The 249508-nt window shown below is 42.5% G+C and overlaps 3 protein-coding genes across 5 annotated transcripts; all 3 read right to left on the bottom strand.

The window, feature by feature from the left end:
- Positions 1-20313: 20313 nt before the first annotated feature.
- On the bottom strand, positions 20314-147906 carry rapgef6 (Rap guanine nucleotide exchange factor (GEF) 6; the record flags this gene model as incomplete). The annotated part of the gene is made up of 18 exons (XM_079214163.1): positions 147780-147906; positions 110589-110659; positions 109536-109592; positions 107661-107744; positions 97728-97797; positions 89061-89204; positions 51212-51343; positions 43500-43680; positions 42432-42568; positions 38039-38197; positions 36872-37024; positions 35021-35185; positions 33455-33562; positions 33113-33316; positions 30817-30925; positions 30487-30730; positions 25715-25872; positions 20314-20558 (listed from the first exon to the last, which is right to left on the bottom strand). The coding sequence occupies exons 1-18, from the start codon at positions 147852-147854 to the stop codon at positions 20314-20316; spliced, it is 2496 nt and encodes an 831-aa protein (XP_079070289.1). The 5' UTR covers positions 147855-147906.
- Positions 147907-151225: 3319 nt separating this feature from the next.
- fnip1 (folliculin interacting protein 1) lies at positions 151226-190649 on the bottom strand (the record flags this gene model as incomplete). Its single annotated transcript, XM_079238021.1, is given in 20 exon segments — positions 151226-153132; positions 153762-153877; positions 153959-154159; positions 154253-154418; positions 154497-156189; positions 157093-157262; positions 158258-158404; positions 163535-163620; positions 164038-164251; positions 165524-165659; positions 166756-166827; positions 170418-170501; positions 171389-171480; positions 171832-171906; positions 172149-172249; positions 172699-172836; positions 175443-175566; positions 180234-180303; positions 180306-180334; positions 190558-190649. Coding segments are annotated over 20 exon segments (3885 nt in total). The 3' UTR covers positions 151226-153053.
- An 11742-nt stretch (positions 190650-202391) lies between these two features.
- acsl6 (acyl-CoA synthetase long chain family member 6) lies at positions 202392-225181 on the bottom strand (the record flags this gene model as incomplete). Of its 3 annotated transcripts, none has more annotated exons than XM_079234620.1 (20): positions 224972-225181; positions 224139-224253; positions 221188-221252; positions 218074-218175; positions 215004-215103; positions 214297-214475; positions 211981-212013; positions 211237-211288; positions 208701-208774; positions 208446-208523; positions 207111-207245; positions 206151-206285; positions 205808-205903; positions 205345-205417; positions 204174-204262; positions 203821-203937; positions 203588-203731; positions 202952-203053; positions 202805-202876; positions 202392-202532 (listed from the first exon to the last, which is right to left on the bottom strand). In XM_079234620.1, the coding sequence occupies exons 1-20, from the start codon at positions 225173-225175 to the stop codon at positions 202392-202394; spliced, it is 2106 nt and encodes a 701-aa protein (XP_079090746.1). In that variant the 5' UTR covers positions 225176-225181. The 3 variants fall into 3 exon arrangements, with proteins under 3 accessions (XP_079090746.1, XP_079090747.1, XP_079090748.1); XM_079234621.1 differs by having other exon boundaries at positions 224975-225181; XM_079234622.1 differs by having other exon boundaries at positions 224978-225181.
- Between the last annotated feature and the right edge of the window lie 24327 nt (positions 225182-249508).

Here is a 249508-nt window from a genome sequence, read left to right as displayed (position 1 = left end):
TTATTTTTTAACAGTCTCCTCTTTAAGAGATGGAACGGCCGGCTCATGGAGGACAATAAACAATTAAAAAAACAGAAGTGTGCCGCTTACTCGGACAGATTAAAAAGCCGGCGTGCAAAACCGATAAGAGGAGAGGAGGGAAGGAGGAGAGGAGAGGAGGAGGAGGAGAAGAGGACAGGAGGGGAGAAGAAGGAGAGGAGGAAAGAGGAGAGGAGAGGAGAAAAGAGGAGAAGAGGAGAGAAGAGGAGAAGAGCAGAGGAGGAGAAGAGGAGGGCAGTGAAGGTAGGACGCTAGTAATAAAAAACCTGCCGTGTTTTACAACTTCTTGTTCTCTGGGTTTTAATGAGGGAAGCACATAATTAGGATCTAGCTGGAGAAACATGAGCATGTGTGCGTGCGTGTGTGTGTGTGTGTGTGCATATGTGGGGCCCCTTTTATTTTGCTCAAGAGTCACGGCTTAATTCTTTCATTTTGATTTCCTTCCATCGTTTCTTGTGTTCTCCGGTTGAACCTTTGAATCCTGAAGTCTCGTTAAAGCAGTATTTTTCAACCTGTTTTGAGCCGTGGCACATTTTCTACAATAAAAAAAATCCCGCAGCACCAACAACCCAAAAAGTTACAAAATGTCACATTGTACCATAATACAGCATATATAGTAGGTAATTATTGCGCTACCTACTGGCATGGAAGAGTATTCAGTGTTTCAAGTCAACCAGATTGCTCCATCAGACAAAAATAAATAAATATTATCACTTAAATAAAGTTATGCAAAATATAACTAATATTGAGTTACTACTAAATAGCTTACATAATATGTGCAGATGTGTGAGCATCAGGTTGTATCAGTATTAGTGGCTGCAGTGAGCTGCTTTCCTCTACACATCTTTTTAAAACGGAGTTGTAGATTTGATGCTCAATGTTGAGACGCAACAGCAGAAAAAACGACTAAACGGAGATCTCATAAAGATCGGCTTTTGGCGAAATGACAAGAATCGGCGAGTCGCGCATGCGCAAGCGTGACCTATTAACGGCGGACGGTGAACATTTAAAATCAGCATTTCCTCTTGCGCCCCACCTGTAATAATAAATACCACGCCAGTTTGATAAATACTGACTTAAAGGAAGCATGGTGTTCATTTATTTTAATGACAACCACAAAGTGTGCAGGCTTTGCCACTGCAGTATGTTTTTCGGGCTTTTGGAGAAATATCTCCAGAGCCTCTCGATATGCGAAGTCAGAAACGTCATTTATGGAGCTCGGCAGGCTGCAGGCTGTTTGCCTTGCCCTGCAAATACATTAACTGTTAGGCTTTAAAAGTGATCGCTGATACCTTAAAATACTGATAGCTTAAGGCAGCAAATCCCATTGTGAAAAGCACGCAACATATTTTTCGCCGCGCTCTGTCCGCTGTGTCTCACCTGTGTGCAGCACATCGGGGCGGAACTCCGCCGTGCGCGACACAGAGCAGAGAAGAGTTGTAAACGCGACCCAGATATGACATGCTGTCGTGTAGATACGATCAATAACATACGGCCATTTGTTTAATAGCAGAACAAGCTGTAGACCTGTTCTATATTACTCTGCCAGCCACTATATTGCAGGCTCAGACGCTCAACAATGGAAAATCATTTGCGGCAACTAAATAATATTTTTTTGGACCAATTTAGTGAAATTGGACATTTTCCCACGGCACACCTGACGATCTCTCACGGCACACTGGTGTGCTGCGGCACAGTGGTTGACAATCACTACGTTAAAGGAATCGGGGTGATGTCACTATCGTGCTGAGCTGGTTGGGGATTTTATTAAAGTTTGAACACCCGTAGTGTGCGTGTCTAATATTTACAGCCTCCCCCAACATAGTTTTTCACTTGCAGGTCCTCTTTGCATGTTAAAGCCCCGTTCACGCTGGACTCGTAGTACCTGGTGACCTCTAGAAACGCCCAATTACTGCCACGGTCATCTGGGATTTTAAATCTTTTACGAATCTACTGCTCTGTGATTTAATTTAAACAATTTTTTGCCAGGTGCGTTGACAATTATAAATGAAGGTTTTGACACCATTTTAAGTGCAAATACCTATTTGAGAGCACGAGGTCATAAACATAATATAATAATACATGAAATATTATGCATACATATTATACATATTGCGCAGAGCCTTGACATCACACCAGGGGGATTATGAAAAGTAAAACACACCCGTCATTCATGCAAACTGGGCTTCAGAAGATGTGTGACATCTGAAGAAGTAGAAAAGGATTCACTACTTTAGTGCAGATGAGTTTAAAGGCACATCGTGCAGCATTTATGGAGATCTACTGGCACAAATGGAATGAAATGTGTATTTTCATGAGTGTACAATCACTTGGAGCTAGGAATCGTCATGTTTTCGTCATCTTAGAAGGAGCCCTTCATATCAACAATTTTTTTAGTGCCACCTGAAGGCCACTGCAGACAGGAGGGGGAGAAGTCAGCAGCTTTCAGCAGCTTTCAGCCGGTTGTAAATCTAGAAGCTCGCTACTAGATGTCACTATATCCCACACGCTGCTCCTTTAACTGGAACGCCGCCCTGATACTTGAGTCCATAAAAGCATTGATTGATTGTATTCTCTGCATATTGGCATTTCAAAATAAATAAATAAACAAAGTACACACCAAGCTGATTCCGTTACGAGCACTTAGGAAACTTTAATTGAATTTTTGAATTACCTCGTGCTGGGCTGGTTGTTGTCAGAGTTTAAGTGTGCATGCGTTGCTGCCACGCTCTCAGCGACCAGGGCAGTAGTTGCCGTCGTGGCGGCGGCGGCACAGATCCTGCCACTGTTGCAGCGCTCGTCGGAGCCAGGAGCCGGCACAGAGTCCACCGAACAGATGCTGGAGCGGGACGAGATCTCGCTGTGACTCGAGTCCGACAGGTTGTCCGCCTTGCCGGCCGGGAGGAGGGTGTAACCTGGACAGAGGCGAGGAGGAGGGTGTGAAACACTGCAGGTTATAACATTATATATTTAAAAAAATTATAAAATGAGGAGAAATGTTGGTGTAGAAAGCAACTTCCAGGAGCATGAAAAAAGATCATTTCACTGAACCCAAAAGGTAATCTCTCTGTCTTTTATTTTGAAGGGCATGCTGGACAATCACATGAGGAGACGGTGTGACGTTGCTGTGCCTTTTTTTTCTTCTTTTTTTAAAGCAAATACTTTAAAATATGTCACCGTAAATCCACCGACTCAGAACGCTCACACCGACATCACGACCGACCGACCGACAGTCAGTCAGTCAGTCAGTCAGTCAGTCAGTCAGTCAGTCAGTCAGTCAGTCAGTCAGTCAGTCAGTCAGTCAGTCAGTCAGTCAGTCAGTCAGTCAGTCAGTCAGTCAGTCAGTCCGACCGACCGACCGACCGACCGACCGACCGACCGACCGACCGACCGACCGACCGACCGACCGACCGACCGACCGACCGACCGACCGACCGACCGACCGATAATGTCCAGAGCCAAAACAACTGGGACTGCCAATAAAATACTGCATCCAACAAAAGAAATTGTAAGATAAATGAATATACAACATTTCTGAAATCAGTCTTCGAATATTACTATGAACAAAATGTAACTTTGGGGTGAAAAAGTTCCTGCTTTGGACAATAATGTTTTTTTGCTACGACTGAAAGTGCAACACAAGATTGACAAAAGAAGAACAAACTGAAATAGTTAAATAAAATGTATTTTTTTCTGCTGGGAAAACAACCCTCTATCTCCCTCACGTGAGCCTTTTTATTTGTCAAGTCACACTTTGTTTCTGCGCTTCCAAAAAATTTAACGGGCGCTCTTTTCTCTCTGAAGTACGACGAGCTTTGTTTCTGTTTTTCTGTCCACGCTGTCAGACGTATCTCCTTGAGCTCCTGTCCCTGCAGAGCCAGAGGAAGGGGTTGGGGCTGACCGGCCTCCTGGCTCTCTGCTCTGCCTGAGGCGAGGAAGAGGAGGAAGAGGACACACTCTCTCCTGCTCCCTCTTCCTCCCCCTCACCGCTCAGACTCCCTCTGACTCCCTCCCGCCTCTCCCTGGACTGGCTCCTTTCCTTCAACACCCTAAACGGTGACATCATCCTCGTCCTGAAGGCAGACTCTGGGTGTCTGGGTCTTCCTCCTCCTCTCTGAGCTCCCTGGCTGTTCTGCCTCCCAGGTCTCCCTCTCCTTCGCTCTGACGGAAACAAGCCTTTCTCAACTGCCTCCTCCTGCATCACCTCCTCTTCCTCTTTCTCCTTTGCCCCTTTACTACTTTCCTCTTCCTCCTCCTCCTCTTCCTTCTCCTCCTCCACCTCTTCCTCTGTCTGACTCTTCCTCTCCCTGCTGGACTGCCTGGTCATCAGCAGGATCTTCTTGTGGAGGAGAGCCCCACCTATGCCGTAGCTCCGCAGGCTGGCGGCGCCGACCTTCGCGCTGGCGTCGCTGGTCAGAGACGACGAAGAACCTGACAAGTTCATCTGGCCACAGTTCTGGGACTTGGCCACGCCTCCAACTGGGAGAAAGAAAAGAGGGAAGGGCCACGAGGGGAGAGGTGAATTGTGGGCGTTTTTTTTATTCAACTTGAAACAAGCTCAGGTACTAAAACATGAGGAATCCAAAAAGTGTGAAATAAATCAATAATTGAATTCTAAACTTTACAATCAAGAGACATAGTTACATATGTCTTACTTAATCCCACCCAGCCCTTGAAGTAAGGAATAGTAATGCCACATTATTTGTTTGTGGAATCGTTCTCTGTTTGTTGTGTGTCGGCGTTTCGGAGCCTCAACAAAGCCAGGTCTCATATTTCACATGTCTGCACACAGCGGGTAAAATAAGTATTGAACACGTCACCATTTTTCTCAGTAAATATATTCATAAAAGTGCTATTGACATGAAATGTTCACCAGATGTCGGTAATCCATACATAAAGTACAAAGACAATCAAACAAATAAATTCAGAACTTAAATTATGCCTAATAAAATGGAATGACACAGGGAAAAAGTATTGAACACTCTGACTGAAATGTATTTAATACTTGGTACAAAAGTCTTTGTTGGTTCAAGACGCCTCCTGTATGAGAAACTAGTCCCATGCATTGCTCAGGTGTGATTTTGTTGCCCATTCTTCCACACTAACGGTCTTCAAATGTTTGGTTTTCTTTGTATGTATGGATTACTTGGGTTGTTACCGACAAATGGTGACGTGTTCAATACTTATTTTACCCGCTGTGTGCTATGACAATATTTATCCTCGATTTATTCATAGGCCCACATTTGGCCTGTTTCTGGGTCTATCGCTGTAGATTATACGATGTGATTTTTGCACATTATGTAGTTGCTTCCTCGAAGTCGGATTTTTGTCCCCATCACGAGACAATAATAACATAATAATAATAGAGTAAAGTACAATATCAGTTTGAGGAAAAGTCTGACTGCTTGCTCTCAGGAGTCCAACCCGATGCCCTCGACGGGAGGAAACAACCTGCTAAGAGGAAAAAAAGAGATCTGAGATCCGTTTCTAATGGAGATTATCTCTCTCTCTCTCTTTTTAAATATTATCGACCAATTCTCCACGAACAGTATTCGGGGACAGCCCTTCAGAAGAACTCTCTGGGTAAGATTAGCGTCCGTGTTTCACTGCGCTGGTTGATCTACTACAGGATGAAGCCCTCTGCCACTGACCTTTGCGCGGGGAGCCCTGAGGCGACGCTGTGGGGCTGGAGTGGAGGGAGGAGATCATGGACCCGCTGTCGTCAGAAGGCCTCTTGGAGATCCACTCCTCCGACGAGGCGGCGGGAGGCTTCTTCACCACCTGGGGTGAGATGGAGTCTGGGGAGGAGGGAAGATAAAGGTCACAGAAAGGTCAGTCAACCGGGGGGAGAAATGTTATCTTTCACTCATGAATAATCATAGAGATGAGTCTGATGATGGTGATGATGGTGTGCACTGACTCGGAGGGCCGATGTCCTTGGCTGTGCTCTTCTTTCGTAGAGGGTTCAGAGGGACCTGGACCTGAAGGACTTGGGACACCCGGTTCTGTGTCTTCCCCGAGGGCAGAGCCGAGCGCAGAGACACCGGAGACATGTCCGACTTGGTGGCCCGCCTCTCGTTCAGGTTCTTAGACACTGAGACCACAGGAGGAGGAAGAAAAAGGGTCAAAGAACTAGTTTTTACTATTAATATTACTATAAAATAATAAGGGCCAGTGAGTTTTCATCATAACATTTATTATCTGTTCATTACATTAGATGTATCGGATGTATACGGGGACTTTCGTTCTGGGCTCTAAATTTGTTCATTCAAGTCACATATTTATATTTAATATAACTAATACATTTTAAGACCTCTACAGAAACTATGAAATAAATCTGCTTTGCAGCAGTCGAACGAGAGACGTTTTCGATGACGTTTGCTGGAGTGTCTCTCAACTGATCAATGCATTCCTCTTATATTCTAGTACACTTGAAAGTACACTAGATGGCAGTGTAAGCCAATAATAAGTGTGTACTTTCAGATCAGGTGAAATTGCAGCTTTTCCAGCATTACATTTCCTCCAGTTAAACCCTGAGTTGCAACCAAAATATGAAGATATGACCCGAGCAGCAGGTCAGGCGAAGGTCAAAGGTCGAGGCCGCGATCACTCACAGGTGCTGTACGCCGGCTCGCATTGCAGCGACATGATCTGGTGCTTCTCCTCGTCGATCTCCACCGCCATGTTGGACAGGTACTGCTTCACCTTGCGGGCCATCTGGGCGTCTTCGTACAGTTTCTTGGCGTTGAGCAGCGAGCTGCGGCGCACTCGCTTCTTGTGGGCGCCGCCCTGCACGTCCAGCATGTTGGAGTTGGTGCTGCCCTGACTCAGAGACCTGAGGAGGTAGGGAGGGAGGACGATGAGGCGACAAGGGAAAGATTGAGGAAGATGAAGAGACGAGAGGGAGATGAATAAAATAAAAACAGGCACTTTCTCATCAAACACCTCCTCGACTGTACGGTCGGTCTTTGAGTCGTGAGCCTTTTAAAAACGGGAACATGCAACCGGGAGAGGGAGGCAGCTCCTCGCTGGCTAACATGCGATCACAGTGCAGAGCAGCATTCTCTCTGGATGGGGAGGGGTTAGGAAACCAAAAGATGCACAAGAGTCGAAATGCAGAATATTATGCCGGGGATGCAAATATGAACAGAGTCAAATAGCATCTGTCGATAGGTCTCGTGGTTAGTTTTTGAGAGAGGAGGACGGACCTGGAATAAAAAGTCCATAGTAAAAAACTACAGCGTGACATTCACAGTGAGACCAAAATGTATAAGCCAGGTCTTTGTGTGAAGCCGTTTGTCCCGCCTCTCCTCCACTGGGATTGGAAAGCTGGGTAGTGACGTGCACAGCATTTTACCCAAATTTAACCTTCAGCCACGGTTCGTTTAATAATTCTTCTGGAACTAATAGATCTTCCAATTTTCATCATTTCAATGACGGCTTAAAAGTCTGTTTAGTTCATTAGTTCTTTAAAACCAATATAAAAAATACATGGAGAATTGAACATCTGTAATTCCATAGCAAACGGGCAATAATCGATTCGTTTCATTGTCTCACGTTTATGAAGATGATGGGCAGGTCTTTGTTGATCCGTTTGTCGTTGACTCTCTGTCTTTAAACAAACACGTAAATGGACGAATAACTAATTCGCAAGAAGCTTTCAATTTGAAAACAATCCTCTTTACTTCCTGCCTACAGTATCAACACCTTGTGAATGTGTTTTATCTCAAGCTACTAAATGACTCAAACATACAGCCGGATGAACAGTGAATGAGTCGATGGTGCACCTCGGTATGGGTTCAGGTGAACTGGGACTGCAAATGGAAGTGTTAATGACACACAAGCACAGGCAGACACGCGTGGACACTCGGGTAAAGTAAAAAGGGGGAGGGGCATGCAGAGTTTATAGGTGGGGGGGATCTCTCCTGGTCCGGGCCGAAACAGGAAGAAACGGGTTCTAGGTCAAACTTACCCTAAACTCTTCCACCTCTTCTTCCTGAAAGCAAGAGGTGTGAAGATTGAAGCGTGACTTAAAGACAAATTCAGGGGGGTGGGGGAGGGACAAGACTATGTAGAGGTCATGCCACCACAAACAAACAGGAAATGATTGGCGATGGAAGGACACCAGACGTATGACATCTCCCCATATCAACCTGGAGAGAGGTGCGCATTGTGGCCTTGTGCATCATGAAAAAAGAAAAAAAAATGAAGAAAAAAAACAACGCCACGCCTCGAACTTTGCTTCCAGTCGAGCACCCTAACGCCCTGTGTCCTTGTTTCCTTTTGTTCTTGTACCCTTGAGTCCTTGTGCCGCCACATTCGAGCAAAATCGAGGACCAAGAAGAGACACGGACCAGACCAGGAAAGTCTGTGGTCCACTGTGGGTGAGGGATGGGCGGGCAGGTGGGCTGGTGGGGTGTGTGTGGTGGTTTAGTGCCCCCCCCCCCCTATTTTATCCGCCCAAAAATTCAGTCTTTTCTAAAACGCTCTCCTGATTCATGCCTCTCCTGTCTCTCTGATTTGTCAGTTTCAAAGAGACATATGTTGGAGGGAGTTGAGGTTTTGGCATCACTTACTAAACCTCCACAGATCTACTGTTCATTGGATCCTCTGATGACACAATTCTTTCCCCCCAATACAAAAAAAGACAATTCCCAACTTAATAACATATCTGCATGAGACACTTGCGTAATAATCTTTCTTAAAGGAACAGTACACCCAGGAAACCTAAAAACTGATTATTTCCTCTCATCTGAGGTTTTGGTGTCAGTTGCCAAGTGTTTCCTTCTCTCCAATATAACGGGACAAATAAGTATGTTTGGAAAAACTCAACATCAGTGTCTCTTTACCAGAAGTCATGACCTGGTTGCTGACATGAAACCGCCCACAACAAAGTCTGTGGCTTATCTTCAGTAGCCGCTTCATGATTTCTGGAAAAGAGACGTTGCTGCTGAGTTATTCAGTATTTTAGGCCGGCAAATATCTCCAAAACTCTTCCAAGTCAAACCAAAACAATTTAGATTGATAAAAAAAAAAGCTCTCCAGATGAGGAAACATATGTGCTTTTGATTCTGGGGTGAACTGTGCCTTTAAAGTCTCCTGTGTGTGTGTAGGGGGGTTAAGCAACAGCCACCGACCTCTGTCTGAACATGAGGGCCGGGTCCATGTTGGCCGAGGTCAGCCGCACCACGTGTCGGATCTCCTTGGCGATCATCCTCAGCTTCTCAAAGTTCACGAGGCCGTCGACGCTGGAGTCGTTGCCTGAGAGGAAGAAAAAAAACAAACGTCAGATGTCAACACTGCAGGAGGGATAAATGATTCACATCGTCATAATTTTTGAAAGTTTTAGTTTTAAAAAATCTCTTTGTTTTGGGTCTTCTCCTCATCTGGAAGATGGATCAAAGCGGCCTTTCATTCTCAGTAACGCTGGGCCATTTGACGATATATTTTATGCAACTTGCACAATTAGGGGAGAACTTTCTTTTCGGTTCCTAACATGGCCACCACACAGCCATATTGTACACCTTTAACCCAAGGACACAAAAGTCGGGTGATTTTTACCCGTGCGATTGTGGTTACGTTATTTTCATTGTGTTGCTTTTGTCTGAGTTGTATAGCTTCATGGTGCTCACTGACGTTATTGAAGGTATGCGTGTCTTATTGAAGGTGGCCGTGTCTCTCTGCTACACTCCCTAATTCTTCAACAGGCACGTGTTGGGGTGATTTTCACCCAACGTTAGTGATAGAGGGTGAAAACATTTCGGGTGGACATTACCATTGAAGGGAGACTTTTCCTTCACAGGTCCCAGGAACGGGTCCCAGGAACGGGTGGACCAAAGAACAAGTGCATAGCTCCATTATTTATATTTTTAATCACGTTTCATTGACGATTCCCAAATCTTTCACTCAATTTTATGCCTTTTTATAGCGTCCCCCATGATACCTGTTTTTCGTTTTATGAGAAGTTCTATAGGGTAAAATAAAAGAAGAGTACTTCAACTTGCCTTGTATTGTTGTATTTTAATATATTTGATGTGAAGTATATTTTATCAGGTACATTATATCGGGTAAAATACACCCGACGTTAGTGATAGTGTTACTGTTTGTAAAGTTAGTGTTCTAGGGTTAAGGAGAAGTCAGCTTGGGTAGTTTTGATCTGACTCAGTGTGATGTGCAAAAAAAAAAAAAAAGATGGGGAAGCCTTTAGCAGAAGTAAACCTTCTGAGTGAGACTGAAATTGATCAGAGGAAGTAGGCGACCTTAAACGGAGCACAGTCATGTCACGTCCCAGAAACGGCCTCAGTCTGAAATGAAAGGAAATGCAGCGACGTGCACAGAAAATAAAGACAGGCCGCCGTCTGACCTTCGTGCAGGAAGGTGAGGTCCTTCTTGACCACGGGGAACAGTGGGATGATGGGCGGCTGCATGCTCTGGCTGCTCAGGACGTTGCGGTACTTGGCCATGTTCCTGGACGGGTCGAAGACGTCCTGCAGGTCCACGAACAGCTTCTCGTACTTGCTGGGCAGCTTCTCCCATGAGCCGCGCAGCCGAGCCACCGGCGCCAAGTTCAGGCCACTAGGCGAGGATAAAGAGGAGTTTAGTTTTAGTGTGTGTGTTCAATGCATAGTCAAATATTACGTTTCTAGCGGATCCTGGAGGCGTGGCCTCATTTCGACTGATATTTATGACTGGCAGCATTTATCTCCGCTCTCCTCTTTCGTTATCTTTCCCGTCCCCTCCCTCCTCACTCCTCCACTTGATGTCCTCCATGTTTTTCTCACTTTCTTTCTCCGTTGGTCGGTATGTTTTAATTTTTTTGCACGTTTAACAGCTGTTGTTTGACAGAGGACAACAACAAAAAAAGATAATATCAACCTTTCTGTGAATATTATTAATGTAAATTTTCTCTGTATTTTGCACACACGCACGCACACACACACACACACACACACACACACACACACACACACACACACACACACACACACACACACACACACACACACACACACACACACACACACACACACACGCAGCAGCAGCAGCAGCAGCCGTGCACCCTGTCAGTGGGCAGGTTCAGCATCAGAGGGCCATATGTGCGAAGGCGACCTGCTGAAAGGAGGAGTGTCGAGGGTTACGGAGGTCGGACACTTCTGTTCTCAAGCGACCGTCACGCTGACTCAGACTCTAGTCTGTTATTAAACTCCGGAAAACACAAGATATAAAGTGGTGCTTTCATGCAATTCTTTGTGGAAGAAACTCAATTAAAAAAAAATATAAAAAATATTTATGCATTACACAAACTGTAATCCCCCCCAACTCATCCAAACACACAGCCTCACGTCTCCAGTGCTGTATCTTCAGCATTCAGGCAGCTGTAAATTGAGAAATCAACAAACAATAGGTGCAACTTCTGCCAAGGGTCGCCAGTTCTATTTCATCTTACTGACCGCCAGTCAGTTCGAGTATTGTATACCAAAACAGTCACGTGTGACCTCGGTCATCACCAGGTCGGCTATCTTCACACCGTGAAGCATCACCGGGTGAGATCGACTAATATTGTTTCTGCAACAGCAGATTCCACGGCGGGCAGCGCTCTCTCTCTGCCAACTAAGTGGAGCGCTAACGGAAGCGCGCCGCTCGGCGTGGCTACGTCGCTACTGTCGCGGCCGGCTTTCTGTGAGCAGCGTCCCGTTCAGGCTGACTGAGGGGACGCTAACGAGAGCGACGGCAGGTATCGATGATGGTATTAACAGCGATGACTGTACTGACAGCGCGTACGTCCACGTCGGTAAACATCGCGGCTGTGATGGTAGCAGAGGTAGCAGAGGATTCCCACGCAATGCCACAGGACCGGTTCCCCACTAGCCAATAATCACAGCTACTGGACGAGTGACGAGTGTGCTGCGCTCCCCTCTCCTAGACAGACTGTATCCCTACAGGGCCGGTTTCCACAATAGTACAGTGCTCTCGCTGAAGCTTACTAGTAGGACACACCAATAATCACAGCTACCGTACTAGTGAAGAGTGTCCTCGCTCCCCTCTCAACAGATAGACCAGACCTGGGCATCTTACGGCCCGCTGGCCACATCTCTCCCAGTCTGGCCTGCGTGAGGTCAATTAAAAATGAAAAATAAATAAATAAGGTGCACGCCATGAATGCAATACAAACGGCACTGCTTTTACTTTAAAGGCGATTTATTTATGTGTGCGCGCACGCTTACGCAGCCTCACAACGGGCAGTGTTGCCGACTTGGAGACTGAAGTGAAAGCCGGGTCCCTCTACCCTGAGGCTGTACATAGCTGCTGTTGGAGGAAATTGTTTATGTAATCAAAGAGCTATACAGTAATTATAGGAAGATCCATTATCTAGAGCTATATCCACTTGGGGGTAGAAGAAGGGTTAAATATCAGAGAAGAGAGATCTGTAATGACACTCAGGCCCACTTACGTAAGCATACTGCTGGTCTCCGTTTAAAGAACAGAGTTTTGGCAGGAGGTAAACCTATCTGGTCACGGTCACTGGCTCTGTCTAGCTCCCTTTTAGGGGACCTAACATGGAAGAAATGCAGGCCTCTGATGACGTCAGGCACTAGCATCTGAGAGTTGCAGAATAGTCAATAACAGGATGAGAGGTTAAGGGGTTGCAATAACAACAGTTTCTGGGAATACGCGGGGCTAGGCAAGGGGGGCCACATAGCACATTGCCGAAAACGTTAGTTAGTAATGATAGTAAGTGATCAGGCATTGGTTAGGTTGATAGGAGAAGGGCCGTTGGTTCTGGCACGAGAAGGAAGGAGGGTTTGGTGACGTACGATTGAGTGAGTATGACTACGTGATTTTGAAAGCACAAGTCAGTTGGGGCATTCCAGTACGAGGGGGAACCTATACTCTTTTTGTCTGTTGCCAGTCAGAACCAACCGTTTGTTCATAAACTTGCTGTTTGTGAATAAATAGACGTGGAACACTTCATCAGCCTGTCTCTGTCCATCTTTGATTCTTGGGGATTTCCTGAGTGAGCCATCTGACTGAGATTTGGGAGTACTCAGTAAAAGTCGAGAGCGTTATCCATTGGCGGGACGCCCACCGGCCGGGTGGGGCCGTTCATCAGCAAAATAGGCGTTTAATTCACTTCTACACTGCTATTTCAGGGCAGCATACTAAGGTCGACAATGACACGGTATTGAGCCACAGGCTGGTGTCCCTCTCCTTTAAAAGGGGGCGCAGCGACTGTGCCTTCGAGCACCCCGAAGGCTCCTCGGGACTTGCCAATGGTACTGGACGCCATATGTTCGCCTCTGGAAACCGAAGCAGAGCTGAGATGGCTGTCGGCAAAGACTGTTCTTTTTTCTCCTTTTTCTCCTTTTTTCTCCTTTTTCTCCTCCGTGCCCATTGGGGGGAGGGAAGGTCAGAGCTTCCGTGCCCGGTGCGGATCCTCGGAACCTAGGACAAAGCCATCGCATGCATACGCCGGTCGGGGCAGTTTGTTGTCTTAGGACGGACCTAAGAAGGGCTGTGCCCTTTCTAAACAGCGCCTGTCCCACTGGATAGTGGAGACCAGGGCCTGTGCACACAGAGCGAACGGCCGTGCTCTGCCATCCTGGGTAGGGTGCCAGACAGACTGTCTTTGCTGCTGATGTCAGCTAGATGTCTGAATTACAGACGGACTCAGCTCCCTTTTTCGCTACTAAGACTGAGACAAATATGGAAGTCAGATAAGGGGGTGTCTCACAGAAATGGGATAAATATCCATTGTTCTTAGAGAACGGGGCCCACTCTCATTCTGGGGGTGTGCTGGCTGTGTGCAGACTGTATGCAGAGCAGACCATCAGGGGAGCTGAGTCCAAGGCCTTGTAGGTATGCATTTCATGTATGTGTGTAATTGCTAAATAAATAACCTTAACTGTAATATAACCTGTTCTGTCAATTCTTGAACACTCGAGGAATATCCTGGCGTTGAGGATTCCTTTTCAGTACCCGTGGAGGATATAGGTGCTGCAGCCTCAAGGGCATCACCCAGCACATTTAACAGATACTACGGAGTGAACGTGGCCACCCCTCACCCACTGGGTGTGGTTCTTGGCCCAAATTCCTCTGCTTGAGCCATAGGAGGTAGTTCCTGTGGGATTCCTTGTGACTTTGTTGGTATAAGTCATCCAGTGTGAAACACTGCCTCTGGCGGTCAGTAAGGATGAAATAGAACGAAAGTTACGAAGGTAACTACGGTTCTATGAATCCTGGATGGTTGCCAGAATTCTGGGTCACTCGGAATCTCGTGATTTCGGGAGAAGATTCCGTAGAACTTATCTCAGGATGACGCCGGAAGTTATACCCGGCTGGGGGGGGTCATCCGAGGTCACACGTGACTTTTTTGGGATACAATACTCGAACTGCGCAAGCGCGAGACGGAATATCTAGGATTCATAGAACAGTAGTTACCTTTGTAACTTTCATTTTAAACACTGTGGTGTTGATGCAGAGTGTGTGTGGTTTTGGGGAGAATCAGGGCTGGTTTTAGTGATCTGGTGGGAGGAGGAGGATGGCTGAAGCTCATATGCCACAAAAGCTGTCGGGGGAAACGCTCACCTGATGATGGCGAACATGGAGTTGAAGTTCTTGCACTCCCTGCAGTGCAGGGCGATCTTGATGAAGTGCTTTATGATCTTCATCCTCTTCAGGGCGTTGGGCTCCTTCAGGATCTCCGTTGCGACCCAGAAGGTCTCCTGATTTATCACCTCCTCGAACTGCTTCAGGTTTCCACTTCCCACTGAGGAGTCAAGTTTGAACAAGTCGTCCACATACCTGGGAACCATGATGAGGAAGTAAACATATAAAAAAAAAAAAATATATATATATATATATATATATATATATATAGTAAAAAATATGCGATCTGGACATTCATGCTTTCTAGCTGCCAATCGCTGATACAGTGTCTGTGATGTCTGTGATGAAATTGACAGAGAGCTAGCAACACAGCTAAAGTACGGAGGAAAATGTTGGGTTGTGTTGGGGCGAAGGTAAATTATAACACTATCTACAGTCAAATGTAATCTCGTAAAATGGAGCTTTCGCGTGAGAAACAATTGCTCTGAGCAGCTTATAATACATCGTTAAAACTACTAATATTACAACATAGTATTGCCTATATCACTAGTAAAAGGATAACGTTGAAATTATCTTTGTGACAGTGGTGAAAGAAACTAGTCCGCAGCCTTGTAGACCAGCTGCTATAACAAAACAACGATCTGCATCTGCCGATATGGATCAGCGGCAAAAAGTTATATTCGATCTCTCTTTTTTCTTTGGCGCGGATTCGATCTGAGATCCATGACTCAAACCCGCGATACGATTTATATATTTAATAGCGTACAAGTCCGGGAAACATCGACATCACCACCAGCAGTTTTCTGTTTTAAAAACGTCAGACGTACTCGGTGGACTCGATGTTCCTGAAGAGCTCAAAGTCCCTCATGGAGAGCTGGGCTGCGACCTCCATGGTGCTGAGCTGCAGCAGAGAGATCTGGCTCTCTCGGAGCAGGTCTTGTGCGTCCTCGTCTGAACACAACGTCTCCGTCTCCATGTTGTTCTTCAGGTAGTACCTGGAGGGGGAGAGAGGGCGGGGCAAAGAGGGTGTTGGTACTATCAAGTGAGACATTAGCTTGGAAGTCCTGCTCAACTGTATAGATATCTGTCTGACATTATCTATAAAAATGTGCGATATACATCATGCTGTATTGACTTGAAACTAGAGATAGAGAAATAAATTCATGTTTAAAATGTTTACTGAGGGAATAAATCAAGAGAAAAGTAGAGTCATTAATATAGACTTCTATACAATCTGTCCCCCTGCTGGCCAGTAGAGAGAATGCAGGTTTAAGACACTTCTGCATTGTCTTCACTCTTCAGAACTGATGGTTGCCTCCTGACTGATCCTGATGGATGAAACCTGCCAAAACGATGTCCGTGACGTCCTCAAGATAAGATGAAGTGAAGTATTCGACAGCATCAGTAGTTCTTTTTCTAACTTCTTTCGGTGTTTCACTATGGAAATCGCCTCGACGTGACCAACTAAGGAAGCTCCAATGACACCACGTCTGTATGTGACAGACAGGTCGAACTGTTCTGGGGCCCGGCACCTCATATTATTACAGTTGACCGCTCTTCGCAAATCATTCTCGTTTTCTTTGCGTGAAGAAACTATTATAGCTCCCTAAGCTTATCTTGGCTAGTTTTGATTTTCTGCTTAACTGTTCACAGACAACCTGTTAAGGACACGTCGCCGAACGCAGTTCCTGGCTCTTGTCTGGATTTGCTGGGCAAGAACTTTGTAAGAAGTATATTTAGACACTACATAGTATTTAGGCAGTGCGAGCTGTTCTCCCGACTACCCGTTATTTGGTTACCAGTGTCGCCGGCGACTGTGTAACTTTATTATCTCTGGCTAATGCGTTACGGCGAGCCTACCAGGTCTCTGTTAGCATTAGCTTGCTAGTCGGTAGTACCCGGAGTTCTGCTAACGTCTCACGACGAGCGAACTCTTACTGTACACTATTAGCGGGCTAAACACCCATTTGCTGGAGCAATTTACCGCCAGGCTAACGCTAAGTGCTGCCACCAGCCCAACCACCATCAAAGCAACTTCTGCCAGCAGTGTCTATCTGCATGAAATAAATGGTCAGGTTCTGGTCCGGTCCGTTTAAGAGTAAGCGTCCCACCAAAGGCTACTCAAAACTGGAAGTTGAGGGGATGGGAGAGCTGGGTCTGGCTGGACCACCAGGAATGGGGCCGTCAGTGGCTTATCACCTCCACCCAGACCTCCGCTCTCTCTCAGTGTCCTCAAACATCTCTCTGCATAATAAAACGGAGCGCCTCACCACCTCCGTTTGGCAGAGAATGCATCGCTATGCAGCACAGTCAGTGTGCTCGCTCAACGCTATGACTCTGCTGTCCGCGTACCAGGGGGAATTCCTGGAGGTGATGGGCAAGCAGCTAGACTAAGGTTCACCAAACCCAGCCCTATGGGATGAGATTTGTGTGGTTAATAATCTCATCCTACACTCGTCTTGTGGTGCAGTGCAAGGCTGCGGCCGTCTAATGGGCCTCAATGTCTCAGGTGAGAGGGCCCTGTGGCTAAATCTCTCAGGCCTCAGTGATGCGCAGCAGGCAGAGGTAATGGATGTGGCATATGAACCAGCCAAAAGGTCTGTTCGGTCCTGCTCTGGAAAAAACGAGGGAGACCATCACCATCAGGAAACAAGAAGGCGAAGCCTTTGACCTCTGTTTACCCCAGAAGCACATCCCTCGTACCCCAGCGGCCGCAGCTGCAAGGGGGAGACAGGGAGGTGCCAGACCGCATAGACATACAGCGAGTCAGCAGACTAACCAGCAGCCTTGGGCGGAAAACCCCAAGCCATGGGGCAAACACTCCTTTGCAGGCCACAGCAGCAAGGAACCGCCCGTCCCACCCCGGGGAAAGGAAGAAGAAGTGCACGACCTAACAGGCATTGCTTCTCTCTCCCTCCACCTTCAAAGAAAAGAAGGAAGACAGAGGTGGAGGTGGGACTGAACCCCCAAGTTCATGTTTCAAAGTCCCTGGTGTTTTCCAGTTCTCCAGAGGAACTTTTGCAGTTTCTCCCCCCTCACGTTCAAGGGGAGGAGTATCGGGGACAGCAGGTAATGCAGTGTCACCAAGCACTTTTACCCAGTTCATTAAACAAATAAATAAAGTTAGTATTTTCGCAGCCAGGCCAAGGGTCAAGGGTGAAATACTCGATAAAAAAATAAAAATAAAACGCAGAGGGAGCTCACACTTGGGTTCAATATAAACTGGACAAAGAGTCGAGTTGAACCGGCTCAATGTACGGATTACTTGGGGCCACTCCTCCCAAAGGCAAGCCATTGTCCCGCCAGAGGCTGTCCCACTGGATTGTAGAGGCCATATCTCTAGCCTATAGTTGTAGGGGTTTACAGCCCCTCCCAGGGTTTGATAACAGAGTGAGGTGTTTCACCAACACATCCCTCTTTGCATTGACGCAGAAAGAAATCGGTCTAGAATGATTTGCGAGGGGCGGTCGACTGTGATAATATGAGTGGGTGGGGCCCCAGCACAGTTCGACCTGTCTGTCACTGACAGACGTGGTGTCAATGGAGCTTCCTTAGTTGGTCACGCCAAGGCAATCCCATAGTGAAAAGCCTCACTCTGTTATCAAAGAACCAGGGTTACGTTAAGTAACCCAAAGGTGCTGGGTGTTCATACCTCGGCCTTTAAAACAATTTTCCTACCAAGATCACAATGCAGCAATTTGTTTCGCTGCAGCTAAGCCATCCATCAAAAAGCACAGGGAAGGTGTTACCACAAGTATCCTCTGTTTGTGTGGGTGTGCTTCTTGTTTCCTGCTTACAGTTTGTGTGAATCCATGCATGTAAACGCAGCATTTGCATGTTTTTATTATGTGCACAGAGCAAGGCTGCGTTTAGGAAGGCGACTGTCTGCGCTTATCTCCTCCTGTGTGCATTTCAGTGTGTGAATAATTCCAGGACGTGCCGAGCCCCCCCCCCCCCACCTGACGGAGGATGAAATATTCATGCTAACCTAGTTGGGAGAGGACTGATGAGGGACCACATGAGACGAGGAGAGGCGGAGAGAACCGTGAAGACAGAGAGGCCGGTTTGAAGCCGACTTTTTACCGCTGCGGTTCAATTACCCTTGAGGTCCCACTCACTTTCGTCTTAAGAGGGAATGGTGATGTGCCAGACACCAAAATGAATTAAAATGGGGAAATAAGTGTGTCCTCCCTGAACATGCAAGTTGAAATAGAAAAACAAAATTTAATTTCCCCTACAGCACATTCATCGTAAACGGTTGTTTTTCTGTATTAAAAAGGCAGGCTTTGGTCATCTTGAGAAGCGAGCAGGAGCACGCTCCATTTAATGACACGATCCAGTGTTTCCAACTCTTTTTCGATAAAAGTAGCGAGCAACTCAACTTTCCAAACACTTTTAAGGGGAGAACGCCGCTTGTTATCTCGCTCCTCAGACTGAGGACATAGTTCTAAATGCAGCTGTCGCTCAAGCGTCTCACTCAGGAACTGATCTACACCTCGGAATATATATATATATATATATATATATATATATATATATATATATATATATATATATATATATATATATATATATATATACATATATGCATGTACAAACGGTCTGGAGCCGCTGTGTTCGCAGTGATTTGGGAAAGATGTGTCGTATTCTACGTGTGCAGAAGTAAAAGCTCACACTGGCACAAAGCACTGATCACTGTGTGGCCTTGCGTAATGTGAACCAACCCCAGAATTCATTTGAAATATGGAAAAAGGAAAAAGAAAATCTCATGTCTCAGGAGTCTGGGAGCTGAGTCTGGGCACAGTGGGCGTCGTCTTTGGTTTCAGCCGCTCTGGAGCTTTAACATGACATCGGTCAACATCAATTCTCAGAATTGTCTGTTTTGCTCTCCAGCTGCTTTTTGTCCAACATTTCCACAGTGGATCTGCCTCGAAGGCGTTTCCTTCACCGGGACACAGTGAAGGAAACGCCTTCAATCTGGTCGGTTGCCCTGCGTACTTTAAAGTGGCGATTGTGAAGATTTTCATTCAAACAAATGGTTTTTGAAGTAACAGAATGGCAATTGAGCCCACGGCCCCCTGATGAAAGTATTACATTAATTATATATTTGCAGTATAAGTAACTGAATGTCATGAACAGAAAAAAAAGTATTGCATTTATTTATTTTTCATTTGATACACACACAAAAAAGGAAACTGATTTGGTAAGTAGTCACTCTGGACAGCTTGTAAATAAGTGAATGTGTGATGATGGAAACATCGCATGAGCCATCGTTCATTAACTTATTTTTGTGGGCATATTGTTATAGTCCACATCATAATCCTCGTCTTCCTCACTGGCGACGAGCTCTTCTTGCACAAGAGGCGCTTTTTTGTATTCTAAAAAGTTTTTCTTTTTTTTTTAATCCAATTTAACTTTATCCCATTTGTTAATTTATATAGAAATAAAATGTCCCGTTTCTTTGAACAACCGCGCTCTCAGTTTAGTGGAAAGCATCCGATTGGACTCAAAGCAGACCGCTAAACTCAAAGCAGATTCTACGCATTTATAGGAATGATTGACACCATAAGCTGCAAAGACAGAAACACACACAACCACTATCTAAGACTAAAGCGTCTTAAAATGCATCCAGTTTATCTAAAACAAACCCTTTGACGCTCGTGCGTCCTACCTGCCGTTGAGCTGAATGCGGTCGGCCAGTTTGGAGAGCTGGTCGGGTAGACGCCGCTGCTTTATGACCTCCTCCGGGCTCACGGACACCTCGCACAGGGAGTAGGTCTCGGGTGCCGGGAGGAGGCCGAACTCATTGACGGCGTGGGCGACCACGTCCTTGGCGGTGGTGTCCTTGCTGATGATGATGTAGCAGCTCTGCTGGTCGGCCTTGAACACCCGGATCACCTGGTCAGGGATGTCTAAGAGCAGAGCGGAGCGGAGGGGTTATTGTTACAGTAAAAGTGGAAGCCAACACATGCCAACACATGCCAACAATGCAATAAAACAAAATGTAATGAAGTCCACGACCTCGATGAAAGAGTCATCTAAGAGCAGTTGGGAGGATTCGGCATCTTTCTTTGTCTGAGTAATGCACCGATAATGCGCTTGTTATGAGATGTGGGCTGTGCCAGGAAAGAAAGGAAGGCTATCGGGTTACATATTTTATTTTGATTATATTATCAGGTGGCAAGACTTATGTCCTCTTCTCTGGGGCAGATCCGCTGAGTTCGCTGCTCTCCTGTAAACCCAGACGGGCAAAGGACCAAAGACACGGCGCTGATCCGAGTATTTACATCTACCAAGAGCATGGTTCAGCCCAGTCGCAACACCCCGTCACATCTCAGGGTTCATACACATTTTGACCAATGGATTTCCATGACTTTAAATCAAATTTCCATTACCAGACATTTTGTGAAATCTCGGTGTATACATCAAAAAGTGAGAATATGTAGTATTTAAACTAACAATGAGAATTCCAAAGCATACAGTATATCTTAAATGACACACATCAATGAGACAATAGTTTGATTAGAAAGAATAAACAATTATAGATATACTCAGCGAATGCCTGCTTATATTTTGAGCGTCTTTCTTTTAAAAGCATATTCATTATTTCAAACTCAGCGTAAATGAACGTCATGAACATATGAATATAACAAGTTTCCATGACTTTTCCAAAACTTTTGGGATTTTATTTTTTTCAAAAAATGTCATGACTTTTCCAGGTTTTCCATGACCGTACGGACCCTGACATCTCCTATTATCAGCCAGTCTTTTTGGGACCCACCCAACCAGACCTGACGGACATGAACGCCACCGAAAACGGCGTCGACCCGCCCCAGAAGGAGAGTCGAGATGGAAGCTAAGCTAACCCAGCTATCACCTGAGGCTACCCAGCCTTCTCCTGATTAATGCCCAGTAAACTAGATGGATAAAAATATAAAGACAAATAAAGTAAAAAGTTGGGCAGCAACGGGAGGTCGGTGACTGTTGTGCCCACATCGTTACAGAGACCTGGCTCCAGCGCCGGACTCCGCTGAGACAAGCGGAGGTGTACTCTGTTGCATCAATGATGCTCAAACAGTCAAAACGTTGATGGACGGTGTTTCCCTGATGTTGAATTATTTTTAGATTTTGTTGCAGCTGTTTACGTTCCTCCTAAACAAATGCACCACAGGAATGCACTCTTTTTTTTTAATCCTTTTCATTTGTAGAAAATGGGGCGACAACTGCATTTCGTTGTGCAAACCATGTTGCATAATGGCAATAAATTATCCCTGAGTCCCCTGCAGGCTTATAATAATGTTATTTATACTAAAGACTTTGATAGGAGGAGGATGCAGACCGAAAAAACTAATCATGTCACCTTCCACTTAAAATGAGATTAAAACCTGTTAATACATTTTTAAAAAACAGCCTCATTAAGAATTTACAAGACCTGCAGTTGTAAAATTGAAAATAAAATACATAAACAAAACTTTCTTTATTCAATAACTAATACATTTAACATTATGTAATGCACCACTTAAGAGCAGTGAATGCAAACATTTTGTAAATCATCAAAAATACAAAAAAATTGTATATGAAAGGTGTGTTTAACTGATGAGTTGCATGAAACTTCATCAGTTCAAAACGGACATTAAGATTAATATTACAAATGTTATGAAATGTTATTTTTAAATATGCAAATGTTGCATTATCTAATGGTAATTTTTGGGCTGAATTTAGGAGAAATCGACACAAACAGGCGAAAAGTGGTAAAATAACCCCCTGAATGTGTATTTTAGATGTTTTCTTTCCACCAGTCTGGAAGAAGACATGTTATGGAAAAATAATATACATAACATGTATGAAAAAACAATGTTTTTGCCTGTAGTGTCTCACCTTAAAAGGACATGGCTGGTGTTATTTTACCTTTTAATTATTACCACCAAGCCCTGAAGAGACTAAAACCAACAACCCGTTCCGCCCCCGAAGCCAGAGCTGTTTCCTCTACGTGATAAAAGTCAGGTTTGTTTTTTCAGTCCACAGATCCACGCGACCTCATTAGGCGCCTCACTCTGTCGCCTCACTCTGTCACGCGGCTGCGTTTGAGTGACAGCAGCCTGCAGGCGGTGGAACGACATGTGCAGGTAAAGTGCTGTTGGAGAGTCAGAACCGGGCCGCACCGACATCTCCAGCTACGTTTAAATGTGCTGCAGCGGAGCAGCCGGAGCCGGAAGGAAAAGATATGAAAAGATGGGAGAGTGGAGGAAAAGTGGAATAAAGGATAAAAATAAAAGAAACTGCGGCACTGAGGCTATGTATACTTACAGTAGAGTCCCAGGGCTTTGCAGGCAGAGAAGAGAAAGAGAAAACACACATAGTGAATATGAGAGAGAGAGAGAGAGAGAGAGAGAGACCAGTGGAGTTTCTACTGTTGCTTTAATCTGTTAATGGGAAACCAGAGAGCAGAGTCTGACTCATCATTTCTACACGACAACATCTGTTTTAAACCACAGCGAGAGAGACGCAAGAGGGGTGAGGCAGCAAAGGAGGAGAGAGAGACAGTTGGAGAGAGAGAAAAACGATAATCTGAGCAGTACATGTAAATGAAGCATAATTAAATATGTGATAGAAACAATGATAAATGAAGTTTGTATCTTTAATGGATTTTGAATTATTCTAATAAATAAATAAACAAATTGTTGTCATATCTCTCTATTTGCAAATTTCTGAGAACAATAGCAAACCGACACATTTTCAAAAACTCAAAACCAGACAATCTCTGCTCGACAAACAATTCAAATGTGAACGTGTCCATCGAGACCGACAAAAAAACACCTTAAAACATGTAGAAAATGTACTTCTTTTGTTTTTTTATGCATCAGCGCTTCCTTTATATTGATGTAATTGCAGGTAGAACTTTAAACAGGTAGAAGAAGAGTTCGCTTTACTATTAAATCTAATGAGAAGCCAAAGGAGCCGAAGGAAACTTGATCTAATGGCAGATGATTAATGTGGCACAGTTTGTGTGTGTGTACTTCACTACAACACAGCTACATGTGTGTTTTGCCTGTGGAATTAATTTAGGACTGTATTCACTCTCTTGCTCTATTTCCCCTCTCTATTTTCATGTTCTCCCCTCTCTCAATATTTCATTCACACGATCCTGCAACAGCTCAGTGGCACCTTAAAAAAAAGAAGACCCCAGGGTGTGTGAGTGAGAGTGAGAGTGAGAGTGAGAGAGAGAGAATAGGTGTGTCAACATATCCAGTAACAAATCCAGTAACTATCCAGTAAAGTGACGGGTTGTTCTGGGATGTCTGACTGACCAGAGATCAGTCCTTCATCACACGGTGAGGCCTCCAGTCGAGTGAGACAAACGGCTTCGGGGAAGAAGAAGCGCTGAACTGAGACGCCATGAAGGGAACTGAAGACTGTATATGTGAAGTGGACGTAGTCGTCGTGACGTCACATTACAGTTTTTTTTGGAACCGATGAACAGAGGTGACCATGTTTAGAATACACTCACCTTGTAGCCCTGCCATAAAGCATCCCCTGCTTTATGGTCTGTTTGACTCTAAATCAGTGGTCCTTAAACTTTTTTGTCACGCCCCACTATGGAGGAAGAAAAATGTTCATGCCCCACCACAAAACAAATTGCCCATTGTGGCTGCAATTAACCTGAATATATATATATATATATATATATATATATATATATATATATATATATATATATATATATATAATATCTTATAAGATAATAACAATAATGTTAAACCTGTGCAAAACAAAACAAAATGAGTGCAGACGTGTCAGGTTGTATCAGTATTAGTGGCTGCAGTGAGCTGCTTTCCTCTACAAATCTTTTAAAAAAAACGAAGTTGTAGATTTGATACGGCCGCTCTCAATTCATGCTCAGCTGAGATCTGTATTCTGTTTTGAGAGACGCAACAGCAGAAAAGCCGATCTCACGGAGATCGGCTTTTGGCAAAACGGCAAGAATCGTCGAGTTGCGCAAGCGCAAGCGTAACCGGTTGACGGCGTAACAACGTAAAGTTCTCATGTAGCTCATGGGGAGAGTGGTCGTCCTGAAACCACAAGGTAGCCAGTTGGATTCCTGTTCTCCCCATAGTTTGCATGTTGAAGTGTCCTGGAGCAAGACACTGAAGCCCCAGAGCTTCACAGCAGCACACTGCTCCTTAATTACTGATGCTGTGTTCACACCGAACGCGACACGATTTGTCGCGTCGCGCTTACCGCTTCAGTTTACTCGCGCAGGTGAAAAGAGGGTGAAGCGCGACAAAGACAAATCTCGCCGCGACAAAGGGGCCGTGGCTTATCGCCGTTGCTTCTCTCCGTGAAAAAGAGTTATCTTTTCCGGTATCGACTATGGAATAAATAACCGCTAGTTCTGCTTTATACTTGTTGTGGAAGTCCCAAAAATGTGGGAACATCAAACGCCCTCGTGTTTGGGTTCATAATTCATAATTCATGAATTTCACCGACTCCTCCAGGAACTACGTCTGCCTTATCTTTGTAAAACGGATACCGTTTCCTTACGCTGATTGGCTGACGCAACTATGACTCACGCGATTTTGTCGCCGGAGTTGGGAAATTTCAACTCGCGCCGTGTCCTTCACCCTGTTCGCGCCGCCTCAAGCGCGTCAGTCACGTTGCCTTCGCAACCTGTCGCGTCTGTACATTGACTTTGCATGTAATCTGGTCGCGCGACAAAATCGTGTCATGTTCGGTGTGAACGCAGCATAAGGATGGGTAAATGCAGAGAATAATTTCCCCACTGTGAGATTAATAAAGGATTATTACAAAAATATGTATAAAATAAATTATAAATCTCCCCTTTGAGAACCACTGCTAAATTGATCATAATTTACTAAATTAACTTGAAGACTTGAAACTAGAGACTGAGACATAAACTCATGTTTACAATGTTTACTGAGGGAATAAATCAAGAGAGAGGTAGAGTCATTTTCTATAGACTTCTATACAGCCAGAGGAGTCACCCCCTGGTGGTCAGTAGAGATAATGCAGCTTTAACACATGAAGCACACTCAGCATTTCTTCCTACCTGCGGGGTTGGAGAAGTCCAGCACGCTGGTGGCCGGGTGCAGCAGGTCGGGGCTGCTGGACGACAGGTTGCCGGGGATCGGCATGATGGCCACGCTGTGGCGACACTGCTTGGTGCCCACGATGCTGTCGTCCTGAGACTGACTCACACCGCCATCACTGCAGTGGGAGGGAGGGAGAGAGGGAGAGATCATTAGATTTGCTACATCAGAATAACTAACATAATATTCTAAAATTGATTTGAGGCTTTTATTTTTGCAGCAGTAGACTTTTTTTTAAAGCACAAATATTGGAGTGAGTGCTTTCCCCTCCACCCTGACAGCATAACTCATAACGCCGTGGAGGCGCATATCAAGAGATAGAATCAAATGGTCTACTCTCGCAGAATGGCGACACAAAAACATCAATATCTCTAATATTTTGCCTTTTAATATGCAGCAGTGGACGCAGATGAAACTCATCTGCGAGGACGGTTTCACCAGCGGAGAGAGATAAGGAGAGAGAGAGAGATGGGCGAGTTTACCACACACACACACACACACACACACACAACACACACACACACACACAAGACGTTGAGACATACACATACACACACACACAACACACACGAGACGACCAGATACACGCACACGAGGCAAAACACACAAACGCGAGATGACGAGACACACACAGATGCGACGAGACACACACAGACGTGACAACACACACCCACGAGACAACGAGACACACACATGAGACAACAACACACAAGTACACATGCTCACAGAGACTCAAACAAGCATTGCAAACAGCAGATATGAAGATAAATGATAAGTAATGAGGATTTTAGCTCATTCAGATGTGACTTTGCAGATTTTTTTTATCCTTTGTGTCGCCTCTTTTTTTCCCTCCACACATGTTGGTGTCAGCATTTAGTTCTCTGCTCCCTGTTCTCCGTGTGCAGCTGCATTGTGAGGCAGAACTGGGCACCTTTCTGGCTCCACAGCCGCTCGAGGATATGCAAACGTCAACCTTTACGACCCCCCCCCCAATAGACTGCCTGGATCTGCATACATGGGATGGACCGATGAGATGATGAGATGACGAGCAGCCTCGCCTCAAACGGTATATGTCAGCTCCAGGATGTCGAAGTACATTTACAGTATTTCAGAAACCGGAAACATAAAAGAAGGAAATATACTTTCCTTTTTAACACTTATATATATATATCGCACAAATGTCAACATGTGGTCGCTGTGACTTTGACTCTCAGTCTGTAATCGAGCATATGAGGCGTCGGCGAGTTCACCCCGTCCTGCCTGCGTACTAAATCCTAGCTTGTGTGTGTGTGTGTGTGTGTGTGTGTGTCTGAACAGTGCACTGAACACGCTGCAGCAATGCAGGGCTTCCACGAACACGGCCGAGAGCTGCTGCAGCAAAGCCTCAGTAATCATCCAGTCAGCAGAGAGCACATGGAAGGGTGGTGCAAGCAGAAGAAAAAAGGAGGGAAGACGTAAAAAAAAAAATTAGGTGGAGGTCGGGGAACAAAGGAGATTCAGAAGGAGGGTAGTGGTGACGGATTGGGGTATCATGGGGCTTCATTGAGACCAGAATGGCTTTGTTGGACCTGGACTGATCACATTCTGGTTTGAGATCAGCACGATACATTTTGAAGATTTAGTCTCAAGCTTCTACGTTTTTATGTTTACGGATATTTATCCGCAGGTGTGCCAATTGTCAGGCGTAATTTTGTTTTAAACATCCGCAGCCTGTCTACTATTAAACGCTGTAATTGCATTATATTATAGAATAGATTTTTCTTTGTATAAATGATGGATGCACTGCACAATATACGTCCTAGTCCTCGACTGCACTAGATATCTGACTGTACTCTATTTATTTTTATTGTATTATTCTGTTTGTACTATTTTTAACTGTTTGTTGTTGTTCATGTTTTGCACGTTTTTTCAGCTAATGGGGATCCAGTTAATAAACTAAACTAAACTAAATCTCAGCCTCCTTGATACTTCCTCCAACATCCCTGCAGACTACTATCCATTTTGCAGAATGACAGAGTTGCAGAAAGAAGTCAAATCGGAGGGAAACAAAGAGAAGGAACGCCTCGACTTTGCGGGAAAAAAAGTGGAGGATTCATGAGTTTGATGAGTGTAGCATGAAATCTACAATTGCAGTCCGCTTGTAATGTAGCTGAAGGTCAGTGATGCCGGCATGTGTGTGTGTGTATGCAGGTGGACAAACTGGATGAAATGGTTTGAGGACGGGGAGTTACGCAGGAGGTCTTACCCAAACAGGCCCCTGAAGTGGGAGAGAGACGACATTGAAAAGGGTGTAAAAGAAAAGAAGAAAGCAAAAGAAAACAGAATCAGAGTGAATCTTTTTTCTCACACACACACACACACACACACACACACACACAGACAGACAGACAGACAGACAGACAGACAGACAGACAGACAGACAGACAGACACACACACACACACACAGGTTGACTGATTATACAACAGTGAAAGTGTGGACAGGTTCTGAAATAAATAAGCTGAAAAAGTGTCAGAAGCAAAGATTCATAGACAGCAACAAGACAGGAAGTTGCAACGTTCAGCAGGTTCTCTCCGTTCTCGACCGTCTAACCGTGAAATTTATGGCGGTTGATCCAGCCAGAGTGAGATGAAAGGCATGAATCTCCACACGTCCTTCTATCCACTCAACCCGCCACAAAAAAAAATGTAGCATGTGGAGAAATTTGGAAATGTGTTCTCGTTCTCAAGAAAATAAGGCAACCTGTCGTTAATCTGATAAAAACATTGAACTCAGTCATGTGTCAAAACCTTGTACTTTATATGTGCGTTTTCCTCTTTTGTGCTAATGCCAATGTTTTTTTTCCCCCTTCTCTTTCGTTGTTAGAAAAGAAGGACATACACTCATATACTATAAAAACATTCAGGATTATCAGATGAGAGTTTGACCATATAAGTGACGTCACTGTCTTTTAGTCTGTGTGTCTTTTTGTGAACAGTTCTCCTTGCAGCAGCAGCAGCGTAAAATGTGGACGTCTTGAGACGCACAAGCACGCACACTAACACAATAGTTACAGCGATAGCACTGTGATTTAGTGCACGTGGCAGAAAGATGTAGAGAAACTGAAAATGGCATCATGGGGGTCATTTCTCCATCGTCATCTCACTAAATCACAGAGACCTTTGAGACGAGCCGACTAAAGGCTGAAACCTCCGTCTATTGCTTTCCCATCTGCGGGATGTAAATCAACGGGTCCGGTCAATATCAGGGTGTGTGTATGTGTGTGTGTGTCAAGGCGCACGCACAACTTCATTTGGCAGAAAAACAACTTGTTTATTGCCCGCGTGTCCTTGTCGTATAAAAGAATCCTCGTCTGAAGTGGAGCACAAAGTCGGCCAAGAGCAGAGGAGGATGTTAATGTTATTGACTACTTTTGTTGAATTTTTTTCTTAAATTCACCAAAAGTGACCAATAGATAATGCCTCATTTGCATATTTAAACGTAACATTTAAGAAAACTTGGAATACAATAAATAATTAGTCTTTTTTTATGTTTTTTTAATGCTAAATTACTTATTTTCATGGACCCTATGCATCCATCTCTGGTAATAGTAATTATAATTATTTTGTGGATAACTCAGTTTTACAGACTCTTCCATTAGTCGACAAACTTGTAGTTATTGCAAGAAATTGTGTTAGTCGACGAGAAATTGATTTGATCAACGACAGCCCTCGTTTGTTCATGTATCATTGATGGATGAATGCCTCATTGGCAGACTCACACATTAACTTTTTTCTTTAAAACTTGTAACATAAAAAAATATTGTCAGAATGGAAGTAATCAAATTGTGACGATTCATGGAGATATTGATTGGTACATATTTGTTTTACCCTTATTCCCTTGTAGTGTCTCCCTTTCATCTCTTCAGAGCCTTAACATGGCAGTGACTCCGGTGTGTGTGTGTGCGTGTGTCTTTAAAACTGCATCTTCTTAAAAGCAGCCTGTCCCTTTGGTACTCCTGAGGGGCAATAAGTGGTTCGGTTTAGAGGCAAAAGCTTGCGGCTTAAAATTCTGCTCAGGGTTCCAAAATGCTCTGCCCGCAGATGGTTCACAGCTCGCGACAATATAGATGCAGAGACCGAAGAGCGACCCGGTCGCTGGAAGCTAAATCCATGTGAACTCACGTTACTGAGCGTTTAAAACCTGTAATAGATGGTTTTATTTTGGTGTTTATAGTTTGATTAGCAACTTGAGCTACAAGACTGGAGTTGAGAGATGACATATTTGCAACAGTTGTAGCACTTACACTATAAAAAGGTTGGAATAGATTTGAGCAACTACCAGGATTATACTTATTTACTAAATTAACATCATGCTGTATTGAAGACTTGAAACTAGAGATTGAGACATAAACTCATGTTTACAATGTTTACTGAGGGAATACATCAAGAGAGAAGTAGAGTCATTTATATAGTCTTCTATACAACCAGAGGAGTCGCCCCCTAGTGGTCAGTAGAGAAAATGCAACGTTAACACATGAAGAATATACTTCTATACAACCAGAGGAGTTGCCCCCTGGTGGTTAGTAGCGAGAGAATGCAGCTTTAACACATGCAGCATAGACTTCTATACAACCAGAGGAGTCGCACCCTGATGGTCAGTAGAGAGAATGCAGCTTTAAGACACTTCCGCGTTGGTTCCCGCCTGCTTTTACTCCATTGTTTTTAGCGGTGCGTTTGCATAAATCCTCTCACCTGAATGGTTTCGGCGGCAGTATGCTGAAGCGCGTTTTCTCCAGCATCTTCCGGATCTTGTTTCGTCCTCCCGACACAGTGTTGGCCTTCATCTTCTTGGTGCTCTTGTGGTCCGAGGAGAACTCCATGTCACCGGGGAGGTCAGGGATGGAGAAGCGGTTGCCCTTCTTCTCCTGGATCTTGGGAATGTGAGGGCCGCCGTTCTTCTTCTCGTGCACGATCCTGCTGAGGAGCTCTTTGAAGACTAGACGGATAGAAACGACGACAACTGACGTGAAGTCCAGAGACACAACGTGCGACAGTGTGCAAAAAAATACACTCAGGGCTCACCAAATATGTTGGTCTTGACCGTGATAGCGAGGTGCGTGTTGTTCCTCAGGATGTCAACAGCTTTGGAGAAGGAGATGTTCTCAAAGTTCTGACCATTGATCTCCATGATCTGAAACGAGGCGGACCGAAAAGGACCACATTTATAGCAGGAATAACAACAAAAATAAACATCGAACTAACTTATATTCTCTTTGGCTGCATTCTGTTTCGCTCCCAACTCGGCACACCTGTTAACAGTTTGCAGTGAACAGCGTGGTCCTCTCTGAAGGACATTGAATAAAAGGTAAATGTGCAGTGTGCAAGCTTGAATTGAACACTGTAGTTTCATGCCACCTTGAGAACGGATGAGTGTAGTTTTGCGGTCGTTACACATTGAAGGCAGTCAGTCAGAAAATGTGCCGTTTGGATGCAATAAAGAATTCTTCATAGTCATGAATGCAAACACAGTTGACCTGCATCAAATAACTCAGAAACTTCGTAGTCGGATATCATGTTCCACTTATTTTTTTTTACTGTGGTACCCGCGTGAGGTCAATCAAAAATGAAAAATAAATAAATAAGGTGCACGCCATGAGTGCAATACAAACGGCACTGCTTTTACTTTGAAGGCGATTTATTTATGTGTGCGCTTACGCAACCTCAAGAAGGGCAGTGTTGCCGACTTGGAGACTGAAGTGAAAGCGTATTGTTCTGCAGTTTCTGTCCTCAGAGAGCAGCGGGTGCTGCGGCGAGGCCCCCGCCTCCCAAGGAGCCTCGCGCTGCAGTCTCCGCCTCCAGATTCAAAATTAATCACGCAAAGCCGCCACTATGGCAGAGCACTTTAAGTCAGTATCACTTCTGGATTTTTATTCTTCTCTCAAAGAGGAGAATGTTCCTCACATGAGGAGGCCTGCTCAGAAGATGTTGGTTCTCTTTTGATCTACCTACATGAGAACAAACATTCTAGTGATGAAGTTCAACAGATCCTCTCTCTCAGCTGTCCACATCTCCACCTCATTCAACCAGACTTCATGCACTTGTTCAAGCCAACACAGACTGAACTTTTCTCACCGAGTAAGAACAACTGAACTGGAAAACATCAAAAGCACTGATTGCTTTTGTTTAAAGTTAATCAATTGCTGGTCTTTAACATACATATTTAAAGTAAGGTTTAAACAAATCTTAAAAACATTTTTTTTACTTATTTTCATAGCCTTATTGTAACATGCATTCTTACCAGTACCAGCTCAAAACCATATAATTTACAGTTTTTTAATAAAGTAATAACATTAATATTGAGTTAATTGAATTAAGTTCAGAATTGGTTCGTCCCTCCACAACGGTCCAAATTTTTCATGTGGCCCCTTGGGAAAATGAATTGCCCACAGATGAAGGTCCCGAATGGGAGTCCGAGATGTCCTATCTTTCAATTTAGGGAATCCTCGACACGGAAAAGGTTGAGAACCACAGCTCTAGACTGCAGAGTGTATTTACTTTTAAGGACCTCCCGTTACTATATCTGGTTCCCTTTTCTGTTTTATTTATACTTTATTTAACGAGAAATAAGGTCCAACTGAGACAGAATGAGTCTTCTTCCATAATTGTGGACACAAGCTTTCTCTTTGTCATTTGTTGTCCGGAAAACGGCCTAAAACCTCACAAACAGAAGTGGTCAAAAGGTTCTGCTCTCCTGCTGGCAAGATGAAGCGTCCCTGCTGCTGTTTACTACATCACACTGTGACTTTTGAGCAGTTTGGGGTCAAAATGACAGATTTTCTTTTTTCTCATGATTTAGTTGAAACGTGTCTACATCCCATGTTTCACGTCAGTTCTACCTCTATATCATATTTCATCCCGTACAAAATTTAATTAAGTCATTTTATGCGATATTTTCCACCTTCACCTGGGGAGTAAATGGATGCAGAGCCCTGTTGATTTCATCCAAACCATCTTATTGGGGACTAATTCCCCTCCAGGGAAGCACACCAATGCTGCGCGCTGGGACAGCGATGCATCTGAAGTAGAATCAACCACACTGACCTATAATCACATTAAAGTCGCTGTGAGGAACTTTTAACAGTTTAATCCTGAGTTTGAATCTCCTCTCTGGGAGCCGACACCAACACCACGCTGCTGGAGACCCAGGACGTATTGCTGGGCCAGCTGGAGGGAAAGGGGGCAACGAGAGAACCAGAACCAGGACTGAGAGGGGCAGACTGTCAGACCTTTTCGCAGCTTTAAATGACACTTCTTTAAAAACATTATTTTAAAAAGCATCATATCTGATAGTACCACTCTGTGTGTTATGCCCTCTCACCTGATCTCCCCGTTTGAGTCCGGTCTCTGCAGTCTTGCTGCCGACTTCCACAGACTCGATGAAGATGCCGAAACCTCTCTCGCTGCCGCCCTGCACGCTGAAGTAGAGCGGCGACTCCCTGGACACCTTCTGCAGGGTGATCTGCCTCCACTTCGCCTTGGCTGCACATGCGATGTTCAGCAGCCGCAAGTGGCCCTTCATTTTCTGAGGGAGACAGGGGGTCTTGCATTTTAACGTTTGATCTGAGCAGCTATTCTGACAAGGCGTGGGCCGCCGTGTAAAATGAACCAACTGCACTGAACAAAAATAAAAACCAAGTTTTAAATGGACGTTTGATCTTACCGTGGTTTCTAGGTGTCTCTCAAAGTCCTCCAAGAAGTGGGTCATGGCCGGGTCACCCTCAAAGTCATTGAAGTGGTTGTTGACCCACAGCAGCACTATTCTCGTTACCTGTGAGACACAACAGAGGGGCTTAATTTAGTGGAGCCACGAAACAATACACTCCTTTTTGATCAGCTCCCGTCACAGCTCACTTCTTACTGAGCTCAATCAGCTAAGAGCTGTCGCAAAACCAATTTTATTGGTAATGTTTTGGGTCAGAAGTCTTTAAGAACTCGTGTGCATGACCTTGGGAGCTGGTAGTTGCTAAGGGGCAATTTAGGTGGCTAAATGCTTGGCAACATGAGTGCCTTTACTCTCTATGCAACCATGCTGTCAAAAACTGTATTTCTCATCTATACTGAAAATAACATTAGACATGTCACAGATTTTTATTTTAGACATAAAAAAGGTAAACAAATAAAAGACGTGCAAGTCAATGCATTTTCCGCGACACCGGCCCGCAAAATGTTTCAGAATAAAAGCCTTGTGCTAACAAATAAAGGGATTTTTGTTGAATTAAAAATAAATATATATAAAAAGAAAATGTCATGTCTGTGAACTGTTCCACAGATATATAAATCTAAACTGTCTGATTTATGTCCGTGTTTTTTGGTAGGTTTTCTGTCTGATTGTTCGTATAGTTAGTAGTTATGCTGTCATGTATTATTTTTAATTTATTTAGTTGTTTATTGTTGTCTAGTTTGAGGCTTAAAGTATGAAACTAAAATAAAAATGATTGAAAGAATGAAATCTAAACTGAAGTAATGTAATATACTGTCAAAAGATCATTTTCATCTTTAGGCGTCAGTATAATCGAGGCACCGTCGACGAAATAGTCACATTTAAACTTTCTATTCAGACCATGAAAAAAAAAGCCGCAGTAAAACATGTGAAACAGAAGGGAGGCTAAATAATGACCGTGTCTGCATGTCTGCAGAGGAAATGTTTCACCACCTGTTTTTGACTGCTGCAATTTGTCCCACAGTAACTAAAAGGAAAAACCTGAAGCAAAGGGCATTTAGGAAAACAATTATTTCTGCGAATTTACACGGGTGGTAACATCGTTCAAACCTTTGCAAAAAGTTCAGAGTCGATCAACCAACGCTCACTTCTCTCTTCCCACAGTTACTTTCTCCCTCCCTACTCCTGCGCAGGATTCGATCCTGGAGGTTATGAACCTGAATGACGACCGCATGAAGACTATTGACAGTACGAGACTAATCTCGGGTTAAAGCGGTCTGTGCACAAAAAGGGGGAGTGTCGAGGCCGGAACAAATCGCTGCCGGGTTTCAGGACCGCTGAGCTGGCTGAACTCACATCGAGCGGCTTAACAAATTGCCATCGACGTGCACGAATGCAGCGCATTAGGAGCACTGATGGCCGGCGTCGTTGTAGAAAAGTGCACACGTCATAGCGTGCGGAGCAGATACAAAGTTCTGGCTTGGCAGCCATTTACCTCTTCGTTCCCGGCCCACTTGACCCATCACGTCCACTCTCACTCCCCCAGCCAATCGCCTTCCTGCTCACCGTGTCCCGGAGGCTGTCCACGTGAAACCATTCCAGTAGTTTCTTGCCGACCTCCATGGGATTGGACAGGAAGGTCCTGTAGGTCAGCAGGAAGTCCTCGATGTAGGTCGGGTCCACCACCGATGGCTCCTCCACCAGGTGCATGATCAGGCGCTCCGGGGTTCCCTGTGGATAAAAACGCGGTTAAAAATGTAGCCTCGCACACTCACGCAAACACGTGCAAGACGACTAGAATGACACAAGGACAAACATTATCCCCACACACACACACACACACACACACACACACGTGTACTCACCAATTTCAATAAATTATGTGGAGATAAATCATTAGAAGTGACAAGGACAAAGACTGTAAAGATGCAGCTATTGAACAGGTCATTGTGATGTTTTTTTCCCGTCTTGCTCTCAAACTGGTCCCCGTCCTCCCAGTAAGCTCCCGTCTGCAGGGTTTTACCTCGGGCCGACCGGTACTGAGCATGTGCAACTCTCAACTCGATCCATCACTTTGCCGTTGACCATAAATGAATCTGAAACTATTTTTAGACTTTTTAGGAAGAAAAAAAACTCTGATTCCAGCTTCCTAAATGTGAACATTATTCTGCTTTTCTTCTTCACTCTTCTGTGGCAGTGAACTGAATATCTTTGAGTCGGGGACTCAACAAGACATTAGAGGACGTCGCCTCTAGCTTTTCTCTCCATTTTCACCACTTTTCATAAACCAATCGATGAATCGAGGGGAAATAATTGAGAGATTAATGGACAACGTACAGCAACTGAGAGTGCAGCTCTACTTTCAGCAGAGATCAGAAGGAGGCGAGATGGCTCACGTTTAAAGTTTATTATTAATGTGAGATTTAGTCTTATTGTTTGGGAACAATCTTTTTGGATTTCTTTGTCTGGATCTTTTTAATTGTTATTAATTAGCAGCAGAAAGTCCGAGACACATCAAACTGTCCTCTTGCGGTTTCAGCGAGTTTGTCAGTGTCATCAGAGCAGAGGTTTCTGGGGGGAAATGATTCATCTCACAGGGAACAAAAACTAGAAAGGCATTCACTTTTTTTCATCATCATCATCATAAAAAAAAAAAAGGAGCCAAACACAAACGCAAACATTCGTGAAGTGACTCATCTCCACTGGATGTGTTTTGGAGCTGACAGCTTTCCTTTAGAGCGTTGGGCCAGGAGAATCATTCAGGCCCATTAAGTGATCAATACCCTGCTGCCTCTGGAGGCTCGGGGGGGTTCAAAGGGCCTTGAAGCCACGAGAGAAATCAGAGCAGCTGCATTGACGTGTCGTTGCTCTAATCAATCCAAAGTATTTCAGTGTATATTTAGTACATAACAATGACCAAAAAGAGGACAACCTCATGTTTTAAGAGGTTAGTCTAGGGAGAGATTAAACCAGCTCATTAGCAGCTCAACCAAACCACAAACTGCCCTGGAGTCCGTTATTTATGAGACAGGGACAGTGCACTTCTTTAGCAAGCAAGCTCATTTACACCCGGAGGCAGGAAACCAAGAATAACATCTCACCGTAGTACAAACAACTAAATGACAAGACACATGTTCACTAAACGATTACAACAACAACAACAACAACAACAACATCGAGTGTTGGCATTCATGATCGCCAAGAATTCATCTTGAATTAAAATTATATCAGCAAAGCTGCAGCGATCTCAAATATAACTTTGTGTTGAGGTCCAGAAAGTGTGTTGCTCTTATAGAGAAGAAGAAGAAGAAGAAGAAGAAGAAGAAGAAGAAGAAGAAGAAGAAGAAGAAGAAGAAGAAGAAGAAGAAGAAGAGGACAGTACAGTTCCTTGAACCCTTAAAAACAACTCCCACTCACCTTGATGACGATGTGGCCCTTCCTGGTGCCACTGCGGTCCAGCTCGCGGTGCTCCTTCACCATCACGATCTCGCCCTCCTCCTCCACCTTGTGCGTGTTCTTCTCCACATGGTTGAGGATGCGCCAGTAGTCCTCCTGGGCCACGCACACAAACTGGTCCAGGGTGACATGGGGGAAGCGGGTCAACTTGTAGTAGAGGAAGACGCTGCTCGGCACCACTGTCGGGTACTCGAACAGCAGCAGAGCGGCGGCACGGTGGCGGGCCGAGAGCGGCATGAAGGAAACTCCCACGACTCAACTCCTGAACTAAATCGGCTAAATCAACTTAAAAGAACCAATGCTGTTCCAGGATCTGCTCAACTCATAACTCCTCCTCCTCCTCACTCGCTGGGACACTCCGTCACGTTGAGCAGAAAGCGCCTGAGACGCGACTCCTCACTTCTCTATGGCGCCTCGTCACTCGCCGACTAAACCCTCAGTTCCTGCATTCTGAGCCCTACACCTCTGCAACTTCCTGTGTGTCAGAAGACAGGAAGCGATGCAGCGCGCGGCGGGAACAGGTCAGTGTGTGTGTGGGGCGACCACAAGCACACGCCAGCCTCCTTTGACCTTCGTGACCTCTTTAGTAGCACGAGCAGTTCTATATCGAGCTTCCTGCAAGAAGCAACCTGCACGGCTATTTGTGAACACGTCAGAAAAAAGCACACCGACCGAGATTATGACTTTTAGAAGAAGGTATCATGAATAACACAAACGTGCAACTCAAGTCTGAAAATCTCTTAATTGACGCGTGACATTATTTAGTTCTGGTGGCAAACTTCTACATTACAAAGAAACTTAAAAACAATTGAGTTAGTTGAAGGACTTTGGAAATAAAAGCCCAGATGCCCGTGCTGAATAAATGAAGCGCGCCTGTCAACAATAGATCACATTGAAGAAGTACATTACATTTAACTGACGCTTTCATTCAAAGCGACTTTTATACACCGTAGACACAGCAACGGGGAGAAATTCGGGGTTAAGTGTGTTGCTCAAGGACACATCGACATGGACTAGCGGAGCCGGGGCTCGAACCACTGATCCTCTGATTGAAAGAGGGACATGCTAACCACTGAGCACAACTATAGACGACATCATTGCATCACTTCTTCACTTCCCTCTCGTTACCTGGCAGTCGTCCCCCTTGGTGCGGACTTCTCCGTTCATGTACTGTTTGTCCAGAGAGGGCGAGATGCCGAAGCTGTTGCCCATGCACAGGGTCTCCAGCCGGACCTCCGGGGGGCTGATCTCCACGGCCCCGTTCAGGATGACGTACCACAGGTCCAGCTGGGGGAGGACAGACAACACCAACCACACGTTATCAAAACAGTCAGGCATGTAGCCGGCTTGTGGACAGAGTATATTTTGGGCTTTATGTATATTATTCCTTTGTTTCTATTTATTCTCGTCGCTCGCTTTGAAAGCGCCGCAACGACGAGGAACAGCAGATTTATGGAGTTGAAACGAAACGTTTTCTATTCACAAGAACCTACAGAAGGCGTCAAGAAGAGATCGCCTGAAAAGGTCTCTTAAAACGGGAAATATCAAAACATAAAACGTGCGTTTACTAGTTTAAAAGTACAAACGTCAGAGGACGGGTAAGTCCTCTGACTTGCCCACCCCTCCTCTTTGTTGATTAGTCTGCTTTTTTTTTTTTTTTTAATGCCTCTTTTATTCTATTCTTTTTAGCGGTTTGACTGTGGATCAAAAGAAGTGTGTTTCTCTTCAAAGGTTTCACTCTTTTGCAGACTCAGATCATTTACCGTCTTCTCGGCAGATCATTATCAGACCATATCAAGAAAAACAAAACGGGGCAACAGTCTGGAAACACAAATATTTTCCCATTCTCTCTTTCCTTTTTTTCGGAACTTATTCAGACCTGGAAACAGTCTGGAAACACGGACTGACATTTATTAATACGGTGGTGTAATATGTGTTATGTGGTTGCTTTTGCGAAAAAAAAAAAAAAAAAAAGGAAATGGCAGGCGTGATGTAACGAGGCGTTCCTCCAAGCGGATGGAGGGAAAGGGAACGAGCCCTGAGCGCCCTCCTCTTCATCACTGATATAACCTCTCCCTTCACTCTCAGTGCTTCTCTGCTTTCCTTTCTTAAAATCAGCCTCTCACTCTCCTTATTTCTCAGGAATGCTGAAATGAGAATCAGTGAGGTGAGGTAATAAAGTTTGCATTACTCTCAACAATTCTCATATTTCGTTTTATCGGAATCTCATGGCAGCCCGCAAACTATTATTTGTTGTTGTTCTTCCCTTTTTTTGTTGGTTTCGTCGCTTCTTCTCCTCTGAAGCGCTTCACCTCTTTCCATTTCTGTTTCGACCACTTTTCATCTTCCTCCCCTTCTCTCCCTCGCTCACTGAGCAGAGTTGTGTCCGTTTGCGAGAGGGGCCTTTGACCTTCAGCAGGCGTCCGCAGAGAGGCACGATCCACGCGTTTTTGTGTGCGTGTATGTGCGGTTTCCGTCCCGCTGACGTGGATGCATACAGTTTGTTGCAATTCATCACCCGTCGGTTCGAATGCTGCTGTGCTTAACTTGAACCCAACAGCCGTGACAGCGCTCCCGTTCCTTCGGCATGTAACTTCATTAATTAGCCGTGCAGCCGTCAGCTGATTGACGGCGTTTACTCTGCAGTGACACATTCTAGCTTCTGTTGAAGAATTAGCTCATGTCAACGCCTGTGTGTGGCTCTTTCAAATCAATATATATACATATATAAATATATATATACACACACACAAACATATATAAATATATATACATAAATAATGATATATGTATATATATAAATAGGGGTTGCACGGTGGTGTCGCCTCACAGCAAGAGGGTTCGGATCCCGGTCTGGCAGGTCCTTCTGTGTGGAGTTTGCATGTTCTCCCCGTGTCAGCGTGGGTTCCCGCCGGGTTCTCCGGCTTCCTCCCACAGTCCAAAGACATGCAGCTCAGGTTAATTGGACTCTAAATTGCTCGTAGGTGTGAATGGTTGTCTGTCTATATATGCGAGCCCTGTGATAGACTGGCAACTTGTCAAGGGTGTACCCTGCCTTTGCCCATTGACAGCTGGGATCGGTTCCAGCTCCCCCCGAGACCCTAAAACAGGATAAGCGGTTTGGATAATGGATGGATATATATAAATAAAGATATATATATATATAAAGATATACATATATACATTTATATACGGGTAGATCAAATCAAGCATTCTGATTGGTTGAGAGTGAGTCACGAGGTGTAGTTTATTCAGCCATAAAGTACTGTACAGCCTGTTTACATTTAGAGCGTTCCATATCAGTGTGCACTTAAAAATAACAGGTAGATTTAAATTGCGCGACCGTTAGTTGTCATTTCAAGCTTGACAGTTACCAAACATGTTTGTGTAAACTTTGATATTGTAACGTCCGCAGTAATGACTCGCAGACGTTGGTTTCCTTAACTTGCAGGTGTATTTGAGTGTTCACAGTATTACAACGGGGCTCTTCGCTAACAGCAACGTTAGCTCAAACGGAACAATAATGTACAATAATGTACAATAATGTACAGTTCAAGGGTTTGCCAACTCCCTTGAACAGTACATTATTGCACGACACAGTACTGCCTCTCGTACCTTATTGCTAATATATACACTCACCTAAAGGATTATTAGGAACACCATACTAATACTGTGTTTGACCCCCTTCCGCCTTCAGAACTGCCTTAATTCTACGTGGCATTGATTCAACAAGGTGCTGAAAGCATTCTTTAGAAATGTTGGCCCATATTGATAGGATAGCATCTTGCAGTTGATGGAGATTTGTGGGATGCACATTCAGGGCACGAAGCTCCCGTTCCACCACATCCCAAAGATGCTCTATTGGGTTGAGATCTGGTGACTGGGGGGACCATTTTAGTACAGTGAACTCATTGTCATGTTCAAGAAACCAATTAGAAATGATTCGAGCTTTGTGACATGGTGCATTATCCTGCTGGAAGTAGCCATCAGAGGATGGGTACATGGTGGCCATAAAGGGATGGACATGGTCAGAAACAATGCTCAGGTAGGCCGTGGCATTTAAACGATGCCCAATTGGCACGAAGGGGCCTAAAGTGTGCCAAGAAAACATCCCCCACACCATTACACCACCACCACCAGCCTGCACAGTGGTAACAAGGCATGATGTATCCATGTTCTCATTCTGTTTACGCCAAATTCTGACTCTACCATCTGAATGTCTCAACAGAAATCGAGACTCATCAGACCAGGCAACATTTTTCCAGTCTTCAACTGTCCAATTTTGGTGAGCTCTTGCAAATTGTAGCCTCTTTTTCCTATTTGTAGTGGAGATGAGTGGTACCCGGTGGGGTCTTCTGCTGTTGTAGCCCGTCCGCCTCAAGGTTGTGCGTGTTGTGGCTTCACAAATGCTTTGCTGCATACCTCGGTTGTAACGAGTGGTTATTTCAGTCAAAGTTGCTCTTCTATCAGCTTGAATCAGTCGGCCCATTCTCCTCTGACCTCTAGCATCAACAAAGCATTTTCGCCCACAGGACTGCCGCATACTGGATGTTTTTCCCTTTTCACACCATTCTTTGTAAGCCCTAGAAATGGTTGTGCGTGAAAATCCCAGTAACTGAGCAGATTGTGAAATACTCAGACCGGCCCGTCTGGCACCAACAACCATGCCATGCTCAAAATTGCTTAAATCACCTTTCTTTCCCATTCTGACATTCAGTTTGGAGTTCAGGAGATTGTCTTGACCAGAACCACACCCCTAAATGCATTGAAGCAACTGCCATGTGATTGGTTGATTAGATAATTGCATTAATGAGAAATTGAACAGGTGTTTCTAATAATCCTTTGAGTATATATATATATATATATATATATATATATATATATATATATATATATATATATATATATATATATATATCTTTATATATAAATATATATATATATATATATATATATATATATATATATATATATATATATATCTTTATATATAAATATATATACACACAAACATATACATAAATAAATATATATATAAATTTTAAAAAGAAGATATATATATATATATATAAATAAATAAAGACGAATACATATATAATGTAATTTCTTTAAATATATATATATATATATATATATATATATATATATATATATATACACAAATAAATATATACATATATTTAAAAGCAAAAAAAAAGGATGAACTATATTGAATAATAATAACTATATTAATTAATTAATCTATTAAATCCTTTAAAAAATAAGCATTGTGTACAATTTGGCTCTAGAGAGCCAGTTTTTGGTTTGTCCTTTCCGGGCAACCATAGAAACATGGCGACCGGATCCGTATGCAGAAATATATATGGCATTAAAGGCTCATCTTCAGGTTGTGAAAACACGACAAAAACAGTATTTGTAGGAGATTATGCACTAAACAAAATGTGCACTTATTAATATTATAGATTCTAATACTTTCCAGTAACTTGTGTTAACAAACGGTGGCGTGTGCTCTCGGCCGTACCTCCTGCTTGTCGTGCAGGATGACCGTGCCGGCCTGCTCCACCACCTCAAACACCATGACGCTGCACAAGTCCCTCCGCACGGACATGGTCATGTTGGCGAAGGCCGGCAGCTGGTGCATGAACTCTAGTAGTTGCTCTATTTGACACAGAAAGGGAGAGTAGGGGGAGAGGGGGAAAGCAATTAAATATGGCAGAAAATAAAACTTGGGAAACATTTAAAAAGCAGGAATCCATGTGTGTCCAAAGCAGAAAAAGAGAAAGAGATTTGGGGTTATAACATCCAAAATACACATTGTAGTGTTTATTTTACTACTTTTAGTCTGTTTGTGTCTGTAGATTTCTCCTAAATTCACCAAAAGTCAGCATTAGATAACACCTCATTTGGATATTTAAACATAACATTTCAGAAAACTTATAATACAAAAATACAAAAATACAAAAGAGACAAATCCTGTCAGTTTCTATTCATTCATGTTTTTCAGAGGGCTGAACCCGGCCCGGTGAACCCGACCAGTGGGCACCACTAATGAGGACGTCGCTTTGATTGCCGGCTTAAAAATACACACTGGAAGGGCACTGCTGTTTGGAGAGCACCGCGAGGGGGCTTCTTGTGAGCTTCCTGAATGATAGATGGAGTATGTGAAGTCTAAAAATAATAACCGGCACTCCTCGAGGGACATGCAGGCCCATACTGTACTGTACAAGCATCACCTTGTAGCCCCGCCCATAAAGCATACCGTGCTTTATGGTCTGTTTGACTCTAAATTACCATAATTTATTAAAAGAACATCATGCTGTATTGACGAAGACTTGAAACTAGAGATTGAGACATGAACTCATGTTTACAATGTTTACTGAGGGAATAAATCGAGAGAAGTAGAGTCATTTTCTATAGACTTCTATACAACCAGAGGAGTCGCCCCCTGCTGGACTTCAGAAAAGGTTTACAGACCTGGAGGTTGCTGTCAATTAAAATGTTAAGTATGCTTTTCAATATTTACTTATAGATAAGTAAGAAAAAACATTACTACGACATATCGGACAGAAACCCACAAAGTTAGACTCACCAATGTCGTCGTCGTTGCGGTCGGCCGGGTCTTTTTCCAGACACTCCCGAACCAGGTCTCGGCCTAGAAGAGCGTCTGACGCTCTCTCCAGGTCCTCATCTTCCTCTTCTTCTTCCTCGCTGTCCACCGCAGCCTCTGGAAGTCCAGACAGGTCCACGTCCCCCAGCTCACTCTCCGTGGCCTGCAGCAAAGACGGCAGAGAAGGCAACATTATGGACCACACATGACCTTGCAATGAGCCGCTGTACCTGTGACCCTGAGCTGAAACCTTACAAAACCAGACAAAGAGGCAAAGAGGCGAACAGCCAAATATTTTAATCCAGCAGTAATAATTCATATTCAACCGTATTTCCTCTGTGCGGGGTACACAGATGGTTGGCAGAGGATGGCTCTGAAAGGGGGCACGGGGGCTTTTAGGGTGGGTGGGAATTGAACCATCAACTTCGAGGTGGAGAGAGGAGCTCCCCAGTGGTGCTGGCGGCAGCATAGCAGGCCATCTGTTAGCTCTTGCAGGTCCGAGGGAATCGTCTGGCAAAATTGAGCCTCGAACGTTTAGCTCTGTCTCGGGTTGTTTTTAAAATTAGTAATATAGTTTTTGTAAAGAAACCAACCAGGCTTTCCAAGTTATAGTGACAAAAAGAGAGTTTTCTGAAAGTTTCCTGGACAGAAGTGCTCACTGCTCTACTGTCAAACAAGAATTGTAATACGTTTTAGATGCCAAATCACAGCACGGATGTTTCTGTGGTGTTCTCAAGTTCTTGGTGTCTCAATGTGGTATTTTGGAGGGATTATTTGTAAATGTTTGTAAAATATTGCTAAATTCAGCACCAAATAATAAATGGTGTCGACACAAAAACTTCTGCGACACACATCCATTATAATGAGACTTTCACAATTCATTAAAAAATCTCATTTTTGTGTGGATCATTTTAGCTTATCTGTATACCACTTCTATTGGATATGGATTATACTGTTGACCCCTTTAAAGATCCCCCGTCCCCCTTTGAAAACACAAAAAACGGTGCATGTGGGGCTCAAAAAGGTTAAAGGGAACTCTGGTAGAACCGATATGGATCTTAAAGGACTGACTGGATTTTGTCAATTTCATTGTCCTGTGTACATTTGTTTATTTATTTATTGTTTTCTTCTTTATTGTTATACATTTGCCTGTTACTGGGCAAATAGTGTGACATTATTTCAGTTTCTTTTGTTGTTGTTTTCTTTTGTCCATATACCTTTTTTGAGGCATAATTGGCGGTATTGATTGAGAAGAGTGGACTGAAGTTGTGGGAGAGAGTTGCCTCCCTGACCTCCACACTGCAGGATGAACTCACTCAACAACAATGCATTCCAGCTCCGGGGTTCTTTGGGGATTTGGGACCTGGCCAATGGGTTTTATGGGTTCCTCTGGAGGGACGGTGATTAAGCTAACGGTCCGTCCGGAGTTCAGGCACAGGTTCACTCTTGTTTACATACATTAGGTTGGACGAGGTCTTCGGAGGACTTTTAAAACACACAAGCTACACTCAGCTCTGCATTCATTTACATAGAATAGAAAAGAAAAAATACTTAACGGTACAAAATTAAATGTGAATGCTGATTTTGTTTACTTAGCTAAAGACTAACATCATAAAACTCTGATTTAATGAAATGGACTTTGTTTGGTTCTCTTCTGCAGAACCAAAGATTCATTAATAACCTTGAGTGGACACTTAAGGACACTCGAATCAGACATCTCAACAACAGCTTGTGTACAAAACATATTTTCCTTTTGCTTCACCTCTGATTTCTGAGTCTTCAAGGAATTTTGTCTCATGTATTGATCAGGCCAACACTGTGCAGAAAAAGACAGAAAAACACTTAAAGTACTACGAAAGTGTGTTTATTACAAGAGCACTTGTGTGACAGAATATACATTCATCAACGTCGTAAAAAGGGAAGCATTGGTATTAAGTGCAGAGGACTTGGAGACGATCGGCGCTCCACTGCCTACCAACGTGGGGAGAGATGGATGCTAAGCTAACTCGGCTAAGTGCCAAGACTACTCCACTCCCCAGCCCAATTAATGTCCGGTCGCAGGACAATAAGACGCAGTGTTTACCGGGACGCCCCCCTATTGTCATTTCTGTCTCTACACATGGTCGTGTTAACGCTTCTCCTCTGCTCTCTGCATCGCGCATGGCGGAGCTCCGCCCCGATGCGCACACACACACGCACACGCACACGCACACACGCAGACACACACGCACACGCACACACACACACACACGCACACACACACGCACACACACACGCACAGGTGAGCACTGAGCACACAGCAGCGGACAGAGAGCGTCGAAAAATATGTCGCGTGAACAGCAGAACGCTATATCTGCGTTTTAAACGCTCCCAGGGTGAAGTTGGCAACAGCAGCTCTCCTGTGAGGAGCACCGGCGCAGCTCTCTGAACCCGGAGCAGCTCTCCTGCTCCAGGTGAAACCAGCCAAAGTGCTCGTGTCTTCTACCCAACAATGAGCTGCTGGCTTCACATATTACAAAAGTACAAAGTACACAAGCATAAAACTAAGTCATTCATAAATACATGGAGAAATGCCTTTACTTTCGGATAAATGTTTACGCCGTTAACAGGTTACGCTTGCGCATGCGCGACTCGCCGATTATTGGCATTTTGCCAGAAGTCTCGTGAGGTCCTTTCTGCTGCTGCGTCTCTCAAAACAGAATACAGAGCTCACAATACTGATACAACTTGATGGCTGACACATATCTGCACTCATTCTGTTTTGTTTGGCAAAAAAAAAAAGGTTATTGTTTTCCACAATGAGCTATTTAGTAGTAATTTAGTTTTGCACAGATACTTTATTTTCATTGTTCTAAGTGATTGCAATTTAAAAAAAAAAAATTGTCTGATGGAGCAATCGGATTTACTTGAAAGTGATTGCAATTTTCTTTATTTTGTTATTTATAAAAGCACAGCATTTTTTTTGCATTCCTGTTTTAGTATTTGTTTGTCACGTCTTACTTGTGTTGCGACAATATGACTATAAATGCTCCTGGAATCTAGGACATTTCTCATGGTTGCCAATGAGAAATAAAACTCTATGTTGTCAGATGGAGTCTGCTACGGAGGTAAAATCCTGAAGAAAAGACTCCTTCGATTTTATTTTGTCGGAGAACGCAGACATTGAGGTTGCAGGAACAACCCGCCCGTATCTTTCAGTGCTTCTGAGAGCCTACGCCTCATCTAAAATGCAGGATGTGCCCTTTCGGTCCAATTCCCCCGGCCTCGGACTGAGTTTGAGCAAGGAGGACATTTCCTAGAGACGAGAGACATCAAATCTGCCCACGTTCTACAGCGCTGTGGCAGAAAGAATGAGGGAGAGCTGCACAAAGGTTCAGGATGAAAGAGAGAAAAGCACAGAAAGGAGGAGCGTGATGAGGGAGGGACGGAGAACAATAGGAGAGAATGGAGGGGAGTCAGCGACGAACTGATGGGACCGCATCCGTGTGTTAAATATCTGAATCTCAGGACCAAGAGATCGGGTCTCTGGGTTGAGCACTTGCAGACAGGAGGGGGAGGGAGGGCGATAAAGGAAGTAAAAAAATATATCTGAGTGATGTCATTTTAGTCTGTTTTCTAGTGAGAGTTCAATTCTGCTGACAATGATTGATGGATGACATCATTCATCGGCCATTCGCTTTATGATTTAACTAATTTAACGTTATTGCTCTGTGAGCCATTCTGAGCCATTCTCATGAGACCTTGCCTCGTGGTGACCAGGAGGAGCTCGGAAGATAGGGATATCATTTTTGTTGTATTTAGTGGCTAAACTGTGGAATTAAAACTTCCAGGTCTGTTACGTGATACCGTTGGGCCCAAAACATCTGTAAATCATAGGTAAATAGTTTGTAGGTAAATGATTAGGTCCTAAAAGTTGTAAAATGCACTAATAATAAAATCAGAGTTATTTTACTTCCTTTGTCCATATGAATGAGAACGACAACGAGCAGCTGGGAGGCGGGGCTTAAAGGGACCGCAGGTGCGCTTGCTCTTTAGTGTGCCCCAGGACGGCGTGTTTTTAAAAGCCGACGCCTGAAGTTAGCATTACTCTGCCTACCCTCGACTAAACGACATTGGGATTAGAAAATAAACAAACATTCATGACGCTTACAGTTTTAAGCAACTTGTTAGCTACCAAGATTGTAACTTTACTCGGAAGGCAAAATAAAAAATAAAATAATTCATGACCATATCGGGCATAAACGACCACCCTAATATACTGCCATTGAAAAATAAAGAAAACAGATAAGCATCGTTAACAGTCCTCACTGAAACAAGTGCTCATTAGTTTGAAGCTAATGGACCTTGAATGCTAACAATGCTAACAAGCTGGTATCAAATGGGAACACACACAAACACACACCGGGGAGCTGAAACACTGCAGCGCCCTGTGAAGAAGCGTCATAATATTGATGCGGTTCTTGGATTAATCACGACTCTCTGTGTAAAGAGGGGAGATTAGGAGAGCTGAGGGATTAAAATGACGAGATAACGGCCTTGTCATGTACCCTTTTATGGATTATTATCATTATATACATTATTTAAATACCCGACAATCTCGAGATTGGAGCACACTGAGCTCCTGAATGCTGTCACGAGAAGAGAGAGGCCGAGTAAGGAGATTTATTTTACACTTTGTGCATTAAAGAAGGGCGATTGCAATAAAAGCAACTGCAGAAAGAGCTTCCTAGTTCCTAGAGCAAGGACACATTTAGACAGATTAGATGAGTGTGTTTGTCTTCTTTTAGGTGATATGTTAATGTAATGTAGGGTGACCAGACGTCCTCTTTTTCCCGGACATGTCCTCTTTTCGAGACCTAAAAAATCCGTCTGGCAGGAATTCCAAAAATCCGGGATTTTGCCTCGTTGGATATTTGTGTTTCTCTGGGTCTTTCACAAACTAGTTATTACGCCCTTACAAGTTTTGGAAATGGTATCTCCAGTGCCGTAACGGAAACACATGAGGCCCTCCTGCAGAAAAACCCTGAGAGCCCCCCCGACCCCCCCATATGTAAGGATGTGTCTGGCGGTCATTATCCAAAGATAAACAAACAGGTATGTGAGCGAGTGTGTTTGTGCTCTTTTATTTTTCTAGGCAGTCCTTGCCAATCATTTATTCCCCGTAGTCCAGGCACTGTTTTGGCATGCAGATCTTCTCTCACCAAAAAGCCAACAGGGCTCACAATATACTCTGTCAATTTTGTGGGAGTAACACAGCCATTTGCATTGTATCTTGGTTCCTTTTTTTGACACTCTATGATACAAATCTTTCGAAAAACATCTCCCCTTTTTATCTTTAGGATACGGACCTTCACATTTAAATGGTCCCTGCCTTAAAATGAACTTTTTCATGTCAGCATCAGTAATGTCCACCGGGAAATGTGCCCGGTCACCAGGGTAAAGTGTAGTATTAGAAGTTTCATCTGACTCTGTCGCACGGCTACCCGAGGCCTCCTCACTGCAGCCTGACTTCGCTGGACTTGCAGAACCTTGGCGCACGCCTGGCTCTCCCTTATCCTCTGTCACAGAATATGATTTAAGTGTCAACGGTGAATGGGACTTTTATTTTGACGGCCACAGGGATCGGGAAGCAAAGGAAGTTTGGAACGTACACAAACCAGGCATCGTTCACATAGCAACTGTCAACTGTCAAATAGCAAACTGTGAAGACCCATTCCCCCGGTATTGGGGGAGCGTCTCAAGATTAAGTTTTCAAATAGTCGTTTGAACCACAAATGAGTTCTAATACTTGTATTATTTTATATCATTTTTTTCAGAATTTTCCTGTGAAGAAAATGTATATTTAAAAAAAAATAATGTTATAACATATTTTATCATAACTATGAACATCCAGCATGATCTAATTAAGAATGGCAGAAAAATGCTTTTCGAGCAGTTTCCGACATGTTCAAAATGTGTGCTTCAGACCCTTACCAAGGTCTCACATACTAATAACACCCCTTGTTAGAAAGAACAGAGCCTAAAGAACCCGAATATGCAATGAAACCGCACAAAACAAAGTGTTGGGGTCATTTGAAGGCTTTTCAGGGGAAAAACTGTGTAAATCGGTTCAAAAATGAAAAACGTCAAAGTTCTATAAGAAAACTACATTTCCCAGAAGCCAGCCCGGGTGCATTCTCTTCAGTAGACTGCGCATGTGCCGTCTGAGGGGGATCGTCCATTTGACAGGGGAAATGCTGGACCCAGAAATGTAAAATAAAAAAATCTCCGACGGTTGACGGAATTTAAAGTTACTTATAGGTGGCTGGTAAGGATCTAGATGGCGCCGTTCGACTCCTACATGCCCGCATGGTCACGGAGATGTGTTTATTATTGAAATCTGTTGTTTTAAAGGATAGTTACGAGCGATTTTGTGAAACGTTACTTGCGTCGCGGAAAGTTGGGAAAAAATAAAAAATAAATATATATTGCCAAGCGAGGCCCCCTGTTCCTGCGAGGCCCCCCCGCGGTGCGGGGGCTGCGGGGGTAATCTCTACGGGCCTGGGTATCTCCCTTACATTCCACCTTCTTGCGCGAGCTCTGACTGTAGAGAGAACTGCCATTGGTCGACCGATCTCAGTGTTGCCAGAGGCACGATAATTATCCTCCAAATATGACCATTTTGAGCCTTTGGTACGATACTTCGCCATTTCCAATTTGGCAACACTGAGCACCTTGCCACCTTCACTAGTTGCATTGTTTACAACAGCCACTGACATCTGCAGCACCCTCCCTCCCCCCCCCGTGACGAAGTGTCCTCTTTTTCACAAACTCAAATCTGGTCACCCTATGTAATGTCAACAACAAAGACTGGGAGGAAGTGGGACATTTCCTGATGAAAAACAATCCCACACAGTCTCCCCTTCCTGACATTCCGATCTAAATCAAGCATCAAGTCTGACATCATCTGTATAAGTGATGTGCGCTACATGTCATACGTGGAAGCAGACCTGCAGAACGGTTGTTATGAACCGGCTGCAGGGCCGACGTCACGGCTTCTGTACCTTTAGAACGGGTGTACGTAGAGGCTCCAAAAGGTTAGGTTCAGTTCCTGCAAAGTGACCTTTCGTCCGCAGCAGGGAGTGCAGAGGGAAACGGATCACCAGGATGCACGACAGATGCACAATCATTAGCGAGACACCGAGGACTACGAGGGAGGGAGGGCAGTGGGGGTTGACAGGTACACAACAGGTAGGAAAGCGCCGGAGCAAATCGAGCCAGGGAAGATCCACCGTCAGCAAGGGGCTTCATTACTTTTTGTATGAAATGTAAGACCGGTGACGGGGATAAAGTTGTCCGCCTTGAAGGCCTCGAGTTGGTGATCAAAAATGGCCGACGTCACTAGCTGTTTTTTTTTCTTCTTTTTCTGATTGTGGTGACCTTCGCTGGATATCCGGAGTTTATGAGGCGTGGCCGTAGTTACATGATGTCAACAGCAGGAGGCCGATAAGAGTGAGTACGTTGTTTTCATTCATTTAAACTGTGCTATTCACTAGTAGGTATTGTACAGTTCGTGGTTTGTGCTAAGCTAACGATAGCAATCATTCGGTGATTCCCGAGCAAACAGCTAAAAAACACTCTTTACGTTTCCACACTAATGGTGCAGTCTGAATAAAAATAGTAAAAATGGTTTAAACATGTAAAGGAGTACCCACCTGGTAAATGTCTGAGAGACTGCTGCTCCCCGAGTCGCTGGCGATGCTGCATCCTGATTGGCTGGGAGGCATGTGCATCACCTGCTGGTGGGCGTGGTCTGTTAAGTGCATCTTATTGAGGTCGGCAGGAAGCTGTTTCAGACAGACAGGAAGTGGTAGAAAGACGGAGGTAGAAAAAAAAAAACAGAAGAGGATGTGAGTTCAACGGAGGCAAACACACACACACACACACACACACACACACACACACACACACACACACACACACACACACACACACACACACACACACACACACACACACACACACACACACACAGCTGTTCCATCAGCCTGAGAGTCAAAGCTGGTTTGTCACGTTATACTCCGAGATAATTAACACGAAGAGGATGGAGGTGAAGACAATGCTGTCTGGGACTGGAGGTTGATATGATTTCTGATAGACGGAAAAAGTGGGAGGATCCTTTTATATTCTGTCCTTGTCTGTTATTCATGTGCCCACCGAATGAAGCACACTTTGTTTACTTCACAACAAGAAAGTTTGAGAATTGGATCCATTTGTTTCTACTTTTGTTATCACTTTTTGAACCGCATTCTCAAACGAACCCCCCTCAGATTCAGGAAGAGACAAAGACGTCAGTCAGGCAGCCGACTGGCTCTTAAAAAGCTTCAAGCACGTTCACTGACTAGAGAAATGACAACAAAAGTCACCAGATCAATACGTAACCTTTAAACTACTGTCACACCAACATCCAGCGTGCATTAAACCAAAAACACTGTCATGTTAAAGCAGTTCAAACAGTAAAGCTGGGTTAGTGATGAGGAGGCTTGAATTATGGCGAACATAACCAATTCATTCACATGTGCAAGCTGCTTGAGTTGGGCTGGTTTTGCCAAATATTTAGTAGATCACTGATACTGGACTGTATAGTACAGGGGTGCCCACACTTTTTTGGCTCGCGAGCTACTTTTAAAATGACCAAGTAAAAAAGATCTATCTACATTAATAATGGTAAATACCTATATATAGCGAGTATTCTTTATATTTACAATATTGGCGTACCTTGCATAACTGCATGAACCCTTATGACAATACAATTCTGTACATTTTTGGTTATTACATTTTACTCTGATGACTTCACTGAATGGAACCAGCAGGGTTGCATAGTCCAGACAGTAGCTGCTGGTAGCCAGCCTCAGGCAGACCAAATGGTCATCAGTCATGTTGGAACGGTGTTTGGCTTTAATATTTTTATAATATTATTATACAGTCGGCCTTCTCAAGATGCGCACAGAACAGCCGTGAACAGAACAGACGATCTTCGTTGCCACTTCCATGATCTCTTTCACGTTTAGGTTGGATTTTAGTCTGACTTGATCTCGACTTGATCTGACTTCATGCACACGTGGTCAACGATAATCTCACGAGAGCAAGGCAGCCCCCGATTTCAGAGCCAGGCGCCGCAGTAGCTCTCCACCGACTGCGTGGCGCAGTGCATGATGGGAAATGCCTGGCTGTCGCCACATCAGAGAGCTGATTGGCTCTTAGATTTGACAGCAAACACGTGTTGTAGAAAAACCTTATTTTATGTGTAGTTGGATTGGAACGCTGGATTGTTGACTATTAGTCTCATGTTTAATCTAAAAAGATATATTGTGTGGTTGATAATAAAAAATCGTATTTATACAACATATATCAAAACCAGTAGTAATGTATTTCACAGGCAGACATAAAAAGAACAAAGGATGCAGCTAGACCCACATTTCTACATAAATATATATTTATAAACACATATAATAACAAATCCAAACGTGATCTGTAAACTACAAGAGCCTAAAGTTCAGAACTAACAGGAAGTCATTTTTTCGGTGACTTCCTGCTACTGACTACTTTGAAGGCAGCTGAAAACTGTCCAACTTGACAACAGTTTTTTGACTCCGCCCCCTGCTGCTCCCGCCTGATCTCGTCTGGATTCCAGGCGAGGCGCAGCTCTTTCGAGCGAGCCTGTTAATTTGCCCACCCGGATCGCGATCGACGTATTGGGCACCCCTGGTATAGTAGTTGCAGAGATGTTGCACGGTGGTTCCAGCATTTGTCTGTGGATTGGTGTCAAAAGAGGGCGAGTGATACTGGGTTTGAATGTTTCAGCACCACGGAGAGAGACTGGACTTACTAATTATGAAATTCTACTTCTTTAAATCACATTAATTTCCATCTGAAGCTTTGCAACAAATAATAATAAAGAATTATTACATTTTATTCCGCTAAAAAGCAAATCATCACATCCCGGTGTGAAACTGTCTTCTCTTAATTAACAGACAGATTTACGCCATCAATTAACTGACCACAAGGTGCAGGAGTTCCTACGATTAGCGAGATTGAACTTAAGTGCCTAAAAAGAATCGCCCAAGCACACAACACCACTCAGTGGAAACGTTGTTCCACAAAACACAAAATCCTCCCCTTAAAATAATAACCCACAATAAAAGCCTGACTAAAGTCCAACTGAAGAAGAGAAAAGCCTGATTGAGGAAGTCTCTCAGCCTCAGACAATGACCAGAGTGTCTCGAGACCGACTGAGACAAGACCGAGATCAGACCGAGACCAGACCAAGACCAAAGCTTCTCGAGACCGAGACTTTGAGGGGTTGAGAGACAGACTTGCATTACAATGTGGAACATGCAAACCATAGACACTCCTCAAACTGATAAGAAAGATCCACATCACATAAAAACCAAAGATGTCCTCTTCGTTCACCTCTTTTACTGCCATATATACTGTATACGTGCTCTACCTGTGGGAATGTCCCTTTGTTTTCATTGAGCCATGACCGTAACGATGGTAATAAATAAATCAGGCAATCTAGCGATACCTCTGCAGTTGTGGACCAGAGTCCTCTTTGTCCGAGACCAAAACAAGTTCAGAAACGGTCCACCTGAGACCTTTAAAAAGTAGACTTCAGAACCAGACCTATCCCGAGCTCTACATCAGTAATGATTGCCTCTACAGCCAGGCAACTGGGTCGCGTCTCTATTCCTCGAGCAGGTCTCCAAACGTTCTTAGCGTTCCCCTCTCGGCTTATAATCCCAGAGCCTCTAATTCTCCAGTCTTACCAGTATGGATCGGGGCAGTGCCAGCATGAGAGACGAAGTCCTCCTGCGACACCGAGGGGACCTGCAGCACGCCTCCTCCATCGCCATCCAGACACTCAACACACCAACGCAAAGCCCCGCCAAGCCAAACTGGATCTCTGAAGCTAGCTGAGGCTTCCAACATGCAATATTAAAGACGTAGTAGAGTCTGGGGGGGGTACTCTCTTCTAATAGGCCTGTTGTACTGTAAGACCCCATCAGCACTTAAGCCCCCCCCCTCCCACTACCCTGTTCCCCAAACCCACAGGAAAGCACAGTACTAAGGGGTGGGGTCTAAGAAGTTCAATGGATTGTTCCTAATGTGTGGCACACTCAGAGGAGCACTGAACTGAATGTACACTGGATTTATTCACTGAAATTGTTGGGTTTTTTGGACCTTGATTCCACGATTGCATTTAGGTTTTATTTGGACATGTTCTTCTTCAGGACGATTAGCAACGTGCTACGGCAAAAGCTAACGGGGATACAATAACGTCAACAAATAAAATCCCCCTATTTACCACTTAGTGCACTACATTTACAATCGGAAATATTTGTTTGGGGAGTCTGTGGAAAAACACAAACATGAAGATTTATCCATCATTTGCATTTTTCTATAAGTGGCAGAGATCGGACTTTATTCAGCATCTAAGTCGAACCTCAGTGTAAAAACTACATTAAGTTAGCATCTTTAAACATTTTTAAACATTAACACTCCCCACACCTTGCCACATGCAATTAATGCATACAGTCCCATATTTCCACGGTAATAGTACTATTTGCAAACATTTAACCAGCATGATTCTAATTTCACAAACAAACCGACTCACAGATCTCACACATTAGTTTCAGTGCGACTAAATGAGTATTTAAGTGAAATCCATTTCCCATTAGGAACGGCACCGTAATGAATTGTGTGTTTTTACTCACTGAACCGCAGGCTATGCCTAATCCTCGACTGTTTGTGTTATTGCCTAAAACCACACATATATGCACAAGGAGAACCATTACTAGTTGGTTGTGTTTTAGATATTTATTATGTAGGTAGTTTGACTTTTTCTTAAAAACAAGGATCCTAAAAGGTCCTGAAAGGTTAAAAACGACTGAAAAGATCAAAACAAGGATCCTAAAATGTCCTCAAAGGATAAAACAAGAATCCTGAAAGAATACAACAAGGATCCTGAAAGGATAAAAACAAGGATCCTGAAAGGTCCTAAAAGGAGACAAAATTAGAATCCCGAAAGAATAAAACAAGAATCAACAAGGATAAAAAATGAGGATCCTAAAAGGTTAAAACATTAGGATGCTGACAGGATAAAAATGCATTAAAATAGCCAGACCTTCATCTCGTTAAGATCATAGAGGAAACATTTCTATTAGCTGTGAGTTGCTGATTCTGATATTTGGGAACAAGAACTGCAATAAGGAAGAGCCCCATAAATCAAGCAGTGTATACAGGAAGTAATGAAAAAGGTTGACATTTTGGGTAAGACCTTTTCAGACGTATAAAATGTGACATCGCTGGCTCCATCTCACTGTTACAGTATTGACATTTAGTCATCCAGACGGGTGGTGACTTCTACATTAATGTTCCTTGCATCTTTATTCATTATTATTATTATTATTATGACAGCACATTAAAAAGAAAGAGCAACAGTGAGACCCAAATGTTATAACATCCAGAGTTTCCTGTTCTTTTGCAGGCGGAATCATTGATTCTATCCTTTTGTTCACGCTTACGTGGTTGGATTTATTTCCTAACTAAAGACTAAAGACTTCAGGGATGAGATTAAGATTAGAAACGAAAGAGGAAGGTCCTTAAAAATGTGTGTTTTGGAGGTATGAAAACCGACAGACGAAGTTAATGAGTTTCTGTGAGTGTATGAGGGAGCGAAGGATGGAAGGGGGAGTGAATAATTGTGGCAGTCTCGTGGCTCCCATTCACACCACAGACTTAATCCTGCTCTTATGCTCCTCTTTCCTTCTCCCAGCGGGCTGAGCTGTGGGGTGGGAGGGGTCTCCCATTCTCCTCATGCATTAAGGATGAGAGCGAGGAGATTAAATATGAATGTGCGGAGGCTCCTTCAGCTGTACAGTTATATCATGTCAACGAGAGGGCACAGTCTAACCATGAAATGTTGTGTCGCAGTCAAACGGACCGAGCTTTCATGTCCCCGATCCCTTCCAGAGTCTCGATCCACTCCAGAGACGTGAATCCATCATCTATTATAATACAGGCCACAGAAGATTCAGCCCAACCAAGATAGTGTTCAATTCCACAAGGGACCAGCCTGAAGCCGTCACAACATCAAGTCGTTACCACAGACTAGAAGAAGTGGTGTATACTACGGTGTGCAACCAGAAGTGACATTTGAGCCAAGTACAACCGAACAATGAACAATTAACATTTTTAGGGGACCAACATTTTTACAATGAACTTTCATGAACTGAAAACACACTGTGAAAGGGTTAAAGTTGTACAACGAAGACCTGGACATGGACCAATCTTGGTCAATCAAACAGTAACCCCGCCCTAAAGCATATCCTGTTATATGGTCTATTTAAGTGTTTTTCAACCTTTTTTGAGCCGCGGCACATTTTCTACAATAAAAAAATCCCGCTGCACACCAACAACCTAAAAAGTTACAAAATGTCACATTGTAACATAATACAGCATATATGGTAGGTCATTATTGCGCTACCTACTGGCATGGAAGAGTATTCAGTGTTTCAAGTCAACCAGATCGCTGCATCAGACAAAAAAATTATAATATTATCACTTTGTTAGAAAAATATAAATACAGTTATGCAAAAATAACTAATATTTAGTTACTACTAAATAGCTTACATAATGAGTGCAGATGTGTGAGCCATCACATTGTATCAGCATTAGTGGCTGCTTTCCTCTACACATCTTTTTTAAATGGGGTTGTAGATTTGATACGGCCGCTCTCAATTCATGCTCAATATTGAGAGACGCAACAGCAGAAAAAACGACTAAACGGAGATCTCATAAAGATCGGCTTTTGGTGAAATGACAAGAATCGGCGAGTCGCGCATGCGTAACCTATTAACGGCGGATGGTGAACATTTAAAATCAGCATTTCCTCTTGCGCCCCACCTGTAATAAATACCGCCCCAGTTTGATAAATACTGACTTAAGGAAGCATGGTGTTCATTTATTTTAATGACAACCACAAACTGTGCAGGCTTTGTCACTGCAGTGTGTTTTTCGGGCTTTCGGAAAAATATCTCCAGAGCCTCTCGATGTGCAAAGTCAGAAACGTCATTTATGGAGCTCGGCAGGCTGCAGGCTGTTTGCCTTGCCCTGCAAATACATTAACTGTTAGGCTTTAAAAGTGATCGCTGATACCTTAAAATACTGATAGCTTAAGGCAGCAAATCCCATTGTGAAAAGCACGCAACATATTTTTCGCCGCGCTCTGTCCGCTGTGTCTCACCTGTGTGCAGCACATCGGGGCGGAACTCCGCCGTGCGCGACACAGAGCAGAGAAGAGTTGTAAACGCGACCCAGATATGACAAGGTGTCGTGTAGATACGATCAATAACATACGGCCATTTGTTTAATAGCAGAACAAGCTGTAGACCTGTTCTATATTACTCTGCCAGCCACTATATTGCAGGCTCAGACGCTCAACAATGGAAAATCATTTGCGGCAACTAAATAATATTTTTTTGGACCAATTTAGTGAAATTGGACATTTTCCCACGGCACACCTGACAATCTCTCACGGCACACTGGTGTGCTGCGGCACAGTGGTTGACAATCACTGGTCTATTTGACTCTGAGGGAATAAATCAAGAGAGAAGTAGAGTCATTTTCTCATAAACTTCTATACAACCAGAGGAGTCGCCCCCTGGTGGTCAGGAGAGAGAATGCAGCTTCAACACATGAAGCATTGATTTCACTTTTCAGAACCGGAGGTCGATGTCTGGTGTCTGGTGTCTGGTTGCTACCTAATTTGGTGGCTTGTAACTGAAAAATTAGGCTAATGTCGTCAACAAAGAACACAACTGGGAAGGCCGTGCAATATTTTCTAATATCACTGTTCGTATCACCCACTAAGTAATAATAATAATACAAACTTTTATAGCACTTTTCTAAGTACACAAAGACACTTTACATTGGGGACAAGAGACGGAGACAAACGGAACAAAAAAAAAGACAAAGCAAACATAAACAAACAGAACAGTTTTGGTAGCAAACAAAAAGAAAACTGGAGAGGCTGTGTGGGTGCGAGTGCAGGATAGGTGCAAGGGTTTAGCAGGTGAAGGCGAGTTGGAAGATAGGGTGGGAGCCTGACGGATATGGATGTGGATGGGCAGAGCGTTCCAGAGGGGGAGGGGGGTGCAGCAGCTGAGAAGACCCTGTCACCCCAGGTCCGGCGCTTGGTCCTGATGGTCTTCAGAGTGTTTGTACTGGCGGACCTGAGGCAACGGGTTGGGGCGTGGAGGGGGAGGAGGTCTGAAAGGTAGGGAGGGGCGAGATTGTTTGGGACGTATGAATTCTAATAATTTGTGGTGAGAATTAAAAGAATATCAGAATAAACGTTAGTTCTAATGGAGAGACATACTAACACAATGTCATATAGTTCATGGTAGTATACAACCCATCCATCAATGAGGGAAAATATGTCAATGACCGTATGAATGGCCAATCTGCAGTTGTTGTTTTTTTAGAATATTTGTCTTTCCAACTCAATTCCTTGAAGCAAAACCAGTCAAAACACATCATCTTCTGTTTTCTTTCTTCTATAAACCCGTGCTCTGCTTCACTTATTGCATCCAATCTTAACAATGAGATTAACTGGTTGTGGGGCTGAGTGCTCTGTTCACTTCCTCACTGATAAAACGGGCTATAAAAGACCAGACCGGCCATTTGGCCACACAGACAAGAGACTGGGTTCCCCAAAGGCATTTGAGCGCTGGGATAATCTTCCCTACATAGGAGGTCAATGCGCAGAGAGAGATGTTTTGGGGAATGGTTTTGGGAAACCTTGAAGACATTAATGGATGACGCTGGGCCTGGCTGGCATTATGGTCTGGAATTGGTTGGTTAACGGTCCCAGAAGGGGCCACGCCATTAAAACACATTCTCAAACACGGCTGCGACTTCACCTTGAATCAGGTTTTTCATTAACCATCAGTTAATCGTTTTCTGAGCCAATATTGTTTAAACACAGACTTCATCAGGATGCAGAGATACCAGTTAATGACTTAATGGCAGGACACACCTGAGACTCCACTAAACCTCTGCTAACCGTGGAGAAAGAGAGACGTCTGCGCAGAAACAGAGACCAGCTAATAGGAGGATAAGTGGGAGTATTTATCAAAGGAGATGGAGCGTGACGGAGACGTGCACAATGAGACAAAGAGGAACCGGAGAAAGAGCGAGGAACAGCGACATAATAATAAATAACAAAGAGGACCAGTGGCTCGGCTGAGTCGCTAAAGAAAATGTGACGACGCTGATGGATCCCGATGAGGGTGATAATTAAAGCCGGTTTCAGTGAACAATGACACAAACGAAGCTCAGTAGATATTAAGAGACAATGCATGCATGTATTTGGATCAAAACATATTTGGAGGTCGTCCATGTTGCTGGTGACCACAGAGGAGTTGTTGTTTTAGTTAAGGAGTATTTAATAACGTACTAAAAGGTGGAAAACAGAAACAAGGTGGTGGAAAAAGGTTCCATGTCTTCACAAATCGACAACACTGCATATAAAAAGAAAAGTGCTCCATTAAAGGTCTAAACACTATACTTTAAAACTACAATTTCCTCAAGTAATACTCAATACATCTAACTATAAAAAATGATGATGCCGATTAACGCTCATTCATGAATCACCCACAAGGAAAGTTCCCTGTCTGTCACAACCGTCACTAGACGGTAGTGCTTTTATTTTGTTGTCTTGTCACTTCCTGTTTTACTTTGAAATCATCCTCCTGTATCATGTCTGCTGTCTTTACTTCCTCATGTGTGATTACCTCTCCCTGCCCTGATGTGTTTCACCTGTGTCTCGTTAACTCCCCTCCCAGTGTGTATATATACTCTGTGCTTCACTTGTCTCGTTGCCAGTTCGTTTTTCTTCACCTGTGAGTCAACGTACCAGCGTTTTTCCTGCCTGATATCCTGTTCTGATTCCGACGTCCCTTCGTTTCCGAGTAAGCCCGATCCCTGCCTGTACCTCTGCCGAGTTTGACTGCCTTCCTGTGAATGACCCTGGACTGTTTACGTTGGCGATTCTACTCTCCCCTGAGTGAGACAGCTGCTCTCACCACAGCGGGTCAGAGCCTTGCCGACCGGCCTCAGTCCCTCCCCAGTTACATCGGGAGAACCTTCGGCGGTCCTTCTCCAGAGACTCGATCCTGTTGCAATATTACCTTTATCAATAAAGGAATCCTTGTGAACTTTACTCTCTGCCTCGGGTCGTGCATTTGGGTTCTTTCATTAGTGCTCTGGCGTGACACTGTCTACCAGTGGCAGTGTTTCCCCTAGGTTTACAGCTTCAGCGGCGAAGTTATTTCCATAAATAACTTCATTTTGTGACTCCATCTGTGCTTTTATAAATAACAGAATAAAGAAAATTAGAAAAACTTGCAATCACTTTCAAGTAAATCAGATTGCTCCATCAGACAATTTTTTATTTTTAAATTGCAATCACTTATAAGTTATATTGTGCAAAAAATAACTAACATTTAGTTACTACTAAATAGCTCATTGTGGAAAACAAACAGCTATTTTTTGCCAAACAAAACAGAATGCAGATATGTGTCAGCCATCAAGTTGCATCAGTATTAGTGGAGCATTGGGCCTCTACACATCTTTTATAAACGGGGTTGTAGATTTGATACAATTCATGCTCAACATTGATCTGAGATATTTTTTTCTGTTTTGAGACGCGCAGCAGCAGAAAGGACCTCACGGAGACTTCTGGCAAAGAGCCAAAAGTCGGCGAGTGGCGCATGCGCAAGCGTAACCTGTTAACGGCGTAAACATTTACCCGAAAGTAAAGGCATTTCTCCATGTATTTATTAATGTCTTAGTTTTGTGCCCGTGTACTTCGTACTTTTGTAATATGTGAAGCCAGCAGCTCATTGTTGGGTAGAAGACACGAGCACTTTGGCTCTTTTCACCTGCAGGAGAGCTGCTGCGGTGTGATGAGCAACTCCGCTGCTCATCACATGAGAGCTGCTGTTGCCATCTTCACCCTGGGAGCGTTTAAAACGCAGATATAGCGGTCTGCTTTTCACGCGACATATTTTTCGACGCTCTCTGTCCGCTGCTGTGTGCTCAGTGCTCACCTGTGTGCGCGCGCACGTGTCTGTGCGCATCGGGGCGGAACTCTGCCGTGCGCGATGCAGAGCAGAGGAGAAGAAGTGTTAACGCGACCACGTAGAGACCGAAATGACTGTCTGTGGATAATATAAATAAAATATGACCGTTTAGTTTGTTTAATAACAGAACAAGGTGTAGACCTGTTCTATAGGAAAGAGAACCTTAGATGACGACTTGTGATCTGGCGCTATCGAGAAAATTACAGGGGGGGGGGGTCCTCAGGGGGGCGCCCCGCCCCCCTATTATAACTTTAGGGGAAACGCTGAGTGGTGTATAGTAACGAAGTATTTCTACTTTGTTACTGTACCTAAGTAGTTTTTTTTTTTTTGGATATCTGTACTCTACTTTACTATTTATATTTCTGTTGACTTTTACTTTTACTTCACTACATTTTGCAAAGAAAACTGGTACTTTTACTCCGATACGTTTCCCATGAAACCTTCATTACTCGCTACAAAATCAAATCTATCTTTAGAAGAAAAAAAACACATCCGGGACTGTGGTGGAACACAGCAAGCAGGTTTTGCGAATCACAATAGTATGCATTTGCCCTCTACATCTGCCTAGTCCAGCGCTCCACAACCTTTATTGCGCCACGGACCGGTTACGTGAAGACAACATTGTCACGGACCGGGTCCGACCTCGGGGAGACGGGAGACAACAACACCCGACGTGTGTTCGTTATGTCCAGTCTACTGCTTAACTTTATACACCACTGCTGTCTACCGACTGATGGTTGCAGAGGTTTTAGAACCCCTTGGCTTCACTGCTCATAACATCCCAGCTGAGTAAATACGGCCCGGTGATGAACGGAGAGGTCAATGGTGGGGTATCTGGCATGAGCGTGGCCGGCCTGCAGATGTCAGCAGTGAAAAACTACCTCGACATGAGGAGGAGAACCACAAACATACAGACACGATAAACCATGTTAAAAAAACGATTATTTGTTGTTGTTTTTTTGTCATTCTGGTGCTGAAATACAAGTTTTTATTGCATCACAGATACGCATCTCCCTTTTGGGTGAAATCTTAAATAAGGCCCTACAGCTTTTCCAAAATCACGCACAATATTCCCAATTAACACGATAATGGAAATTCACAATAATCAACAAAATTGTACGTCGTGCTTTTCCAAGCCAAACCCACGGTGACAACCACACTTTCAAATAGACACATCTGAGAAAAAGGAATTAAATGCCTTCCCACTATGTATTTACAGTGTAATTGCACATTAAGAGTTTAACGCGTGTCTTCCCTCATAACAGCTCTCAGATCAGGTTGTTACACAAGCAGCCACAACACCTCCTCGGAGCGAAGACGCATCCTTTGATGTAACTTGACTGCACGTCTCAATCGGATTCCCCTGCTCTCGCCGCCTCGTTCTGACTGACCTCCCCTCTCCGCTTTGATCGTCTTGCTAATTAACTCCGTCTGCAGTCTGCCTCCATGTCCCAGTCCAGTCTTACTTGCTGCCACCTTCATCCCTCCCAGTCTATATATATATATATATATATATATATATATTGTTTGTATTTATCCCCCCGACTGGATCAAACCCTCGTTTCCGCTCCCGCACACGCAAGCCGCAATACAAATACGAGGAGGAGGAAAACCCACACACATACACAGACTCATATTCAGGCACAGCTGTGCCTCCGTTAACACACAATCACGCCAACCTTGCAGACACACACAAAGAGATAGAGAGAGAGAGAGCACCCATAAACATACACTGAGCTCAGCACACTATCACTGGAAAGTCCATAGACTGTTGAATAGAGATACAGCGACGGGGAGACGGATGATGGTGTGAATATGACGGAGTGTGAGAGCGAGGGAAGGACCGAGAGAGTGAAAGAGGAGACAGTGAGGGAGGCAGAGTGTGATTTAGATTGGAGAGTGTATGTGTAGTAGGGAGAGAGAGAGCAGTAGGGGAAGAGCTTAGAATGAAGATAGGACTGACAGCGAGAGGTGGAATGAGGGTAAACTAAAAGGGAGGGAAAAGATGAAGATAAAAAGTCTCAAATACTCTGTTAAAAATCCAATTCTACCTCCAGACTACCACATCTCTGGCAGCATGGCAGTGCGTGTGTGTGTGTTTGTGTGAGCGCCAGCTGGGGAAAAGGGAGACCTAATGAATTGAGGCTCGAATTGGAGGTGACAACTGCAAAGGCAGAGAAAGAGAAGGAGAGAGAGAAATATAGGGTGGGAGGGTGGTGCATGAAGACTATATGTGCACAGACAAAAACATTAATTCAAACATATGCGCTCCATCCCTCTCTCACACAATTGTTTGGGTGCATCTCCAACCAGCCCTACTTTGTGAAAAGTGGCTCTTAGTTGCAGTAAAAACTGGATTTGCAGACTAAAGTGCGATGGATTGGAACATCTCGTGAAAATTGCGTGTGTTACTTCTGCATTAAAATATAATGTTATGCTGGACAGCAAATGAAGATCATAGTAAGAGGAATAAACTCCGCTTTACTGACTTAATGGGACACAAATAAAACAGCATTTTACCGCAGCTTTTTTACAGCTCCATCTTGGATTTAAATTCCAATGCTGCAAAGTTCTAACTTCAAAGTTTGAAGAGTTGCATTTTGGGAAGTGTAGCAGCCATAGTTTCTGGGCGTGACTGCTACTAAGGACTAAAAGTCCGAATATCTCAGCCTCTGGGGCTTTTATTTTGGCAATTCTTTATTATATCCGTTTCTTACAAGCCCCACAACATTATGGGGTGGAGTACCCTTTTAAGAGCAAGTTCAATGAATCTCAAAATGAAAAGAGACAATAGATACTGTAAGGAAACTATATATATATATATATATATATATATATATATATATATATATATATATATATATATATATATATATATATATATAAAAAAAAGCTACAAATAGCTATGAATAGCTAATTTTAGTGAGTTCCTCGACACAAAGTTTGAGTAGCTACACAGAACTTGTGTCAATATTGTGGAGTTTAAGTTGCGTAACTTAAACTCCACAATATTGACACAGATTGTGTTATTGTTGCATATTGTAGCAACCTTCTCTACGGGTTGTTTTGTTCCCAGCAACATGTTCTCAAAATGTTTTGGAAGATAATATGAGACGCCAACAGGTGGAGCCTGAAGATGTGGCAGTTTGAAAAGACAACCTTTTATTTTGTCCAACATAAGGGGATTCAGCAAAGCATCACCCAGAAATATCTCTAAAACACACTTTAATCTCAGCGTCCTGTGGTTTTAACTGGTTTGTGAGGTTCAACGTTCATTTGGCTGGACGGACGCGAGCCTCCACATCGGGTAAACAGCCATCAGCTGGCCGTCTCCACACTGTGCCGTGCCAGTGTTGTGACAGACGGGATGCTGAATGGCGCTGTCACCAACACCGCCCGAGGCCCGTGACTTTTGCCCCAGTTGTCTGGGAGTGACGGAGGAGAGGGATGCAGAGAGGGATGCAGTGAGGGGAGAGACGCGCGGGGGGATAAGGGAGGGAGGTGTACACGACCGCATCCTAAAGACACAACTTTGACCCGACTTTCTGTCAAAAAATAAATAAATAATAATAATTAAAAAAACTTCTAATTTCAGAGCTTTTCCAGGAATTTCATGACCCGATCATCCAAAATGGCGTCTGAAAAAGCAGATTCAGTTCGTTCATTCGTCCCCGGCACAGAGCAAAGTGATGCAGCTTTGCAAACAAAGGATGAGATTAAACAGCAGTGATCATGCTGTGGCTGCAACTAACACTTGTTTTCATTGGCTTCATTATTATCGATTAGGCGATTAGTTGTTGGGCCTAAAAAACTTCAGAAAATGTCGAGAAATGTCGTACATCAGTGTTTCCCAAAGCCCAAAGATGGCACCCTGTTTATTGCACCGACGTTATTAACAATAAAACTCTTCGGACTCAGTGTACAAGGTTTTTGTGTGGATTTAAAAAAATGCATAAAAAGTGTGCAAAGCTCTTAAATCTCAAGTCAATGATGAGTAAAGTAAAAAATATTGAGTCCTAAACAAGTCGTCATCTGTTGTCATCTCCTGCTGGTGCATACGGACAAACGCACCTTTCCCTCATGCACTATGACGTCATAGTTTATTCGATATTACGATAGCACGCGAGTCATTTGTCAGTCTGGATTTTCTTGGCGAGTAAAGGCTTGTAATTGGCTGCGTGCTCACTCATCAGTCCTCACCGCTCCTCCAGGCTGCTGCTGGTAAACAGGGTCAGCACCTGCAGAGTCCAGTGTTTTACTCTGGAGGACTGGACTCATTACAGCCGGCCTCGAGAGGACATTCCTTCCAGTTGTTAGCGAGTGTTAAGTATCTGTGTGTGTGTGTGTGTGTGTATTTATGTGTGTATGTGTGTGTGTAACCCGTAGTTGCTGCGAAACAGTGTGTAGATGTTCCTGAAAGGAATATTCTTCTCTTTGTGAGGACATTTTCAACAATGGGTAGTTAACTACCATTGAAAAACAAGATGATGTCAATCAATGTTTTTTTGTAAGTGCTATTTATTTTCTTCTATTTCAGCCTCTTCATGCTCTCCATTTTTTTCTTCATTCATCCTCCTGTTGTGGACAGTACAAACTATCCCTCTGTCAATTTTACATCCATTCCTGTTCAAAATGCCATCACTTCATCATGTCATGCTATTGTCATAATTAGCATCCAGATTCTTGAGTAAAAAAAAAACTTTCTAATCAGTAAAACCTTGAGTCCAATTAAAAGTTTCTTTGTGGTGTTGCAGAGATATCACAGGAGCGAACGGGAATCACGGCGATCTTTGGCCACCGAAATTGAACCGGACAGACGTTTGTACGCATGTGAGGACAGACAGACAGACGGATAACCCCAAAACATTCGGTCTGTCGCCGAAGTGGAGGCAAAATATAACGGATGTGTGTATTCGGGTTTGTAATAGAGCGAACTTGATCCTGTACACTATCAACTATTTCTTTTGTTCTGCGTGTGTGTGTGTGTGTGTGTGTTACAGGAAGCTGCGAGGCGTCTCTGTCTGGGTCCCTGAGGAAGGTGGGCCACGGCCAGGTCTGCCGGATATGGGAGGGAAGGCTGAACACTTGGCTTTAATGATGACAAAACTACTTGTGCACACACACGCACGCACGCGCACACGCACACACACACACACACACACACACACACACACACACACACACACACACACACACACACACGCACACACACACCCCTTACCAACTCCTGGCTCCCCTCTGGTAACAGATGCTTGCTGCACACTACTTTACACATACACAACACAGAACATGCAGCACACACACGCACGCACACACGGCCCCCACCTTGTTTTTGTTAACGTTGGCCTCGCTCACCTCCGCCCAGACGGAGCTCGCTACGACTTCAGGACCATCGGCCGGACAGGAAATTAACATCGCTTCCTGAACTCCCAACATTTATCAGACTTTTTTATAATTCTTTTCCTCAGACCAAAACTATTTTTTATGCGAGCCTGGTTGAATAAAGCAATGCTTCCCATCAGCGGTTTTAATTTATAATCGTTTGGCAGCTTTTGGTGTGAATGTTCTGCGCTGCGCTCGACAGACTGCTGATGTGCCTTTGTGTTTGATATGCTTGTGAATATTCATCGGAAATATGCTTTAATAAACAGTCAAAAGCAGAGAAAGAAATACTTAATTTTAAAAATATGTTTTTCATCTTCACTGAAGCAAATGTTTTTTGTAGGTATCTGTCATTCTGCATATTAAATAAAGAATAATTCATTGGCAAATTAATCGGGTTTCTTTTCTTTTTTTAACCGTCTTCTTGCCCGATAACCTTTGTTGTCGAAATCACACATTGTCCGCCCCCCCCCCTCCCTCTATCTCTCGTTCTCACAAAAATTCCCAAACACCCAGAGAGCGATTACCCTCCATCCCGTCTTGTATTTATAAACGCCCTTGAAAATTATCCAGGAAAAGCTCCAGAGGATGGGACGGGGATCAATATCAGTGAGGTAATGGGAGCGAGAGAAATTTAGGCGGGGGGGAGGGGATATGGGTGGTTGAAATATCAGCGCATGGATATGTGTGTGTGTGTGTGTGTGTGTGTGTGTGTGTGGGTTGCAGAGGAGTCGTTTACACGTATCGTATGCAATATGTGTGTATTATGATGATGATGTCGTCACCATTGCAGAGTTTTAGTATATTTGTTCGTTGCATTTGTGGGTGTTTGAACTGCAGTCGGACGGTCGGACGCCAACAAGGTCAAGGGTCACATGCATGCATGTGCACGTGTACAGACATCGGGTGTGTGTGTCCTTTGATCATTCATTATTGTTATTAATTGTGTATTAGCTGGGCAATGTTCCTATACAGGTCTTTTTGTATCACTATAACAATTTATATCGCAATACAGCGTGTTTTTTATATATGTATGTATTTCTTTTTTCTAAAAAAAACTAATGATGTGAAATAAAACGATGACATGATAATGCATTTTTATATCAAAAAACTATGTCCAGAATTATAAAGGGGACCTAATCTAAGAGATGCATATGAAAAAATAAACTTTTATCACAATGCATGTTTTTGTTGAGAAGGCCTGAGCAGTGATTTATGAATTATGGGAGGTGATTCGGGCTTGGCCGGCCCTAATGCAACCCATATCGATCTTTATCACCCCTACTTCCTGTACATATGATATCCTAGCCCTCCCTCGGCCTGCTAATATCTCTCTCTCTCTCTCTCTCTCTCTCTCTCTCTCTCTCTCTCTCTCTCTCTCTCTCTCTCTCTCTCTCTCTCTCTCTCTCTCTCTCTCTCTCTCTCTATGCGCTTACCTGACGATGCAGAGGATTACAGTGCAAAGTGCCTTTCATGATGGACAGCTGCTATTAGTGCAACCTGTTGACATTGTTTTTATATATAAAGCAAATATTATCAGGATGCTGAGGCTATTGACCCCCCAAAGGATTTCACTTCCTTTTGCTTATAAGACTTGTTTGCAATGTTACAGCAATAATCAGTATTATGGACCACTGCTTTTTAGAAACTCTGCTTTGCAACGTATTGTTCTTCTCAAGTAATCTGGGTAACACGTTTTCCAGGTTTAGAAAACAACATTTCACCTTTTTAAGATTGCACATGTGACGACATGACTACTGATTATTTGATTGAAGAATTAACAGAAAGGTTTCTCCAACCATTTGGAAGCAAATTAAACCCTATATCTGTTCGATGTCACCATCATTTCCAGGTCTTTTTTTTGTGTGCCAATTGCTCCTTCAATTAAACTGCAGAATTCACTTAACTTACTCTCTAAATTGATATCAGTTTGGTAATTACTGGTGGTTGATGTCTTTATCCCTCAGAGTGACATCTGACTGTGTACCTTCCTGAAAAAGAAGTTTCTAATCAGAACTCGTAGAGTACAACGGGTCAATAGACTGAACTGAGGAATAATTAATCTCCTCATTGCATATATAGCACAAATTTCCTCTCTCATTTAAATATACTTTGCACCCAATGAAAATGACATGTTACGATGCTTTCATGTGTTAAAGCTGCATTCTCTCTCCTGACCAAAAGGCTTGAAATCAGTGCAAGTAGCCGACTTTGAATCCACTTTTAGATGCAGTTTAAGTGCCTTGTTACGCAACAGTACCGAGAAGCTACAAAGACCAGAGTGAAGAGGAAATGCGGAGCATCTGGAGGGGTAATACGTACGCTATGGGTGCCCTTTGGTGCATAAACAGAGCGCAAAGGCTGGACATATGAGGATGCAGATGGTTCTAGAAGGAGTTGGCATGATTGATAAGACAGGAAGCAGCAGATGAGTGAGGATGCACCCAGCAGGGCAGCAACATCAGGCTGGCAACAACAGCAACAACAACAGGCCCCATTATTGATGCTTAAATAATAGATGGGGGGAAAAGAGAGAGGGAGACGAAGACAAGTAATAGAGGATAGAGGAAGAGTCGCTCACGAGAAAGAAGGAAGCGGGAAGACCTTCGCTAAAAACCGAAAGAGAAAGAAAGAGGAAGACCAGGTCCCATGGAGGCAGCGGGGAGGGTCAGAGGAACATGTTGACAAGTCCCTAAAAAAGGGATTAAAATAAGATGTATTTCTATTGTAGGAGTTCAATTATGGAACATAGCTAACATGAATGTAACAATGGTCAACTTATTTTTGGTTTTCAAAAGGATTGTTTATAAAAACAATTGTGAAATGTGAATGAAATGTATGTAGATATATATATATATATGTTATTTTTTTTCTTTATATCTAATTCATTATCTGGTTTAATTGATAATAATTTAGGATAGGAATATATAAGCATTATGCTTCTACCTATACCTTTTCAGTCTTACTGTTTTTTGTATATTAAATTGTGGCTTTACCTATTGTATTGTAATGATTGAATAAAACACACAAACAAACAAACTAGTCTTTCGGCAGAGGGGAGGACGTGGACGGAGGTCGAGTCCCGCCGGAATGAGTGGGACAGGATTTAAAAAGGACAGTTCACCCATAAACACGACACAGTACAATACATGAGATGTGGAAACCCCCTGAAAGGCAGCGGCCGACTGCTTTCTTTAGAGACTTCTTCTTTTTAAAGCCCTGTGTTGTTTATTGGGGATGCAAATAAATCTGGGCCTCATAAACTGCTCAGTGCGTCAGGAGCAAAAGGCCCCACAGGCCCCACAGAGCAGCTCCACTGGCCTACATTTCCCGCCCGTCATCCGATGCCAACTTTCAATCCACGCTGTCAATATTTGGTAAAAAATAAAAAATAAAAGATGCCAGCGGCGAAAACCCTGAGGCTTTCAAGGCAGCGGTCGATAAACCAACGGGTGACCTCACGATGAATACGTCAACTCTTTACACGACTATAGTTGCAGCAACAACAACAAAAAGTGCCGAAATGGTAAAATAAACTGTTTGCTTTCCGTAGCAGTTCAGCCGGGAGGGCTGTTGAGCACGTCTGTAGTAAACAAGGCAGTAAAAAGCTGGTTGGCAGCAGCAGATTCCCTGCAGAGACGTAAAACTAATTGATTCTCATGAATCAAACAATGGCGTGCTCGCTGCTGCTTTTTTTCTTCTTCTCTTCGATCTCCAACTAGTTTAGTCGTCAGACTCAGACTGGTGGAAAAGGTATGACATGTAGGTCCTTCAAGATGAAGCAACGAGTATAGAAGCGGCTGTGAATCGGTAAACAGAACCGAACTAAAACTATCAAAAGAGACTTCTAGAGAAAATAATCGGCTGCTATTCTGAGTAATATAGTGAAAAAAAAGAATATCTGCTTCAGAAGAACTTTTTTGTTTGTTGCATCTTTCGCCCTTTTCTGTCTTTCTCCTTTAATTTAAAATTACACACCAGGATGGCTCTTCGCCGTCCTTCCTTGAGAGCCCAGAATAAATTGCCCAAAACCTTTTTCAGGAAGTTAAAATCCCTCCGCGGACCACCCTGACTAACACTTCAGTCTTCCACATTGCTTCACTTCCCCTCCCGACTCAACTGCAGTGTTTCTTTTCTTTTTAATTGCTCTTGTACCTACAGACAGAGCGCACATCGCCTAATGGGAGGGGAGAAGGGAAACTTAATTAACCTTTTACGAAAAGTGGACTCATCACAGACACAGACCAATTAACCTGTGGACTTCAAACTGGGCGAGCCAGATGAAAACCTGTGGCTCTAAAGTGAGGAGGAATCAGCCGGACTGGAGGCAGAAAAGAAGCTTCGTCCAAGTCGCTCTTTGGAGCTAAAGCGATCCGCTTTATGAATCTTTGACTTATGCGACGGAAAATCAAAGCTGGTGCAACAACGCCAAAGAAAAGTCTGTTTCACAAGCAGAGATGAAACTATCAGAATATGAAACAGCTAATTAACGAATATGGCACACAAAGAGCCCTTCATACCTACACAGGTGAGCAGGTCCTCTTCAGGGAGTCCGCCATGTTGCTCCCAAAGAAGACGGACCCACAGGATCCATAAAAGACCACAAAAGATAAATAAAAATGTCATGCAGCTGCTTTCCAAACTAACTCTGGCGGATTATTGTGAGCGACGTCAAACTGTTCATTACAGCCACTGTTAGCAGATTACACAGATCAGATGGATTACACGCCTAAACTGACAGATTAGAGACGAGCGAGACGATACCGGGCAATTAAATGATATGGTTTTATACAGTATATACACATTGTATGCTGGAATTTGACTTCCTGTTTAAGTTTTTTTACTGATTTGTCGCCTCATTTAAAAAGGTTCACACTGGCATTGTAAAAAGTAGCTGGCATGTGATTTCTTTTAACAAATTTAAATAATAAATAACAACTCAGTAAATGCATGTATTTAATTGTTGATGTTGCCTTTCACATTAAAGAATAATCCCAGTCACTTCCACACAGTTTACTGATTCATCGTCGGATCGGTACCCAGAGCACAAGGTATCGGAATCGGGACCTGAAAAAGTCAGTCATCATGTATCGCCAATGGTTCATTGCCCAGGACGACCTCGGTGCCGGTCTCCCCAAAGTTCTCCTCAAGGAAGGAGGGGTTAAATGCATAGTCCACATTTCAATATAATGAATGTAATAAAGTGTAAGCTCATGAACTGAAAATAGCGGCAAATATTTTTTCAACCTTTTGTCACCATCATCTGCTGTCAAAAAAAGTATATTTTAAATATTATCTAGAGCCACAAGAGGGGAGATCAGTTGGAGCTCTGGAGAGAGGTGAGTGAGGTGATTGAAGCGTGGTGCTGAGAATAATGGGAGCCTTTTCAACGTCTTCATGGCATCAAAGACCACATGTGTGTGGATACGTAGACTGCCGTCAGGTTTAACTTCATTACCTTTATAAACGTCTCTAAACACTGAACACACACGAGGGAGCGACACACACAAGTCTCTCCATCACACACGCTAAATGCAATCTAGTCGTCTATTGAGTCACAAAGCAGGAGTATGTTTCTCAAAAGCCACAATAAATGAAGAGAGAGATGGAAGAGGGACAGAGAGAATGAGAGAGAGAGAAAAAGACAGAGAGAGAGAGAGGCAGAGAGAGGGTGAGAGAGAGACAGAGAGAGAGAGGCAGAGAGAGGGAGAGGCAGGGAGAGAATGAGAGATAGAGGGGGAGAGAGGAGAGAGAGAGACAGCATCCCAGCCAGAAAAAGGGATTACGACATCGCTTACTTTGGAGGACCACGGCTGCAAGCAGTTGGCATAGCAACGGACCAGGAAAGCCATTTTCCACGGGAGGGAGGGCTTCCCCTCGTTCACAGAGAGATGAAGAAAAAAATAAAATAAGTAAAAAAAAAAGAGAGGAGGACGAAAAGGGGGCTGACGTTGATGTCCTTGGTGCAAGATGAGAAAAAAAGGAAGAAAATTCCTCGCAATGAATCGGATGTCGCTGGAGAGAAAGACTTAAAGTGGAGGAAGATCCGTTCACACGTCAGTTTCTCTTCCTCTCCGCTACGAAAGCATTCAGAGGAACCGCAACAGAGAAGCTCAGAGTTTTCAAAAGATTAAAAAGAACATAAAAATTCAGTCGATTTCTTTTTGGTTTCAAGTTCAATTTAGAAACTCAACGAGTCTTTTTCCCTCCTTTAAAGATGAGCCGTTGTTGGAAGGAAGAGAGGGGCTCGTCTGTGCATCTGCAGCCCCCCCGGGAGGAAGCCTCTCGCCTGGCTTTTAAAGTCCTGCAAACAAGTCTGGATCCCTCGCCTGCTCCTCATGCAAAGAGTCCGCCGGTTGAACTCCTTCCTCCGTCTCTTTCAACTCTTTATCTCTCTCCGGGGCTTCAGCTGTGCAGCTCCATGTCAAGGGGGGTGTGTGTGTGTGGGGGCGGGGGGGCCTGCTCCCCTTAAACCCCAGTTGTCAAGCTTCCTCCCTCCTTTTTATCTCTCACACCTCACGCCGGCGGTCTTCTTCCTCTCCCGTCAGAGAGAAAGCCGCCGCGGTGAGGACGCTGCGCTGTGGAGAGCCAGCTGCTAACGGGGAACGCTGGAGAGAGAGTGAGGAGGGAGGAGAATCCAGCTGAAAAAGAATGACATCACCTGTGCAGCGAGCGGTGGAGAGAGAGAGGGGGAGGGGAGAGGATGGGAGGTGGTGTGCATGACGTGAGATCAAGCGGGAGGGAAACTGCATTAGATGGATTGGCTGCTGAACAGATGTGGATGAAATAGAGAGAGAGATAGAGAGGAAAGAGAGGGAGCATCTTTATTGATCTGCTGGTAACATAAAGCTGAGTGTATTGAGGCAACCCCCCGACCCCGACCCCCCTCTGGGTGAGCGTGCCGCATAAATCACAAAAAAAAGGGGGAGTGGTATGGGGGGCATAAATCACGGCGCTCCGATCAGATGCAAAGACAGACGCTGGTGAATGTGAACGTGCGACACAATAGACACAAGGCGATAATGGGCTCTTCCCCCCCTGTCAAAAATAAATAAATAAAACTTGCTGTCTGGTGGATTTGCGGCACAGTAGACGTGTTTCTGATGAAAACAATCACAGATAAATGAGCTAAATACAAAGTTTAATGAAGGCGTTCAGCTGTAGGTGTGAATCTGGTGGTGTTCTTCCCGCTTATCCAGATGTGTAATATATATATATATATATATATATATATATATATATATATACACACACACACACACACACACAATTATATATATTTATATATATATAAACAGTGTTTATATCTAGGGTATAAAAGAGCCTGAAAGAGGTCAAACCGACATGATGACAAAGGTCACTTTCAATTTGAAGCAAGTCATCGAAATGAATTTAAAAACAAGGCATGTGTAAAAGTATATTTTAACCAAATCAATTCTTAATGGGAAGCCCCGACCCTTTAATGGGAATACAAATAGTAACACCGTGACTCAAACAGGGATTTATTTTTCTAAAAAAAAAAAGGTACTAAAGCAGCATCGTACGATAAACATTTAAACCTCACAACCTCAGAAATACAGGTTTTTTTATTCATGCTTCTAACTTTTTTAAATATAATTCATCAAACTCAAGTAAACGCCGCTCCACGTCCGTCGCAGTGACTTCTGGGTAAAGTTGAATTATTTACTGCTTCACTTCTTCCGACGAGGCCGGAGAGCTTTAAGTTGCACGAACCAAAACCCTTTAGTACAAAGTCTTCTGTCGAATCCCTTTCCCTTCTTTCTAATGTATGTTCCTGTCTTAAGAGAGGAAGACGAAGGAAAGGAGGGACGTGCTCTCTTGTTTCCAGCTCCTGCTCATCCTCTCCCTTCCTCTGTTTCTGACCCTCCCTCCCTCTGATTTGAAATCCCCCATTTTGCAAATCTCTGCCTTTATCACGTTGCCGTCAAATGATCACTTTGCCCTTTTTTCGTCTTTTCTTTAAAGATCATTTTTATCAGCTGTTCATCTCTCCGTCTCTCTCTTTCGGCTACATTGTATCTCATACCCTCCATTCTCTCTCCTCTACGTGTGTGTGTGTGTGTGTCTTTTCTCTCTCTCTCACAAACTCACACACACACACACACACACACACACACACACACACACACACACACACAACTAGGAATGACATCATCTTTTTACTCCACAGCCAATCGGATGCCAGCACATGGAGCTCTGCCTTCAGAAAATCAGGAAAATAAATAAATAAACGTGTTAAAACTAGATTGACAATAACAAGGGCCAAACATTTCAACAGTTAAGAGCATAGTAAAATACACATTTAAAAAAAGATGGAGCAGTAAAAAACACAATAAACCAAATAATGAAAATAAATAAATAAAAACAGATAAAAAGCAGGTCATAGAGCATGTGTTCAACCAAATGTCAGTGTAAACAGGGTTTCTAAAAGACGATACTGAATCAGCAAAACATAGAGGTGCAGGCAGAGCATTACAAAGCTTAGGAGCTACTGCCTCAAAAGCTCGGTCACCACGTGTCTTAAAGCGAATGTGTGGGATGGACAGAAGGTTTAACTGGTTGAACCTGAATAAGGGTGAAGTAGTTCAGCCACATATGAAGGAGCCTGGCCGTGTAGTGCTCTGTATGTGAGGTGAGGATTTTAAATTGGATCCTATGCTCTACTGGGACCAGTAAAGAGACCTGAGAATGGGGGTGATATGAGACCGTTTATTTGTCCTCGTCAGTACTCTGGCAGCAGCATTTTGGATTATCTGCAACCGGTTAATCGCAGATTTGGTGAGTGTGGAGAAAAGTGCGTTGCTGTAATCAATACGAGAAGAGATAAAAGCGTGTATGATCATCTCTAATTCAGTCGTAGATAAAACAGATCTCAGTTTGGTAATGTTTCTTAGGTGGAAGAAACAAGATCGAGACAGCTGCTTCACATCAGGGTCAAACGACAAGGATTTATCAAATATTACCACGGGTTTATACAGGTGGACAGCAGAGGAGAGTGGACCAATGCTCTGCTTGATCGTAGGGACAGCATCATCAGGTGCAATAACTAGAACCTCCGTCTTATTATTATTTAGTTGTAAGCAATTTACTGCTGTGCAGTCCTTAATAGCATTTACATCAGTGGTCACCAATCTTTTTAAGCCCAAGATCCGTGACCTCTGCCTCGGTGACAGGAAAGATCTACCTATTGATGCGTTGAGAGAAAAAGACTGTCCGGACTGTACTTACAGCGTGAGGCTTTTTATTTGGCCTAATTGTAATGAATGAAAGCAAACACTTTGGTCCAGCTTTCAATTTGATGTGACCAAGAACACACTAAATTACTTAATTTTAGTGCAACATGAAAAGAAAATTATTTGTTAACCGCACACCATATGAACAAGAAAAAACACATTTGCAATGAGCAGGCTGGATGAACTACCAATATTAACTGTTGTATTTATCAACTGTTGTATTTATCAACTGTTTGAATTGAAGCATAATTTTAGCAAAATGTTAGAAATTATCTATTTGAAAAATACAAAATCATTTCAGTTTTTACTTTGTAAAAAATCTGAATTGGTAAAGTTAAGATATTTTTATTCGGATGTGGTCAGAAATGTCCTGAACACAAATATTAGTCAGATATAATTGCATTAATTATCTTTCCATTAACCCTCAAATCAAATAATAAATACACTTCAAACACAATTGAGTTGTATTTTCTCTTTAACTCAATAGTTGAAGGTCACATGTTTTGCTTAATGTGAATATTATTTATTTATTTTGAAAACCGGATGCTGTGTCACGTGGATCTTTCCGCTAACTTTGTGAAAACCCTCGCTCGCTCCAGGTCTGGGTCGTTTGGATGTGTTTGCCGTGAATGTCAGTACATAGGTGCAGTGACATTTTAGTGTCTGCTGATTTGACTACGGAAATCCGAGTGTCTGCTGAGTTGACCGCAATTCGCTTTGACATGACTTTAATCAGTCTGGAGTTGCTTTCACGCTGCCTGTGGAGTCCATCAAGTGTGCTCACGTCTCTTTAGTTGCATGCCCTTATAAGGAGCTGGCGGGGCGTTTCTGTATGCAAATCCAGGTGCACGAGAAATCCTCATCGGGGAGCACAGCTGAGAACGCTTTGGCTGCGTAATTTAAAAAACCTGATATAGGCCTGTAGTTCAAGGGCAAAGCAGGATCTAAGTTAGTTTTTTTTATAACGGCTAGATAGTGGCATGTTTGAAATAGGAGGGGACACTTCCTGTAGACAACAAGGAATTAAAAAACATTGTTATAGCAGGACCAATAATTAGCAGGATTTTCTAAAATAGAGAAAATGGTAAAATATCCAGAGAGCAAGACGATGGTTTTGATTTATTAATTAAGTCCATTAGCTCTTGTAGGCTGATCGTAAAACCGTAGGAGATTAAGAGGAGCTACAGTTGGGTGAACAAATCCCAGGAGCAATACCAGACCTAATCGCCATTACCTTATCAATGAAATAGGTAAGGGACTTATTACACTCATCAGTAGAAAAGCAAGGCAATATAGCGAAACAATGGTGTTAAGTTTGAAAAGTACGCAGTTCTAGCTTCCTTCACTACAAGATTAAAATAAACTGAGGTATTTAAGATATGTGTGATGCGCTTCCAGCTCAGTGGCTTTTCATAGCCACTCTGTCCTGCGACACTTCTGTCTTAAGGAGTAGACCGCATCTGTCATCCATGGAGAAGTGTTGTTTGCAGTTCTAGTCCTTTTCTTAACAGAGAGATCAAAGAAAATACATTTGTGATCACTGATCAGTAGGTCCTCACAACGGACATGATCAATATCTAGACCCAGAGAGAACACAATGTCCAAGGTGTGACCACCTCTGTGAGTGGAGCCAGAAACATGCTGTGTGAAATTAAAAGATTCAGTAATGTTCAGGAACTCCGTGGCTACACAGTTTGTGGCATCACTGACATGCAGATTAAAAATCACCAACCAGTATCACTTTATCTAGCTTGATAATAGAGGTCAGGAAGTCTGTGAACTCTGGTAAAAACTAACCAACTGGACCAGGATGTCGATAAATTAAAACACAATAAAACGGCTTTAGCTGACCGACTTTAGTCAGCTGGAGTTAAAAAGTAGTAAAAGGTTCTGTGCTCCCCATTTGGCAGGAAAAGAGATTCTTCCAGACCACGGCAAGACCTCCACCGCGGCCTGTCAAGCGCGGAGTCCCAATAAAAGAACAGTTCTCAGAGCAAAGTTCATTTAGATGGAAGAAATTCCATTTCCCGTTGCCAGGTTTCAGTCAGAAATAGGAACGACTTGTTACGACATTGAACATTTGGGTGGACGCCATCGGGGCAAAAAAAGGCAGAACGTTTCTAAAAAAGATTAAAGTTGTCAATAAAAAAAACACATTTCACACTGCGCAGGTGGAGCCACGAATGGAGACTCAGCAAGTGGCTGAAACGGCCCATGCCGCGGTTGTGTGGGGGGATAGGTCCACTGATAAAGACCCATCTACCAAGGACCTCAAGGGAGTCCAGGAGAATGCTGAATTCCTGTTTCAGTAATTCAGAGGACTGGTTGGAAATGTCATTGTATCCCACATGCACGACCACGTCCTGGACAATTGGGTGTTTGGCCAGGATACTGGGAAACTTTTCAAGTATTTCAGTTACCTTTGCGCCCGGAAAACTAAAAGTAGCTGCCGCTTTTCTCCTCACGATCGAGTCCCCAATGATGAGCGTAGTGGGAGAGGGAGGAATCGGAGGAGAGAACTTTATCTGCGACGGTGGAGAGGATGCAGAAGGACGGACGGAGCTGGCGGCTGGAGCGCTCTTTGGTGCCGGTGTGAATTGAGGAATGGAGCGGCAGGGGAGTGCAGGAGGGGGGGAGCACCTCCCTCTCCTGCTGCGAGCAACGATCAGGGACCATGGCTACTGATGGTGTGGAGATGAGCTGACCAGGGCTTCAGGCTTAGCCTAGAGTTGTATCCAGGAATCCCCGTGGACGGTGACCAGAGGAGCATCAGCAGCAGCTGGACAGCGAGCAGCAACACCGGACAAAGAAGGCGAGGCAGTCCCTGCGGCCATAGCAGCGGGACAAGGAGCAGTGGAATCAGGCACTCGGGCACAAGTTGTGTCGGCTTGTGTTGATCCGAAGATGATGGTATCCATTAACTGCTCGGCTCTTTGGATCTGGAACAGCGTAGAGATTCTCTCCTCCAGCTCTCAGATTTTATCGCCCAGGCGGGAGCAGCTGGCACAGTTTGATGGAGAGGTGAGTGGAACCATAGAAGTCTTGAGTCCGGTGCTAAAAGCTTACGGTTAGCTAAGTTAAGCTAGCATGCTAGCTAACTCTCGCTGAGGTGGCCAGTAGACGTTTGCTCGTGGATTTTTGTTAACCTTCTCTTATGTTTGTTTTGTTTTCTTGAATACACCTTTGCTGTATGATCTACATGGAGTGAGTGCAGTAGCAGAAGTAGTAGCAGCCGTAGTAAGACCAGGAGCGAGCATGTCAAAGTCCTGGTAGAGAGATAGATAGAGAGAGAGACAGGTAGATAGATACGTAAATAGATAGATAGAGAGAGAGAGAGAGAGAGAGATAGATAGAGAGACAGGTAGGTGGTCTGCGAGAGCAGGGGTTCTTAACCTTTTTGACCTTGGGGCCCAACTTTTGAAGTACAAAGTGCCCCGGGGCCCATTCAAATATTAATACTGTATTTATTAAGTAATTGATCACACTCTTGGTTTAACTTGTATTGAATAACTAAATCAAATATACCTACAGTTTACCGAGCAAAAACCGTGTCAAATAAATGACATGATACAATGTGATCATCACAAAGACATTTATTGATCATGTGTATGTAAACCTGAACAGACAACAAGTCATGGAACAAATCAAGCTAATACAATAACTAATTTAAAGGCTCAAGTCAGGCGTAACCCGTTAAGCTCCATGGCATTTTTTTAGGATTTAGCTCGAAATAGCATACCCAAACTAAAAAGGGTGTATCCCTGCAACCACAAGGGCTATTTGAATAATTTTGGTGTTATAATAAAGGCAACCCTTGTGAGCTTTTGGTCAGATGTGTAAATATTAGTATATATGTTGCTGGCTAAGAGTAAATAAAGATTGAAACACAGAAAAAATTGAAGTTTCGGGTCCGCCTATAAAAAAAAGCACTTTCAGGATGATTATCTCCTTGAAATGATGCTTCACTAAGCCCTGAAGCTCTCCCAAATCATAGCACAATATGTGAACAGTCTCTCTGCACTGTTTTCACTTGAAAAAGTGAAGCAGAACAAAGTCAGAGACGTAAAGTACAGAGAGAATTCAGGCGAGGTTTCCAAAATTTGCATTTGGGCACATTTGCGCATATTTTCGCGCATCTGTGACATTTGTAGCAAACCTTATATTTCACTTGTATATGACTTATGGTTTTCAATAAACTTGCATTAGTGGGAATTTACTGAGGGAAATGCATTTTTTCTTTTAATTGCTATTTTCTCAAATAAAAAATAAAAATTGCTGACAGCGATTTATGTTGCAGTGTTCTTTGGTTCATATCTCGGTGATGCTTTGCAGCACAGGGATTTGGTGAATAGATTTGGAATCTGTGTGGAATTGTCTTGCTTTTTGCCAATTGGTTTCTTATGATAGCACCAAGCTACGGGATGAAATGTCTGACTAATTATTGTAGCCCAGGTTCTCTTGTTTAATTTGATGTGTAGCATCAATATATTTGTTCATGATTATTGTAATGTTTTACACAGTTTAACTAAAATGTCTAAAAAAGGACCTATATAGGTTCATTCGGGGCTTAAATGACAACAATAACTAATAATAAACTAATAATTCGATTTTTCAACAAAAACAAGGGAGACTCTCAAAGAAACTGAGAAAAAAATGAAAATTTGATAAATAATATGTGGTAATAAAATAAATACACTGCACAATTATTAGGAAAGTAGTTTTTTTGAGGATTAATTGTATTATTGAACAACTACAGTGCTCTTGGTCAATCCAAAATGTTAATACACCTTAAACCTGAATATTTAAGACAGTAAAAGTGAGGTTTTTACATATCTGTGTGTTCTCAATTATTGGGCAACTATTAGTGTGCAGACAAGTGTGCACACAAAATAATAATCTTCAAATTAAATTAACAGCAAATAACATTTAAATGAAGTGCAAATTAAAATATAGCCTTATGATGTAAATGATATGCTTCAGCAGTCTTCATGTTTGTAGAACCAGAAGTTGCTCTTCATATCTGTGACAGCTGGCTTTCACAGCACATTTGGAGTTGCAAGTCAGTGACAGGCAGACCTTTTCTGCATCTGTAGTACACTGTCCTATATCTGGAAAAATCCCACCGGCTTTCCCACGAGCGTTGGATGTTTTGTCTCTAGATACCGCTTTAGCTGTGACGCCTTCAGTGCTGCATTAGCTAGCGAGGCTAGCGTTAGCCCTCACTCCACACAGGCTCAAGGCTCCGCCTCGTTACCTCCGTTCACAAAGCTCTACTTCGTGAAGTCAGGATCATACTTGCACAAACATTTAGACATTTGGGGGAGGGGGGGGGACTACATCATCCCCTTGCCCTGCTGTCAAAGACCCTAATAAACATGAACACAGACACACACACACACTTCTGAAAGAAATATAGCAAGGCTAACTATGAGAAAGAAACATGAAGAGAAAGTTCGGACCTCGTTTAGTGAAGCTGCAACGGGTTAATTCAATTGCCCCCCGGGACACCACGCACACTAATTTGCATGGCCTCATGTACGTGTGTGTGTGTGTGTGGCTACTGTTCACAGCTAATCATTTCTGCCAGGCTAATTAAAAGGAGTCAGCTGACTAAAGCCCCTGTAGCTTTGTCTCTCTCTCTGTGTGTGTGTGTGTGTGTGTGTGTGTGTGTGTGTGTGTGTGTGTATATATATATATATATATATATATATATATATATATATATATATATATATATATATATATATATATATATACACACACACACACACACACACATATACATATATATATATATATATATATATATATATATATATATATATATATATATATATATACACACACACACACACACACGCACACACACACACACTGTGTCTCGGTCCTTCTTTGCCCGACTTTCACCACATAGTCCATCCAGAGATGTTGAAAGCTAACATTATAAATATAATGTCTCCTATCATCAGGGACTAGTGTAGGGTACAAACTCTGTGTGTGTGTGTGTGTGTGTGTCTGTGTCTGTAGGACAAGACAGGAATTCCTGCTATTTAAACCAGCCCTTCCCTTTCCGCATACACAGAGACAGATTCAAGCCCAGAGGAGCTTTAAAAAAAACATGAAAAAACAGGCCGTGAAAAAGTGGTATGCATCCCAGATATGCTGGTACGACACTCTCGGCCAATCGGCGACAAGCGTCTATGTTTTGAACTTGAACTGCGGATCCCAGAATGAAACACGGTGGTTAAACAAGCGGATGAAAGCATAGCCTTCACCTCCTCTTCCGGTGGAGAACGTTAAATAGAGACGAGTAGGTCCTGGTGAACGTTAAGGAACACCTCGGAGGGTCAGAAGAGTGAGATGAGACGGTGAGTCAGAGACGAGCAAAATAAATAAAACGTTGAGAGAGAGGAGCAGAGTCTTGAATGAAAAATGTAAACAAACAGACTGAAGGAAAGAGGGGGGGAAGGAGAGGTGAGGGAGAAAGTGGAAAGGCTTTGTTTTTCCTCAGAATGTAAGTTGTGTGTTTGTTTTTTTACAGACATTTATTTCCAAGGATAAGACAATGTTTTCTGATCTCCTAATGGAGCCTTGAAGACAACATGAACTGAAGACATAACTGTGTTGCGTCTTCATAACATTCCTCTGGTCGTATAGAAGTCTTTGCTTCATGTGTTAAAGCTGCATTCTCTACTGACCACCAGGGGGTGAATCCTATGGTTGTATAGAAGTCTGTCGTGAACATTATAAACATGAGTTTATGTCTCAATCTCTAGTTTTAAGTCTTCTTCAATACAGCATGATGTTCATTTAGTAAATTATGGTAATTTAGAGTCAGACAGACCAAAGCAGGGGATGCAAGGTGATTGACAGAGCGCTGGCACTAACGCAGCCGTATACGGGGTCTCTACATCACTCCTCCACACTCCTCTGTTGCAAAAAAAGCCAGGTATTACTCCACTACACCATCAAAAAACAACAACAAGATAATGTCCGTATGTATGGCCATATACTTCCTTCATTAAATAATGTGCAATATTATCCAGCAGAAGCCGAAAAACAGGGAAGATGAAGGTGATGCAGAGGGAGATAGCAGAGAGGATATGGGACAGAGATAAGAGGAGGCAGAAGAAGCAGAGCGGGAAATGGAGAGGGGAGTTCAACAGGGTTGTCATTTTACTGCCGCTGATGTAATCCCTAAAATTAGCAGCAGAGATAGAGCCCTGCGCTGCCCAACATATTGTTTTCTACACATGATGACATCAGCAGCATTTAAGAAGCCGAGCTGTCATCACACGTTAAAAACACCATCTATCAAAACTCTTTGCCAGATCATTTATTTAAAGTCTTCCTAAGGACTATGTACGTGGGGTGGTGAAGGCAGCCGGAGTTTAGCACTGGAGCGCCGCTGGGCTACCGGGGTTTTGTTGGTGGTTTTGAAAAGGCATCCCTTCAAGACGGCGCTGAGGGTTCAGAGCCTGAGTCAGCATTTGAGGAAGTAAACAAGCCGCTGATTGGCATGTTGTTGATGTGGTTCAGACACCGCCGGCTGATTGGATGAAAACATTTTAGGCCTTCTTATCTCACGGCAGAAGAATCATGGGAGGGTGAGTGAGTGAGCGAGCTAGTCAGTGAGCGAGTGAGCCAGTGAGTGAGTGAGCGAGCGAGCCAGTGAGCCAGTGAGTGAGTGAGTGAGGGAGTCAGTGAGCGAGTGAGTGAGTGAATGAGCGAGCACCTCTGTGTCTGTCCACGGTTAATCCGGCCTTCTTCTTTAAACTGTCATATTTGGTTTAGGATTCCTTGCAGCCCATCGGTTTGAGATCTGAACCTTTCTGGTTGATTCTGATCTTTTGAGCCTTTCCATATTTTTTGTAGCTGCAGAAGGTAGAAAAACATCCCGACATCCTTCCGTGGATTTCTGCAGGTACGTTCCAAAGCTGGAGTTTCGTTGTCCTCCTTGTGAGTTGTTTGGAGCCATAAAATTAAACTGACAACAAGGACAGTTAGTTAGATAATCTGGTGTGATAATAAATAACATTAATAACAACATCAAGATGATCATATATATATATATATATATAAATATATATATATATATATATATATATATGATCATCTTGATATATATGAATGAGACAAAAGGCGACAAAAGGTTTCCACTACGAAGCGCTCATCACTTTGTCGAGGTACTCAAGTTAAAACGATGCTACGTGTTCATCCAATGAGCATCCAATTAACCCTCGATGGATCCTTTCCTCCATGACGTCATCCTCCCTCGCTCTCCTGTCTTAACCCTGCCTCTCTCTCTCCGTCTGACCTTCCCACAACCCTGACCTTTTCCGCCCCATCCCTCCATCCCCATCCCATTACCTGTCAACCCCCATTATCTTCCAGTCTTTATTTCCCCTTCCCTTCCTCCTCCCTCAACTTCCTCTTCTCCGTTGGTCCTTCGGAGCCCTCTCACTCCTCCAGCACCATCTTTTGTTCATGCTTTGATTCAACCCGCCATCTCCTACTCTTCTTTTTCAAGCCCTCAGATCCTTCTTCTTGCTGCCCTCCTTCCTCTCCTCTTTGATAAAATGTTTTAAAAGGTTATTTTCATGGCGTCTCTGCTTCGGGGAAAGGTTAAACAGGAAAAAGAGGAGAGGAAATCTAGATCAAAATAAAGTGGCAGCGCCAAGTCAGGGTTTTCTTTCTTTACCTGCTGAGTCACATGAATGCTGAGTTTTTTTTTTCATTTTTTTCTTATGCCCGGTGAGACGAATAACAAGTAAAATCAACCATCCCACGAACTGAAAGGTGAAATAAGCTGCTGACCTTCATACATCTGCTAATCAATACCAATCTATGGATTTCATAACTCACTTTGTAGGCCATGATGTCATCATCCTGCTGCATTTCCTCCTCACCTCATCATTAATGTGAATCTCTGTCCACGAGTATAAGAACTGAAGTTCAAAAACATTCACAGTATTTGCATGACTGAAACTAGAAATAATCAATAAATATGCAATACAAACTAATAATTATAGCCTGTTGTGCAGTTGCACCATTTTCTGAGTGAAAACTGAGTTCCTTATTTCCTTCCTCCCCCCCATTTCTTCCTGGATCCTCATCCCTCCCTGGGGGCCCTGCTTGGTCTAGCAGTAGCAGAGCTGCTGGAGGCCCTTGGGTTTTTTAGCTGGCCCCACCTGCATTCTGATAGAATGAGACCAGATGAGCTCCGGAAGCGGACTCGCTGCATTAAAGCATCGCGGAGGCCTTTAAAACAGAGGCAGCCCAGAAGGTTGAGGCTCTGCAGAAGTCTCTCTGTTTAAATAAAATAAAAGAAGTACTAAAAAAAGCCAGACACTGGGAGAAAGTCACACGCAGATTTAAAAAAAAAAAACATGTACCCCAAATAAAAATGGAAATGAAGCCAGGAATATTATAGAAATGTTAACAACTCCGTTGCTCCACGATGCCAAGCAAAACTCCATAAAACCGCCCAACGGCAGTGAGCTCACTCCAACACAATAAGTGCAGGAAATTGACTTCTTTTTTTTCTCAACAGACCACCGCGGTGGCTGCAGCGCCACAGATTTCCCAACACACATGTTGGCTGTTTAACCAAACCGACCTAACCGTTTACAGTGTCCGGTAACACACACCGTCCCGAGGGCCGGGTCTGATTCACCAGAATTATCTGAAACAAAGCAAAAGCATTGTCCCATCCCCTTCCCATGACCTTAAAACCTGAGCAGAGATTTGAAAGATGATCATTTTTCCACTACTGGTTGACACCGGTATGACAAAGCATTTGCGTGAGTCAAACTAAATGATGAACGCAACCTTGAATCTCACTCGATTGTGGGCAGCGGTGACGGGACGGTAACTCCAGTAAAGTCACGGCACTAGCTCATCAGATGGAGCTGATGTGATACCACCGAACACGGAGTCATCGAGCTGAAAGCCTAAAAATAAACTTGCATCGCATGTATATGAGTAATAATGAATGTGACATGCAAATGTGAATATTTTTTAAATATATCACTACTCACTGTAACCGTGTCTTTGCGGTTGCAGCCCCCTAGACGGTGGAAAAGCATCCTCCTCCCACTTAGATCCTCAAGTCCAGACTCAAAACACATTTTTACCCACAAAGCGTTCGGTTTTTAAAACGTGTTTTATGAATGAATCTGATGGATTTATCATCAACAATAATGGGCTCAGCTGTCTGCTTGTTTAGTTAACACTTTAGGTGTGATTTGTTGCTTCCTGTGTGCAGAGATTTCCAGCATCTAAAAACACATCAAATACACACAGTAAAGTGGACAAGCGAGTGTAATTTTAGAAAAAAATCTCGCTTTCACAAACCTCCCCACAAAGCAGTTTCATGAGATGTTCTCTGCCGGCTGACTCTTTAAATTATTAATGTTTTCACACTTAACTCTCGTGTGTCTCAGGTCGGCCGGAGAGGGGAAACCAACGCTAAAGTGTTTGAAAGGGGGTGAAAAAACAGACAAAGAAACAGACGTCAGACGGTTTGACTTGTGAAACAGGAAGTTTGCCGACCACAGACGTTGCAAGAGACATGGTGTTTCTGGCGGTGCTTGAAAAACAGCAGAGAAGATGCCTCTTTACGCTCTGCACGTTCTCCACAAGCCAGTTGGATACGACTTCAGCTGCTTTGAGTGCAAGGGGGGGGGAGCAGCAACCCAGAGAGGCATCCGATGTCTTAATGAAGTGACTTTCTCTGTGTGTGCGTGTCTGTTTCTGTGCAATGCATGTGTGTGAGTCATTACTGAATCACGAAGGTCCGTCATAGTAGTGAGAGAAGGCACGAGATCTGGTGTCTCTCGCCCCGCTGGAAGAGGAATCGGGTTTCAGGATCAATGGGGGATCAATGGGAGATCAATGGCCACCAGTCATCGCGGAGAATACAATTAATACAAGGAATAAAATGATAGAATGCGGCCCGAGCCAATCAGCAGTTTGCACTTTTCTGCCTCTGAAGGTCCAGAACAACCTGCCCAGTGTTCCCACTCGGCGGTGTGATTTGCAGGTAGCATCTCTATTGTCCTTTGTTCTCGGCTCAGTTTTACATCGTCTTCCTATATTCATGCACCATTTTGTTGAAGTCGCTTCTTAATTCATAGCTTCAGAAACTTTCATTCACTCCAGAGCGAGCCATTAAGAGTGAGAGAGAGAGAGAGAGAGAGAAAGATGCACACCAGTGATAATGGATTACTGATGTGATTATGGTTCAATAAGGCCTCTGAACAACATCCTCTGATCCAATGCCAGAAAGACAGTTCCCTTTGTGTGTGTGTGTGTGTGTGTGTGTGTGTGTGTGTGTGTGTGTGTGTGTGTGTGTGTGTTTGTAGCCATTATCATTAGACCATCGCAAATGGGCGACCCCGTAAGAAAACATTGAAACAAGTAGAAAAGTAAAAGAAAGAGAGATCGCACTCGGTGTTTGTACAAAAACATTTCAGTGCTTTTACCTTTGACCTGCGAGTTCATTAAAAACAGAGAGAAGGAAGCGGCCAAAATGGTCAGTGAATCAAAGATTCCGCCTCCGACACGGACCTGTTTCTAAACAACAGGTGTCTGAACCAGAAGTGAGTCTCACACACACACTAGCTATTCAAGACAAAGGGACAGGCCTTAACATGGGGAAAGATTCATTTTGTAATGTGTTCTACCTGTTGACATAATCCTGAAGACCTTGGCAGAAACAGGGCAAGAGAAGTGAAAGAAACAGTCACGCAAACTGTGTGTGTGTGTGTGTGTGTGTGTGTGTGTGTGTGTGTGTGTGTGTGTGTGTGTGTGTGTGTGTGTGTGTGTGTGGTTAATCCTGCTTTCCAATCTTACTTATATTCAAGAACTAAAATGATTATCTATCTTTGACCTTCACACTGTTCCATATAGCTTTTGTCTGCTTCATCATGCTGCGCTAATGCATCCGAGTGGCTTCGCCTTTACATAATAAAACAGTCACACAAAAAAAAGATAATGTGGTGAGATTTGGTGATGCCGAAGGCGAGCAATGTAATTTAAAAAAGGTGGAACAATCACTGCCGAGCAACGACAGGGTCGGCAGAGGACGCGTTAAGTCCCTTTGTAACACCCAAGGGAGCGTTGTATGAGCTGTGTTTGTGTGCCTTTGTGACTGTGGTTGTGTGTGTGTGTGGTTGTGTGTGTGTGTGTGTGTGTGTGTGTGTGTGTGTGTGCCTATGTGACTGTGTGTGAGGCAAAGTGTGGCTTCCAGTGATTAGTCAAAACTGTAACTGACACAAGGCCGGCTCCAGTGATCCTATCAGAGGGAGGGAAACTCAACACACACACACAGTTTCGATTCTTTTCTCACACAGACTTTCTTCGAGTGGCCTTCAGAGAGACCGATATGTGTTTTCCCTATCAAATTTCCCCTTTCATTTACTTCTGGCATTTCATGTTCTCTGTGAAAACTCAAAAGACTTCGACAACTGTTCAATTCCGCTGGAAAACAAACATAAACTGTCAAAAGAAAATGCTTTTTTTCCCCAACGATAAATCTCCATCATATCTTCAAATCTCAAAGCAGACTTTGATCTCTGCACTGAGAGTAAAAGCACTACTCAAAGAAGACTTTGAGATAAGTTCGACAAACAGTTAATTTAAAGAACCTCTGTGAACCTCACGAAAAGTTTCCTCCTCGTTTAATCTAAAAGTGAGAGTAACAACGGCTCTCTTACCGTGTTGTAGCCGGCGGGTTGAGGCCCGTCTGTGATGAGTTCCCGTTCTCCCTGGGGGTTGACTCTCCTGAAGCGCCGCCTGGACCTCCGTTGGGAACCGTCCCTGTGCAGAAAACCGTCGTCCCCCTCGCTGCCGTTGTCCACCTGCAACACACAGTCAACACCCTCCTCAGAACGGAAGCTCCCACGGGATTCAAACCCGCAACCTTCGGGCGCGCAGGGACAGCTGGGGGGTCGATCCTTGCGGCTCGAAACCTGGGAGCATGGCTCAGAGCGGCTCCGTTTCAGCTGAGCAACCGCGTTTGGATTTGTAAATTCCAAGTTCTGGTTCCTGATTTCTGATTCCTGCTTCTTGTAATCCACCGTTTGGGTCTCGAGTCCCGTTGGGTTTCGAGAGTCCGGGTTGTGGTTCTCGGAGTCGGGGTCCCCTTCCTTTCTCTCACGCCCCGGCTCGCTTGCCGGCTCCTGGCTGAACATCCAGTTCCTCCAGAGCGCAGAGAGCCGGTGCCAGCGGAGAGCACTCATCCAGACGCGAGGAGGGGATCAGAACAACGCATACAAACAGGAAATACCACTGAGGGTGAGGGGGGACAATAAAGAGGGGGGGGGGAGGGGAATCTTCTGAACAAAAGATGAATAGAAGCGCTGCGTCCAAATTTTGAAGAAAGAAAAAAAAGCTTACAAATCCAGAGGGCTCCCAAAACATTACATCCTTTTTGAGGCGAGCATCCACAAGAAAAGAAAGCAGCAAATTAAAGGAGCAAACAAGTTAACAACGAGGCCCAAAAAAACAAAAACAAAAAGGTCGTCTCTATCGTCCTCTTCCGAGAGCCGGATAGTTGGTTCAGCTGCTCAACACGTTGCACACTGACGGACTGACTCACATGCTCTCTGAGACACGCGCTGAGCGCACACTGAGCACACAGTTTCCTCCAGGAAGCCGTAAATACACAAATATCCTCTTCGCCAGGCAGAAGAAGAAGTAGAAGAAGAAGAAAAAGTAGTAGAAGAAGAAGACGTAGAAAAAGGAGAAGAACAAAAAGTAGAAGAAGAACAAAAGGAAGTAGAAGAAGAAGAAGAACAAAAAGTAGAAGAAAACGAACAAAAGGAAGTGGAAGAAGAAGAAGAAGAAGAAGAAGAAGAAGGGGATCCATCTTGTCATTGCATGTAATGATATCAGAGTGCTCCTCTTTAAAACAAGTAGAATCAGCAGGTTTTACGTCCTGAAGCCGAGTTGAGGAAACAACTGAAAAATGGTAGTACTGTTCTGTTGTTCTGTCATTTCTTTTCACCGCTGCGTGATGTTCAGAGAGTCAATAGTCTCATTATGTCTCATTATGTCAGTGATTACAATATTAAAACAAATATATTGTTATATATATGTTGAGACTGGGAGGGGACCCACTTTGCTTTGAGTTTTATGAATTTGTCTTCTATTCTTTTTGTTTTTTACTTCTCTTAGAGTTGAATATTTTATGATTGTTAGTTTGAATATTGTTATTTTGTTTGCGAGAGAGCAGAAATACAATGAGATATTTCAACTCTGACACTCCCTGTTGTGTTCTTTTTTTCAGTGTTTCTGACAAAAAAAAGGAGTATTAGCTTTGCATTTTCACAAAACCCGCCTACATTACCCATAATGCAGCTCAGACACCGACAGTTCGGTTGGAGGTTTGGGTGTGTCATGCCAGAGGAGGCTAGACTGTGCTACATTACCCATAATGCAGCTCAACGTAGTTCACGTCTTCTCACTCGACAATCAGCTGAAGATGCCTCATGTCTAAATTGTTAATTGACACATTTTTAATGAGTGTGCTCTATGTTTCTGTTTGGTGGTGTTAGACTTTTTATTTTTATTATAAAAAAGGTGCACCTTCATCGCTCCCCTTACCCGGTTAGTTGTGAGACTCTCTTGCTCCTTCTGAACTTATTCCTCATCTTCATCGTCCAGCAAGGTCATGTTGCTTTGTATGAAAGAGTAGGTTTTTGTGTATAAATGCAACAGAAACTGATTCTATAAGTTGCTATTGTTTCCCCCCCCCCCCATCCCTCCAAGGCCACGTGTCCATCATTAGTGGCCTTCAAACAGACTCATGGTCGACCATGAGTTGCCTCCTGAGAGATGAGTAAAAGGGCTGAAATACTGAATGAATACTTCCTGTATTTCCCCACGTACATTAACACCTGCGGCACCGTGAAGAGACGAGGGTGACATCTCATCACACAGCGTTTGATGGAGACGGCAATTAGAAAGTTAAGTAAAACCCAGAGAGGGCAGATGGACCCAAAGATGCTCTGTCACCGCTGGAATTGGGACTCAATGCTGCTGCAACACAGAACAACTGTATCGTGGGTAGTTTAGCAGTAATGGACTCTCTCGACTGACTATCAAGGAGCGACTCCTCTGGTTGTATAGAAGTCTTTATAAATGGCTCTACTTCTCTCTTGATTTGTTCCCTCAGTAAACATTGTAAACATGAGTTTATGTCTCAATCTCTAGTTTCACGTCTTCTTCAATACACCATGATGTTCATTTAGTAAATGATGGTAATTTAGAGTCAAACAGACCATAAAGCTTTCGGGCGGGGCTACAAGGTGATTGACAGGTCAACGCCAGAGCCGTATACAGCGTCTCTACATCACTCTGCATTCCAAATATGCCAACTTTGGTTCATTGGATGCAAAAAAGAACAACACGGCAACGTCCGTAATCAAAGATGGCGAACTCAAGGCTTCATAACGGCGGTCCACGAACCAATGGGTGACAGCATGACGATGACTATGTTTACTTCTCAGAAACATTCTCTGCTTCTGACTGGAAACAAACCAACATCTATCCAGTGGCCGACAATGTCCGCCATTGAGACATCTGGCCTTTGTGACCGTCATAGAACATAACGTGACCATGTTTTCTGTCCATTTAAGTGTGTGTCAGTTTACATTCCTCTCTGCTTTATTCATTCAATCTCCTCTTCCCCACCACTTGCCTCCTTTCATTCCCACGACGCTCCACTCAAGACTCAAATACAAGCCCCGTCCCCGCCCTGTGAATGTCATCCCCCCCCACCCGTCCGTCCCGTGACCACAGTCACGGCGATGGCCTGCAAATTGCCCTCTCTCTCCTATTCCCATGGCCCTAATTAGCTGATTTGCTGCAATGCAGTGTGACTAAACACACGGCCCTCTGCTCCCGTGTGCTGACGGGTTCATGTGGAAGTTCTTCATCAAGTATTTCTTCATGGAGCCTGAAGGCGTCGTCTGTGATAAAAATCAGCAGTACTACGAGGTGTTCTTGTGGGTTTGGGGAAAAAGATGCACCCGATCTTCGTCTGCATGCACCAATTGGTCATTTGTATGAAGGGTCAGATGGTGAAACCACTCTTTAGCCTTGAAAGATCATGAACGGGTCTGTGTGGCTCTCTCAACGCGCTTTTAACCCTCTGAGGTAATTTTCTTGTTTTTTACATAATTTCTTAATTCACCTTTTTAAAGTCACTTGAATATGATACATACTCATGTGTTGTGTATTAACATTTGCAGAACAGTCTCAGCTCTCTATATAATGAGGCACCATTGTCCTAAGGCACAAGTGTAAAGAGGCCTACTAAAGAGATACTATGCCTTAAAGCTGAAAAATTGAAGCTACATTTTTGAAATTCTTCAAATCTCTAAATTACTCAATATAATATATATATATATATAAATAATACACATAATATATATATATATATATTATACTAAATATAAAAAATAATTATCCTGAGTAAGAAAAAAGAAAATTATTATTATCTACACTAAGAAAAGACATGATATATATATGTGTCTTTTCTTAGTGTAGATAATAATAATTTTCTTCTTTCTTACTCAGGATAATTATTTTTTATATTTAGTATATATTTAGAGAGAGAGAGAGAGAGAGAGAGTCTATTTTCTTACTGTAATTTATATTTGATATCTTATTTTCTATTACTTTGAATATTCTGACTGAAAGGTAATTCCCTTTCCTTCCAAAGCGTCTCGATGCTTCAGACCCACAGACCATTTAAACAGCTGGACAAGACGAGGATGAGCTTGGATATTAACAACAACAACAACAGCCTCTATGTAATCTAATTTCCTGCTTCTCAGACAAAAATGCTAAATGTTTGAAAACAGAAGTGCCCATGGGAGCAGACGAGAGAAAAACACCTCCTGTTGTCCCCGAGGCTCCGATCAGCTGATCCACTTTGTCTCTTCCACTCGGCCCTCATCCACCGACATCTCTCTCTTCACTCGTTCACGCAGCCAACCGGGGAAAGACCCTCTTTCTACTCAAAGGATCCTTTATTCCCCAGGAATAAACCACAGGCTCGTTGGCTCTCGTCCCGTAATACCCAAATACACTCACACTGTATCGCACAATCACACCTGGGAGATCTTCAGCACCCTCCAACCCCCTCTGAACGGACCCACGGGGGTAGTTTTTGGTATTAAGTGCCTTGAATAAAAGGGCATCTCGCTATTATAACACGTTTTCATTGCAGGAACCTTCCAGGAAAAAGATGTTTTCCGATGTCTCTGGAACCATTGTGGTGGAGTTAGTAGTCCGCTGACCGGTCAACCAGTATTTATTGTAATATTTACTGATGTAAAAAAATAGTTGCAACTTCTGCTTTGGCACATCTCAGTCTTTACAGTCAAGCAACAGTTAAAAAGTCCCTGCTTTGTTATCTTATTTATTGATCTGTAACGGCCCTTTAGATGAGGTAGTTATACGAAAGAAGTGAAAGGGACTTTCTGATTTTAGTTGCTGCAGCTCTGTGTTTCCCGCCGTTATTTAGGGCGGGAAACAAACGTCATACTTTTGGCTGCATCCGCTTTGTACACTGCCAGACTGTGTACAAAGGTTGTTTTCAATGCATATGTGTGTATATAATTTGAGAGATGTTTGTAAGTTTACTGTACAAAAAGCTAAAAAAGGGATTAAAGAAGATGTATTTCTATTGTAGGATTAAATTACGGAATTCTTTATATATCGAAATTAATCATCTGATTTAATGGATAAGAATTTAGAATAGGAATATATAAGCGTTATGCTTCTACCTATACTTTTTCAGTCTTTCTGTTTTGTATATTAGATTGTGGCTTTACTGTTTTATTGTATTGCAGTGGCGGGCCGTGCATTTCCTACCTAGGCCTGCTGTCTGGTATCATATAGATAAATACGAGCATGACGGGTGCTGTTCGGTGCAAAAAGAAAACAATTATAAAATGTAATTATAAAATAGCTATAACTTTGTGATTCTGTTTAGGCCAGCAGAGAAGGCTTAGTATTAGATTGACTGAATAAAACACATACTACTAATATGAACCTGGTTGGTTCAATCGGTACAAAAACAAGAAGTCTACAAATGACAAATCAAGAATACATAGCCCGCCATTAAATATATGCTTTTCCCTAAAATGTATTTGCTTTTTTAACTGTTTAATTTACTCTATAAAGTCCGCGTGGTACCATGTTTACGTTTTGTTTATATTCATATCTTCGCGATAATACGGCACAGAAATATAGTTACAATATTACCGGAATCAGTAGACTTTCCACTTCTGCGGCCTTCTTCACACGAGACTTGTGCCTTAGAACAATGGTGCCTCGTTATATAGAGAGCTGAGATTGTTCTGCAAATTTTTATATACAACACATGGGTATATATCTTATGCAAGGTGAATTCAAGAAATGATGTAAAATCGAAAAAATGACCTCAGACCTCAGGGTGTTAAGCAATAATTGTAGATATAACAACAGTATTATCAACGCTACAGTGAAATACAATCAGTGGTGCAAAAAAAAAAGGCTCTGCAAGATGCACTATATTTGTCTTCTATTAAGCTGCAATGGAACAAATGCTTCCTGTAAATCTGGGGAGTTTTCCCAATGAAGAACCGCCTGCAGCACTAAATATAAAACACTGTGGTTGGATAATTAGTGTTAAAACACAAAGTGATAAATAGCACAAAAAAAGTGGCATTCACTCAAATAAAAATCTTTCACGTTATTGCCTCAGTTTAGAGTTAATAGAGCGACGGTCTGTCTAAGACAATAAGATTTCATCATCGTTCCACTGCAGCGATGGCAGTTATGCAACTCTCCACAGTCCCAGACGAGGGATTCTTTTTTATTAATGCACAAAAACTTTGCAGAGGACTTCCTGTGAGACGTGAGAGACCTTTGACCTCACTGATAATATGTAAAAATACAATCTGTTTTATATTCCTTCTTATATTCATACACTGCAAGCACAGGAAGAGATCGTTATCTATTATACATCACTTCTTAATTATATTCTTAGTGTAAAGTTTTTTTTTCCTGCTTTTATAATTATCATTAATATTATTGTATTATTATGTGTTTATGTTTTAATTCATCGCTATATGTATTATTTTGTATTAATGTATTCATTTGTTCATTGTTGTTGTTTTTATTGTGTCTGATTGGTTATATTGTTTTATATATTGTACTGTTTTATCAGCGTTTAAAATGAATTATGACTTGTGGAGGGACAATATAGCATGACAAATGCTATATATATGTAGCGCCCTGCTAATTAGTTTACATGCGTTTTGTTGTCATTTCTGTTAAACAGTACAGTTGCCTTTGTGTTCATGGGCCAAGAAGTATAGTTTAGAAAAGTAGCACCAACACCAGCAGATGACATGGCACCCCAAACCATCACTGACTGTGGAAAACGTGGATTATGTGTCTCTCCTCTCTTCCTCAAGACTCTGGTACCCTGGTGGAAGAGAGGAGAGACACACAATCCACGTTGCTTGAGGTCCAGTGTAAAGTTTCCACAGTCAGTGATGGTTTGGGGTGCCATGTCATCTGCTGGTGTTGGTCCACTGTGTTTTATGAGGTCCAAGGTCAACACAGCCGTATACCAGGAAGTTTTAGACCAACTTTATGGAGATGCAGATTTCATTTTCCAACAGGACTTGGCACCTGCACACAGTGCCAAAGCAACCAGTACCTGGTTTAAGGACCATGGTATCCCTGTTCTTAATTGGCCAGCAAACTCGCCCGACCTTAACCCCATAGAAAATCTATGGGGTATTGTGAAGAGGATGATGCGAAATGCCAGACCCAACAATGCAGAAGAGCTGAAGGCCACTATCAGAGCAACCTTGGCTCTCGTAACACCTGAACAGTGCCACAGACTGATCGACTCCATGCCACGCCGCATTGCTGCAGTAATTGAGGCAAAAGGAGCCCCAACTAAGTATTGAGTGCTGTACATGCTCATACGTTTCATGTTCATACTCTTCAGTTGGCCAAGATTTCTAAAAATCCTTTCTTTGTATTGGTCTTAAGTAATATTCTAATTTTCTGAGATGCTGAATTTGGAATTTTCCTTAGTTGTCAGTTATAATCATCAAAATTAAAATAAATAAATATTTGAAATATATCAGTCTCTGTGTAATGAATGAATATAATAGACAAGTTTCACCTTTTTGAATGGAATTAGCAAAATAAATCAACCTTTTGATGATATTCTAATTATATGACCAGCACCTGTATATATCGCTCTCTCACAAACCGTGAGTACTGACCATTTTTTGCCATGGTCGAGGATTTAAATGAGCGCCAACAAGCGCGCCTGGTACCATCGCACAGACTTTTAAATCCCGGGTATTATCTTGTTTTATTTTTATAATCTGTAGGTAACTGTTTTTGTGTTATAATACATGTTGACTGTGTTGTGTTCCATATGTTTGTGGTTGAAATGAATGGGTTAAAGTAATGTTATTTTCACTTAGAATATAAGGGTTTCAAAACAGGGCTATATAATTGCATGGGAGTTTGAGCTCACCCTACAGTATTTCTGTATTTTAAGAGAACCTGGCCTCTTTGCACTTTATAGTAAATTGAATTGGGCTCTTTCAGACGCATTCTTGGAATCTATATTTTGGTGGACCCTTTCCAATTCACCTCCCATGCAACAGGGTGTGAGGACCCTGACTGGAATTGAAATTGAGAAGGTGGGCTACATATACTTTTTACACTTTTAGATATTCTGCCAAGTGAAAGTGTTCCCAGTGCTTCCGGTCTGTGTGCTGGGTAAGAACCACTATGACTAATAATATGGGTTTGAGAACACCACAAGATCAATGGAAAGGATGATTTTGGAGGTAAACTTGCAAGCATCAAGGCTAAAAACAACCCATGATGCAACACTCCGTAGCAGCTGGTGCGTGTGTTTTTTATTATTACTTTTTCCCACTTTATTTGAAGACTTGAAACTTCATGCATAATTCAACCTCGCTTCTCAAGAGATATCATCGTATATATAATATACATGTCATTTCATTAGTGCATCTAGATTGCCCAGGCTTGAAAATTGCTACATAAGACATTTTTTTTTCTTTTTTTTCCTGTGGTGAAGCTCTGGCAACACATCCGGCCAGTGAGGCTCATTTGAATTTGTAGACAGAGTGTTGCAGCTGATAGAGCGAGGGGGAGGAAGAGGGAGAGAGATGAAAGAAGGGGGATGAAGCATGAACAAGAGAAAGAAAAACATGTGATACATACATCAAATAAAGACGAGTAAAACAGGGACTAACATCAAAGGACAGATGGGAAATGTGGCAGCATTAAAAAGGGTGGGGCTTGGGCGAGAGACAAAGACTCACCACAATCATGTCTGACGGCTCCAAAGTGATGCATTCACAGCCTCGTCTGCCCTCCAGCTGCTTTCCGAAACTGTGGAGAGAGGGACAACACAAGAAGCCAACGTTAAAGTAGAAAACAAAACCAGAAGGCACAGATTGGGACGATTGTCTCACACCAAAATCACTTCAGATGTGTGAGGTTTAAAGGTGAAAATGGTGCCAAGGGTTCATGCAGATACTGTGTGTCTTTATAGAAGTAGCATCTGCTAGCTTTATCGTGTGTTTACATGAAACTTAGGCCACTCATCCACCTCCTGTCCATGCGCCAATCATTAAACATTTGGCTGATCGCAAGTGAGTCAGGGGAAGGTGACACAGATTCAGGAGAGATGATACAACTGAAGACTCTGTTCAGATCCAGCCAATTGACAGTAAACATTTAACCCATTAAAGGATGGACTTTTTCCTCACATTGTGAAAGAAAACTATCTGAGGTTACATATTCATCAGTGGTCCTGAAGAGATTCTTTCATAAAAGCATTATTTACAAAGTATTTTATGAAGCAGTTTATTAGTATAATTTACTAAATGAACATCATGCTGTATTGAAGAAGACTTGAAACTAGAGATTGAAACATTGTAAACTCTTGTTTACAATGTTCACTGAGGGAATAAATCAAGATAGAAGTAGAGTCATTTTCTATAGACTTCTATACAACCAGAGGAGTCGCCCCCTGGTGGTCAGAAGAGATAATGCAGCTTTAAGACATCATAGACTTCTATAAAAACCAGAGGAGTCGCCCCTGGTGGTCAGTAGAGAGAACGCAGCTTTAAGACACTTCACTCAGCAGAACCAGAGGTCAGCTACAGGTGAGAGAGACTGGGATGTACAACTTGTCATCAGCCACTTTGTCTACAACTTGATTGCATTAGAAAAGAACAATAAACCAACCGTTTGCATTGAAGGCCTAACAACTTAGAGAAAAGAGAGTGCAGATCAATAAGCCTTCATGGTTGACACCTCACTATAACTGCAGAGTCCGCAGAGACTAAAAACATAATCAGCGCTCGACCAACTTTGATCCCCTCAAAAAAAATTGGGAGTTGGGAGTCTGAAATAGCATCAATAGTATTTATTTAGCCTCAGATCATCATCGATTGGACCGCAAAATGGTTCAAATGTAATAAAAATAAGTAATTTACAGAGATATTTAATCGTTATTTCTCTAAATTTGCTCAAGAATTCACATAAATAAAAAAGCAACAAATACATTAAAACGAGTTATTTTTGATCATCGCGAATCATCAGCTGGAGACAAACGTGTTTTACCACCGTTAGCAAGCTAACGTTAAGCGACACAAAATGGGTCATTTTCAAAGGAAAGAGTGATGTGGGAAACTATTTGTGCTTGTAAAAGCTTCAAAGCATGTGGTGAGAAAATACATTACACTTTTATTCATAATGGCAAGAAGTGATTGGTGAGGGTGAGCAGAACATTCATTTCGGGCAATACAGCTGATGGTGGTATGCCACATATTCATAGCCAGGTTTACATCTATATTATATTTGGGAACGTGGTCCTTTAGAGATCGTTTCCCATTCAGAAGTGGCCCTGAAGTTACAAAAAGGTTGAGCACTGCATCAGCAGCTGATTGATGTTGACATCCATCATTCAAATCAACAGGTACGACTGACCACAACCATCTCAGCCAGTCTCAGCGTCGTTACAACACCGTGTTCCCAGTTAGCAGCTTTTGTTTTGGACAATGCCACGCTGTGTCTAAGGGCCTCTCGGGGCTTCTCTGCAGTCGGCTGTCGAGTCCTCTGACGAGCAGGAGGAGAGCAGCTGACGGCGTGCCGAGACCACGAGGGTCCGTCTGCTGAACGAGGATTCTTCGTGAAAGGCTGACGAAGGTATTTTCCCACTTGGACCCAAACTATTACAATGATCAAATAAGACTAGGATATATCAATTAAGGGTACTTGATGTTTGTTGTTTTACATCAAGTTTCTTTAGGTTTTTTATTAACAGTTGGATGTGTCTCGGTGTCCCTCAGGAATATAGATGCTCGTAAAACTGGAAAGGTGAGGCCATAAAACATGAGTGTCCGGCAACATTATAGAGCACTCTGCAGGAAAAAGCCTCATTCTGAATATTACCCTGCAAAAAAAAGAACACAAACGATGTATTTTCACACCGCAAATAAAAGTATCAACGGGCTGAGTTGCACCTTTATTTATGAAATAAAGTAGGTAAAAACTTTTTTACTCCTTTCAAAATCGACAAAAGCAGCGCAGGCCAGATCTGATCCTTCGTTCTGTTCTCACCTTTCACAATAAAAGCCAGAGACACACAACATTCACAGGAGAGTATTTTGCATTTTTGTGCCGGTTACTCGTCATTGCAATTGATCTCTTTCAGCCTTTTTCTCCTCACAACCCCAGTTTGACGCTTGCAGAAGCAAAGCATTTTGGGTAGAATTCTAAACTAATTTAACAAAAGATGATTTGAAACATTTCTTCTATAAACAAAGAAAATGCTTCAAATTTGGAGATTTGAGAAGCCAGCACACACAAAAGAATTGCCGTATAATTTTCTGACGATAGTCAAATCTATTAATGTTCGTTATGTTTGTGCACAATTTGTGCAACAGAAGTAGTGAAGCTTCTCGTTCTCCAGTAATCAGCGTTGTTGAGGCTGCTTGTTTTAACTATGGAAGCGTGCTGAGCTGGGAGGAAGTCAACGTTCCCTCTCTGGTTCCCACACTCCTTCACTCCTGGTTTCCAGCTTTTTCAGTCAAGGCTCCTCCTTTTACCTCTTCACCTCCACTCGCCTTTTTCTTTCCCCCTTTCCGTTTGTTGCTTGCATGTTTCATCCGATGCCAATTGTAAATATTTCCTCCCCTTTAAGCTCTTTTTGATGTCTTCCACCTCCATCCCTCCCACTCCCATTCCCTTTCATGTATTCATCCTTTCCTTCCTGTTGTTCTTCCCTTGCCTTCTTCCTCATGTCCTGTCCACTTCTCACCCTTTTTCTAGTACTCATCTGGAGCTAGCAATGTTCTTTCCCTATGCTGTGAAAAGTGTGTGGTTGAAACATTTAGTTGTTAAATACCTGCAAATGTAGCTGCTGGCTAATTAGCTCGCTAACTCCACCTAGCTTGAACCCAGGGACAGTAAAAGCCATTATTTCTCTGTATTTAATTTTCTCATTTCAGTAATGTTTATAGCATTGAGAGAGAAAGAAGCACATTAGTTAACCTAGTAAAACCCAGGGAGAAACGAAAATGAGGCAAATGGGTTTTAACCATGAACCTTATCTGAGAAGTGAACGCAGTCGTTGTGACGTCAACCGCTAGTTTGTCGACTGATTTTAAGAAGGTATTTTGGCTGTCGCTATCTTGGTTTTTGCAACCAATGAACCGAAGTGACCATATTTGGACCTATTACAGACGGCGTACGTCTCCAGTAGAAACCTGTCAATCACCTTGTAGCCCCGCCCTCAAGCATACCCTGTTTCTGACTCTAAATGATTTACTAAATATACATCATGCTGGTTTGAAGAAGACTTGAGACTAGAGATTGATACATAAACTCATGTTTACAATGTTTACTGAGGGAATGAATCAAGAGAAAAGTAGATTCATCTTCTATAGACTTCTATACAACCAGAGGAGTCGCACACCCCAAGGAACTGTGTGTTTTTTGTCGTATCTTTGAGAATTAAACATCACATTTATTTAAATATTCTGAACTGGTTTGCTATAAATACCTTTTTAAAAAAAACATACATTTCACGCATCACAAAGCCCAGTGAGAGAATGAATACATTCTATATTCAGGAGCTCCCACCAGAACATGGACACCCCGGCGTGGTCTGTGGAGTTCCCAGGGAGGAATGCAGTCGGCTGGGGCTTGCAGCGCTCCCAGAACCCCGAGCCTGGCGGTCATCGCCGCTCTGGCAGATCTCTCCACACTCCAGTGAGGCGAGACGCATGGTCCCTGTCAGCGCTGCACAAAGCCTGCCAAACTCATCTCTTCACTCTGTGTGAGAGTGTGTGTGAGTGTGTGTGTGTGTGTGTCAGACAGATTGTGTGAGACAAACAGAGGAGACGTACAGCTTTCTACTTAGAAAGCTGCAGGAGGAGAAGCTGGAGTTTGCTGAATTGCACGTTTACTGTATTTGGACCTACTTTATGTGCAAAGATAAATAAAATTCCCCTCTTCCTGACCTCCTGCTTTACCCGCTGAAGTTGAAGAATCAACAATCTTGAGTCCACTCATAAGGGAGTGATCGAGTTTGTTCAAACCAAATAATGATCAAATAATGACTAAATGAAAACTTGCATAATCACGATATCATTATGTATTTCGTCATGATATGATTCCATTGAAAGAAGTTCAGTTATCAAATTGATTATTAATTATGGCCAAGCCCTACAGTATACAGTGTAGTGTGAATCATTATTATAGTAGACAGGTGTTACTATATCTAAGAACTTTAAAAAGTACAAAATACATTGGATGTATTTTTTTATTTTTTATAAACTCACTAAAACAATTGAGTCCTGGACAAAAACCCTCACAGCAACATTTTGTTGGATGAGCTGAGTTATGAGTTATTCTTTTTTTTTTTTTAAACGAGTCATTTTTCCCTGGCATGAGAAGCTCTTCTCACAGCACTGACGTCGTGCCTGAGTTGCCTTTCAGCAGGTGATGAGTTCTCGCCCCTCTTTTTCCTGCAGAAACAAGTTGTTGGCAGACGGGAGAACAGGTTCAGCTCCGGTCCAGAGACAGCTGCAGCTCCCCGGGGCAACAAACCACGACAGCCGGCACATAAGCTAAAGGCCCCCCACACACCCACACCCACACCCACACACACACACACACACACACACACACACGTGCACGCACGCACGCACGCACGCACGCACGCACGCACGCACACACTCTCAAGCCCTGATCTGTTGTCAAAAACCAGAGAAGTGACTGCGAGTGCAAAATACTAATAAAATAAAAACACACCAACAATAAAACACTATGAAATTAGAGCTTATATACATTTTAAACGATGAAAGCTTAGGACTTGGTTTCCGTGTAACTATGAGACATAAAATATAGAATCCAGAGTCAGGTTTGAGTAAGAATCCACATGTCTAAAGGCTTATCAGACGCAAAAGCATGGCACCGCGGTTCATAAAAATATGACAATTATTGTATCTTTTTGATCATGAGGTAAATAGTGTTTCTCATTTTACGTGCTTTTTTCCGAACGTCCAGCAATTTCTGCTTGTTACATGCAGGCAGTATTTTCAATGTAAACTACCGTCTTTACAGGAAACTACTTGGTTAGGTTCAGGCAAAAAAGATTGTGGTTTAGGTAAAACAAAAATATTGAAATTATGTGACAAATATCAACGATAACTTTTCTTTTGACACACAAAGACGTCTTTTTTTTTTACCCATCTACCTCCACCTCTACCCGCCCCGAGGGACTTTTTGCCGTCTCACACAAGATTTACCTTCGAGGGATATCTTGGTGTCTGTAGCCGTGTTTCCACTCAATTGTCAAGAATTTAAAATGTTCTAAACACAAATGCAATCTGTCCATTTGTTTGGTCAGACGTTGGCGCTATATAATAAGTGTGGCTGTAATCTGCCAGTAAAGGGAGTAGAAGATGAAAGAAGAAAAACAAGTGGCGTGTGTGATGGATGTTCAATGAGTCAAAACAAAGTTTGAGTTTTGGTCAAAAATTAAACCCAAAAACGGAGATCCGGGTCCATTTGGCAGCCATGTCTCCATGGTAGCGATGACCAACAGTAAAGGGAGAAAAACCACCGACCGCAGTATCACACACACACACACACACACACACACACACACACACACACACACACACACACACACACACACACACACACACACACCAGACTCAAAGGGATGACGTAGGAGTCGGTCATTCAGAAACATTACGACTCGTTTGCAAAACAGCAGCGTGATCGGTTGAGAGCCTCATTCAAGCCTCAGCACATCAGAGCAAAGCGAAGGTTTTAGTTTTAAAGTAGAGAAAGTAAAGCCAGATAACCGCTCCCACGTCACCGGACGCTCGATCCTGTCACGCCACTGCAGATTATCTGGCTGTAAAAACAGCTTGAGGTCACGGACGAAAAATGAGAAGCAATGCCAATGTTTGACTTGTGGCGCTTCCAGGAAGTCAAGTTCCAAACTAACCCAGCAGAGGGTCGGGGGTTCAGTAGCATTCGAATAATGAAACCAAATCATCAAACCCCAAAAATAAAAAATAAGTTGAGCTTTCGTCACAGAATGAGTCCTAAAACCTGGAGATTTCAGCATTTTTGCACTTCTTGTTCCCTCGTCTCAGAGTCAATGTGTTTTATTAAATGCTTTTCTAGTTGTTGAATGTCTGAAATAAGGTCTGTGTTTAACCGAAAAGGCGAAATGCCTGTACTTTCGTAGAATTGTTTACGTTGCGCTGTTAACAGGTTACACTTGGACAGGCGCGTCTCGCCGATTTTTACCGTTTTGCCAAAAGCCGATCTCCGTGAGATCTCCGTGAGGAAAGCAGGCTCATTGCAGCCACTAATATTGATACAATGGGATGGCCCACATATCTGCACAAATGTTTAGTTTTTCACATGTTGCACTTTATTGTTATTATCTTGAAATGATATTCGGTGCAAAACAGGTTAATTGTAGCCACAAATAAGCTATTTTTTTTGCCAAATATTAGTTATTTTTTGCACAGACAGAACTTTATTTGCACTGTTCTAACAAAGGGATTGGACATTTCATTTGTTTTTGTCTGATGGAGCAATCCGGTTTACTTGAAAGTGATTTCAATTTTCTTTATTCGAAAAAGCATGGATGGAGGAGTCACAAAAATGTCCGTAAATACCCGCCTGACGGTTGCTAAAAAGAGGCTTGATGAGACGACTAGACATCATTGTATCGGGGTGGTTGTTGTATTGTATTCATATACGACATATTTAAATGTGTCAAATAGACAAAACTTTTACTTCCAAGTTAAAGTTACTAAGATCTTCCTCACTACGGGGCCAGAACGTCCGAAAACCAGAACTTGAGTTTCACTTCCGGTTCCCTCATCTCAAAGTCACTGTTTTTTATATTTAATAATTCTTTAGATGTCTCTAATGACAACCATGGTGAACAAAAGCTTAAGAATTTTTTTCCCTACGCTATAAAATACCTGTCTTAAAAAAATAAGCTAAATCAATTAAAGTAAAGATAGCCTAATTATTTTCCACACATTGTTGATGAGGGGAGCCGCAGTAGATTAATTGATATAATTCAAAAATAATAGATCATAATACGAGGCCAAAGAGCTCCAACTATTGCGAACATACAATATGTGACATGCCACAAAGCCCACTGTAGCTTGTGTCCACATAAGGGTTTGGACTCCAGAGTTTCTCCTCCTCACTGCCCGCTAAACCTCTAACAGCGTACCAACCGCCCTCGACTAAAACATCTGAACCTGGAGCCAAGCTCCCGCCAGACGCTTTGATTTATTTTTACCGTTTAAGTGAAGGAAAAGTCTGATTCTCTTTAGGATACAATCCGTGTTGATTTCTTCGCACCAAAGCGCCGCGGGGGAATTCCTGGCTATGCAGCCGGTTAAAGTGACGGCAAGGCAGGAAGCGGAGCACGCTGGGGTGAGGAATGTGCAGAGAGAGAGAGATTTGAAAATTCCTGTTATGTGAAAATGCCTGTTTTTCTGCCACTGCACTAAAAGACGTGAACGAAAGAGAAACAAAGAAGCTGGAAGATCACTGACCACAAACAGGAGCTCCAGGCGTCGGCTTCTCTGGATTCTTTGTAAGCGAAGTGACATTCAGCATATTATCCACGAGTGGGAGAGGCTCAATATTCCAGGTTTTAGATCCGACTGTGTTTTTTATTTATTATCCAGAGTGTGAAAAACAGAGAGAAAAGTTTCATCAGGAGGCAAAAGTAGTGACTGTCAATCCTTTTGGTTCGTCTTTAACTCAGGAGGAGTGTGTGTGTTCCCTCCCACTCTACTCTGTCCGCTGGCTCGAGGGAGGGGTGTGTGTGTGTGTGTGTATGTGTATGTGTATGTGTATGTGTGTGTGTGTGTGTGTGTGTGTGTGTGTGTGTGTGTGTGTGTGTGTGTGTGTGTGTGTATGTGTGTGTGTGTGTGTGTGTGTGTGTGTATGTGTGTGTGTGTGGCCTGCTCATTTCCTGCCTGGATGTGCTTTTGGGCTCCAGGACCACATGGCCAGCCACTGTTATTGCCCTGAGGTTATTTCTACTTCACTATTCTTTCAGCTACAGTCAGTGCTTTGTGCCATTGTTGTTGTTGTCATTCGATAAACTGCGGCTCCCTTCAGCTCTAAACGTTACGGAGATATTCTATCCGGTTTTGGGCCACCTTCCTCTGGTAAAAGTCGTTTGACCTCGAAAGTCTCCAGAAAACTTTGAGCTGTCACACTGACATTCACGCCAGTGTATACATAGGTCGAGACTGTATCACAGGTGTAATTTCAGCTTCTTAGCCCTTTGGAAAAGGCCAGAAATAGGGCACGTTACTGAGATATTGTATCCGTTTTTGGACTTGGACACCCATCCTCGGGTAAAAGTCAGCGGATGAACTGTTCCTTCAAAACATCCGTCTTCGCGGCAAGAAACTGCATCAACTGCTGCAATACTTTATTTAATTAGTGGCCCTGTTTAACCGACGCTCTCATCAGACGTCACAAACAGTGGAAGAGGAGTTTGTTTGTTCATCATATTCTATTGTGCATTTTGACATTTAGATTTACGTCTTTTCAAACATACTCGGCAATAAACCCTTGTTCTGATTCTGAGGCGTCGAGATATTTTTCTCCTGAGAAGCACAATTAGTTGTTTTAGTTATTTTCTTTCATCGCACGGCTGGACCAGTTGAATAGGAATGAGTTCCCTTCTAGAAATAAAGGACTATATATCAAGTTAATTATGTAGATAATATGACAATATATACCAACACATGCAGAGAACACAAATACAGAACAAAAACAAGAAACGAGCGAGGAGAAATACGAGAAATATGTGCAAATACTAGAATCCAAAAAATAAAATGTTGATTAAGTGATATTTTATGTTCAAACTCTCTGGCGAGACTTTTGATCTTTTATGATCTGAAACAGGGTTTTTCTGCTCAGTGATGCTTCAACAGTGATTTCCACCTGGTCGGAAAAACAACGACAGCCGAGTGGAACAAAACGTTCTGCATCCATTCAGTCTTGTATTTGAGGTTTTCACAAAGAATTTGGGACTCAATTCCCTGAAAGCTGTGAGAGAACCTTACCAGTATGAACGTACACCGCAGATTAATTAGGAGATGGGAATCGAACACCATCAACTGGATTAGGTATTCACTTTAATGAAAAAAATTGTATTGGGATGTACCACATTTTGAGTCCAAAATACATCTCTACCAATCAGGTGTCAGTTTACATCCACGTCTGTTCAAAATGTGTTTTTTTTAATGAAGTCACAGAGACCTTTGACCTCAAAGTTATCATCAGTTCATCCTCAGGTTAAAGCGGACAAATGTGTCAAAATTTGAAGAAATTCCCTCCCTGAGATCTGCCGCTCATGAGAAAGAACCGGACGGAAAACCCCAAAGTATATTAAGATGAAAAGAAGAAGAAAAAGCGTGTGTTTTGGCACGTACAAGTACACACATACATTCCCCTCGCGTGTGTTTTTGTACGTTGCCTCATACATGTCGCCTGCGCTTCCATGTCGCAGATGAAAAAACAGACACACACAACCACACTCAACTTGACAAGAAAGAGTGGCTTTGTGTGCGACGTCAGACAGATCCCACCTACTGTGTGTGTGTGTGTGTGTGTGTGTGTGTGTGTGTGTGTGTGTGTGTGTGTGTGTGTGTGAGAGAGAGACATACCAGCACCTCGCCAGGTACATGTGCTCCTTGACGAAGACGGACCCAGAGAGCAGGATGTACCAGCAGGTCGCGATGCTGTCGGGGCTGGAAGGGAGAGAAAGAACACATTGGTCTTACTGGTCCTTCTTTTGCTCCAGATCGAGAATTAATGAACTTGTGACTTTTTATTTTCTACCTCCCTGCAATCTGCACTTTTTGATTAATTTGCTTTATTTAACAAGCTGCTGTAACAAGGAGGAGGAGGAGAAGGAAAATGAGGAGGAGGAGGATGAGGATGAGGATGAGGAGGAGGAGACGCTGCTGCTGCAGACAATCTCCTCCCTCCGGAGCTCCAGACTGGAGGTCCAAAGCTGCAGGTGAAGCCGGATCCGGGTCTGTCCACGGTGGACCGGTCTCTGCTGGATCTGGGTCTGGTCCACAGTGAACTGGTCTCTGCTGGAGTCTGAGCTGAAGTAGGTTCTGGTGGACCTGCATGATGTCATCTGGTTTCACCAGAATCCGACCCGGTGGCTCCGATGAGGAGCTTTAAGAAGAACTCTCTAGAACCAGACCATCTTTGCTCTGGTGGTCTGTTTACTGATGGAGGTCTATAGAGGACAAGGACTACACTGAGGACCAGGTCTAGAAGACCAGGACTAACCTGAGGTCTATAGAGGACCAGGACTAGACTACACAGTAACTTTAAAACTTAAGACCAGCCAGAAAGAACCAGGCAGGACTCTCAGGACTCTCAGGTCGCAGGACTCTCACGTCTGTTCAAAATGTTCTATGTGACACATTTGTGTGAAATTGTCATAATTAGCTTTTGAATTCTTGAGTTACGGTCAAAAAATATATTTTTTTTATGAAGTCACAGATCTGGACGGCTCACGTGGCCATCCAGATCATCCATTAACCCCCAAAACGTCGCACTAACTCACTTCTCCACAGGCCACGCGTGGAGGCAGTCAAGTCAAAGCCTCCGGTCATGAAGGTGCACACGGAGCGGGGAGCGTCTGGAGATCAGAGAAGACTCTGTGGCCCTCGTTTGATATTTATAGATATTTATAGATGCACTGAATTTATGAGCTTTTACGTCAAACTGCAAAGGGAATAAATCACTTCAGATTATTCATCTACAGGGTGACGCAGTTTGCCAGTTTTTTTTATTTTCTCAGGAAATAAATATGTATCAAATGTCTGGTGCTGGGAAATTGGTATTTTTGTCACACTAGTTCCTGGCAATTTTGTTGACAAATTGAAAAAAAAGTTACTTTATTATTGCATATATTGTGTCGTAAAAGCAGAAAGGTGCAGCATAATCATGTCGGGGTTTAAACATGTTAACTATTATTATGGTTTCACATTATGGGTTATGCATAGTGTGTGTGTGTGTGTGTGTGTGTGTGTGTGTGTGTGTGTGTGTGTGTGTGTGTGTGTGTGTGTGTGCGCCATGATAAAACATGGAGAAAGCATGTGAAGCCTCCCTCCAGCCCTCACGCTTCCTCCACATCATAAACCAACGCCTTTAAATTCCTTGTCTCTCCAACTTTCTTCAGTATATTGGCCTCTTGTTTCCTCCTCCGTCTCACTTGCAGCCACTTCCTACCTTCTCATCTCATCGTCTTCCCTCCCGTTCAGGAAATCTCAGGCCATTAAACAAAAAAAAGGGTTAATCTTGCGATATTCTGTATTTTTCTTAATATAAATAAATCTCATTAACATATTTTTGTTAAAAGAAATCAGCCTGATAGATCTTTTAAATCATATCAATGATTCTTTGCTCTCAAAACCCGACACACTGTTGTTGTTATTGTTGTTGTTTCCAGGAACAAAGTGTCAAACACTGGGAATAGACACGAGACGAGAGCAGCAGAACCCGGAGCGAGTACTTACTAGAACAGGATGTGGTTGGCCTCGTGGCGCTCGTACCTGGCCGAGGTGCACATCGACCTGAGACAGAGAGACAAAGATGTTCACTTTTACTTTCTGTTTCACACATCCCATAATACAGTTCTCGACAGTTTCTAACAGTCCATCACAAAAAGGCACCAAACTCGCTCCCACTTTTGGACGCCATCATTACTGTCGGTCAGCTCAGTGGCTGAGTTTATGTCTGCAGGCGCCCACATTACAGTTCCCTTCTTTTCTTTTATTATTTAAAGTGTTAATAATGTTGAAAAAAATTAATATTCCACCTTTTGGTAAGAATTGCAAGACTCCACGAGATGGAGTTTTTTTGGGGGCTCATGGGTGAAGTCAGCGGGATTGTAGACTAGTGTGTCCGAGTCTAATTTTACAGCAGCAGGTGTCTAACATGTTTATGGTCTGTTTGACTCTAAATGACCATAATTTACTAAATGAACATCATGCTGTATTGAAGAAGACTTGAAACTAGAGATTGAGACATAAACTCATGTTTACAATGTTTACTGAGGGAATACATTTAAGAGAGTAGTAGAGTAATGTTCTATAGACTTCTTTACAATCAGAGGAGTCGCCCCCTGGTGGTCATTAGAGATAATGCAGCTTTAACACATGAAGCGTAGACTTCTATACAACCAGAGAAGTCTCCCCCTGGTGGTCACCTGCTCAAATGAACCAAGAGCAAGAAAAAGAAAAAAACATTCCAGGACATCTCAGACATTGGACGTGCGAGCGTCTGAAAAGACACCTGCGGCTCCTTTTGACGCTAAAGCCGGGTAGAAAACCAACCTGGGGGCGAAAGAGGAATTTCACAAAGAACATTCAAAGCACTCCTAAAAACCTGTTTGTGTCAGGGTGCGCCACGAGAACAATGCAAGCAGAAAGTGGGCCTGAAGGCTAATAATCTACATTCATGTCAGGGAGCTGATGCCGTGATTGACAAATAGTCCGATAGCGGAAAAATACAAAACAGCAAAAACAAGAATAACACAGATTTTTGTAGTTTTTTGTTGAAAGACTCACCTCAGCTGATGTTCCCTGAGGTGAGAGAGGACGTCCATGTGGTAGAGATGACAGTAGATGGCGTGCAGGTCCTGCAAGGACAAAAAGACAGAAGGATGTCTGAGCGGTGCGCTTTTCAGAAACTAGAACAACATTTGTTTACGGACACGTTTGCTCAATCTTCAAAACGGCTGAGAGCTTTTTTTTAAAAAAAGCAATAAAAAGTGAAAGCTTTCACGCGATTGGCTCGTTGTTTAGAGTGCGCTGAGCGTCTCGGGCGCCACGCAAGTCACATCCCTTTGACAGGAGCCGCGCACGCCGCTGATCAGATCGACACCTCAAACCAGACGGGCCGGCGAGCCGGCTGCACGGCACTTATATTACGCACATGACAGCAGGGAGACACGCGCAGATACATCCACCCACAGACTTTTAATAGCACCTCCATCAAGGCCAGCTGTCAAAACATTACGAGGGTGTGTGTGTGTGTGTGTGTGTGTGTGTGTGTGTGTGTGTGTGTGTGTGTGTGTGTGTGTGTGTGTGTGTGTGTGTGTGTGTGTGTGTAGGGAACAGCTTCATGTAAGCATCGGTAGAATCAAACAAACAGCTACTGAGGCTTTAAACAGGTGGACTGGTATGGATGACTGCTTCAGCACGCACGCACAAACAAACACACACCAAGTCGGTGCAGAGATTAACACACAACTTCTTCTCCATTTTCTATTCTAGTCTCACCGACGCCACATGGTTTTATCGCCATAAACTAACCTCCACAATGCCGAGGAGGGATTGTAATCATCCGTGCAAGGCAAAGCAGCGCTACTATGTACCAAGAAATAAATCTGGTGAATCAGAAAATCCTCGGGAGGACAAATTCATATTTGGAACACCATTTCCTCCCTCCTGGTTTCGTTCCACTGGTTTAGTTGTATTTGTCGAACATTTGTGCAAAATACTGAGAGCCAGTCAAAACACTGTGTGTAACTTTAAGTCAAACGCCCTCAAATACAAACAGAAATATATTTGAATGAAGTAAGGACAGCAGATATGTCTTTAAAAAAAACTGAAAACATTTTAATGCAATGTGAAAAAGCTTGTTATAAAACACTGACGAGATGCAAACAAGACAGGAGACATTGATGGTGACGTCTTGACATCTTGTTCTTCTGCCTCCTCTCAGTCGACAAGCTTTTCGAAGAAAGTTAGGAGCAAATCTATGAAAAACACAAGATTTAAAGCGGTGCTTTTTGTGGAGAAACTAAATAATTACACGGCAAAATCGTGCAAGTGTAAGTCGACTGAGAACATCTCGTACATTTTGTTTTCCACATCCAACATGCTCTCGCTTCCGATTATTTGAGGCTTCCTCTTTGGCGGCCGAAAGGCTGGAATGTTGTCTCCCTGGGACGTTCCTATTTGTAGTTTTCGTGCAGGAATCAGGACGCCGCAGTAGGGCTGTGCGGTATGGGCAAAATTCATATCACGGTATTTTGTAAGATTCTGGCGGTTTCACGGTATATATTTTTTTAAACAAGTAAACACATTGATTCCATTAACAGCATCAGTCAACTAGACAGCAGTACTGTCAGCGAGCCGTGCATTGCCACAACAACAGCAGGCAGCAACATTGACTTTTTACAGTTTAATACTGGGGGCGCAGTGGAGCTACTTACGTCAGTGTAACTGAGTTCAGTCATGGTTCACACTTGTTATAAAATTACAGCGCCGAATTGCATGGTGGGTAGAGTTTGCACACAAAAAAAACAGGAAGAGACAGACCGGAAGACACGCCACACAAACAGCTGTTCGCCGCCCAACTTCCCAGCATTCAATTTGGCTGTGTAATTTTGAACCATAGGTGAACTAAGTTACCCTGACAGCTAAGTAGCTCCACTGCGGTATTAAACTGTAAAAAATAAATGTTCCCGCCGGCTGTTCTTGCGGATATGGCTTGTTGACGGCGCTGGTCGCTGACGGCACCGCTGTCTAGTTGACCGCCGCAACAACAGTTGTTACGTGTAATCACCGGTATGACGGTATATGAAAAATTCATACCGTATGGAAATCTGAAACCGGTATATACGGTTTGAACCGGTATACCGCACAGCCCTACGCCGTAGATATCACAGCTTCCTCATTTTGCACGATTTACCTATGGAAAGATCGGGTTAATCCTGCTTCACAGACTCCGCTAGTCTACATTTAGTCTCTGGTTCCTCCGTTCTAAAAGCAGGTTTGGCTCCTCAGTTGTGCTGGGAAAGTTCTCTCTTGGTCTCACTGGAATAAAGTAACCCCTTACTGCTCACCGTGGTGTGATTATAACACCGCAGGTTAAACTCTTCACGCCGTTCACAGCGTTGACTCGATATATATCTGGTAACTTTTGGTCAAAATGAGCCGACTAAGAGTCGTGACCTCTCCTTTCGGGTCCCGAGGCCGAGCGGCACGAGTAGAGCCCGGTTCCCTGCGGTGAGAGAGCGGATCTGTATCGACTTCAACTCCCAGTTAACTGGGTTAGTGAGCACAACAAACTGCTGCGGTCAGCACTCCTGTCATGCTGCTGAGCGTGCATGTGTGTGTGCATGTACATTAAGTGTGTGTATGTCAGGACATGCAGGTCTGAGGCGACTAGCTGGCATGGGGAGGGATCGGAGCCGAATATTAAACCCTGGTTGGTAGCTTGTTCCTGGGTTACATTTAATATTCTGCTTGATTCAAAAAGACATTTATTGGGTTTGAAGCCTTGCGTTCAGCATTTTGGCTATCGCCATCTTGGATTTTTGACTAAAGACGGGACACGATAAGGTGGGATACAGAAGATTTAAATGCCAAATGTCACAATATCAGTCAATTCATGTTCTGTTGTTCAACTGAAAATAAACATGCACAGTAACAGCTGATATAGTAAAAATATGGATGTATTCTACTGCATGACCCTTAAACAACAAACACCACTACTACCACTACCAATATCACTAGGCAAGGCAAGTTTATTTGTATAGCACATTTCAACAACAAGGCGATTCAAAATGCTTCACATAAAACCATTAAAAGCATCACCACATAATGCAGAGAAAAACGGATCCTAGGTGTTCTACAGCTCATATGACCTTGATATAAATACCAGACCCAGTTATTGTTGATCTCTCACGAATCCGCAACTCCTTGCCTTTAATAAAAAAAATATATATTGTTTTACTTATTTTCTGCATAAATATGATCAAAAGTCAGGAGTCTGAGCAAAAACTGACTCCTCGATTGCTCCCAGAGTTTTTTTTTTTGTTTTGTTTGTTTTTTTAAATTGTATTGTTCGGTGCCTTCCCATCATCCCCCAGAGTAATACTACACCTCTTTAGAAAGATTACGACCTAAATCATCTCAATCTGCAATACGAATAATCACAAGAAACACAAGCCTTGACATGTTTTGAAGCATTTTCAGTCCAAAAAACGTTTTTTTTTCGGTTCAGAAATAGAAAAATGACCTATTTTGACCTGAATCTTGGTTACACCATGAGCTAAGTGTACTTCAAATGACCGTTGACTGTCAGGTGCACGGTTCACAAAACTCTGGTTCTTGCTTCGCAGCCAGAGACTCCAATACTGATCACAGTGCTACTACTGTTACAGTGAAGGTACTTTGAGAGAAATCCGCCGTTGTTAGGGGTACTTTTTTTCAACGTTTCACGTTGTGTTGCTTGGTAGTTGACCTGTCTTGACTTGGACTTTGTTTGACTTTGTCTCTCTCTTCGTGCAGACAAGTAGGATGGTGACTGTTGCATGTGTCGCAAACGCTCCTCTGGTTGCAACTCTTTGAGAAGTGACCGGGCTTAAGGCAACCAAAGCACAGCCTTTCAGCTCGGACAAACTTGACTGTCTGAGACTGCTTCTTCCACAAACTTCCTGCATTTGAGCAACGTGTGCCCAGTCTTCTCGCAGAAAGTGCAGGTTTCCACAGTCTCTTCATTGGAGCTTGTAGTTAATGTCTTTGCTGTAAAACGTTGACATCTTTGTTGTTTGGGCTTTTCAATTTCAACTTGCTTCAGTGACTGCAATGATGTAACTGGGTTACAAGCAATTTTCGCTTCTCTTATCAGAAATTTCACAAACTGACTAAAGGAGGGGAAACTGCTACTTGCCTCTTCAACTTCTATGACTTTCCGATTCCATCTTGCAGTAAGCCAGTCGGGGAGCTTTAACAGTATTTTTCTGTTTTCAATGCAGTCGTTTAGAATCTCCAGGGTTTTGATGTGGACCATTGCGGCCTCCCAACTTCTGAGAAAATCAACGAACTCTCTGAGCTTAAAGCTCTCCTTAGCGCTGATCCTGGGCCATGCTTGGAGTTTTTCTCTGTATGCCATTGCAACCGTAAATGGGTTTCCACATCTTTCCTCCAAAATCTCCCATGCAGACACGCAGATTCAGTCCCAAGTAGGAAATAGTCATCCAGTGCACTCTTGGCTTGTCCACTTAGATATCTACGGAGGGAGTATATCTTCTCCTTCTCTTGAATATTCTTCTGGCCTATCAAAGTTTGGAAAGAAAGCTTCCAGTCACTGTAGTTTAATGGATCGCCACTGAATACTGATGGTTCAGGAACTGGGATTCTGCTGGCACTTAAAGCATCTGTCAGGACCTTAACAAGCTCTGTTGTGCTTTCACTCGTGGAGGTAGTAATGGCTTGAGGCAAAGGAAACACAGGCAGGGGCAGGTGTCCTGTGGTGCCTCGCAGCTGGTTACCTGCAACCAACCCATGGCCTAGGATGTCTTTTGGCTCTTGATTGTACACCTGCATTCTTGCTTGCGCTACACTGAGCTCTTTCCTGGCCTCCAAATGCTGTATTCTTCTCCGTCTTTCCTCAAGAGTTCCTTGTATAGCTGTGTGCTCTTCTTCCACTTTAGCTTTCATTTTAGCATCCTCCTCTTCTCTCTTTATTCTTCTATTCACCTCTTCTGCTTCTTGTTCTAAACGACGCTTTAGAGAAGCGACATCTTGAGCAGCAATCTTCCTTTTAGCCTCCGCTTCCAGGCGCTGTATTTCCAATTGTTCTCTTTCTTGTTCTTGCAACAATTCCAGAACAGCTTGGCTTGCAGCAGCGTCGGCGGCGGCTTCTTGATGTTTCACTGAAGACCTGTTTGAATGCTCTGAGGCGCCCTTTAAGATAGAGGCGGCAGTTCCGAAATCACTCACAGTTGAGTTCCAAAGAGAGCTTGAATCTGGCCAATCTTGTTCTTCTCCCTCTGGCATCTTCTCACTCAGACGACTCGAGGCTTTGGACACAATTAAGCTGGAAACCGCTACACACCGATCCACTCTTCGACGCATATCATGGTCTGGTGTTGTGACTCTGCGCAGCTCTTCATAAATACGCTGAACGTCTGCACAAAGGCCCCTGGTGTCGCCAATGATATCATGAAGCAGACTGTCTGCTAATGGCTCTGATGATTGTGACAATGGCTGCTTAGCAGATTTAACTTGTGTTCTCCATTTTTGGTAAATGTAGTTAAATCTTTGTTGTAGTGATTTAATTTTCTTGTCTGGCATTTCTTTGCCTTTCTCTGTTTGTTTACAGACTCGATCCCCACGTCTTAGCTTAGATACTTCCTCTGGTTGGGCTTCAGTGTCCCTGACTTGATCTTCAGGCAGCTCATTTTCACTATCCCTAACATCATCACCTACCTGGGTTGCCATTATCAAAGAGTCTTGAATAGTTTACATGTAAATTGCAAATAAAACTAGAACTCTGAAGTATAATAGATGTCAGATTAATTGCGAAAGTTTACCCAAATGTGTAAATATTTAAATATGTGTATCTGCAGTGTTTTAATATTTAAACTGAAAACCTTATCATTAGCTATGATTATCAACAGCAACAAAGTCAGTAATTCCCACCTAAGTAACTCAAAATGTATACAAGAAATATTGGTTCCCTTGAAACACTTAGAGAACTTAAACATCAAATGGAAAATAGCCTTCACTTGGGAAAACACCCTTTAAATTGGTAATAAAATAGAAGCTCCAAACAAAAAACTATGTAGCATACAACTTTAAGCCTTTAGCTTCTTAAAACTGGCGATACAGTAAATGGCAAGATTCAGTTAACTTGCTGAGAAAATAAGATACATTCACTACTCACACAACAGTCCTTCAGTTTTAGCATACACAAGACTTTAAGCAAACTTTTGTACAGCCCTCTTCTCAGCCCACTCTTATTAGTGGCCCAGTTCTTATGGTTCGCTTTAAAGCGCTTGTTCAATCAGTGTGTGTGCGTCTTCAACTGTGTGAAAGTGTGTGAAAGTGCATGATTCCGACTCATCTGCCAGTCCTTTGACGAACGTTCCAAGCACCGTAGCCACCACGTTGAGATTAGCTTGCTAGTCTTGAGACTTCTTGCTGCTTCATCCACTTGCGTTGACGAACAGTTCGAGTTTTCACTGTGACTCCCTCCCAAGCACAGTCAGACAGCAAATGGTTTCCGTTACGGGTTTTTAATGAACTCTTCTTCTCCACATCGAACCGTGAAAACTATGCAATACAAGGCATCCAAACACACACAACCCACGACGTTAGCTAGTCAGCAAACACAGCATTGACAACAAACATAGTGCAAGTACACAACAAACGGACACAATACCTCGTTGGCTGCATGCTCAAAAAAGGGAATCCTCTGAACCTCCTTTACCGTCCTTCATATTAGTTATCTTCACCTTGCTGAGATGTCTGTGTTTGCCGGTGTGAAAAGCGCGTGACGCTACCGAGACTTCACAGCACAGTGAGCACACCGGTATGGTGTGTTCAGGTACCCCTAGAAAATCCCGTGAGCTCTACCTTGCAGCTCAGCTGATGCTTCAAAATAAAAGTATTTTCTGCAGTCACCCAGTGATGCTATATACAAATACAAAATATACAAAAATGGAAAACCGTTACAAAATATTAAACCAACATAGTGGCAACAGTTACAGTTTTGTTACCTTAATCACGTTGTACCTACTAGGGGTGGGAAAGGAAAACTTTGTCAACATATTGTATCTAAGAAGATCAAGTTTCATCTCACTTCAATCATTTTTATTGCAGCAAAATGTGATTGTCAAGCAGACGAACTGACCAACATGTCATCAATGTTGTCATTCGATTTGGATGCGCCGAAGAGGTGGCGGGGCTTATCTCTGTGCAAGCAGTTTTCATTTACACCGTCCACGATGGAAATAACCACTCTTTCTGCTTTATAATTGTTGTGGAAATCCCAAAAACATCGGAATGTCAAACGCCCTCGTGTCTGGGTTTATAATATTATCCGTAGCCACACAGCTCGGTGGATGTCACATGAGGAAGTGTGTCTGAATGACGGCCACTTCCAGGGCTGCTAGAGGACCCGTAGCCAGTTTGATGCTTTTTCTAAAGTCTTTGAGCAGCGGCGTGTCCGCATGTTGCCCTGTATGTTGCGGAACAGCTGTGAGAGCAGCAGCACTACGAGTGACAGGAAGTCCAGACGGTTGATTTAAACGCGGACGGCGCATTTCTATAGAGGAAATTGTGAGGGCATTTGTTGCCCCTCTCCTAGTGATATCAGGGGCAAAATTACATTTCTTAGGGGCAGTTTTGCCCTTTGCCCTCGTGTATTTCCGACGCTGCCATAACCAATACTACTACCACTACTACTAATACCACCACTGCCACTACTACCACCAGTACTCCTACTATCACCACCACTACTACCAATACTACTACACACGCCCATGAAGACAGCTGTCCCCATCTAACATATTGATTAGCATGGTTAGCTCGTCAATAGACCCAGACAGGCAGAGAGCAGGATGTCCAAGGAGGAGATCTCTGCTTTGTCGTAATCGGCGGTCTCTCCCAGAGAGAGGACGGTAATGTGATCACGGCCCACGCCAGCCCTGATTTGGCTCAGACTGAGGGGTGTGGTAGCTGTGGTTTGGCTCCTGAGGGCCAACACAAGTGACACGCCCCCTTTAATGCAGTAGTGTCAATCAACACATCTATAGAGACACCGAGCATTGAAGACCCATCCACACCTTGATATCGACTTTTTCATTGACTGAAGGTGTCACAGAAGTGTTTCCTCAGAGCTGTGTGGTGGGCTGAACAACCAGCAGGGTCAAGAACCAACAGCTAAGTTTTTATAATTAAAAAAAAACAGATAATTAAGGCAATACATGTCCCATTTGTGAATGCACGTTTTGAAGCCTTGACTTCAGCATTTTGTCCGTTTCCATATTGGAGTTTTTAAATTGCAAATCTAGATAAAAATGTTTTTTTTAAATCAACAATAAATCGGGATAATCGGGAATATTGTCACATTTGCATCATCGGCAGGTGGTAGAACCAGGCGATCCTGACACTTACGTTACTTCAAGCACTTAGTCAAAATGTCTGTTTTAAGCTCACTGTTTTTTCCTGTAAATTATATTAAAAGAACTTTGACAGCATTGTGTTATAGTGCACATGCTGCGCTATGATTGGCCAGTCCACATTGGAGAGGTGGGACTTGTGATTGAGGGTGCTTCCACTCATAAATATTTGGATGTTTTTGCAGAAATTATCAAATTACTATACTTTAAATTGTATCACATTACAGTGACATGTGTGAGCATCAGAACAAAGATGCTGTGTCACTTTGTGTTGCAGCTGTTTGAAGTTTCACAATGGCTGTCAATCAAGAGACGAAGGTTGTTTCCCAAAAGACACTAAAGAGTCTAATCTGATCCTCAGAAGTGAGGCTGTCAGACTAAAAATAAGACAAATGTACAGTGTGTGTCTGTGTGTGTGTGTGTGTGTGTGTGTGTGTGTGTGTGTGTGTGTGTGCGCACGCTGATGGTCGGCATGTGTGTGTGACTCGTGTACCTGCAGTGCTGCTGCCACCTGCTGGCAGCAGCAAATTCTCAGTAAATACGATTTATTCCAGCAGATGCTGCTTATCTACCTAGTAACTTATCCAGGAACAGTTATTTAGACAGCAAGAACACATTGAAAAATAAAACGATTGTGATAAAATACATAACATAGAAAAGGAGACGTGACCACAGATCATTGTGTGTGTGTGTGTGTGTGTGTGTGTCAGTGTGTGTGCATGTATGCGTGCGTACGTGTGTTTCTAAGCACCTAGCCCCCCCTCACCTTGTGACAGGAGGCATTATGACATGCTGAAGTATTCCTGTTACTCACGCATTAACAAGCTGTGGCAGCGCACAACAAGCACAAAAGCGAATTGTTGCAGTACAGAGGTTGTCGTCCCACCCACCACATTTCTCCCTCGTTCCCATCAAGAGACGACCTTCAAGACAGAGCCCGTGATACACCGAGGAACTCCCACACACACCAGTGAGAGGTGAACACACTGTGCTGGAGGGGAGGAACATGAACTGGTTAAAGGAGAGAGCCGGGTCGGACCAAAACAACCTTGAGTTACTTTGAGAACTTAAATAAGGTCATAATAAATCAGAAGGTCTCCCTTTATATATAAATAGTAACAATGTGTAACTCTGTTTTGTCTTATATTGAATGATTGTTGTTGTTTTTTTTAAACTCACACTGTATTTTTCACGTATCTACCTGCATAGGGAGCTATGTTTGTTTTATTTTTTTTATCTCAATCCATAAAATGCTGGATCTTTTGACTTGTGTGCTACCTACCAACAACCATTCAAACAGCGACCACTATCAGCAGCGGATGGGCCAGAAAATAAAGCTCTCCAACAATTGTATACAAATATTGTACACTTTAAAGCAGTCTATTTCAAAACTGGGAATAAAAAGAGAAAGAAGAGGACATTTAACAAACCTTCCCACTGAATCTTTGTGAGAAATTGACTGTTCAGGAGGAACCAGGTCCTCTATGGAGAGTTCAAACTGCCCACGGCCGCTCACGCCTCCACCAGAATGTACGGTATGCCAGTCGAGTCCGTCAGCGACACAAGAGAGGAGATTGTAAACGGACGATACAACACGTCCATTCAGCGGCCTGTTCACGTTTATGTCACGTGGACCACCACTGTGTCAACAATGGGCTGATAACGAGCCGGTAACGGAGGCTGATAATTTTTCGAGCGTTAGTGGAGTATCTTCGGTCGAGGGCGGGCCGAACGCGACACTACTCAATACCACCGGGATTGCCACAAAGACCAGAGGATTTGATTCGATTTTGGAGAATTCTTCTTTTGTTTGAATTATGATTTTAAACTATAATTTCAATGTTTTGAGAGATGAAATTAAATCCATATGCGAGCCGAAAACGAAGCTGGCTGATAATTAAATATGATAATTTATCGTATATAAAAACATCGCGAAACACAATTATGTCATCTAAAATAATAAAAAAGAAAAGAAACATACTGAAAAAGAAATTCTGCATAGGTTTTGCACTGAAGTTCTTAAATAAAATGGTAAAATATTCCGTACTTTTCATTCGTCACGTATTTAATTCACACAAGAGTCATCAAAACCATGCGGTTGCTTCATAGAAAACATGCTATATTGTGATATTGTAAGTAGATTTTTATGGCGCTTATGACAGCTGTGATACTTATAGTTGGAGAAAAGCGACACATTTATTCTGGATTAATACAAAGTAAATCATGTTTGGAGTCCAGATAAAACCCATCAGCAGAAGACATCGTTGCTCACAGCTGCCGACCAGACGGCTAGAGTTGAAAGCTCAACGTGGAGCACGATATACGCAAATATCCCTAAAGCCTGGATGGTTTATAACCTACGAGGTCAGCTGTGATCCCGACAGGACGGTTATCCACACAACACAGAAGCTCCGTGACAATACGCCGCTCCACCGTGGATTTATCGGCTGGAATCAGTGTGAGGTTTCAAGTACACTTGCAGCACTTACATCTTTAAATCCCTCTCCTCTGGCTCTCAGGCTAGCCTCTTTTCCACTCAGCAAAGAAGTGATGTTTTTGAAAAAAAGAGGGGCTTGAAACTGCCTGCACAAAAAACTATTTTTAGCTCTCTTTTTTCTTCTCTCGCCACAATGTGATCCTGCAGAATCAAACACACATGAGTCTGATCATTTGGCAAAATAAAAAAAAAATCAAAGCTCACAGTATGACGCTAGCTAACGTCTGCCGAGTGGAAAACGCACGAAAAAAAACAAGCTGAAAACAAAAAGGAGGATGGGTTCATAAAAAATTTTAATAAATAAGAAGCCCAGTGACGACAGTCGTGGTGCCGGTGGTGGAGCGGGTTATGGAAACAGAGGGAAGGGAGGAGAAAAGAGAGAGGACTTTTTACTCGACTGCATTAAAAGCACCCGCCTGTCAAAACATGTGGTCGTTGAAGAAAATAACAGCCCTAAACACGGATAAACAGACGGCGAATATCCCCAAAATAGATGTGAATAGAGGGTACGAACACTTCATCTGCAGAAGATGTTGCTTTGATATGAGTGGAGACGAGTCTTTAAGATGAATCACCGCCTCCCCCGTGGAAAGGGGAAACTAATGCGTCGCTTTGCAGGCTCCGGACTGTAATCTGACTTCTGTAATGAGCTCCTTTACTCCGACGAGAGAAAAGCGAGTCCCTGAACGCACCACGCCAGCTGCCTTCCCTCCGCCCGCCAAACCAAACAGCCACACAGGCGCAAAGACGTTGCCACACAGAGATGGAAAATATGACCCTTTATGTAATCTTAGCTGCATGTTGGCATAGGAAGTTTTTTCTTCTTCGTTTTTTTTTCTGCCTGCAATGAACTTTCTGTGGCAGTGTATGAAAGTGTAGATTCACTTTTTAAGCTCTTTTTGTTTAAAGTGTGATATTTCACACGTAGCCGGGTTGTTTTAGACATCACCGGATCAAGACGTCGAGTGGTATATATATATATATATATGTATGTATGTGTATATATGTACGTATATATGTATGTATGTGTATATATGTACGTATGTATGTATGTATAATATATATATATATATATATATATATATATATATATATATATACACACACACACATATATGCCGTCTGGTGCAAACTAACGGAGCATCATGTTGTTGTTTTATTATTATTGTACAGTATAGGCGCAAGATAAACCCTAAATTGGTGGCAGTGGTGGGATAATTTTACACCCTAAGAGGCCGTTCACACCAAACGCGACTCTCAAAAACGCGTCGCTAGCAAAACCATTGTTTCCCTATGGTACGTGGTGTCTTTCATGCGCGCTTTTTAAATGCTGCGCACCACTTTTATTCTTCAGCCACGCTTCACTCATTTCCTCCTCTCCCCTTCACAATAAAAGCCCCAGAAACAGACACCAGAACACTGCTTCCTAGAGAACTGTTTAAATACACAATACAATAGCTTACACTATGTTAACACTCTGGGGTCATTTTCGTGATTTTACATAGGTTTTAAATTTCCCTTTTTGCATATGATACATACATGTGTTGTATATCAAAAATTACAGAACAATCTCAGCTATCTGTATAATGAGGCACCATTGTCCCAAGGCACAAGTGTAAAGAGAAAATATAACTAAAGCTGAAAAATGGAATCTTGATTTTGAAAATGTTTCATATTTGTTGTGAAAACATAACTTTACTCATGTGGTATATCGGTTTTGGTGATGGAAATTGGTTTACCAAAGGTCTTAGGTTCACAAAAGCAGTGGAATATATGAATAAAATGGTAGACATGTAAATAAATGTCAAAAACCAAATTTATTATTATATGGTGGGGATGATGAGCTGTGGCTGGCTTTGAGGCCTTCTATCGTGATGTGTTGGCAGGCAGACGGACAGGGAGACTGCTGCAGCTGCATGTTGTCCTCTGGACCCTCACAGCTCTGAATCCACTTTGTAAAATACATTAATACAAGTCAGTATGAGTTCACTGAAATAAAGTTAACGGTGATAGGGACAACAGTTGATTACCCACCGTTCATAGCTATAGTCAGCTATTTCCGTTAGCTCTCGCCGTGTTAGCAGCACCTAACGTGACATAAACACTACTGTAGTAACGATTAACGGAGATCCAACGCTACTAGGCGTACTAAGTTCACTGTAAGAAAGTTAACGGTGATAGAGACAACAGTTGAGTATGCACCGTTCAGTCGTAGACACGGAAGAGACATCCAACACGGCGCTATCTAGTGACGTGCTAACGCTACGAAGCTATCGTCAACAAACACACGTTAGTTATGGTCTTACAAACACATAATGGAGGTCCAACACGACTAGTCGTACTAAGTTCACTGTAAGAAAGTTAACAGTGATCGGGACAACAGTTGATTACTCACCGTTCAGTCTCACAGAAACGCTGTAGCCAGGTATCTGACCCGTTAGCTCCGGCTAGCTCCTTGTTAGCGAATCCTTCAGGCACTGAAGTTGCGCCGTCTGTCCCCTTCAATATAGCTTTGCTCAGGACTCTTTGCTTGGCATCTTCTGACTCACACTGAAGCTTTTCATGCGTCGTAAGACACGTCCATGTTTAGATGCTCAGACGCGGAAGTGGAAACCATATCCGCCAGATTTGAAACCATATCTCTGTGACGTATTATTACTAAGATCTAATTTTATTAAAAACTTAAACGTCTGCCCCGCTTCGAAGCGGGCCCCACCCCCCAAAGGGTTAAGGTTAGGTTAAGAAAAAAAACTTAACATACTGTGTTAAGTTTCAGAAAAGATTGGGAAATACGTAGGTTGTTGATCTTGTTGTTGATCTTCTCAATTTGTGCCTTCGTGACCTTTTTTCATTTTGGCTGCAGGCGCTAAATACTTTTTGTTTATATGATAATGTTCAACACTCATTTAAATGTTTCATCTGTACTGATTACACTTTATACTTCTCGCCCAAATTAGCAGTTGGGTTTTGCAACTTTCAAAGGCATCTTAAACACCCTCAACAGTAATTTCCCTTCCCTGTCATTACCATTTTGAAGTCGGCTATCATTTCCCGTTTCGCCCGACAGCAGCACCTTTGTTACAGGACCTCGTTTACTCGGCTTCCAGCATTACTTCATAGTTAATCTCAATTATTAAAACTGTACGTTTTGAGATTCCGACACTAAAGCGACTCAGCTTTTCATCACACGCGGTTTTAAAACCAATTTGTCTTTCATGCCCCCCCATCTCTGCTGGCCTCAGCAGTGCAGCAGCAGATGGACACACACACATACACACACACACACACACACACACACACACACACACACACACACACACACACACACACACACACACACACACACACGAGAGGTTTACGTTTGTTGAAAGCAGCAGAAGTTAAAAGAGACTAGGAGAGTCGGAGGGTGGGCTGCTGAGTTGAGGCCACACAAACAGAAATGTGCGATGAGCCGAGATATGGAGCAGATAGCGGATCTCTTTCACCAGTCTGTTCAGACCGGCAGCTGGGCTCCGCTTCTCACACGTTCGAATCCCAAAACAGGCGAGCAGCGTTTTGGTGTCTTACAGCTTGACTTTAAAATCCTGCTGCTGGTTTATAAAGCACTGAATGGTTTAGGGCCTAAGTATGTTTGTGATCTGCAGCTATCTTATGAACCACCCTGGCCCCTCAGGTCGTCTGAGACGGGTCTACTTTCTGTTCCAAGAGTCAGAACTAAACATGGAAAAGCAGCGTTCAGCTTTTCTGCTCCATAGATCTGGAACAAGGTTCCTGAAAGCTGCAGGTCTGCTGAGAACCTCAGCTCCTTTAAGTCCAGATGGAAGACTTTTCTGTTACCTTTAATTGATCCAGATTCAATTGCTGCATCTCACTATTGCATTTTATTTCTTAAACTGCACTGCAACTTTTATTAAATTTTTTCTCTGCATTATGTTTTGATGCTTTTAATGGTTTGATGTGAAGCACTTTTAATCGCCTTGTTGTTGAAATGTGCTATACAAATAAACTTGCCTTGCCTTACAGCTGGGCTTGTGGGCCTTTGGAAGATCCATTCTGTTTTTGGTTTGGTTGGGTGCATGGTTTCTTTGTTGGGGGAAGTACAGACAGCTAAATTTAACCGATGCAAATGTTAATGCTACATCCACGTTTTACAGCCCCGGGAAACAGGGACGTTCGAAAGCGCTGCCGAAAGCGTTTTAGATAGAAAACCTCAGCGGTAATTTTCTCATAGACTTCTATACAACCAGAGGAGTCATCCACAGATGGTCAGTAGAGAGTAGGGCTGTGCGGTATACCGGTTTCAGTTTCAGTTTTCCGTACGGTATGAATTTTTCATATACCGGCATACCGGTTGCCGCTGTTTGGCAGGCAACAACATTTAATGTTCACAGCTTGAAGCTGAAGGAGCAGCGGACCGAGCTACTTACGTCTCATGTTAACTCACTTGACTCATGGTTTGCAAGAAATGCCAAAATGCATGCTGGGTAAATGACACCGCCCACACAGGAAGACTTCTCTTGTGCAGGAAGAAGTATTTTCCTGTGCAGCTGAGTGGGCGGGCTTTACCCATCATGCATTTTGGCGATGTAATTTCTTTCAAACCATTAGTCCACTTCTATCCGTGAGACGTAAGTAGCTCAGACCGCTGTACACGTATCTGTGACTGAAAACATTAAATGTTGCTGCCTGCCTGCCTGCCTGCCGAAGAATGACAATAGTCGTTATGGCTGCGGATGCGCCACTAGTATCAAGGGATTCCCTGGGTCCTAAATCCCTCCTTGTTTAGCTCCCTATGTATCAATCAAATCAGCTGCTGGCCAGTTGCGAGCCAGTGGTGAATAACGATGGCGGTCCTTTTCGGTGTCAATAAATGAATGTGTTTATTTGGAAAAAAAGACTGTGATATACCGTGAAACCGCCAGAATCTTACAAAATACCGTGATATGAATTTTTGGCCATACCGCCCAGCCCAGGTAGAGAGAATGCAGCTTTAACACATGAAGCATAGACTTCTATACAACCAGAAGAGTCTCCCCATGGTGGTCAGTAGAGAGAAAGCAGGTTTTAAGACACTCATTGACTTCACTCGGCAGATTGTAAGCAGCTAAACCTAGAAGCCATTTACTCAAAACGGATATTAAACAAGAAGAAGAAAGGGGCAATGTGCATGCAGTATTTGTGCATAAAAACAAAGTAGGAAAGCTAAAACTACATAATAAAAAGATATCTATGCTAAGATTTTCCGTGTCCACAGGCATTTAGATAACACTCTAAATACAAATCCAGTTTTTCTGGTCGTCTCCCCCAAAACAATAAAATAACTCTGGACAAATGGGCATGTGCCAACATTCACATAACGTTTGAATACGTTTGCATGGAAAATGTCACGTTGAATCACAACAGAAGCCAACATCATGTTATCACGCAAGTCACACACACACACACACACACACACACACACACACACACACACACACACACACACACACACACACACACACACACACACACACACACACACACACACACACACACACACACGGCTTCCGATCTGCGTCGGCATAATCTAACTTCCAGTCACCGGTGGACTGAAGACCATTTGACTGAGCTCACCGACTAAATGCTCGGCCACAGAAGCTGGCGAAGAGACCATTTCTCTCACGTACTCAACTGTCGGTACTTGAACATTTCTCAGCCACTCAGACTAATATAGTTTCCTCCTTGAAAACCAGGCGAAGGAAAAAAGAAAGAGGGGGTAATGCAGTCCAGACCACCCGGGTGAAAAACACATCTAACCATGGTGTATCTGGCTTTGGTGCAACCAGTCAAGACAAGAAGAAGACGGACTCCAGAAGCATTTAAAGGAAATGTAAGGACTGTATATCAAACACACACTAAAAGTGTACACACGTCAACACACAGGCTTCTACTTTTAACCACCGGGACGACCAACTGAAGGGGCCGGCGTTTTTTTCTCCCAGTCTTAAAAAAGGGACAGTTCACCGACAAAATATATTAAAAAAAAAATACATATTTTTTCCTTTTCTCTTGAAAACAGAAATATAAAAAGACATTTCTGTGAGTTCATTTATAAAATGTTTATTAAATGTTAATTAATTTGATTTGAGCGCCATCTGCTCCACTGACACACCATGAAGCTCCAAGATATTAGATATCCCACCAAAATCAGGCAACTTACACCAAAACAAACTACATTAATAAATACTACAGGCAAGAGGAAAAATGTGTATTTTTGGGGGTGAACTGTCCCTTCAAGAGGCACGACATATTAGTTAACTAATAGCACAAGCTGTGTTTCTCGTGCAAACCTGGACACAAACGACAAAATTCCACAGTACACCTCCACATCAAGGAGACAGGAGAATGACTGTAATTATACTACATTACAAAATAAAAGCGGATGTGAGTGTTTCGAGCAGCATTCTCCTCCCCGGACCTTTCTTCAGCGCTGGACTCTAACTTGTCGGGCCGGAGAGACCACGGGTACAGACCGGGCTCAGGTCTCGGTTTGAGGCCTGTGTAGAACTATATTTACAGATCCGGTAAAAAGGGAAAGACAGATTATGCTGGAATCACAAGAATCGTAGGTTTCCAGAAACATGTGGCACTCGTGCCGAACTATAAATAGATGTACAGTGAACACCAATCCTCTACAGAAAGCAGATTCACAACCCAGTACATTTACGTTGTGTCCTCTTGAACAAATATATACAGATATTTAAAAAGGCAATTTAAAGCTGGTGCTTCTTGCTGTTTTTAAGCTCATCGTCATCTGGTGTGAAGTCAAAAGCACTTCCACCACAACCAATGTTGACTTCTTTATAAACGAGCCGAAATGCATTAAATATTATCGTTGTGATCTGGCAAAAAGCGGGCATGAACAGAAAATGAGAATGCATACCTGAAGGAAAATGCATGTAAAGACTACACCACAGGAAAAAGGAAACACTCAAGTACAAAAGCATGTACATTACAGCATGCATCCACCGTGCACAGTCATCATATTCTTTTTGTTGACGGCAGATACAGTAAAAGGTCACCGACATCACTAAAGCCTGACCGACTCAAGATATATATTATATGTGCGTGTAAGTTGTTTCCATATGGAGCGAGCCGTCTGTCTACATTCTACCGTCTGCTCTCAGTCTGCCGAGTCAATGGACTTCCTCTCATGAAGCACTCATCATCCTCTTCATGAACCACGTCAGTCTGATCTGACCCTCGTCCGTTGATAGAAATGCAAGGGAATGTGCATTTCAGGCATGAAAACGGGTCAGGGGTGAAAAAGGTGAGAAGGATATTACCCCTCTAGGGGGGTCCGGGGGCATGCTCCCCCGTAAGAAAAATTGAAATATTACATATTTTAAAGCATCAATCTGATGCATTTTGAGTATAGTGCAGTGACGGACGAGTCAGTGCCGAACAGCGTCACTCGTCGAGAAGCTGACAAACTATGATCATTATGGGTTTTAATTATTCTTTTGTCAATACCCAAGTGTGTGTGTGTGTGTGTATATATATATATATATATATATATATATATATATATATATATATATATATATATATATATATATATATATATATATATATATATATATATATATATATATATATATATATAACAAGAACAGACTGGCGAGTTTCACATGAAAGTTCTCTTTTTCTGGCCATTTTGAGAGTATAATGGAACCCACACATGTGATGCTATGCATAGGAAAGCCAGTTGTATAGCTTCTCTCACCAGCATAACTGTTTTAAGTTGTGCTAACATAATTGCACAAGGGTTTACTAATCATCCATTAGTCTTCTATGCGATGAGCAAACACAATGTCCCATTAGAACACTGGAGTGATAGTTGCTGGAAATGGCCTCTATACACCTATGTAGATATTTCATTAAAAACCAGACGTTTCCACCTAGAATAGTCATTTACCACATTAACAATGTATAGTGTATTTCTGATTAATTTAATGTTATCTTCATTGAAAAAAACAGTGCTTTTCTCTGAAAAATAAGGACATTTCTAAGTGACCCCAAACTTTTGAACGGTAGTGTGTGTGTGTGTGTGTGTGTGTGTGTGTGTGTGTGTGTGTGTGTGTGTGTATATATATATTTTGTAGACTTAATACTTCCAATATGCAATACTGCTATACTATACTGAATATTGTTTTGCTACTACTACATTTCCCTTGATAATATTACACTTATATGCCATAATATGTATAATGTACCAGCCTTTTTATTTGACCATATTATGTCATACTGTTATACCACTTTACTTTGAGGAGACGTCACTGTTAGTCTAGAACACTGAATAATGTTTCCACCAGTAAACCTGAACATGCATATCTCTCTCTGTGTGACATCATTATCACTGCATAACTATATAGATTATAATTAACTAGAGGATACACTTTTTCCTACACGTAGATCTTGAAACCCTTAAATATAAACAGTAGCCCGGCCACCCTACGGAGGAAACTCATTTGGTTGTTTTAATTAAAATAAAAGTTGGATAAAATCTCCATTGTCCTCTCCTTATATGTAGTCAGGTGTCGGTAGGTAGATCTCCTGTCTGACGTCACACGCTGCCACGGACTCTCCGCTGCCAGTAATCTCACTCGCTGTCTCTCCAACAACGTTAGCTAACATGTTAGCTAGCTGACTAGCTTGCTATTATTAAACTGGTGGGAGGGAAATGAAGCCGCTGTAGACATCTTAACGCTGATTGGCCAAGACTCGCGACGTGAAAGATCTTCTATTGCTAAGATGATCACGACCTCAGTTTTTTTTCCGTGTCCCACTCCAATCTCAGAAACGGCGGACAGTTGACCCCCCCCCCCCCCTTCCAAAAACAAAAACTCTTCGGATCTACGTGATTCACGTGGATGACATATTTTGGTTTCAAAACGGCGAATTTCGCCGAAAGGTGAGGGATTTTCATTTCTGGCATTTAGGATGGTTTCCATTGTTTAAAATGGCAACGCTTCCCTTCCCTGTTGCCGCATACCCTTTGCATCGTGGGCAAACACAGACACAGCAAATCTGTGTCTCGTATCATATAATCCCATAATGTCCCATAATAATAAATACAAAATCACGGTCATCTGCCAACGTCACCACTGCCCTTTGAACAGCAGCATCCTGCAAACCAACCCGGAGCTACGACTAAGAAGAGAAAGAGGAAATAATCATGTAAGACCACAGAAACCTGATTAAAATTAATCTTTTAGAGAAGACTGAAACTTTGCATGAGAACTCGACGAGTCAGACTTTGAAAACGTTGTAGGTTGTCGTTTTCCCCCAGAATGCTCTATGGATGCACAGATGCACGCACGCACACACACTCACACTCTGGTTCAAACTGTAGAACTGCCTGATAAGAACTGAATGAGCAGCTCTGATTGGCTGCGACAGAAGAGCAAGATAAGAGGAGCCTAGACCCGAGAAGCTTGTAAAAGAAAACTATATAAATGAGGAATATATAAATATATATGGATATATATTATATAGAATTATAAATATTCTAGAAAATGTAAATATTCTGCAAGATGAACGATGAAGGCAGAGCACATAGTTTCCCCTCAACTGACGTTGTTACATCCGGTCTTTAATCAGATCTGTAACGAAGCTGGTTTACTCTTTTATTACAGCTGATTCAAAAAGGGTCTTGGATTGGATTGTGGATATCAAAGTGTTTCCTGGTTTTAAAAGGATGCTTTACAGTAAAGTTACGTAATATTCTGACTTATCATTTGCCTTGACCCACTTAGTCCTTATGTCCACATTACTGAGGATTATTTTTGATCAGAAATGTCCTTCAGTTTAAAAACACTGTAACTCCCTGAGTGTGTTCTCCAACCATGTTCTCTCAGTTCAAACCACTGTCATCAACCTTTATCTGAAGTGTGCTCACCTTTCTGCAGAGTGAGGGAACAAATCTTTTTAGATATTGAAGGCGAGGCCGCCTAACCATATGTACCAAAAAAAGAAAGATACATTCCCATGACTCAAATTGGCCACAGCTGCAAAAATAAGAAAAACAGGATTCTCGTGAAACAAGACTTTCTCTCTCTCTTTCACATACATTGGCCCTTACTTCCAAAACACACGGCTCTGCCTCCGTCATTTTGTGTCATACGGTGGTGTCGGCTGCGGGAGGAAGTTCAGGGAATCCAGCTGCCACATTCCCGGCATTCTAAGAGGTGAGCGCTCCGCATTCCTTTAAAACTAGTCAGCGAAGGAGTCGACCGAACAAGTGGAGCGACTCAGTGAGCACACATACTATAAATATATACATATGTGTGTGAATACACATATTACACAAGTAATTAAAAACTAAGTAATCGTAAGTGAGGGACTAAGTAATTAAGCATTCAAAGGATTGAAGTAACACCACACATCAACCAGTATGAGTCATTCATAAAGTGAGTAAGTCAGCAATTGAGTTAAATTTGTGATTTATGGATCAAAGTAATGTATCAACAACCGAACCGTCGCAAACCACAAGTTGCTGTTTGTTTATATAAAAAGGATTTATATAGTATTTAGTAGCTAAAGTGGTTAATATAGTGTGTAGTGTAGTGTCACGGTGGGGTTGTAGGGGTTGTGTGGTTTGTGTGTACGTGGGGTTTGTTGGGTTCGTGTTTGTTTGTTTGCGGCTGCTCGGCTCACGCCGGGCGGCGCGGCACGTAGCATGGACTAGAGCGGCCTGACGCGGAGACACGGGGTGAAGATAGCGGGCTTCCCCTGCTCCGTAGAGGAGTGCGGGCTGGCCGTGGGCCGGGTGGTGGGTCACGGCAGCGTGGTCTCCGCTGCCCGAATGAGCGGAGGAGGGGTGGTGCTGTTCGTGGACAGCGTGGCGAAAGCCAACATGGTGGTGGCGGGCGGGGTGCAGGTGAATGGCGAGTCCGTGTCCGTCATGTCGCTCTCCAGCCGGCGGTCCGGGTTACGGTGTCGAACGTGTTCAAATTCGTGTTCGAATTCAAATTCAATGCACGCCTTTTCACACCGGCAGTCATAAACAAACGACAAGAAAATGCCAAATACACATTTTTGCATTAAAACCGTTACTGTGATGTGACTTTGACAGCCGCAACACTTTTTTGTTAAAAGGTTTTAATAGTTAAATGCTCTAAATAATAATATATACACATAGTAAAAATTAACAGAAAATAAAAAATGTAAGACACAATATATCGACGGGCACTTTACTATGGACAAAGTCACTGTCTTGAGGAGCAGCATTTCCAAAAATTCAAACTAAATTAAACAAAAAGTGCAATTCAAAAGGATTCATATGTACAAAATTTACTTTTCTTGTGAATACCTCATCAGTAGGTAAATACTGAAAAACATTGTGCTTTACAGAAAATTAAGCAGCACTCAATTCTCCTGACGACTCCCGAGTTTTTTCCTGTCATACAGGCAGTGTCATCAGTAGTTAATTTTATATTCGGTAGGCTGTTTAATTTAATTATCATAAAAACACAGAGTCTCCCCCATATCAGGATATCAGGATCACACTGCTGAAAACATGCAGGGACAAAACAAGTTGAAACTAGAGCCTGCAAAAAAACGACACTGCATAAATAAGACACTCAGCTGCATTAAAAAAAAATAAAACCACAGGATGAAAAAAAAAGAAAAGAAAAATATTTTATTTTTATTTATTTTTGCCCAGGTGAGTCGCGACCCACTGAAAACGGGTCACGACTCACCAGTGGTGAAATGAATGCAACTTTTGTATAACGATGTTATTCTGCACAAAATTATTATTTGAGTTCTCTCAGCCGTGATTGTGCCGTTTCCATAGAGGTGCTGGACTTTTACACTGCAGCGAAATGCAAAGCCACAGAGAAAAAAATGTGACAGCTGGAAAAGTTCATAAAACAAAAGAGAAGTTTTTGTCTCAGGGGGAGATAGAGGGTCCCATGTAGACGCCACATAGAAGTGGTGAACATCATCTGAAGGCTGGTGAATCTGAGATGCAAGTCATAAATCAGAAATGAAAAAAATTTGTTAATTAATCTTCATCGTGGACAAATTCAAACATCTCACTCAACGGCAAACACAGGGAAGCACATTTTAATCTTTATGGTGTTCAGAGTCCTGACTCATTTTAACAGACAGAATAAATCATCAACAGCAGCTCAGACCTCTGGAGACAACGTGTGCTCGATAACCTCACCAGCGAAAACAAAAGACAAAGTTAAAAAATAAAGAAAAGCACATCTCCGAGGGGTTTTCAGTAGGGGTGGGGGGGAAAAAATCGATTCAGCATAGTATCGCGATAATTTGCGTGGCGATGTTGTATCGATACACGGACGCCAAGTATCGATCTTTTCTTATATAAATTATAAACTTATGTAATTGGATGTTTGGTCCAAAATCAATTGCTTTTTCAGTCTACTAGATGGTGCTGCGTTATTTTCTGGTGAGGTCAGCAGAGGTCCCGGATCAGCGTGATCCGTAGGAAAGAAACAAAAATGGCGACACCGGAGAAATAATTTAGAAATGCGCCGTATGTCTTGACTTCCTGCCACTCGTAGCGCCACTGCTCGTACAGCTGTTGCTCTAGTAGCACTGGAAGCGGCCTCCATTCAGACGCACTTCCTGGTGAAGTCGGTGAAATTCACAGTGCTGTGTGCGCCTACGGATAATATTATAAACCCAGACACGAGGGCGTTTAATGTTCTGGCGTTTTTGGGATTTTTTTTTTTTTTTTTAGTAAAAACTAATAAAACCGATTAAAACATAGTTAAAGCAATCTATAATAATAAAAAATAAGAATGTAATAGCTGACAATAATTCAGGTAAAAAATGACTTCCTGAATAAAAAGGTTTTTAGGCCAGTCTTAAAATAGTTCAGTGTCTGAGTTTCCCTCAGGTGGTCAGGGAGACCGTTCCACAAGCGTGGCGCCGCCGAGCAAAAGGCCCAGTCGCCCATGGTGCGGAGCTTGGTGTTGGGGACCCGAAGGAGCGAGCGGCCTGTGGATCTGAGGGTGCGGGTGGAGGTTAGGGGAGTGATAAGTTCTTGTAGGTAGGGGGGTGCATGTTCGTTGATGCATTTATAGGTACTAGGTACTAAGTACTAGGACTTTGTAGTCGATCCAGAATGAAACAGGGAGCCAGTGCAGTGAGTGGAGAATGGGTGATATGTGGTCATATTTCCGGACTTTCTAGTATAAAGCAGAACTAGTGGTCATTTTCATGGTGGAAGGCGTAAATGAAAACTGTTTACACGCACGGAGATAAGCCCCGCCCCCTCTCTGGCGCGAATGATGCGACTATGTAGACTGTAATACAAACAGTAATACAAGCAGTTCAGTTCGTCAGGTGCAACATTTATGACATGTTGCTCAGTTTGTCTGCTTGACAATCACATTTTGCTGCAATCAAAATGATTGAAGTGAGATGAACAGACTGAACACTTATTAGATCAAATATGTTGACAAAGTTTTCATTTGGGGACAATTTACAGTTGGGAAAAAGGGAATAAATTGCAATACTCAACATATCACAGAATCGTGATAGTATAGAATCATGGGACCTCTGGTGATTCCCAAAAATGAGCATGTTGCCTGCGCATGAGTAAATCGCAGAACCTTGGCTTTCTGCCAAAATCTGAACTCCGTACACGCAACATCAGTCAAGGCGAAAATCTAAAACATTCTATGGCAACTGGACCGCGTCTTACAGGCTACGATGTTTTTGACGAGTTCATTAAATTATCATAATTATTAGAGGAAATTTTGGGGGCATTTTTTGCCCCTCTCCTAGTGATATCAGGGGCAAACTTATATTTCTTAGGGGCAGTTTTGCCCTTGTGTATTTCCGACGCTGAACACAACGAACGTATGTGAAGGTCACAGAAAAATACAGAAGAAGAAGTTGCACGTGTGACTCTGCAGTAGACTAGGGATGGGTATCGTTTGGGTTTTTTCCGATACCGGTGCTAAACCGATACTTTTTTATTGCCAAGGCAATTTTTTTTCTTCAAATTAACCAATATTATTAACTGTTTAAAGTATACTATAGATATAAATAAATAAGTACATACAAAACACACTTCAAACTACAGCTTCAAACCTTTTAACTTCAAACTATAAAAATATATATTTAAAAAAAGAACAGACACCAGTCCAATCAGGTGGCCTGATGGGACCGTGTGCAACAGAACTCAGACACTGTTGGATCCTAAAACTGCTGCTTTACTGGACTACACGTCATCATTAATATCAACTGGAGAGATTTGTTCCATCAAGCCGAGGACGGACGTTCAAAAGCTCGTGCTCGTGTCTCCAGCGATCTCTGTGTGCGCGCACTGTGTGCGAGCGCTGGAAGCCCCGCCCCCTCGAGACCCGCTCTGCATGCAGGCAGACAGAGAGCAGAGCGAGTGCGCTCTGATCCGCGCTATTTTAATAATCGTTTTTAGCGTGCGGGCGCCGCGCTACCTTTTTAGTATCTATATACCGTGCAACTTTACAGAGTAGTGTAAAAAAAAAAGTATTTAAATCGGCTCAGGCACTGGAAGGAAGCACCGAAATCTGCCAGTATGGCACCGGTTCCAACACGTCCGGTACCTACCGGACCGAAATGCAACGCAGATTTCGATGCTTCCCAAGCCTAGCCCAACCCTAGCAGTGACCTGTCAATCACATTGTAGCCCCGCCCCTAAAGCCTGCTTTATGGTCCGTTTGACTCTAAATGACCATAATTTCCTAATGAACATCATGCTGTATTGAAGAATACTTGAAACTAGAGACTGAGACATAAACTCATGTTTACAATGTTTACTGAGGGAATAAATCAAGAGAGAAGTAGAGTAATTTTCTGTAGACTTCTATACAACCAGAGTCGCCCCCTGATGGTCAGGAGAGAGAATGCAGCTTTAAGACACTTTTCGGCAATTTTACGGAATACATTACATACAGTATAAAATAATATTCCAATCATTTGTTTCAATCAAGTTATTGTGAGAGAGAGGTATTTGGCCAAATCTCTGTCTCTCCCCCCCCCCCCCATCTGAAATAAATATAACTCCGAGGCGAAAAGACAAGGATGGAGAAGTTTATAAAGACGTTTCATGTATCATTCCCGAGGTGAAAGTGACGACAACTTTAATCTCCTAATTCAACTTTATTTCTTGTTGGTTATTAAAGAGGGCAGAAAAGCTAAATACGTTCTCTCCTCAAGGCAAAAGGCCGCCCAGCGTTTACACAATGCTCACTGCTGTGACTCCATCAGTGTACAACAGACATACATATACTTATAAAAGGGTGCGCCTTAAAACCTGCATTTTACGGTATATATGTTAGATACAAATGTTTATATTATATATATATATATATATATATTAGATAAAAACATTTATATTATATGTTAGATACAAATGTTTGAATTTTTTGCACGATTGTTTTATATCGCCACAAATGAAATATCCTTTTGGCTTTTGTCCTAATCCCTGAAGATTTGGGACCGATTTAACACAGAAGACGTGGGTTTTTTCAACCATGAAATGCAGCTTTTGTAAATAAATGTTGATATTGACCACAGCATTGATGCATTTCTTCACGTTCAGGTTTCCTCGTGAGGAACTTAAACGATCAACTGGTGTTCAAAGCGTCCGAGTGACGACGTCCACCTGAAGCATCCGTCTGCATTCCTCACAAACCAAACAGGTCCGAGCTGATATCCGTCTGTTCACGCCCGCTGTCCTGTGAGGAATGTGGCTGCACGTCTCACACTCTCACACACACACACACACACACACACACACACACACACACACACAACACTGTGCCGTGAGGTTTCGGTGGTAGCCACACAGGAAAAAGGCTGACGTGTTTACAATCAAACAATAGCCAGCGGGGTTAGGGTTAGGGAGAATGCCAGCTGTTGTTGTGAAAGAGCGCTTCTGTTTCAGCGGGAAGAAGCGGAGCAGAGAATTGAAACAGGCCGTAAACACAAGCTGCAGCTATTAACTTTCCTTTTATTTGGGATTCAGGGTTCAGGTGTGTTTAAAAAAAGGGCTGAAACTATCAATTCCTCTTGTTTAAATCAAATTATTGCCACCACTTTTCCCCCCCACCCCCACCCCTCCTCCTCCTCCTTTCAATTCTCTTTTAATTGAGCCATAAATTACACATTATGATGTTTGTTCTTTCGCTGGATTAAAAAGCCATCAGGTAAGGTAACGTGCATTGGCCGAACACAGCAAAACTGAGCTAGCTATTGAGCTAACTAGCAGGCTAACAGGCCAAGGTGGCGGCCATGTTGGCGTAGAAGACAAACAAGTGTTACCACAAAAAACAACAGAGGCTTTCTTGACGTCTTTAAAACTGAAAAAACATATGTGTACATTATAGCTGTCAGGGCCTGCTAAGCCTTCTCTGCTGGCCTAAACAGAATCACAAAGTATAATTAAGAGTAATAGCTATTTTATGATTTAATTGTTTTTCACAAATTATAATTATTTTCCCCTATTAGCTTATTTTCTCATTGCACAGCTTCCTCTGTTGCTTTGCCTTCAGTCTGCAGCTTCCAGCCTGCTGTGTGGCTGCTGGTTAAGGATCTGGTTAAGAGCGCTCATCCAAGCACATTTCACCTCTGTTTCTCTGGTAGATTAGCGGCTTAAACTACATGGAGAGGCCTTCTAGCATTATGGACGTGTGTTTCGCCACAGGCCCCAGCGTGACCATTAACGTGCGCTGTGATTGGTCAGTGGTGCAGCGGCAGTAGGTTGCGGTAATGCACCTTTTGTTGGATGCCATCCGCATTAAAGAAGAAGAAGAAGCTAGAAAAAAAGAGAAGTTTAAAAAATGGCATCTTAATTATCTCTGTCATTCAAATTGCTACAATGCCGTAACCCTTGTGAGATGAGACCTATGGTTAAACAAAATGTAAGTAACTGTTAATCCATCCATCCATCCATCCATCCATCCATCCATCCATTTTCAACCGCTTATCCGGGGTCGGGTCGCGGTGGCAGCAGGTTCAGCAGACCGACCCAGGCTTCTCTCTCACCCGCAACACTTTCCAGCTCATTCATAGCTGTTAATAAAGCACCTTATTTTTTCTTCTTCTTGTGGTTAAAGTGGTTCAAATAGTTCTGCAGGTCGGTCCACACACACACTCCGTGTGACCTCCCTCCATGCCCGCAAGAGTGCAAAAAAATCGTTCGTATTACAGAGTGTCTGCTGTCCACACATGACAGTCTGTATGAACACGTCGTGTAGCGGGCAGCGTGGCGTGTTCAATACATGTGCGGGACGTTCTGACAGTAACTCCCAGGACACTTTTTTTTTTTCAGTCCACACCTGAACACACGGCACTGAAGGTAGGGGTAGGAATCACCAGAGGTCCCACGATTCGATTTTATCACGATACTTGGGTCCCACTTCGATAAAATCACGATACTATCACAATTCTGCGATATATTGAGTATTGCGATTTTATTCCCTTTTTTTCACCGCAAATTGTCCCCAGTGGAAAACTTTGTCAACTTATTGTATCTAAGAAGATACCATTTTCAGTCTGTTCATCTCACTTCAATCATATTTATTGCAGCAAAATGTGATTGTCAAGCGGACAATCTGACCAACACTTTCGTAAATGTTGCACCTGACAAACTGAACTGCTTGTGTTACAGTCTGCATTGTTGCGTCATTCGAGCTGAACGCGCCAGAGAGGGGGCGGGGCTTATCTCTGTGGTTTATCGCCGTGCAAAGAGTTTCCATTTCTGCCTCCACCATGAAAATAACTACTATTTCTGCGTTATACTTGTTGTGGAAATCCCAAAGAGGTCGGAGCATCAAACGCTGTCGTGTCTGGGTTAATAATATTACTTCTCCAGGAACTGCGTCGGGATGACGGTGTTTCGGATTAACAGGCGGTCGTGTTAACTGGCGACTTTTGGCCAGAAGTCACCAGTTAACACGGCCGCCTGTTACTCCGTAACAGCGCTACGAGAGCACCAGCAGCCGGTTTGATTAATAGGGATGGGTATCGTTTGGGTTTTTTCTGACACCGGTGCTAAACCGATACTTTTAAAATGATACCGGTGCCTAAACGGTGCCTGAACCGATACTTTTTTATTGCCAAGGCAATTTTTTTTTCTTCAAATTGAACAATATTATTAACTGTTTAAAGTATACTATAGATATAAATAAATAAGTGCATACAAAACACACTTCAAACTACAGCTTCAAACCTTTTAACTTCAAACTATAAAAATATATATTTAAAAAAAGAACAGACACCAGTCCAATCAGGTGGCCTGATGGGACCGTGTGCAACAGAACTCAGACACTGTTGGATCCTAAAACTGCTGCTTTACTGGACTACACGTCATCATTAATATCAACTGGAGAGATTTGTTCCATCAAGCCGAGGACGGACGTTCAAAAGCTCGTGTCTCCAGCGATCTCTGTGTGCGATCTCTGTGTGCGATCTCTGTGTGCGCTCGCTGTGTGTGTGTGTGTGTGTGTGTGTGTGTGTGTGTGTGTGTGTGTGTGTGTGTGTGTGTGTGTGTGTGTGTGTGTGTGTGTGTGTGTGTGTGTGTGTGTGTGTGTGTGTGTGTGTGTGTGTGCGTGCGTGCGTGCGTGCGTGCGTGCGTGCGTGCGTGCGTGCGTGCGTGCGTGCGTGCGTGCGTGCGTGCGTGCGTGCGTGCGTGCGTGCGTGCGTGTGTGTGTGTGTGTGTGTGCTGAAAGCCCCGCCCCCTCGAGCCCCGCTCTGCATGCAGGCAGACAGACAGAGAGCAGAGCAGCGAGTGTGCTCTGAGCCGCGCTATTTTAATAATCGTTTTTAGCGTGCGGGCACCTTTTGTAGTTATTTAGTCCCATTTTAAGAAACTACATGGTTCAGTTGACGAAGCCGGGTCGGAGTGGACATGGTGCGAGTCTCTTGGTGGTTTAACTCAGGTTAGCTGGTTCAGGATCATCCACCATGGGGTCACCTATACCTTTTTAGTATCTATATACCGTGCAACTTTACAGAGTAGTGTAAAAAAAAAAGTATTTAAATCGGCTCAGGCACCGGAAGGAAGCACCGAAATCTGCGTTGCTTTTCGGTCCGGTAGGTACCGGACGTGTTGGTTCTCGGAACCCAACCCTATTGATTAATGCTTGAGTTTTATTAATGCTAGTCTTTGACTAGCGCCGTGTCACGGATGTTGTACTGTGTGTTATGCAACAGCTGTGCAGCAGCGCCGCTACGAGTGACAGGAAGTCCAGACGTTTGATTTACACGCGGATGGCGCATTTCTCATTTCTTTCTCCGATGCCTCCCATAAATGATTACATAAAAAAAAGATTGATACTCGGCTTCCGTGTATCGATACAATATCGCCACGCAAACTATTGCGATACTATGCTGAATCGATTTTTTCCCCCACCCCTAACTGAAGGCCTAGGTCGAAAACACACGGCCCGCCACTCTTGGTCATGTGACCAAGAGCTCAGAAAACTTGACAGGTTTTTTGGGGGGGTTTTAAGCATCTGTCCAGCTCAGTTAGGAGGGGCCTTTATTGGCTCCACAAGGAGAGCTTTCAGTGGTACAGGGTCAGAGGAAGGCTGTGTTTATTCACCCATCTCTCTCTCTCACACACACTCCTCTGTATCCTTTTTCATTTTGTAAACTCGGCACTTTGTTGGCACATTTGGGTTTGTTGATGATGTTACTGGTGTTTGTGTGTTTTTTTTTTTTGATTTACATCATACAGGAGTTGCTGAAACTTAACTGGGAAAGAATATGAAATCCGAAATGTTCCCCGAATGTGGCGACACACACAGCAAACATGGCAGCAAACACATGTACTAGTACACCCAGTAGAGTGCAGATCCCTTCCATCTGTCTGTATTGTGGGATTGAACCAATTACACAATTCATTCAAACTCAAAAACAAGCGGCGGCGTCTCAGGAACTCATTTGGAAGTCAGTGGCCCAATCTCAATCTCCCCCGTAAACACTGACGTCAGCTGCTAAGTGGTTGAGTATGAGAGGCTGTAAGGGCTTGAACTGGTGTGAATATGAATGGGTCAGTACTTTGCTGCAATATATCACGTAACTACATAAAAAAATATTGTGTATAATGGTGTATTTTTTTCTTCTTTTTATTCACTGATTTGAACGTCTTCCTCACGAGATGACATTTTAAGTCATTTTAAATGATCTATTTACTCGTTTTGTCAAAACGAAATGTTTGATGAATGCAATATATATATATATATATAAATAAATAATTTCTGCTTGCATTTCTCTGATTTCATGTGTTTTTATGTTCCACCTTTAATCCGTAATGTTGTAGTGTAAAGGTATTTTATCAGGCTAAACGCTCATGTTTCTCTTTGTTTAATTTTTTGTTTTACGTCTTCATGCTTCCATTGGGAACTGCGTGTTTAACGTCACATTGCTATGAACTGTGGGTAATTCCCTTAGGCAATGTCAGCATCTAATGCTGACTTACGGAAAGGGTTCATAAAGGGCTCAAAATGTCTGCCAGAGAGCCCTCAAGCACTCTACGATGTGATAATGGGACAGAACTAAACCCTCAAGGACTTCGCAGGAGCGCGCCTCAAAGTCCGTGAGTCTATAAGGGTGTTTCCAATCACCCTTTTTTTTTTTCAATCAAACTGTTTCCAATCAGCTGGCGGGGTTGGCCATGTCCTCAGCTGTGTTACCGCTAATGGCCACTAGAGCTCGAGAAAAAAAGCGACACAGCCTGCTGCAGCGGGACGGGATATTATGGACAGACACAGAGGAGCACACTCACTCACAGATGCATCCAAACCCGAGCATGATCCAACATGGCAGAGAGAACATAAATAATAAACAACCTTGTTGAGAAGCCACTTTAAATTTAGGATCAGCCCCGATCAGTGGCTTCATTTAAATTAGGAAAGAGCAGCGAACTTCAACCCACAACTGGCTTTCGAAGACGAGCCCTCGGGCGTCTGTCGAGATGACGCCGTCGTCTAAACTGGTTTTCACCCTGGCTGTGCGTGAACACGCATGTTGGCTCACATGTTTTCACAACGCACTGGTGAGGAGGGAGGAAGACAGGGAACAAACCAACAAGCCAATCGGCCCAGAAAGGAGGAGGGGTCTGAACCATGATGCTGGCTTATTTGTGTTTATATACGGCTTTCACAAGACGAGCTGCGCACAAACAAAGAGTCACAATATCTGTTCAGGTTCCCAAACGTCTTCCGTCAGGAAGTCCTTTGCAGATAAAGACATTTTTTTTTTTTGGGAAAATTGTTTACACAAAGAATATATCCATCAGGTTGATTAATTAATCTGAACGACAGGAAGTCTAATTAGTGTCCCTTTAAATGGCATTAAGTATTACAGAAGAAACTCTGGGAGAGATGTGATACAAATCAAACTGCCGTGTCTGATATAAAGTCAATATTAAAGTTAAGTTAACATCCTTTTGAAATGTCGTTTTGGACTTGCTAAACATTTCTTCGTGGCCTTAATTGATCCCAAAATAATTCATTTATTTTTTTCTTCAGAGAGGCAAATTTAACAGGAGCAACAAAAAAAATGAATGACCCGGAAAGATTGTGATCAGTTGTTTTGGATTATTATCAGGAGCTGTAGCCCAGTTTCACCAATAACTAAAATATGAACCCACCAAATAATTTGATCTAAACTAAATATTGTAAGGATGACATCCCCGTTTCCCACACAGTCGACGCAGCTGGCGGTGACACGCTAGTCGTGCTCTGCAGAAATTATCTGGAATCCGAAACCAGTCCGATGCCACGCATATAAAATAACTTTAGGGTCTTTGTACCAGCAACAGGAAGACGAAACACACAGGAAGTACGACGACACGGGCAGAGCCGGAGGGCTGAAAGCATGAATCATGAATCATAAAACACACACGGACACGTTGCTGAACACACACACACACACACACACACACACACACACACACACACACACACACACACACACACTGAGCTAAGCGACTTTGTATGCAAATGCACGTCCAGCTACACACAGGAATATTCATTTTTCGTGATCCATGTGAACTATCTTATCGGGAATATTGTCTTTTAACTTTTTTTTGGGATAAGGGTGAAAACCAAACCCAGAATATTTAATGTGTATAAACGTCATCAGTGACCAACATCGTCTCACTTCAAAAGACCTCAAACCAAAAGGCTTCACTTCTGACCTCAGAGTGGGTATTTCACTGTATGTGATTTTAATAAATATGTACATCGTTTAGAAAGTTTATAGGTTCAGCCACTTTTAAAAATAAAAATATGGATATGCAGAGTTTATCTCCTGAGCACAGGCCTTTAACTGCAGTACAATGTGCAAACGAATGCACAATTAAAAGTAGGGCTGCAACTAACGATTATTTTAATAAACGATTAATCGGTTGATTATTTCTTCGATGAATCAGATTTTTTTTTTTTTTTAAACATTCATTTCCAACCCTTTATTCAAAAACAGAACTGACAGTGCAAATTCAGTGCAAACAGGTTGCTCCTTGAACATCCCTGAGCTGTTAATTAAAACAATTTAATTAAAATGGACTAACAAAAACATACACGTTTGCTTTACATCTGCCAAATGTGAGCCCGTTTTACTGTAATTGATCTTCTTGGAGCAGAGGCTGCATTTAGCATACTCTGCTTCATTAATATGTATGACATACTGGGACAGTGGGAAACTGTACTGCTCCTCTCACGTCGGTTTTCACCTTCACTTCATCTCAGCCCAATATCTGGGCGTCTTATGACCAAGAAATCACGTTGTTGGCTAAGCCCAACTCCGTGATTTGCTTCATTCTACTTTGAGTAAAAAAAATTTAAAAAACCTGCAGCCAGATCCGCCGGTGTGCCGTTAACGAGTGACAGCGTGAACTGAACCAGAACGGCATGTTTCATCACGTTACGTTTTTTTACAAGTGAACTGTAACAGAACATAAAGTAGCTCTAACGACAATACACAACCCAAACACGTTAGCTAACGTGATAGCAAGCTGACTAGCTTCCATTAAAAACAAGTTTGAGGGAAATGAAGACGCTGGAGACATCTTAACGCTGATTGGCCAAGACTCGACACGTCACATCAAAGATGTTCTATTGAAGATCACAACCTCAGCTTTTCTCGTGTCTCACTCCAATCTCAGAAACGCTGGCAGGCCAGTTGCTCTGCTCCGCTCTTTTTTCTTCTTCTCCGCGACTTATTGGATTGCGTAATAATCGCGCGACACAACGAATCGATAATGAAATTCTTGCCAACTCTTTTGATAATCGATTTTTATTGATTTTATCGATTCGTTGTTGCAGCCGTAATTAAAAGAACAACTTGATCAATTATTGATAAAAGTCACCCGTTGGTTTGTGGGCCGTCATTTTTAAGCCTCGACTTTGCCTTCGCCATCTTGGATTACGGTCGTCGCCATGTTGTTTTTTCCTGCAACCGATGAACGGGAGTGACCATATTTAGAATGTGGAGGAGCGGCGTAGAGATGCCGTATAATCAATCACCTTGTAGCCCCGCCCTAAAGCATCCCCTGCTTTATGGTCTGTTTGACTCTAAATTACCAGAATTTACTAAATGAACATCATGCTGTATTGAAGAAGACTTGAAACTAGAGATTGAGACATAAACTCATGTGCACAATGTTTACTGAGGGAATAAATCAAGAGTAGGGCTGCAACAACGAATCGATAAAATCGATAAAAATCGATTATCAAAAGTGTTGGCAACGAATTTCATTATCGATTCGTTGTGTCGCGCAATCATTATGCCGGGCAATAAATCGCAGAGCAACTGGCCGGCCAGCGTTTCTGAGATTGGAGTGAGACACGAGAAAAGCTGAGGTTGTGATGTTCTCAAAAATAGAAGATCTTTGACAAGTCGAGTCTTGGCCAATCAGCGTCTTCATGTTCCTCAAACTTGTTTTTAATGGAATCTAGTCAGCTTGCTATCGCGTTAGCTAACGTGTTTGGTTGTGTATTGTCGTTAAAGTTATGTTATGTTCCGTTACAGTTCAGTCTTGCTTGTAAAAAAACGTAACGTGATGAAACATGCCGTCACCCCCCTGGTCTGGTTCAGTTCACGCTGTCACTCGTTAACGTTAAACCGGCGGATCTGGCTGCAGGTTTTTTTGTTTTTATTACTCAAAGTAGAATGAAGCAAATCCCGTAGTTGGGCTTAGCCAACAACGTGACGTCGTGGTCATAAGAGACCCAGAATGAAAGAGTTTAAGGAAGAGGACTCTCTATATGTAGCAGTACAGCTTCTCTCTGTCCCAGTATTTCATACATATTGATAACGCAGGGTATGTAAATGCAGCCTCTGGAGGGATCAATTACAGTAAAAAGGGCTCACATTTGGCAGATGTAAAGCATAGATGTGTATGTTTTTAGTGTTAGTCCATTTTGTTGTTTTAATTAAGAGCTCAGGGATGTTCGAGGAGCAACCTGTTTGTGCACTTTCTGAAGATGTTTTGCACTGTCACTTCTGTTTTTGAATAAAGGGTTGGAAATGAACGCTTTTTTGATAAAAACATTTTTTTTATCCGATTCATCGAAAAAATAATCAACCGATTAATCGATTATTAAAATAATCGTTAGTTGCAGCCCTAATCAAGAGAGAAGTAGTCATTTTCTATAGACTTCTATACAACCAGGAGTCTCACCCTGGTGGTCAGGAGAAAGAATGCAGCTTTAACACATGAAACATATACTTCTATACAACCAGAGGAGTCACCCCCTGGTGGTCAGTAGAGAGAATGCAGCTTTTAAGGCCGCCTGATAAAACATGATAAAATGAAGACAGTTTGCCTGTAAAGAGAGGGAAAAACAACTAAAAACCTGACTGACTGAATTAATAAACGCAGAACAATGCAGCAAAATTATCCTTCGAATTTAAGTCGCTAAAATGCGTCGGCATCGAGCCTCCGTGTTCAGGAGTCTTTGCATTCTTCTCCCCCCTCACACCTTCCCTCCCTCCCCGTGGCTCTGCGATGGCTGGAATTCCCATAAATGTCCGATGTGTACCGGGTGCAGCTGAAAAGAATGCCGTAAATCAGACCCGCGGTGTGATGCTGGATGGCAACCGAGGAAAAGGTAGACAGGCGGGCATGAGACTGACGGGAAAAACAAAAAAATATAACGAAAACTTTTTTTTTTTTTTTTTTTTAAATCAGGCTCTATTCTTCACTCCTGTGCTTTCATTTATCTTTCCGTCTCTACTCCCTAAAACTCTCAAATACGGCAGAAAATGCCGACTCTCGTGACTTTTGAAGGCCGACGTTAGCTTATTAATTCGGGCCAATTGCGCTCAGATATCATACAAAGTGGAGTTAGTTTGTAAAGATTAGAAAAACTTGTAAGCATCGTGGAACCACAGAGGATATTTCCCGTGCAATAATAATAATATTTCGTCGAGGGGAATCAGTGTGATGCTAACTTCCTGTTGGACTGTAAAAAAAAAATACTGCTACTTGTACAATACTCGTGTCACGAAAACCAGCGTATTGGTGACAAATACTATAAATAAAATGTTTTAAAGCAGCATGGACATGAATAAATCACATGGAAACAGTTCCCTGTGTGTACAGCATCCCTGCTGCACGTGGGAGGACGAGCTAAATTTTTGACTTCATGCACCTCACTGCTGCGACTGTGTAGTGCATTTGTGGACTAAACACGGCTGTTATGGTGCGTTCAGGAGCACAAAAGCCCTCTGTGAGCCGTGAAAGAGGCATTCTGCCCACAAACAAACAGGAGGATCAGCGACAGCAGGTTAGAAAGAAAAAGGACCTTTTCAAAAAGCTGAGGGCTCGTTTTTCGTACTCTGATTGAGCTTTTTGTAAAGTGCTGCCACCTCAAAACTGTTAAACCGTTACCTGCAGTCGAAACATGGAGGGGGGGGGAGACAACTAGAGGGATGACGACTAGATGTGTTTCCACAGGAGGAAGAAGAAAGGGAAGAAGAAGAGAGAGAAGAAGAAGAGAAGGAGGAAGAAGAAGAGAAAGTGGTAGTATTTTCTTCAACTCCCTCAAGCTAAAAGTTGACTAACTACTTCCTGCGTTTCAGGCCTCTGATGTTATGTTTTGTGTAATAAGGCCCACAGTGCATTGCATTAAACTGTTCTTTCCCAAAAGCAACCATGTCATGGACCATAAACTGACTATATATTTTAGTCCTAAAATATTGAACTTTGTCCATTCAAGTGTGTATTTGTACGCAATATATACACAAAGTCTGCAGTTTAGCTAGTATGCAAAAGACGCTAAAGCTAAAGAAACAAAAAAAAGTAGCGTTAGTTTTATTTACCTCTGCGGTCCGCAGCGGGGGCGGTCTCTTCAAAGCCAGTTTGAAAGAACTTTCCATGGCTCCGGTCATTTTCATAACGTCGGCTCCAACAAAAACAAATTAAAAAATCCAGCGTCCTCACTTCTTCACCGTTTCCTCGCAGCTCTTCTACCCGAGCCGGACGGCCTCACATCCCGCGGCGGAACGAGCCGAGCTGCGCGCCGCCCCGGAGCATTTGGATGGAGCTCCTTCTTCTCCAGGAAAAGAGAGGAACCGAAAAACTTTTCCTCTTTTTTTTTTAAACTACTGCGCGTCGCGAAAACGAGGCGAAGCCGCTGGACCGTGACAGGAAGTTGACTCTGCGGAAAATGTGGTCCTGGATTCGGGACATCTTTTGGTGAAGGAAACGTCCACCTCAGTAGCGCGCGACAGTCGGATCCAGGAGTTCAGATTTTTTTCTTTTCTTTTTTAGGTCCCTCCTCCTGCAGAGCGGAGAGTTGACGACATCTGTCTGCACGGAGACGATGATGCGTTCATAGGCTGTCAGAAATGAAAGTATCTCATTTGACAGACTGAAGTGGAAAGTAAAATTAAAAAAATGTAAATAAAAGATTGGATTAAATATGTTCTATTTTGAAATATTGCCAGATAAAAACATACTTAGAAAAATTAAGTATTTCCCACAAACATATACACAAGTTAATAATTTGTATAAAATACAAACATGTATATACATATTTATTTTTTTAAGATTGGATGTTGTATTATATACTATGTTGTATTTGGAAAATACATACTTAAAAAAAGGAAAAAATAAGTATTTCCCACAAACGTATATACACACACGTTAATATAATAAGTGTAAAATAAATATATACGTATTTAAAAGATTGGATTTATTACGTTGCGTTTTGAAATATTGCAAGACAAAAGCATACTTAAAAAAAGAAAGAAAAGAAGCACTGCCCACAAACATACACTCACCTAAAGGATTATTAGGAACACCATACTAATATTGTGTTTGACCCCCTTTCGCCTTCAGAACTGCCTTAATTCTACGTGGCATTGATTCAACAAGGTGCTGAAAGCATTCTTTAGAAATGTTGGCCCATATTGATAGGATAGCATCTTGCAGTTGATGGAGATTTGTGGGTTGCACATCCAGGGCACGAAGCTCCCGTTCCACCACATCCCAAAGATGCTCTATTGGGTTGAGATCTGGTGACTGTGGCGGCCATTTTAGTACAGTGAACCCATTGTCATGTTCAAGAAACCAATTAGAAATGATTGGAGCTTTGTGACATGGTGCATTATCCTGCTGGAAGTAGCCATCAGAGGATGGGTACATGGTGGCCATAAAGGGATGGACATGGTCAGAAACAATGCTCAGGTAGGCCGTAGCATTTAAACGATGCCCAATTGGCACTAAGGGGCCTAAAGTGTGCCAAGAAAACATCCCCCACACCATTACACCACCACCACCACCAGCCTGCACAGTGGTAACAAGGCATGATGGATCCATGTTCTCATTCTGTTTACACCAAATTCTGACTCAACCATCTGAATGGCTCAACAGAAATCCAGACTCATCAGACCAGGCAACATTTTTCCAGTCTTCAACTGTCCAATTTTGGTGAGCTCTTGCAAATTGTAGCCTCTTTTTTCTATTTGTAGTGGAGATGAGTGGTACCCGGTGGGGTCTTCTGCTGTTGTAGCCCATCCGCCTCAAGGTTGTGCGTGTTGTGGCTTCACAAATGCTTTGCTGCATACCTCGGTTGTAACGAGTGGTTATTTCAGTCAAAGTTGCTCTTCTATCAGCTTGAATCAGTCGGCCCATTCTCCTCTGATCTCTAGCATCAACAAGGCATTTTCGCCCACAGGACTGCCGCATACTGGATGTTTTTCCCTTTTCACACCATTCTTTGTAAACCCTAGAAATGGTTGTGCGTGAAAATCCCAGTAACTGAGCAGATTGTGAAATACTCAGACCGGCCCGTCTGGCACCAACAACCATGCCACGCTCAAAATTGCTTAAATCACCTTTCTTTCCCATTCTGACATTCAGTTTGGAGTTCAGGAGATTGTCTTGACCAGGACCACATCCCTAATGCATTGAAGCAACTGCCATGTGATTGGTTGATTAGATAATTGCATTAATGAGAAATTGAACAGGTGTTCCTAATAATCCTTCAGGTGAGTGTATACACACATGTTAATATAATTAATATTTACATTGAGTACAAGGTAAAGGCAACAAAATGTATTTGAAACAAAATGGTCCTGCTGCACTTGAATTTGTCTTCAAAAATACTTTTGTTTTGATTTTTGTTCAGTTAATTGACATGACCATTATTCTTACGTGAAGTAGCACATTTTGGCAACAAAGCAAATCAGAGCACTTTATTCAAAACCTCCAAAGGACATTTAAGTGCAATTAAAGACAGTCGTTTAACTGCAGCGAGAATAGAAAATGAAAACAAGCTATAATAGAATAAAATACAAGACTAAAAGCTACAGTGCAATGTTAGATATCACAGATTAATCAAAAGGAACAAAGCTCCAGCCATTATTCAAAAGAAGTGAGCGGTAGAGCTGACATAACTTAATAATAATAAATAATGATACTGAAAAAGTACTGCAACAGTTGCACGAGTGAGCTCGTTACCGTGCCAAGTAGTGTCTGTTTTAAAGCAATTTAAGTTAACTTAATATTAATTAATAAAAAAATATAATGCATCTTAGTTTAATTATTTTTTTTGTAAAACAAAATAATGTGCATTCATTTATATTTCATCCAAATGTATTTAGCTATTCAAGCTTAAATAAACCACTAGTTTTGCAAGTCTAATAGTTTGCGAGCTTTGAAAGGAGTCCTTGAACGCAGCACCGATCCTCCATCTGACAGTAAAAAGCTGCAGACACGAAATGCAGACAATCGGTCTAATAAAGTGCATTTAAAAAAAAAAAAACATTCATGCCTATTGAGTTCAGCTGAAACATTTACGGGTAAAACTACAAAACGCGTCACTTTGTTGGGAATTTATTTAATCTAAACTTAGACTAAGCGCTTGATTTAACTACCGGTGGGTTCAATGCCTCTTAGAGGTTGACCAGGTGGAGACAGTCGTGCTTCCTGACAGTAGGAGACACGCTCATGTTGGCTCTCCATTCAGGAGGACGCGCCTTCCTCGTGTTGCATAACTGCGGCGTGTGCGTGTGCGTGTGCTCTTGTTTAATTTTACCTCCGAGGGGGGGGCGGAGCCAGAAAAGAAAAGGTGGGTAAAATGTGTGAGCCAGATGGTTAAAGCAGTGGAAGTCAAACCACCACTAATCCAAACAAAAGTTATATTCTTGTATGAAGTTTCCACACATTTATAGATATTTATGTTTTTAAAAATAAATACGTTTCACGACAAAAGAACATTTAAATCATTAAAAAGGAAATAAAAACATTCCCAGAAGGCACACAGATTCTTAACATCGCCGTCTTTATTGCACAACATTCCCATAAAATTGGAAAGAAAAAAGAAAAATATGAAGGAGACAATTTTTAAAAGAACATTCTGTACAAATACACGTAAATAAACAGGAGTATGTACAGTTTCACACAAACCGTCTCTACATACCGACTAAATAATTTACTCGTACGCGAAGAGGGATGAACGCGGATATAAAGTAATTCCTTTTATTCTGAAAAACATGATGGCTGGCTCGTAGAAAACAAACGAGGGTCTGATACAGCGGAGCATCTTTAAAAAATAAAAACGCAGTAACAAAAGCGAGGCCTAGAAATCGATTCAACCGGCGAAAGGAGCTCTCCGTTAAGACTTGGGTCACATGCAGGGTGCGATTTGAGTTTCTTCTCGACCTGAAGGCGCGCAATATTTAGGGAGGATTTAAAAATATTTTAAATAAAAGAAACCGGTGATTTTTGTGTTGTTTTATCGACACAAAACTCTGCAGTTCACCACTTTATGAATGAACAGAAATGTTATCAGTTTTAACTATTTTGTACCAAATCAAAAACATAGATATAAACACACACAAAAGATTTATTTCCAACGGTGTCAACCGACAATGACAAACAATATTATAATAAATAATAATTACTTTAGAGATAATCAAATCGCACCCTGGCTATTATAAAAAAGGCGGAAACAACCAAAAATCATCCGTAAACGTCAAACGGAAGAAGGATACAAATGTGTGCGGCTGTGGTTACTCATTTTTCGTGAGCGCAACAGTCAGAAAATAGTGTTGACCGATATTTATGTATTCCAATGCGCAGAAGGCCTCCCGTGACTCTCTCTCTCGTAGAAGCCATACACATAGTAAAAAAACGTGTCTATAAAAGTGTGAAAATATTTCAGCATTTTTGGTTTTTAAAATACACGGATGATGCACGTCTTTAGCCACACACACACACACACACACACACACACACACACACACACACACACACACACACACACACACACACACACACACACACACACACACACACACACACACACACACACACACGTTTGTGTGACGCTCATCCGAGGGGAATTTATACAACGTTCCCTTTTCCTTATTTTCTCCTCAAAGAACACAGCGACGTAGTCGACGTTCCTCTGATTAAAACAGCTTTTAAAAAGTGTTTCTACGTGATCGCTGTAAATGTGAACATCTGAGGTAGAGCTGTACCTGCGGTAAGAATGTCAAAGCCACTTTTTCGCCGCCACTGCATCACGTGACCTTCAAGTCAAAGTGTGCGTTTGCAGTTTAAAAAACAAGAACATTTTAATTAGTCGTCGAGATGTCTTAAAATTGGAAATTTGGCTTGTAAACAAAATACATGACAAACAGGCGGAATAACATAATTGGCGTGAGATTGATAATGTTCTCAGTGATATTTACCTCAAAGTAATAAAGATACAAAATAAAAACCTCTGTCTGTTTCCTTTAAACTCGTAGTCCGTCACTCGGGTTTGAGATTGTACATCTTGTCGATGTCTTGAAAGTTTCATCCTCACACTTGGAAAAGAAAAGTATAAAGTCTTTGGCTTTTTGTGTCCAAACATAAAAAAATTAAGAAAAACATTCAAACAGCTGGAGGTCGTTTCAGCTCCGGTCTCCTTCTGGGGGTCTGTGGTCTCTAGTGCGCCCCCTTGTGGTGCTACGTCTGCATTACAGCGGCGGTAGTGAGAACTCAGGCCTCGGATGCAAAAGATCCAAGGTTTAGGGTCACGGGAGGGGGGACAAAGCGGTGGCTCCCAAGTCTGGAGGAGGGGAGGGGGGCCTCCTCGGGTCTCATAGCAGGATCTGGGCCACGTAGGGGGAGTGCGTGCTGGCCACGGCGGCCAACAGGGGGAGGTCGCTGGACTCGATTCTGCAACGAGAGCAAAGACCAGGATGAGGCGAGATCGATTTAAAAGAACAGGAAATTAACCTATAAACACAGATTCAGTCAATAAACATTGTTACATTGCAAGCTCCAGACTACCTGCACTTTTAATACTGAACATAAGAAATTAAAGCAAAAGTTACGCAACTTCTTTCGTGTGTTGCACACAGATTTCTTTTATCGATAAATCTATAACTCCCAGGATCGGTTGTCTCTACTTCTTTCTACGCATTAATTATTTTCATTAAAAAAGGTTCCATGTGGAACGGTCATGTCAAGAACAAAAATAAGTTATGTTTACATCATAAACTATGTACAAGAAGAAGCATTTTGTTTTTTTTGCAACCAGTGAACTAAAGTGACCACATCTGGACTGAGGAGGAGCGACGAAGAGACGCCGTCTACGGCTCTGTTAGAGACCTGTCAATCACAGTAAGCCCCATCCTAAAGCATAAACCTGCTTGATCATTTGATGCCTGCCAGGTTTTCTAGCCGGCCTTATTTATTCTAGTTCTATTCATCTTAGAGCAGCGCTGCCACCTGCTGGTCAGAGGAGTCGTGTCGAAACCAGTGGCTGCAGCTGTGAGATGAGAATAAAAAGGAGCAATTCTTACCCTAAGACCATGCCCAGCTCCTTCACGTGGACTCTCGTCTGGCCTTTCAGATACTCGGCGAGCATCTTGCTCTTGAAGTAGATTTCCTGCAGGCGGTCCTCGAGGTGCATGATACACTGAGGAAGAGAGAGCAGACGGTCAGTGGAGCGCGGGAACCAGAAGCGTGTCCGACTGACCGACTGAGAGGCGACACGTACAAAGTTGGGCGAGAGGTTGAGCTTGTAGAGCTGGTGAGTGGACTGCAGCAGGCTGGACACCAGGCTGGACACCAGGACCTCCTTCCCCAGCTTGTTGGCGTCCGTGGCTCGCCGCTGGCTGCTTGCCAGCTGCACCGTCCACTTGTCCGTGTCTGCGATAATGCAGACGGCCTCCGCTATGGGCTCATCCAGCACCGGATGCTGCGAGAAGGAGCAAGAGCGGCCAATGAAAATGCCTGCGAAAGGAAGAGAGACGCAAAGTCCTGCAAAACAAACACAAACGTGGTGCATTACCTGAACAGCGTGGGTTAACTCCGCCATGAGGCACTGCCGCAGCTTCTCGTCGCTCGGCAGGCCGTGCAGTACGAAGTCCGGCACGTATGTGGGGCAGTAGCCTCCGAACAGAGAGCGGCCGAAGTTGGCGATGCTCGGCTTCGAGTAGTTCTCCACCAGCTTAGACCTGGAAACCAAAACACGAGATATAAACATCTTTGTTGTTTTGAGACGAAGACGGATTGTGACGGTCCCCTCCGCTCACCCCGGGAACGGCACCAGCACCTCCTCCTCCTGCCAGTCCTCGGTGTCCTCGCTCTCGCTGTCGCCCAGCGCGCTGTCCGAGCTCTCGTTGCGCGGTATCTCCCAGTCGTTGGCGGGCGGCGTTTTGCTCTTTTGGTCCTCTTTGCCGTGCGCCGCTGGCAGGAGACCCTTGTCCTGCCCGGCGGAACAGCCCCCGCAGCAGCAGGAGGCGTCGGAGGAGTCCCTGGACCCGCACCTGCACCTCCTCTCCACGTCCAACAAAGTCTTTCTGCCGGACCCGGCGTCTATGCTACCTGAACCGAGACAGATGCCTGAACCCTGACCCCTTGCTGCACCCTGAAGGACGTGAACCCCCGAGCCGCCGGACCGGGGGGCTCCCGAGGGGTCCAGCGAGCCTTTGTGCGTTCTGTCCGCGGCGCTGGCCTCCTGCCGTTTGGCCACGTGGTCCATAGTCCTCGTCTCCACAGGGTTCTCCTGGCTGAAATACTCATCGAAATCGCTGGTCGGCCTCCACTTGGGCATCGTACTGGAAACACGCTGCAGCGCCGGGGCCGCCTTGATCTGTTGGCTTTGGTCCTCTGAAGCGCTGCTGTTGCCAGTCGTTGACTGTGCTCCACTCTCCTGCGGTTGCTGTTGATAAAGTTGCCCGTGGTGATGATGCTGCTGATGCAGGTGTTTCTTGTACTCGTTGAAAACCTCTTCCACCTTCCGTCTGCGGCTCTCTGTGTCCGACTCCGGAGACATGGAGTCGCCGATGAGGAAAGTGACTTTCATGGCCGGCTGCTCCTCCCCCTCGGTCAGGGTCAAAGCCATGGGCCCTGTCACGGCGCTGACGGGTATCGCTGGGTTCTTATCCGGGGGCTTCTTCTCAAGAGGGATCCCTAAGGTCTGCAGAGCCGGCGCCCTGGGCGGGCTCCCCGTGCCAGCATCCGTCCCAGCCTCCGCCCCAGAGTTTGAACCCTCTGTGGGGACGGAAGTCGGGGAGGGACCCGATGAAAGGGTTGTGGGTACAGAGGAGTCAGTAGGTTTCAGGTCTCCCTCGGTCTCTGCATCCAGCACACAGACCTGGTCCCTGGGGGACACCGAGCTGACGTGCAGCACCGTCTCCAGCCGGGCCTCGGCGGCTGGCGGGCTGCTGGACTCCCTGCGCGGCTCCCCGGGTTCAGCTGCTTCTGCGGTCCTGATAACAGGGTCGCTACCCTGGCCAAGTCCCGTCTGAAGCACACTGCTCCCAGACCCTTGACTTTCACTGCTGTCCTCCTCTTCTTCCTCCTCCTTCTCCTCCTCCTCCTCCTCCTCCGGCGCTTCCCCGGTGCCACACTCCACCTCCGTGTCCGTGTCCGTGTACGTGCTGCTCTGGAGGCTGTTGTCTGAAGGGTAGCTACCATCCTCCGCCTCTGCCTGCCGGCCGTGGGCCCCATGGGACAAGTAGTCCCCGCTGGGCTTGTGGACGGTGACCAGGACGTAGTCTGACTCCTCCACCTCTCCCTTCCTGAGGGAGGTGGTGATGAGGGAGCCGGGCAGGACGATGGCCTCGTCCTCGGCACTGTCCAGCATGTGGGTCTCCAGCAGCTCGGAGCAGCGGATGAAGTAGGTGAGGACGTAGAGGAGCCTCTGGACCAGCTCCTGCCTGCGGCCCACCACCACCGTCCTCGACAGCCGCACCGGGGACCCGATGGACCCGTACAGGTCTCCTACACACACACAAAAAAACCCACAAAATTTCTAATAAAGCTATTGTTCTTAATTGATAAAAGGTTTTCTTCATGATTGCAGTTATCATCTGTGAACACTAGGTGTCACCGTCACCTCACCGTCTAGACGCCTTCCGTGTCATTTGAGGTGAACGTGCGGTGTCCTCGACCCAATCTTTACATTGATGTCTGTGTATTTATAGAATATCATGACTCGCTGTATCTGCCTATGAATTAACTGCAGCTATAAACGCATCAGCAGACAGAAACCAGAGACTTGCATGTTTATAATTTCCACAAAGGAGGTTAAATATCCAAATGATATGCAGCTTTCACACCAGTATTAATAATAATTCTTTGATTTATATAGCGCTTTTCTGAATACTCAAAGACGCTTTACATAGGAATCATTCACTCACTGATGAGAGGAGCTACCATGCAAGATGCCACATCAGGACTATCTTTCATTCATACACCGTAGGCGCAACTACGGGAGCAATTTAGGGTTAAGTGTCTTGCTCAAGGACACATCGACACAGGCTGGCGGAGCTGGGGATCGAACCGCCGATCCTCTGATTGGAGGACGACCCTGCTCACCACTGCGCCACGGTCGCCCTGAGCATTATTTCAACCCGATGTGTAAGCAGCATTTTCATCGCAACTGAAACCTCTACTCTCGTGAGAAAAGTTGCCAAGGAGACAATTTAAACAAGAATTGCTTTCCACCTACGTCACTAAAATGAAGATTTGATGGCGCCGCATGTGGAGAAGACCGTCCTAACTTGTCTTTGTGCTGCGTTGATTAATGATCGGCAGGTTGGGATACATTCAAGTATTTAATTTCACTCCCAGGTGGAACAAAGTAAAACTCCCTCTCCCTCTGTGTGTGTTTATTGGCCTCACCGAGCTGTGCCCATAACGGGTTGTAGGGGTGCGTCTTGGCCAGCATGTCGACGCTCTTGGATGAGTGCTTCTCGAGGAAGATCTTGATTGGCGGCTGGCCGTTGGGCATGACAGTGGGCACCCAGGCCAGGTGGTTGGTCAGGATGGCCGTCAGCAACGCAGGGAGGAACCTGGAGAATAGCGGATAACGGGTTTGGTCAGGGGGGGGGAAGGGATTAGAAACAATAATGTTTTTCCCTTTAGACCTTGTTTGGTTAAGTCGCTTGATCTCTTGCTACATGGAGAACTTTGGTTTTCTTGCTGGACGTCACGTACAAACAGCCTTTGTTTGCAACACACACATGCATGACACACACGCGTGCATGCATCACACACACACGCACGCATCACACACACGCACGCACACATGCATCACACACACGCATGCATCACACACACGCATGCATCACACACACGCATGCATCACACACACGCATGCATCACACACACACGCATGCATCACACACACACACACGCATGCATCACACACACACACGCGCATGCATCACACACACACGCATGCATCACACACACGCATGCATGCATCACACACACGCATGCATCACACACACACGCATGCATCACACACACACGCACACGCGCACACACACACACACACACACACACACACACACACACACAACGTATTCCTTCTGTTCATTCTGAATTTAAAATCGTCCGTGCTGAATATGGGGTGCCGCGTTCAATTAAAGGCCTCGCTACCAATTCAAAACACGCACAATTAGCAGTGGTTTTACGCAGCTTTGTAACGGCAACAATAAGCAATTAGAGACGGGCCGGGAGCTTCTCATTCACAGACGAATAAACGCAAAGAGGTTCAGTGTGTGTGGGAAAGAAAGGGAGAGAAAGTCCATAGACTGTGAGGAATAGAACCGAATGAATAGTGTGTGTGTCTGTGTTGATACACTCGTCCGGGAAGTAAAAGCAAACATGTGGGGGGAAAAAAACTAGGCATGCGTTTCTTGATTCCCATCTGTGTTCTTAATGCTCTTGGTGTTTTACAATGCTCCCTTGACCCCCAAGGAAGTTTTTGGGACGCGACCCCTTTAAAAACTCCGGTGGTGTGTAAACCCAGCACCTGACCGGTGGACGCTCAACACTCAACTGGTTCTTGGAGGCCTGCTCCATCAGCAGCGAGAGCTCCCTCATGAAGTGGCCGCAGAGCTGGTTCTTCTCCGACGCCCCAGACATCATCGTCAGCCAGACGGGCTCGGTCACCCGGGGCATGGTGTAGAGGTCGCAGATGGTCATCCTGCAGGTACAGGTGCGGCAGGAGGGAATAGGCAGGCAGGGGAAGAGGACGAGGAGGTGGAGACGGGCGAATGAAAGAGGAGGGAGGAGAAAACAGACAGGGGGAAGACAGACTAGTTATTGTCTCTCGGGGTAAACAAAAGAGATCTCAGTTCACAGAGCTTTGCTGTCTGCACTGGGGACATGGGAGACCCTGTGTGTATGTGAGTGCGTGTGTGTGTGTATGTGTGTGTGTGAGTCTCCCGCCCTGTACAGTGCGCTTGTGTGTATATCCATTTGTATGTGGCTCAGTTGGGGCATTTGTTCATGGAGGAGGAACGACTGAAGTTTCCATGGAGCGTGGGGCGCGTTGGTGAGCGAGTCTCGGCTGGAGGCCAAGCTCTGACAAGGGGATCTCGGCCACCGGATGAATGTGGAGCATCTATTATTTTTTTTATGGGTTTTCTAAAATGCCAAACAAAGTTTCCAGATGGAAACGCGCACGAGGAGTTACCGCCCTCAGAGTTACCGCCCTCAGACTCTAAGCTGGCCTCTGCACTACCTGCTTTTAAATCCCATTATATATTATACTACAACGAATAGTCAGGTCTGCAGAGAGAACTATTGGTCCCAGCCTGCCCTCCATCCTGGACTTGTACACCTCCAAAGTCAGGAAGCGGGCTGGAAAGATCACAGCAGACCCCTCACACCCTGGACACAAGCTGTTCCAACTCCTCCCCTCTTGTAGGCGCTACAGAGCTCTGTACGGCAAAACCACCAGACACAGGAACAGCTTCTTTCCACAGGCCGTCACTCTGATGAACAGTTAAATCAGGCTCTTCCATCTGCACTTTTTTGGCTACTGTCTTTAATGTCTTTTTTTATATTTATCTATTTTACTGTATAAGTACGATGAGCAAAGTGAAACCGGAGTCAAATTCATGTATGTGCAAACTTACATGGCCATTAAAGCTGATTCTGATTCTTTGGCTTTTAACTCTATTAATGCTTTTTTATTCTTATGGTTTTACATTATTATTATTATCATCCACTTCCTCATTATTGTTATTATAGTTGTCATTAATTGTTATTATAATGATTATCTTTAATATCATAGTCATTATGTTTGTTTTACTGTGTTGATTTTGATATATTTGATTGTGCAGCACTTTGTTATCAGCTTATTCTGCCTCCTTGCAAACTGTCATTATGATTACATGATTTACATGACTGTGATTATCTTTAATGTTATAATTATTATGTTTGTTTTACCGTGTTGTTTTTGTTATATTTGATTATTCTGCCTCCACATGTCACAGTGAATATGTGTGACATGTGACAGCCAACACCAATAACACAACAACTCTCTACAACAAAGACTGACGGGGAGATAAAACCTCGGTGCCGTTTTCCAGGCTGGATTTGGTCTCACTGGAAACCGAGATCAAAGACCATAAACAAGGTTTATTTTGCCGTAATTTTGCTCACAACCTCTTGAGCTATAAAAGAAGCCCCTGACAGATGTGGACGGGCTTCACTAGTTCTCTAGTAATCGAGCTATTTTAGGTGTAATTGTGCAAAGAAACAGGAACACCATGTGTACTCTTTGTGTATGGGTTTATAAGGCTGTGAAAAACAAGAACTGATGAACTGCATTGCAATATAATTTTTTGTCGCAAGTAGTTCTTTTTTGACTTTACAGTTGAGTGTTGTAACCCAAAACCTGTTGATGGATATCAACATAGTTACTGTGGTAAAGTAGAAGGATGCAAACTCTCTCTCTTTGAAAAACAACTCTGTTTGCTTTAAAAACAGCCAAAATAAATCTTTTGGCACCGTCTCGCTTTCTCTGCCTTCAAAAAGGAATAAACTGTTCATCAAGTGCATGAGAAACTTACACTCCAGGATGATCGTTGCATTAATTAGTAATTGAAACAAGTTAATTTGAAGGAATCCTTCATAAAGACACGTAGAACACGTCTCCGACTCCCTTTGGTTCCCGCTGTCGGTTCGACTTATCCGTGGCCTTTTAAAGCCCCACTTGACGCCCGGTGTACATTCACTACTGAAGCCCCCCCACCTGGAGGCCTGAGCTCATAAATGAGTGGGAGATCCCATCTCAGCAGCAGCTGTTCAGGTGAACTTTAAAGAGCAGTGATGTCAATTTAAACCGGGGAGCCAGACTGGAATTACTTCACTATGGAGGGAAGCGATTCAAACAATTCTAACCTCTTCCACGGCTTCTGACGTGTGCTGCGTTTCCTTCAGCCGATATAAAGAGCCTTGTGCGTGTTGTACAAGTTATACAGCTAACCATTGAAATATTCTGGTTCCGATTATTCATCAATAATCACAATTTGTGGAAAAACACAAGATGTGGAGGTGGTCACCGTGACGGCACCCGTTGGTTTGTGGGCTGCGGTATTGAAGCCTTGAGTTTGGCATTTTCTCCGTCGCCATCTTGTTTTTGTGACACAATAGGGCGGAGCCAACTACAGAATCAAACACTGAAAAACTATAATGTAACAATTCCCTTCCATTAGCTGAAAACACACTGTGAAAGGTTTAAAGTTGGAAGATGCAAAACACCGACGATGCTGTGGCAACGACCTGTCAATCACCTCAACTTCACTTTTTACTATTATACACATTTAAAAACCAACATGTTGGACATGAATGTTGCATTAACAACTCAACTCCGAAGCATTTATCAGGCTGAAGAATCCCAAATATACAGTACATGTGTGCTGAAAAAGAGCTGCTCTCATCCGTCATTGGTCTAGAAAAATAATGTGCCGTAAATCACACAAAGTTATTACGCATGTCATCCACGTAATCGTGAGTGAGGAAGTTTAAAAACGGCTGCTTGTTTGACCCGTCCACCTCCCCTCCCCCGTGTGTGCTTTAGGTGATAATTCACCCAGGAGATGTTGATTTATTTGCCACGTTACTTGCGTACTTCAGTAATGCCACTTCCCCAGTTATTTCAACCCAAACAAGGATCTTTTCCTGAACCTAACCAAGAAGTTTATAGCAAAGTTACAAGTGTAAATGTACACGTGTTGCTGGCTTTCGAAGAACACCTGCATATGTGCCTGAACTACTTCGCCCTTATTCAACAGCCCGCAATCTCAGGTCCAACCAGTTAAATCTTCTGTCCAAGCTTTTGAGGCAGTAGCACCAACGCTATGCAATGCTCTGCCTGCACCCCTACGGTTTGCTGATTCTAAACCAACTAAAGACATATCTATTTACACTGGCATTTGGTTAAATACATGCTCTATGGCCTGCTTGTTATGTGTTTTTATTTATTTTCTTTCTTTAGTGGTTATATTGTGTATTTGTAATGTGTATTTTATTATGCTTTCTTAACTGTTGTAATGTTTTTTTGGCCCCTGTTAAGGTCAATTTGGTTTAATTCGTGTTTTTGTTTTCTCGACTCCTGTACCGCACTTTGAGACCTTTGTCTGAGATAAGTGCAATATAAATAAACTTGACTTACTTACTAAAAAAAACACAAAAGAAATTAGTAACTTTTGGTAGAATATCGTGCAAACCGCTGTTTGAAGACGCATTGGCTTAAAGTACAACCAAATAAACACGCTGTACTGAGTGGTCATGCCTCTCCCTTTCCTCTGACTACAAACCTCAACATGACCCCAAACTGGCTGCTGTGACTTTTATGCTTCTGCTAAGTGGAATCTTCGTCAGCATGCGTCCACCCTCCAACTACGTCAAAGCAGAATCGGCCTCATCAGGCATTTTCTTCTAGTTTCCTTCCGTCGTGTTGCATGATGTCCAAACCCCCGAATGGCAAAGGTGGCAACAGTTAAATTTAGCTTCACGTCTGATGGTGAGATTTTACAGATATTGTGTTTGTCCCCAGGCAACAGCTTTCCTGCTGCTGGCACTTGCATGTTATTTACTATTCTGGTGCTCGTGGCCAGTGTCTGAGGCAGATAGGGTTGCCACTCCGGGGCTTGGGTTGCCGTGGCCGGCTGCTAACAGGCATATGATGGGGATCTCTGCCTGCCAGCGCGCGCGTCTCAAGTGAAAGTTGTAGTGAAGAAAGGCATGCGTACACACACACTTAAAATAAGTTTGTGTGTTTTATGAGTGTCAAACATACATACAGTACCAACAAGCCCGTCGCACACAAGCACCTAAATCAGGAAGATTTTAATAATTTTTAAGAAACTGATGAACTCATCGTGGGAACTGCAGCTTCTAGTAAAACTAAATAAAGCTTAGTCTTTAAACGGGGTAGCTGTGGTGCAGAGTTGAGAAGAAACCGGTAGCTTCTTCAATTTTCGCCCAAATAAGCTTCCCTAAACACAACCAAAGCGATAAAGCAAGAACTCCCAGCATGCACTGCGGTTGCAATGCAACATCTGTGGTTTGCTCACACCACAGGTACGGGGAACTGTGAGTTCCTGCTTTCTTTCACAAGACATATTTCCAAAGCTTCTCACTGTGCTTAGTAATAAACGTGTCATCAATTAGCTTTAAAAAAAATAATCAATTAATTTTAAAAACACGTGGGGAAGGGACTCTTAGCATTCTGCTATCCGCTAACATAATCCACATGTAGCATTCAAGTATTAATTATTGATCGTTGCAGACACCTCAGCACACCGGCGTCAGTAACTGGAGCAGGATAACAGAATCCCTTCACCTGAGTCAGCCTCAGGTTCCATATATTTACCTCATACAGAGACACCACCGTGAAGCTGACGCTAACAACATTATAGCTACGAAAAGCAGCATTTTAGGATACATTCTGGTTGACAGATGAGACGCTTCTTTTGTCAGCAGCTGGTGAATATCAGACGTCATCAGCAAAAACATAGTGTACCGCTTGGTGAACTGAAAATAAACACGAAACGGTGCCCACTCATAGCCCACCAGCTCAAACTATGCCTAAATCTGTAGGAGGAGTTTGTTAAAGTGCAGCGACTGTAAAGGCTAAACATGTCACATTAAATAGAAAATGGCTGACTTCCTGTCTGGTTTTGCGGTATACCTCCCAAGTTTAGTCGTGAACGCAATGAGGGGCAAATAAATGAATTATGTAAATGGTAAATGGATTTTTGGTGGATTATGTAAGATTATTGTCTCTGTCGTAATGCGTGAATGAGAGTTGTTGTCCAACCTGAACTCGTTCAGTCCGTCCACCATTCGGCTGTAAGCCAAGGCCCTCTGGTTGGCATCAGCTGACCGCCGACTCATCTTCATGGCCTTGAGAGTGACACAACACACATTGTAATTTGAGATATTTGGCACCGGGGCCAACAAACACAGTTACAGGAAAGGTGGAGCTAGGAATTTTGTCAGGCAGAAGAAGAGGGGGGGTAAAACTGGAAGGTAACCAGAGCTTTGACAGTGCCATTGACAGACGGCAGTAAACAGAACCACAGGTATGACCTTTGACCGGTCAGTCTGACTGTCACTCTGCTCATTACAACAGCAGAGGGATTATGGTTAGCGTTCGATGCTATTCATATCTCACTGCTAAATGCATTCCACTGGCAGCCTCGTCTTCACAGTGTCCAACAGGGAAGCGATGAAGAAAAACAAAACGCAGGAAAACTCCCATTTAAAAATAAAGAATAATAACAATGTTAAAAAGGGAAAAACAAACACATTAAAAGTCACCTGTTCGATTGCGCTCTTGAGTTTGTTCATGTGGCTTTCAAAGAGAGGGAAGTGGGAGAAGAAGAAGTCCTGGAAGCGGCTGTTCTCCCCGGCGTTGGGGGACAGCATGAAGATGACCCCGATGGCGATCTTCTTCTTCCGGGCCACGCCGAGGCTCGGGCCACCGCTCGGGCCGCCGCTCTCGTCAGACATGTTGAAGCTCTCCTCCACTGACCTGATTGGGAGAAGGCAGACGGGGAGTTCAGCTAAAAGCCTGATTTATGTGAGCAGCTGCTCAGATGTTTACTTGACATGTAAATCTTGATCCTGGGACTTTTACCCATGAAGATCAATCAATTCGTATCCGACCGTACGACACCAACAAGAACAATGCTCAGCTTCTCCTGTGGTCTGCGTCGTTCTTGTACTTCTGCAGCAGGTTAATACTGTTTACTTCAACATGGATATTACCAGTTAATACACACATTAAATATTTGAAAGTTTAAATTAAAAAAGGTAAATTAGGCACTATCTTTGCATACAGTTCCAGAACACTGAATAAAGCCAAGTACAAATGTATTGTTTCATTTTGTTGACATTTGTTTTTTACAGAGGGAATTTATGATATCTCTTTGAGTCAGAAAACACGTGTCAACGGGGATAAAAACATTTTTTGTCATATTCTTGGGAATAAAATGTTCTATAAATGAGGTTATGAATGCGGTGTATATATATGTAGGAATGAAAGTGTAAAGTTTGGTGGATGTAAGAGCTGCTGGAGTGGAGATTTCTGGATCAGAGTCTCAGAACAAACTCATTGAGAGAAAACGGCCTTAAAAGAGATATTTAGTTACATTACACACATACAGGTGAATAGGCTACAACATTAATTAAATAACCAACTAAATGTGGTTTTTGGATGTTTTCTTTCCACCAGTCTGGAAGAAGAGATGTGATGGAAGCAAAAATAGCCCCAAAATGTAGCAGTGCACAAAAAGCATGTTTTTGCTCTCCTAAAGCAGAAACAAATACTTAAACACGTCAGTTTAACAAAGAATACACGCCAAAGATTTGTATTCCAAGCCACTTTTTTTACTGTCGCAGCTGGTAAACAGTACGCTTTGGAGAGGCTGAACCGGAGCGCCGGGAAGATTAGAGCACTGGCTGACAGCTGCATTTACAGGGCCAGCATAGCATCCTGTCTAGTCACAGCCCTGTCTGTGTGTCTGTGTGTGTGCATGTGTGCGTATGTGTGTCCAGCTGGATTCCGAGGAAGTCCTAGATAGATAAACTTTACAAAAGCCTGTTAGAGGCCCTAAACAGGGAGGGAAAATGGAGGGTTGGGGGACTCTTAAAGTGTGTGTTTGGGAAGTCGTGCAGAAAGAAGTTTAAACACGTGTCCCCCCTATGTGTTTGAGGATGCAACTTGCACAGGTGTGTGTACATTAGGGATTAAATCCTAACGATACCCGTCCCTTGTGCGAGTGTTGGTGTCCCCGTGTCTCACCATCGGGGGAAGACGCCGTTCTCCAGGCTGGTGGTCTGGCTGCGGAGCCACCGCCGCTGGTAGCTGGACGCACAGCTGCTGGTTAGGGAGGAGCCGGGAGACGGGAAGGGAGTGATCAAAAGGCTGCTCAGAGACGCTGCATGGGGTCAGGTGGAAGGATGGGTGAGTGACAGAAGAGAGGACAAAAGTGAGTCAGACGACAAGTGTGTGGGGTTATTCATTGTGCGAGCACACAGACACAGATCTGGAGGACAGAAAACACGCCCTTCTTTCTTGCAAATGAATGTTACTGTTTTCAGATCTAATATCAGTTGGCCTGTTTCACATGCTGCGGTATGTTGGACAACCAGGCTTTAAACCCAGCCTGACATTGAAATGACAACCTACACACAAACACACACACGGGATACAAGCCCTGATCACAGGGTTATTTACAGCTCAGGCAGCTCAAACCGACCAACTGTCACATGAACCGTTTTAGATCTGTGTGTGGAGAGAGATAAAGAGACAACTTCACAGGGGTGAGCAAATGTGTGTCTGTGTGTGTGTGTGTGTCACGTATGAAGAGAACTACAGGAACAGAGGAGCGAGGAGGGATGTTTATGCATCCGCGTGCATCACACTTTGCTTGCGAGCTCTCCCACTCCAACCGCGGTGGGGAGGCGGAGCTGAGAGGTCGAATTAGAAGCTTGTTTACTGGTAGTGGATTTTGAGAGCTGCTATATTTGATCCTCTGCATGTGGCCCGGGTTTTAGCAGAAAGCGCAGTTCCCCTCATATCAGTGGTGTTTGCAGAGGGAGGAAATGGTTTTCACTGCACCAGACCCATCCAGGCCCAGCAAACTCCTCCAGTGTCTTCCACCTGTGCATCCTTTTTTATTTTGTAGCTTTAGGTTAAAAAAAAAACATTGCCAGTCTCCTTTTCTCTCACTTGCGTGCATCCGTGTCTGCATGCGATCGTAGCAAAGCCGCAGCTTAAGCACCAGCGGTTAACGTGACCTGTGCTCATGTAACGGCTCACGCTCTTAACCTTGAGCCGTAAAAGTTAAAAGATTTTGGGGAGTCTATGATGCGTTTGAGGGGAAATGTAGGAGACACAAAGTCCAAATAATTTCCTCACTTCCTCGACCTCTTTGGTCTCGACAGGAATAAAACAGAAACCCAAATCAAAGCTGGACTGTGGGGCCGAGTGTAGGTCAATCCGGGCTTTGGCTCCTAGTCTCGTTGACCTACCTGACCTGGCGATGCCGCTGTCCCGCTCGTCGTGAAGCCCTCGGCCGGGCATGTCCATGGGGTGACTGTGGCCTGGAGGAAGGGAGGTGGAAAAAGAGACACAAAAACACAACATGTGAGAAACACAAAATGTAATCATGTCCCATGCTGAGGGCTCTTCTACTCCTTCCCCTCCTCAGCAGCCACTTGAGAGCTGCAGCGAGAAAACCTTTAAAGTTCTTAAAGAACTGCAGCCAATCTTTTCACTACAAACTATCAGACTTACAAGCAGAATTCTTTTTTTATTTAAAAAAAGAATCGTGCTATAACCTGACCCCCATATGTACTGGTTAAATATGGGCAGATGCAGTCACTGGCCATTTAAAACCAGGTTAAAAATGCTTGAATAAAAACATAAAATACCCCCAAACGGGTGGTTTATTGAAAACAACTGCATCATGATCAGACTAGAAACACGTTGGGACTTATATCTACTGCGAGATGGCCGATTCTCATGCTGTTAGTGCGACAACCAAATCAAATAAGCACTACTCCGGGAACAGGCCGTCATCTCCAGCAGCTGCTACGGCGTTGAGGTCACGAGGCTGTTCGCTCGCTCTGAAGCGTCCGTCTCGTCAACACTCTGGCGTGAGAAAGGGGACAAAGTGTCAACGCCTCTCACGGTGGAGAGAGAGAGATGATTAACGAGGGAGTCGACGTGGGCTTTTGCTGTGAAGCTCTCGTGTGCGCTCCAGGAGCATACAACCTAGGGGCTGCCCTGAACAGGATTGTGGGTAGTAAAAACTCACGCACTGAATACACTGATCAGCACGATGTAATGAATGATAGGATTTGGAGTTTTGTGTAGTCCAGTTCCAAGTTTAGATCCCGATTAGACAGAGCTGGTTCTGCAAGTGGAGAACGGGAAGCACACTGCCTTTTTGTTGTAGTTTGCAGTACGCTGCCTCTTTTTGGGGAGAATTTCTAGGGCCAACATTGGCTTAACACAAAACATGAACTGTCCGCTACCTATAAGTTCAGAGGGGAGTTTAATTGAAAAGAAAGTCAACTCACCAGAGTTGAATTGCTTTCAAAAACTCATTAAAAACGCTCTGCAGCACAAAGACAGAGGGCAAAACGTTTCATCTCGTCATTTTTTTTTTTTTTTTTTTTACAAAAAGACGCCCAAAGACTTCCGAAATGCGTCTGATCAGGAAGTGAAGTGAGTAAAACACATTTGCTTTTAAAGACTTTGTGTAGATATCTAGCAGAAGGCTGTACATTATTTACCGCGCTGATACATGGACAGGGTTTAACACTTTGGGGGCGGGGCCCGCTTCGAAGCGGAGCTATAATGTTCACATTTTGATTAAATTAATTTCTTCATGATAATACAGCACAGAGATATGGTTTAAAGTCTACCGGAATCAGTAGACTTCAGCCACGTCCGTGTCCTTTTCTCGTAAGATCGTACGAGATTCACACAGCGAGATTTGAGCATCTAAACATGGATGTGTCATATGATGTATGCAAAAAGCTTCACCGAGTCTGAGAGCACAGGAGATTTTAGCCACACAAGCGAAGCTATTTTTTGAGAGGACAACACAGCTTCACAACCTGAAGGATACGAACACGACAAAGCCAAGCAAAGGGATCCATTCGACGATGGGTAAGTGTATTTACTGAACTTTGCAATAGCATATTCACGTTAGTAACGGGACCTGTAACCAGATAAAGCTGCTGCTAACACGGAGCTATCGCTAGCGAGCTAACGAGAGCTAACGGAGATAGCCGACTACAGCTATGAACGGTGGGTAATCAACTGTTGTCTCTATCACCGTTAACTTTCTTACAGTGAACTTAGTACGACTAGTAGTGTTGAATCTCACTTATGTGTTTGTAAGGCTGTAACTACCGTTGCGCATTTTTAGCTCATGACCTGAGCATTGCTGGATCTGTTAGCTTTAGCAACGTCAGCACATAGCTAGCTCATGCATTGTCTTGAGCATAGTCAGTGTTGGATCTTCCTTACGTGTCGGTGTGTAATCATTACTTTCTTTCAGTGAACTCATACTGACTTGTATTAATGTATTTTGCAGAGAGGATTCAGAGCTGCGAGGGTCCAGAGGACAACATGCAGCATCGCTGCAGCAGCCTCCATCTGCCTGCCAACAGATCACCATCGCAGGCCACAAAGCCAGCCACAGCTCATCATCCCCACCATATAATAATAAATTTGGTTTTAGACATTTATTTACATTTGTCTACCATTGTATTCATATATTCCACGGCTTTTGTGAACCCAAGACCTTTGGTAAACCAATTTCTATCACCAAAACCGATATACCACCCGAGTAAAGTTATGTTTTCACAAGAAGTATGAAAAACTTCCAAAATGAAGATTCCATTTTTCAGCTTTATTACCCTCATATTTTCTCTTTACTCTTGTGCCTTGGGACAATGGTGCCTCATCATATAGATAGCTGAGATTGTTCTGTAATTTTTGATTTACAACACATGAGTATGTATCATATGCAAGTGGCTTTAAAAAGGGAAATTTAAAAATTATGTAAAATCACGAAACTGACCACAGACCCCAGAGGGCTAAAGCTACTCGTAATACTACTACAATACTAATACTGTAAAGAAAAGGTTTTCTAAGAGACGTCCGAGGATTCCCCAACTTGTGGCACATTATAGGAAGTGGTTTGGATACAGCAGGGAAAATGGAGCACACTGAGTCACTATTTAAGACTGTGGCTCAGTGGTTAGCATGCCCATCTTACAATCAGAGGATCAGTGGTTCCGCTAGTCCATGCTGATGTGTCCTTGAGCAAGATACTTTATCCCTAATTGCTCCCCATTGCTCTGTCTGCGGTGTATCGAGCAACGATGTAAGTCGCTTTGGATAAAAGCGTCAGCTAAATTAAATGTAATGTATTTCCTCTCCTGCCGCAGCTGCTGCCAAGGTGCCCTCAAACGAGGCATTTCCCTACCGGCTGCTCAGCGGATTGTGTGCGACTGCATTGGATGCGAGCGAGGATGCTCCTGAATCCGTATGAGCGCGGCAATTTTTACTGCATCATTAAAAAGGGGGTTTATAAAAAGGAGGAAAAAAAGAAAAACGTACAGCCCCATAAAATACTGAAGATGTCATAGTTGATGGTTCTCTTGAAGCCTAAAGCATCACAGTCACTGGCAAAGTCAAGATATTTAAGTGAATGAAGAACACAGAAGGAGGGAACTAGAACTACAGCCACCGACACCAGTGAGAACCCATGCACACACACACACCATGTCATGCGTCACACACCTGCAGCACCGGGTCAGATAGTTCTGGCAGATATTTAGTTTGAGAAACGTCAGGTTTTGTTCACAATGCCATGAGGCAGACGAGGGAACAGACAGTGTTTGAAGCAGCAGTGAATATAACCTCTGTGAGTGTTTTCACTTTTAATTGGTGCCACTTGGATTCGAATCAAGATGTCGCCGCTCTGCCCAAATTAACTAATTTTAAAAGAACGGTTTCTGCAGCTTCTATTTGACCCGAGTGATTTACAGTATTGCATGCTGTGACTACTGCTACAGCCCCTTTTAGTGTGAAAATCACCGCACAGGCCTGCAGCCACCGAGAGTCACGGTCTGCAGCACACACACGCACACGGCAGTTTTTAAGCGCCAACCTGAAAAGAAAGAGGCGCTCTTGATGAGGCGCAGAGGGCCCTGTTCAGAGAAGGCCCGTCGTGGGCTGCAGAGCTGAGAAAATCCTGCGCAGCACAAACAAAACAACAACAAAAACAAACAAAAAACACGGAGAAAAAAAAAAAAAGGAAGGGAGAAAGAGGGGACGGAAAGACAAAAAAAACATGGACCGTGGTTAGTGAACGAAGAAGCGTTACAGGAGCTTCTTTTTTTTCCTGGAATGAAATAATGACATCATCACTCACAGAAAACACAGCTTATCAAACGAAAACATTATGACAGATTTTACTTCTGAGGTGAATTTTTTTTGGTCTTTTCTGTGAGGATGACAGAGAAAATACACAAAAAGGACAGAATTTGCCAACAGCTCTTCATATTTCTTAAAAAATATTCTTCTTTCTATGAGGAGCCGGACTATGGTTCATTGTTTTGGGAAGGCAGTAGATTATTTCACCACGAGAGACGAGGAGAGTCGCCCACGAGACTCAGATGAGTCACAACAGAGATATGCTGCAGTTTAATATGCAAATTTGCTGCGAAAGCTGTCCTTGCGAGGCCAGTTTGAACTTCCTCCAACTGCTCACGAGGTTTTGCGAAGGGGAGCGGCAATGGAGAGCTGCTGGCAGAGTCTCTCCAGCCCGGTTTTTGTTCTACCCAGAATGTTAAATAGTCAGAAAGCGAGAAACAAAATCTGCTGATTCCTCACAGTTAAAAAAACTGAATTAAAATAAAAAACTGTAGCAACTCAAAAGAAAAAGGTGAAATTTGCATTGCACTTGCTGTAAATACTCATTTCATACAGTCAATTATTATTTTTCTCATTTACTAAGTTAATGTGTCGTTCTGGATGCCCACTCTCCACTTTAAAAAGGCACGAGTGACAAGAAAACGGGGAGGACCGTCATCGGAGGCTCGAAGAAGGTTTGGTGTGGCACTATGTTTCCATGGTTACCTATGTGCCCCAGGAGGCCGTTGGTCCCCGGGTTCTGATCGGGCCTCGAGGTGCTGCCGTCCTGTCCGATGAACTCCAGGCTGTCCTGTAACCTGCACAAGATCAGAGAAAGGTGGGTGAACGTTTAAGCGGAAAAAAACACAATTAAACTGTATATTTAAACTGTATGCATGCTTTTTTAAATTTTATTTATATACATTTTCAAAGTTGACTGTTAGAACAGTGTGTTCAGCTGGATGAAGAGCGAAACAGACGAGTTGACACAAACACCAGGAAAATAAGACAATAACGAAGACAGATGGAGGAGGAGGAGGAGGAAGAGGAGAGAGAAGATGAGGAGGAGATGCCGGCTAATGGACGAAGCCGTCATAGAAATCACAAGTGAGAAGCGCCTGATAAACGTGCGTGTGCGTGTGTGTGTGTGTGTGTGCATGTGTGCTTACGTGTTGAGGCTGCCGTACACGCTGCCTCCCGTCCTGGCGGTGAAGACCTTACTGAGCATCAGCTGAGGCGGAGATCTGAAAGCGCGGGGGACAAAGACCATCAGCATGTGTGCATCAGTTCTTCTACCACTCACATTTGAAGAAAGAAAATGTTGAATAAAAAAGGAATCTAGTTCAAAAAGCCGTGTGACATATCAAAACAAATGGGATTTTTATGGCTTTCCCACCCGCAGAGGTTTCATCTCAAAGTGTGTCTTTACACGCCAGCATCAGCTGTGAGGGAGGAAAGGTCACGGGCGCATCCTTGTTCCTGTTACCTGATCTGGTGGATTTTTAGCGTGGAGCCCTTGTAGCTCATCGCCACGGAGCCGAACATCATTTCCCCCAACATCACCACGTCGGACGAACACCTCGAACCCTGGAGAAGAGAGGAGGTGTTTTCATGCTGCCGCCATTAAAGATTAACGAACACAATACTTCTATAGCGAAGTCACTGGTACTGGATCTGGAAGTATTTACTGTACATGGACTGATTGTTTTTTGAAAGATTGATTTAATATACATTATTGTTATATATTCGTTTAATTTGCTGTATTTTGTGGTAGTGACCTTTTTGCCATGTCAATACCATTCATATCTATACAAGCAATGGGTATATTATTAATTTTTTTACAAGACCTCAAGGTTTTTATAGATTTTTTGGGAAAAGAAAAATGGCTCGAATTCAAGTGACTTCCAATGATGTTTGTGAGCGTTTTGTATGTGTGCATCTGCTTATGCAGCTGTGAATGTATGAGTGTACATATGCATAACTGCAAGGGAGTAAATATACAAAAGTGTGCATGCAAGTGAAAGATAATGAGTCACCTGGAAGCGGATGCCCTGCTCCTTAGTTTCCTTGGTTTCTGAGGTGCAGGAAGAGGAGCTGTCCAGGGAGCTGCTGCTGCCTCCAGTGGAACGCAGCTGGCAGCATTTCCCGAACATCTTTGCTTGGCCCTCAGTGCTCTACGGGGACATAAATACAACATATTTTACAGGAGAAATACCATGAACACAAGCTCTCTTAACTCTGCAGAAGGTTGAAATCGCCTTGTTATTGCAAAATTACAATGCACTGAGAAAAGGCAGTCTCATCTTATGCCTTTACATATATTTAAGTTTCCGAAAGTTTTAATTGACTTTTACTGCTTTGTTTGTGGCCATCAAGGATGTAAAAACTGTGTCAGCGTCTGAAAACATAAACAACTGGGGGAGTGAAACGCATACTCACCACCTAAATTGTTTCCTCATCCTTTTCAAATCTAAAAGAAGCCGGACAAAAAAAAAAAAAGCTCTACAAGTCACGAGACTGCTTCAGACATTTATGCCTTTCGTATTAAAAAGGGCCTGTGGCCTCGAATGTGGGACGAGCTCGTACACGTGGGAAGAGATCACAAAGTCCAGAGGGTTTTTATTGCAGGGAGGTTTCAGTAATTGACGCCTCTGCTGACACAAACATGTCGAGAGAAACAGATTAAGAGCCCGCTTCACCTATAAAAACGTCCCATTTTCGGTCTAATTTCCGCCTGAAGTTCTCACAAGTCACAAATATAAAAAGTCACTGGCTCGCATCAAGTAAACAAAAAACATAAATGCAATGTGAGCTCAATCAGCCCGAGTCATGTGACCTTCTTAACTTGGCAGCCTATTGAAGAGGAATGCATTTGGGCAGGTGAGAAGTGGAGAGGGTGTGTGTGTGTGTGTGTGTGTGTGTGTGTGTGTGTGTGTGTCTCTGTGGTAATGGCTAACTTTAAACAACTGTTGCTACCAGTGTAGGGGAGGAAGAAAAAGGAGGAGGAGGAGGAGGGTACAAAGAGAAACAGAATGCAATGAGGAAAGAAAGATTATTGTTTTTTGTTTTGCACACACACTGAGTGAAAATGTATTTGAGTGTGTACATGGGTGTGTGCGTGTGTCCGCTGCAGTGTGAGGTGTGTACACACAGGCCAGCAGCATGTGACTGCCAGTCATATGACTGTCGAGAACTCGTGAGCGAGCAGCACTGCAATCATTCTCTCTCTCCCCCCTCCCTCTCTGCAACTTCATCCCTCTCCAATTCCTGCAGCTTTCCTTCTCCTTTAAAATACATGTATGTCTTTCCTGGACACACAAACGCTCCGGATAACTCATGTCTATATCTGGCACTATTCCAATCCAAATACAGAGCTTCAGTAAACCCACGTGCACGAGTTGGGAGCGCTGAGCGATCCATTATCTATGTTTTTTTTTTTCTTCAATGACAGGGCGTCATGAGACAGCGGTAGTGTGCGTGCGTCCGTGTGTTTGTGTGGACAGGCAGACAGGAGGAGAGAAAACCTGGGCCAAAAACAACAACAACAACAAAGACGGCAAAAAGACAACAAGGCGAAACATGCAGATGAGAAGGAGGTTTTAAAGGCACGATGAGAGAAAAGAAGAAAGGCCGAGAGGACGGTCTTCTTATGTTGCAGGGAGAAAGACGAACAGATTATAAATATAGATGTAGCGATTTTAAAAACAAATGGGTGGACAGAGACAGAGTAAGGATGAATAAAAAAATAGGGGGAGAAAAGATTCAAGTGAGAAAAGGTTGAGACAGAATTAAGAGACAGACGATTTAAAAAGGAGGAAGAATAAAATCTAGAGCGACAGCAGAGACAGACAGACAGACAGACAGACAGAGAGTGAGTGACAAAGGCCGTCATGTGAGGATGAAAGAATGCTGCGTACACAGTCACCTTAGGCTGTGCGTGCGTGTGTGTCGTGCACTCTCTTACACACACACACACACACACACACACACACAGACTACCTCAGAGTAGCCATATCAGAATGGTTCAGGTGATATCTGCCTCGTCACGGAAATTTGATCACGCGCCATTTTGGCGTCCATCGAGTTAAAAAGAGACTGAACCAGTTTTTGTTTCCTTTTTGCAGAGAATTTAAAACTTTAGGTGTCAACAAGCATTTTTTTTTTTACACTAACCCAGTTTTGGTGAAACAGTTGGAATTAAATCCTACATTAAAATATAAAGTCTGTTTTTCACTTCAGCCCTTTGAAATAATTAAGAAATTAAGTGAACAAACAAATAAAACTGAAATGCACACTGCCCAACAGGAGCGGTCATGTGACTCATGTCATGGAGCGGTCATGTGACTTCTGCTGCTCGTCACACCTCTGTTCTCTATGACCGTCTGTATGCATCTATTAATCTGTTGCCTGATTCAAGGATATTAATCAATTTCTCCATCTCACTACTGCATTTTATTTCTTAAACTGCACTGCAACATTTAAAAAATTGTTTTGCTTGTTTTCTTCTGCATTATGTTTTGATGGTTTTATGTGAAGCACTTTGAATCAGCTTGTGCTAAACAAATAAACTCGTCTTGCCTGCCTATTGATCGTCTATACTGCGAGCTTCAAAGAGGTCAAAACGTTTCTGCAGATTGAAGAATGCCAAATAGAAAGATTTTAAAACCTTATAAAGGCTCCCGTGTTCATCACCATCTACAACACCAAGGCCCCCCTCATGGCCCCCCACACACACACACACACACACACACACACACACACACACACACACACGACTCACGGTGATTTCCTCCGTGCCCCTCTTTTTGGCATTGGAGTCGAAGAGGACGTTTCTCCCGCGCCGCTCACAGTCCTGGTAGACGATCAGCCGGATCTGACTGGGCTCCAGCTGGGGGATTGGCCAGCTAGATGGAGAGAAGAATGGACAAAGAGGAAGAGGGGGGGGAGAGAAAACAACAATGCAGTTAGTACATATACAGTGAATTAAACGAGAAGAAACGGAACAAATGGTAAAAGTGAGGAAAACATCTCACACATTCTGTCAACATCTTTCACGCATTTCTCAGAGGGGTTCTTCCAGGAAAGTTTGCACATTAGAGACGATGAGGTCATGCTGCAGTAATCAAACACCTCCAAAGCAGCATTGTGCTGAAAGAAGCAGTGGACTAACAACGGTTTTCCATTGTAAATACCAGTTCTGAGCGCAGGCCTTTTGAATTACGCAAGTGATAACTGGGTGCTTTCACAGGTTAATGCTTTTGTCTTTACAGCACAAGTCAAAATGTAATTTGAACAACCCCCCTCCCTGTGACAAAGGCAAATAATTAAAATCACCTTTTCCCCCCCGACATTTACAGGCAATACCATCAGTCTCTTCATGAAAAGGTTCTACGATGTTTCTGGTTAACCAACTGCACCGAGTCAATGAGCCATACAATTTGTTCCAGTCAAAATATTAGGCACATCACGATAAAATAACCGGACCACTTAATATTTCATTAAAAGTGAAGGCATTGTACCGTGTAAAATTGTCCGACTCACAATTGAGAGTTTAAAACTAGAGTCACCGCCTTGTATTCCTCACTTAATTTGATCCTATTTAGATATTTGTGTGAAATTGATTGAATTAATTACCATAAGAAATCTGAAGTTATGGCCAAAAACACATCACTGTTGTGGTCTTAAAGAAGTATTTTGTGTGATTGCGATCAGTTCATCCTTTAGTCCAAGTGGACAATTGTGCCAAACTTTTAAAAAGGTAATCCAGAGATATCACGAGACCGCGAGATGACGTTGACCTTTGACTTTCAAAATCAAAAGAGTTCATCCTCGAGTCCAGGTGAACATTTGAAGAAATTCCTTCCGGAAGTTCCTGAGATATCGCGTTCCCAAAAATGGACTAGGCGGACGGGCAATGACTGTTACGTTAAATTGACGCAGTAAAACCAGAGCTATTGTTTTCATTCCTACTCAAAACCTGGTCCCTTTTATCAACCACAATGCAACAGTTCCACTAAAGATTCTGCCGTGTTATGCTGGCGGTCGGGTAAAGCTCGCTTCTCTTTAACGCACAAAACAGTTGGGGAAAATCGTTTTGACAGTCAGGTCACTACGCAGTAGTACTCCACAATAGCCTCAAGCTAGACACGATGTACGAGCTTTACGTAAATCGGTTTAAGCCCTCGTCTCTCCCACGCGGCAGAGCCAACAGACTCCATGCCACAGCTACCGTTCCTCCATCTCATACCTAAACCATTGGAGAGAAGCAAAGATGGAGCCAACATCCCACACAGCGATACAGAATCAAAAAGGTACCGAGACAACTAGCAGACACTCAACTCTGCTGATTCCATCCAACGGAACCAAGAAAATGTATACTTTTTCGTTCATAACCGAGAGAATATTGCAGCTCGGGTTACACGTGTGACCGTCACCCAGTTGGTCATACGCTGCCAGCTCTCTCTCACACTCACACACACACACATATCTGCAAAACGTGTTTTAAAGCTACACAGACTAAGGGAGACGCTTTGAACATGGCAAAGCACCGTTCAGACAGACACCCCGCACTTTTCAAAGAGTTCAACGAACGACAGGTAATGTGATTATAAACATGAAAATCCCAAGCTCACCCATATACAGCCTAACAGAGTAGCCTCAGCCTAGTTTGATGACCAGCATATGATCATGAGGTCAGAATGCACACAAAAGTGTCCAAATGAAACACAGTTGACGCAAACTGGCGACATGAAGGTGGATCTTGAGCTAATTATTTTTAGTTAAGGAAAAATAACTTATTACAACTTACTAGTTGTAATAAGTGCATAAACAAGTGCAATAGTTGCAACAAGTGTGAATATTCACAATTCTGCCAGACAGCATAGAAAGACTGGCTGTCTCGTTGTTCCCATAGTGTAATTGCATTGTATTGGTGAAAGGTATGTGGTGGCATGTTTTTCAATAAATGGGAGAAATTACCCTTTAATTATGTGTCCATCTTTAATGTACCCATCATAGCTTTAGGTTTCTTTCATCTCGAACACACATCTGTAAAATTATGTAACTCTACAATTGCTCGTACTCATGGAAATAACTATGTAGTCATCTGATCAGATACGGACAATAGGCCTACATAGACGTGTATAATCAATGCTTTGATGCCACCATGTAGTTTTCATTAATATCTTGCTGTAGGCTTCTGACTTCTTTAACCAACCGATGAATCCATTTAAAGTTTAAATATGTGATCTAATGATTCCCTCTAAACAGACCTGAACAGTCTGATCAATCAGCTTCTTACTATGAGTGATGGGGTAAGATTTAAAGCCACATTGGAGATTTGAGGGATTACATTCTTTAAATCGTGGTACATTTGTTCTGGCAGAAAACTGCCCAACAGCAACAGTTAATCCTTTTTTACTGGCTCTGTGGCTGTTGTTCGGTAACCTGCAGTTTCATTCAGCTCGTCCCATTAGTGCCGGTCAACTCCAGTGATATTGCAAAATGATGTTGTTGCATATTTACATCTCGCCGTGGGCACCGGCTGGCCCGCCACAGGGCTTTGGTGCTCCCCTCGGCCTGATTTAGTAGAGGCTCTAAAGATGACAGGGGGATTGGACCGGCGGATAGACGGTCGAGGATAATGTGTGACCTGATGGAGGGAGATGGAAACAAGAGATGGACCTAAATATAGACCTTATATTCACGAGCAGGGCCCATCCCCAAACACAAGTGTTTATAGTAAATGGGTGTGGGGGGGGTTAAGTCCATTTTCACTTGCCAAATAAAACCACACACAAGCTCACAGTCAAAAACAGCATTTCAGTTGTCTGTCGGTGAGCCTCGACAGGGCAGGGAATACCTTTGTGTTGGGTGTGAGGAAGTCTGTGTGTACATCAGCCACGCACGGGAGCTACTATTTACCAAACACGGGTGTCAAAGTGTGGCCACAGCATTCTCCAGGGCAAAAGGAGTCTCGCAGTGGGAATGGGAGGGAGTCATGTGCTGCAGTGTCAAGTTGTCAAACCAGAAGTCATTTGTCAGATGGGAGGCAATCATACAAGAGGAACAGATCCATTCAATTCAATGTTTATACAGGCTGTTTGGTCCATACAATTAGTCCTCACATGTTTTTTTGGGCCACAACTCAAAGATATTTGGTTTACTGTCAGAAAATATTTCCATTTTAAGAATTCAAAACGGATTAATCAATTCTCAAAATAGCTGGTGATTGATTTAGTAGTCGCAGCTCTAGCTTCATTGTTGTTCTTCTGCTTTTTTTTTTTTATTCCGACCGTTAATCGAAGTGAATGTTTGATTGCTTTAAAAAGACATCTTCAGTTTTTCTCGACCCAAACTCCCGTTTAACTTTTAGTGGACGGCGTAATGCCTGCCTGGCCTACATAATGAGCTCAAATTGCATTGTTTGAGGCTGAGTCAATATTCAGCTCATAGATTTGTGTGATCAACACATCAGGTGCTCGTTTTAGTCACATGCCTCCTTGCAACTTGATTATTGCCCTTTGTGAGCTGTCATTAACTGGTCAAAAGTTAAAAGGATCTGATTCACTTTCTTGCCCAAAATTGGGTGCAACAATTTAAACAATTCCAGATTGGCCCGGAGGAGATCCGCATAATTTGACACCAACTGCACTGCTCCCTTTTGTTTTAAACATAACAGAGAAAACACAGTGAGAGAGAGATGCAAGAAAGACGGAATAAACACCGGACGGAAAGCTAGAAGGACGACAATAAAAAGACAAGAGCCCTTTTATGAGCGGCAGAGTGAAACACGTCCTAAAGTAATGAAATACAAAGAACAAAAGCCGAGAACAAAAGAAGAGAAGAACGTTGAATGAGTGAATGCTGGAGAGAGAATTGTCCTTGGACTTAAATTATCTTTTTTTTTGCAGAAAAACATCTGAGCATTTGAAAGAGAGACGAGCAGAACGAGCAGAGGAGGAAGTGTCCCATCATGAGCTTGTGACAGACAGACAGACAGAGAGAAGGGAGTCATTCATAAAAGCAGCACATGACTTCATGACTGTTACATACTTGTACTGCTTTGACCTCCATTGTCTGAACCACAAGCGACTCAAAAAGTCTCTCAGTGATGCAGGTGTTTGTTTCCTCGTACAACCTTGATTGTTAAGAGATATCCTTGACAACAGTTTTATTTGGGCTACATTTCAGACAACAAGCGGGGCGTTAGCCGGTCTGAAATGATTCACCTTCGACCCGAACAAAAACATTATCCGATCTGAGATCACAGATATGCAAAACAGAAACTCTCTGAACTACAACTCCACCCAAACACATGATTTTCCCTTTCCAAATTTGGATGCGCTTCACCACAAAACCTTTTAATCCTCATTATGTCACCCTGGCCTTAAAAAATGACAGAATCAATCTTTAAAAACTACAGCTTTGCTGCCTCAAACTGCCAGCTGGAAACAGCCAATGACAAAGCTTAAAAAGAAGAGAAACAACAACACAGACAGACCTCCTTTGACCAACACCACCGTGCCCACTCGGCTGCACAAACGCCTTGTTAAATATTACCGACTCCTACCTGGGCATCATCGCGGGTCTGCCAGTCTTTCCCCCAGCCTTCTTCCACTCTCGCTCTCTCTCTCCCTCAGCCAAAGCTGAGGGTCTAAGAATAGCGGTGAACTAAATTCACACAACAACATGAGACTGTCAGGTGATCGCAGGAGCGCTGTGTGTGTGTGTCTGTGTGTGTGTGGACACTAGCAGCGAGGCCCACCAGCTGCCACAAAGCGCCCCGATAAGAGCACGGCGACAGAGGGGTGTTTGTTTGCGTCTCATTTTCTTAATCCCACACTTTTGTTTCCACTTATTTCTCAGCGATTAAAATGAAAACATACATGTACAATTTGTGAGCTCTCAAGTTGAGCTCAAGGGAGACAAGGGCCCTATTCTTCGTACCTGGTTTACTGACTTAGCGGGCTAACTGTCAGGATAAGATGATGTAGGTCAGGCTTTTCGGTTTCTCAAAGCAAGTTTAGATAAATCACCATAGCAACACAGCCAGAAATTTAAACCTGCTCCTGGGCAAGCTGGCCACTCCCACTGGACAAAAAAGGCAGCTCTCTTCCTCATTGATGAAGGAGCGATATTAGTTATATTAGTTTTATAGGGAGAGAGTTCTTTCAGATCGCAAAGATCCATTCTCACATCATCATGACTTCCTGTACGCGGCGGTATAGATTCTGCCGACAAGGAATCATTTATTTACGAGAGCTTCTCGAGCCGCGGACATTGATCACCACAGGCGCAGCCGATTGCCCGTCTGACAGACAGACTATCAGCCGCTGCATGCCGCGCTGTTCTTAAGTTTATTTAGCGCTTAAGAAACTTATGGATGTGTTGAAAGCACTCATCATTATATGACAGTGTTATTAGTACACCATACATATCATTATTGTAGAACATGATTAAGGTGGACTCATGATAATACAGAGAATCACACAATTTATTTTCACAGCTTCAATTGATTGAATTTCTGATTATGAATAATACATACATACATACTGATCCGCCCATACACATATTCAAACTCCTAGTTATATGGTAATCTACACATACATGTATATACATATAATACATGATTTATACGCACATACAGTACATATATCCTCAAGTATATATTTATTCGTAAATATAATCTGATTGATTTGGGTGATGAAGCACTTCAAATTTGCCGATACATTTTCCCAAAACTGACGCATTTAACTTGTCTGATATATTTGCGACGATGTCTCGCAACGGGGGCGCTGTTAAAGTTGCTTTCACGGCAACAATGTTGCAAAAACGTTGGAATATTCGCAATGAGTTTGCTGTGAATGACTACGTATTGACTTACTCATATGCCTTCATGTTCATCTCCTGCTTCTCAGCAGAGAAATGAAAAAAGAGGTTCCTCTGAGTTTATTTATTATTAGTGTACTGTTAGAACATCATGGTGTCAGTGCTCGATTATTATCCCTTCTGAAGAGGAGCGGGCGCGTGCATTTATCCAGATGACTGACGTCTGGTTAGAATTAACGAGACCGTTTCAGCGCGGATCAGCCGTGAAGAAACCCAGATAGCCTGATGTCAATCATATCGCTAATTTAAGATGGAGATTAGGACATTTGCTGGTTTTGTTTAGCCAGGTACAAGAAACAGGGCCCAGAGATAAATTATTATATCATGAAGTTGAACATTTATAAAAAAGGATGATTACAGATAAACAATAGTGTAGTTTTAACTGCGTTTCGCGTATTTTGCAGCAATACGAAGAAGACATGAATCCTTAACTTGTGTCTTCCATATTTTGAACATACAAATTATGTCAATTTAATATTTCCAGGGATGAATTGATGGCCTCAATCAAATAAAAATTTATTTTAAATCAGTAGATTGAAAATACATTTTACTTGCTCCAAATCAGTGGATTTAAAATATATTTTACTTGCTCTAAGCCTTAATCTGTATTACTACCACCCTAATAACATGCATATGTCCATAGACACTGATCTTGTATAGCAGCTATGCAGACAAATTATGGAGAGAATAGAAAAAAGTACGAATTTGACAGCGACTACCTTTACATCGGTAATATTCCGAATAAGACAATATTTAGAATTTGATATGGGCCAAGTACACTTCATATTAGTAGTGTTAGTAATATAGTCAGCTCTGAGCACTTTACAGCAGTTACACACAAACCAACTACCAACAGTTTGCAGAGATGCAAGAGAAAAGCCCTCCTCTCTGGGCCTATTTTGACAAAAAGACTTTGATATCAACAGATTTTTTTTATATGCACACATATTACTACTAAGGAATGAAAGAGGGAAGCTGTGTTTAATCCGCCGGTCACGTTAATTGGAGTATGCGCGGCTGCATGTAAACGGGAATATTAGTGCAACATTCATTTTATGAGCCATGTAAACAGCTTCGTAGGAATATGGCCTTTATCAGAATATGTGCAGAGAATTGTTAACGTAGTCAGTGACTTCATTCATAGCTGCTGCCGGGAAAGGAGGCGTACACCAATAATAAGGTCACAGCAAAGCTATCGAGTTTACTTGACTGCAGTGATTCTGACGTCAGCCTACTTACTGACCTCAAAGAGCCCTTGCTCCCTCTCCACCGCCACATCTGTGCGTGTTAGTTACATAAATATCCCCTCGGTCCCAGATGTGTGACATTCTTCCGGCTGTGTGTGACAGATGTTTCTGGATTCTGACTTCACACTAATCGAGGACATAAATAAATGTGCCTTTACCGCAGAATTAAATGAACATGCTTTTCTGGGTTGCAGCAGGCCATTTAACCGGTAAAGTCTGGGACCAGCTTCGAGTAGTTATGTTACTACTGAAGGTGTTCTGACAGATGTTGAACAGACATAAAAAGGACAACATATAGGTGTAGGTGACGACTACAGAGTCTCAACCCCCTTAAACTGATTAAAAGGCAAATGTGTATTCATCCACGCGCCTCACTGGTCCCTTCACCTTAACAAATTACATTATCAAAGGTTAAATACACATTTGCAAGTCCTTTAGTGCTACTTACTGAGCCTCCATGCTACTTTCCCATGATTGGAAGTGCATCTCCACCCCAACTAGATAAGAATCAAATCTTATCTCTGCGATATCTGTAGTTTTATGGGGGCATCTTTGGCACGTACGGTCTCAGAAATAACGTTGACGCAAAAACAATTCCCACGGTCTGCCCGCTTGCAAGATTTGAAGCCTTTCTTGTCGAGATTGTTGTACCCGTGTGTGAAAATGAAGGCGTGATAGAGGGACCGCTCCTTTGCTGCTAAAGAGACCAAGCCCTGATGTCCATAGAGTGAAACGGTTAGCTCAACCTGTCCACAGGTTTCACGTTATGGACAGGTTGAGCTAACCGTTTTGCTCCGAGTGTGTTCGAGAAACAGCAACTCTCTCGAGGAACTGGCTATGATGGCCCTGAAAAGCACCTGACTACCTGCATACCTGCTGGTTTCTCTGCTGGTTAAGGAACTCTGCATTCCTGCAATCACATGATTCGGAGTGGGCGATGACGATTCAACGCCCTGAGGTTTCTGCACTTAAAGGTTACGACACATTCAAACATGGGACTGGTTGACTGAGGAGACTCGTATAACAGCAGGCTGATATTATCTGGGATCAATCCGTGTGTTTTCTGCATCAAAAAGTCTCCAAGTCACAGTGGTTGTGGAGAATAAACAAAAACAAGTGTTAGTTTAATAGGGTGTATATTTTTAGGAAGTACCCAATATTTACATACACAATATAATTGGAATACTAATATATATATATATATATATATATATATATATATATATATATATATATATATATATATATATATATATAGCAGCTGTTTGTACGTTGGTACATAGAGGGTGTTAGGAAGCTAAACATGGAGGGACTTAGGACCCAGGGGAATGTAGTTTTATTTTATGTAATGCACGATTTTGTCACGCGACCAGATTACATGCAAAGTCAATGTACAGACGCGACAGGTTGTGAAGGCGCGACATTTCCGCCGGGCGACGCGACTGACGCGTTTGAGGCGGCGCGAACAGAGTGAAGGACGCCGCGCGACAAGAGTTGACATTTCCCAATTCTGGCGTCAAAATTGCGTGAGTCATAGTTGCGTCAGGCAATCAGCGTTGAGAATCAGCATTGAAGCTCCGCCCGTCACCACCGCCGTCTTGCCGTCGCTTAATCAAACTGCTGCTGCTCCGCCTGAAGTAGTGCTGGTAGGGGCTTCATTCAGACACTGTTGTGGGACTACGGATAATATTATGAACCCAGACACCAAGGAGATTGATGTTCCCACGTATGTGGAGTTTACACAACAAGTATAAAGCAGAACTAGTGGTTATTTCCATGGTGGATGGCAGAAACGGTATCCGTTTTACCGAGATAAGCCAGACGCAGTTCCTGAAGGATTCTGTGAAATTCACCGAGCTGTGTGCGGCTACGGATGATGTTATGAACCCAAACACGAGGGCGTTTGATGTTCCGACATGTTTGGGACTTCCACAACAAGTATAAAGCAGAAATAATGGTTATTTATTCCATGGTCGATAGCGGAAATGAAAGCTCCTTTCACAGAGAGAAGAGACCCCCCCGATTCACTCACGCGACTAAACTGAAGCGGTAAGCATGACGCGACAAATCATGTCGTGTTTGGTGTAAACACAGCATAACGGCGGCGTTTCTTCTTGTTTTGATAGTGGTAGCCGTCCACAAGCTGCCGTTCGATTCCATGTGAAAGCAGCATTACCAGAATACTTTTATGAAAAGTGCGTTCATCCTTTAGGGAGTGAGTTTTTGGCTGGTATTCCCTGCATGGTGTCTTGGAACAAGTAATACTTACATATTGTGTTTTGTTTATTTGTACTCTGGGTGTACATGTGTGTGTGTGTGTGTTTGCATGTGTGTGTATTCTAATTACTGTGTACACTGATGGCTTAGTCCTGAGTCACAACTCCTTCTGAATCAGCAACACATGACTTGTGACGAGAGCAAGACAGAGTGAGTGAGTGAGAGAGTGAGTGAACCACATGACCGAATCATCAGGCTGAGCAGGAGCTGGAAGCTGTGTAGAAATTAGGGCGACGGGTCAATTTTGCTTTCGAAGGTGAAAAGCAGAGTTGCGACTGTAATTCAACACGTTGCAAATAAACCTCGCCTTCCTCGTTGCTCCCTTCAGTAATCATGGGGACAGAATGTGTCATGAGATAGAAATGACTAACCGCTCAGCCTGAAAGCAAAGTGATTGTCTCTCTCTTTCTTTTCAAGGATAAAAGTAGGCTAATGAGGTGATGCCACTTTCAGGATCCCAACAGACGAACTAGTCACACTGCCGGTTATCTGTGGACGTTAAACGGCGTATCACCACGCCGAAAATGTTTTCGGACTAAATTTACAAGGAACACCCTTTATATTAATTCCAAATCTTTATCCTAACTTTTGCCCCCAATATTTACATATCGGTCCACGGCCTATTCTATGCCTCATGGTGCTTTGGTGATAGGGCGTTTAACGTTCACAGATGACCGGCAGTGTGATTAGTTCGTCTGTTGGGATACTGAAAGTGGCATAACAAACAGTCCCAGAGATAAATTCACATCCGGAACTAAGAAACCTCAAATGTTCAAAAGAAAACAGGTCCATTGAGGATTATTAGTCACACGTCACTACTACAGCGCCATTTCATAATTAGGCCAATAAATAAATATGTATTAAAAAGAAGAAACACAATGAATGCCACTGAACAAAAGCTAAATAAGCCACCGGTCACAGTCATTTCTCCAGAAATATTCCAAATATACCTGGCAAAATTATAAAAAAAAATCCTGAATTGCATTTGAACAGGACATGCCAGCCTAACTATTAAGCCAGAGCGCTCACCAGAATGCTACTGTGTGTGTGTGTTCTGAGAAGTGTGGTCACTTAAAATAGCCCCAATAGGAATCCGATGACGGCCGCCTGTCTTTACGGAACTCTGGCAGGCCTGCAGCATTTACACACACAATTATTGTAGCGAGCGCACACGCATCTAACCCTTTATGTCAGAAACATGGGTCGCAAGTCCCACAAACATGACAGGCCGAGCTTGATGACAGCATCACACGACACGCTGGAGTTATGGAAGCATGCAGCGGAGGAAGAACACAGTGCCAAACAGGAACCTGAACCACCGTAAACTATCATGGAAGAAGTGTCACTAAAAATAAAGCTCACGTGAAAAGTCATACTTTTTTTTTTTTTTTTTTTTACAAAAAGGAGAGAGAATTTTATGTGCCAAATGTTCAAATCAAATATAATTTTGTAAGTCTACAGTAGAGGCTTTAGCTTTAAGGTTCTAGCTTTATTACAGACGTATTCCTATGTCATACCTACTTCTAAATTCTAATGTGCATCTACAAAAAGAATACGGTAAAAGCTTATTAAAATGCTTTATTTTCACAGTTTGTTTAAGAAAAGACAGTTGTCTACTTCTAAGAACAGTCAAATGTTTTTCCTCACAGCACTGTAATTTAAATATTCAGTAAAAGTTCAGTGTAACCTCCTCTGTATAAAAGCCCAGAAAAGAAATAGTGTGTGAAAACAGAAAACCCATCCCCGCTTTCTTTTCTCTGGCATACGCACACTCCCTCCTTTTCGTTTTCTCAGCACAAACGCAGCTATATTGAGTTGCGTGGCCCCGTGGGTCAAGAAGGAAGTTTCCTCAACGGGCAGCGGTCAGGACAAGCAGCCTGGCTGTGGGTGGGGACCGGACAAAGCCGCTGGCTAACGATGAAGCCTCCGACTGGCTGCGCAATGAGCCGGGGGCTCTCGGGGTAATGTACAGTATGCCGTGCCCTGGTCAGGCGCTGCACCCGAGGGGAAACCGGAGACGCCTTTTGAGGCTTTCCTCACGGGGTCAGCCAGCCTGCTGACCTCTGCGGAATTCTGGAGGACACTCTGCTGCCACGGAGCTGTGGGTGATGCATTATGCAGGATAGCAAGGTTGCAAAATGTTTCTTTTATTTTTATATTTGCATTGAAAACATGACATAATCCAATCGTAGACGTCGTCTCTCAGCTTCATTCTCACGTCTCAGGTTGCTAATTGGATTATACACAATAACACATGGAAGAGGAAGTCTTGGCATGGACATCCGTTATTGGCCCAGAGGCTAAATCGTCTACAGCCAATGGCTTCCAAAGATTTGAGCTGATGCGGATAATATATTAGTGTTTGTTTTATATCCAATATTTGAAAAATAAATTCAAACAGTGAGTTACTTTATAAGGGTGGGGGAAATCGATTCAGCATAGTATCGCGATAGTTTGCGTGGCGATATAGTATCAATACACGAAAGCCAAGTATCGATCTTTTTTTAATGTAATCAATTATGGGAGGCATCAGAGAAAGAAATGAGAAATGCGCCGTCCGCGTATAAATCAAACGTCTGGACTTCCTGTCACTCGTAGTGGCGCTGCTGCACAGCTGTTGCACGGCGCACAGGACAACATGCGCGACACGGCGCTGGTCAAAGACGTTAACTCAAGCATAAATCAAAATACAATATGTTGACAATGTTTTCCTTTGGGGACAATTTGCGGTGAAAAAAAGGGAATAAAATCGCAATACTCAATATATCACAGAATCGTGATAGTATCGAATCGGGACCCAAGTATCGTGATAAAATCGAAATCGTGGGACCTCTGGTGATTCCCACCCCTATTACTTTATACTTAGAGTTACTCAACTATCACGGCTTGAGGACTGCAGGGTATTGCTGTACAAATTAGTGATTTCCTGATAATCATTATTTTCATCAACCCAAATACGAAACAATGCCAGAGGTATGAGGAGCACAGCCAACCACTGAGTTGAGAGAAAGGTCTTCTGTCCGCCTATTTGCTCCGGGATTAAGGCTAGCCACACACAGTGTGTATGCGCGTGTGTGTGTCACACACACACATATCACTAAACTCTAATCTTTATATCTTTATGACCAGGGAATGTGTGCATGGGTCAAAGTGCAAGTAGCACCCTTAAAGAGGTCCTTTAAAAACATACACTCACCTAAAAGGATTATTAGGAACACCATACTAATACTGTGTTTGACCCCCTTTCGCCTTCAGAACTGCCTTAATTCTACGTGGCATTGATTCAACAAGGTGCTAAAAGCATTCTTTAGAAATGTTGGCCCATATTGATAGGATAGCATCTTGCAGTTGATGGAGATTTGTGGGATGCACATCCAGGGCACGAAGCTCCCGTTCCACCACATCCCAAAGATGCTCTATTGGGTTGAGATCTGGTGACTGGGGGGGGCATTTTAGTACAGTGAATTTATTGTCATGTTCAAGAAACCAATTAGAAATGATTCGAGCTTTGTGACATGGTGCATTATCCTGCTGGAAGTAGCCATCAGAGGATGGGTACATGGTGGCCATAAAGGGATGGACATGGTCAGAAACAATGCTCAGGTAGGCCGTGGCATTTAAACGATACCCAATTGGCACTAAGGGGCCTAAAGTGTGCCAAGAAAACATCCCCCACACCATTACACCGCCACCACCACCAGCCTGCACAGTGGTAACAAGGCATGATGGACCCATGTTCTCATTCTGTTTATGCCAAATTCTGACTCTACCATCTGAATGTCTCAACAGAAATCGAGACTCATCAGACCAGGCAACATTTTTCCAGTCTTCAACTGTCCAATTTTGGTGAGCTCTTGCAAATTGTAGCCTCTTGTTCCTATTTGTAGTGGAGATGAGTGGTACCCGGTGGGGTTGATTAGATAATTGCATTAATGAGAAATTGAACAGGTGTTCCTAATAATCCTTTAGGTGAGTGTATGTCCACCACGGGTGGCAGGCCTAAAGCAACATTTTTCAATGCAAATGTATTTAAAACCGTATTTTTTTAAAAGAGCATTTTCCCCCATTGGTGGCAGACTCGGACCCTGACCCACAATGTATGTGTACGAACGAACACAGGGAAACTGCAAATCAACTCTGTCAGATTCAATTTCGATAGCAAGTATTCGTATTTCTTATAGTGACATAGGACATGCACACTGTTAGTGGTAATCATGTGAGTATTGGGTAAATGGCTGCTTTTACAACATGTCACTGCAATCCAGAGAGGACAGGCTTTTTCCTAACTGTTATTTATATCAATATGTTGTAAGACTCACTTTTATGACAAAGTGGCACTGGCTCCCCCCCATTGTTTTGTCATTTCAATATATTAACATGAAACAAATATAAAATAATCAAGTAAAAAAGAAAGGAAACAACACAGCAGACAAACAAACTTAACAAAACTAAAACAACAAAAAATACAATCACCCCGACACCCCTTTACCTGTACATTTGCATACACAGCCCTGCATTTATACCTGCATTTTCCTGAACACATACATCAGAGTACTTGATCACTCCTCTAATTTGTTAAAAATAAAAGCCATTAGATATTAAATATATATTAATATTAAGATATTCTTTAGTGGATGTAGGACACCTGCACCTGAGTATATTGTTAAAATTAGGATTCTATACCATCTTGCATTTGTTGTTAGCACCACTGGTATATGAACGAGATCATATTGAGGCATTTGTTTTGTTTACACCAATGCATTTTAAGGACACCATCTTTTTTTTTTTCATTAACATAAAAACATCCGCTTTCTGCACACTATTACATTTTTATTTGTTTTGCTGCATCCTGTCCACGGAGGCTCCGTCGATCAGTGACCGACCACAGTGATCCAATGTGGGGCCACACGGAGCACGCGTGTCCTCCTTCTGGGCTCCAAGTTCTCGGGGAGCCCAGACTGACCGTAACCGTTATCGTCTCGTGCTACCACTGCTGTTACCGGAGCAACACAAATGGGAGGGGGAGGTGGGGGGAACAAGGGGGAAGAGAGGACACTGCTTCCTAATTGACACCGATTAGCCGTTGGTACCACGCGCCAGGAAGCGTTATTACCCCTCTATAACAGACAGGACGCGGGTGTAGACAGACGCGCGCGACGTTTGCTAGCAGAGAGCGCGCGCGCGCGCGTGCAGTGCGTGCAGCAGCAGCCCCCCCCACCCCCTTTCCTCTTCCTCCTCCGTCGCCGCTAACGTCTGTTGGGGCTAACAGTACCGCGTTAGCTAACCACACGTTTTGCCTTGAATCGATTTTTTAAATTAACAAAAACTACACAGCGTCGACGAGGAAAGTTAAAAATAAAAATACGCCAAATGTGTCCCGCTTCCAGACGCCACAGCGAGAGTACTTAAATACCGTAAATGTACGTTACACACACAAATAAACACACGTAAACACACACACATCAACACAAAAACGGCTACCTGAACGCGGGGTCCCCTTTGCTGCATCTCGGGGGCGGCGACGAAAACGCATTCCTCTTGTTGAAAAGTTTCTGGAAGAGAGTCGGAGGCATTTTGCACCCCAAAAATACATAAATTTGGTATATAATTTATTTTCTTCCCCTTCTTTTCTTTTTTAATTCCGAGAGATCTTGTTCCTTGTAACCGTCTCCATGGGTGTCACAGTCATATGACAGGCATTAGTCACGGGGAGCTGCTTGGTAACTCACTACATTTTTCTGATTGGCTGCTCGGACGCTGCTGCTGCTACAAAATACCCGATTGGCTGGTTATTTTTGGCCCCAGTACCACGTGGTCAGTGGATTTTTTTTTTTCTTTCTCGCCGTGTTGATGTTTTGTCAGGAATCGTGACAGCATGAAATAGAGGGATAGTTTACTTTGTTCATCTTTTATTATTTAAGAGAAAACATTTTCGCCACTGCAGAATGTTTTAGATAGGGGTAAAGCAATATTAAATATGAAAATGCATAATATAGACAACACAATAGAATGGAATAAAATTAACTCACAAAAGAATATATATATATATATATATATATATATATATATATATATATATATATATATATATATATTCACAGAAATCGGACAAGTTGCAAACGCAGAGGTACAGAGTATCCAACAAGAAATATTTAAGTTATATATTTATTGTAAATTAATTCATTTTAGGGTTTTTTTCTGACGCTTAGAAGTGTAGACAGACAATTCGATTGTTTTAGCTTTTTTAGCAGATGCATCACAGACAACACACATGCCACATGGAAAATGGAAAAAAAACTAAAAACAAATGACTGTCAGGGGAAGAGAGAAAAAAAAGATGGCTGTTTAGGAGAACGCACGTCTGCCATCTAGTGGTCGTTTTGCACCAGACACTTGTTTTTAATAATATACATTAATAAAAAGGAAACCCTGAGGCTGGTTTGAGTGCATTTTCACAACTAGACTTACAGTTTGTACAGCAGGTTGTATACTCTTTAAATAATATATAAACACACTGATTAATCTATTGACATCTAGATTATATATATATTTTGTGCTCAAGGTGTCACCGTGCAGACGGGTCCTCGTCCTCGAGAGCGGAGAGAGGAAACAAAGGAGCACTTCTGAGCTTCTCGCTCCTCGTGCTCATCCTCCTGAAGAATGAATCCCTGTCAGCGTCGTTGAGGAAGTCGAAGAACGAGGCTTCCTCCGGTCTGTGTTTGGGTTCCAGGGGCTCCATCTTGATTGGGCTTTGGAAACAGACCTTCTTCTTGTAGGAAATGGGCTTTCTTTTGGGGAGCTGAGGGAGGAGAAGTACGTCTGTAAGGTCATTCATTTTTTATTTTGAAAACAATAACTAAAGGTTTTCATGTGATGGATATACAGGTGGCATTCTTACTTTTGGTGGGGTTTTCCACTTCTCTGCAGAATGAGGATTTGAAAAGAAAAAAATACATTATTAAATCACTTTAGTATTTGGTGCATTGTAGAGCCTTTACCTGATTTAAATGGGTCTGCGTGTATTTTGGGGTCAGCTTTAGGTCTTCTGCTTTTGCTTCAAAGAGAAAATACAGTAATTTAACCAGTTTTTATTATTTATTTATATTTATTTATATATTTAAGGATTTTTTATTTGTTTTAAAAATGACTGCATGTTAAGTGACTTTTCCAAACTCACTCGATCTCACAGTTCTTTTCAGCAAGAATCGGAGAGACATCTGAAGACAAATGTGTAGTTATTATCAGACATGTGAGATGCATATAACGCTCGGACAGCAAATTATATCAGTTTTTCAGTTGTTGAAATAACAGTTTTTTTCTTTAATATAAACTATTTAAATTAGAATATATTTTATAAATAAATATAACATATATACAAAAAGGGATTTTAACAGTTGTGAAAGGCTCAAACTGCACACTTTGTTTTATATTATTTAAATGTATGTATATGTTTTTTCCAGAATCCACCATAAGCTACAACTGACCAAGTGCTAATATATGTTGTAAGAAAGTAATACTTTATATTTGTTTTAAACAATTTGAAATCTATTAGGACCAACATTATCACATTTGATGTTATATTACATGTTATATTATTTTAACTACTAAATGTATTTATATATCTAAAAATAAATATAAAAACTGTGTGGTATTTTCTCACTCTAATCTGTTTTTACCAATAAAGTGCCTTTGAGTACCTTTTAAAGCGCCATCCAAATGAATGTATTATTATGATTATCATTATTATTATTACCGATGATGTTAGAAAGGTTGGGTGAGTGCATGCGGATGCTCTCAGCGTGGCTCACGTCCAGCAGGGTGGAGTTCTTCTTGTGGAGATGGAGACCCAGCAGCTCGTCCTTAAAGGAAGTCAATGTCTCTACTGAGAAGATTAAAAAAACGAACACACATTCAACATACACACACACCCACGCACGCACGCACATATACACACATTCAACATACACACACCCGCGCACCGTAGCCGTCTCTTCTGAAGATCTCTGGGGAGGAAAGACTGCTGCTGGAGGTTGCAGAGGAGTAACAGTCCTCCTCATCATCATCATCCGAGCTGAACGTTGGGTCAGAAGATGTGACGCTTCCCAGAGTCACCGTCACGTTTTTCGTGGTGACTTCAACCACCCTTTCGCCGACTTTAAAGGCCTCTGACCCGGGTGTCACCTGCACGGCCGGGTGACCTGCAGGGGACTGTGTGGTTGAAAAGGACAAGGAGAGGAGAGAGAGAGAGAGAGAGAGAGAGAGAGAGAGAGAGAGAGAGAGAGAGAGAGAGAGAGAGAAGGCAAAACAAAAACGTTTTGAGGAACCTTTGAAAGTTGGAAATTCAATATTCTCACTCATCAGGATACTCACAAACAGCAGGACTGTCTTCGCGTCCTCTACCTCGGGCTCCTCTGGAATATCTTCATACCGGTTATGCACAGGTCTCCTGCACTCTGAGAGGTTTATGTATTAAGTAATGTATTTATAGATAAAGTAATGTTTGTATATATAAAGTAATGCATGTGACAGGACAGGTAAGTTTCTCTTAAATTAATCTACTGTATTAAAGAGTTAGACACTAAAATTATATTTTTTTGTGCATTTCTGCACAGAAGCAGACAAATACACCACAAGTGTGTTTTTTGGTTAATTGATATTTCAAGATAATTTCATATTCAGAATTATGTTCAGTGTAGGAACTATAGGTAAAATATACTGGAAAATGTTTATTGTAATGACTGACGCTCGAGCCAGGTGATTTAATGACGTCATGATGGCAGCAGATGTAAGCAGGGTAGATGGAAGCAAGGTCACGAGTACGGTCGGACTGAGAGGAACGGCGCAGGTGACACACGGTGGAGAGTGGCTGTACAGTTGTGGGCGGTTTCGTGAGACACTAAGCGATTTTTTGGAGACGGCGGTTGGCATAAACTGGTTTGTGACAGGGTTAGGGTGGCAAATCAGGAAATGGATGGGGATGATGATGGGGATACGGATGGCTGGACTCCAGTTTCTAGTGGGAAAGGAGGACAAAAGAAGGGAGAGAAGGGAGAGAACAGGCAAACGGAGGGGGGTATGAAGGGCAGTCAACATCTGAAGAGAGGTTTGGAGGGTAACAGTTCTGATGAAGGAAATAGAGTGGTGTGCAAGAATAAGATAGTGAGGGGGGAATTCAAAATAATCCTTAAATTCAGAAAGGAAGACGAGCATCCAATGAGATGTGCAGGAGGGAACAGGAGAGAGGAAACTGTCATTTCAAGGCTACGATTTGGACACACTGGGCTGAACGGCATGCTATGGAAAATAGGGAAACACGGGAAGATGTGACTATTGTGGGCAGGTAGAAACAATCGAACATGTTATTCTACACTGTCAAAGGTATGTGAATGAAAGGCAGCTAGTTGGAGGCCTCGGCAAGGAGGGGGTAGGGTTGGATATGGCGTGTGTGCTGCAAGGAAACTCCAGTGGGTGCTATAAAGCACTATTGCAGTATCTTAGAATAACAAGGATTATTGAGAGAATATGAGCCCTAGGTTATTTATTTTTGGTTGGTTTGTTTTGGTTGGTTAGTTATGATTTGTTTTGTTGAAGCTATATATATATATATATATGCATCAACAAAACAAATCATATTTGTTGGTGTCATTTGTTATTTTATTTAGTAGTGTTAATTGTTGATGGGGCAAGTTCTAGACATCTTGATCCACACTCCATAACAGTTGGTGGCGGTAATGCACCAAACAGTTGTTTGCCAACCACCAATAAACCTCAAAGAAGAAGAAGAAGAAGAAGGTGTAAGCAAGAGCTGCATTAGGCATGAGAGTAGATAGTTATTTTACCGTGTGATCGTTTTGACCGTTTATTAGTTTTTTGTGTATTTTGGTAGTGTTTTTTGGCGCACAAAATAAAACCGAAGAAAAGGAAATGAACGGTTTTCTGTCATTCGTGTGAGAAAGGGAACTCAATGTGTCCGCAGCTCTTTAGCGGCTTAATGAAAACAACGCCGACGGAACGCCGCTACAGTGCATACTACGGGTAGATTCTCTTTTATAATAAAAATACAGATATTTCTGTTTTACTTGCTCGTCTGCTCGGTGCTGCCTTCACGGGGGTGTCCCGCTGGTTTGGTACCCCGCCGCTTCGACCCCCTCGGTACCGATGTCGACCCATTTCCGGATCAAACGGAAGTTCGTGCAAAAACCAGACGCCGTGAACCGCGGAGGAGCTGCGGCTGACCCGGTTAACCCAAATAATGTGATGTTAGTGTTCTTAAAGACGTCTCAAATAATGGATAAATAATGAGGCTGGAGCTACGGACACGGTTCATCCCGGTTCTCTGTGCGGTGCTTAGCAACCGAGCGCACCTGTTGAGTCTCTGGCCCAATCTCAATCTCCACAGATACGGATTTTGAGGCGCGCTGTATGATCCCTTTCCTGCATTAGATGCCGACTTTGCCTAAGGGAATTACCCACAGTTCATAGCAATGTGACGTTAAACACACAGTTCCCAATGGAAGCATGAAGACGTAAACAAAGAGACACGTGGGCGTTTAGCCCGATAAAATACATTTGCACTACAACATTACAGATTAAAGATGGAACATAATAGCACATGAAATCAGAGGAATGCAAGCAGAATATATATATATATATATATATATATATATTACATTCAAAACGAGTAAATAGATCATTTAAAATGACTTCTCATCTCGTGAGGAAGGTGTTCAAATCAGTGAATAAAAAGTATAAAATAAATACACAATTGTACACAATAGGCGATGAGCCAGGGCCCTATTTCTCGTACGTGGCTTACTGAGTTAGCGGGCTAATTTTCAGGATAAGATGACTTAGGTCAGGCTTTTCGGTTTCTCGAAGCAAGTTTAGATAAATCACCATAGCAACACATCCAAAAATGTAAACCTGCTCCCGCGCAGGCTTACTGAAATTCACTGGAGGAACTGTCACTCCCACTGGACAAAAAAGGCAGCGCCCTTCCTCATTGATGAAGGAGTGATATTAGTTATATTAGTTTTATAGGGAGAGAGTTCTTCCAGATCGCCAAGATCTATTCTCACACCATGACTTCCTGTACGCGGCGATATAGATTCTGCCGACAAGAATCATTTATTTACGAGAGCTTCTCGAGCCGCGGACATTGATCACCACAGGCGCAGCCGATTGCCCGTCTGACAGACAGACTATCAGCCGCTGCATGCCGCGCTGTTCTTAAGTTTATTTAGCGCTTAAGAAACTTATGGATGTGTTGAAAGCACTCATCATTATATGACAGTGTTATTAGTACACCATACATATCATTATTGTAGAACATGATTAAGGTGATCGTGATAAGAATACAGAGAATCACAAATCCCGAGGGAGGCTGGGGCCATGGAATCCGAGTGGACCATGTTCAAAGCCTCTATTGTGGATGCGGCTGCTCGGGGCTGTGGTCGGAAGGTCATCGGTGCCTGTTGTGGCGGCAACCCGAGAACCCGGTGGTGGATACCGGGGTGAGGGAAGCCGTCAAACTGAAGAAGGAGGACTTTCGAGTGAGGGTAAGGTGGAGCGGGAGATCAACAGGCGGATCGGTGCGGCTGCAGCTGTAAAACAGGCGCTGTACCGGTCCGTCTTGGTGAAGAGGGAGCTGAGCCGGAAGGCGAAGCTCTCCATTTACTGGTCGGTCTACGTTCCAACCCTCACCTATGGTCACGATCTCTGGGTCGTGACCGAAAGAACGAGATCTCGGATACAAGCGGCCGAAATGAGCTTCCTCCGTAGGGTGGCCGGGCTCACCCTTAGAGATAGGGTAAGGAGCTCGGACATCAGGGGGGAGCTTGGAGTCGAGTCGCTGCTCCTTCGTGTCGAAAGGAGTCAGCTGAGGTGGTTCGGGCATCTAGTCAGGATGCCTCCTGGACGCCTCCCATTAGAGGTTTTCCAGGCACGTCCAACTGGTAGGAGACCCCGGGGAAGACCGAGGACACGCTGGAGGGATTATATTTTCCGGCTGGCCTTGGAACGCCTCGGGATCCCCCAGAATGAGCTGGAAAGTGTTGCGGGTGAGAGGGAAGCCTGGGTCGGCCTGCTGAACCTGCTGCCACCGTGACCCGACCCCGGATAAGGGGCTGATAATGGATGGATGGATGGATGGATCTAACAAGCAATCTTTATTAGTTATTCACAGTCACATTAAATCAGTTTGACTAAGGGAAAGGTTAAGATTTATAACTTATCACTTTTTCTTTGAACTACAGAGGTGTCTTATTACTTTTGACCAAATTGTTTGCAATTATATGTGTATCAATATAAATATATAACTGCATATATATCAAATACCTATTTATGAACATATTATATATATATAATTATATGTGTATCTATATGAATATATAAGTATATAAAATACCTATTTATAAACATATTATATATACAATTATATGTGTGTCTATATAAGTATATATATAAAATACATATTTATAAAGACAATATATATAAAATAAGGATTTTCTCCAACACGTTGTGTTTGCTGTCAGATCTAAGAGCCAATCAGCTCTCTGATGTGGCGACAGCCATGCATTTCCCATCATGCACTGTGCTACGCAGTCGGTGATGGGCTACTGCGGCGCCTGGCACTAAAATCGGCGGCCGGCTCGCTCCGGTGAGATTAACGTTGACCACATGTGCATGACGTCAGAGCAAGTCGGGGCCAAGTCGGACACAAATCTAACCGGCATGCATTGCACCAGTTAGATTGATCACCGGCGGTCGATTCTGCTCAGAACTGGCTCATCTCGAACGAGCCTATTGTTTTTATCACACTCAACCATTTAGCAGGTGATGTCAGTAAATCCCTGAGGGTTCAGGGTTTGAGGGTTTAGGGGGGAGATTGATATTGGGCCTGTGATTGGGCCTTTAACATCACTCCTGTTAGTTTTATTATTGTGGTTTTACTTTGAAAGTCTTCACAGGAGTCATGGATGCCCATTTCCGCCGTTGTGATAAAAAAATGTATAAAAAAAAAAATAATCGGTCGCGTTATGCCGTGTTCACACCGGACGCGACGCGAATTTGCGGCGCGACCAGTTTACATGTTAAGTCAATCCACAGACGCGCTGCGGCGCGAATTTGCGAATTTGCGAATGTGCGGCGAGATAGACGCGTTGGAGGCGGAGCGAACAGAACGTTTGACCTGGGGCGAACAAAGCGAAGGACGCGGCGCGAATTCGCTGAGTTGAATTATCCCAACTCTGGCGGAGAAATCGCGTGACGCAAAGTTGCGGCAGCCAATCAGCGTTGAGAATCAGCGTTGAGAAGCTCCGCCCGTCACCACCGCCGTCTCCCCGTTTCTGAATGAAACTGCTGCTGCTCCGCCTGAACCAGCGCTGGTAGCGGCTTCATTGAGACGCTGTTGTGGAACTACGGATAATAGTATGAACCCAGACACCATGGAGTTTGATGTTCCGACATATGTGGAGTTTACACAAAAAGTATAAAGCAGAACTGGTGGTTATTTCCATGGTGGATGGCATAATCGGTATCGTTTTACGGAGATACGCGAGACGCAGTTCCTGGAGTAGTCGGTGAAATTCACCGAGCTGTGTGCGGCTACGGATGATGTTATGAACCCAAATACGAGGGCGTTTCATGTTCCGACATGTTTGGGACTTCCACAACAAATATAAAGCAGAACTAGTGGTTATTTATTCCATGGTCGATAGCGGAAATGAAAGCTTCGTCGCTTGTCTCTCACAGAGGCAAGCAACTGAGCTAAGCCACGCCCCTTTGGTCGCGCCGCAAATTCGCGTTTGGTGTGAACACCCTCTTTCTACTCGCGCGAGTAAACTTTGGCGGTGGACGCGGCGCCGCAAATTCGCGTCGCGTCCGGTGTGAACACGGCATTAGAATTGTAAACTTTCTTAAAAATAATGACTTATTATCTCAAAATAATGACTGATTATTTTAAAAATAATGACTGAGTATCTCAAAATAATGACTTATTATCTCAAAATAATGACTGATTATTTTAAAAATAATGAGTGATTATCTCAAAATAATGACGTAGTATCTCAAAATAATTACTGATTATCTTAAAAATAACTACTTAGTATCTCAAAATAATTACTGATTATCTCAAAATAATTACTTAGTATCTCAAAATATATACTTAGTATCTCAAAATAATTACTTAGTGTCAAAAGAAATTATGCCTTATCTCAAAATAATGAGAAACGTTCTCAATATTTTGGCCAAGTATCTCAAAATATTGATTTAGTGTCTCAAAATAATGAAAAAGTTTCTCAAAATAATTACTCATAATCTCAAGATAATGACTTACTTTCTCAAAATAATGACTGAGCATCTCAAAGTTACGAGAAACTTTCTCAAATTGTTTTGTCGTGTATTTTATGTGTGTTCACAGAGTACAAGAAAAGTACCTTGACTTGTGGATATCAGAGCGTAGGAGTTAGTGGAGAAGCGTCCTGCTCCTTTTTGTAATATTTATTTATTTTTGTTGTGAAAACATGTATATTATGAGTTTACTAAAAGTGTACTCCTCATTTTATTTGTTACTTATTTTTCTTTTCATTTGTTACATGTTTGTTACATGTCTGCCCCTAATCAGGAACATTCAATAACCAATTAGTAGAATAAATTAAGCCAAGAAATTTTGTTTGTTTGCAATCTGGATCTGTTTGGTTCCTACAAATCTAATGGTGGTAACTTATTGAAATGTGAACAAGAAAATCAAGACGACAAAATGTTACTTATGCACTGATGCTCCTGTAATTTAATAATTTAATAAATAACAATATGTCAGTATTTAAAATAAAGAGTACTTTTAAGTAGATTTTAACTCCAGGACTTTTACTTTGAAAACTGTTTTAGTTTAATTGAATTTCCTTCAGACAACTCAAATGTTTAAAGTTTATGAACAAACATATTTGACCATTTCCCATACACACAATCATTTATATTTACAAGAGAGAATAAATCACAGCCGTAGGCGACTTCTTCTACTAGCAGTTCAAAGTTAGGTTTTTCACACCAGCATCGCTCCAGGGAAACCTTTCAAAAACAAAACCTGTATGCAACTTTTTTTTAAACAGTTAAAAAAAGGACGAGACACTCGTTTAAAATCATTCCAGAATATCTTTTATTTCATCGCCCCTCGTCCGATTCCTTGCCCTCCCTCGTCCCTATTGCTGCACTCAATCATTACAAGGATATGGTGCTGATTTCATTTTACAGCAGAATAGATAAATAAATAGGTACAATTCATCTCACTACACGCAATAAGAGAGAGAAAAAAAATCCATTCAAACCATTGATTTAATAAATATGCTTACATCTAGCTGTCCTCATTTATGTACATCCACATTGTTTATGCTTTGGGACGGTAATTAACTTAAAAAGCCTCTACATTACTTCTATGTGTAAACCCCTCGAAAAAAAAAGTGATTATTTTGTTTTAAAAGTTGATCTATTTTTCCTCCAGTGAGTGGAAATCATCCGCTTTGCCTACATTGCAAAGCCTTGCACTAGCAGCGGTGGCTGTGGGCGGCTGCATACGACCGGCTATATTAACGGCCACAAAGAAACCTTTTTATTTCCCCCCAAAGTCAAACGCTAACGGTGCATCGCAGGGCAGACTGCATGCATTGCCCTGAGCCCTGGTTTTGGATTATCTCTTCTTTTTTTGTGTTTTTTCTTCTTCTTCTCTTCACCTGACGTACTATTTGTGCAAAGACGGATGAAAAGAAAGATGTGATTGAGCCGGACCGCAGAGCGTGAAGTGAACCTCCATGATTGTTACAGCCAGTCACGTAAAAAAAAAAGAGGAGCATGCGTGCTAAAAAACTGCCAGTGTACGGGTGATGAACGGGTTGAACACGTGGCGTGAACTCGTGGCGTGAACTCGTGTGGCGGTTCGTAAGGCGTGGAGCTGCTGCTCTCTCGGCCTTTGTTCTCTCGGTTCTGACCTCAGAATGCGACGGTGTGGCTTTGGGGTCAAATTGCACGATGTCTGGATTGAAGGTTTCATCTTTGTTGTGATCGCAGCATCGGGCTCTGATGCTCGGTCGATGGAAAAGGATAATCTAGGTTTTTTCCACTGAGGATGAAGTCCATTATTTCCCGCAAAGGTATCAGCGAGACGCCTCCTCGAGCTATACGCTGGACATGAAGACATCACGCTTGCTGTCGTACAACTGTGGATTAAGGTTTCGTTTGGCTGGTGGGTTTTAAAACCGACGGAGGAGATGCAGATGGACGTATACGAGTGGATGGTTCAACATAAGAGTGCTGATGGATTACTGCTGCTGGGGACGGAGCGCTTGATGGTTCGTTTGGGTGGATAGCAGGTAGCAAGATTTGAAACGCTTAAAGCTACTCCGAGGAACTTTTATTCTGAGCACCAGGGTCCCTTCAGAAAACCTCTAATTTTAATGCAGTAGGGTCTGACAGTCTGATCCTCTCAGTTCTGGTTCTGGTTCTCCCGTTGCCCCCCTTCCCTCCAGCGGGTCCAGCAATGCGTCCTGGGTCTCTGAGGAGGAGGAGGAGGGGGAGGAGACAAAGCTGCTGCTGCTAAGCTCTCCTCCTCCCTCCGGAGCTTCCGCATGCAGTTCGAAGGAAGCAGCAAAGTTGGATCTGGGTCTGTCCACGGTGGACTGGTGTCGCCTGGAGTCTGAAGGAGGTTCCGGTGAACCTGCATGATGTCATCTGGTTTCACCAGAATCCGACACGATGGCTCCGATTAAAGAATAACTGGTGGTCTTGATAATTTATGAAGGTCGTATAGAGGATCAGGATTAAACAGAGACTGTTTCAAAACCAGTTAAAAGTTCCTCACGGTAGCTTTAAATTGAGCAAATCATAGAGATAAAGTGAAATACGCCACCTAGTTACAACTAATAGCTGTGCTTTGTTTTTGGTGTTGGCAGCTCGACACCACCCTCTGCTGGACAACACTGGAAACGCACCACGTCTGTTTATTGATTTGTTCTTTCTGCAGCATGGAAAATTCATGTCCCAATGAAAAACAGTCCAGCTCACAGGCTAAATTATGTTATTTTTAAACATATGCTTTCTCACAGTGAACGCATACATAAACATAAGAATGTGTACCGTATTCCACTTTATTTCTTTGATTTGTTTTGATGTGGGCATTTTAAATCTTCCAAAGCAGGGCAGGGTTTGGCTTTGCCTTTCCAGAAGCACGTTAAGCCTAAGGTGTCACATCTTTGTCCCCCTACGGGTAAGGGGGTCAAAAGCAGACCTTAGCGTTAAGATGCTCGAAAATGAGGTTGGGCCGGCCTTCACATGGAGATGCTGTCGTAGAGCCGGTCGATCTTCTCCTTGAAGAACTCCTTCAGCTCAGGCCTCTTGGCCTTTAACGTCGGAGTCAGGAGCCCGTTTACGATGGAGAACATGTCGCTGTGGATGTAGATGTTCTTCACCTTTAAACAGTGGAAATAAATAGAAAAAATATGTTGAATATTAAGACTTTTGGGTTAAAGAACTTTAAGAATAGTAATGTAAGGGTTAATACCCAGTATTTTGCTTATATATATATTTTTCTTCAGATTTGGCAAACAAAGATTTCAACAACGCCATCTTTCATATTCACAACAACGGATATTTACAATTTGCAGAAAAAAGCAGAATGCAGTATGAATATTTCACTGCTATTTTTTTTACTGTGTGTAAAATAATGGCATTACTCGTGTACCTGCTCAAACGAGTGGAGGCCGCTGGCCTTGCCCAGACGCACCAAATCTTCAAGGACGGCCTTCTTCAATTCCTGTTGACAAAAACAATGTTTTTTTTCCGGACACTTCTCCAGCAATCTGTCAATGACGGTGACGGAGCCACCTACCGTGTTTTTACAGAGGTCCTTGTAGGTGCCGATGATGCCTTTTTTCTTGGCCCACTCGGGCATGACTTCAGGGTCGGGAACCACAATGCCCACCAAACAGGACTGGAAGGAGCAAACGCAGGACACAAGGGGAGGAAATGAAAAAGATGCAAACTAATTCAGTTTAGAAAATGTTGGTCCTGGTGTTTTTTTTAAAGCTATAAACTACATAAAAACACACCGAAACACATCAACGCTTTCGTTATTATTGACATTTAAAATGTCGAAAGAACACCATCTACTGTTTTAAAATCAGGACCTGATAGTTTCAGATTTTTTTAGGCCTTCTAATGCCATGTTCACACCAAAAGAGTTGCGAATTTTCGCAACGCTTTTTCACCTGAGTTTACTCGCTTGACTTTATGTGGTTAATTTGCTATTTTTATTTTCTATTAAATAAAAATTTTGAAAGGATTTTTTAATGGATACTAAATTGTTTTAATATTGTTTAAATCTCACCTAAGGGCCTTCACGTAGCCCCATTTGAGAACCACTGCTCTAAATGATGTAGCGGGTGTACTAAGGCCCAGACCCGGGGGGTTACACTTTAATGTAAGATGTGTAGAGCATTGTGTGTGTTTTTGCCAGTATTCTTACCTGCAAGCTGTCTCCGTGGACGTAGAGCTGAGCCACGGGCTCGCTCCGGATGTAGATGTTCTCGATCTTCTCGGGGGAGATGTACTCGCCCTGCGCCAACTTGAAGATGTGCTTCTTCCTGTCGATGATCTTCAGCGTGCCGTTCTGTAACAGAGCAGGCGGTCGAGTGAACGACGAGAAAGAAGAAAACCAAACGCATTGCTCAGAGTCTAAGGCGAGCCGCAGGAACGTACGGGCAGCCATTTGCCGATGTCGCCGGTGTGGAGCCAGCCATCTGCGTCCAGCGTCTCTGCCGTCCTCTCCGGGTCCTTGAGGTAGCCCTTGAACACGTTCGTTCCCTTCACACAAACCTACACGGGAGATTAGGAAAGTGGATAATAATAATAATACATATATTTTATTCCTTTAAAGAAATGTATGTTCTTACTTTCTCTAGACTGCATAAAAAATACTTTTCTGCCTAGTAATATGTCTTAAATGCTGTTTTATATGCCTCACATCTGGGCCTTAATTGTTCCTCCGTTTTTAAGATATTTAAGCCATCGTACAATTCTTAATCTGTCGTTTAACGTTTCTCGTTACTCACCTCTCCTTCTTCCTTCGCGGCAAAGTAGTTCTTCTCAGGAACGTCCACAAGTTTGATGAGGTTACACGGCAGTGGGGCCCCGACGTGACCTGTTCACGAGGTCAGAACCAAACCATCAAAAAGTCAACCGAATTACCTGTTTTGTCCGAACTTGGATCTATATTATACTATATATTATACTACTATATTTTAGCCAACATGGTGAGTTATCTAACCATCAGTTTCATGAATGTTTCTATCCGCACAGTTTCTGAATGTCCAGTACATATATGCGTTTATTCTTGAACTGTCCCTTTAAATCTTTGTCCATAGAGAGTAGACACATTTTATTTTTTACCTCGAACATTTAATGAGGTGTAGATTTTATTTATGTACTTCTTTATGTGGCATAATGTGCCTATATTATTATTATTTTTATTATGAATAATAGTAATACTTTCACATTATGCCACATAAAGAAATACATAAATAAAACCTACACCTCATTAAATGTTCCAAGATAAAATAATATATTTTTAGCTCGAAATAAACGAGTGCCTTTAATCTGTCTTTTGAATGTATTATTTTTTTGATATTATTAATATTATTTATTATTATTATTCCTGTTATTTATTATACTACATAAATAACAGTTATGATAATTAATACAAATAATAACATAAAAAATATAATAACATTCAAAGGACAGACTAAACACACTGGCTTATTTTGACATAAAAATATATTATTTTTCTAAAATCTCTCTCTCTCTCGCTCTCTCTCTCTCTCTCTCTCTCTCTCTCTCTCTCTCTCTCTCTCTCTATATATATATATATATATATTAGACACATGGAAAAATGACCACAGATGCCAAGAAGTTAAACCAAACAACAGAGGGGAAATACAGTTGATGCTGGCGAGCAGGAATTATATAACGTGATAATAGCCCTTTCCTCTTGTGTGTGATGAAACATTCACAGCGGATTTAATAAGAGCTTAGTGGTTACGTCATTATCTGGTTCATATACAGGTTCACTCATCAAGTTTACAGACTCTTCTGACCTCCATTAAACATTATCACACGCAGCTCGTTCCTTTTAAGTCATAACTCTTCACTTTTAGACCTTTGAACAACTTCAGTGAGTCCGACAGAGGACGAGGATCCGGCTGTTACATCACTGCTGACACTCACCTGGGGTCCAGTCTCCAGGTGTGGTGAAGGTGCAGCCAGCTGTGCACTCCGTCTGGCCGTACGCCTCGTACACCTACACACACACACACACACACACACACACACACACACACACACACACACACACACACACACACACACACACACACACACACACACACAGGAGAGGTTGTATATGTGCACATAGCATGTAGCATGTAGGTATCTACGACCCGCCTCCCCTGCTGATACTCCATCAAGCTGACACAGATATCTTACTACGGAGACCACTTTTTGAAGAAATATCAGATGTATTTAAAATCTGCTTTAAACCTGTGACTTTTATGTAATCTCCTGTAATCTCCTCTGTAAGAATTCCGTATTTAAATGAGGCTCCTTCTGTGTGTGTGTGTGTGTGTGTGTGTGTGTGTGTGTGTGTGTGTGTGTGTGTGTGTGTGTGTGTGTGTGTGTGTGTGTGTCTGACCTGGCATCCCAGTGCTGCTCTGAGGAATCCTAGTACACTGGGCGAGGTAGGTGCCGCTCCTGTTATAATCATCCTCAATTGTCCTCCGAGGCTGGCCTGTACAGAGGAAATCGCAAAATCAATACAGAGGGGTCTTTATTTTAAATGTTTCCTATCATGATATTAATAACGAAAAAACAACAACAATCTCATAATTTATTGTTTGTATTGGATTCCAGGCAGCAACCTCTGGTTCTGACAAGGGAAACCAATGCTTAAGTGTCTTAAAGCTGCATTATCTTGTATAGAAGTCTAAGTATAGAAATGACTCTACCTCTCTCTTGATTTAGGAAACAGAGTTTACCTGAATCTTACTGAAGAAGATTTTGTCCCAGACGCTGTCGCTGCGGATGACCCCGCTGCTGACCTCAGCACCTTTTCTCTTGGCAGCGAAGTTGAGCAGCCAGCGCTTCACCGGAGTGTTGGCCTGGCTGAAGATCTGCAGAGGAGGCCGAGAATTATCATACCTTTTATTTTAAATGTATTATCTTTAGGTTGGAGACAATAAACATCCAGGTTTATTCATGTAAAATGCCCCGAAATGATTGACAGGCAGGTCACAAAGGTCACGGAGGGAATTAACCAAACTCACTCAGAATTCTCCCTAACAACTCTCTCTTACAACAAAGAGGGTTTTGTGACACAGCATGCATCTACGAGGAATCCAGACTTAATATGCATGAGTCATGGTTGAAAAATGACACCTCGTTTGAACCGTACCGCTGGATGGCAGATGGAAAAAGATCTTAAATGTGACTCAACTGGAACCAGTTTACTTCCACGCCTGTCCAAACTGTCATCACTTAATCACTTTATCATTTTAAACTGAAATATATGTTAATTAGCACATTAATTATCGAGTTATGACCAGAAAATGTGTTTGACCTCCAGTTTCTAATCAGTTCATCTCGTCACATTCTAATGAGTTCAGATTTGAGGACATTTTGCTCTGAGATATCAAGAGAACGGGACAGGCGTGAGGTCATGGTGACCTTGATCTTTGACCTTCCGACCTCCAAGACCAAGAAACAAAAAAAGAAAAATAGTTTAATCGCCATCAGATTAAATCTTTAATGCACAATATTACTTTTACTTGTACTCCTTTTACTCAATAATAATTACTCTATTGTTCATATCTGTTTATACCTTTATTCTATTGTTTTCTATGGTTCTTCTGTTGTCATCTTTAATTAAACTCTGGCACGATAATCTCCCTTTGGATATCTTATTTTATTATTTTTTATCTTATTTTAGAGCCTCTCACCTTGTCGTACATGCGGTTGAGCAGTCGCGGCACGACGGGGAAGATGGTCGGCCGCAGGGCCTTCATGTCGTCTGGGAGGAGGCGGATGTCGCCCTGATAGAAGCCGATCCGTCCACCGTGGCAGTACACCACCGACTGCGCACGCACGCACACACACACACACACACACACACACACACACACACACACACACACACACACACACACAGCTTGTCAGTTATCTTTTACAGACTAAATCACAAAGAAATTCATGGAATTATTTTTCTAAAATATAATCCAAAATTCATAAAGAGAAGAAAAATAACCCCACAAAATAATCTGAATTTGAAATTATAGCCTTTTCTTTTTTTAGGATAAATAGTGGCATAAAAAGTTAAAATGTAGCGTAAAGGGAAAATACTTGAGTTTGAGTATCTCAAAGCTGTACTGGAGTAAACATACTTCCCACCACTGGTTTCTGTGTTCGACATCATCAGCTCGTGTGAACTCACTGACGCTCTGCTGGACGTGTCGTGGCCCGACTACTGTGTTTTACACTCAGAACACCGGCGGCGCTCACGGAGAATTGACTTGAGTCATCGACGGCAGGAAGTGACTCGTGACTCAAAGTGAAACTACTGCTTTTTATTTTTATTATTTTTTATTTTTCAACCTCAGGATCCTGGACCCGGAGAGAGAGATCGTGTACCATGTGTGTGACCCCGTTCCTGTGGGGCCATCTGAGGTTGCAGGTCCTCTGATTGAGTATCAGAAATGGAGGTGTGTGTGTGTGTGTGTGTGTGTGTGTGTGCGCGTGTGTGTGTGTGTGTGTTTGTGTGTGAGAGTGTGTGAGAGAGAGAGAGAGAGAGAGAGAGAGTGAGACTCTTCTCTCTCTGGGGATATTTGGTGGTTTCCTGTGTGTGAGTCTCACCCTTCTGGCAACATGACACACACACACACACACACACACACACACACACACACACACACACACACAAATATGTATTTTGATTTAAGGGTGAACTGTTCCTTTAAGGTGGTTTCTGATCAGCAGGCCGTGTTTCAGACCAAAAGATCCTTTCTGCAGCGTCGCTGTGGGCATATAAGGGTGTGTGTGTGTGTGTGTGTGTGTGTGTGTGTTTGTGTTTGTATGGGTGTGTGCAACATGTGGCTGTAAAAGGCAGGTTTTCATTCATCATCAGAGTTGGAAAGCGAAACTTACGTGAAGAAGAGGGAAAGGGAAAACAGAGCCTGTCCCTCCCTTATTTTCTCCCTCCCACACACTAAACAATCTCTCAGATCGACGCCCACCTTCACAGACACACAACCAACTCATTCCTGTGGGAGATTATTTACCTCGATGAGCCTCTCGAACATGTGAGCCAGCGGCAGGAAGGAAATGAGGCAATCGTCCTTGTTGGGAAAAATGACTTTCTGCAAAGGAAGGAAACAAGCTCAATTAAAAATACATATATATATATATATATATATATATATATATATATATATATATATATATATATATATATATGTATATATATATATATATATATATTCATCTGGCAACACAACGACTTTAAAGTGATATTCGGGTGGGAAACGAAGACTCACGTCTGTTACTTTGAGGAAGCCTGAGAAATCTGCCACCACGTTCCCATGGCTCAGCATGACTCCCTTTGGGTTCCCTGTGGAAGTAGAAACACACACACACACACACACACACACACACACACACACACAGGAGAGGTTGTATATGTGCACGTATGCATGCCGGTTGCACATAGCATGCAGGTATTTACGACCCGCCCCCCCCTGCTGATACTCCATCAAGCTGACACAGATACCTTACTATGGATTATGTCTTTGAAAACAAGGTGTGATACGTAAAGCACAGACACACTGTGGGCGGATGACTGGGAGAGCACGAGTTAGTGGGAACTTGTTTGCACACTTTATTTGCACACTTTAAACTAATGGATAACCTTATTATATTCACACACACATAATGTATCTGTTGAACATAATACAGTCTTATATGATGAATTATTAATTCAACTGTATTGTCTCTCTTTTTATTCACGTGCCTTTTTTTAAATCTATAAATACTCGTTCAAGTTGATGTTTTACTTAAATCAGCCGACTGTGTTGGGAAACTAGAAATCTGTTGTGTCACATAAAACAGCTCTTCCCCATGAAAAAAAGGAAATCCCTGAATCATGTGTCTCTCCTATGTGTTTGGTTATTCCTACCGCAGACTAAAATTAACTTTTTTACTGCAATGTCATTTCTAAACACGCACGCACGCACGCACGCACGCGCACACACACACACACACACACACACACACACACACACACACACACACACACACACACACACGGCCGGTGGTGCAGTTGGAGCAATGACTCTTAAATAAAGCGTTCCTCTTTCCAGACGTAACATGTGACTCTGACCAATGAGGATGTTGCAACAACAACCGCAGAGGGAATTCTCGAGAAACAAGGAGCTTGTGTAGAAACGTAAACTCGTGGTGGAGCGGCTGCAGTTCCCTCTGCCAGCAAGCAGGTGGCAGCGTGCTCAGTGGAGCTGCAGCTGGTTTCTCCTGTAAACTGACACCAGAGTGTGTCCTCACACGACCTGCTTTTTGTCTGTTTCCTGTGTGACAAGACCTCCCAAAAAAATGCAACAAAAAACAGTGAGGCCTTCTCGCTCACATGAATTCGCCCCCCCCTCTCGCTTTTTCATGACATGCGCTGTTGGCAACGTTTATGTAACGCCAAGAGGGCAATAAGTCACTCTGCTGCTGTGAAGAAACTGCATTCATTTACAGTAAACGCTCGTCCTCCATTCTCTCCTTCAAGTGCAAAGTATTTATTCCACTTCCAGGTCCGAAAACCATCAGAATCACAGCAATAAAAGAGCCTCATTATTAATGGGATTTCTAATGCTAGATACGACATTTTCTGCAAAACTCTTCTGTTTTAACCTTAAGAAAACGTTGATGCATAAAAGTATTTACAAATGTATTGCTGTGTGGTCATAGTATTCAGTTACTGAGTGATAATCATGTAAAAAAGTAATTTGTCATTTGACTGGTGCAGTTGTTAGATGGGATTATCCGACCCAGCACTGCTTCTGCAATTCAGCTACCTCGCTAATTCCACCATGCTTTCATGTTTACCAAAACATTTGCCAAACAAAGTTGTCACTCGATAGCAATGTGCTTTCCTACGCTGTGACAGGAGTGTGTGGCTGCAGCACTAAATCGTTAATGCAGAATCTAAACCTTAGTGAACCGGTTTAGTTTATACAGAGGTTATCTCGCTATAATTTACTAAATGAACATCATGCTGTATTGAAGAAGACTTGAAACTAGAGATTGAGACTCTAATAAACTCATGTTTACAATGTTTACTGAGGGAATAAATAAGAGAGAAGTAGAGTCATTTTCTATAGACTTCTATACAACCAGAGGAGTCACCCCCTGGTGGTCAGGAGAGAGGATGCATGTTTATGACACTACCTCATTGGCTAATAAGAGGTAGCAAACTAAATAGCATTGTAGTATGCAAACCAAGCCACTGTACATTTAAAATGTACAATTCTGATGCTGCATTCACAGTCATCCGTAAATTACCCAACTCCCCATGTAAATAGATACAGACATTGACGTACGATTTGACTATACACGTATAGAAACACACAAGAACTCAGGGAGTTACACGAATACTGTCTGACCTCTGCAGTTGTATATGTCTTCAAATAGGCTCTTCAAACTTATAAATACATAGCCAACAGGGAGATCAAAGAGAATATTATCTCACAAGCACTACTGTTTGACTAGAACTCAAGGGAGCAGCATCGGGTCAGTGAACTCGGCCCTTTGTATACCCTGAAGGTGCAGCAAGTAATGAACTTGGGCTGACGTAAGCGAGGGAAACCTGGTGAAAGGTGTGGTATTTGCCTCATTACATGGGGACATGCTGTGCTCTTTGAATAAATACTTTGCAGTTTGTCAAGTGTTTTGCACTTTCTGTGTATTTTCTGATACTTGATGATACGGGACTAAAGAGATACTGATTGGTTGTTTTGTGTTCGAGCGACACAGAGAATGCACATTATTCACACGATTTTAGACGATTATTACCTGTGGTTCCACTGGTGAAACACACGATGGAGAGGTCGTCTGGTGCTGGTGGCTGTGGAGACAAAAGAGCATCGGTCAGAGCATGAGATTTCCACGTGACTCGACAGTTGAGGACAGCGGCCTGTATTTACATTAAATGGCTCAATTCCCTTTTCTCTGTCATCGTACAGACAATAGGACGTGCAGGATCCTTGTGCAAGTTGCCAAAAAGCTTCTCCAGAGTGATTCTCTCTCTGCAGTTTCAACAGAGAGTAAAATCCTCGCTTAGCTGGCTCATGACCCAGTAGCCCGAGGCTCAGAGATGAACTCACATTGTTCATTTTTTTATCTTTAATCACCAGCGAAGTGTGGAGTGAGTTGTGGTGAAACATTAGCAGAGTTCGTTAGCACAGCGGGCTAACATCATCCTGCAGTTAGTGACAGTATGGGCTCCATGGTAGCTCTGACAGCTTGAGGGAGTAGCAGTGAGGCGAAGCGAAGGTGTCAGTTACTATACACATCAAGTTTAGTCAAAACAAGGGTCTACTACAAATGCTAACATGCTGATGAGTGTTAAACAAGGTCAACGTCTTAGTTTAGTGCGTGTGCATGCTAACATTTCCTAAATAGTAGCAGACACAGAGTAGAGGAACATGATTGCCCATGAATCCATCTCATAGTTGTTGAGATATTCCAGTCTGCACCAGAACCTTGTGGCATTCATACATCTCTCCCATTAGAGTGGGATCCTGAATCTGTACTTACGACAGGTTTTCTGTAGTGCTCCCTGCCCAGAGCCTGTAGGAACAAAACAACATGAAAACAACTATTACTAGTGGACTTTTATGCATGAGTGACATTAATATGACTTCGTCAGACGTTTTTTCTTCAGGCTATTTTCCAAGACTCCTTTAACAATGAGTGTCTTCTGAGCTTTGACTTTGTGATGGTGAGTCAGTGTTCGGGAGCATTTATAATAAATCCTCTCACTTCTTTTTAAGCCACATGGTAAACCAGACGAGCTGGGTGTCACACTGGAACCGTTCAGGCTCTTGAAATATGACTTGAGTTATGCACTGAGTGGCTGCCAGCGACTTTCATGTGAATCAACCCGGTGGAATGTCCTCATCGAGTTATAAAACCCTTGTTTATTTTAAGAATTCTCAAATGTGTTCCTCCTTTGGTCTCTCTTTGTCTGAAAGGACAACAGAAAACTAAATCTGCATCTGTCTTAAAGGGACAGTTCGCCCCACCCGTAGTGCTATCTATCGATCTAGTGTGTGTGTGTGTGTGTGTGTGTGTGTGTGTGTGTGTGTGTGTGTGTGTGTGTGTGTATAGAGCTGCAGAGGATTGGATTAAGATCTCACCGAACATGCTAGACAAACAACAAACGTTTTTAAAGTCTAAACATCTCTTTGTTTTGGCTTGTGCACAGCTGAGACAACTTTCAATCCATGATTTACAAAGTACACACGAGGCGATGTCCTCCATATTTTTCTTGTTGTCGACAAACAAAATTAGATTTAATAGAGAGCTGCAGGAATGAGTACTAAAACCAGGAAATTAGTCAATGTCTTTTTGGTTAGACGTCTGAAATAAAGACTGTTTTCAATACAAGATAAGGAGATTTAAATGTTTTGTTCTACGATATAAAATCCATCACTTAGAAGTTTTGAGTAGAAGTGATGGAGTGGTGGAGAAGTCATGTGACCGCGGTGTTGTTCCTTCATAGCCCAACGTTTAGCTTTTCACTTCTGTTGATCGTATTCAGGCTTTAAAAATCATAATGGGTTCTTCCTTTGTGAAGATTGTCTTCCTGGGCCCCATTCCTCGTACCTGGTTCAACAAAGTCGATCAAATGTCATATTATCCACCTTAAATTACCGAGATGGTTGACATCAGGCTATGTCGGTTCCTCAAATGCTGATCCGCCCTCAAACAGTCTCGTTAATTCGAACAAGACCTCAGTCATCTGGATAATTCCGCATGCACGCTCCTCTTCAAATGGGAGCATAGTTGAGCACAGATTCCATGATCTTCAAACGCTACAATGGCAAATAAACTCAGAGAAAGAGCCTCTTATTTCTCCGTTGAGGAGCAGCAGATGATCATGAACATACATGAGGAAGTCAAGACCATATAATCATGGCAAAGTCTAATGCTGCATTCACAGCAAATGGGTTGCGAATATTCACAACACGTTTGCTGTGAATGCAGCATAACACCGCCCCCGCTGCGAGATATGAGCATAGCAAAATATCAGTTAAATGCGTTGGGAAAATGTGTCGGCTAATTTAAAGTGCCTCATCACCCAAATCACACAGATTATATCTATTTAAAAGTGCCTGCTGGCAGTAGTATACAAATTAATATATACTTATGAGGTGCATATGTATCATGTGTATATACATGTATGTGTAGATTACCATATAACTAGGTTTGAATATGTGTATGGGCGGATCAGTATGTATGCATTATTCATAATCAGAAATTCAATCAATTGAAGCAGTGAAAAGAAATTGTGGAAGGGAAGGGAGCTGCCTTTTTTGTCCGGTGGGAGTGGTCAGCTTATCCAGTGAATTTCAGTTAGCCTGCCCTGGAGCAGGTTAAGGGATTTGGATGTGTTGCTATGGTGATTTTTCCAAACTTGCTTCGTGGAACCGAAAAGCCTGACCTGCGTCATCTTATCCTGAAAATTATCCAGCTAACTTAGTAAACCAGGTGTGAGGAATGGGGCCCTGTTTGGCCAACAATTACACATCATCCCTGAAGCTCTCAATTCCACAATCACTGCCCAAGGCCGGCCTTATCCTTTAACCTTTTGTGATTTTATATAATTGTGCACAATGTCATTTTGATGGCTGTATCTCACCAAGTTGCTATTGACCTCCTGCTGTAGAAAAGCAATTAAAAACTAGTTAACAGTGTTATTGTGCAGATTTACATGTTCAGGTGTCACACAGCGTCCTCTAGCAGCCTCAACTCTTGGACAACAGTAAAAGTAAAAATGAACTGCATTTATCGACACTTTTGAGGATAAAAATAATTCTAGGTATGACGCGCGGTCCCGACATGCCGTACCTCAACTTCCTGTATGGCCTGCACGTGCACGCCGCAGCTCTGGCCGCGCTCGACGAGGTCAGAGTCGAAGTCGTCCATCAGGATGATTCTTCGCAGGCCGGACGTCTCCTTCCGCTCCACGTTGTCCAGAAGCACCTGAGCTTTGTCCAGTTTGTCACAGATGACCGTGGAGATGTCGGCTGAAACGACACACAAGCACACAAGAGCACATGCACCCTTGTGTCAATGTCAGCAGGATGAAGAAGATGAAAAGGAACGAGGAGAAAACACAAAAAGACTTGGAGCTGAACATTTTGCGGTCAGTTTAAGGAGAATACTATCCCTGTATAAGTCATCACATCAGAGTTATCGCACCATAATGTTTTGTCAGTCTTTGTCAAACTCTGTACTGGGTTTTGCAGGATTTGGATCAAATACAAACAAAACTATCTGTGTTTAAATTAGTTTTTTTTCCAGTGTGTATCAGTCTCATCGATACGAGGTGCCGCTATTGACTCAAAACGTATCTGCAGTCAAAACTGTTTAATAAAGGTAATCAGCGGCCGGCGTCACGCTTTATCCCTTCAGACAAGAGAGGATTGTTGTATTTACATTTTAAACAAACGCTTAGCCCGACTAGAGGACGCTGGCACGAATTATTAGTGGTGTGTGTGTGTGTGTGTGTGTGTGTGTTAGCATTAATCATTTGTGTCTGTGTGTGTTCTTACCAGTGTTTATGATGAACCGTATGGCGTCCGGGCCCAGTGTGTCATAAAGCGGAACCACCACCATGGAGTAGGTGTAGCAAGCTAGCTCTGAGATGATCCACTAGAATCACACACAAGTCAGGGGGGGGTCAAAGGTAAGGGTTTAGCGGTCGTTCATGTGAGAAACATCATGCTAGATCAACACAGATACTCTTCTAAAATAGTTTAAACTTTAAACGTTACATTTTTGAAGACAAAAAAGTTAAAACTGTAGAAAAAGAGAGAGGATCTCCATGTGAAGATACTAAGTACAGTTTTGTTTGTTTTAGTGGCTTGTTATTGAAGTAGATATAGTCATAGTGACGTCAATGAGGCCTTGAGTTTGCCATCTTGTTTTTTTACAACCAGAAGTGACACGAGAGGGTGACGATAAGTAGAAAAGACGCAGAATAAAAAACCTTCAAAGCCCAAAAAAAGTTACAATGAACTTTTATGAATTGAAAACACACTGTAGCCATCTAAACAATCAGACTTCTTTTTGTAGTGTTGAAGTGTCTTAAAACCTGCATTATCTCTACTGACCACAATGGGGCGACTCCTCTGGTTGTATAGAAGTCTATGCTTCATGTGGTAAAGCTGCATTCTCTCTACTGACCACCAGGGGGCAACTCCTCTGGTTGTTTAGAAGTCTTTGCTTCATGTGTTAAAGCTGCATTCTCTCTACTGACCACGAGGGGGCGACTCCTCTGGTTGTATAGAAGTTTATAGAAAACGAGAAAATTTCACAAGAAATTTTGAAAGTGTGGCTACTACTGCCGTAAGACGTCGCAATATATATACATTACCGGTAGTGAGATGTGTTATTGAGGTACATTATATATATATATATATATATATATATATATATATATATATATATATATATATAGATGCCAACATTAGCTATGAGGGCTTGATGGTGTAAATATGAACAGGACAGCACTTTGCTGCAACATATCACGTGATTACATATGAATACCAGCCCCTATTGTCCTTGATCTCTAAAGAATCAATAACTCCTTGACTTAAAAAAAAAATATATATATATTATTTATTTTTTGCATAAATATGATCAAAAGTCAAGAGTCTGAGTGCACGCGACCGTATGACCACGTGCACGCGCACGGCCGTTCGTGCGTGCACGTATGTGTGGATTGTATTTATATATATATATATATATATATATATATATGTATGCCAACATTAGCTGTGAGGGCTTGATGGTGTAGTAAATATGAATGGGACAGCCCTTTGCTGCAACATATCACGTGATTACATAAAAAAATATTGTGTACAATTGTGTATTTATTTTCTATTTAATACAATAATAACATTTGAGCTTTATGTTAAGATACAGTTAAATCATGGGGCTTTTATGTCGAAAGGGAAGACAGAAAGACAGACAGGTAGACAGACAGATCCTCCTGCATGTGTGTGCCCGTGTCACTGGTTGCCATGGTAGCAGTCCTGATTGGCTAACTTAAAACAGGTGTGTCACTGTCACAGAGCGGGAGACTGGACTGTGGATTTAATGAGAAAACAACCTTTCAAACTATTGTATTTGACAGACAACCGTGAATCCCATCACGAAAATAACGAAATCGTGAGAAGCACAAGACTTCTGAGAACGTTTCCGTCTACTTAAATATTTGTAAGGATTTATAAATGAGAGTGTAAATTCAGTTTGTAAAGTGCTCACGTTTCATGAGAGAAAATTGTGGTCCGATTTAACATGGTGGTTGATGGAGCAGTTGTCGCTTTCAGGCTTGCTGACAAAACAGTATTCGTTTGTTGGATTCCACGACGCATGTGTACCACAAGCACAATATTTCCAACGTTTTCATATATAAATTATGCCTCAAAAGTCAATATTGTGGAGTGAATGGCAAAATACAAATACAAAAAGGGTGGTTAGGACACAGCTCCTCCTGCTCTAGCGATGACATCACACCTCTAACCTGCCCCATACATTGTAAACTCTGAAATGGTGCCCACATTTTCCTAAACTTGAACAATAATTACATGAAAACTGTGTTAGCTATCAAAAAATGCCCAATTGGGCAAATAAACTCCAGACTTTTGTCAACGTTTTAAACTTCAAATCATTTCTCTACTATAAATTATGGCGAGTCACTGTGGGCACAAAGATGAATGTTTTTTTGCTCTCTTCAGTCCGAAACCCCAGTCAAGTGAATGGGACAATTTCTCGCTGTTTTTCGCACTTTTCGGGAAAATCTCTTCAGTCATAGCACACGATTCCCGATCAGGCCGCACGTTTTGATGTATTTTTTACGCATGTGCTGGCAACGCTGTGGGAGGAGATACGCGCAAAAGTTTTTGTGGGACTATGATTATTATTAAGCCCGCAGGAGAACATGAAGTGCGCTTGCTGCAGGGGTCTATGACTCCTTGCAGCTGAAGCCACACTTAATGACTCTACTTCTCTCTTGATTTGTTCCCTCAGTAAACATTGTAAACATGAGTTTATGGCTCAATCTCTAGTTTAAAGTCTTTTTCAGTACAGCATGATGTTCATTTAGTAAATTATGGTAATTTAGAGTCAAACAGACCATAAAGCAGGGGATGCTTTAGGGGCGGGGCTACAAGGTGATTGACAGGTAGCTACCACGGCATTGTCCGGTCTTGGAGTCTTACAACTTTAACCCTTTTACAGTTTGTTTTCACTTCATGAAAGTTAATTGTAACATTTTGTTCGCCTAAAAATGTCTTGTTGTTGTACATAGCTCCGCCCTCTCGTGTTATGCCGGTTGCAAAAAAAACAAGACGGAGATGGAAAAAAACGCAAAACTCAAGGCTTCAAACCAACGGGTGACGTCCTGGTGGTTACATCCACTTCTTCTGATCACAACCTGAGGAGTCGCCGTTAAAAATAATACAGGTTTAAGGCACTTGAACATTGGCTTCACTTTTTAGACTTCATCTGTGAGCCGGTTTACAGGAACCCTCTCTGAGGCAACAGGTGACGCAGTGAAGCAGTGAAGCAGTGAAGACCGTGAGAAAGAGACAGTATGAAAAGAAAAGAAAGACTCACCTCTGGCCGGTTCTGGGCAAACACTCCTATGAACTGGTTAGGGTTCGGCTGGCAGCCCTGGTGCAGAAGGCCAGAGCCCAGGTACTCGGCCCGGGCCGTCACCTGCGGAGCGGGAGAGACGGGACAGCAACTGATTGGACCAGGTGAAACAAAACAAACGCTGAGCCGATCCTCTAGTCTTCTTGGGTCAACAAACATTTACAGCTTCTTCACGCGGGGAAACAGTTGTAACAACAAACCGAATATTTAGCTAAATAAGGGGACTCTTGGAAGAAAAGGAAAATCCATGATTCTGCAAAACATAAAGACAAAAACAAACATAAATCATCCACTCATTTCTAGTTTAAATTTCTGGCCTTCTGTTATGCTAACGGTGGAATTGAGTGATTGTGAAACAGGACGTAGCCTCTGAAAACCATCGCGCAGAAACAAAGAAAGCAATATGTTTCCGCGGAACATCATTTTTTAACCTGGACTTGTCTTCTCTGGGAATTACAGCTTCATGACTGAACAGCAAAACTTCCCCCCGCCATCCTCTTGTGAAATAACATGAGGTCATTGCAAAATGTTGAAGGTTGTGTAATTCTCCTGTGGCTTTTCTTTGCTGTGATCACTTGTCTCAATATAGTTTCCCTCCAAACATTTCCCAAAAAAACCTGATTGCTCATTTAGAATCAGAAGTGGAATCAGCTTTATTGGCCATGTGTGTTTACACATTCATGGAATTTGACTCCGGTTTCACGTAGCTCTTCGTACTTATATACATACACAATATACAATAAACAAGATAAATATAAAAAAGACAATTAAAGAGCCGAAATTATCTTTTGAATCAATATTCCCCCAGTTCCAGTCTCTCACTTGTGTTCATTACTATTATTATTATTATTATTATTATTATTATTATTATTAGTCTTATTTGACAGTAAACTGAATATTTTTTTATTTTGTTTCTTTTGATGTGGACAACAAACAATCTAATGACATCGTTTTGATCTTGGGGAAGCTGTGACGGACATATTTCACTATTTTCTGGCACCTTTCTTTTATTTCTTTTTGTTGTTGTTGAAGATTATGGAACACCACTATGAGGTGTAGTGGTAGAAAATCATCAAAATCCGAGAAGAGATGAGGAGTTTTGTTTTGAAACAGAAATTTTAACTGAGCCATGTTGGTCTTTAAAAAGCAGATTTTTCTGAATCAGAAGAAAATACCCGGCAAACTAATCGATAATCACAAAAAGCGTTAGTTGTGGCTCTTCTTGCGTTTAACATCAAATTGTTATTGAGCAACACTATCAAACACCATCAAACAACACGATTATGCTGCTGCAGCACAGAAGGTCTGTAAATCCAATGGACAGGACTAATAACTGCACCTGCCTCCAGTACACCCAGTACACCCACTCTACCACATGTGCTCAGGCTGGTCGCTACCTAAATATAGCAACGTTTGCAGACTGCAGTTCCTCAGTGGACCGGCATGACGAGGCCTGGCTTGGTTGCTGGGCAGATTTTGATGCTACAAAAGCCTCTGTGGTACACCGGTTGCCAACTACACCTGAGTTTCCCATCACACAGTAAATTATAGCTCATCAAATGTCATTACAGAGCTGATGATGAGTGAAAAGCTTCTAGAAAGTGTGTCTTAAAAAAAAGAATATCTGAAATGTTTTAAAACAGCAAAACATTTGACAATGTCTGCTAAAATAAGAAAGACCTTTTTGAGATTTGCAACTGTTATAATAATAATAATAATAATAATAATAATAATAGCTAGGATTTATATAGCGCCTTTCATGAAACCCAAGGACGCTTAACAAAGACATAAATAAACATAACAAATGCAACAGTAGCTAGAGGACATAGGCTTTGGTGAAGAGGTGTTTTTTGAAGGTGTCCAGAGATGGTGTGTTGCGGAGCTCTATGGGGAGAGAGTTCCAAAGTGTGGGGGCTGTCACACTGAAGGCTCTGTCCCCAAAAGTTCGCATTTTTGTGTGAGGGATGGAGAGCTGACCCGTGCCTGAGGATCGAAGGTTCCGGGACTGTGTGTAAGGATGGAGGAGGTTAGATAGATACTGAGGAGCCAGGGCATTGAGGGATTTGTAGGTGAGGAGGAGGATCTTGTAGGTGATGCGGGACTTGACCGGAAGCCAGTGGAGGTGGATGAGGGTGGGGGTGATGTGCTGCCAGGGCTTGGTGCGGGTGAGAACCCTGGCAGCCGAGTTTTGCACATACTGGAGCCTGTCCAGGGCTTTGCTGGGAACCCCGGACAGAACTCCATTGCAGTAGTCCAAACGGGAGGTGACGAAAGCGTGGATAAGGGTTTCTGCCACAGAGTCAGAGAGTGATTGCCGGAGACGTGAGATGTTTTTGAGGTGGAAGAAGGCGGATTTGGTAATGGACCTGATATGAGATTGGAATGATAGTGTTGGGTCCAGGATGACACCCAGGTTGCGGACTTCCAAGGATGGGGAGAAGGAACAGCCGTCAACTTCCAGTGGAGATCTCCAACCTTCTGGAGCAGGGCCTTGGGAGCCACAACCATGAGCTCAGTTTTGTTGCTGTTGAGTTTTAGGAAGTTTGATGACATCCAGATTTTTATTGCATGTAGGCAGTTTACAAGTGACTGTGGGGGTAGCTGGGTGGATGGTTTGGTGCTGAGATATAGTTGTGTATCATCAGCATAAGAATGAAAGCTGAGACCATGGTGGCGGATGATCTGACCAAGGGGAAGCATGTAGATGGTGAAGAGGAGGGGTCCCAGCAAACACAAAACAAAAAAACAAACTAAATGCTGCTTTATTATCACTATAGTTAACATTTTTAAGCGTTGATCTATAGTAGTTTTCACATGCTGGACGTCTCTTTTTTAACGGGACAGTTCAGCCCCAAATCTAAAACACATATTCTTCCTCTCACCTGTCATGCTATTTATTAATCGAGATTGATTTTCGTAAGTTTCCTGGTGTTGAAGATATCAGACGTGGAGAAGCCAACCGTGAAGAAGGACGCTTCCTTTTAGACTCTAGATGGATGAGCGGCACTAATATGCATTTATTTTTTATTTTTGGGGTGAGCTGTCCCTTTAAGACCTCCCCTGAAGGTCACTCACGTCTTTGTAGGAGATCCATTTGTAAGGCTGGTTGGGGAGCCGCGAGCCCAAGCACGGCCCGTCACCTGTTGGACACACAGAGACGTCAGAGTTATAATATCGTCTATAATATGGATATGGTTGGTAGACCATGAAGAGCGAAAGGAGAGGGAATACTAGACGTGGACACAAACGCCTCCACGGGATCTGGATTTTTTTAGATATGTAGCTGTTTGCCATACAAATCATTTTAAAGCTTTATTCCATTTGAATTAACTGTTTAAAAATCCATAAAACACTACAGCATTTATATTTACTTTGATTGGCCATCTTATTTCACACTCAAGTTCTGATATATAATATTTATATTACTTGTGTAATTCTTCAAGAAATAGTAAAAAATAAATAGTTATAAAGGATAATATGTGACTCTGAAGACGCAGCTCACTGGGGAACAGCTGGTGGTCTAAGAATATCTCTACATTGTGAGTGTGTGTGTGTGTGTGTGTGTGCGTTTATTGTGAGTCAGGATGTGAGGCCTGACGCTGTTACCGTTAGCAACGATGGCCATCACCCTGGCAACTATTTCTTTTTCATTCTACCATCAGCAGATATGAGAAATGAGATAAAACATTTTTTGTGTTATCCTGGCTCCAAGGAAGTGTGTGTGTGTTTGTCTGTATGTGTGTGTGTGTGTGTGAGTGTGTGTGTTGTGTGTGTGTATGTTTGTCTGTACGTGTGTGTGTGTGTGTGTGTGTGTGTGGGTGGCTGTATGTGTGGATGGGTGGGTGGTTGTATGTGTGTGTGTACTCTTTTACTACTTCTTAAGTGTGCGCTGTGTGTAAATCCTGTGTCAATCCAAGTTTTTTTTTGTTTTTTTATGAATGGATTACATATCTATTTTTCCCACAGAAGATCTCTTTCCTCTGCGGCTTGAACATGAACAGAAAATACATTTTGGAACATGAATGATTCTGAAAAAAGTTCCTTAGTTGTCACGTCGCCTCTGAGAGGATATTGACAGGTGATATCAAATGAATTATATATGATCCTTTTGATCACATCTGCTTTGTTGAGCCTCCTCTTAGTCTCATGTGTAATCCATTTTATTTTTATCTGTGTTGTATTTTTTTAACCCCTTTGTTCTACGTGTAAAAGACATTTATAATCTCAGATGCCGTCTTGTGGATAATAATGCGATGCATCATTTGGATACAATGTATAATATGATGTATCATGTGGAAACAATGTATAATATGATGTACCTTGTGGATACAATGTATAATATGATGTACCTTGTGGATACAATGTATAATATGATGTATCATGTGGAAACAATGTATAATTTGATGGATCATTTGGATACAATGTGTAATATGATGGATCCTGTAGATACAATGTATAATATGATGGATCATTTGGATACAATGTGTAATATGATGGATCCTGTAGATACAATGTATAATATGATGTATCATTTGGATACAATGTATAATATGATGGATCATTTGGATACAATGTAAAATATGATGTATTCTGTGGATACAATGTTAATATGATGTATCCTGTGGATGAAATGGATAATATGATGTATCATGTGGATACAATGTATAATATGATGCATAATTTGGATCCAATGTATAATGTGATGTATAATTTGGATACAATGTATAATATATTGTATCATGTGAATACAATGTATCATATGATGGATCATTTGGATACAATGTATAATATGATGGATCATTTGGAAACAATGTATAATATGATGTATTATTTGGATACAATGTATAATATGATGTATTCTTTGGATACAATGTATAATATGATGTATCCTGTGGATACAATGTATAATATGATGGATCCTTTGGAAACAATGTATAATATGATGTATTATTTGGATACAATGTATAATATGATGCATCCTGTGAATACAATGTATAATATGATGCGTCATGTGGATACAATGTATAATATGATGTATCATGTGGATACAATGTATAATATGATGTATCATGTGGATACAATGTTTATATGATGTATCCTGTAAATACAATGTATAATATGATGTACCCTGTGGATACAATGTATAATATGATGTATCATTTGGATACAATGTATAATACGATGTATCCTGTGGATTCAATGTATAATATGATGGATCATTTGGATACAATGTAAAATATGATGTATTCTGTGGATACAATGTTAATATGATGTATCCTGTGGATGAAATGGATAATATGATGTATCATGTGGATACAATGTATAATATGATGCATAATTTGGATCCAATGTATAATATGATGTATAATTTGGATACAATGTATAATATATTGTATCATGTGGATACAATGTATCATATGATGGATCATTTGGATACAATGTATAATATGATGGATCATTTGGAAACAATGTATAATATGATGTATTATTTGGATACAATGTATAATATGATGTATTCTTTGGATACAATGTATAATATGATGTATCCTGTGGATACAATGTATAATATGATGGATCCTTTGGAAACAATGTATAATATGATGTATTATTTGGATACAATGTATAATATGATGTATCCTGTGAATACAATGTATAATATGATGCGTCATGTGGATACAATGTATAATATGATGTATCATGTGGATACAATGTATAATATGATGTATCATGTGGATACAATGTTTATATGATGTATCCTGTAAATACAATGTATAATATGATGTACCCTGTGGATACAATGTATAATATGATGTATCATTTGGATACAATGTATAATACGATGTATCCTGTGGATTCAATGTATAATATGATGCATCATTTGGATACAATGTATAATATGATGGATCATTTGGGCAGAAAAGACAAACATCCTATTTTCTTGTGCAGTTTGAGTCTGTCTGTGTGTGTTTGTGTGTGAGAGTAAACTGTCATAATAGTGCTTGTGTTTCCCGCTCACACCGACCCACCAGATATGTGGAGGCCTCTCTGGAAGACCTCGTACATGGTCCTGGCGTCGTCGTGGTAGTGACTCAGCAGCTTGGAGCTGTCGCCCATCATGGACCTGCGACCGCCATCTTCATGCTGAGAGGGAAACAAAATGCCATGACTCATCTCCATAAGTATTTTTCTGAAGTTAACAATTGATCTGGGCCAAAAATAACAAACAAATAAACCCCAAACTGATGTAATTCTTCTGCATTATAAAAGAGTGAAAGTGTGAAAGTGTGAAAAGGCTTGAAGGATGGGAAAAAGAAAATAGTTTTCCTTGTTCTTTAAATGATAATTTGTCTGTATTGTCAACTCACAAACGGACATAAAAATAACTGTGTCTTTGCATGTGTGTGTGTGTGTGTGTGTGTGTGTGTGTGTGTGTGTGTGTGTGTGTGTGTGTGTGTGTGTGTGCGCTTGTTTTTAGCACTACTTCAGACACCTTCTCTGGTTAACAAGAAGGGGAAAAAGCATTTGAAAGGAGTTTCACATTGACGACAAATTGAAAGGCATGTGTGTGTGTGTGTGTGTGTGTGTGTGTGTGTGTGTGTGTGTGTGTGTTTGGTTGGGATGGTGGTTCCAGGGTGGAATGGACCACAGCTTTTAGTAAGTAGATGTAATGTGAAATGCACCAAACCCGACTTAAAAACATATTTAGTTTCACCAACAGAAGCCTATGGTACGGCGCACATGAAAGGCGCGCCGTACCATAGGAAAACAATGGTTTTGCTAGCGGCGCGTTTTTGAGAGTCGCGTCTGGTGTGACCTGCCCCTTAGTGATCGGCCCGTGCATCTGTGAGCTCCATCTTACCGGCACCTCCTCGGACTGGTGCAGCAGGCTGCAGGGGGGCTTGATGGGGCGGGGTCGGGTGGCCAACCAGTACGCCAGCACGGCAGTCAGAGCGCCGATGCCCACCAGCGTGGAGGTCGGCAAGGAGCGGAAGAACTGTCCCAGATCCTCCATCTCCGGTATCCTCAGGCCGCTCATCAACTCCTGGGCCTGCATCTTCTCCATCAGGGTGGAACTCAGCTCTGCAGGGGAGAGCACACGCTCTTACTTAAAAACATACAGTTTACATGTATGTGTGCATGAAATAGTAAAAGTAAAAATCAGGCGGCAACCTCCGGGTCTGAAAGGAGAAGCCAATGAGCCTTAAAGCTGCATTCTCTCTCCTGACCACCTCGGGCGACTCCTCTGGTTGTATAGAAGTCTATACTTCATGTGTTAAAGCTGCATTCGCTCTACTGTCCACCAGGTGTCGATTCCTCTGGTTGTATAGAAGTCTATATAAATGACTCTACTTCTCTCTTGATTTATTCATTCAACAGTCTAAACATGAGTTTATGTCTCAATCTCTAGTTTCAAGTCTTCTTCAATACAGCATGATGCTCATTTAGTCAATTATGGTAATTTAGAGTCAAACAGACCATAAAGCAGGGGACGCTCAGAAACTTTTTCCACATTTTATTTTAAATGGGTTTAAAATCTATATTTGGTGGAATAATTGTGATTTTCAATCATAGCTTTTTACGCATCTTGGCATGATCAGTCAAAACCTAATAAATACCTTATTAAGCTAAATGAGGTGTGCCAGAGTAAGTAATTAAAACCACTGCTGTTGCATAAATAATCAATATCTGACGATAGTTTCGACCAGTTTTTAAACTAAAGACCTCCGAGCTGTTGTTGATTAATAAAGCCTCATATGAGTCTGACCTGCACGTGTTTGTAGCACTGTAATCAGACGCAATCTCTCGTCTCAAGTGACATTTCGGTGGTCAAAAACAAGAGGAGAAACCGCACGTTAACCGCGCACGTGAAACTAGACCCTCCAGAGTTGAGATTTTCATCACTTTAATCAGTCTTGTTGTTTGATTCAAGTGTTTTATGAGTGTTTTATGACCTCACTGCTCCTCCTGTGTCCTCACATATGACTGGGGTTGAGGGGCTCTTTCCCCGCGTTCTTGCTTTTACTGTAAAAGCAGCTCAGAATAGATAATCTATGCCTAGTAGAAAGCAGATACCCCACCCACACACAGTGCTGCTCATCAAGGCTCAGCATCCCATGTCACACACTCTCACACACACGCGGCGTGCGATGCATCAGTTATCTGCGGGGGAGGCTGACTGGAGGGTTTCCTTCCCTCCCGCGGGAAATGAGTCAGAGACAGCGCCACCTGACCCAGCGAATGGCGTCGGAGCACTGCTGCAGCTCACAGCCAATCAGAATCACTTCCTGTCTGCTCTCTCTCGCTCTCTAGCTCACACACACATGCCACAGACACCAACAGACAGTGAGGCCGAAAGATATACATATCTGAGGCCGTGGGAACGGTGGGTTTTTCAATCACCAGTATGCTTTGAGTAGAATCACTATGTTCTTCACTACTACTTTGCGAAAGGGAAGCCGCATCATGTGATCACTTGGGTTTCAGGAAGTCAGATGCATGACGTTCAAAGCCAAACAAAAACCTAATGAGAGTGTGAACGGGTTGCATGAAACGATGGTGTGAAGAAACACTGAGATCACGAGTCTAAGCCACTGAACTTTTCAACCAGACAACGAAATTTTTGTATTTATTAAGTATTATTTTTTTAACATGTGGAACCCCTTTGAACCCCGCTGGTTACACTCTGCAATCACCATCTCCCGCCATTTTTCACCGCGTTTACGGTACATTGCTCATCACCCTCCGCTGCTGTCGGGAGCTTCAATACCTTCAACTACTCTACGGGGAATTCTCTCACTGTGCTTTTCCAAACGTCTACTCGGGCTTGAATCCTCTCAACTCAACGAAACTCCCTTTTCCGCTAAGACAGAAACTATCACCTGGAACTGAAAAACTACTTTGTGACCGGACCGATCCCTCTGATGTGTCTGAAACCAGTAATGTGCCTTTAAAACCGCAGGACTCTCCGCTTCTCTTTATTTCTTACTGCATTGACCTGGTGATTTCCTCTTTTTTGGGTAGTTGTTGTTGTTGTCCCCTTTTTGTTCTGCAGTTCCAGTTAACTTTGTGGGGAGTTAGAGCAGCTCCAGTGCTGGGAAACGCTGAGCGTGGTGTTAAATAATAGAAACCACTCCATGATGTTTCTGAGCTGAACAACACAGTTGGGGATGGGGGGCTTTGCGTATACGGCAGTTAAGATGTCAACGTTAATTCTGGGAGGAAATGTCTGGCACTGTTGAGTATACACAGAGTCGCCAACTGAGCGCAGCGGGAGTCAGTCCCAAAATTGGGCTTAATTACTGTAGAGACATGAGGAAATGGAAAGATAATCTGGCACAGCTCCAGGTGTTTGGAAGGAACTGAGGTGCTTTCTGGATCAGAAACATCGGAAAAGTAAAATATGGTAATAGTTGTCATTAAAAAGGTGTCGACTATTTGATCATATGAGTTAAATGAAGCATTTGATATATATATATATATATATATATATATATATATATATATATATATATATATATATAAAAATAAAATATAAATAAATGTATATATATATATATATACATTTATTTATTTATATATACATATAAATATAAAATATGAATCCAATAATAAATATATTCATACAGGAACATTTAAAGGAACTGTTTTATATTTTGGAAAATAGGCTATTTCGATTTGTGACGGTTAAATATTGGGAAAAACACACTTCACTCAAATTAAAAACCAAGTGACGTCACACAATTCTGCCAAACACTGAATAAAACTCACTGAGCGGTCTGTCCTTGTGTAGCAACAGCTGAGTTGCCGCGATGTACTCAGCAGCGTGTGTGTGTGTGTACCGTTAGCTCCTGTCGCTGTTAGCGGTTTGCCGAACACACTGTCCACGATGGAAACAACGAGCCAACAAAAAAACTGATGACGTACGCAACTAATTGAATGAACTTCACTAAAACTAAAAAACAAGCGGCGATGTATGCACACAAATCAAACTCAAAAAGCTGTCTTCCCGACAGCTACACGTGTATGTATACGGGTGGATCCGTTAGCCAAAACAATAAAGGCAGGCTGAGCGTCGGCGATGCACGGGCGAGCGAGATAACAATGAAAACACTAAATATTTTTCATATTTTTAATGCACACACTGTTTATATATATTTAAATATGTACATACTGTTTATATATTAAGTAAATAAATAAACAATTCAATCACTTTGGTCACTTTAATCACCTTAACTGTGCAATATAAATACATTTATTTATCTAATATATCTATATATATATATATACAGATATTTATATGTATGTTTTTAATACACATACTTTTAACGTGGGCTCTTATGAAAAACAGAGAAGCCTTTCCAAAGTAAATAAAAAAAATAAAATAAAAGAGCCTTAACCAAATGCCTCAAACGCTGTTACACGATACACTGAACTTAAATCAAACACGTTGAACAATCGGCTGTAGAGTTGTTCAGATCTGATTGATTTGTACAGAGCGGGTGAACGTTCTCCAGTCTTACACTTTATTTTCCCATATTAAAGGACCTTTATATCGCTCGTCCCATATCGCATTGTTCCACATTACGGTGCAGCTGATTTATCTGAGCAATTCTGACGGGCAGATCGATGACGAAGCACCAGCCAGGCACACAGGAAATTTCCATGTCGAGCGTTGTGCCAACAGGACAGGAACAGCTGAACCATGTGATGAAAACAAACAATGCTATCAGACAGGGACCAGCACTACCCACCATTCTACACCTTCTCTGGAGCAGAAACAGCAATCTACCTCATTCTGCAACTGTGAAGTTCATCTAAGTGATCTGACTGGAAACATCGACTGATAAGGAACACACTTGATCTTCACTATGATCACTTCTGAGATGACTTCGAGGCCTTTCATGTTTGCGAGTCTGGAAGTGATTTTTTCCCAGCGGATGGTCGTCATTTTTTTCTCAGATTAAATATAATTTGCCAGACGCACATTGATCGATGCTGTAATTTAAGGTCTGACAAAAATCTAAATGAGGAAAACGTATTGCTGTCCATGACACAAAGTTCTTAAAGGGACAGTTCACCCCCAAAATCCAGAAATACCAATTTCCCCTTTTGTGCTATTTATCAATCCTTGATTGCTTTTGGTTTGAGCTGCAGAGTTTTGAAGATGTTTGCGGTAGAGATGTCCGCCGTCTCTCCAATATAGTGGGACTATATGACACATACATAAACATTTTATAACTCAGGAGTCATGTCTCTTTCCAGAAATCATGACCCGCTTACTGAAGATAATCCAAAACCCTTTATTGTGAGCAGCTTCATTTAGGAGCTGCGGTCAAAAAGGAAAATAGCAACAACGGTAAAAGGAGAATTATGATTTTTTTTATGTTGTGGTGACCTGTCCCTTTAAGACAATTACTGCCACAAAAATATGAAAAATGTTGCGACTATTTCACAAACTGACACGTTGCACTCGGTTTAAAACACGGGCTCGGTATCCACCAAGTCGGGGGACCCTCATCCAAGGCCTTTGTGGACTGCAACTTTTATTCTATTTTTGCTTTTTGACTTTTTTTATGTTTTAAAATGAATGTTCTTAATTGTTTTTAAATCTTGTTTTCTTCTGCATGTTTTTTTTTAATGTTTTGATGGTTTCAATGGTTTTATGTAAAGCCCATTGAATCGCCTTGTTGTTGAAATGTGCTCTACAAATAAACTTGCCTTGCCTTGTTCATTTTTTAAGGAAAGATAGAATTTGTTTCAAAATCTGGCCTCAAATGTACACTTCATTTTTAAAGGGTTCCTCCGAAGAAGTGCCACAGTGAAAGCTCAGCTTCCGTCTTAGCTGACAGGTTTATATATACATTATGGCTGGGCAAGTTAACGCGTTAAAACGTGTTAACGCAGCAAACTATTAACGGCGTTAATTATTTGATCATGCGTTAACTCGTTGTTGTTTTTTGCATTAGGAGGGGCTTAATGCTGCCGCATACAGGTGCTGCACTTTAAATCTCTCCCAGAAATAAATAAGATGCACGCCATAAATGCAATATAACGGCATTGCTTTTACTTTGAAGACGATTTACGTATGTGCGCGCGCACGCTTATGCAGCCTCACCGACCGGCTTGTTGCCAACAGACTGACGCACGTATTGTTCTGTAGTTTCTGTCCTCAACGAGCACCTAGCGCTCACAGCAGCCTTGCGCTGCAGTGTCCAAATCCAGTGGTGAACATTAATCCAGAGTGAACAGCCGCCGCTGAGATACCTGTTAGCTGTCCTTCACATCTCCACCTCCTTCAACCAGACTTCAGCGCACTTGTTCAAGCCAACACAGACTGGACTTTTCTCACTGACTAAGAAAAACTGAACTGAAAAAGATCAAAAGTACTGATTGTTTTTGTATAAAGTTAATCAATTGCTGGTCTTTAACATACATCTTTAAGGTAAGCAGCAAACTGAACATGACAAAAGAAGGAGTGGCTTGTCCCTCACAGGGACCCTTACTACTGAACAGACTGTTTATGTTGTTCCCTGATAAAAGACACATGTTTCTTCTTCAGCATGATATTAAGCTGTTTTACATTAGAATAAAATAGCCTATAACATCTGAAAATAAATACAATATTGAATTGAATGACCAGTCATATAGAAGCATTAAAAAAAATGAATACATCTTTTTTTTCTTCCCTGGCATATATTTTGGATTTATATACTGTTGTTAACTTGCTGTTGCTCCAGAGTGCCTGCTATATTGTTCTGATAACATTACTTTAAAATAAAAGCGCACAATACACTAGTTTTTACTTCATTATTGAATTTTCCGCATAATGTGATTAATCGCGATTAATCTCAGAAAAATCATGCAATTGATCAGTTACATTTTTTCAACTTTGCCCAGCCCTAATATATATATATATATATATATATATATATATATATATATATATTTATATATATATATATATATATTATATATATATATATATATATATTTATATATATATATATATATATATTTATATATATGTATATAAACCTTTCAGTTTTGCGAGGATCCTCCAAGAAATGTGGTTGTCTTTTTTCCCCAATTTCGGATGACAACCAGTGGCCCCTTTCGGTCGCGGTGACTCTGAGGTGACTTCTCAGTGAACTCATTAAAGGGAGGAGGTGCGTTCAGGTCTCTAAATTCCTCACACACTGTATGTGCATGCAGCTGCCGAAGTTAGATGAATATAGAAGACAGATTTATTGTCTCTACCGGTCTTTCTTTTAGCAACTTTAGAATCAATATCAAGCCGCTGGATTAAAAAAGACACTTTGAATGACCGTCTTAGATAAACAAGGTGATTTGCTCAGCTGCGTCAAGCTTCTCTCCTCTGCAGGCGACGACTCTGTTTGGTGTCCACCTCTCTGTCCCGTAACCTAAATAACACTACCCAGGGACGCACACACACACACACACACACACACACACACACACACACACACACACACACACACACACACACACACACACACACACACACACACACACACACATATTCAGGTCTGCAGGTCCATCCCCCCCATTGCTGTCTACAAAGGGTGTTGTTGCTTCAGCTGGTGTGACAGAAGAACAGCAGGTCAGCCACAACAATAACCTTTATCAGCTTGTGAACCCAGAGGCCTCTCCGCTGTTTTAATTTGGGAAATCACACTATAAAAATCAAGAGTTCATCGCCCCTCCAGTTGTTGCATTTATGGCCGCATAGCTTTAAAGATGAATGTAATTGCTGACCGGGACAGAGAGACAGAAAGAACAGACACATTACGTGTGTTTTAAAGTCCTGACATGGTGGATTCTATTACTGGTTGTTTTTAAAGCACGTTATGGTCTTGAATCGGCATTTATGTCTCGCATGTTTATAGTGAATGAACCGGCACGGGCCGGTAGTTGTATTTCAGTTGTATTATTTTATTTGTCACTTCTCTTATTGTATTTACATACATTTTAGAATTATTTTCTATTTTATTTAATACTTATTTTATTGTACTGAAGTTGTAGAATTGTATTGTATTCTATTTATTTGTTTTTTTATTTATAACTTATTTTATTGTATTTAAGTTGTAGAAGATTATTCTATTTTTTATTTGTATTTTATTCTATTTTATTTAACACTAATCTTATTGTACTGAAGTTGTAGAATTATATTATATTATATTTCTTTGTTATTTTATTTTATTTATCACTTATCTTATTGTATTTAAGTTGTAGAATATTATTCTGTTTATTTCCCACTGTTTCATTAGTATTAGTGTTATTATAACTTTTAATTGTATTTGAATCTTTTCCATTTCTCGCTTGCATTTGTCACAAATTTTCATATTTTTCAATTGTTTTCGTCTCTTCTGTTGTTTTCACATTCCACACGCTTATTTTTGGCTCGTCAGTCGTCTGTGAAGCGCCGACCTGTTTGAAAAGAGCCGTACAAATAAAGTTTGGTTGATTGCATTGAATGGATTCAGAGGCTCAAGGATGAAGTGTTGTTTACGAGGACTCGATCCAACACCTTACAGGACAAGTCCTCTGTTTTTGTCGATAAGTGCCTTGAATTTTATTAGGGATATTCAATCATCTGCCTGCAATGGAGAGAGGAGTTCAGATTCAGCCAACTTCTAAATCTAATCTAAAGAGAGTCGTGTCAAGAAGACAGGAAGCGGTCGAATTGATCTTCATAACACCAAATCAATATTGATGAATGAAGAATGTTTCAAATACATCTGATGCAACGTCAATCGATGTCTAGTTTGGAGACATCAGAACTCACTTGGCTGCCTGACAGATGTGCGCAGTCACACACTGCACTGAGGGAACTCTACAATAAAAAGAAATATCACATCTATGACAAAACATTGAGAGCTCATGCTGTGCATGAACAGCTGGGTTAAGAAAAACAGACATTTGAACTTGTTGCACATGCAAGAGGATGTCTCGACTGGGAGCTTCCTCCTTTAATAACTCAGCTATGAGACGCACAAAGTGAAACCTTTACAGCTGTTCCTGAATCAGCTTCAGATGGATAACAGGAATGAAGTGTATGTTGGTTATTATCGGTTCACACAGAAGACTTAATGTGCGCTTGGATGTGCTGAGAGTGTAAAGTTACTATTATTAATTTAACCTTAAAGGAGCAAAAAGAAAAAATTTCCAGTTGTATTCAGTCACGTAAAAAGCCAAATGTGCTCCCGAAGTGGCAGCATCCATTACTCAATCCCACAATTAGCTCGCTGAAAGTGCCTCTGAATAGTCGCTCCCCTGAGGACCAGTGAAAGGTTGGAGTCACTTTATTCAGTTCATATAAACAAGTTAGTTAGTTAGCCGGCTGCAAAGAGGCAGAAACATCCAGCATTCAGCTGCAAAAGTAAAACTACGAGACGCTCAAGTCTGTAAACTCCTGAAGCTCCAGAGGGGAAATAACTACAATGTTGATGAGTTAGAATAAAAGATGTGACCGGATAATGCAAAGCTTCTTTTGTCCACAGGCTTTGTGGCTTATTGTTAAAACCTATTAAACATTTTACATGTACGCCTCTTAAATCCAATTAATTAATTTTGATTTAGTCATGTCCTTTTTTTTCCTCTACTTTTTAAATACAATTTTATATATATATATATATATATATATATATATATATATATATATATATATATATATATATATATATATGTATTTACCTGGTTTACTAAACAATTTCCATGTCAAATGTATTTTTGTATCCATTATCTATTTAACTTGGATTCTGAGGGCGATGGGGTGTCCAAAATGCACCAAATTCCTTAAAGCACTGCACGAGGTCCCCAACAAAACACCCACCGAGAACGAAGTAGATCAGATAAGCGATTCTTGAGATATGTGAAGAACATACACATATTATGAAAATATTCATGTTTCTGTACGGCATCATGGGCTTGTAAATGCATGCAAACTTGTCATATTTTTCTCTCAGGATGAGAGATGTAGCATTCAGGCTGTGCAGCTCGAGTGCAGTTCGGCTTGTGAGCGGCCCAGCGAGAAGCGCCGTGACCTCTGGGGCTTAAAGTGGAGGAAAGAACGTCCTTAAGCCCCGCCCCCATCGGCCCATCTGAGGGCCGTCACCAATGATTAGAGTCCAGCGTGGGGAGATTACAGCCTATTAGCACCGAGGGTGGATGACCAGGAGTAACCTCACTCTATTTAAAGACATCCCACTCTGCTTACCATCACTTGCATCAATGTTTCATCTATTGCTTCTTCTTTCTTTTTTTTTTTTTTACAGATTATATGTTTTTATATGATAAAAGAACAACAGGAAAGAAAACTGTGGCGAGCTCCCCCAAACGCCACTATTTTTTTTAACCTTTTTTTAATCTAGTGGTAAATATTAATGAAGGGAAGATTGTTTATGCTGTTTTAATATAAACTTGAAAACCTAGATGTCTTTGTGTGTAAATGATGTGTCTGTGTCCTCAATGTTACCCAATTACCAGCTTAATTCTCCTCGCTGTGCACCTTCTCCCTCACATCCTCATTCCTCTACTCAGACCGCCATGAGTCGACTTCCTGCCCGCTGTCGCTGAGGGATAGTTGCTCTGACACCGTAACATCCTGTGTAACAGTAACACCCCTCCTGCCCTCCTCCTGATTGATGTGCAACACAACAGTTAATTGCATTTCATTCATAAAACAAAAGCGACACAAGCTGCAGAAGTAAGAAGTCGTAGATGATATGTGGCAGATTAAAAATGCAGCAAAAGGAAAAGGCGAAAAGGCTAGAAGGCGCGCACGCGTGTGCGTGCGTGTGTGTGTGTGTGTGTGTGTGTGTGTGTGTATCGCATCACCTCTTACAAACTGATCACCTTTTCACTGCCCCCGGCCACGATAAGCTGAGGCAAAGCAAGAGGAAGTCAGCGAGATGCGTGTTTGGCCTGGTTTGGGCCTCGCTGGCCTCCGTATCACACCACCCTCAGCTCGACAGACGCTCGCCACACACACCAACCCGCCCCTCCCTCCACCACTCTCTCCCTTCCCCCCTGTGCTGTTCTTCTCACACACTCACACACACAGTGGCACACACTGTATGCAAATAGACACGTTTGCATAGACGGTTGGTATCCGCACGTAATAAAACAAACTACAAACTAAATGAGGTCGCTCCCAGTTTGATTTGACTGTCAAAGTGAGGACAAGGGAGAAACTACATTACTCTTGGCATCTCATCTCATCTTTGTGATTAATACTGAACATGTTAAAGTATTTCACTGTGGTCACCTCCGTGCATGTGCATCCTGTCATGGAGGCTAAGTGATCGCTGGCCGGCGGCTATCTTCCAGCGTCCTGGTTAAATGAGATTTAAGAGGTTTTCCTCTGAAAGGAGCAGAACACGAACCAAACGGAGGACGTCACGTTGCACATTACGCGGAAAGCTGATCTATAAGAGAACTGCTCGAGCACGTGAAATGCAGCGAGGCCTGGTTCAGCACTTTAGTTGGAGCCATTACTGTGCAGCGGGGCCACAATATGAGGACAAGGAGCACTTTGAATGCTGAATCAGCAATAAGCCACTCAGAAAGGAGAGATGCCATGTGGACCTGAGAGCATCCGACCAGCTGATACTATTGATTACACCAAGATGGAGATGTTAGAGTACATGTTATCCTTACGAGTAAACTCAACGAGAGTTTTGCCGTGAGTGCCTCAATCCTGGAAATTTAGAAGAAGAATGCCTTTAAGAATGCCATAAAAGAATCAACACAACCACAGAAAATACCTTTCTCTCTATTTTTAAATTAAGCTATCAGCACATTACAGAATGTATGAAGTAATGGATGATTTTCTGGCGATAGCGCTGCGCTGTTTTGCTCTGCAGATAAAACCCTGAGTTGGTCATTTAGGAGCTAATTAGCTAATTCCACCTTGCTTATAGTTACAGAACATAAAAACCATAGAATGAATTGCTGGTCTTTGCCTAAATATTCCTCTTCAAGATGGCCGTCACCTTTTCAAATAGCGGTAATCGCTCAGGCTAGTCGCTAGCATGCTGACTATTGTTGTGCTAGCATACTGCGGAGTAGGGAGGCGTTTAAAACACAATATTTAGGCTCAAATTCAAATACTTTGCTCTAATATGCAAAGATTTGGACCTGAATGCATTAACAACACCACGAAATACCCATTTGCTTTGGTTTTCAGCAAAAAAGAAGAAGAAGTGGTTTGACGGTTTAGTTAGCCTTCTTCTTAAAATCCCTACTTTCTGATTGAAGTCAGAATAAAAAACAGACTTGTAGCTACGGGAATACACACAACTATATTTGCCTCGTAACTCCTCACACTCGTGTCATGTCACAATGACATTTATTACGCAGCCAAATCCTGAAGTGCTTCTTTAATTTGCAGGTTTTCAACATTCTCATGGGCTACCATCCTTAAATATACAGTGTATATATATATATATATATATATATATATATATATATATATATATATATATATATATATATATATATATATATATATATAAAACATAAACATTTTTTTTCTTTTCTTGCCAAAGAGTGGTACAACTCCACCGCCATCCCTTTTAATCAAATATTGAGGAGGGAAAAAGAATAGGTTTACACACTGTGTGGGGCTGCACTCAATGCTGATTAAAATGAATTATTCATGTTTAGGAGCAGCAGGGTGTTGGGATGGTCAGGTTAAAGGTGTCATGAATCCCCTCCCCCTTTACAGCGTCATTGTAATGTATATATATATGTATATATATATATATATATATATATATATATATATATATATATATATATATATATATATATATATATATATATATATATATATGTATATAATGTATATTCTTTTTGCTGCAACATCTATAATTAACAGCTGATTTTAATAGTAATGCACCAGCCCAAATTCCAACCATGCATTTCTGCAGCTGCAGCTCCTGGGGACCTATACTATTTGGCGAAAGAACACATAGTTACACCTGTTCACCGTTCAAATCCAGCCTCTGTAACACCGTCAAACGCAGCTCCAATGTGGGTTTTATCTTTTACCAAAGAAATCTCCTCGCGCACTTGAAAGACGAGATGAGGTGTGCGGTCGTGTCTCTGTAAACCGGTTTCTTTTTCTTTCTTTTTGCCGGTAGGCCGCACGGATTTCAGCACCCCATGTCTCCTGGACAGCTCCGTCCAATCGGACGCGGCCGTTTGAGGCGCGTCATCCTGCCTCATCCTTCCTCATCCTCCCCTCCCCTCCATCACCGAGGCATGGCGGAGGACAAAAAAAAAAGGGAAAGAAAATGCTGAGTTTCACAACCGGCTTCCTGTCAAACGGACTCGTTCGGTGCTGAATAAACGAGCAGAAGATGGATATCTGCTGCAGCCTCGTTGAGGCGCAAACACCGGGCAGGTTGTGAAAGACGAGGCCATCCACTGATAGCGGGTTTTAGATGACGTGTGTCCGGTTTCTACGCACAATGTCACTCGACCTTAGCAGCTGGTCGGCCTCAAACGCTCACGTTTGATCCCGTTTGGCTTATAGTCACAATATCCCTCTTTCCTTTAATGGTTACATTCAGTTACAAACGCACACAAACTCGCACGCACACACACACACACACACACACACACACACACACACACACACACACACACACACACACACACACACACACACACACACACACACACACACACACACACACACACACACACACACACACACACACACACACACACGCATACTTTCACACGGAAATGAAATCTGCAGAATGACCCGCACGCATTGAGCCGCATGGCAGCTTGTGCATCCCCTGCTGTATACCTGATGTGTGCCAGGTACAGCACACCCCGGGTGATAATAAAACACCGCGGCGCTGTGTTCCAGGCTAAAGCCTGTAAGATGTCTCACCTTTAGAGGCTGCGTTCAAACACGTGCAGCCTTTTTTGGGGGGACAAATTGTACATGTCACAGGCGTCATTACAGTGCAGGCAACGCGCCAACTGCAGTACAATAGTATATGTATATACATACATATATATATACATACACATATATGTATATATATATATATATATATATAGTAAAAAGAAAAATAGACGGATAGTGTGATGCAAAAACATGAATAGAAACGTCACAAGCCCTCGATGGATGGAAAAGAAAAGCCGGCATTGAATGACACACGATGCGCCTCAGTCTCTGAGAGACAGGTGCATCGCGTGTTGTAGCCACAGCCCCTTTGCGATGCTACATCTTTCACACAAATATAACAGATGAATACTATACATATATCTATATATGTATAGTATAGTTGTATAATACATATCGCAAACTCACCTAATATAATCCAGAGCGACCCAGAGACCAAAACGAATGCGAGCATGTCTTTCTCATTGAGTCAGCTGTACCGGTGCAGGAGCGGCTCAGAACTGCAGCATCGACTGCAGCAAGTCGCCGACAATCTGAGAGATTAAGAAGGGAGGGGAGGGAATGAGAGGGGAGGGCGACTGTGTATCTGAGGCAGACCACCGTGGGGGAGCTGGGCCGGAGATGGCGGCGGCCAGCAGGGTTTTAATGTGGAGGAGCAAAGGGCGAAAACAACAACTGACGGGCTATTGAAGCATCTTTCCTCCTGCGGGGTGCTCCACCTTCACCCAGTTGGCTGCTGCGCCATGGCAGCCTCCCCCCGCTGCAGCGACGGGGCTCACGGGTCGGACGGGAGATGCGATCAAGGTTACTGGGGGGAGGAAAGGTCTATTATGGATGCACACGCACCAACCAGGTCTTTATTTAATCCTCATATTTTAATACGAAAATAAACCGTGGAATTCTGCGAAAAATCGTTGTGGTTATTTAAATACTCTTTAGAATTAGCACCAACGTCTGTGTATTTTCTTATATATATATATATATATATATATATATATATATATATATATATATATATATATATATGTATATATATATATATATACATGCATATATATATATATATATATATATATATATATATATATATATATATATATATATATATATATATATATATATATATAGGTATATATTGTTGAACTTAATTCTTTTTTCTTTTTTCCGGAAAGCAGCTGTGCTATTTTGGTATCCGTGGCACATCACACCATAAACGTTCCTGCAGCTGAGCGCAGCTTTGACACAGAGTACCTTTTGCATCAGGGTCACGTGGTGCAGTAAGACACGCCCAATGAACTAAAGTAACCTTGAGATGGGCCGACAAAAGGGAGAGAGGCGGCGGGTGAGTGACGGTGGGGGGAGACAAAGACAAAAACATAATTAGATTATATCTACAATAATAGTAATTTGTGTATAACTGTTTGGCTCGATGGCACTTTCAGATATATTAAAGTGAGGGTATTTCCCATGTTATCTTGTTCAGACTGGCAACTCTTAATAAAACACAATGTCACCCATTAACTCTATTCATTTGGGAAAAGCAACATTTGCATTGTGAGTACTGAATACCTTTAAAGTCACATGACCCATTGAGTGAAACATGCAGAAAGATTTATCTGAATATTTTATATTTAAAGGCGAGGGTTGGTAACCTTGACAAACTAACAAGAGTTACGTTAGATTTTGAAAATGATCCAACTTGTGTTGCCAATTTTTTTTGTCGATGAAAGTAGCGAACATAAACAAACAACATGGCTCTCGTTAGTACGCATAGCTGTTATCTATTTTCATATATTTTTCACCCTACATTTATCCCCAGAGAGTGTAAATAAAAATTCATAGCAGTGACAATATGTACAGTATCGCACTGAATGAGTATGATTAATATGTAATAACATATCCTCAAACAACTGTTTGTATATGATTTCTTAGGAAAAGTTACTCATTATTTTTTGCGTGTTTTCCTACAAAGGCAGCTACGTGGTTCAACTTCAACTTGTTACGTGCATTACAGTCTTTTCAAAATAAACTTCCGTCTTCACATGAAACAACTTATTATTATTATTTGTACTTATTTATAGGTTTAGGCTACACAACTACTTAGTTAGGTTTTAGAAAAAGATAGTGAAATACTTAGTTTGGTTTAAGAAAAGCTTGTTGTTCGGGTTAAAACAACGACTGAAGTATAAGCAAATTACAGCCTGTATCATACTTTTTTAGAGAACCAAACCTTTAAAGGTGTTAAATGAGCTGTATTTTTTATGGCACTTTTCAAATCTTAGCACCCATTTAAAGTGTTTTACAGCACAGCCATTCATATATATACGCACACACACACACACACACACACAGGATTCAGTATCTTCCACAAGGACACTTTGACATGTGGACTGCCGGGGGCCGGGGATCGATCCTGCAACCTGCCGCATCTGACATGGTCTGAACTGCCACCACAGCATGCGATAAATCCTCTCTCTCGGTCTGTGGGTTCATTCAACACAAAACCTTGCAGGTGTCTCCAAGAGCGGCCGACACGCTTCCTGTCTTGTTGTACTGCTGTCATGTGACTGACCTTGTTAGACGGGTCACCTCTAATCCGTGACTCGTAGCGTCGCCATCCGCCACCTTCCTGTTCTTCTTCCACTTCTTCTCTGATGCAACTGCAGAGGAAACACAACCGATGGAGAGTAGAGAACCATCCGGGGTGTTGAGACAAATATTCACGTGTTCTTTGATGGAGGACGAGAGGTCAGATTGAAACACAAGGAAGATAAACTAGTTTTATCTCAATGTAGTTTAAGTTACCTGTGACCGGTCAGCAGGACTCTGGTGGAGTGAATGCTTTGTGGTGAGGGCACTGATTACAGTTTATTTATTTTGCAATGTGATCAAAGTACACAAGAGGTAAAAAAACAACTTGGTACTTAAAATACAATCCTAAAATTCTTACCATATTACCACAGAAATGGGAGGTTTAGGTTAAAGTCAAGGGTCAAAAGAGTCAAAAGGGATAAAAAACAGATATTCCCTCCTCTGACAGGATGGTAATAAATTGTGGATTCCTTATGTGTCAAGGTCAAAATGTAAAGATCAAAATGACTAACGGTCCTGAATACTTCACCAGGCCCGGCGCCAGGCACTGATTTGCGGGGGGGCCTTACGTTGCTTTTGGGGGGGGGGGGGGGGGGGGACTTTTTACAGCCTATGGTAGCATAGTAGTTCAACTTTTCACCTATAATCGAACTCCGGCACAAAAAGGTGACAGAAGGTATTATTTAGAATCTCACAAGCTAATAAATAGGCCAGCTGAGCAGGTAGCCTACCCAATAGAATTAGACATGAACCGTAGGCCTACGGCAATCAATTAACACAGCAATCAAGCAACACATAAGTCCCACAATATATCGTATTGAAAGATCAGCAGATAGCAGATTCAGCCACAATAAGACATTTAAAAAATAGGTCTAAAAAGGTCTAAAATTATTAGGCTAACACATCCAGCAACAACATTAACAACAACAATAACGATAACAACACACTCAACAACAACACACTGTCCGGTGTTTGTCCAAAACAGAGCGGAGCGCAGCAACGACGAAAAGGGCCTACCAACAGCTAGCCTACAACAAAAATTAAGAAGACATTGCTTTGCATTACATGTTTGTTTGTTTTTCCAAGAAAGAACAAACACATAGGCCTACAACCAATCATTTAGCTTCGTCCATAGGGCCAGCAGGCTGGATAAAACCAGATAACTCACCATTAGTAGAGCGGGAGACGACGGTTGGCCGCCAAGTGAAATCTGCGTCGGACAGTGTCCCTCCATTCACTCCTGAACTTCTTTGTTAAGTCCTTCTCCAAAGCATAATCAGGTTGGCCTTTCATTTGTGGAGCATCGACTGTCTGTGATCAAAATGATTTTGCTCCTTTTTTCAGGAGAAATGTAAAAAACTGGCAAGTATTTGTCATTATTATATGTTATAAAGGCTAAAAACACTGTGTAAAAAGTAAAAGGTTAAAACAAATATTTGAATTTGTATCATATTTCTCTTTCTATTTCTCAATTGAAAATGAACATGACCAAAGCTTTTGAGATCACAGAAATGAAATTTAACCTATTTGACATCTTCTCAAACAGTTTTGTTTGCATAGAGCATTCAATGTCCATGTTACAGGCTTTTATATGTCTCCATGTCCAGGCGTTTTAGAGATTTGTTTATCTCCCTGAAGCAGATCCGGTCCAGCTGAAGACAGAACCCATTATTGCCCTCCTCAAACATCCAGACAAGCTTTTACAGGCAGCTAGTACAGTGTTTCCTCCCCAAAATGACTTTCTTCCTGTCCTTTTCCCACTGTCCTTCTTTGTGTTTGTGTGGACAGAACAGTGACCTTTAGTGGGGAGTTTAGGTGGGCCAGCAAGTGGCAGAACTCTCAGAAACTATACTAATACTATTATTTACAACCACAACATATTATTTCCAAAGAAAACACCACTCAAAAGGCAATGAAAAGCCAGTCAAACTCTCTCGCCTGCTCTCTGCTGCTGCTCTGCCCTGCTCTCCCATCAACACACATACATATACACTCGTACACGGGTCATTTTGACCCCCAAGACAACAAAAGGGATAATGTTGTATAATGATAATAATAATAATAATAATAATAATAATAATAATAATAATAATAATAATAATAATAATTAATTTAATTAATACAGCGCTTTTTGAAGTACTCAAAAACACTTTACAATTTTTTTTTTAATCATTATAATAGCTACACTGCAACAAGTTTCTGTAGTTTTCACAGTAATATTACTGTATACTGGCCATATTCTTACTGTAGAACTCCTATACAGCATGTTGCTGTAGATCTGCAATGCATCATGGTCAAAATTAATTCCCGGGTGAATCTTACTGTAAATAAATGTTGCTGTAACTCACAATACAGTAATAACTGTTGCTGTGAATCACAATACAGTAATTTTGAGAGGGAATACACCCTAATCCGTTTTAGCATTATTTCAACACAGACGTTCGGTTTAGCTGTCACTCAGACAGAGGGGGAAGCGACATTGTTATCCTCCGTTGTGTTACACAAAAGATGACAGTAGACTATAACGTTGTGTGCCGATGGACACTTGCTTCTCTCGACGAGGAGAGGAAGGAGAGGCTTCTCTCGACACAATTTTGGAGGAAGAACTACAACATTTCTGAGCAGAGTCCTCACTTCAACTTCAGCAACAGCAAGGTAACGGAGCTCATTATTATTCCTTCATATTTCCTTTTTGCCAGGCATTTTGCAAATGTACATTAAATACAGACAGCACAGTCTTCTCAAGTAAAGTTACCGTGTAACGCTACGTGACTTTAAGAGGGAAGTAGGGACACTTTCCTGCACTAGTAAGCTAACGTTAGTGTTACTAATATTACTAAAATATAGTATTTTCTCATTAAATTGTGATAAATCATTTGGCTTCATATAGTTGATAAATGGCATGCATTTAGTGTCACTTGTAAATTAATTGGAATCGTGTATGTGTGACGCCGTTGTCTTGTGTGTGTGTTGCTGCTCGCTAGCTAAGGCTTGCTCCATGGAGCAGTTTTGACTCTTTTCTCTCTTGCTAGCTACCGTGTGGCACAACGTGACACGAGTAACGTTACCGAGCACCACTGAAGGTGAACCAGAACGTTCTGAGTGAACCAGAACGCCACAACAGGTCAGACAGCACAACAGGTCAAAGTAAGGGTTTCTTTCATGTCTCTCCTAATAAATACGGTACTATTGTCTGTTTATTTTGTGTTGCAGGAAACCTCCACCAGGCTGATGTTGAGGCCCAGGGCCCTATTTCTCGTACCTGGCTTACTGAGTTAGCGGGCTAATTGTCAGGATAAGATGACGTAGGTCTGGCTTTCTCGGTTTCTCGAAGCAAGTCTAGATAAATTACCATAGAAACACAGGCATAAAATGTAAACCTGCTCCCTGGCAGGTTTACTGAAGCTGGCCACTCCCACCGGACAAAAACCGCAGCTCACTTCCTCATTGATGAAGGAGCGATATTAGTTATATTAGTTTTATAGGGAGAGAGTTCTTTCAGATCGCCAGGATCCATCCTTTACATTATCATGACTTCCTGTACGCGGCGATATAGATTTTGCCGGCAAGAAATACTTTATTTACGAGAGCATCTCAATCATCTCGCTAATTTAAGATGGAGATTAGGACATTTGCTTGACTTTGTTTAGCCAGGTACGAGAAACAGGGCCCAGGTGTCCCTGCTGAGCACTCCAAGGCTCATCATGTTGGTAAGATCCCAGTACCAGACAAAACACCACATAGGCTGACATCGTTATAGTAGAAATATATTGTGGTATTTATAATGGGAATCGGTAACCAATGTCTCTCTGTCCTTCCACTGCAGGGAAGAGGAAGAGGACTTTTGCCCAGGGAGAGGATTCCAGTTCAGGAAGAGACTCCAGTTCATGGAGAAGCCGACCGCCCAGGGAGAGGATTCAGTTCAATACTGTAACAATAAAGTCAGTCATGGACATTTTATTGTACTACAATTACTTTTTTCAGTTCAAATAGTTTTTATACATTTCCCCCTTGACCTGAATATTGTATTGCTTCCAGTCCCTGAATTTTACGGTTTACTGTCAAATTACTTCTCATAGTAAGTTCTCATAGTAACTTGAAGTTCAAGAATACCATGAAAAAGTGTTGTTGCTTACACATTTTTTTTTTACAAACTAAAAACTAAATATCAAATTTGTATTTAAAAATTTTGAAATATTAAAATAAATTACTTTTGTTGAAAAAAAACTGCATCTTAATTTTACAGTATGTAATTATTTTATTGTTATTCATTTACAGTAAAATGAGGATTTAAACCTACAGTATTTTGATAACTACTGTAATAACAATGACGGTACTGGGATTATTACTGTAAAAATGATTACAAACAGGTACTGGGATTAATTTTACAGCAAGCATACTGTGAAATATACTACAGCTACTTACTTGCTAATTGCTACTGTAAATCCTACAATTATCTTGTTACAGTGTATACAATACAAATAAATAAATAAAAACAATAAGAACATAAACACACAATCACACATTAAAAGCAGTTCTGAAGAGGTGGGTTTTGATTTGTGATTTGAATATGGAAAGGTCAGTGCAGTCTCGGATGAGTTTGGGGAGAGAATTCCAGAGGACGGGGGCAGCTATAGAGAAGGCTCTGTGTATAAACATTTGAGTCTTAAAAAGTTTTGATATCACATATACCGGACGTATGAGCAAAAGGGTGCAAAATGTACAAATGTTGTGTACAAACTATCAGCGAAAGCATCCTAAAAGGGCGATGAATCAAATTCCATGTTGTCCGTCCAATAATAGTGATGTCTTTTTGTTAGAAAACGTAAGATAAAATAAGATAAACCTTTATTAGTCTAACAGTGGGGAAATTGCAGGATTACAGGAGCAAGAGACAGTAGTAAATTAAAATAAAAAAACAAGTAATATAACTAATCATTAGAGCCCCGAGTCCCCCCCCTAGAGGCCTTAGTGAGGTCTGTTCAAGTAGTCGTATGAACCCCAAATGAGTTCTAATACTTGTGTTATTTCATATAATTTTTTTCAGAATGTATTTCTATGTCCGAACTGTGTCATTCGGTTAAAACATGTAAAAGTTATAACCTTTATGCCTAAACACCATTGGTTTGGGGCATGCTGGGTATTGTTCTTTGCACAAAAAACGCGTCGCTACCAAAACCATTGTTTTCCTATGGTACGGCGCATCTTTCAGGCGCGCCTTTTAAATGCCGCGCATCGCGTTTTTCTAGCGTTTTTTCGGCGTGCCTAAAAGTTGAAATATTCATACAGCTCACCAATGTCAGTGTGTATCGCCCGGTTGCGCTCGCAGGCCCGCTCCACAGGCGCACCGGGCTGTTTTGCCCGGCACGTTTGCCAAGGCGTTTTAGAGGCGACTGTACTTTTAAAAGTCGCGTCCGGTGTGAACGGCCCCTAAGACGTGTGACAAACCTCCCACGATCACGGAAGCCTCCAGAGTGGAAAAAGTCGAAGCGAGTAGAGGAAAAAACACAGTCCGGTCGCATTTGGATTTTTTAGGTACTAATATAATACACACGAGGATATATCATACTTTATTAGATTCATAGAAGCTCGTAGGGTTACCAAGAAGTGTACCTTATTGAAATCCGACTTTATAAAGTGTACTTATGAACGATCTAGTGAAACGTTACAGCCGCGCGCGAAAGTGATAGTGAGGTTACGGGGTTTATGTAATTACATACATTTAACGGTAAGTTTAATTTTTCTGTTCGGATAGAACTCTTCCCACACGGTTTTACTGTATTTCAGCAATTTAAATGGAGTTAATCAACGTTGTGGTTTCGGAGATCCTTTAGGAATTGTCACTTGACTTATTTTCCTCTTTCCTTGTCTGATAATGGGAGCCGCGGGGTTAAAAAGGCTAAACAGTAAAACAGTCATCAAACAGTAAAGAATCTACAATAGCAGTATAACATAATACCTCATGGTGGCGCTAGAGATGAAATGCAGGCGTGCCATGAATCTCCGTACAAAACCTTTACAACAATCCCTCAAACAGTTGCTGAGATCTTGTGATTTTACTGTTGTTTCAGTATCTTTTGTTTAATTTATCATAATATGTTATTCACTCTTTGTTGATTGTCTTTATTTTTTTAATTGTATGTAAAACACTTTGTAATGTCATTGTCAGCTCATGAATAAAGTTGTATTTGAAGATATGTGTAATAACAGAATCAGATGAGAGAACAAAACAGATTTCCACTTATGTGAAGAGAACAAATACTTCTGTGTATGGACCTTTTGAAAGCATGAGATTAATATATATATATATATATATATATATATATATATATATATATATATATATATATATATATATATATATATATATATATATACTGTATATATATTTTATGACGATAAATGGAACAAAAACATGTCTGTCTGCCTCTGGTTTCTTTATCTCGCCACATGTTTTACAGCACCAGAGATAAGGAGCAGCGATGACATCACACAACCCCGTGACCCCTCTGAACACAGTTTACAGGTTTAATCAGTAACCGTGTTTTTCGTGTCCAGAGACTGAACCTTTGCAATACACCAATTAAATGAGATTTTGCTCCACAACGTGACTCTGTTTCTCTCTGAGATTAAAACCAAACCAGGAAAGCAGATAAAAACAGGAGGAACCAGACAGAGGCTCGGAGGCCAACAATCTCCAACTCTCTTTCTCTAACTTTCCTTGCTTCCTTCGGATCTGAGGTTGTTCTTTAACTCTTTTTTTCCACTGCGACCTTGTTTCTTAATGTCACTTAGTTTTGTTTTTAGTCTTTTTAAGGCATAAAATACACGTGTCCGAATATTCACCAAAGAAAAACTAAACAACAAACAGCGACGGGGAAAAAAGACAATGATGAATGTGCAGAATCACAAAGTATTAATCAGGGTAAGAACAGTACAACTTTGTAAAAACTAGCATTATTGTTTCAGGTATTACACCAAATGACATAATCACACTGAAACTGACTGGAAAAGGACTGAAGTACAACTTAGATAGATAGATAGATAGATAGATAGATAGATAGATAGATAGATAGATAGATAGATAGATCGATAGATACAAATATTGAGTATGAAAAATACTCAATATTTACAATACAATAAAATAGCAGAGCGTATTAAATTTAAGAAAATTAAATAAGAAAGAAAAATAAATAATGCAAAATATATACAGTGTATATGAAGTGCATATAAAGCATATACAGGTAAATAGAGGCCGTTTCTCTCTGAAATCAACTTTTCCCAAACATATAATAAAATGTATTCCGGGAGTGAAGAAAACATATTTCCATGGCAGTGAAGTGTGGTCTCATAGCTCTGACAGCTTGACGGGGTCAAGTTTAGTGAAGGGTTACAAAGGATCAAATTACACTTTGTATTCCCCCACAGGACTTCTTACCGTACCAGGTAGCGGCGTGACCTGGAGCTGGTCACTGAGCTTTGGAAAGTGCTTCATGTCATAAAATATTTTAGGTGAAAAAATTTAAATAAATAAGAAAACAGCAACGGAGGCAACAACATGCTCAACTACAAAAAAAAACAATAGCCTATAACCTTTTTCGTTTTTTCGCTTTTTTGTAACCAAAAGTTTTGAGTCACATCTTTTTAAATAGACAAACTCAACATATTTGACTAATGTGTACTTAAAAACAATTCAATTCAATTCAGTTTATTTTATATAGCCCAAGATCACAAATACAAGTTTGCCTCGGAGGGCTTTACAATCTGTACACATGACATCCCTGTCCCGGGACCTCACATCGGATCAGGAAAAACTCCCCCAATAAAGATGGTAAAAACCCTTTCACAGGGAAAAAAGGGGAAGAAACCTGAGGGAGAGCAACAGAGGAGGATCCCTCTCCCCGGATGGACAGAAGCAATAGATGTCATGTGACCAGAATGAATAACGTAACGGAGCTACAGCACATTCAATGAATATGACAAAAAATATTCATATAATGAGTAGTAGGCATGGTTCATGATCCAGATAGCCATGATCCATTAAGCAAAAGGAGGTAGAGAGGAGGGGCATCAGCAGGGCCATGGCAGCTGGCAGGACTGGTTCCAGTCAGCCACGATCCATGGCAGGGGGGATCGTGGTCCTCCCCCCTGGTTCCAGGCAGCCACGAATCCATGGAAAAAGAAAGTAGAGTTAGTAATGTGCATTGAAGAGACAATCATTTATCCAGAAGGAGAGAAAGAAGAGGTGAAGAGGAGAGGAGGAGCAAAAAAGGAAGAGAAGGAGAGGAGGAGCTCAGTGTATCCTAAGATGTCCCCCAGCAGTCTAGGCCTATAGCAGCATATCTAGGGACTGGACCAGGCCAAACCTGAGCCAGCCCTAACTATAAGTCTGAAACAGCCCTAACTATAAGCGCTATCAAAGAGGAAAGTCTTAAGTCTACTCTTAATGAGGTGACCGTGCCTGCCCCCCCCAGACTGAAAGTGGAAGCTGATTCCACAGAAGAGGAGCCCGATAACTGAAAGCTCTAGCCCCCAACCTACTTTTTTACACTCTGGGAACCACAAGTAACCCTGCATTCAGTGAGCGTAATGCTCTCGTGGGGTAACAATGGCAACACAAACTAATACGTTTGGTTAACATAAAATGGTGTGGTTGTGTACTTATTTTTTAAAGTTCTGTGAATTTATTCCAGTGGAAATTTTAAGTTAGAATAACTGAAAATAATTGAGTTGCCTTAACAGAAAACTGTAAGTCATATTAATTGCAAATATTTGAGTTGAGCTAAATGAGCACTTTAATTTAACTGTTATCAAAAGGTGCAAGTAAGTCATCCAACCTTTTAAGTTCTGGAACAT

This window comes from Taurulus bubalis (assembly GCF_910589615.1).
Source record: "Taurulus bubalis genome assembly, chromosome: 2".
NCBI classification, from domain to species: Eukaryota; Metazoa; Chordata; class Actinopteri; order Perciformes; family Cottidae; genus Taurulus; species Taurulus bubalis.
This window is presented reverse-complemented; position numbering and strand designations above follow the sequence as displayed.